Source organism: Natrix helvetica (genome assembly GCF_964273705.1).
Source record: "Natrix helvetica genome assembly, chromosome: 3".
Taxonomy (NCBI): Eukaryota; Metazoa; Chordata; class Lepidosauria; order Squamata; family Natricidae; genus Natrix; species Natrix helvetica.
This window is the reverse complement of record NC_138549.1, coordinates 5,334,372-5,622,729: the sequence shown is the minus strand read 5'-3', so window position 1 is coordinate 5,622,729 and position 288,358 is coordinate 5,334,372. Positions and strand designations below refer to the sequence as shown.

General features: G+C 42.0%; 1 protein-coding gene across 2 annotated transcripts; it reads right to left on the bottom strand.

Annotated features, from left to right (window-relative positions):
- Positions 1 to 60,947: 60,947 nt before the first annotated feature.
- Positions 60,948 to 268,633, bottom strand: PCDH17 (protocadherin 17). Of its 2 annotated transcripts, XM_081948700.1 has the most exons (5): positions 264,348 to 268,633; positions 185,094 to 185,152; positions 184,153 to 184,325; positions 82,578 to 82,652; positions 60,948 to 63,760 (listed from the first exon to the last, which is right to left on the bottom strand). In XM_081948700.1, the coding sequence occupies exons 1-5, from the start codon at positions 266,943 to 266,945 to the stop codon at positions 63,099 to 63,101; spliced, it is 3,567 nt and encodes a 1,188-aa protein (XP_081804826.1). In that variant the 5' UTR covers positions 266,946 to 268,633; the 3' UTR covers positions 60,948 to 63,098. The 2 variants fall into 2 exon arrangements, with proteins under 2 accessions (XP_081804826.1, XP_081804827.1); XM_081948701.1 differs by lacking the exon at positions 82,578 to 82,652.
- Between the last annotated feature and the right edge of the window lie 19,725 nt (positions 268,634 to 288,358).

The following is a 288,358-nucleotide window of genomic DNA, read 5'->3' as shown; positions in this document are numbered from 1 at the left end:
TTCAGCCAGTCATCATCGAACTCCCGGCAGTAGGAAGAGTTAGCCTGCAATACTGCATTCTAACTACTGAGCTGTCATGGCGATGGAATGGAATGGAATGGAATGGAAGGGAAGGGAAGAGAAGAGAAGAGAAGAGAAGAGAAGAGAAGAGAAGAGAAGAGAAGAGAGAATAGAATAGAATAAATGGAATGGAATAGAATAAAATAGAAGAGAAGAGAGCAAAATAAGGAATAGAATAGAATAAATGGAATAGAATAGAATAGAATAAAAGGGAAGAGAGCAAAATAAAGAATAAAATAGAATAAATGGAATGGAATGGAATGGAATGGAATGGAATAGAATAGAATAGAATAGAATAGAATAAGAAATGATGGGATGGGATGGGATAGAATAGAATAGAATAGAATAGAATAGAATAGAATAGAATAAGAAATGATGGGATGGGATGGGATGGGATAGAATAGAATAGAATAGAATAGAATAGAATAAGAAATGATGGGATGGGATGGAATGGGATAGAATAGAATACAATAGCACTTAGACTTCTATACATTTTCACTGTGCTTTGTAGCCCTTCTTAAGCAGTTTACAAAAGTCAGCATATTACCCCCAACAATATGAGTCCTCACTTTAGTGACCTTGGAATGATGGAAGGCTGAGTCAACCATGAGCAGTGAAAATTGAACTGCCGAACTGCTGGCAGCTGGCGGTCAGCAAAAATAGCCTGCAATACTGCATTTTTACCACTACACTGCCATGGCTCTTATAGTAGCTTTCCCCTTGAAACAGAGAGAGGGGACAGCTTAAAAGCTATTGAAGGTTCTACAAAAAAAAACAGAATAACAAAATACCAGAGTTTGGAAGGGACCCTGGAGGTCTTCTAGTCCAACCTCCCTGCTCAAGCAGGAGACTCTGTAGCATTTCAGACAAATGGTTGTCCAGTCTCTTCTTTAAAACCTCCAGCACGTACAACCTCTGGAGGCAAGACATTCCACTGCTTAATTGTCCTCACAGTCAGGAAATTTCTCCTTATTTCTACGTTGATTCTCTCCTTGATTAGTTTCCACCCATTGCTTCTTGTCCTGCTGAATAATGGCTGAAGGCTGAGAAAAAGCGGGGTCATGTCAGGTCACCTCCATGAATGGCAATCACTGGTATGCAATTTGTTAGATATTAGCATATATCGCGATAAGTCTTCACTCAGGTCCGCCGCTAGGGCGGGAACTAGGGATCATTCTGATTGGTCGAGAGGCGTACCCGATCCCTATAAAAGGGGAACCCTCAGACCACACACCAAGCTGGATCACTACTACTATTAATAAAGAGCTGTTAAGTCACTACTTGTCCGGAGTCTGTTCTCTCGTTGCCCGAATCTAACACTGGCGACGAAGGTGGGATCGAGAGACAGATAGGACGAAGAAAGCTACCTTCAGAATCCCAGGTTTCGATCCAGCCTAGGAATTCGGCAGAAATTCTGGCAGCCATCTCAGCGCGGCAAATTCAAACGCAGACAAGATGGCGATGCACACTCCCCCAGCTCCATTCGACCCAACGAACGACCATTGGGAGTCCTACATGATCAGGTTCGAGTGTTTTCTCGAAGCAAACGAATACACGGGAGTACCTGACTCTCGTAAGAAGAACATATTCTTGAGCTACTGCGGACGAGAAGTCTTCGAGACGGCCAGAGATCTCTCTGAACCAACGCCTATACAAGCGGTATCATGGGCGGCACTACAACAGACTTTACAAACACACTACACGCCAAAACCTTCCCGCCACGTTCGCTGCCAGGAATTCAACATGAGGAACCAGAAGGCGGGAGAATCAATCAACCAATATGTTGCAGCACTACGGAAAGCGGCAACGCACTGCGAGTTCAGGGATCTGGACGAGCAAATCCTGGCAAGACTCATTTGTGGGTTGAGAGACATCTCTCTACAGAAACGGTTGTTGGCCAATTCAAACTTAACCTTACAGATTGCACTCAATGAAGCAAGGGCGTCCGAATCGGCAGACAGATCTTCCGAGACCATACAACGCGGATTCAGCGCAAGCCAGTCCGGATCCAGACACGCCAGAGTTCACTATGAGGACACCGACCTAGAAGTCGAGGATCCCGAGTTTGAGGACAGTCACCGTATGCGGAGCAGTCACATGAGACCGGTGGGTAAACCCGAATTCCGTTTGCCACCCTGTGCAAGCTGCGGAGGGAACCACCCCCGGTCTACTTGTCGGTTCAGAAACGTTGTTTGCTCGCATTGCGACAAACTTGGGCACATCGCAAGAGTGTGCCGGAGCGAAGGCCCTGCCTCACAATGGCAGCCTCCTATGTACCGCCAACAGAAGCCCAACCCAGGGGCTTGGCGAAAAAACAAAGGGCGCCCAGAGAGAAACCCAAGAGAGTTTGCCGAGAGAGATTACACACAAAGAGGTGGAAGGGCATATTCCCAGAGAGATCACACACATAGAGCTGAAAGAGCATACTACCAGAGCGCGGAGAGAGAGTATCTCCAGGATACTGATGCCGAGATAGAGTTGACCCAGAGAGAACAATTGCGAACCTATCTCAGAACGATAGGTCAGGTCCGCACCAAGTGGCCTAAAAAGCTGAAAGTCACGGTCCTCCTGGAGGACTCCCCTTGCGAGCTGGAAGTTGACACAGGATCGTCCCTGACAATCATTTCATGGTCCGCCATGAAAAAGGCAATCCCGAGCCTCAAAAAGAGGCAACTGCGCACACCAGACATCCTGCTACGAGACTACCAGGGGAACAGGGGCCCCATCGTGGGTCAAGGCACGTTTCGGGTGCAGTTCAAGGACATCGTAGCCCAGCTGCCTGTGACCGTCGCCAGCGCACCATTACAGAGCCTCCTGGGACTGGATTGGTTTGAAGCCCTGGGGTTAGAAGTTACCGGAATCAACGCCGTGGAGAACAGCAGCGCTGAACAGATTTTTAAGGAGTTCGAGGATGTGTTCAGCCCCGGTCTTGGTAAGTATGTGGGTAAACCTATATCTTTCAATTTAGACCCCAACGTGGCGCCAATCCGACTCAAACCAAGAAGAGTGCCCTTTGCACTCCGTCCCAAAATTGATAAGGAAATAGATAAACTCGTAGAGCAAGGGATCCTTGAACTGGTGGATCACGCGCGCTGGGAAACCCCCATTGTGACCCCAGTTAAGCCAGATGGGTCAGTCCGTATCTGCGCGGACTATAAATGCACAATTAATGTCGCTCTACAACAAAGCGCGTACCCTGTGCCAGTAGTCCAACATCTATTGCACTCGTTGGGGCCAGGGAAAATATTTGCTAAACTAGACATGGCACAAGCGTACCAGCAACTGCCAGTGGATAGTGCCACAGCGGAGGCCCAGACTATAGTGACGCATAGGGGCGCATTCAAATGCAACCGGTTACAATTCGGCGTAAGCATCGCTCCTGGCCTGTTCCAGAGCGTCATGGAACGACTTTTGCAGGAAATCCCTGGGATCGTCCCATATTTTGACGACATCTTGGTGTCAGCTGCAAACGAGGAGCAACTATTAAAAAGAGTCAGAACTGTTTTGGCCAGAATTAGAGAAAAGGGTCTCCGCCTCAAAAAGGAAAAATGCCAAATTAACGTGCCTAGCGTAGAGTTCCTGGGATACAGAATCGATTGTTTGGGCATACACCCAACATCAAAGAAAATTAAGGCGATCCAGGACGCCCCCACACCACGAAACCAGACCGAGTTGCAGGCATTCCTCGGACTACTTAACTTCTACAGCGTTTTTCTGAGACAGAAAGCGACCGTTGCTGAGCCATTACACCAACTCCTCGCCAAGAACGCAAAATGGACATGGGGACGCGCCGAGGCAGCAGCTTTCGCCGCAGTCAAGCGCCTGCTCACCACCGATTCGCTGCTCGTGCAATACAGCCAGACGCTACCATTGGTATTGACCTGCGACGCTTCACCTTTTGGCGTCGGCGCAGTCCTCAGCCACAGAATGCCGAACGGGAACGAAGCGCCCATAGCATTCTATTCAAGGACTCTTTCATCGGCCGAAAGGAACTACAGCCAGATGGACAGGGAAGCATTAGCCGCTGTGGCTGGAGTCAAACGCTTCCACGAGTACCTCTACGGCCGCGACTTCGAACTTATCACGGACCACAAACCACAGCTGGGACTTTTGGAGGGAAACCGCCCCACACCAGTCTCACTTTCCCCGCGCATGACCAGGTGGACTGTTTTCCTGGCTGCGTATTCCTACAAGCTGATACATCGTCCGGGCTCGACTCTGGGGCATGCAGACGCACTCAGCCGTTGCCCACTTCCAGAACTATTAACAGACCCCACCACTGAGGTACCGGTTTTATTAATTGACTGTTTGGACTCAGGACCTGTTTCTTCTTTCGACGTTGCGAGATTCTCTTCTAAGGACAGTGTAATAAAACAAGTTCAAACTTGGGTTTGGAGGGGGTGGCCAAAGGGAAACGTGGGACCCGAATTCAAACTGTTTTGGTCGAAACGCGATGAACTATCAGTGTTACAAGGTTGTTTATTGTGGGGGGATCGAGTTGTTATTCCTTACGTTTTGCGGAGAAATGTCTTAGAAGCATTACATATTGGGCATCCGGGAATCGTTAGAATGAAGGCGTTAGCTAGGAGTTACGTTTGGTGGCCAAACATGGACAAAGAGATAGAGGAATGAGTGGCCACTTGTGATCTGTGCCAAGAGTCTAGACCAGCACCCCCTGAAGCGCCCGCCACAGAATGGGACAAACCAAAAGCACCCTGGTTGCGAATACACATTGATTTCGCAGGGCCAGTCCAGGGACAAACATTCCTTATAGTTGTGGATGCATACTCCAAATGATTGGAAGTAGTCCTAATGACTTCAATCACGGCAGAGGCAGTCATTAAGGTACTACGGCGACTTTTCGGCACTCATGGCCTGCCCGACCTCCTGGTTTCCGATAACGGGCCCCAATTCACGGCCATGCAATTTGAAACATATCTAGCAAGTCAGGGAATTTGGCATGCCTTCGTCGCGCCATTCCATCCAGCCTCGAACGGACAGGCAGAGAGAATGGTGTGATCTGCAAAAGAGGCCCTCGCTAGGATGGGTCCAAGTGATTGGCAAACACGCATTGATCATTACCTTCTAATCCAGCACATCACCCCCAGCGCCATGACGGGTAGGAGCCCCGCTGAACTCCTCATGGGCCGCCGTCTACGGTCTCACCTGGACCGACTTCACCCAAATTACTCTGCCACATCGCCCCCAGACTCTACAAGCAAAATTCGGAATTTTAGCATAGGGGATTCAGTATACGCCCACAACTATGCAGGGGGAACGCTGTGGATGCCGGCAAGGGTAATAGGCATCACGGGTCCACGATCATACTTGCTGGAACTAGAAGATGGTAGAAATTGGAAAAGGCACATAGACCAACTCCGGGGTCGCCTAACACACTCAAACCTGAGATCAGGTAACGAGGAGTATATTCCGTTGGAAAGTCAGCACCCCGAGAGCCCAAACACAGAGGAGCACAACACCCCAGAGCCCGGAGTGGAACCAGAGACCAACGATGGAGCGGAACAGCATCCGAGCGAGGAAAGCCTTCAACCCCTCGACTGCGGAACGGAACTGAACAAACAAGCCGATCTCACACCCATTCCAGCTCAACCTGAACTCAGACGATCCACTCGCGTAAGACAGAAACCAACGTACTTAAAGGACTTTATTACTAACCGGAACACTCCGTCTAAGAAGGGAGGGGTGTTAGATATTAGCATATATCGCGGTAAGTCTTCACTCAGGTCCGCCGCTAGGGCGGGAAGTAGGGATCATTCTGATTGGTCGAGAGGCATACCCGATCCCTATAAAAGGGGAACCCTCAGACCACACACCAAGCTGGATCACTACTACTATTAATAAAGAGCTGTTAAGTCACTACTTGTCCGGAGTCTGTTCTCTCGTTGCCCGAATCTAACACAATTCTTCTGCTATAATTCTAGTGGAAATCATCATCATCATCATCATCATCATCATCATCATCATCATCATCATCTAAAAAAAGAATCAACCGGCAAGAAAAATACATAGTATTGCACCGTATAGAAGCTATCTGTACTAACATTTAGTCAAACTTCTGTTGTGAATGCATGCTGTTAATTTCGTTATTGCTCATGTTCTCCAAGCCTCTGTCTCTTCCAAGAAAGGAATTATGATCCTTCTGAACTTCTCCATAGTCTTGTTGTGGCCTTCCAGTGGCCAGAGGAGCTGGCAGGAGATTCAGACAGTGAGGAGGTTGGGGCGGAACGTGGATCAGTCCTGGAGTCTGCAGAAAGATCTGATGAGGGCTCTGCGTCAGAGGCAGAGAGGGGGCCAGGGCCTTCTGACAGTTATCAGCTGCCTTCGGAGTCAGGCATCAGTGAGACAGACGAACAGCTGGAGCCTGTTCCCAGTGTGCGCATGCACAGAGTTGCCAGAGGAAGGGAACAGCTAAGGAACAAGGGTCAACTTGGGAGTAAGGCTACAAGTGGATGGTGAATGGCCCCTCCCATAGGGAATAAAAGAGGAGCAAAAGCGGAGTGGAGTTTGCAGGAGACAGTTAGTTCATTCCTGCATTCTTGCCAAGTATTGCAGCATCTGAAAGATATCGGTCTGGCCACTCTCCAAGCCTGATAACTGTCGGTAATTGTCAATTGTCTTGAAAGACTGTGGGAGAGGAAAGACTTTGCTGGAGAGGAATTCACTGTCAATTAAATGAGAGGGGTTTATCGGGACGAGGACTCGGCTTCGTGCTGCTGGGGAAGCCTAGGTCAGAACAATACTATCAACTAGAACAGAGGTGTCAAACATGCATTGTCATTGCAGTGTCATGCGATGTATTGGGACTTTCCCCCCCTTTGGTAAACCAGGCATGAGCATGGCCGTCTGTGATGCATCCTGCCCGCAGGCCACGAGTTTGACAGCTCTGAAATAGGACATCTTTCGTGGTCATGTTGCAAGGATTGGAGCTTGGTGGCATGGGACTGCATATATAATATTCATGCTCCAGAGAAATACTGAGGACACTCTCCATGTATGCAATCATAAATGTTAGAACATTTCCAATTCAATATATCTGCATGATGAATTTGTACAACTTGGCGCACCATAATTAAAAATAGGAAAGGAATAAGAAATCTGGCTTAACAGTATAATGCAAAGTTGCCCAGTTCATGTTTCTCACACTTAATCAGAATGCATTTATATACAAGCATTCATGTTTGTTTGTTTGTTTTAAAAAAACTATATTGCGGGAAAGTGTTCTGGAAAAATACCTAAGTTGAAGAAAAAGCACTTAAAAATGTATATATTAAGAAAGAATCATAAAACGCATACCCTGGGAGAAATGCACCTGAAAATAGGTACAAATTTCCAAGAAGTTAAAGTTGAAACTATGAATAAAAAATTAACAGGAATGAAGTTGCCTGATGTTGCTTCTTTGTTTTCTTTAATAGTTCCACATTGCTATGAATTAGTGCCTATTTTTCTTCTTACTTGGGAAAGGAAAGAGAATTTCAGCATTAATGATTTCTCTTTGCATGAATTTGCCTGAATGGCCTGAATTGTGTATATTTCCTTAGTATAATCACGTTTTCCTCTTTGCATTCGGGTCTTTTCCCGTGTAAGATTGAGATTATCTTGGCAACGTTTTGCAAGGTCCCACTCTCCATCTTCAGGCTGGTGTTTTAGGCTTCGTGCTTGTGTGAGTAAGGCGTGGTCGGAGCTGCCGACTTTCTATAGATCTTGGTGGGGTTGTGTGGAGTGCTGGCTTTGTTGCTGTAAGTGGGTTGATTGGCTGTGTAGTTGCATCTTGATTGATAGATGGAGTTGATGTTTGTAGATTGGTCGGCTGTTTCGTATCATCCTGTGTGGCTGAGGTGCTGGCTTTGTGTCCATTGTTCTTTTGTGTTGTAATGGCCTGGGTGGTGGGTGGGATTCGTTTGTTGGCTAGGGCTGGTTTCCAGATGTCTGGTAGGCGGGTGGTATCATCACGTTTATTCATGTTGTGGGGGTGTTTCTCTGTTTCGATAGCTTCCATAATTATTCTCTTGTTGAAGTGTTCAGTTTTGGAGATTAATTTGTTTCCTTCAAAATTAATTTCGTGTCCTGTAGCTTTAAGGTGCTGGAAAAGGGAGGAATTTTTTTTTCTTTTATAGAAAGACGGCATCTCTGACCATGCTTTAAGCCGAAAACACCACCCTGAAGATGGCGAGTGAGACTTCGCTGAAACGTTGCCAAGTCAATCCTAATCTTACATGGGAAAAGACACCTTACACTGGAAATAACCTGAATACGCCAAGACCTGCATATCTATACCCATGAAAATCTACGAAAACATACATACATACATATGTACGTGTGTGTGTGTCTGTGTGTATGCTTTTGTACCAATTAACAGAATTAACAGAATAACAGAGTTGGAAGGGACCTTGGATGAATATCCTGCTAAAGCAGGAAACACTATCACATTTCAGACAACTGGTTGTCCAATCTCTTTTTAAAAACTTCCAGTACTGGGGCATTCACAACTTCTGGAGGCAAGTTGTTCCACTAATTAATTGTTCTAACTGTCAGGAAATTTCTCCTTTTTTCTAGGTTGCTTCTCTCCTTGATTAGTTTCCGCCCATTTCTTCTTGTCCTACCCTCTATTGCTTTGGAGAATAGTTTGACTCCCTTTTCTTTGTGGCAACCCCTGAGATATTGGAACATTGTTATCATGTCTCCCCTAGTCCTTCTTTCTCTTAAACTAAACATACCCAGTTCCTGCAACCATTCTTCATATGTTTTAGCCTCCAGTCCCCTAATCCTCTTTGTTGCTCTTCTCTGCACTCTTTCCAGAATCTCAAGATCTTTTTTAGATTGTGGCGAACAAGACTGAATGCAGTATTCCAACTATGATCTTACCCTGTTTCCCCGAAAATAAGACCCAACGAGAAAATAAGTCCTAGCATGATTTTTTAGGATGCACATAATATAAGCCCCGCCCCCCAAAAATCCCCAGTTAAGATTGTTAGCCAAATGAATGCATTTAGTGCCATATTTCCCTGAAAATAAGACCTACTCAGAAAATAAGCTCTAGTGCATCTTTTAGACCAAAAATTAATATAAGACCCAGTCTTATTTTTGGGGAAACATGGTACCAAGACTTCGTAAAACAGTACTAATACTTCAAGGTGCTAATGCTACCTGAACTGAGAGTCTCTGCTAGGGGTTTAGATTCTAGTTTAAAGCAACCCTTCTGCATAATGAATAAAACTAAAGTATTTGTGAAATGAAATGTGTCACGGTCCTCTTTAATTTCTTAAATAAATAACTCACTCCGTGAAAAACCTGTCAACATGGTGCAAGTCTTCCACTATACCATTAGCACATTTTCTTGACAGTTTATTAAAGTTTCACGCAGAAGTTGAGCAGATTAGTCTAAATAACTTATTTTGCTTTAACATCAGAATTCTGATTTCTTTTTTCTTTTCTTCCAAAGAACAAAATTTAAGCAAACGGGATTGAAGTAGCGTTCATTCATCATCATTTGACTGTGAACTTGCAAGATGCCAAAAATAGTAAACACTTGTAGAATGTCTGGTAATTGAAAGAAACAGTCAATTACATTTTAAACACTCATCAAGGTGAGACAAAGAGGCTGCTTAGTGCTTCCTCATAAGCCCTCATTAGGAAATGTGCCAATAGTTGGTAAATGTGAAAGTTCAGATATGCTGTTGGTTCAGAATCTCGCTTCCCTCTGCATGTATCTTAAATGTGGGAGAATTACAATCTTGGTTATGAAAACGTGATCAACACAGTAAATGAGGTTTCCTCTGCATTTTGGTCTGACCTAGGCTTCCCCAAACCATGAAGAATCTCCTTGTCCTGATAAAAACCCCTTTTATTGATTGACTGTGAATTCTGCTCATTCACATCCAGCAAAGTCTTTCAAGGGAGGATTTACAGTCACAGACCTTATCTGACTTGGAGAGCTGCCAGGCCGATATCTGCAAAACTTGGCCAGGAGTCTCTGAGAATCACGAACCAATGAAGCGAACTACTTGTCTCCTGCAAATTCCATTCCCCTTTCCCTACTCTTTTATTTCCTCTGGGAGGGGCCATTTATCATCCACCTGTGGCCTTACTCCCAAGTTGACCCCGGTTCTTCAGCTGTTCCCTTCATCTGGCAACTCTGCGTATACTCACATTGGGAACAGGCTCATGATGTTTGTCTGCTTCACCAATGTCTAACTCTGAAGGCAGCTGATAACTGGCATATGGCCCTGACCCCCAAACTGCCTCCGACACCTGTATATTCCTTGCAGACAGCTGGTCATTTGCAATTTTAGCGAGATGTTGAGGCCACCTGGAGGTTTATCTGTATCTTTATGTGTGACAAACCTCCAGGTGGCCTCAATGACTCTCTAAAAGCATGCAAATGACCAGCTGTCTGCAAGGAGTATAAATCCTTCCATTCCCCACCATCCAGTCAGAGCTGAAGAAGCTTCTTGGATCAGCAGCAAAAGGTCTTCAAAGAAAAACCAAAAAGTCCAGTTGCCTCTTGAAAAAACAAACACTTTGGGACAACCGTGACCTGGATGACTGAGAATCTCCAAAGACTTTCAGTGCTGTTGTAACTTTGAAAAGTCACTAAATAAACTGTTGTCAGTTGAGGACCAGCTGTACTTTCTAAGCCTTGCCTGTTCTCCCAAGCAAACATTTAATGAATTGAAATTCACAGTCATCTCTTATTTCAATGATGCTTACCCCAGAGAGACATCATAGCTCATCTCTGTTCTGACTTGGATTAGCTTTCAAGAGTTCTCAGGATCCCAGTTTGGCCCATGAGATGTCAATCCAAGTATTATTTAGTGCTTGTTTACAGGAACCATTTCTCAATGATTTTGCATGCAATGGCTTCATTTCAAGTGTGTTTCCTGGCATAATTTCAATTTGCTACTTTTAAAAGGTAATGTTCTGACCCAGGCTCCCTTAAACAGCAAGAAGCAGAGTCTTGGTCCTGGCCAAACTCCTTTTATTTACACGACTCTGAATTCCTTTCATTCACCGCCCGCAAGGCTTACCAAACAGTCTTTTAGAGGAATGTTTGTCCAGACGCACCTTATCTCACTTGGTTAGCTGCCAAATAACTACTTTCCAAATGCAGAGCAAGGCCAAACTTGGCACAGAGTCTTTTATAGTTACAAAAAGAACTTTCCACTCTTGAAATGACTGAATGAACAAATTGTTTCCTGCAAAAGCCCACACCCCATTCACTCCTCTTTTGTTTCCTATGAGAGGGGTCAATCACCTCCAAGGTCTGGCTTTACTCCTAAGTTGACCCTGCTCTCTTAGTTGTTGTTGTCTTCTGGCAGCTCTGCACATGCACACACTGGGAACAGGCTCCAGCTATTCCTCTGCCTCACTGCTATCTATCTCCCTCTCTGCCGCTGACACAGAGCCCTTGTTTGAGCTTTCCTCAGCCCCCAGGACTGGCCCATGTTCCTCCCCAAACTCCTCAATGTCTGACTCTGCTGCCAGCTCTGCTGGCTCCTGGTGGGCCACAACAGGTACAGATTTCCTGTCTATCACGTCTAATTGTAGAGGGCAGTCCTTATCTTGATTTCTTAGCTGAGGGAGCCTGTGTTGTCTGAAGACACTTCCATGGTTATGTGGCCAGCATGACTATATACTATATTCCCCCAGTAGCCAGGGAACCAGAGTTCAATCATCGTCCAGGAAGATGTTTTGGGAACATATCTGGTGCAGATGCTTCGCTCCTCCTACGTACATGCCGTTCCCAGGAAGGTTGGCCTTGAAGATGTTAACAAACCCAAGTTGGTCTCTCTAAGTCCAAGCCTCCCCATCTCAGAAATTTCCCTTTCACACTTCCTGCATGTTTCCCCTCCCAAATAGCAATTGTTCCTCCCCCTTCCATTTTCATGGTAGCTTGAGGGAAAATGATGACAGCTAGGCTCACAATTGTTACCTTCACACTGAAGTGGTATCTCTTTATCTACTTGCATTTGCATGCTTTCAAATTGCTAGTTGGGCAGGAGATGGAGCAAGAATGGGAGCTCACCCTGTCGTGCAGCACTCAGTTTTTGAATCTGGACTGTCAGCTTTTCAGTTGACCAGTTCAGTGTCTCTAACCACTGAGCCATCTGACTCCCCATTAAGCTACTTTTAAAACAGCTTTGTCAACCCTCAGAATTCCCAAACTTTTGCGGCTATTAATACATTTTCAATGGTTTCATTCTGGTTGTTTTTGTTGTTGTTATTATTTAATGTTCTAATTACTCCAGCTGTGAACTCAGTGGGCAGAAAAATAAGAGAGTAGCAGAGAGAGAGAGAGAGAGGGAGAGAGATGAATGAGATACTTTATACATTCTTCAATGAGCAAGAAAATCCCTCCTTACAAATGACTAATGAGGATTATTCTCAATATCGTTTGGAAAAGAAAAGCAGAGAAATATGGCAGTCATAGAGTAAATTGTTTAGCAGCCCTAGAGCTTACACTTATGTAGGGTGCTACGAATGTGACTCTGTGCCTCACTTTGAGCCATGTTGGAGCGTTGGGAGAATTAAGGGGAAAAATGGATTCCTGAAACCTATACACTGTTTAATCCTTTAAAACAGGGAAGAAATGCTACCAGTTTGGGCTGGTTCCCCTGAACTGGTGGTAAACAATTCTACGGTTTGCTCAAACCGGTAGTAAAAAATGCTTAACAAAGTAAAAAAAAAGTCCCCATGATCAGCTGTGCTGCGTGACAGTAGGAACTTTTTTAAAACTTTTTTTTTTTTAGCATTAGGGCTCTGTTTTTGCTCCCAGGAGGCTTCCCTGAGGCCTGCTAGACCAAAAATGGGGGATGGAGGATTGCTGCAGAAGAAAGAAAGAAAGGAAGAAAGAAAGAAAGAAAGAAAGAAAGAAAGAAAGAAAGAGGGAGGGAGGAAGAAAAGAAGGGAGGGAGGAAGGAAGGAAGAAAGAAGGAAGGAGGAAAGAAGGAAGGAAATAAATAAGGAAGGAAGGAAGGAAGGAGGAGGAAGGAGGAAGGAAGGAAGGAAGGAAGGAAGAAGGAAGGAGGAAAGAAGGAAGGAAATAAAGAAGGAAGGAAGGAAGGAAGGAAGGAAGGAGGGAGGGAGGGAGGAGGAAGGAGGAAGGAAGGAAGGAAGGAAGGAGGAAGGAAGGAAGGAAGGAAGGAAGAAAGAATGAATGAATGAAAGAAAGAAAGAAAGAAAGAAAGAAGGAAGGAGGAAGGAAGGAGGAAGGGGAAGAAAGAAAGAAAGAAAGAAAGAAAGAAAGAGAGAAAGGGAGGAGGGGAGGGAGGGAAAGAGGGAGGGAAAAAGGAGAGGGAGGAAGGACCACAAACCTGGCACTAGGCACAGCTTCAGAGGATGCCTTGAAAGAGCACAGCAATCCAGGGCTGGAAGGACCTGGAGGTCATCTAGTCCACCACCCTGCTCCAGCAGGACACTATTAATGTGAGTTTCTGTCTTTTGATCCCCCAGTCACATGACTACATAGCCACACCCACCCAGTCACATGACCCTCACCAAGCCACGCCCACAGAACTGGTAGTCAAACTTTTTAGATTTTCACCACTGCTTTAAAACCTCCCATCAAACAGGATCCTGCCCTTATCTACCTTTGGATTGCGCCCTTGGCCTTCCCTTTTTGAAGCCCGAAGCAGTTTTGACATGTACCATCTTGGCAAGATCACCTCTTAATCAGCATGCCTGACGGGTGAAAAGTGGAAACACTGCAATATGTTGAAGACCGTTAAGACCCACGCAGGCAACCTCTTTCAACACAAAGCTCCCAAGCCTCCCCAATGGGAGTGCTCATTGATCTTCCAGAGCAATTAAAATGTTTGGCTTGCCTCCTAGGTTATATTTCTAATTCTGGCTTTTGCGTATTGGGACTCCTTACCAGTCAGACCATGTACAAGGGCAAAGAGCAGTGGTTTGTAATACGGATACAAACTAGATCGGTGTTTCAAAAAGTGGCCTACCAGCAAGAAGACCCCACAACAGGAACTGATCTGCAGCAGCACTGCTAGGGTAACCTGTTGTGGCTCACCAGCAGCCAGCAGAGCTGGCAGCAGATTCGGACAGTGAAGAGGTTGGGGAGGAACCAGTCCTGGAGTCTGGGGAAGGCTCTGATGAGGGCTCTGTATCGGAGGCAGAGAGGAGACCAGAGCTGTATGCCAGTCATCAGCTCCCTTCGGAGTCAGACATCAGTGAGGCAGACGAACAGCCTGTTCCCAGTGTGCACATGCGCAGAGCTGCCAGACAAAGGGAACAGCTAAAGAGTGGGTCGACCTGGGAATAAGGCCACAGGTGGATGATGAATGGCCCCTCCCAGAGGAAATAAAGGAGGAGCAAAAAGGGATGGAGTTTGCAGAAGACAATTAGTTCGCTTCATTGGTTCATGACTCTCCGAGACTCCTTGCCAAGTTTTGCAGATATCAGCCTGGCAGCTCTCCAAGCCAGATAAGGTCTGTGACTGTAAATCCTCCCTTGAAAGACTTTGCTGGATGTGAATGAGAAGAATTCACAATAATAAAAAGTGTTTTTTTTGGGGGGGGGGTCAGGACAAGTAGTCTCTTTGTGGTTTGGGGAAGCCTAGGTCAGAACGTACCTCTGGTGAGCTGATTTCTTACCTTGCAACCATCTCTGAATATTCTTGATTCTAATTTGTCATTGTCTTCTCGCCAACTGATCTTCTGGGATCGTGTTCAAGTGATCACATAAGAGCTGACACAATGAAGGGAATGAGTCAGCAGGAGTTTTGGCTGTTATCCCTTTAAGAGCCTGTGCAATAAGAGGAGGCATGTTCATTGGTTCATCAAGTTTTTCCCCCTGCTCTAATTGCTGTTTGTTTAGATACCGCTTGTAGCACGTGTATGTATAATACTCCTATATTCCTATTGTACATAAAAACCACTATTTGACACAAACTACTGTTGGCTGTAATTGCTTCTGGACTGATACAGAATACGCTCTGATAGATCTGCTCTTTTTCTCTTCTCTGATGCCAATGTGTCCGAGGCTGGATGGAGGACCTCTTGATCAAATCAGTGGAAACCATATCTTGGGTGGGCATGATAGAGTAGTCTGCATACATGACCAATGTCTCAAGCAAAAGTTCCCCCTGGTTCTCTCCAGCATTTGAGGAGGCATGTAATCAGTCGTGCTTCCCTTGGTCTGCTTGAAAAATCAGGTCATGTTTGCATTCTCTTTCACTATACTTCCACTGCAAGTTCAAAAGCTGTGCATTATCTATATGCAGAGCTTATAGATTTATAAGCTCTGCATATAGATGGGACTCCTTGGATCCTATTGGTGGAAAGAGAGTTCAGATATTTACAATACAATAGCAGAGTTGGAAGGGACCTTGGAGGTCTTCTAGTCCAACACCCTGCCTAGGCAGGAAACCCTATACCGTTTCAGACAAATAGCTATCCAACATCTTCTTAAAGACTTCCAGTGTTGGGGCATTCACAACTTCTGGAGGCAATTTCTGTCCCACTGATTAATTGTTCTAACTGTCAGGACATTTCTCCTCAGTTCTAAGTTGCTTCTCTCCTTGATTAGTTTCTACCCATTGCTTCTTGTTCTACACTCAGGTGCTTTGGAGAATAGTTTGACTCCTACTTCTTTGTGGCAACCCCTGAGATATTGGAAGACTGCTATCATGTCTCCCCTAGTCCTTTGTTTCTTATTGAAGGCCAAGAAAGCAGACCTTGATGGAGACTGGAGTTGTTTTCAAGGTCTTCCTTTCCCTATGTCTTTCCTCCCCATCCTTCTCTGTGCTCTGCAGCTATTTTTTGAAATAAATATCATCATTTCAGCTTGTCTCTGATGGTCATCTTCCTTTTTCCAGAACAGGCATCATGCATTGAGCTGGTTGATCCAAGGGAGATTTTCTTCACGCTGAATAAAATAATTTCCCCACTGTTCAAAAAATCTCATATTGCCTTTAGGGTACCGCTCGATGCAGAGCAAATGTTAATTGGCTACTCAACCCATTGTTATAATAAGATACCAGCTCTTACCTTTCTGCCTTCTTTGCATATCTCTAAGGACTTCTGTCCCTTAACCTGATTGTTTATTCATTTCATTCGTTGATTTAATAGGACTTGGGATCCAATCACAGCCCCTTCTGATTGGAGTGGCATCTCTGAAATGAAGAGTTCTTTATCACTCATATTCGTCATTGGTAGCTGCTTCACCACCTCTTTTTATCGTGGCCAAATCTGGAACCATGCAATTTTGAAACAGAATTTACATGGAGTAATATTGCATGCGAGCCATAGCACTTAGACTTATAATCTTTATACCTTATAATGTTTTACAGCCCCATCTCTGCCTCCAATGCAGAGCCCTCGTACCCCAGCCTCCAGGACTCACCCATGTTCCTCCCCAACCTCCTCACTCTCTTACTCTGCCATCAGCTCCACTGGCTGCTGGGGGGCCGCAACGGGTCCAGAGAGCAATATTTCAGGACCTTGGTTTTATTGCTGGCTGCCCAGACCGTCAGATGCTAACAGGAGAAGGACAAGATTCAGTCCTTAATTGATGTAGACAACTCATGTCTGCAGCAGGCAGGAGATAATTGAGTAGCAAGAAAGAAGTTGATGAGGAAAAACCAGAAGGGGTAACTCAAGGAATTTAAACCCTTCTGCCATTTATTTTACGAAAGTGGCACGAGGTGGGAGAAAGAGAGAGATTGCAGTGTTTGCTGGAAGAAAGAGGTCTGAGAGTACTAGAAGCATTGCCTAATTTAAACCAGAAGGGGAAAACATGATTAGGTGCAGCTGGCCTACGGAACAACAGGGAGGTGGTACTTTGGCAGCGATGATACAACTTTTGATCCCACTCTTTGAGGATGATGTTTTATACCGGGGAAGAGGACACCCCAGTCTCTTCTCTTCTTGAGGAAGTCTTCTTTTCTCTTTCTGATGGACCACACCAGAGGTGGTATTCAGCAGGTTCTGACCAGTTCTGGAGAACCAGTAGCAGAAATTTCAAGTAGTTCGGAGAACCAGTAAATACCACCTCTGGTTGGCCCTGCTCCCATCTATTATCTGAAAGAAGAGAGAGTGGGGGAGGGGGGAAAAAGGAGAGGGAGGAAGGACCACAAACCTGGTACTAAATGCAGCTTCAAAGGATACCTTGAAAGAGCACAGCAATCCAGGGATGGAAGGTACCTGGAGGTCATCTAGTCCAACCCCTGCTCCAGTAGGACATTGTTAAAGTGGGTTTCTGTCTTTTGACCCCCCAGTCACATGACCCCCACCAAACCACGCCCATAGAACGGGTAGGAAAAAGTTTTAGATTTCACCACTGCTCCAAACCCTACCCTCTTTTTTCCACATATCACCGATGTAACCTTCATTTCACACTCTCCCCAAGGATTATATTTTCTTTTCCTGGAAAACAGAATAATATCTTATTTTCCAAACCAATACAACCTTTTGGGTTGAATCAGGAGATTGCTTCTCTGTGCAAAAGAGTCCATCTTTAATCCTTTCCACAGCGTCTGCTGCCCTTCGAGTTCTGATTTTTACCAGCTCCTATTTAATATTCCTCTCACTCAATGTACTTTTGCAACAATATCACTTTCCATCTTTGCCCAGACCTTGAAAGTGAGCGAGGAGGGTATATGCCTATTAAGTACATTTTTTTTTAAAATCTTGACGGAGTCCCTCCATCTTCCCCAAAATAATTGCACTGTTATACTCATTCACATTCTGTTATAACCGCCTGGTTCCTCGTCTTCTTTTTTGATATGTAGCACCAGACAGGCGTCAGATATAATCAAGAGCTTTTTCCACACAACCTAATTTCAACTAATTTTGAAAAAAATAATAATCTGAGCATAGGTCATTCCTTTATCTTCAAACCAGGCTAGAAAGTCGTCCTGCTCTATATCATTTGTAAAATCCTATTAAAATAATACTCTTCCAGTGATTTGACTTTCAAGAGTGGGAGGGAAATACTCATCTATTAAAATAAAATAAAATAAAAGGCCCGGGAAAACATGCTATCACACTGGGCATTGTCAAATGATGTGTTTTCATAATGTAATCAAGATCTGCCTGATTTTTTAAACTTTGAAAACAGGGCATTTTCTCCCCCCTAAATCAAAAGCATCCTCTTCCTTGGATTTTGCCTCAAGATAGTCTTGCAACCAGAGGTGGGTTGCTGTGGGTATGGCCTGGAGCAGCTGAGAGCATACTGATACGGTGGCTCTTTTAGCCCATCTGCCCACCTATGCTTTACACCTCTTGTTATGGCAAACGGCAAAGTGCGCACCCGCGCACAGTGTGCGGTGCCTGTGTGAGCCCCAACAATCAGTTGGTTGTCGCAGGCGTGATGGATTGCGCATGTGGGCACAGCGCAAGTCAAGCGCATGTGTGAAAAGAATGTGTGAGCATGTGACCAGCGTACCGGTAGTGACACTAAGAGTAGCCCACCACTGCCTGCAACCCCGGCTGCAGCTGCTTTAAAAGGTTGCCAAGAGATGCCACAATTCTACCTACATGTGCTCCAAATCAACCATTCCAAGAAGGCTCCACACCCATTTGCGCCACCCGGGTGACCCTGAGGACACAGGTAAACCTCCAGGTGGCCTTAATGACCAGCTAAAAGGATGCAAATGACCAGCTGTAGTATAAATCCTTCTATTCGCCACCATCCATTCAGAGCTGAAGAAGCTTCTTGAATGAGAAGTGAAATGTCTTGAACGAAAAACACAAGAAAGTCCAGTTGCCTCTTGAAAAAAAAAAGCACCTTTGGGACTCCGAATGACATTTCCCCCTTCAAATCCAAATCTCCGCGTAGCTGTAACTAAGAACAATTGAGTCATTCACCTAGTCCAGAGGTCGGCAACCTGTGGCTCCAGAGTCACATGTGGCTCCCTCATCCCTCTGCTGCAGCTCCCTGTCGTTGGTTGGCTTCACAATTGCTTTCGGTTAGGACAGGTAGAGGAAGACACCACACTAGGAGGAGACTCTATGGTGGGGGAACTGGACTTCCAGTTGGCTCCAGTGTTGAATAGTGGACTTCCGCTTAGGACCTTTGTAGCTCTTTGAGTGTTTAAGGTTGTTGACCCCTGACCAGTGTGGGTTACTCTTACCGTCGCTACTGGTACACTGATAGCGGTCTGTTCGTGCATGCACCAGATGTGCCCTGTGCAAACATGCACAATCCACTGCTCCTGCGACAACCAGCTGCTTTTTGGGGCTCGCACAGATACCACATGTTGCGTTGTTTTCCATAAAAACCGCTATAGAGTGTGGGCGGGTGGGTGGGCCAAATGAGCCACCGTACCAGTACGCTCTCAGCTGCTCCCGGCCACTACCAGTACGGCCCTACCAAGCCATACCTGCAGCAACCCACCTCTGTCCCTGACCTAGTCTCACGTTTGTTTAAGTTGAGGTTGGTTCTGTTGAACACCTGAATTTTGAATTATAGTGGCATCACAAGTTTTTTCCTCTTATCTGCAAAGATAAGGATACATAGCTGTAACTGAACTAGATTTCTAGCTAATACATATACATATGCATATTGCATTTTAGCCTACTCCCTCTTGCCATATTTGTGAAACATGGGTGATTGATGTCATATTAGGGAATGTACACTAATTAATTTATGGTAGATTTAGAACTGCTCAAGTAAGACTATGTCTTCAATATTTTCCTGGGCAAAGATGGCCATTTCTCAAATTGTTCTGGTGCTTTCCATTTTTTTCAGTGTTTAGTTGGTTCGAATATATTACTTATTCACAGTTCTCGGGAGGAAATTTGTTATTGAAACAAGTTTGACAGTTTGCATGTCCTAATAGATTAGTTCTGCATTCTCAACATCATGCACCTTTCAAAGAGGGAAGAAGACAAGTCAATTTTGCCCTTCCAGGCCCAACTTGGTTTCTCTCTCTCAGAAACCTTCAGTTTTGCTGGTGTGATAATAACCATTTTTTAAATAAGAAAAATGTTGGCTTTGTTTCCAGAAAAAAAAAATGTTTGTAAAGACAAGTTTCACCTTGGCATTAACTGCAGCTGCAAGGAGCGCAGTGGCTCACGAGGTTAGGCTGCTGGGCAGGCTTGCGTTCAAGACCTGGTTACTGCCTCAGGGTGGAGTAAGGTCCCGTCACACACACAACTCCTTCTGACCCAGCAGCTCGAATGTGGGTGACTGTGAATCAGAGGTGATATTCAGCCGGTTCTCTCCGGTTTGGGCAAACCAGTAGTGGTGGCTGAGGGAGGCTCCACCCACCCACCCTGACATAATGCACAAGCACTGTGCATGCACAGAATGCGGTGCACATGCGCAGATGGAGTGCATGTGCTCATATTTGCAAACTGGTAAGGAAAGTAAGTCAATCCCACTGCTGCCGTGAATAGATAGATGGGTACCACTACGATGGGCAACTTAATGGGGACATGAAAATGGAAGACAATTGGGCATCCCCCAGGCAACAGTGATGTCACTTCCTTTCAACCTGGAAGCACTTCAGTGCTCCTGACATGACTGCAGTAGTAGTAGTAGCATCAGAAGTAGTAACAGCAGTAGCAGCAGCAGTAGCAGCAGCAGTAGTAGCAGTAGTAACAGTAGCAGTAGTAGTAGTAGTAGTAGTAGCAGCAGCAGTAGTAGTAGCAGCAGCAGTAGTAGTAGTAGCAGTAGTAGTAGCACAGCTGCAGTAGTAGCAGCAGCAGTAGCAGCAACAGTAGTAGTAGCAGCAGCAGCAGTAGCAGCAGTAGTAGTAGTAGTAGCAGTAGCAGCAGCAATAGTACTAGCAGTAGTAGTAGCAATAGCAGTATTAGCTCAGTCAACATCAATAGACGATGAGCAAAATTATATCTTTACATGCTAGTAAAGCAGTCCCCCGCCCCCAATTTAAAACTTTCATGATATGGTGAATTAAACCCCACCTCTTCTTCCAGCACAAACCAAGAGGCACTAAGTGGAAAAATGGAATTACAAAACATTCTACTTATTCAAGAAATTATCTTGGCCAGTAGCATAGTTCCTTGTGCCTTGTCAAAGGGTTGGATGTACTTAATTTCTGAAAATATTGCACGCACATTTCCAGATTCATAGATGCAGCTCTGCCCCTCCAATGCTTCTGGATGGATCAATATTTGTAAAAGCCACAGCTTTTATTAACCCTTAACTACCATTTTATTTTTACTGGAGCTGTCTCGGTTGTTTGAGCTGTTGTAGGCACATATCTTTATAATCTTCCACAGCGAGAAGCATGGCTCTGATTCCATTCATCGGTTTATCCTTGTTAGTTAACAGTTTGCTAAAGTGTTCAGACCTAGCCTTCCCCGAAAAGCACGGGGCAGAGTCCTGGTCCCAACAAAACCACTTTTATTAAACGAATGGGAATTCCTCTCATTCACATTCAGCCAAGACCTGGCAAACAGTCTTTCAAAGGAATATTTTTGACTACAGACCTTATCTATCTCGAAAAGCTGTCATGTAAATGTTTCTCAAATAGGGTGTGGTGCAAGGTGCAACGTACCCTAACGATGCCTGCTTCATAATAAGCGACCCAATATTGTAATACAAAGAGCAATGATTTATTAACAGCTTCATTAGGCATTCTTCATTAGGCATGTCTTATTCGCAGCCATCTTTTTTGCTTTCTTTATCTGCTTTTGAACTTTGCCCTGTGTTTCTGTCCTCCCTTCAACCTGTCATAAATCATGTTACCCAATAGCTTCACTCATTTCATCACAGCTACTGTAATCTGAGATCCGTCTCCGCTGCCACTCTGCATGGAATGTCAACACAGAGAGTTGACACAAAGAAAGACTGGGCACAGAGTCTCTGAGATTCAGGGACAGATCTTCATAGTCCTGAAACGAATCCAACGACTGAACGAAGGAACTGTTTCCTGCAAAAGCCCACTTTATTTACTATGGAAGGGCCCAATCACCTTCCACCTGTGACTTTACTCCCAAGTCGACCCTGATTTCTGAGTTGTTCTTTTCTTTTGGCAGCTCTGCACATGCACACACTAGGAACAGGCTCCAGCTGTTCCTCTGCCTCACTGCTGTCTAGTTCTATAGGCATCTTATCACTGCCAGACGGCCTCGACCCACTCTCTGCCTCTGACGCAGAGCCCTTATCTTAGCCTTCCCCAGCCTCCAGGACTGGCCCATGCTCTCCCCAACCTTCTCACTGTCCAACTCTGCTGCCAGGTCTTCTGGCCGCTGGCAGAAGATTGGTCATGCTAGAAGAGTTTTGGAATGCAAAACAAGAACAGCAACCTAACCAAAGGTAGAGACCCTTTGACTCATCCTTCATAGTGAACTGATGTCCCATCAGTCCACCGATAACACGGGAAGTGATGAAAAACAGTGGCCAGTAACAATAACAGTATTTGCATTTGAAACCAAGTTTCTTCCTGATTCTGCCCCTGTTCACAAAAGACACTTAAACTTGGATACAGTGTCATTTGAATATCCTAACCCAATTAATTGACTGTTCCAGAGGCACAATTAAACTTTGGCTGGTGAGGGTGGGTAGGTGTCAAGTAATTTTCCCGCTGAATTAATTGTATCGTGAAAAATACGCTGTTTTATTTCTGCATTCAAGTGAACAGTTTGGCAGGAATACTGAAGTATGAAAACCGGAGAACGTAACATTTATAGTCTCATTATTCTGCCTATCTAAATTTCACTCCAGATTTAAGGGCTGCTGCATTTGTTCTGCATTAACACTCTACTCTTTGATTACTGTAGCTTTAAATGGAATGTATTTATTTATGATGGTAGATTCATAACCAACTTTTCTTCCTGGAAATCAAGGCCCTTGTTATTTGTAGGAATCTCAGTCCACCCGCAACAATGGCAAATTAAAACAAAATGTGGATAAGGACCTGTAGGAATGTACACAAACACACACACATGTATGTATGTATGTATGTATGTATGTATGTATGTATGTATGTATGTACAGAAGTGACTACACCCGCTCACATTTTGTAAATATTTAAGTATATCCTTTCATGTGACAACACTGAAGAAATGACACTTGGCTACAATGTAACGTAGTGAGTTATACAGCTTGTATAACAGTGTAAATGTGCTATCCCCTCAAAAATAACACAACATACAGCCATTAATGTCTAAACTGCTGGCAAGTTATACTTAAATATTTACAAAATGTGAGGGGGTGTACTCATTTCTGTGATATACCATATGTCAGGGTTCCAAGTAACACATCCCACTTAATAAGAACTCCGAGGCAGGGTTTTTCATCCCAAGGACTGGCCTATGGATTTCCACTGCTCTCCTCTCCTCTGCCTCCTGTGCATTTGTGTGTCAGGCACTGGACCCAGTTGTTCCTCCCCTTCTTCATCAGCTACATCCAGACCTGGGGGCTGTTGGCTCTGAGGGCTGGTCCAGACACACACACTCTCTCTCTCTGCCAGCTCCATTCCCTCTTCCCTCTTGTAGCTCTCAGGTTCCCTTGATGCTGATCTTGATTTCCACACCTCCTCCTCCTTTGATTCACCTGCTGGATGGGCGGGTGGATGACAGGCTGTAACCGTTGTGATGGCATTGAAAAAAGTGACTTATGACTATTTTTTAACACTGAAGACCGTTGCAACCTCCCCATGATCATTTGATCAAAATTCAGATGCTGGGCAACTGACTCAATATTTATGACGGTTGCAGTGTCCCGGGGTCACATAATCCCCTTTCGTAACCTTCTGACAAGCAAAGTCAACAGGGAAGCCAGATTCACTGAATAGCCATGTTACTACTTTAGCAACGGTGGAAAGAAAGGTCATAAAATGGGGCAAAACTCACTCAACTACTTCTTTGCTTAGCAATGGAAATTTCAGTTGTGGTCATAAGTCGAGGACTAGCTGTACCTGAGAGCATTTCTGAACATTAGGTGTTGAACTTTTGACATAGCTCAATGGTGTGATTCTTTGTATATAGTCAGAGTTTGTTAAAGTTCAGAAGAAAATAAGCGCTCTGAGCCTGATTAAATTATGAGCACAATCTCACGCTCAAATAAGTACAAAATTGCTCGTACTTTCTTTTGCGCATATTCAGCTTTATCTTCCCTCTCACGTGAAGCTTTGGAATTATTATTATTATCATAAATTTATTCATCCCGCAAATATCACTAGTCTTCTTTAACTGGGCATTTAAGTCCTAACCATAAGCCTAGAAACACAGAGAGATAATCAACATGATATGTAGGAAGGGCCAAGGCGTAAAGACTTTGCAAATTTCCAAATGTTTAGCAAATGTCTTTGATATACCCTCAAAAGCTCCAATTACTATTATATTTGTGGTTTTCTTTCTGTCATTCAATTATAATTCCCATTTATTTTCTATTGATTCAACTTTGTACCAGTATTACCACATCCTCAAAACACTATTGGGCACTTCACACCAGAACTAGACACAAGGACCGAACACCATCACTCTGCTAAACAACTAATTCCCACAACACTGTCATATTACCTACTAAGACTGCATTACTATTCTTCTTCTCTTCCTCCCTAGTGCCTATCTCTTCCCACTTATGACTATAATCATGTTGCTTGTATCTTTACAATTTATATTGTTTTATTTGTTTCCTAGTATAATTTGATTGGTTGTTAGTAACCTATAACTTTCACTAAGTGTTGTATCTTATGATTTTTGATGAATGCATTCTATTTTATTTTTCTGTATGTACACTGAGAGTATATGCACCAAAGATAAATTCTTTGTGTGTCCAATCACACTTGGCCAATAAAGAATTATCTTCTATTCTTTAAACCACATTCCTCCCCCTTTCTTTTCAGTCACCTGTTTTAGAATTCTTTATTAGCCAAGTATGATTGGACACACAACGAATTTGTCTTCGATGCATAAGCTCTCAGTTTACATAAAAGCTATAAGTGATAAATCATGATCGTAGTCATCATAAAAATACATTCATCATCAATCATAAGATACAACACTTAGTGATAGTCATAGGATACTAAATGAGCAATCCACCTACATTGTATTAGGAAAATAAAAAAAAACAATTTAAATCATCAATATACAAGCAACAAAGTTATAGTCACCAGTAGAAAAAGAGATAAGTAATAGGAAAGATGAGTTAATTATGAGTTAGATAGGTAATAGGAAAGATGCCTTCCTAAATAGTTTGACAGTTTTGGAGGAATTAGTTGGAATAGCTTGCCTTCAGAAGTTGTGGGAGCTTCATCACTGGAGGCTTTCAAAAAGAGATTGTCTTTGTCAGAAATGGTGTAGGGTCTCCTGCTCGGGCGGGGAAGGTTGGAATAGATGACCTACAAGGTCCCTTCCAACTCTGTAAAGTTGAGGCCATGTGGGGGGGGAACTATCTTTGTGTCTAGTTGTTCTGGTGCACATTGCCCTGTAGTGTCATTTTGAAGATAGAAGTTGACACAATTTATGTCCAGGATGTGATGGGTCTATAGATATTTTCATCTTTTTCACGGCATCACCTATGAGCAGACTGGACAATAACTCACTAATTGCCAATAAAGAGTTTAATTTATGCTCTTACACAGTCGATATTTGCTAACATTTGAAATATGTTCAGTTTGGGTTTGGATGTGTTGACTTACATAGCCATTTCTTAGCTGTTGTGATTGCATCTTCAATTTCCTTCCTTCCTTCCTTCCTTCCTTCCTTCCTTCCTTCCTTCCTTCCTTCCTTCCTTCCTTTCTTTCTTTCTTTCTTTCTTTCTTTCTTTCTTTCTTTCTTTCTTTCTTTCTTTCTTTTCTCCTCTCTTTTCAGCCAGTTTTGATCTGACATTCCTTCAGTATCATGGATATATCAGCCACAAAGACATTTAGATTTTCAGGCATGAATTCAGGCTTCAGTCACTTCCTTTTTTTTGAAATCTCCTTTCATTTCGGTTATCTTCAGCATTTAATCTTTATTAATTTCAACCAGTATTAGTTCTTTCCTATGCCTGATATAATCACTAGTCTATTTCCTTTCCTTCTCTGTTTGCTTTATTTGGAATAATCCCTTCAACCTTTACTTCTGATTTACAGAGCTTGTCAGCATCACTTTGGTGGAAAATATGCTTCATGGTCATTACTTTCCTTGTTTTGTTATCAAACGTGTCTAACTTGGGTAATATCCAATCAATTATAGGTACAGTATATCTAATAATTGACATAGCCAAAAGAGTTTTGGCCTTAATTACATTCTCTGCACTTATTTTTGCTTTTTATTCATTGATTTTGATGTGTTTTATATGGAGAGCTAGTATTGATAGAGTCAGTTAGAAGCTTTAATTAATCTTAAGTATCTTGTATCTTTCTTCGGGTACTATGCTCTTATGGTGTTCTTATTCATTAGCCTTAATCCATCTTCATCAACAATGTTGCTGTTTTTAATTGCCAGTGATGCCCTTTGAACTGCTTCCATGTATCTTCATTGAAGAATGTGTTTCCAATTTCAGCCATATTATTCTCGTTCCGTGTTTTTTGTCTTAAACTTATTTTCTTCTTAGTACATCAACAATATCACTAATCATCCTTAGTTTCTAATCTCTTACAATAGCATCAACTCCATCGCTAAATATATTTCTCCAGTTCGCCATCCCACTCTTTAACATTTCGCCTTCGTCTCTTAACTTCTTATAAATTTTCTTCTTTTCTCCCATTCTCCATTGCATTTGCTTCTTGTTATAGTTTAAATGTTGGGCGAAGGCAAGAAAGAAGCCAGTGTTTGTCAGGATTCATTATTTCATGTTAAATTAGCTGCATTAGAAAAGATTTTGGAACTCTCTTCCATTCTTCCCTGCTTGTGATTTGCAAAAGTGTATATATGTGGGATATATATGTGAGGTGTTTGATCCCTTCCATTCCTTATCCAATTACTGACCAAGCCCTGCCTAGCTACTAGTCCCAAATTCATACAAGTGTTGCCACTTCATGAGTTCCTTTTAAAACAATCAGCTCTTCTATAGTATAATTTTAGAAGTTACTAGCCATATTTAGCAGATCATGCTCTTGCATGAAATATCACAAATTCTGAGGAAGGATTTTCTTGAATCTATTGAAAATGGATCCCTCTCTCCCTCCCTCCCTCCCTCCCTCCCTCTCTCTCTCTCCCCCTCCCTCCCTCCCTCCCTCTCTCTCTTTCTCTCTCCATCATCTCTATCATCTCTCTCTCTATCATCTCTCTCTCTCTATCGCTTGCACTAATCAGATCTGACCCCATTTAACTTTGTTTCTGTAAGGTCAATTAGCTAAATGTTTTTTTTTAATGTGTATCCATAGACCAAGTCATTTAGAAGTATATGACACATTGTGAATGCATCCTGACTAAGGGACATCCTCTGATCTTTGAAGCAGTCATGTTCCACTTGTGTCCTAAATATTCCACCATTGACAGTCCCAAAGGTAGAGATATAGACTTGAGAATGTGTACATCAATTTTACTGACGTGCATAAATGTTCTTATGTAAAGGCACTTGCATCCAACAAGCATTTCCTTTAAATTCTTTTAACAATTTCAAAGAAATCATAAAAGGGTAGTGTGAATGAAATGCTGCTTTCCCTCCTTCCCTCCCTTTTTCCCCCTCTTCCCCTTCCATCAAATAGAGACCAAAGAAGTTTCCTAGCAAAAACAAGATTGGAGTTCAGAGATGGTAGTAAAAATAGCGCAGGAAGATTTTTCTAGTTCTACTGCTTTCTCAAAATATAAATTGGACATAAAGGAGAAAAAAAGAGAGAGCACGAGCTCACAAGTATTTATTCTTTAAGCTAATTCTGCAGCATTGTAAAACAAAGTGGAAACTGCTGGCTAGAGAGAAATAAAGGGTGTTGGCATAGCAGAACTCGATTAGAAAGTGTGATTTGATTATCTCTAGCTTATTTGCATCACAGTGCTGGTTCAGTCACTTGTACCTGACTAGAATATATTTACTGCAGCTCAAGTACAGATCCACCATTTTCATCAGGAAGTTTCTCTTGTATCTTTTCCCCTGCCTGTTCACCCGTCTGAAATTAACCCACTCACTGTCTATCGTCCATACTCATTCTTTTTCTGGCACTGTGGCTGGTTGTGCAAGTGTGTTTGTGAGGTATTTGTCTCATATTCAGTCTTCTTGCTGAACAGCTTCAGGAGGTCTCCAAAATGATGAGGTGGATCATCAGGAGGAAAAGCCATCCAGTAGCATCTCTATATTGAAAAGGGGACTTGATGAAGAGTGGAGTGTTGATGTAGACATTGGTGGATCCCATGTCTCAGTTTACTTCATCCTGGATCAAGGCAATTTTATCTAGTCTAACAGGAGAAGCCATAATCATCCAGTCCTTCACAGTTTTCAATGTCACAGAAAATCAAAAGATAATTGTAATGTTTACTGTCTGTGGACTTCAGAAAAGACCTTTTACTGTAGCGATGTGGATGGATGGATGGGGTGGGTGGGTGGATGGAAGGAATGAAGGGTGGGTGGGTGGGTGGAAGGAAGGAAGGAAGGAAGGAAGGAAGGAAGGATGGATGGATGATGGATGATGGATGATGGATGATGGATGATGGATGATGGATGATGGATGGATGGATGGATGGATGGATGGATGGATGGATGGATGAATGGGTGGATGGGTGGGTGGATGGATGGAAGGAAGGAAGGGTGGGTGGGTGGGTGGAAGGAAGGAAGGATGGGTGGGTAGGTGGGTGGATAAAAGGAAGGAGGGAAGGATGGATGGAAGGAAGGAAGGAAGGAAGGATGGATGGATGGATGGATGGATGGATGGATGGAGTTAAACATAGCTTGAGAAACAAGGGATGGTTGCTAAGGAATTCTGGGAGTTGAAGTCCACAAGTCTTAAATTTGCTACGTTTGGAGATGCGGTAGGAAGGAATCTGGTATAAATAAACAAACAAGCAAAAACCACTTTCCCATATATAAAAAACTATAAATTGAAATGGTGAGCACAGAAATTTAAAAGAAAAATTCTTCCAAAAAGGTTTGGAGGCCTTATTTCTAGCATTTAAAAAGGATGGAATTACTAGTATGAGTAGTGATTTCAAAATTCCTTTTAGTCTGCTATTATAAACTAAGCAATGCTCCTTGCCCGGAGATGAGGATATTTGTGCTATTTTTACAGACATAAAATGGAGGAAGATGCCAAAATGAGTCCCCCCCCCCATAAATGCAAACAAAATGTTATATTTTAATATCCGTCTTTGATAGAGAGAAGCATCTGCAACATTGTTTTGGCACTAAGCCATGAACAAAGTGCTATAAACTTGCCATGGCGCCCAGCGCTGGTTGGATGACATCATAGTGACTGTGGCACACGGCAGTTCATTTGTAAAGCCTCAAGGGCAACATCACAGAGATTGGTGGGTCATGACCCTAGAGCACACCACAACAAATGTAGGTTCACTAAAATTAGCATGACATATTGTGGTTACGTTTACAGAGAACCTGTCAGTCACAAATGCTTCAAAGTCACAACTACAATCCTTTCTTTCTCTTTTTTAGGATTTTTGAATTATGTTTAACCATTCTATGAAAGGCTGAGCACTAAAGAATGGAGGCCTTTGAACTCTGGTGCTGGAGAAGACTCCTGCGAGTCCCTTGGACTGCAAGGCGATCCAACTGGTCAGTCCTAGAGGAAATCAACCCTGACTGCTCTTTAGAAGGCAAGATCCTGAAGAGGAAACTCAAATGCTTTGACCAACTAATGAGAAGGAAGGACTCACTGGAGAAGAGCCTCATGCTGGGAAAGATGGAGGACAAAAGAAGAAGAGGACAACAGAGAAGGAGGTGGCTGGATGGAGTAACTGAAGCAGTTGGCGTGAGCTTCAATGGACTCCAGAGGATGGTAGAGGACAGGAAGGCCTGGAGGAACATTGTCCATGGGATTGCGATGGGTTGGACAAGACTTTGCAACTAACAACAACAACAAATGTACTTATGTAACTTATGTCGAGGGGACACAGCAATAGAGAAAACAGGGCAAACAAGTTTTAACACAAACAAGAGAAATGGTGACACTGTGTTTCCCGACGATTTTTTAACATAGCTGTGACATGTTCTCGCCATCCAGAATCAATTCTTTACAGATGCCAAGCAGGTAATATGTCCTTATCTCAACTGGGCAGCCCTCCAAAACTAGCCATTTTCTCTGCACAATTTGCACCTTAAAGAGATTCAGATGTCCCCCACTCCCCCTAGGAATTGAATCAGACTTACAAACATATCACCCAATTATAAATGCACTGGCCAAAAGTTTTTAATCTAAAGCTTTGAGAAGTTTAGCAAGCGATGTCTGGAAAAAAACAACAACACATCACCCCAAATAAAAGTCTTGCTCATTTTCAACCTGTATGTAACACCAAAGCAAACTTTAAATTGGGCTCTATGTTCAATCCTGGACCTCCTCATATCTAGACTTTGAAAGGGAAGAAGCATGCTATGTGCTCTGTGGATGCCTGTTTGCAGTGACAGATGTTATCCCATTATCACCACAGTGCTTAAATCCATAAATATATTAGAGGCTCTGTCTTGGCGGGGAACATGTAGTGTATTGGGTTATCATTTCCAGAGATTTATTCAACATACTTGCAATCTTGGATTATTACGTTGGCTGCTTAGATGCTTTAATTTTTATTTTATTTTTTTGCAGATTCACTGGACTTAGCTCTTCTGGAAGCTCCAGTAAATCTAGCAGATGAAATGGCTAGATTTCACCATAGTGTCTTTTAATTATTAGTTAGTTAGTTAGTTAGTAAGTTAGTTACTATTTTGTTTTGTTTTATATTATTTTATTTTATTTATTTTGTCAACATGTACAAGGTAACAGGTATTAGTATAGACATGGACATTATCTCATGAGATTGGCACAAATAGATGGATATAAATAGGTATAATATGGCTGTGAACCCATTAAATGAGTACATATCAATGGGGACAGTAGGACAGGGATGGTAGGCACATTAGTGCGCTTATGAACGCCCCCTTAGGGACCTCTTAGGACATGTGTGAGGTCCATGGTGGACAGTTTAAGATTTTTTGTTCAGTAGAAGAGACAAAACAATTCTCCTGTCATCCCTTCTAAGTACAAGGTTCATTGGTTGACCAGTTAATGCTGTGCTTTAATTACTTTTATCTCTCTCATTTTTCCTATTACCCATTTCCTTATCTTTTTATGACTATAACTTTCATAGAATAAGAGAGTTGGAAGGTACCTTGGAGGTCTTCTATTCCAATCCCTTACTCAGGCAGGAAACCCTACACCACTTCAGACAAATGGTTATCCAACATCTTCTTAAGAACTTCCAGTGTTGCAGCATTCGCAACTTCTGGAGGCAAGTTGTTCCACTGATTTGTTCCACTTTGTTGTATTTTAGGATTTGTATTAATTGTTTTATTTAGTATCCTTGCATGATCTACGTTGATTGCTTATTTAGTATCCTATGATTATCAACCTGTTTTATCTTATGATTTATAATGGAAGTTTTCTATAATGATTATGATCATGATTTATTATTTCTTGCTTGTATGTACACTGAGAGCTTATGCACCGGAGACAAATTCCTTGTGTGTTCAATCACAATTGGCTAATAAAGAATTCTATTCTATTCTATTCTATTCTATTCTATTCTATTCTATTCTATTCTACACCACACCACACCACACCACACCACACCACACCACACCACACCACACCACACTATCTGTCTAGTCTAGTCTAGTCTGTGCTTTAATCTCTTTTTACCCTTTCACCTATCCTATTCCCTAGTTTGACAATCTATTTGCCCATTAGCTGGAGGAGTAGATGATTTTTTCCAGATATATGATTGGACTACAAAACTCCAACACATGTTTCATTACTCAAATGCCCACTTATTCTATAGGTCTTGGCATCTTAGGCTGAAAATCAGAGCAACAAAATTCCAGATCTCTTGAATAATTTCCCAACTCCCAATTAAAAGCATCAATCATCTGGGTAGTTCAGTGATTGTAAGTGGCTCAAACTCTTGGCACAATAAAGGCCAAGAGATGTAAATGTTGTTTAGAATCAGTTTCAGAAAGAGTTTTGACTTGGACTTTGTTGATCCAATATCCTTTTTAAAGGCAGGACAAATACATTTTCAGTATGTTTCATTCTAGTAGCAGTTTCAATTAATGCAGGACACAAATTGTTTGTTACATTTAATTTGATTTATTTTAAATGCAGATTGAACCCTTCCTTCCTTCCTTATGCAGTTTTAGTAATGTTGGGACATAAATAGTTTGTTCAGGGTTATATTTAATTTGGCTAACTTTGACCTTCCTTCCTTCCTTCCTTCCTTCCTTCCTTCCTTCCTTCCTTCCTTCCTTCCTTCCTTCCTTCTTTGTCTCTCTCACTCTTCCCCACCAATATGTTTTTTTTTTTTAAAGAAGAGGCCTCTGTATGTAACTCCATGACAATTTTAGAGCATCTCCCTGCTTTTCCTTTTGTAGACATTAATCAAATCTGGGATATATATATATATATATATATATATATATATATATATATGTATATGTATATGTATATGTATATGTATATGTATATGTATATGTATATGTATATGTATATGTATATGTATATGTATATGTATATGTATATGTATATGTATATGTATATGTATATGTATATGTATATGTATATGTATATGTATATGTATATGTATATGTATATGTATATGTATATATATATATATAAAATGAAATCAAATTATATATCTTCTATTTTGAGCCATGCATTTCCATTTCTCTGATGTGTTCAGAAAAATTAAAGCATATCATCCTTCCTTTGGCCCAGTTTTCAAATTGCTCTCTGAATGGGCCATATATAACATGGATTAAAATTCAGATGGGCCAGAAATCTTACTCTCTTTTTTTCTTCTTCATTGTCTCAGAATATTGCCAACCTCCTCCTGTTTTCATTATTCCAATGTAATGCCAACCATTTCCTGTTTTCATTAGACTATTGTAATGCTAGACTCCTACTGTTCTCATTAGTGCAGGACTCCATAATGGCAGCCACCTCGTGTTTTCATTATAACTTAGCTGTATGGTGCCAACTGCTGCCAGTTTGCCAGTGCTGCAAGCTCCGATGAAAACAAGATGTCTATGGAGAGTCTCAGTCATCCCGGTTATGGTTGTCCCAAAGGTGCTATTTTTCAAGAGGCAACTGGACTTTCTGGTTGTTGTTTTTTCTTTGATGACGTTTCGCTTCTCATCTAAGAAACTTCTTCAGCTCTGACTGGAGGATGGGGAAGGGTTTACACCAGGGGTGAAATGCTACCGGTTTGAACCAATCATAAACAATGCTACCATTTGCCTGAACCGATAGTAAAAAAAAAATGTTTAAAAAAGTTTTTTAAAAAAGGTTCTGACGATCAGCTGTGCGACAATCCGTGGGGCTGTCTGATCGTGGGAACTTTAAAAAAACTTTTTTAAAGCATTTTTTTTAACTACCTATTCACCCAATCAGCTGTGCCCGATTGTCTGAAAGGTTCCTGCTTGTTGCAGGGGTCGTTCTGTGTCAACTCCAGCTGCTTTTACATTGTGTGTGAGTCAGTTGTGCAGCTTTTGTGTTATTTTTGTGTAAAGGGTGATAGTTGGTTTCTCAGCTCTCTGTGACTCAGTGAGGTGCCTGGTTGTTGCAGGGGACATTTTGTGTCAACTCCAGCTGCTTTTACATTGTGTGTGAGTCAGTTGTGCAGCCACACCCACCCAGTCACATGACCACCAAGCCACGCCCACTCGGTCATATGACCACCAAGCCATGCCCACAGAACTGGTAGGGACATTTGTTTGAATTTCACCATTGATTTATACTCCTTGCAGACAGCTGGTCATTTGTGTCCTTTTAGAGAGTCCTTGAGGCCACTTGGAGGTTTGTCTGTGTCCTCAGAGTCACCCGAATGATGCAAATGGGTTTGGAACCTTCTTGGAACTGCTAAAAAAACCTGTGCGTTGTGGGGCTATGCTTTCTTCAGGATATCTATGGAGAGTCTCAGTCCTGGTTGTCCCCAAAGGTGCATTTCTTCAAGACGCAAGTGGACTTGATGGTTTTTCTTTGAAGACGTTTCACTCCTCATCCAAGAAGCTTCTTCAGCTCTGAGCTTTCCTGCCACAACTGTTAAACGAAACACTGCAGTTGTTAAGTTAGTAATGTGGTTGTTAAAGTGAATCCAGAGTCCCTATTGACTTGGCTGGTCAAAAGGTAGCAAAAGCAGATCCCAGGGATAAAGAAATGGTCCTAAGTATGAACCAGTTGGCAATGCCGATCACGTGACCATGGGGATGCTGCAAAGGTTGTAAATGTGAAAAATGGTCCTAAGTCACTTTTCCCCATCCTATTGTAACTTTGAAGGGTCACTAAATGAACTCTTGTAAGTCAAGAGTTGTCGTATTGTCAGATTGATAAGCCTTGGGATACGTCTTCCACCATGTAAAAATTCAATTGGATTTTCAAATGCTTTGTCAAATCATGCTGTTATTTTGGCTTTCAAATAAAGAAGAGGAGGCAAAGAAATTTCAAGGCATCTGCTGCATTGGGTTCTCTTCTCCCTTTCTGAATTAGCATTGAACTAACCTCCTGATGCAGTGGCTCAGTGGCTCAGATGCTGAGCTTGTTGATCAGAAAAGTCGGCAGTTTGGCAGTTCGAATCCCTAATGCCGCGTAATGTAGTGAGCTCCCATAACTTGTCCCAGCTTCTGCCAACCTAGCAGTTCGAAAGCATGTAAAACTGCAAGTAGGAAAATAGGAACCACCTTTGGTAGGAAGGTAACAGTGTTCCATGCGCCTTCAGCATTTAGTCATGTCAGCCACATGATCACGGAGACATCTTCAGACAGCGCTGGCTCTTCGTCTTTGAAACGGAGATGAGCACTGCCCCCTAGAGTCTACCGACTAGCACATATGTGCGAGGAGAACCTTTATCTTTACTTTTAACTTCCTGAAAGTAACCCTAACATGGTTTCAAATATGGTAGGTTAGTTATATTTAACTTTAGGTGACACTAGTAAAAGTTTTTAAACATATGAAATGTCATGCGGTGAAACGATAGCACTGTTCCAATATCTACCACAAGGAAGAAACTTATTCTCCAAAGCACCTGAGGGCAGCACAAAAAGCAATGGAAGGAAACTAATCAAGGAGAGAAGCAACTTAGAATTAAGGAGAAATTTCATGACAATTAGATCAATTAATCAGTGGAACAGCTTGCCTCCAGAAGTTGTGAATGCTCCAACACTGGAAGTTTTCAAGGAGATGTTGGACAACCATTTGTCTGAAATAGTCCTGCTTCAGCAGAGGATTGGACTAGAAGACCTCCAAGGTCCTTTCCAACTCTCTTACTCTGCTAATCTGAAGTATAGATTATACTGAGGGCAACTGTTGTGCTTTCTCTCAGTACATCTTTTGAAAATATAAGTTTTGACAAGTTTTCAGATCTTGTAACTTAAGGCTCTCTGTATTCCTAATGATAGATCATCTTATCCTCCTGTTTTTCCTGTCCTCTAAGCCTCTTCTTTCCTCCTCCTTCCTTGTCCTCCCCCCACTGTCTTTTATTCCCCCCTGTTTTAATTATACATGTGAAATTCAGTCATCTTTTATTCATTTTGTACTCAATGATTTATGTTTTAATGTTGCTCAACACGCCTGCACTGATACCATTAAACTAAAGGTTTCTTGTTATCCTTAAAAATAAGTTGTCGTCACTCATTACTCAGATGGATAAACCTTTTTTTTTTTCTCTCCTGCCTTTCTCACTTTCAGGAAAATATGATTTAAAAGGAAAAAAAATGTTCTTTGTCATCCTCCAATTACAGTATTATTAACATTACTGAACAGAATAATTGACAGATTGTAAAAAGTTTGGTTCAAATGATTAAAGGCTGTTGAAAATCGTAACCTGACAGTTTTTTCAGGCAAATGAAAGTCCATCCATCTGTTGGGGACTCTGAAAATGACTATAATGAGTCACCTTTCAAATGACAGCTGTCACCCAAGGAATGAAACCTAGAAGCTGAGCTAAAATATATAATAAATTATGCATACTCTGTCACACAGGAAGAAAGCAAGAAGCGCTTCCTAGCACCAACTCTCAATTTAAACACCAGTGTCTAATTTACTGCGGTTTTGATCATTTTCCTGAAGGTAGAAGCTGCATCCTGTGTAATATTGCCTCTGATCACTAGCATTTGGACTTGGCCAAAGTCAATAAGAGGAGGTTTAGCGCCAATGTGATGTTACAGTTTGATAAGAGACAATATGCCAACTTCGATCATGGCGTCTGCCTGTCATGTTACAGGGAACACATATGATTTTGTCAGGAGAGAGTAATGGAATCTCACTTGTAAATTAACTCTGGGCAATCCCTCCAAAAATAAGGAGAAAAGGGTATGTTCTACTTTGTGCTTATCTCATTCCAGGAGGATAAGTTCACCATTGAAAACACAGCCATCTTAGAAAAAGAATTCCTCCCCAGTTTTTTTTTCAAATAGATTATAGATTGATGATATAGATAGATACCAACAACAGTATAATTGCTGATTTACCACCACAGTTCTTAGATAGATATATGGATAGATAGATAGATAGATAGATAGATAGATAGATAGATAGATAGATAGATGGATGGATGGATGGATGGATGGATGGATGGATGGATGGATGGATGGATAGATAGATAGATGATGGATGGATAAATAGATAGATAGATGATAGATGGATAGATAGATGATAAATAGATGATAGATAGATGATAGATGGATAGACAGATGATCGAAGAATGGATAGATAGATAGATAGATAGATAGATAGATAGATAGATGGATGGATGGATGGATGGATGGATAGATAGATGGATGATGGATGGATAAATAGATAGATAGATGATAGATGGATAGATAGATGATAAATAGATGATAGATAGATAGATGATAGATGGATAGATGGATGGATGGATGGATGGATGGATGGATGGATGGACGGATAGATAGATACATGGATAGAGGGATGGATGGATCATTCTCCAATAGTAACTATGAGAGGGATCTTGGAGTCCTCTGGAATATGAGCCAGCCTTGTGCTGTAGCTGCCAAAGAAGACAACACAATCCTAGGCTGCATTAACAGAAGGCTAGAATCGAGATCATGTGAAGTGTTAATACCACTTTATAATGTCTTGGTAAGGACATGCTTGGTATACGGCATTCAGTTTTGCTCACCATGATATAAAAAAGATGTTGAATCTCTAGGATGAGAGAAAAGAGCAACAAAGAGGATCGCGGAACTGAAAGCTAAAACATGAAGAATGGCGCAGGAATTGGATATATACATACGGTTAATGAAAAGAAGAACTGGGGGTGACATGGGTTTCAACATCTAAGGGTCTGGTACAAAGAAAGGATCAACCTATTCTCCAATGCATCTGAAGGCAGGACAAGAAGCAATGGGTGGAAACTAATCAAGGAGAGAAGCAACCTAGAACTAAGGAGAAATTTCCTGACAGTTAGAACAATTAATTAGTGGAACGACTTGCCTCCATAAGTTGTGAATGCCCCAACACTGGAAGTCTTTAAGAAGATGTTGGATAGCCATTTGTCTGGAACGGTATAGGGTTTCCTGCCTAGGCAGGGGGTTGGACTAGAAGACCTCCAAGGTCCCTTCCAACTCTACTATTGTATTGTATTGTATTGTATTGTATTGAAAAGAGAAGAGAAGATAAGAGAAGAGAAGAGAAGAGGGGAGGAGAGAGGAGAAGTGAAAGAGGAGAAGGGAAGTGAAGAGAAGAAGGCAGTGGAATCGAGGGGAGGAGAAGAGAAGAGAGGAGGGGAGAGGAGAGGGAGAGGAGGAGAGAGGGGAAAAGAGGGGAGGACCTCCAAGGTCCCTTCCAACTCTGTTATTCTGTTATTGATACATCATGGGAAGTAGGACATGTGAAGCCATAAGGTTCTCTGTGAAATAAAATTCAAATTCCACAATGCAGCTGGGCCATTAAGAAGTAAATTAGATTGAACCGTGGTGGTAAATCAGCAATTATACTGTTGTTGGTATGCACACAGAGACACACAGAGGTAGATAGGGTGGGAGGAAGAGTGTTGGGGAAGGAAGAATGGAGTTTACAACACAAACTAAACCAACTATAGGGATGGTAATGCAAGCGGTAAGGAACAAAAAAAAAGAAAGAAAACTATCCTAGGGCTGAGAATGTGTTTTGCTGGATCGTGAACACACTTTACTGCTGCTTTTGAAACCGTCTTCAAAGGAAGAGATGCTGTGTAAACTGCTTCTAGACTGCTGGCATTAATTACGGTTTATAATCGCTTCCATTTTGACATAATTGTTGCATATTTAGGCACATTATGCCAAAGGATAACCTCAGCATGGGCTGGTGATTAGGATTAATATTTATATTGTGTTTGCAGTGTGCACAGTTTAGCCGTCCAGCTGAGGAACCTGTTATCTTTCCATTGAAAACACTGCAGGGTTCAGATGGAAGAACTAACTGAAGGGACATATTTACAGAGGGCATTACCGTATTTTTCGGAGTATAACAAGTACCGGAGTATAAGACGCATCAAGGTTTTGAAGAGGCAACTTTAAAAAAAAGTTTTTGCACTCTGCAAACCTCCCCAAAATGGCCTATTTTTCACAAAAACAGGGCCCGTTCCCCCCCCCCAAATGCATGAATAGCCTTTAGGGGGCTTGCAGAGTGCTCCTGGGGGGTGGCCCCTCCAAAACGAGCAAAAAACAGCCTGTGTTTGTCAAAAAAATCACATGCATAGCCTTTAGGATCTTATAAAGTACTCCTGGGGGCTGGGGGGGGCAAAGTTGAGAAAAAAACAGCCTGTTTTTCACTCATTTCTGCCTTCCCCACTCCCCAGGAGCTCTCTGAAAGCCTCCTAAAGGCTATGCACGGCCATTTTGGTGAAGGGGGAGGGGTTTCGGGAGGCAAAAAATGCTGTATTCAGTGTATAAGACGCACCCAGATTTTCAGCCTCTTTTTAAAGGGAAAAAGGTACGTCTTATACTCTGAAAAATACGGTACATCCACATCAATCAATTAATGGGGGAATGAATGTTGGACCAAACAAGAAATATTTCCTTGGACAGATGAAGTGGAACAGAATAACAGAGTTGGCAGGGACCTTGGAGGTCTTCTAGTCCAACCTCCTGCTCAAGCAGGAGGCCCTGTATCATTCCAGATAAGTGGCTGTCCAGAGTCTTCTTAATAGCCTCCAGTGTAGAAGCACTCAGAAGTTCTAAAGGCAAATTGTTCCACTGATTAATTGTTCTCACTGTCAGGAAATTTCTTCTTAATTCTAGATTGCTTCTCTCCTTGAATAGTTTCCATCCGTTGCTTCTTGTCTTGCCCTCAGGTGCTTTGGAGAAATATGACCCCCTCTTCTTTGTGGCAGCTCTTCAAATATTGGGACGTTGCTCTCATGTCATATCAGTCCATCTTTTCACTAGATTAGACATAGATGATAGACTAGAATAGAGTTGGGCAAACTTTTCCTTTTGGAAGGCCATGTAAGGTATCAGGTTGGAGATCAGTGCTGTAGGCTGTCCGTGAATGAACTCATGTACATACAACCTTTTCTGCCTGCACAAGTCTTGTTGTGTGTTTGGTTCAATGTAACATCCAGTTCAAGAGTTGAAAGAGAAAAGAGTGTGAGAAAAGTTTCCCTAAGTTCTTTTCAATACCTGAGTAGTCCTGTTAGTGACTGTAATTAACACTTCCCCTCACTTTATGGCCAGTGTTGCTTTTCAGGTTTTTTGCTGTTGCTGTTAGTTGCAAAGTTGTGTCCGACCCATTGCAACCTCATGGACAAGATTCCTCCAGGCCTTCCTGTCCTCTATCATCCTTTGGAGTCCATTTAAGCTCACACCTATTGCTTCAGTGACTCCATCCGGCCACCTCATTCTCTGTCGTTCTCTTCCTCTTTTGCCCTCGATCATTCCCAGCATCTTCTCCAGGGAGTCCTTCCTTCTCATCAGGTGGTCAAAGGATTTGAGTTTCCTCTTCAGGATCTGGCCTTCTAAAGAGCAGTCAGGGTTGATCTCCTCTAGGATCGACTGGTTGGATCGCCTTGCAGTCCAAGGGACTCGCAGGAGTCTTCTCCAGCACCAGAGTTCAAAGGCCTCCATTCTTTTTAGTTTTAGGGTGCTGAATACATTTTTGCCCAGGAAGGCTGATCTATCTCATTTTAGGTATCATGAAATGTCAGAGTCCATGAATTGCTTCTGGTGTCTTCTTACGGATTCGTTTGATTTCTTGGCCGAGATCTGAAAGCAATCCAAACTTGAGGGTGCCAAGAGCAGCATCTCAGATGGAAATAATTCCACATTATCTGAAAGTTGTCTCTGTGTTACATTCTTGAACCTGCCTTCGTGGTGGCAAAATGTTGCTGTCACTGTGAGATCTTACAGTGTCTTAGATGTTTTCTCCTGACCTGTGTCTAGTCTGCTGCCTTTCTCCATTTCACAATGTGTCTGCTCTTCCTGGGTTGACGGAGACCTTGCAGGTCCATGTATTTCACTCTGTCTACAAAAGGTGTCAGGTATACATCTCTTCCATTTCCAGCTGGCAGTGCCATTCCTGACCCCATTCTCTCCAGCTCGCATCAACCGAAAAACGGAGGCTGTAATGGGCTTTTAGTGCTATTAAGACTTACCAATTTGGCGACAATTGCTTTTATGAGCTTAATGGGCAAGAGTAGGGCAGTGATTCTGAAAAAAAAATGGAAGTCTGGAGTCCATTAATGAAATATTGTGGCTCTCTTTACTCAGGTATCATAATTATCGCAGACTAATGTTTCCCCTACAAAATGTTCTTAAACTGCTTTCTTTTTCTTTCCTTTTGGTCCTTTTTTCTCTTCTCTTCTCTTCTCTTCTCTTCTCTTCTCTTCTCTTCTCTTCTCTTCTCTTCTCTTCCCTTCTCCTCTCCTCTCCTCTCCTCTCCTATCTTCCCCTCCTCTCCTCTCCCCTATTCTATTCTATTCTCCTCTCCTCTCTCTCTTCTCCTCTCCACTCCACTCCTCTTCTCTCTTCTCTTCTCCTCCCCTCCTTTCCCCTCTCCCCTCCTTTCCCTCTCCCCTCCTCTCTTCTCTTCTCCTCCCCTCCCCTCGATTCCACTGCCTTCTTCTCTTCCCTTCCCTTCTCTTCTTTCACTTCTCCTCTCTCCTCCCCTCTTCTCTTTTCAATACAATACAATACAATACAATACAATACAATAGTAGAGTTGGAAGGGACCTTGGAGGTCTTCTAGTCCAACCCCCTGCGTAGGCAGGAAACCCTATACCATTTCAGACAAATGGCTATCCAACATCTTCTTAAAGACTTCCAGTGTTGGGGCATTCACAACTTCTGGAGGCAAGCTGTTCCACTGATTAATTATTTTAACTGTCAGGAAGTTTCTCCTCAGTTCTAAGTTGCTTCTCTCCTTGATTAGTTTCCACCCATTGCTTCTTGTTCTACCCTCAGGTGCCTTGGAAAATAGCTTGACTCCCTCTTCTTTGTGGCAACCCCTGAGATATTGGAACACTGCTATCATGTCTCCCCTAGTCTTTTTTTTTTTCTATTAAACTAGACATACCCAGTTCCTGAAACCGTTCTTCATATGTTTTAATCTCCAGTCCCCTAATCATCTTTGTTGCTCTTCTCTGCACTCTTTCTAGAGTCTCCACATCTTTTCTACATCGTGGTGACTAGAACTGAATGCAGTATTCCAAGTGTGGCCTTACCAAGGCATTATAAAGTGGTATTAACATTTCACGTGATCTTGATTCTATCCCTCTGTTGATGCAGCCTAGAACTGTGTTGGCTTTTTTGGCAGCTGCTGCACACTGCTGGCTCATATTTAAATGGTTGTCCACTTGGACTCCAAGATCCCTTTCACAATTACTACTGTTGAGCAAGGTACCACCTATACTGTACCTGTACATTTCGTTTTTTGTTGCCTAAATGTAGAACCTTACTCTTTTCACCATTGAATTTCATTTTATTAGATAGTGCCCAATGTTCAAGTTTGTCAAGATCCTTCTGTATCTTTAGCCTTTCTTCTGGAATGTTGGCTATTCCTGCCAGCTTGGTGTCATCTGCAAATTTGATGAGTTCCCAATTTATTTCCTCATCCAAATCATTGATGAAGATGTTGAAGAGTACTGGGCCCAAAACAGAGCCTTGGGGTACTCCACTGCATACCTCCCTCCATGTAGATGCAGTTCCATTGAGGACTACACGTTGAGTGCAGTTGGTCAGCCAGTTATGAATCCATCTGGTGGTGATGCTGTCCAACCCACATTCTTCTACTTTATCTAGTAGTAGGTTATGGTCTACCTTATCAAATGCCTTACTGAAGTCCAAGTAAACTATATCGATGGCATTCCTCTGGTCCACTAATTTTGTCACTTTGTCAAAAAATGCAATAAGATTAGTCTGGCATGATCTGTTTTTGACAAACCCATGTTGGCTTTTGGCTATTACTTTGTTTGCTTCTAGGTGTTCGCTAATTCATTGCTTGATTATCGTTTCCAGAATCTTTCCTGGTATTGAGGTCAGGCTGAAAGGTCTGTAGTTTCCTGGATCTATTTTTTTCCCTTTTTTGAAGATGGGAACCACATCAGCTCTTTTCCAGTCCTTGGTAGTTCCCCGGTGCTCCAGGATCTCTGAAAGATATAGTTCAGTGGTTCTGAGATTTCGTCTGCCAGTTCCTTCAGAACCCTGGGGTGTAATTCATCCGGTCCTGGTGATTTGAACTCATCTAGGGTAGACAGATGCTCACTTACCATTTTATCCCTATTTCAATTTGTGTTCCTAATCTGATTTTTGTGGTGCTGTTTTTGATAGGTTGGACTGTTTTATCCCTTTGTGTAAAGACAGATACAAAACATGAGTTAAATAATACAATACAATACAATAGTAGAGTTGGAAGGGACCTTGGAGGTCTTCTAGTCCAACCCCCTGCCTAGGCAGGAAACCCTATACCTTTTCAGACAAATAGCTATCCAACATATTATTATTATTATTATTATTATTATTATTATTATTATTATTATTATTATTATTATTATTATTATTATTATTATTATTTAGCGTTTATATACCGCCCCCTCTCCCGAAAGGGACTTAAAGACTTCCAGTGTTGGGGCATTCACAACTTCTGGAGGCAAAATAGTTCTGCTTTCTCCCTGTTGCTTGTCACCTTCTTGCCACTTTCTCCTAGCAATGGACCAATTGTTTCCTTAACTTTTTTCTTGTTTTTAACATGTTGGAAGAAGCTTTTTTTTGTTAATTTTTACTTTTGTGGCAAGCCTTTCTTCATTGTGAGCCTTAGCTTTTCTCACTTCAGCTTTACATGCTCGGGCTATTTGCTGATATTCTGCCTTAGTTATGTCCCCCCCCCCCCTTCTACTTTTTGTACTTATCTTTTTTGTCTTTCAATTTGTCAGAGAGTTCTTTATGCAGCCATGCTGGTTTCTTTTGGGAACTGTTATTTTTCTTCTTCATTGGTATTGTGCTAGGCTGGGCTTTTGTAATCTCATTTTTCAAAATTTCCCAAGCTTCTTGAGTTGTTTCCCCTTGAGGATTATCATCCATGGAATTTTTCCCAAACTCTCTCTAAGTTTATTGAAATTAGCTCTCTTAAAATCCAAGACTCTGGTTTCACTTTGTTCTACTACTTGTGTTTGCATAATGTTGAATTCCAATATTGCATGGTCATTTGCCCCCAGGGTTCCTATGGCTTCAACACCTTCTATCATTTCCTCTCTGTTAGTGAGAATTAAATCCAATATAGCTGATCCCCTTGTTCCCTTCTCTACTTTTTGGGAAACAAAGTTGTCTGCTAGGTTTGTTAGGAACCTGTTGGATCTTCCACTTGGTGCAGAGTTTATTTCCCAGTTGATGTCAGGGTAGTTAAAATCCCCCACTACTATTGTGGTGTGCTTCCTATATACCTTAGTTAGCTGACTAGCAAAAAGTTCATCTACTTTTCCTCTCCTCCCCCTCTATTTCCCTCCCCTCCTCTCTCTTCTTCCTTCCCCTCCTCTCCTCTCTTTTCTGTTCTTCCCCTCTCCTGCCCTCTCCTCCATTTTACTCCCCTTCCCTCTTCTCCTCTCCTCTCCTCTTCCCTTCCCTTATCTTCCATCCCCTCCCTCCTCTCTCTTTGTTTCTCTTTGAGTACTGAACTACCCTCAGGAAAAGTTGTGAGTAAGAAAACCATATCACACATTCAAAACCATTCTGTGCCAGACTAATATAATAGCTTTGTCCAGGTGCCTCCTGGTCTGTTTGAAGGTGCATTAGAGCAACCTCCTAAATGCTATGATCTGAGGCAGCTTCATAGGAGTGCAGGGTGCCTGAGCTGATTTCCGTGGTCTGGTACAGAAGCAAAGGGAACCAAGCCCAACTTAGATGAGGATAAGCTGCTTATCTTACTGCCAAAGATAAAGACTTATTAATAGTTATTAATCTACTGCTAAATACCAACTGAAAGAACCTGTGAAATGCCTCTTCTTAAATCCCCCACCCTTTTTCTGAGGGAGGGAATGAGAAGTCAAAGTTCCAAGGGAAAAGATATTTATGTGTATGACTTATGCATCTTTCACCCGGACAGGGTAGTCCTTCGGCTTGACCCTACCTTTCTGCCTAAGGTAAATTCTGTATTCCATAAAACCCAGGATCTGGTGCTTCTGGATTTCTGTCCTCGTCCATCACACAAGCTGGAACGTAAGTGGCATTACCTTGATGTGCGTAGCGCTTTACGCATTTATATTAAGCGAACTGCTTCTTTCAGGCCCTTTTCGTCAAGTTCCAACCTGGAGGTAAGAAGGGAGCCAAGGCCTCCTCTTTGGACATCGGTGGTTGGGTTAGGGCTGCTATTTCTGGGTGTATTCCGCTCTCTCTCTGCCTGTCCCGCCTCATATCACGGCGCACTCCACAAGAAGAGTGGCCACCTCTGCGGCCTGGTCAACTCAAGCATGTGTATTTACTCTTCCAGGTTTACTTCAGAACTACAGAAAGTCATAATCTAATTTATGAAGGACTAGCTGATAGCCTGGCATTGTCCAGGTATTTATTTATAGGGGGGAAAATGTCCAGGCCAAACATAATTTCTAATGTTGGATTTTCCTCCTTACCAGAGGGAGCCCCCTTGTGGAGTACTGTGAAGCCATTACCATGGCAACTCCACTGCAATGTACAGTAGAAGCCATTTTTGAACAATTTCAATCAAACTTGGTACACATATGACTTACCCTCCTGAAACAAATACTGTGGGGGAGTTAGCCACCCCTAACACCCCTCAGTGTGTATGTTCTGTTAAGATACAGCCTGTTGTGTCTTAAAATGGCTTCTACCATACTGCCTTAAAATGGCTTCTGTGGACAGCACTGTGGAGTTGCCATGGTAATGGTTTCACAGCTCTCCACAAGGGGGCTCCCTCTGGTAAGGGGGAATATCCAACATTAGAAATTGCAGCAATGTTCGTGGAAGAAGGGTCGGGATAAATAAATATCGGGGCAGTGCCTGCTTATCAGCTAGTATTGATTTAAAAATACTAGATGGTGCTTTTCATGCAAAATGTTTGCAGAATATTTTAGGAAGGTGTTTTGATAAAATGAAATTGCATTTTTCTTAATCCAGTTGTGCTGGTAAGAGGTCTTTCTGTTTATTTTTAATTTTCTAATCCTGCATTTATGCCCCAATGTTTATATAAGCAGTCAATATACTGGGCCAACAAAATTTAAATAAGATCTAGCTGATGTAAAGAAATCTTGAAGTGAAACGGGAGAATTAGAACTTTAAAGAAATACCTGCAAAAAAAAAATTCAAAAGGAACATTTTTTAAAGATAGAAAGACTAAAAGAAAAAAAAGAAGAAGAAGAAGCTTGCTTTGACAACAGAAAAGCAAAACATTTCAAAAGAATGCCATAATTCCTCACAAAAATGTGAATTATTGGGAATTCACTATAAGTATGTTTTAATTAATTATGCTTACCTGGACTTGAACGCTCTTCAAGTTTTCATAAAAACTAAGTGTGGAAAATCTATCCTGAAAGTGTATCCATTCTGCTGAAAGCAGGTTTAACCTTTATTGTACACTTCCTCATCCATATGCCAAGATGAAGAGGAAGCTTTTGGGTGTATGTGTGCTGTTGCAAATTCATATTTGCAAAAATATTCATGTACTTGAGTAAGATCCCAGGTTTTAGTGAGCTAGTGCAACAGTTTTTAATCAGATATCAGATTAACAGAGTTGGAAGGGACCCTGTAGGTCATCTAGTCCAACCCTCTGCCCAAGTAGGTGACCCTACACCATTTCTGACAGATGGCAGTCCAGTCTCTTCTTGAAAGCTTCCAGTGATGAAGCTCCCTCAACCTCTGAAGGCAACTTCTGTTCCATGGGTTGACTGGTATCACTGTCAGAAAAGTCCTCCTTATTTCTAGGTTGAATCTCTCCTTGTTTAGTTTCTGTCCATTATTCCTTGTCTGGCCTGCAGATGCTTGAGAAAATAGCTTGACCCCCCTTCCTCTCTGTGGCAGCCCCTGAAATATTGGAAGACTGCTCAATTGTCCCCCCTGGTCCTTCTCTTCACTAGATCAGCCATGGCCAGTTCCTACAACCGTTCTTCATATGTTTTAGCCTCCAGTCCCCTAATCATCCTGGTTGCTCTTCTCTGCACTCTTTCTAGAGTCTCAACATCTTTTTATAGTGTGGGGACCAAAACTTAATACTGTATTCTAGGTGTGGTCTTACTAAGGCTTTATAGAGTGGTATTAGTGATGTCCAGGATTCATTTAGTTAATGAATTGAATGGGGCTTCAAAAAATGACTTTAGGATTATCTTAAGAAGTTGTGAATGCTCCAACACTGGAAGTTTTTAAGAATATGTTGGATAACCATTTGTCTATAGTGGTGTAGGGTTTCCTGCCCAAACAAGGGGTTGGATTAGAAGACCTCCAAGGTCCCTTCCAACTCTGTTATTCTATTCTATTCTATTCTATTCTATTCTATTCTATTCTATTCTATTCTATTCTATTCTATTTTCCATTCTATTCTTCATTCCATTGTTCTGTTCTATCCTATCCTATTCTATATTCCATTCTATTCTTCATTCCATTATTGTATCCTATCCTATCCTATTCAGAGATGCTCAACTATTTTATTTCCTCCTTTGCTTTTTAAAAAATTCATTATAACCTGGAGTTATTTTGTTTCTGCTGCTCTTCATCATCCTTGATATGATTCTTCTGACACTTAACACTTCATCAGAAACAATAATGTCTCAGGTTTTTGGTTATTCAAGATGCAGGCCAGGCAAATATCTTCTTTAGAAGAGAATATTTGTTGTTCAGGGTCGAACTGTGGGGTCCTTGGTGCTCTCTGAGCTTGGTGGTTTTCTTGCTGATGTTTCATTATCCAACTAGGCAATGCTGATGATGTTACCTAGCTTAGTAATGAAACGTCTTAAAGAAAACCACTGCACAAGTTAGCAACCACCCGTCTCCTAGAAGAATGAAATATTTTGGGAAATATTAAAAAAGGTAGAATATTATATTTCCCTAAAGGAGAAACATGTTCTTAGAAAGCAGCCCCCAACCTTTCTTAATAGCCCCAGCAGGACTGAACCAGTCCATCTACAAGGCAAAAGACCTTCAGCTCCAGGATGATGGGATTAAGACATGGCCCTTCAGGACCTAATAGGACAATTTAGCAGAAGACACAGAGCCCACTGCATTGCAATCTCCTACGGACATTGCATCACCCAACAAACCTCAGCCTAACCAGTGAGCTCAGAAAAACTTGACTCTATAGGAATCTGACAACAGCCAATAGAATACATGTTCTTGCTCAGGAACAGGAAGCTAAAGTTCAAAGCCCAAAGGAAGGTATACAGAACCCCTCACTCTCAACTCCACATGGGTCAGCTGCACCAAGACCATGTGCTTGGTGGTTCTGCTTCATCATTAAACCCTCTTTCCAATCAGCCTCCATGTTTCCAGTGTCTTTCTCCCCGCTTGGAACTGAACCAGATGGATATTTCTTCCAACGCCACCAAGCTCAGAGAGCACCAACGACCCCATGTATCTTTCTTTCTTCTAGACTCTGTAATAGTAATAATAATAATAATAATAATAATAATAATAATAATAATAATAATAATAATAATAATAAATATTTATTTCTTAGCCGCACCCTCTCCCGAAGGACTCGGGGCGGCGTACAACAAAACATAGGAAATAAATATATCGACATACATATAACAAAACATATACCAAGACATATATACGACATATACAAGGAGGAGGTGAACTGATAGATAAAAACAAGTAAAAACTCAATGTTTAAAAACCCCTAAATAAATTGAATGCAATTAAAATACCCCAAATAAAAAACCCGTCAGGAGCGATATCAAAGTTGAGCCAGGCCAGCAACTTGAAAAAGGTGGGTCTTGAGCTTTACACGAAAGGAGCGGAGGTCAGAGGTATTCCTAATATCCGGGGGGAGGTCATTCCACAGGGCTGGGCCCGCCACAGAGAAGGCTCTACTCCTAGGCGCCGCCCCTCGACACTGTCTGGTGGACGGCACCTGGAGGAGGCCCTCTCTGTGCGAGCGGATTGGTCGCAGGGATGTATGGGGCAGAATACGATCCCGCAATGTAGTATTACATTGCAGCCAGTGGTGGGTTGCTCTTACTATCGCTACTGGTTCGCTGATTGTGATCTGTTCGTGCATGCACTGGACATGCGCTGTGGACGTGCCAGACATGCGCTATGCATGCATGTGCAATCCACTGCCCCTGCAACAACCAGCTGGTTGTTGGGGCTCATGCAGGCACTGCATACTGTGCTCACATGCGCAGTGTGCCCTTTGCCATAAATACAGCTATAGAGCGCTGGCAGGCATGTGGGCTAAACATGTCACCATACCGGTACCCTCTCAGCTGCTCCAGGCACACTACCAGTACAGCCGTACAATAGCAACCCCCACTGATTGCAGCTAAGGAGAGCCCACAGTATGGTTATTTTAGCTACGGTTTGATTGGTTTTGAACTGGGATTGCTCTTTATGAATTTTATTTGGGAGCTAATGGTGGTTTTCATTGCTGTTGCATGCCATGGTGAGAGGAGTAGCCATATGGATCACTTTGAAAAAGAAACATCTCGGAGCCATCTCAAATCCGCCTTACGAGTTGGTTTGGATGGCAGGACTGAACTTATTTGAACCACACCCTCCAAATAAAATGGATAACTCAGTTTGAGCTGAGTTGTTGGACTGGCAGAGTAATAGGACCAACTTTCTCAATCCAATTACAATAAAGAGCTAGCCACGCTCTAGATAGTATAATTTTCTCTGGCAGTTTAGGGTAAACTGCTCCTTTGTTACGCAACTCCCTCAGGCTAGAAGAAATTGTATTAGAATGGCCCATGAACTGCATGGCTTTATGTGTAGAGCAGAGGCAGCATTTTCCAAAGTCACAGCCCAATGATGAATGAAGCGCATTCAGAGAAACGGAATCCCAAGGCTTCAGGAGATCGGTTGATACTTCCAATCCTATTTGACTCGTGGTGAGCTTCTAAAATGATCATTCTTTGGTACTGTTTGCTTACGTTTTCTGCAGGCCGTGATGCCGTCGGTTGAGAATCAGCTCAAGTCAACGCAGAGCCCTCTTTCCTTTTGAAATAAATAAACAGAATTAATTATTTTAGATCCACAGTACAGGAGCCATAACCATTACAGGAGCAAATATCTAGTTTATTTCGTAACCCAAAGAAACCTATCCAAATTTTTTGTTGGTTTTTGTTTTCTGCAGTCTCAAATGACCACGGGGGGAAAGCGGTTTTTCCTACTCCTGAGTGAGAGCTGGGTTTTGTTAGCATATGCATAAGGCAAATATGAGAAAGTGTGCCTCCACCACTTCACTCGTGCTGCCAGCCTCATGGAAAATATGTCTCCAAAGGCTTAAAGATGGCTCATTAAGCCCCTGATCCATTTCTACACACGCTCCTGCTGCCATGCTGACCTTTTTTACAGCTTAGACTGCAGATGGGCATCACCCCATTACTGTCAGGGAAACTCAGCCTGTAGGGATACATAACCGATGGAAATGTGTGTGTGTGTGTGTGTATTGTGTCACAACCCCTGGTATGCCCAAATATGGGAGGGAGCACATTGCTTCCCTTTTCTGTCTTTCGGCTCACTCCAGGAAACCATCCAGGCAGAAAACCATCTTTTTTAGGTTGCCTTTGTTACATTTGTGTTGCATTTGTGCTGATATATAAATAAAGGGAGACTAGTATAGATCTATTTCAAGCTATTTAGTTCTCATCGGCTAGCCCAGTAAGGGTATGGCTAGCTGATGAGAGCTGATGAAATAAATGTATACTAGTCTCCCTTTACTTATTTATCAGCAGAAATACAACACACACACACACACACACACACACACACACACACACAGAGAGAGAGAGAGAGAGAGAGAGAGAGAGAGAGAAGGAGAGAGAGACTTTCAGATGTTTCATTTCTCAGACCCAGAAGATGTTGCTCCCATGAACAAGCCCACACGGGCCGTACTCCCTTTTCTGCAGTGACCTTTTCCACCGTAGATCTTCAAGGAAGTTTATGGTGCAAACAGGGACTCAATTAATTCCACATTCCAGGTCTTTACACATCCTTTCGCTTGGTGCCTCAGCAAAAGCAGTCAGCTTTGGATTCGAAAGACAGATGATGGCAGAAAGGCATTGAAAGCTCCCCGTAGTAGAGGCACATATGGGCCGATCCTTCCCTGTTTCCAGGGCTCCTTTGCTGGCAGAGGCACAGTGGACTGGTCCTTCACTATTTGCAGGGTGGCCCCACAGGCCAGATCTAAGCATCTTACAGGCTGGATCTGGCCCTTGGGCCTTGAGTTTGACACCCCTCATCTAGAGCAATTCAGCTTACTTCCAAATTAGATGCTTCCAAGATAAGGGCCAATGAAATAAGGGGTGGAATTCAAAAATCTTAACAACCGTTCTCTGCCTGGTTGTTGGGTGGGCCAAGGTGGGTGTGGCCTACTCAGCCTACTACACCATGGTGGTGGTGGTGAGTTTTCACCCTCTCCAGGCTCCGGAAGCTTTCCGTGAGCCTTCAGATGGGTGAAAACAGCCTCCCCCGGGCTTTAAAGGCCCTCCAGAGAATGGAAATGGGCCCCTTTCTAGACTTCCAGAACTTCTGGGAGGCTCATTTTTTGCTCTCCCAAAGCCTCCACACGGGCCCTGCACTTACCTGGCATCCAAAATGGGCCACATGGAGACTCCTGGGAGCATAAGGGTAGGCTGGGCGGAGCCAGCCAGTCCTTGCAACTATCGGTTCAGCGAATCAGATGTAAAATTAGCATCCGGTTCGCCTAAACCAATCTCACCCCTGAGTTAAATGTGGCCATTTTTGAGGTCCTTCCTCTTCGCTGCGATGTCACGATCCAGTATGATGGTTGCCTGAATGTCCCAGTCACGTAGCATGTTAATACCTGGGCATGTTTTAGAAAATACAACTTTATAAAGTCAGTCTGCCAACTTTAGGAACCTCATCAAATCTCTTTAGGAATGATGGCACTTGTTTAATTACCTTAATATCAAGCTCTGTTCTTTTCTCCCTTGGCCAGTTAATAAATAAATAAATAAATAAATAAATAAATAAATAGATAGATAGATAGATAGATAGATAGATAGATAGATAGATAGATAGATAGATAGATCGATGGATGGATGGATGGACGGACAAACAAACAAACAAACAAACAAACAATAATTGAAAGAATGAATGAATGAATGAATGAATGAATGAATGAATGAATGAAACCTGGTGGTGGTTTTTTTTTTGTTTGTTTGTTTTTTTGTATTTTAATGAACTCATTTCCCATCTGAATCAGTAACATTCAATATTTCCCCTCAAAGGGCTCTCCAGAAGTCCAACATGCACCAAAGGAACGACATGTTGATTATTCATTTTTTTTTCCTTTAAAAGACAAATTACGTCCCTGTTGGAACAACCCATCCAGGATAAGGAGACAAAATCCATCTGCTGCCCCAACCCACTTACTGAATATTAATTATCTCCTCCACTGGAATTTCTTTCCCTCGGCCCATCTGTCTTCCCTCTCTTCGGCAGAGCATTTGAGCACATATTGGGTAGCACAATTCATAGGCCTAGTGGGAAAATTGTATTTAAAGCAAAGGCATCATAAAGGGGGGGGGGATCTGCATTAGCTAGGGGATGTAGTTGTGTGTGAATGTGTGTGTATGTGTGTCCATGAGACATGAGCAAACTTTTAGACTGCAGATTTTTCACATTGTGTTTACCTATGTGTCAGGCCTACAGTTTTCTTTTGGATCTTAGGCCTGCCACACTTTCTATTATTCTACTATGCCTTTTTCTGTTGTGGCAAAATGGGAGGGGGGATTGTACAGAGTTAGATGATATGCAGCCATAACAAAATTCTTTCTAGAAAGCCAAGGTCATCCTTTGTCTCTGCATCTCTGTGTCTGACTGGAACTTGATGGGTGGAACTGCCAGCATGGCAGTGGAAGATGGGACCATGTGATGGACTGGTGGGTGTGGGGGCAAGGCCTTGAACTTTCAACTAGGTGGGGGAAACCGGGGAGCTTTCAGATTCAGGTTTTCCCAGATGTGCCAGCATGGCTCTCTTAATAAATTGGAATTTTGAGCAATACTTTATTTTGGACTCTGATTTACCTTTGGATGCTGTTTGGAACCCTGACATTATGCTCTCAATTTTGTTGTAGTTATGTATTTAAAATGTACTTACTTCTGTTATTTACATTGTTCCGCTGTAACGTCTGGGTAGCTGATAGACGTGTTCAGCATTAAAAAAAAACAAATAAAATAATAAAAAAGTGAAAATGTTGAGTTGGGACACAAGCTATGAATCATAATAATTTAAATGTCAAGGTAAATACAAAATATATTTACCTGGAGGGAAAAAGTCCATAAACAGAGACTCTGTTTCAAAAGCCTGTTTCGTTACTGGGGTGTATTCATTCACAAATCATTTCACTTGGTTGCAGGAACTGAGTATGTCTAATTTAGTGAAAAGAAGGACTAGGGGAGACATGATAGCAAGATTCCGATATCACAGGAGTTGCCGCAAAGAAGAGGGAGTCAAGCTATTCTCCAAGGCACCTGAAGACAGGACAAGAAGCAATAGGTGGGAACTAATCAAGGAGAGAAGCAACTTGGAATTAAGGCAAAAGTTCCTGACAGTAAGAACAATTAATGAGTGGAACAACTTGCCTCCAGAAGTTGTGAATGCCCCAACACTGGAAGTTTTTAAGAAGATGTTGGATAACCATTTGTCTGAATGGTGTGGAGTTTCCTGCCTAAGCAGGGTATTGGACTAGAAGACCTCCAAGATCCTTTCCAACTCTGTTCTTCTGTTCTCTTCTCTTCTGTTCTGTTCTGTTCTGTTCACTAATGACAAATGCTTCTTGCTCTCATTCTATATAATAAGGTTTTTACCTGAAGATTCAAGCCATTGCAAACCTTGATAACTTCACCATTGCTAGGCAACAGAAAGCTGATTGGAATGAAATATTTGATTCTGTTACCAGTGACTAAACTGTTTACAGATGGTGCTCTTTCCAAGCGGTTGTTGTTGTTATCAGCAGCAACTTTTTGTTAAGAGAAGATGGGGATTTTTGAGCCAAGGACATTCTCAGTTCCTTCAGAAAATTTAAATCCAACTTAGCCAGCTAACCTTTCTTTGACATTAAAATGACAGATTCTTGAATATGTTGAAAGGCTTAATGTTCAAATGTTACCGGTTTTCAAGGGCTGTTCCTTTGTTCTGTGTGGTTCAACAGATTTTTCCTTGTATCGATCATGTTTATGTAATAATATAAACTTTTGAATTGTTACTCTTGATGTGCTTTTTTTAAAAATGCCTGCACAGACCCAAGCGCAGGGGATAAAGCCCGTTAAAATTTCTTGGCAAGACAAGAAAATGTGCACACATGTTCTTGGTCACATATCCTCTGGAAATTAGTTTAAATTAAAATGGTAATATTAGAGACATAAGGGACGTGGTGGCTCAGTGGCTAAGATGCTGAGCTTGTTGATCCGAAAAGGTCAGCAGTTTGGCTATTCGAATCCCTAGCGTCGTGTAATGGAGTGAGCTCCCGTTACTTGTCCCAGCTTCTGCGAACCTAGCAGTATGAAAGCACATAAAAAATGCAAGTAGAAATATAGGAACCACCTTTGGTGGGAAGGGAACAGCGCTCCATGAGCCTTCAGCATTGAGTCATGCCAGCCACATGACCACAGAGAGGTCTTCGGACAGTGCTGGCTCTTCAGCTTTGAAATGAAGAAGGGCAGTGCCCCCTAGAGTCGGGAATGACTAGCTCATATGTGTGAGGGGAACCTTTTTCTTTACCTTTAATATCACACAGTGATAGAGTAACTGCTATTTCAGCACAACATACAAACATAAATCTAAGATGAGATGAGACAAGAGGCATGAATCAAGCTTCTGTCCTGAAGCTCCATTTGGATGTAGCCCAGAAGTGCAGAACTGCCATTCATTCATGCTTAGTGTCTCACTGCTTTCTTGGAACATCATAGATCACGGGTTTTATGGAATAATTGACTTTTATTGCTGTTTGAGTGAGGATCTATGGTTCATCCACTTTGTTACTGGTGAACAGGAGATGAAGTAGGACGTGATTGTTGTTAGTACGGCAAGTTAGTACATTTATAAAATGGAAAAGGTATATGCATTGCAACTCACATCCATTAAAAATTACGATCCTCCAGCAACTTACAAAAAAAGTGGGTTTGGTTGAGTGTGTGCCTCAAAATCAATGTTCTAATTGACGTTTTGTGTTGCGTCAACTGTGCACAAAGTGAAAGTAAGTCTGCAAAGGAGAATGAAGTTCACAACATCTCTATATTAATGTTGTCATCTTCTGTGGTTATTTTAATTATATTCCTACGGCTACCGATGGAATGAATGCATCTTAAAGACCATATCGTTTTCTGTGATATGCTTGTGTACGAGAGAGAGTGCATGAGTTGTGCACAGATTTTTATGCCATTGTCTCAATCATTGACCCTACTCATGAGGTATTCAACTCTTACACCACCCTGAGATATTCAACGAAGAAGACATCCTAAAAGTTCCTGTTTTTTCTCTTCGAACTCAAGAGTTAGGTTAACTGGAATCATAGGATGTTGAACTTTTATTAAATTGGCTTATTGAGGTTGCTTTCTAGCTTCAAAACGACACTATAGCCCACTGCACACCAGAACAACTAGACACAAGGACTGTTTTTCCCCCGAACGCCATCACTTTGCTAAACAACTAATTTCCACAACACTGTCAAACTATTTACTAAGATTGTATCAGTGGTGGGTTCCGGCAAGTACGCTTCCTACAGGCATACCGGTGGCAGCTGGGAGCAGTGGCCACCATACCGGAATGGTGCTTTGGAGGGCCCACCTACCCGCCCGTGTTCCTTACCTGCATTTAAGCCAACCGGGCCACTTGCGCACATGCGTGCAGCTTACGGCACCTGCGCGACCTCTGTGGAGCAGCTGGAGCATTGCAGCATGGTGGGTGTGCATGTGTGCGCAGTGCACATGCCCGAGGTGGAGGCTTGGCCCCTGTCTCAGCATATCGGTTGCGACGGGATCCGGAACCCACCACTGGATTGTATTACGATTATTCTTCTCTTTCTTCCTAGCATCTCTTCCCACTTATGACTGCAACCATGTTGCTTGCATCTTTACAATTTATATTGTTTTATTTGTTTCCTAGTATGATTTGATTGCTTATTAGTAACCTCTGACTGTCACTAAGTGTTGTATCTTATGATTCTTGATGAATGCATTTTATTTTTCTTTATGTACACTGAGAGTACATGCACCAAAGCAAATTCCTTCTGTGTCCAATTACACTTGGCCAATAAATAATTCTATTCTATTCTATTCTATTCTATTCTATTCTATTCTATAGTATTCTATTCTATAGTATTCTATTCTATTCCATTCCATTACATTTCATTCCTTATTCTATTCCATTCCATTCCATTCCTTATTCTATTCTATTCTATTCTATTCTATTCTATTGTATTCTATTCCATTCCATTCCATTCCATTCCTTATTCTATTCTATTCTATTCTATTCTATTCCATTCCATTCTATTCTATTCCATTCTATTCTACAGTATTCTATTGATTTGGAGAAAGGGTTAAGATAGCATCCATTGCTATTATAGTAAGTGTGCAAAGTTTCAGCCATTACTAAAAATTGCTTGCTGTTTGAAGGCTGACCTGCTCCCACCTCCTACCGCCCACCAAAATATGTATTTTTATTTATATTTATACATATGTATGTATGTAGGTAGGTAGGTAGGTAGGTATAAAATATAAAGTAAGATTATCCCTTACTTTGCCAAAGGATAATCTTCACTTGCCAAAAGAAATTATATGTGAATTGTGTTCTCCAAATGTACACTTCTCGGTGGATTGCCAGGGTCTTCGCAGAATATTCATCAGCAAATGTGGATATAGTATTTTTCACAGTGCCAGTTCCATTTTGTCATATATACATTATCACTTGTCATGAGTTTAATTGCACAACATGTTTTCCATTCATACACACACACCATAGTAGATTGAATGTCTAAATTACTTTTGCATGTCCTATTAGGAAATATTAAAAACCAAGAAATGGATGAGATACTGTAAGCTTTGCATCCTCCTTGCCAACCTCCAGAGACATCTTCCTAGTTCTTGTTGAAACACAAAATCAACTTGATCCAACAGGAGAATTATATTCATGTCTGTGAATGTCTGGATTGATCCCAAAGCAACTTACATGTTTCATCCCTGTCTATTATTTTCACAAATTGGAGAACAGTACAATATTATAACCTTTCCAGATACTCAACACATCCCTTTAACTCCAAAACACACTTTTAGCATGGGAAGCAAGAAGAAAAACCTAAATATTCGTTCTTCCCCTCAATGGGACTCCCTTCCCATTATAAATACAGAATGCATTTCATTTATTAATACTCACTGCTCCATCTGATACACACCATTCTATTTGGAGAAATATTAGCTCTCAGCAATTAAGACAAAACTTTTTAGAGTCTGGTCATCTGAGTGTACACAAACACAGGCACAGGCACAGACACACACACACACACACCATGAAAAATAAAGATTCTTCTGTTTTAATTTAAATCTTAACATTTAACCATGAGACCACAATATTATTTCCCATCATTAAGGACACGTTTTAAGGAATGAGGCTTAGTTCAGATTACATAATTGATGTTCTGGACTTCTCCATTATTAATCATCTCTGGATCTCATCTTTATGGATGATCCCATACGACGAACTCCATAGGGCTTATAAATATATAGGTCTTGCAGAAACAACTATTTTGAAAAAGAAGTGGCCTAGATTAGCAATGCCTTCCCAACCAACTTTTTGTTAGCTTGCGACTGTTAAGAATAATTAGATGGATCACTGGTGGAATTCACATTTTTTCCAAAATTTTTTACTACAGGTTCTGTGGGCATGTCGTGGCTTGGTGGCATCGCAGGGGAAGGATACTGTAAAATCTCCATTCCCTCCTCACTCAAGGGGAAGGATACTGCAAAATCCCATTCCATCCTCTCCCCACCAACCTGCTTTCCAGCTCCGTTCAAGAGAAGAAGACCCAGCTGATCAGCTGAGACTCGAGAGGCAGCGAATGGATGGGGGTGGAGCCAGCCAGAGATGGTATTTGCTGGTTCTCCTAACTACTAAAAATTTCTGCTACCGGTTCACTAGAACCGGTCAGAACTAGCTGAATACCAGCTCTGTGGATCCTTTTCTACTCATCAAATATTAGATTCTGAAAGGAGGGAACAACTTCAGATGCCAAAAATCGAGTGGATTGAGTCAACCCTAAAAGATAATGTCACCCCATGAACTGAACTTAACAAGTACGAATCATGGGTGTTGAAGGATCTAAATCTGATAGATAAATGATCACCACTAGTAGGAAATATTAAACAGCTATGCTATGAAACCAACCTTGGCAGGAGTATCTCAAGAGGAATTCCTTTTTCACATTAACAAAAGCTTTTCCTGGAACACTGCATGTTAAATAAATGTATTTGTGCCTTTGTAGAGGAAATGCTGGTTACTTAGTGCAAACCACTTAAAAATGTGCTTTCTGACAACACTTAATGCATTCTAATGCTAAGTTTCAGAGGAATAATTAGACTGCCAGCGGAAAATTATAACTAGATACTTAAACCATGATCTCCCCCCCCCCCCCTTCCATTCAATCACATCTAATTCTCTGAGAATCCCTGGACAAATCCTTGTGGCTTTCTGGTTTTCAGAAGTGCTTTGTTACTTCCTACTTCCTAGGGCTCAGAGAAAGTGACTGGCCTAAGGTCAGCAAGCTGGCTTTGTATGGAAGATGGAACTAGAACTCACAATCTCCTAGTTTCTAGACAGATGCCTTAATCACTGCACCAAATTGCTGTATGAACTTACATGAACAAATTGCCTTTGCAATTCATCTATTATCTTGGTATTTTGGGGCAAAATAGTTAGGGCATATAAACAGCAATATCACTTAGACTTATATACTACTTAACAGTGCTTTACGGTCCTATCTAAGCACTTTACAAAGCCAGCATATTGTTCTGACCTAGGTTTGCCCAGCAGCACAAAGCTGAGTCCTCGTCCTGATAAACCCCTTCTATTTAATTTGCAGTGAATTCCTCTCCAGGAAAGTCTTTCCTCTCCCACAGTCTTTCAAGATAGTTCACAATTACTGACCTTTATCAGGCTTGGAGAGTGGCCAGGCCGAGATCTTTCAGACGCCGCAATACTTGGCAAGAATGCAGGAATGAACTCATTGTCTCCTGCAAACACCCCTCCCTTTTCACTCCTCTTGGGGGAGCATTCACCATCCACCTGTGGTCTTACTCCCAAGTCGACCCTGGCTCCTTAGCTGTTCCCTTTGTTTGACAACTCTGTGCATGTGCACACTGGGAACAGGCTCCAGCTGTTCGTCTGCCTCACTGATGTCTGACTCTGAAGGCAGCTGATAACTGGCATACGGCCCTGGCCCCCTCTCTGTCTCCGATACAGAGCCCTCATCAGAGCCTTCCCTAGACTCCAGGACTGGCCCATGTTTCTCCCCAACCTCCTCATGGTCCCAATCTTCTGCCAGCTCCTCTGGCCACTGGAGGGCCACAACACATATTGCCCCCAACAATCTGGGTCTTAATTTTACTGACCTGTCCACCAAAGTATGATAAAGGCCCTGGAAAAAATAGTGAAACTTAATGGTTTTGGAGATAATTTACCCACTTTCATCATTGCTAGGATAAAGAATATCAGAAAGTGTGATACAATTTTAAAAAAAGATTGATATATGCATGAAATTCCAAAGCTGTTCTCCCAACAATCCCCCCTGCCATGGATTCAGTATGAAACTCACTGATGGAATAGTAGGGGATAGTAAGGAAAGTCCATTGTTACTTTTACTCTCTGGATTTTATCAGCTGGATTTTACCAGTTTAACACCAAGCTTGAGTTTTCACCCACATGCAAATTGAAAAGCTCTTGAGACTTAAGAAGGATAACTGCTTTTTTTCTCAAAGAATATTTGGTCTATTTCCAAAATATATATGGCATAGACAGGGGAAAGTTTAGATGTTTAGACATATATTGTGCATAAATGTGTAAAATGGGACATCATTATACACTTTTCCACACTTTTGTTTATACCTTTCCATCAAGTATGTCACTATTACTTGGTTTAGATTAGTTCATGTGAGATGAAGTAACCCAGAGAGTCACAATATATCTTATGGACTGGGAACCAAAAATGCACTGATGCAGAATAGCAAAACAAATCCTTGTCTTTTTCTTTCTAAAAAAAAAAAAGTCAGTAGTTTAATAGTGGCAAAAACTAAAAGAGAGAGAGAGAGAGAGAGAGAGAATCAATGGCTTGATATAGTTTGAAATCTGCCAACTGTAGGAGATGACCAGTTGACACAGAAGGAGGGGTCAATCTCATCATCAATATGGGCTCCCTTTTCACCAACAAGAGATATACTTCTCAAATTCCATTGAATCTTACTTATCTCCCATTTGCCTTAATAGTTAGTAATTTAGATTCTTACTTAGAGGTAAAGGTTCCCCTCGCACATATGTGCTAGTTGTTTCTGACTCTAGGGGGTGGTGCTCATCTCTGTTTCAAAGCCGAAGAGGCAGCACTGTCCAAAAACGTCTCCATGATCATGTGGCCGGCATGACTAAATGCCGAAGGTGCACGGAGCACTGTTGCCTTCCTACCAAAGGTGGTTCCCATTTTTCTACATGCATTCTTTACGTGCTTTCGAACTGCTACGTTTGCAAAAGCTGGGGCAAGTAATGGGAGCTCACACCATTACGAGGCACTAGGGATTCGAACTGCTGAACTGCCGACCTTTTCTGATCGACAAGCTCAGAGTCTTAGCCACTGAATTACCACGTTCCTTTTTTGTTTAGAAGTAGCATGGAATAAACTCATACTCATTTGAACAATCCTCATTTCTGATTATCAGCCGGCATTCAAATTCTCATTCCACGTAAATTAATGGAAGACATTATACTATGTATTTCATATAGAACACTTTCCCCTCCTGTTTTCTGGGTATTACACAATTTAATCCCAACGTAAAAGTGAAGAACATTATCTGTCTGCCTGCTTCTCACCCGTCCATCCATCCATCCATCCATCCATCCATCCATCCAACCAACCAACCAACCAACCATCTATGACCTAAGCGTTGCATTGTGCTTATACAAATGTCATTCAAAGAAAATGTTACTTATATGCTTTTATAAGAATCCAATGAAGAACAACATATAGGAAAGTGTGTGCAAGAGAAAGTGAGCAAAAGTACAATGACTAAAAAAACTGTCATAATGAGGAAGGTAAAAGGAGGAACAGCACAGGATTGTCCACGGAAGCAGATCAAAGCTCGTACTATGAGACACCAACACGTTGTATAGCCCACAATGCTAAAAGAAACAGGAATTGCATTTAAGACCATTGTGGGCCCTAAGAACATTCATTTTTTGATTAATAGTCTTCTTAGGGTTATAAAAATATTCCCTAGATCTATAGGCCTCAGAAAGTCACAGAAAATAACATAATAAAAGTAGTTATGGTATCTTAAATATATTTAATCTCAGGATGTAGGTTTTTTTGGTTTTTGTTTTTCCTGTTACTTTTCAGATTTTTGTTTGAGCCTTGTATATTTCCACCAGCCCCAGACCCTCTGCCTATTATGCCTAAGTGTCAAAATATTCTGATAACCTAAGAGTCCGTCCACAAGGGGGTTATCCAAGTAGGCTGACGTGCGCCGATGGGAACGAATGAATACGCTTGATAAAAGAACAAGGACTTTCCAGATGTCAGTTCAAGTGTAATTTTTTTTTTGTTTGTTATTAAACATGGTTTGCGACAGAAGCTTCTACAAGGACTTGCACACAACCATGACGGATGGATGGATTCGTCTGCCGTTCGGTTAGCTCCATCAACTCACTCAAGACACATTTTTGAACAGATTATGTACTGTTAAAACTCGGGAGACCATACATTTAACAAGAGAATTTGCTCTGAGGCGCTGCTTCCCACACTCTGTATGGAGAAGGGGGAGGGAAAAAAAAAAGGAAGAGAGAACAAAACTCATAGAGTTTGACAGCTACGGAGGCAACACTTGCCATTTACATTATAAGCCCAAATATATATTTTTTTGCAACACAACTATATATTAATTTAATAAAATACACAATATAGCTCTTATACACTCAACAATTTGGCTCAAATGCACTGAATCGGCAATAAATCAAGAAAAAAAATGTCATTTGATGTAAACACATTGAATCTTCTTACATTTGCACATTTAAATGGTTCGGGTGAAGGTTTGCAGTGTCTGCACTGGAGCTATGGAAGTGTCCATAAATGAATTACAAAAGGGTGCTAATAATGTTAATTTGTCTCCGTGATTATTTCCCGTGTAACGGCAATCAAAGCGGCCATCTTGTATTGTGCCTCAGATATCTCTCAACTCTTGCTAGACACTAACACCTTCCCTTTCTCTTCTGATCACATTAATTCACTTATGCATGTGCAGGACAAACATGGATTCGACCCGTTTACATTTAACTTTCATATGACATGAGCCGTGTTACTAATGACCGGGATATTTTTTTTTTTTTTTTTTGCTGAATGAAATTATGGAATGGATTTGGAGGGGTTTCCATATATATATTTTTTCCTTTTCGTTTCTTTCTTTCTTTCTTTTTTCTTAAAGGATGGGGCAGATGCCTTTATACAGAAATGCCTATCACAAATGAGCGTTAATGCTTTGTGTACTTGGTTGTCTGACTACAAGAACATTTGTTTGTATGTTTATTGGATTTCTGATTGGGGATTTTTTCCATAGAAACCTCTAATGACTGTTGTAAACTTATCACACAACTATTCCACCCTGGTTTTTATGGGGTCTACAGGTAAACAGTGAAGTCAACATTAACTAACCGTCCTAAAAGATCTGTTTCTGTTTATCTTACTCCTTTCTCTTCGATTGTCAAAGTGACCCCAATCTTTCTTCCTTCCTTCCTTCCTTTCCTTCCTTCCTTCCTTCCTTCCTATTTTTCTTTTTTGTTTTCTTTTTTTTAATAAAAACAACATACATCGTATTGTTCTAATGGAAGTTGGGTAAAAACGAAACCAGTGTTATGTGAAAAAAGAGAGAGAGAGAAAAGAAAGAGCAGTGAAACAAACATATTGGAGGGCACTTCAGATGTTCACTAAAAGCCTTAAAGCAGCATTGGTCTTTGTTCATCCCTGTATAAATTTTAGAACCAGGGGAGAATTTTTTTTTTCTTTTTTAATATATAATTCAGCAGAAGAAGCAAATTAATGCCAGACTGTCTTTTTTGTTTGTTTGTGTGTGTGTTTGTGTGTTTGTTTTGTTTCTGTTTTCCTTCACTTTCTCACAGCCATGGGGTCATTTGCCCGACAGTCCTGTAAAAGCTTGTCGATCTCCCGCACGACTTCCTCTGCGTCTACGGACTCTCTCCCTAGTTCCCTGTTTGAACGGTCTATCTGCTCCAAGACAGAGTCCATATCGGCAGAGTCTCGGCTGACTCGGGAATGCACCTCGGCGAAGACCCTGGCCATCTGATCGGACGCCATGAAAGCAGCGTCTCTGGATTGTTTACTGGGCGACAGGTACTGACCGTTGGGCTCGGCCAAGGCCCCTGCCTTGACTTCGCAGCCATCCAGAGGTCCTTTCGTTGATGCACAAGGATCAATGCAGGTCTTGGTTGGGCTGCTGGATGCTGAGGGGACCTCCTGGAGGAGGGGGCTCAGGGCACGTTTGGCTTTGAGATAAGGTTTCACATTGGCAATGAGAATGGTGTGCTCTCGCTTGTCCTTTCCAAATGTACAAAAGGTCTTTTTCCCCGTGGGGTTTACAGTTTCGTAAGTCTCAGTCTCGACATTGGCTTCCACCGTGGGCACAAAGAGATTTGTTCGGTAGTCGGCGTTGTCTGCTTGGTTGGAGGCAGGGAACTGGGGCATCCAACACCTGTCAGAATGACCAAGCACTCGGCATTCATCGGTGCAGTTAATGCACTCCTCTTGTTCTGCAAAAGAAAGAAGAGATGACAAGGCTTTTAAAGTCATCCATCAGCTGCCTTGACCTGCTGAGATCCCAGCCTGTTCATTCAAGGTACAAGGCTTCCTGGGTGAAAACAGAAATCATAATTAAAACTTTTGAGGGAGGTGCCCACAAATCAACAGGTTGAAGGGGCTTCGTTTATCGAAGCTACTATCAAAGCACAAGAGTGGTTGTATCGCCTCAATAAATGCTTGGTTTATTGGAGCTACTATCAATGCACCACAATGGTTGTCTCACTCAGCAATGGCATCGCTTCAATAAAAGCTTGGTTTATTGGAGCGGCCATCAAATCACAACAGAGGTTGTATCACTCAGTGGTTGTTTCACTTCAATAAACACTTGTATTATCAAAGCACAACAGTGGATGTATCACTTGCAGGAACTATGAGCGGGTTTTGACTTCAAAGGCAGGACTTTGATTACATCATAAGAATTAGTTAAAACCTGGTGGAAATAAGTCGCGGAAGGTGGCTAGACCAAGATGGCCCTGGATGATCTCCCCAAAAACTGTCTCGTGCTTAGGAGATCATCAGAAAGCTGTTGGTTAGGAAAATGAATCAGCTTTGTAATCCAACTTTGCAACCTGTAGACTTCAACTCTAGAGTATAGGGTCTCCTGGTACAGGGTCTCTGCTTGAGCAGAGGGTTTGACTAGAAGGCCTCCACAGTCCCTTCCAACTCTTTCCTTCTATATTAATAGAAGGGGGCTAGTAGAGAACTAGAATCAGAAAGAAAAAAAACCTGAGCTTCATCCGCTTCAGAGATCTTTCAGAGACCAGAAAATATAATCTGAGAAAACAATGAAGGTTAGCTAAGAGACTCCAAAGATTTATCTTTCTCCAGCAGATCCAATAACCAAACAGTGGCTTGTTCTACAGAAATACGAACGTTTCACACAAATTAAGCAAGCTGAATTTCACCCAGAAGATCCCCATTAAATTGTGATTGTTTTGCTGGATGACTGTCAGGTAATAATAAGAGTTTACCAAATCCGCACGCACGCCAGCTACTTTGTGCCGATAATAACACAGGAAAGGATTTTTCTGCCACTGTGCATTAAATGTGAGCTTTTCAAAAGAGGCATTATTGCTGTTTTCAAATATATATATAGATAGTGTAACTAGCTTCTCTACTCTTTGGGGAACAGAGGGTTGGTATAAAAAAAAAAGTGAAGATTGATTTGCACAATTCATACCATTAGGAAGAATGCCCTGTGTTTTCCTTTTCTACAAAACCTATTGTATTTCCGTGCACTCTGCTTATTTCTTCTCAAAATAATGGCAAGAATAGCTAATGAAGTACCTCTTTTCAAAGGTCCTCATACTCATATGATGAATGGAAGACCTATTACTGTAAGCGGTTGCCTGTTTAGAGAAGGCAGGGAAAACATCTTCTACATGATCAGTATAACAATCCCATCTTAGAAACTGGGTCAGCCCATTGCAGGAACTGGGAGCGGATTTTGACTTCAAAGGCAGGACTTTGATTACATCATAAGAATGAGTTAAAACCTGACGGAAGTGAAGTCACAGAAGGTGGCTAGATTAAGATGGCCTTGGATGATCTCCCCAAAAGCTATATCATGCTTAGGAGACCACCAGAAAAACCCCAGAGCTGTCGGGTGAGAAAATTAATGAACATTGTAATCAACCTCAGTGTGCAATTTTGACAACTTTATGACCTGTAGACTTCAAATCCCAGAATTCCTCAACCAACATGGCCCAACTGAGGAATTCTGGGAGTTGAAGTGTACAAGTTATAAAGCTGCCATGGTTGAAAGACTACTAATCTATACTGTTTTCTTGGAAACTACATTGATGTACAATCAAGTTACTATACTCTGAGATTGATCCAAGGAATGCACGATCCCACTGTTTTCTACCCATAATTTAAGAAAGGAGTCTTTCTAGACTTCTTCTTTTAGTGATTCTGTCATCTACAGAATCCACAAAATAGGACCTTCACAATCTGGAAGAATATTCCTCCGGGGATTGGTTTAGCCCTATTTTCTTGAATGTCAAAAAATCTACCATATTTCAGTGTCCTTTCAGGACTTGATATGTTCTTTTGTTTCTCCTTGTAGGATATGTCAATTATTTGCTAATACTGCCTGGGGTATTTCAGATATCATTTTAATCCAACAGCCCGATATACATACATACATACATACATACATACATACATACATACATACATACATAGTGTTATGTCAAAACACCTGGTATGCCCAAATACGGGAGGGAGCATACTGCTTCCCTTTTGCCTTTCAGCTCCCTCCTTCCCTCTGTGTGTGTGTGTGTGTGTGTGTGTGTGTGTGTGTGTGTGTTGTATTTGTGCTGATAAATAAATAAAGGGAGACTAGTATAGATCTATTTCAAGCTATTTAGCTCTCATCAATTAGCCTTACTGGGATTTGAACCTGGGCTGTATTACATATTAGGCAGGAGTCTTAGCCACTAAACCACAGGCTCTCCTCCTTATGAAAAACAAGATGGCAGCCCTGATGGCGTTGCCCGAGGAACAGGTTTGGGGGTGTGGCAGGCATAGGTCGCTGCCGGTTCCAGAGACCCAGGCTGCCAAACCACTACCAGTTCGGCCGAACTGGTCCAAACTGATGGGAACCCACCACTGACCCAGAGTCTACTCTGGGTAAAACAGCCTATGAAACCGGTAGGTAGGTAAATAAAGAAATAGGTAAATTGATAGTTTTAGCAGAGACGTAAACATTGTTACTCCTTCTAATAATTAGAGATTTTAGTACTAGTTCCATCTTACTGAATAATCAATAAACCTGATTGCAAGCTATTGGCTTCTCATTTCCTTTTGCACAAGTCTTTTCTGCTTTGCTTTATACTGTCCAACCTGGGAACTGGATTTCCTAAAAAAAAAATCAATAATGTACAACATGAAAAGACACTTCATTAAGCATTAGAATATGTGAAAGCATTTGGGTGGGGGGAGGAGAGGAGAAAATGCCTGATTCAAAAGAGTCCAAATTCAATTAACGGAAGACCAATTTATTTTCAATAGGAACCTTAAGCCAGATGTACTCAAGCCTCTATTCCCTTCTAACAAATGGTTTTTCAAAGTGCTTGTAATATTGACTGTACCTTGTTCTCTCTCTAAATGTGCAGGATATTTATATTTTGAATTCTATTCATTCTGATATTTGTCTGTTGGGTTTTTTTATTCAATCTTTCTGCTCGTAGAATGTTCATTTACTTTGTGCTGAAACAGCCTTTTAACAATTTATAAAGGTATGAAATGCAGGGATAAACAGGGCTTTTTATTATCAAATACCTATTGTAATTTTTTCCATGCGCAAGGGAGATGTTTTCTTGGAACTAAACTGGGATCCTTTCCTTTCCTCTCCTTCCTTTCCTTTCCTTCTTCTATCTTCCTTTCCTTTCCTCATTTCTTTTCTTTTCCTTTCCTTTCCTCCTTCTATCTTCCCTTTCCTCCTCTCCACTCCTTTCTTTTCCTTTCCTTCTCTTCTTCTATCTTCCTTTCCTCTCCTCCTTCCCTTCCCTTCCTCTCATAAATATTATAAAAATAAAATAAATCCAAAGAAGAGAGAAACACAGCACATACAAGTAGTCCACAACTTAAACAGTTGATTTAATGGCTGTTCAAAGTTACAATGGCATGAAAAAGTTGACTAATGATCGTTTCTCATACTTAAGACCAGTCATGTGACCAAAATTCAGACACTTGGCAGCTGACTTATATTTATGATAGTTTCAGGGTCACGTGATCCGTTTTGGCAACCACCTGACAAGCAAAATCAATGGGGGAAAGCCAGATTCACTTAAGAACTGTATTAACTTAACGACTGCAGTGGTTCACTTAACAATTGTGTCAAAATATGGGGAAAAATCACTTAACAACTGTTGGCCAAGCCAAACAGTAGATAAATGAGTTTGTCCCATTTTATGTCTTGTCATAAATGAATCATTGCGGTTCAGTTAGTAGCACAGTTGCTAAGTGGATCTGTCTTCTCCATTGACTTGTCAGAAGGTTGCAAAATAGGATCACGTGACCTTGGGACACACTGCGACAGTCATAAATAGGAGCAAGTTGCTTAGCATGAGAATGCTACGAGGGTCACAAGGATGAAAAATGGCCAAAAGTCACTTTTTTCGAGTGCTGTTGTGACTTCACTTGGTCACTAAACAAATAATTGTAAGTCAAGAGTTGTTCAGCCTTTCCCCTCCGATTCACCATTATTTCTTCAAAAGCCAGCTGGTTTTCTCTGAATAGATACACAATGATCATAGCTTACATTAAGCTAAAGACAAACTTCGTCCAAACTTGGTTAAAGTGGCTACACCCATGCTGCTTTGAGAGCAAGTCCCTTCATCCAGCATTGCTTTTAACTTCCTAGACATGGGACTTTCTGTTGGTTTCCCACCCAGAATTTGGTTTCTAAGATTTGTTCAGATTATCTAAGTGCTGAACTCCTGTTGAAGGGTATATTTATGTTTAAAATACCAGCTCACCTTCCATTTTAAAGTTTTACAAAGAAGTACAGGATAGTTTTAATGAAGGCCTGGATAGGTCCTTAAAGAAGATTTCTCGGTCCTGGGAAAGTAGGAAAGTGGGAGAAAGAAACTCAAAACAGACCCACCGTCATAAGGAAAAGAGAGAAGCTGAAGCACCCCTTAAGAATCCTGCATTTCTTGCCGTGTCTGTTTCTTGACCTGGATTACCCCAAAGGACGAAAAGATTTCTAAGCACCAGATGACTTAAAGATGAAGTATTAAAATTGTAGAAGGGAAAAGTCTGCTCTACTACACTTTATTGAAATAGGCTATAATAACAGAAACTTGCAGGTCTTATCTTGCTTGAACGTGTCCCTTTTCATATTCCAGGGAATCAGGGAGGAGTTTGCTTGAGTCCCTTTTAAATTTATTTATTTATTACAAAATTTATTTGCTGCCTACCGTGTGTCCTACAACACTCCCTCCCTCTCTCTCTCCCCCCTCTCTGTCTCTCTCCCTCCCTCTCTTCCTCTCCCTCCCTCCCTCTCTTTCTGTCTTTCTCTGTCTCTCTCCCTCCCTCCCTCCCCCTCTGTCTTTCATTTTGTCTTTCTCTGTCTCCCTCCCTCCCTCTCTCTCCCTCTCTCTCTCTGTCTTTCACTGTCTCCCTCCCTCTCCCTCTCTCTTTCTCTGTCTCCCTCCCTCCCTCTGTTTTTCTCTGTCTCTCTCCCTCCCTCCCTCTCCCTCTCTGTCTTTCTCTGTCTGTCTCTCTCCCTCTCTCTGTCTCCCTCCCTCCCTCTCCCTCTCTGTCTTTCTCTGTCTGTCTCCCTCCCTCTCTCTGTCTCCTTCCCACCCTCCCTCCCTCTCCCTCTCTGTCTTTCTCTGTCTCCCTCCCTCCCTCCCTCTCTTTCTGTCTTTCTCTGTCTCTCTCCCTCCCTCCCCTCTGTCTTTCGTTTTGTCTTTCTCTGTCTCTCTCCCTCCCTCCCTCTCTCTCCCTCTCCCTCTCTGTCTTTCTCTGTCTCCCTCCCCCTCTCTCTGTCTTTCACTGTCTCCCTCCCTCCCCCTCTCTGTTTCTCTGTCTCCCTCCCTCCTTCTCTGTTTTTCTCTGTCTCTCTCCCTCCCTCCCTCTCCCTCTCTGTCTTTCTCCGTCTGTCTCCCTCCCTCTCTCTGTCTCCCTCCCTCTCCCTCTCTGTCTTTCTCTGTCTGTCTCCCTCCCTCTCTCTGTCTCCTTCCCTCCCTCCCTCCCTCCCTCTCCCTCTCTGTCTTTCTCTGTCTGTCTGTCTCCCTCCATCTCCCTCTCTGTCTTTCTCTGTCTCTCTCCCTCCCTCCCTCTCTCTGTCTTTCTCTGTCTCCCTCCCTCCCTCTCCCTGTTTTTTTTTCTGTCTCCCTCCCTCCCTCTCCCTCTCTGTCTTTCTCTGTCTCCCTCCCTCCCTCTCTGTCTTTCTCTGTCTCCCTCCCTCTCTGTCTTTCTCTGTCTCCCTCCCTTCCTCTCTCTGTCTTTCTCTGTCTGTCTGTCCCCCCCTCTCTCTTGATAGAATTCTTTATTGGCCAAGTATGAATGAAATTTGTCTTCGGTGCATACACTCTCAGTATACATAAAAGCTACAAGTGATAAATCATGACAGCAACAGCCCTTAGACTTAAATACCGCTTCACAGTGCTTTTACAGCCCTCTCTAAATACTTTACAGAGTCAGCCTCTTGCCCCTCAACAATCTGGGTTCTCATTTGACGCACCTTGGAAGGATGGAAGGCTGAGTCAAGCAGTGAGGATTGAACTCCTGGCCGTCAGCAGAATTAGCCTGCATTCTAACCACTGAACAACCACGGCTCTTAATAAATCATGACCATAGTCATCGTAAAAATACATTCATCATAAATAATAAGGTACAAAACTCTTACCAACATTAAAACCCACCCTATATTCTTCCCAGGATTTCCAGAATGCTTGGGCCTTCTTTGCTTATATCATGCTTCTTGCATATTTCTAATATTTTGCATTTTTCCATGTATCCTTTTCAAAGAGAAAGGGATGTGGTGGCTCAGTGGCTAAGAAGCTGAGGTTGTCAATCAGGAATGTTGGCAATTCATCAGTTCGAATCCCTAGCACCACATAACAGAACGAGCTCCCGTGACTTGTCCCAGCTTCTTCCAACCTAGCAGTTCGAAAGCACGTAAAAAATGCAAGTAGAAAAATAGGAACCACTTTTGGTGGGAAGGGAACAGCGTTCCATGCACCTTCGGCATTTAGTCATGTCGGCCCCATGACCACGGAGATGTCTTTGGACAGCGCTGGCTCTTCGGCTTGGAAACGAAGATGAGCACCGCCCCCTAGAGTCAGGCACGACTACCACCTATGTGTGAGGGGAACCTTTTAACCTTTACTTTTAAAGCAGAATTGTTTTGTCCTTCAGCATCCTACCTCTGCACTTCTTCACCATTTCTTCCACAGTGTTGAAAACTCACTAGCGGTTTTCCTCCCCTCCCCGCTTTCTCCCTTTTATGCCATATTGCAGAAAGCAGTCCTGAAGTATTGATTATCATACATTACAAGCCACTTATCACAATATTAGCCTCTCACGTTGACTTGCTGCAAGCTGGGAGACCAGGGAAGTGTTTTTTTTTTTTAAAAAGGTAGTTTTAGAGGAATGGTGGGATTTCATTACAAAAAGAAAGGAGAAACTCTCAGAAACTCCAGCACCAATTAGCACTGCCCATGGCTAAATTAGCATTGATGAGAGATCGGGATCCATTCAAAAGGCAGAAATAAATGCATAAGCGTCCCCACAGCTCTCGTTGCCTTGCAAAACTGGGTCGGAAGAGTGATATGCTCGGTTGCTCTTGATCAGAATCCAAGCTCACCTGCCTCCAGATGAAAATAAAGCCGGAACAGTTCAAGTGTGTACAATGAATGGCAACAGCCCAGGGGTTTGTCTCTGTCTCTGGAGACAGGGAGGTAAACAACCAGAAGTGCTGTGCGCACGTTAGGGAGAACCGTTCCGAATATAGATCAGAGAAATTAGCCACCAGGAAGAGGGGGGGGGAGGAGAAAGAAAGAAAGAAAGTCACCAAGGATGCAGCTCAGCTGGTATATCAGAGCAATAAAATGCAGAGCGAGGAAATCAGAGAAGCTTTATATATAACAGTGAGGGTGAAGCTTTTTGGAACTGAGCTGCCCAAACTGGATTGCATACGTGCATGCGCTTGGGTCCATGTGCCCCCCTCCCCCCCGGAGCCCCGGAAACTCAAAGATTAGCTGGTCTTCTGGTTTCTGGTGGGCATGCTGGAGCACCAGAGACCCAAAAACCAGGTGGTGTCTGGGTTTCTGGAGCTCCAGAAGAGCAGCTGGCAATGGCGTGCATGCCAACAGGGGAGCAGGTGCACCAGCCAGCTGGTCTTCAGGTTTAGGAGGCGCCAGAAGAACTGCTGGCGATGGGGCATGTGCCTGCAGAGAGGGCTCTGCCTGTCACCTCTGGCACAGACGCCATAGGTTCGCCATCATGGATGTATAAGATACTGTGCTGCTGTAGGAAGTCAGTACCAACCCCTCTCCTGGAAAAATAAGATATTTTAGGAAATATTAAAAGGGCAGAATATTTCCCCTAAAAGGGAGGGAGAAATCCAGCCTCTCTCCAGCTCTGTCAATTAAGGCCTGGGCCAGTCTATTCTACAAAACAAAGATCTACCCCCTTCAGGCAGAGCCATAGTAGGAATTGCCCAAAGCCCTCTACCCATCTCACCACATGGAAACTGGGAAGATGACATCATCCAGCAAGGCTCAACCAAGCCTGTGACTCAGGACAGCCTACAGAGTTGCCCCTACATGGCCCCATGGGAGACTGACAATCAATCAGAATACTAGCTCAAATTCAAAAGCCCAGAGAGGGCATAAAACCAGGGCACTCTCTTCCCTTTCTCCCCCAGGACCTCAACCCATGTGGTCCTCTCCACCATTAAAACCATCTTTCCAAGCAGTCTCCATGTTTCCAGTGTCTTTCTCCCCACTTGGAGCTGAACCCAGGTGGGCATTTCTTCCAACCAACTACAGGGAAATAAGCATAATTGCCCTGTGGAATATTGAAAAATGTACCAGATTAGACAGAGTTGGAAGGGACCTTGGAGGTCTTCTAGTTCAACCTCCTGCTTAGACAAGAAACCCTATACCATTTCAGACAAATGGCTATCCAACATCTTAAAAACTTCCAGTGTTGGAGCACCTGCAACTTCTAGAGGCAAATTGTTCCACTGGTTAATTGTTCTATCTATCAGGAAATTTCTCCTCAGTTCTGAGTTGCTTCTTTCCTTGATTAGTTTCCACCCTTTCCTGCTTGTCCTACCCTCAGGTGCCTTGGAGAGTAGCTTGACTCCCTCTTCTTTGTGGCAGCCCCTGAGATATCAGATCACTGCTATCATGTCTCCCCTATTACTTCTTTTCATTAAAATAGACATACCCTGTTCCTGCAAAAAAACAAACATACATGGAATTAGGAAACTTGGAATCCAGTTTCAGAAAATGGGTAAGCCCAAGGAACCAACTGCTTAGATCAGGGGTGTTCAAACTTGGGAACTTTAAGACTTGTGGACTTCAACTCCCAGAATTCCCCAGCCAGCATAGCATAGCATAGCTGGCTGGGGGATTCTGGGAGTTGAAGTCCACAAGTCTTAAAGTTCCCAAGTTTGGACACCCCTGGCTTAGGTACTTTGAACTTGGAGCAACAAAAATGATTAATGGCCTGGTGACCAAAACATATGAAGAAATTTTTCAGGAACTGGGTTTAGCTAGAGAAAAGAAAGACTTGTGGGGGCATGATAGCAGTGTTCCAATATTTAAGGGGCTGCCATAAAGAAGAGGCTGTCATTTTCCAATTATTTTCCAAAGCACCAGAAGGTCGACAAGAATCAATGGATAGAAACCAAGCAAGGAGAGATGCAACCTAAAACTAATTTCCTAACAGGGAGAACAATTAACCAGTGGAGCGTCTTGCCTTCAGAAGTTGTGGGTCCCTTTGGAGGTTTTGAAGAAGAAACTGGTCAGCCGCTTGTCTGAAATGTTATGGGGTCTCCTGCTTGAGCTTGGGGTTGGACTAGAAGACCTCCAGGGTCCCTTCCAGCTGTATTCTGTATGTATGTAGTTATTATGGTTCACAGCCTTTGGAGTTGTGTGCTCAAATAGTTGCTTTTGAATGCAAACTCTGTGATGTGAAGGATCCATAAATGTCTATTGCTTAAATAATTGTGTAAAAGAAAGGAAAAGAAAGTTGGCGTTCATATGAAATAAATATATTTTAAAAGCCAAGACTCCTTTCCCCTTTTCACTCATTCATTAAAATGAATTACATCTTTTGAATTTGCTATAGTTTACAGTTTTATTTTATAATTCATATTAGACTTACTGCATTTCCTGACGTTTATATTTTGTTAAGAGCTTAATGTGATTTCTGGAGTTTTTGAAATGATATACTCCATTACTTACCATTAATTAGTGTTGTGCTGGGAAAAAATGAAATTGATGTGACACTTGTAAATTCCATGTTCATATGTATAACTTGTGTGTTATTTTTTTATTTTCTCTTTTTCTTTTTCCTTCATTTTTCATATATTTTCCCTTAAAATGTTTAATAAAATGTGTATTTTTTTAAAAAAATAAAAGCTGACGTCACACCAAAGACGTTATACCATGATTTAGTGTGGAGTGTTTATGTGTTTATGTATGTGTTTCTGAACTGTTTTCCTGTTATGAGATGATACCATATGTCTTGTGCTTATGAGTTATCAATTTGTTGTTTCTATGTACACTGAGAGCTTAAGCAACAGAGACAAATTCTTTGTGTGTCCAACCACACTTGCTTCCCCCCCCCAAAATCAGATCAATTCAATTTGCTCTACTCTACTCTACTCCTATTTTTCTATTCTATTCTACCCTACCCTTCCCTACCCTATCCTACCCTATCCTACTCTAACGTATATTCACCTCTCCTCTCCTCTCCTCTCCTCTCCTCTCCTCTCCTCTCCTCTCCTCTAGTGTACATTCTATTCTATTCTACTCTACTCTAATGTATATTCTACTCTACTCTAGTGTATATTCTATTCTATTCTATTCTATTCTATGCTACTCTACTCCTATTCTATTCCATTCTATTCTACTCTACCCTACTCTACTCTAATGTATATTCTACTCTACTCTACTCTAGTGTATATTCTATTCTATTCTATTCCATTCTACTCTACTCTACTCTACTCTATTCTATTCTACTCTACTCTACTCTACTCTACTCTACTCTACTCTACTCTATTCCACTCCACTCCACTCCACTCTAGTGTCTATTCTATTCTATTCTATTCTATTCTCATCTTGTCTTCAAACATCAGTTAAATGATGTTTAAATGCTGACAGAAACTTCCCATTATATTACTATGGATCCTGACATAATGTATGTTCACAATTTAAATGTATACCCTTTAATCACAGGCCTTTATTCCTCATTGGTAATTGTCCCAACATTGATTCAAGTATATGAAGGAAAAAGGGATTCTCACCGACCACTTTTCTCTCTTAAATGCTTTTCTTGGTCTGTATTAGAGTTCCTCGTTTCACTTACAAGGTTAGATTCAAAGTTTTAAAATTTAGTCTCCATTATTATAATAAATATGCCACTTTTGAATATCTCTCACGAGTCATGAACTTTGCATGTGCCAAATTTTGTGAATTATTCATTGGAATCTAAACTTAACTGGGACAGAAATACATAAGAGAGAAAGGTAGAAATTCAAAGATGGAATGGATGTCTTGGCTGCAGTTTGGCAAGAGATAAGGGTATATTTTGAACTGGCATCTCTTCATTTCAAACATATCCAATTGGACATTTTGGACAGTTCTTCTGTGAAACTTGAGCAATGTGTCCATAAAGACATGGCTCTCATTTTAATGCTGCAGGGTCCCCAGCTTAAATAATGTATTTGTGAACCAGAAGCAATCTTTAGAATAGAATAACAGAATTGAAAGGAATCTTGGAGGTCTTCTAGCCCAACCCACTGCTTAGGCAGGAAACCATACACCACTTCAGACAAATAGTTATCCAACATCTCCTTTAAAACTTCCAGTGTTGGAACATTCATAACTTCTGGAGGCAAGTAGTTCCACTGGTTAATTGTTCTAACTGTCAGGAAATTTCTCCTCAGTTCTAAGTTGCTTCTCTCCTTGATTAGTTTCCACCCATTGCTTCTTGTTCTACCCTCAGTTGCCTTGGAAAATAGCTTGACTCCCTCTTCTTTGTGGCAACCCCTGAGATATTGGAACACTGCTATCATGTCTCCCCTAGTCTTTTTTTTTTCTATTAAACTAGACATACCCAGTTCCTGCAACCGTTCTTCATATGTTTTAGTCTCCAGTCCCCTAATCATCTTCGTTGCTCTTCTCTGCACTCTTTCTAGAGTCTCCACATCTTTTCTACATCGTGGTGACCAGAACTGAATGCAGTATTCCAAGTGTGGCCTTACCAAAGGATTTTAAAGTGGTATTAACACTTTACGTGATCTTGATTCTATCCCTCTGTTGGTTAGTTTCCACCCATTGCTTCTTATTCTACCCTCAGGTGCTTTGGAGAATAACTTGACTCCCTCTTCTTTGTGGCAACTCCTGAGATATTGGAAGACTGCTATCATGTCTCCCCTAGTCCTTCTTTTCATTAAACTAGACATACCTAGATATATCTAACTAGACAATCTTTGATATGATTCAGTTCTATGAATAATCAACAAAAGTTTTTTTGTCCAAGGTGATGGCTGATATCTCCTATTTTAACAACTTTAGCTGTTGCAACAGCTATAGAAAATCTCTTAAAATCAATATTAAAAATGCATTAAAAAGTGCCTTGTTTTCCAGAAGTAGAGTATGGACTGAAAGCACTCATTACTATAAGATATTTATAACCTTGGTAGAAGATAAATTGATGGGTGTTCTGACATGCCCTAAGGGCAATTGATGTACCAAGGGTTCAAAATTGTGAACCCACAGAATAACAGAGTTGCAAGGGATCTAAGAGGTCTTCTAGTCCAACCCCCCCTTCTCAAGCAGGAACCCTATACCATGTCAGATTAATGCCTTTCTCATCTCTTCTTCAAAACCTCCAGTGATGGATGTCTATGGAGATTCTCAGTCATCCAAATCATGGTTGTCCCAAAGGTGCTTTCTCAAGAGGCAACTGGATTGTCTGTTTTTTTTTTTCTTTTCTTTGAAGTTTCACTCGTCATCTAAGAAATTTTTCAGCTCTGAAGAACTGAAGAAGCTTCCTCGGTGAGAAGCTAAATGGCCACAAAGAAAAACCGGAAAGTCCAGTTGCCTCTTCAAAAAGCACTTTGGGGACTCCAGTGATGGAGTACCAAAAACTTCTGAAGGCAATCTGGTTCCACTGATTAATAGTTCTTATCATCAGGAAATTTATCCTTAGATCTATACAATACAATAGTAGAGTTGGAAGGGACCTTGGAGGTCTTTTAGTCCAACCCCCTGCCTAGGCAGGAAACCCTATACCATTTCAGACAGATGGCTATCCAACATCTTCTTAAAGACTTCCAGTGTTGGGGCTTTCACAACTTCTGGTGGCAAGTTGTTCGACTGATTAATTTTTTTAACTCTCAGGAAATTTCCCCTCAGTTCTAAGTTGCTTCTCTCCTTGATTATTTTCCACCCACTGCTTCTTGTTCTGCCCTCAGCTGCCTTGGAGAACAGTTTGACTCCCTCTTCTTTGTGGCAACCCCTGAGATTTTGGAAGACTGCTATCATGTCTCCCCTAGTCCTTCTTTCTCTTAAGCTAAACATACCCAGTTCCTACAACCGTTCTTCATATGTTTTAGTCTTCAGTCCCCTAATCATCTTTGTTGCTCTTCTCTGCACTCTTTCTAGAGTCTCCACATCTTTTTTACATTGTGGTGATCTAGATTGATTCTCTCCTTTATTAGTTTTCATCCATTGCTTTTTGTCCTACCTTCAGGTGCTTTGGAGAATATATTGACCCCCTTGGATTACTCTGTAACTACAGAAGTCCTGAGAGTGAATAAGGTTAATTTTTGTGTGTTGTGAATGGGTTGGTTTAATGGTGTACTGTTCTCCCACACCTTTCCTCCGCCTACTCTTACCCTCAAAATGACACTATAGAGCACTGCACACCAAGACAACTAGACACAAGGACCGTTTTTCTGGAATGCCATCACTCTGCTAAACAAATAATTCCCTCACCACTGTCAAACCATTCACTAAGTCTGCATTACTATTACTATTAATCGTCTCATCATTCCTATCACCCATCTCCTCTCACTTATGACTGCAGGACTGTAACTTTGTTGCTTGTATCCTTATGATTTACATTGATAGTTTCCTGATTTCTTATTTGTACTTTATGACTATCATTAAGTGTTGTACCTTAGGATTCTTGACGAAATGTATCTTGTCTTTTTATGTACACTGAGAGCATCTGCACCAAAGACAAATTTCTTGTGTGTCCAATCACACTTGGCCAATAAAAAATTCTATTCTATTCTACCTCCCCCAAGCCCACTCACTTTTGCTGTGCACACTTCAATCAGTTGCTATAGTTGTCAAGTTCGCATAAGCACTCCTCTGCTATGAGATATGTTTTTTTTTAATAAGAACAATCAACGGAAGTGTTTCATCTGCGGTGGAATTTATCTTCATCCTTAATTACGATTGATCTTGACATAAATAAACAAATTGAGTTCTCTCTCTGCGGAAACTCTGTTATGAAACACAAAGGTCTGGAATCTGCATATTTACGTTGGCCTAGGTGCTTTTTGTTATTCAGTTACAGAAAGCAATTAGGAGGCTTAGATTAGAGAACTGATTAGCAATAAATCTAGAATATGACGGCTTTTTTAAAAAAAATTGCTGAAGCGGGGAGAAATTAAATTGTGCAAAGCTTTCAATTCTACTTAGTATTGGCATGAGACATGTTGGTAAATGAGGTGCGAAATGTCCACAACATCACATTCATTAATAGAGAAAAGACCAGTGTGTTGATTTCCAACACAATCAGGCATGATATTGGAAAGTGTTTCTCCTGTCTGTTACATATGCTACTAGCTGGATACCCGTGCTTTGTGATGAAACTATGTGATCGGGCAATGCAGGAGAAATCTGGTTCACTCCAATTCAATCTATTGTCTCATTGGTAGTTGGTGATTGACTCCCGCCATTTTGAGTCTGGAAACATAGGTGGATGGCATAGACATGTTGGTGGGGTACCAACATTTAGTACTAAGGAGCCCCAGACTGCTCCTGAGTGAAGGAGTGGAACGTCTGCCAGTTTGAACTGAGGTAACGGAATGTGAGGCAGTCATAACAGAATTCTTTTCAGGTGGGGAGGGGGAGTAGAATGTCTAACTCCTTAGCATCAAAGTGTCTTAATATAAGGCAAATGGCAGTCAGAGCAAAGTTCTTTTCAGGTGGGAAAGGGGAGTAGAAGTTCAGAGCAAAGTTCTTTTCAGGTGGGAAAGGGGAGTAGAATTCCTTAGCATCAGAGTGAGTTAAATACTGTATAAGAAATACCAATGATCTGATGTTCATTTCGATAAATCTTGTCTTAGCGAGCACCTAGAAGCCAAGAGTAACATACATGCCAAATTTCAAGTTTGTAGGCTTGGCAGGGTCCTTATCTTTCCTTTTGAACAGGTTACCCTTAAGGACTCCAAATTATTAACTGCTTCTACAGCAACTATCATCAATTAGGATTTCACACACAATAAAAGACTAAAATATTATCAGGGAACCAGTGAGGATGAACAGAGCTCATCTCTCAGGGACAGTTACGAGCAGCTTTTGAAGCCATGGCACAAATCTGGAAAATGACTGAGCTTTTTTTTTAAATAGAAAAAAGTCCATCGACTGTCAGTGCTTGTAAAGGATAGCAATAGCATTTAGACTTATATACCACTTCACAGTGCTTTCCAACCCTCTCTAAGTGGTTTATAGAGTCAGCCTATTGCCCCCAAACAATCTGGATCCTCATTTTACCCACCTCAGAAGGATGGAAGGCTGAGTCAACCTTGAGCCAGTCAGGATCAAAGTAATCGAACTGCTGGCAGTGGGCAGAGTTTACCTGCAATACTGCATTCTAAGCACTGTTACGTTACGATCCTTCGTTCCTTCGTTCCTTCGTTCCTTCCTTCCTTCCTTCCTTCCTTCCTTCCTTCCTTCCTTCCTTCCTTCCTTCCCTCCCACTTAGCAATAGCTCTTAGACTTACATACCACTTCACAATGCTTTTCGACCCTCTCTAAGGAGTTTACAGAGTCAGCATCTTGCCCCCAACAATCTGGAGTCTTGTTTTACCCAACTCGGAAGGCTGGAAAGCTGACGCAACCTTGAGCCTGGTGAGATTCAAACCACCAAATTGCAGGCAGCTGGCAGGCAGCAGAATTCGCCTGCAGTACTGCACTCTAGCCCCTGTGCCACCACGGCTGTTCAATCCCCATAGCCATGTCAGTCACATGGACCCTACCATGACTTCAGAGGGAAGTGAAGTCAGTCTTGTGATAGTGCTTGTAAGTATTTTGTGCAGGGCATAAACTTTATGCACAAAAAGCCCAGGAACAAAAGAGCTGCTTTGGTAGAAATGATAGGGGAGTATTTCCTTCTTATACACATATTATTCCTGGGAAAGGATCAGACATGAATTTTAAAGGAAAAAAACAGATAATGTTTGAGGGTAGATAATGAGTGAGTAGGCATACATAAAATGGTTAGATAATGTCTCCATGTTCACTGCTTCAAATCAGATATTTATTAAGGGTCACAGACCATGATAATGCTGATGTTGTTATCCATTCAGTCATGTCGGACTCTTGAAGTGTCAGAGCTGCCATCATTCAGTTGAGCTTTGCATTCTCTAGCTGTCAATCTGCCATGAACTATGGAGGGATGGAGCTGGTCAGGAGGGGGAAAGGCTAAATAACTAAAAGCCATGGTGGCAAAGTGGTTAGAATGCAGTTCTGCAGCCTACTTCTGATGACCGCCGGCTGCCTGCGGTTTGGCAGTTCGATTCTCCCTGGCTCAAGATTGACTTCCATCCTTCCAAAATCCGTAAAATGAGGACCCAGATTGTTGGGGGCCGTAGGCTGGCTCTGAAAACTGCTTAGAGAGGGCTGTAAAGCACTGTGAAGTGGTAGATAAGTGCTATTGCTACTTATCATACCTTCCAGAGACACAATTTCAAGGTCAAAACACTGGGAATAGAATATAATAGCTCACTAACCAGCACGCCATTGAAGGGACAGCTCCCAAAACAACTTATTCAAATGTAATTGGAGAATGAGGGCCTAGCAAGGAGGAGGAACTAGATGGGGACAACTTAACTGGGAAAGTTCAGCGTGCAAACTTCAGTTCTGGTTTTTCTGTATTGTAATCCACTTGGCCTTCAGTAAAGTATTTATTTATTTATTTATTTATTTATTTATTTCGATTTATCAGTCGCCCCCTCTCCGCAAAGGGGAGAAGTAAACCTTTCACACTGAATTGAGTCGAAGGCCATTCTTACTTAACAGCCCAAGTTGGGGCAGGACTGACATGACGATTCTATGGGCCAGGTCTCCCCAAATCTTCTGCTCTTGCCTTGTTCTATGCTTTGGCTGGTGTTAACTTTGATGGCAGCAACATACCTTCATTCTTTTTTTTAAACACAAATTATCCTCTTTTCACATATGTTTCCCCCACTTCTCCCTACATTTGTGGATGAGAATTATAATTCATTAGCTCTGACATTCTGTACGAACACTTTTCCGGAAAGAGCTTGAGGGAAATATGGCATACATTATTTGGTAGACTTAATTCTGCTCCATCAGAGCTGAAATGGCAATGTAAAAGTGTAGCTCATATGGAAAAAGATCAGAGACATTCATCCATTAAGGAACCTCTGCATATAAACATACTTTTAATCTGTACGCCAACTCAAAATTATCCCTTTGTGATCAAAATGTTCCAAATGATTCAGACATGCATGTGGGTTTTTTTTTCAACCCCTTCTAGCTGTCTAGAAAGAGTGCAGGGAAGAGCAACAAAGATGATTAGGAGGCTGGAGGCTAAAATGTATGAAGAACGGTTGCAGGAACTGGGTATGTCCAGTTTAATGAAAAGAAGGACTAAGGAATAAAGATAGCAGTGTTCCAATATCTCAGGGGTTGCCACAAAGAAGAAAGAGTCAAGCTATTATCCAAAGCACCAGAAGGCAAAAGAAGAACCAATGGATGGAAACTAATCAAGGAGAGAACCAACCTAAAACTAAGGAAAAATTTCCTGAGAGTTTGAGGACAATTAATCATTGGAACAACTTGCCTCCAGAAATTGTGGCTGTTATAAACTGGAGATTTTTAGGAAGAGACTGGACAGCCACTTGTCTGAAATGGTAGAGCAGGGATTGGACTAGGAGGCTGCCCAGGTCCTTTCCAAATCTATTCATTCTCTCACCCCGGCTTTAAGGAAGCAACAGAAAGAAACAAGGAATGCCTCTTTCAAATAAATAATTAGCAATAGCCCTTAGACTTATATACCACTTTACAGTGTTTTATGGTTTATACAGTCAGCATATTGCCCCCAACAATCTGGGTCCTCATTTTACCCATCTTGGAAGGATGAAAGGCTAAGTCAACCTTGAGCCTGGTGGGATTTGAACTGCCAAATTGCAGTCAGTCGGCAGTCAGCAGAAGTACCCTGCAGTACTGCACTCTAACCACTGCACCACCGCGGCTCATATAAATAAATGTGGCTCAAATAATTAAATGTGGCAAATAAACACTTGAAAAAATAAATATGGGTGGAGAATACTTAGAAAATAGATGCTATCGTGTTTTCCCGAAAATAAGACCTCCCTGGATAATAAGCTCAATTGGGCTTTTGAGTGCATGCGCTAAAATAACCCACTAAAAATAAGCCCCCACCCTGAAAATTCCACTCCAAATAAGCCTTCCCAGGAAATATTTAGATGTATGCGCAGTCGATCCCCTACATTTTCTCTGGTTAGGGTTAGGGAGACAGAGCTGGAAACCAAATAAAGTGCCAAAAGGAGCCCCGTCTTGCTCCACGTACCCCAAAATGATAAGACCTCCCTGAAAATAAGGCCAAGCACTTATTTCAGGGTTCAAAAAAATATAAGACAGGGTCTTATTTTCGGGAAAACACGGTAGTCACTCAGGTTTGTTCACATTTAGGACTCCTACACAGTTCACTGTTTAAGTGTCCAAGTTACATTTATCATGCCAATGCAGAAATCCATACAAAAGTAGAAAAAGTGCATTTTTTTACCTGAAAAATTTCCTTCCTTACAGCGGGCCGGTCCACAGATCCCAACAATGGGTCTTTGGCCTCTCCCTTGCTGTTCTGGAGGAAAATTGGATCTGTGAGTTAAAAGAAGGAACATGCTGTTCGACCCAACCCAACCACCCTTTTCATTGAATCATTATTATTAAATTACAACAGTCATTCTTCAACGAAACCTGATAAATGTAAGCCATGCTCCATATACCACACGGATCTTGAACCTATTTGAAATCTGGAAACAGTTTGTGTATTTAATGCATTTGAAAGGTGGCTATTTAATTTATCACACGGATGTCAAACTCACAGTGTCACGTTGCCGTCATGCAACATATCACAAATTTTTTCCCCCCGTTGCAGAGCTGGGATGGATGTGACCTGTGTATGACGCATTTGGCCCATGGGCTGCCAGTTTGACACCCCTGGTTTATAAGGTAGTTTTTTGAATTATAGCAGTTCATATAGTGAGCATTTGACATTACAACGGCACAGAAAAAAGGGACTTATGACTATTTTTCACACTTACAGCTACTGTAGCATCTCCATGGTGATGTGATCCAAATTCAAATACTTGGCGATGGACTCATGTTTATGATGGGATCAGGGGATCCCCTTTTGTAAATTTTTGACAAGCAAAGTCAACAGGGAAGTCAGGTTCATTTGAGAACCGTGTTACTAACTTAACAACTCAGTGATTCACTGAACAACTGTGTCAAAAAGATTGTAAAATAGGGTAAAATTCACTTAACGACTATCTCACTTAGGAACCTTTTTTTTTTACTCAGTTGTGGTTCTAAGTCAATACGTACCTGTATTTATTTGTTTATTAAATCCGTTCGATGCCCATTTTGTCATAAGGCTACTCAGGGCGGCTTACAACATTAAAAGAAAACCTTAAATATATGTATAAACCTATAAAATCACACTAAACATAAACTCAACGTTTGTGAATATCTATGAAGATTCTCAGTCAACCAGGTCATGATTGTCCAAATAGTGTTTTTTTCAAGAGGCAAGTGGAACTTTCTGGTTTTTCTTGGAAGATGTTTATCTTCTCATCCAAGAAGCTTATTTAGCTCTGGATGAAGAAGCTGAAGAAGCTTCTTGGATGAGAAGTGAAATGTCTTCCAAGAAAAACCAGAAATAATAAATAAATAAATAAATATTTATTTCTTAGCCGCACCCTCTCCCGAAGGACTCGGGGCGGCGTACAATGAAACATATGAAATAAATATGTGGACAAAACAAACATATAGCAGAGACATACACCGAGACATACACAAGGAGGAGGTCGGCTGATGAATAAAAAACAATTAGAATACAGTATTTAAACCCCCTAGATAATTAAATATAATTAAAATACCCAGTTAAAAACCCGTCAGGAGCGATATGGTTAGATCAAAGTTGAGCCAGGCCAGCTGCTTGGAATAGGTGGGTCTTAAGCTTAATACGAAAGGAGCGGAGGTCAGAGGTATTCCTAATATCCGGAGGGAGGTCATTCCACAGGGCTGGGCCCGCCACAGAGAAGGCTCTACTCCTAGGCACCGTCCCCCGACACTGTCTAGTGGACGGCACCTGGAGGAGGCCCTCTCTGTGCGAGCGGATTGGTCGCAGGGATGTATGGGGCAGAATACGATCCCGCAAGTAACTAGGTCCTGAGCCATGGAGCGCTTTAAAGATTATTATCAAAACATTGAAACGCACCCGATAGACCACAGGAAGCCAGTGCAGCTCGCGCAGGAACGGTGTCACATGGGAGTACCTAGTACTCCCCATAATTACCTGCGCGGCTGCGTTCTGGACCAACTGTAGCCTCCGGGTGCATTTCAAGGGAAGCCCCATGTAGAGAGTGTTACAGTAGTCCAAGCGGGACGCCACCAGCGCATGAGTGACTGTGCGTAAGGCGTCCCGATCCAGTAAGGGGCGCAATTGGCGCACCAGGCGAACCTGGTGGAACGCCCCCCTTGCCACGGCTGTCACATGGTCATCCATGGACAGCCGGGCATCCAGGAGAAAGTCCACTTGCCTCTCGAAGAAAAAGCACCTTTGGATCAACATTTGCGACAATTTCACAGTTTTGTTCAAATGTTCTTAGCTTCTTAGTTTACTTCACCGAGTTGTAACTTTGGCAACGCAAAATTAAAATTCCACTATGCTTAGAAACTTTTCAATACACGAACCAGCTTTTTTGTTTCCAGATTTCAAACTGAGACATGCCTTCGTTTCATGTTAGAACAAAAATCTTCCAAACCATTACAATTTTGTAATTCAAAGATTTCTCAATACGTGTTTCAGTATAAAATTCGGTGGCTGTTTCAGTTGGCTCATTACCAGCAAAAGACAGATCAAAAGAAACACCTGGAATTCCATTTACTCCATCATCTACTCTACTCATCCCAGCCCCACTGGCTAAAAATGATAACCTCCTCCACTTCAAACTTGCACACCCTGCTTGGAGCACAAACACCCAACCATTCTGACAACCATTCTTCATTGTATTGATTAATCCAACTTTGACAGACTCAACAGATTTATGGCCATGCCGAAGCATGTAAACAAGCATGAACGGAGGATACCTTAATCCCCATTGATTGATGTGCAGCTAAGTTCTTAACATGGATAGGAGTGAAACTCTTAACCCAAACCCATTTTGTTTCACATCTATTAACTGAAAGATCCAATGAAATATTTGAACGTGTACCTACATGGATGCCATTTAGAATATGCTGGCTGTATTACGCCATGTTTTCTTCAGATGTGATTTACTGATGATGGCACATTTTATCCTATAATGCACAGAGTCATAAATTGTAGCTCAAAAAGCATAAGCCCAAATCAAAAGACCTATGGCTTAGAGAAGATCTACATAGTCATTGTATACTAAAATTAGAACTTGATATGAAGGTGGATTTTTTTTTACAGAGTCCGATTAATCCCCTGTTTTCTCATTCAAAATGCCCTACTTATTCTCTTTTTATTATGTCAGAAAAGTTACCTTGTTCAAATTACTTTTTCTTGGAATAGGTAAAGGTAAAGGTTTCCCTCGCACATACAATATGTACTAGTCATTCCTGACTCACTCATCTCCGTTTGAAAGCCAAAGAGCCAGCACTATCTGAAGACATCTCGATGGTCACGTGGTTGGCATGACTAAACACCGAAGGCACATGGAACGCTGTTACCTTTTCACCAAAAGTGGTCCACCAGTGCCTGCCCTCCTTGTTTTGAGAGGTTCATGAAGCCTTTTCTACTCACCATTCTATATAACTATCAAAAAAAGTTGGTTCAACAAGTTGAATTGAACATTTCTGGCAGCCATTGGGGGAGGCTGCGTGTCTCTGTGCTCTTATGAAATGGAGTTTTTCTTTGTTCTGCTATTCAGAGTCTGTAGACAGGGGCAGATTGCAAAGACTGTGAAATAAATAGTTCCCATGGTCTTCCTGAAATATCCACTTTCTATTTACTTTTAATCAGCCTTTACATACAGCTGTTAACCAACAGCTTCCCAACAATGAATACACCTCCCTAGCTGAATACTGTAGTCTCTATTTGGAAAGGGAAATATATTACCCTACTTTTGTGTTAATCAGTGTTTGATCTCAAGGCCAAATTACGTGTTACATGAGAGATTCATAATCACAGGCAAAAGGGGGAAAAAAATCCCAGGAAGAGTTAGTCCATTTCCTGAAACAAAACAAAACGGAAATAAAGGGAATAAAAAATAAATCGGTACTCCCAGCTGTCACTACACATATGGAAATTGAGCTGGATATATCCAATTTTTTGCATTTTAAGGCCAATATGATTGAAACCAGGATGCATTTATGGACGTTTACAGATTTTACATAATAGAGACACGTCTCTTTTAAATGAAGCTTTCATTTCTTATGGATGCCAAAAAAAAAATGTGGTTCTTTTTCCCTCTACAGATTTACTGCCTAAAATGTATTAATAGCCTTTCTGTGATTAAACCTTAAAAAGTAACCACGGCCAACATTTCAAAAGCCCACTTCATTGTATTTGAGTGATTCAATTTGTGAAAGAGAAAACGAAAACATTGCTTTGCATTCTTTCTCGAAAACAATAGAACCAACGCATTATTTGTGAAACCTCCTCATGCCAAAGATAGGATGCGTTATTGCTTAGTAACCAGCAACCTTCATACGATGCTTCACGGTCCCGTCTGCTAATCAAAACACATTGTGGATGCTCACCCAGTTATCATTAGGCACATTAATTGGCAAGTAGTGGCTTCTAAAACGGAGGGACAGTGACATGATGAATGGCACAAGCACGATGGCATATGGATGGTATTAATTATATGACATTAAAGTATTGACTAATGCTACTCTGTCCACGACAGGAAAAAGCATTAAGCACATGACTTCTGTTTTTTGAAAGAACAGAATGCTAAAATCAATGGAGAGAGAAGTATTCTTGGCTGTGAAGTCTACTAAGCATTGCTAACTGTCAATATTCAGAAATCAAGGTTCTGACATAGATAAATAGCTTTCGTTTGCCATCATCTTTCTGCACCCTTGCTGTCTTTGCTTTTAAACAAGGAGCTTTTGCACATGTGATGATGTTTCAGTCTTTCTCATTGCAAGTAAGCTGCAAATATCACCGAGAGGCTAAGAGGCATCTGTCAATCATGGCATTGCCACCTTCTCAAATATTGTAGGGAGTTGGTTTCCAGACTCATGGAGCTTGAGGGACCATTATATAAAAAGGTAAAAAGGTAAAGGTTCCCCTCACACATATGTGCCAGTCATTCCCGACTCTAGGGGGCAGTGCTCATCTCTGTTTCAAAGCCAAAGAGCCAGCATGACTAAAGGCCGAAGGCGCATGGAACACTGTTACCTTCCCACCAAAGATAGTTTCTATTTTTCTACTTGCATTTTTACAAGCTTTCGAACTGCTAGGTTGGCAGAAGCTAGGACAAGTAATGGGAGCTCACTCTGTTACACGGCACTAAGGATTTGAACCGCCAAACTGCCGACCTTCCTGATTGACAAGCTCAGCTACTGAGCCACTGTGTCCTAAATGTTTAGTTTAAAGGTTTAGTTACTTGAATTTTTGTAACCCCATGGGAGCCACCTCCATAAATAAAGAGAATCCTGGTTGGAAAATATTTTTTTTTCTTTTTGGTATAGACTAAAATGCTATCTTTGCTATCTTAACTAGATGTCTACCACTGTTAGTTTGGAGCAGATCAGATCAGATTCAGACAGTTCTGATCAGTCCTGGAGAACCGGTAGCAGAAATTTTGAGTAGGTCAGAGAACCAACAAATACCACCTCTGGCTGGCCCCACCCCCATCTATTCCCTGCCTCCTGAGTCCTAGTTGATGTTCTTTTGTTGCCCTTGCACAGGAGAATGGAACTGGAAAGCAGGTTAGTGGAGTGGGGAGGGAATGGGGATTTTGCAGTATCTTTCCCCTGCCATGCCCACCAAACCATGCCCACCAAGCCACACCACACCCACCAAGCCACACCCATGGAACCATTGGAGCTGTAGTATCAATACTTTCATAAGTTCATAAGATACATGTTTCTGAGGCTCACAGTTTTGGGCAAATGGGATGCTCAGGATGGCTGATGGTTATTGGCAAAGAAAAGGCAGCAAGGAGGCCCTGAAGATGAGCAAGACTGATAGAAATGACTTCAGTAATTAAATAGGAGTCATGCTTGTTCTTTGTAACATGAGAAGTGAAGAATTCCTGCCTTCCACATCCATCTGATTTTCCACCTCTTCACCTAATGCACAACTCAGAACTAAGTACTCATCAGCGTTTACACATCCCACAGAGTTCTGCATGTGAAATACTAGCAAAAAAAAAAACCATGTTTTGGGAGGGAAATCACATCTATAACACAGGAAAAGCACAATTCAGAGAAAAAAGTGGATAGATTTGACATACCGGGGATCATTTGTAAATGAACATTACCAGACTCCAAGTAGTTCATTTCTCTTGACTCGAAATGAGAAGTCTTGCTAGGGCTATACACTGTACGTAACACAGGATATGGATTGTCAAACACATGAGGGGGGGGGGAGTGAAATCTTGCAAAACCGAAAAAATTAATAGTTGGAAGGATGACAGACGGATATGTATTGCATATATATGGAAAGAAAAGGAACAGAACTGTGAGACAATATGTGGTTGTAAGCTTAAACATTTAATTATCCAGTGACATGCAAACACTTTTATAAAAAAAAGAAAGAAAGGAAAGGCACTAAAATTTTATAACGTACACCTAAGCTAAGTTATTGGTTTCAGTTTCTCTACACATAATTCGCAAGGTAGAATTTCGGCACTATTATAAGGCAACCCACTTATGCTTAATTATGCATTATCTTTTAAAATATCTATTGATCCCTATTTTGAGCATCATTCACTGTGCTAGATTTTTATTTGACATTTTCCACTTGACTTTGGCAGTAAGGTAGTATTAATTATCTTGTAATCAGTGGAAATTTCACTTAATTCATACACCACTCTTATTCTTCAACTAAGAATTAAAACTAAATATAATTGATATATGAGTGCTAATGGACCCATAAATTACAGAGTAACAAAAAGAAAGGCATGTGTCTATCCATTTGTTTGTGTGGGTGTGGGTGTGTGCGTGCACGCACATGTGTTTGTGTGTGTGTGTGTGAGAGAGAAAGAGAGTCAGAGACAGAATGAGTATGTATTATTCTTCAGCCAACAAATTAGCTTTCTCTCTTAAAATGTGTCAAGACTAGTGTAAGGTTTCCTAAAAATGCCCTAATTGATTCATGAGTATCATGTCAACTCCCAAAGTTATCAACTAGAAGGGCGATAACATTTGGAAAAGCCCTTTAAATGACAATGTATTCAATATATCCGATACATAATACAGTCATTATAACTGCATGCAAAAGGTCAACCATCCCAGTCAAATTGGACAATTTCAGGGAACAGAGAAACACACAATTTTTGCATGTGTGTCCAAGTTAAGCACAAAGCTAAACACGTCACCTTTCTAAAAATTGAAATCTATGCCATTTTGTTATCAAAACAATAAATAGAATGGTTATACAACAGCATTTCTACCAAATCCTATGAAAAGATAATTTCTGTGAAAGTTTGCGTAGTGCGTTTTGCTTCAATTAATAAAAGAATCCTGAACACCAAGGAACACACAAAAGAACACCGACTAACTTACCTGCACAATCAGCCATCTTATGTGATGTATAATAGCTCTGGACTGATGAACATTGTAATAAATTGCTCATCATAAATAAATATTCAAATTTGCAAACAGTATAAATAACAAACCTGCAGCATAATAAATTTTAGTTTTAACTCTGACCTAAAAAAGGCTGTGATAATGTAGTTTTAAAAGGTGGTGGAAGAGGGCGATTATATACGATAATGGCTTTGTAATGCTGAGATATACTCAGCAAGGAAAAGAATATGCATGTTTTGTATTTAATCTGAGTGACAGCTTTTCATATTGTCATGCGTTTGTTCTGAAGTGAATGGGCAAGTTCCAAATTTCCATGAACAATTGGCAACAGTGCCCTGTTTCTCAATGAGCACTAACATCTTTAAGACCTTCTACAACATGGCCGAGACACTTTTGGCATCAACTAGTTCACCAATTTTGTGGTTCCCTCTCTCTCTCTCTCTCTCTCTCTCTCTCTGTCTGTCTGTCTGTCTGTCTGTCTGTCTGTCTGTCTGTCTCTGTCTGTCTCTGGCTATCTGTCTGTCTGTCTGTCTGTCTGTCTGTCTGTCTGTCTGTCTATCTATCTATCTATCTATCTATCTATCTATCTATCTATCTATCTATCTATCCTCCTCTCTCTCTCTCTCTCTCTCTCTCTGTCTGATGTTGATTCAAGGAAAAATCCATTTTCTCGCTCATGGTATAACATCTTTATGACTGTCTCATCTACCTTGTCATATGGACTGACATAATATGTTGGCATGATGGGAAGAACACAATGAACTCCAATTAAGTGTAAACTAACAATCTGTATTTTACTGGAGGTAAAATACAGGTCTTATTCTATAATAAGATACAGGCCAAGAACATTCTAAAATTAGATGCAATCGAGGAAGTCCAGATAAATGAAAACCTAGGTTTCACGTCCAATTGTGGAGAAATATGTTTTTATTTATCCCAGTCCAACGTTTCCACCACCAGAACTATGCTTGTTCTAGATCTATAAACTAAGAGGAAAACTAATAAGGGAGCATCTTAATTCTTCATGTTCCTGGAAGGCAGGTTGTGCGTCAGCTTTGCTATTCTTGTAATGCATGAGGATTTACTGCTAGAACCATTTCACTAAATTTACAATAAACCTCTTTTTAAAAAAGAAAAAAAAAACATTGAATAGATGTGGCCAATAAGACAAAATTCGAACCTGTTCACAAAACTGCTTTAAGTGTTTAGTTTCTTTTCTGTATTGGTGAGATGATGGGTGGATGCAGTGGTGAAATTCAGTTTTTTTTTTTTACTAGTGGTTCTGTGGGCGTGGCAGGGGAAGTATACTGCAAAATCCCCATTCCCACCCCATTCCATTTCACCCCCCGGCTCAGCAGTTAAAGAGAATGAGTTTGTCAGCTGGAAAGCTGATAGCCCAGGTTAGAGACCCAAGCTCCACGCATCGGGATGAGCTCTGTTCCTTGCTGCAGCTCCAGCCCACCGAGCTATCCCATTCTAATTCTAAAAAGCAAGGCCTGCACGTTATCGTTCCGTTCTTCTTTTTTTTAATCTTGAGCTTAGCAGCACTTAGCTGACTTTGGTTGATATGAAAAGTTAGACAGGATTAGACTGAGTTAATGCATTAAAGGAAAACCACCAGAACTTAATATTTTTTTTCAAAAAGACGTTGGGAAAAAGAATGCCCTCGAAGGCATCTAAATAATGGCTAAATATTTGTGCAAAGTATTGCTTTTAGAAAACACAAGAGGTGCATGTTCTGGAAGCCACCAAGAATTTTGATTCAGTAGAGAATTAACCTTTTGGTTGTGCAAGGATGAATCAATTAAAAATAAATTAGGCCAACACTAGCTGGGATCCACCCCAAAACAATTATATCTAACAAGGTAAAAGCCCCGTTGGTCTGCATTTTTTTATGTAGCAAGATTTTTGAGGCTTCCTTTTTTTTTCCTTTATACAAAAGTCTTTATACAGCACGGGTGTCAAACATGCCATGTCATGTTGCCATCACATGATGTTTTCCCCCTTTGTGGCGCTGCGGTGGGCATGGCCTGCATATGACACTCCTCTTATAGTGGTACATACATTTTTTTATCTACAGTGGTTTTAAGGGGACACAATGGCTCAGAGGTTAAAGATGCTTAGCTTATCAGCTGGAGAGATAACAGCCTGATGTTGTGGCTCGCTGGCAGCCAGCAGAGCTGGCAGCAGAGTCGGACAGTGAGGAGGTTGGGGAGGAACATGGGCCAGTCCTGGGGGCTGAGGAAAACTCAGACATGGGCTCTGTATCAGAGGCAGAGAGGGAGCTAGACAGCAGCGAGGCAGAGGAACAGCTGGAGCCTGTTCCCAGCGTGCGCAGGGCTGCCAGAAGACAGGAACAACTAAGAAAGCAGGGTCAAGTAAGGAGTAAAGCCACATCTTGGAGGTGATTGGCCCCCTCCCATAGGAAACAAAAAAGGAGCAAATGGGGAGTGGGCTTTTGCACAAAACCATTTGTTCCTTCTGTTGTTTCAAGAGTGGAAAGTTCTGTTTGTGACTATAAGAGACATTTTGCCAATTTTTGGCTTGCCCTGCCTTTGGAAACTAGTTATCTGGCAGCTCTCCAAATGAGATAAGGTTCGTGTTGAATAAATATTCCTTAGAAAGACTGTTTGCCAAGCCTTTCTGACTGTGAATGAAAGGAATTCACAGTTGTTGTAAATAAAAGGGGTTTTGCCAGGACCAAGACTCTGCTTCATGTTTTTTTAAGGAATTCTGTGTCAGAACACCTGGGTTTGAGACATGAGGGCTGCACAACAGAGTGACCTCCTGTTCCTTGCCCCAGCTCCTGTCCACATAGCAGTTTGAAAGCATGCAAATGTGAGTAGATTAATAGGTACCACTTTGGTGGGAAAGTAGCAGAGTTTATATAGCCATGCTGGCCACATCATCATCTTTTAACGACCCCATAATCCCTTGCAGGGTCGAGGCTGGGTAACTGAATGGAGAGGAGTGTTTACTGGCCAGATGCCCTCCCTGTCGTCAACGCGGAGTCATATTCAGCAGAAATATTCTCATCGGGCCCAGAGAGAGAAATATCTGCCTCTACCTAGGATCGAAGTAACAGCCTCCAGACTGTAAGGTGAGAGCTCGACCTCTAGGCTACCGCACCACTCAGCCATGCTGGCCACGTGACCTGTGGAAATGTCTTCGGACAATACTGGTTCCCTCGGCCAAGAAAGGGAGGTGAGCAAGGTCCCCTTGTGTCAGACACCCCTAGATAGGAAAACCTTTACCTTTTACACTGTTTTTATTTAGAGATTTTAAAAGACCTCCTGGAACCATTGCAGTCGAAATAAGTGCTTACTGAATAATCTAGGATACTCAAAAGAGATTTTTCAAGCTTTATGCTCATTTCTGTTGGGGGAGTTAAAGAGATACCAATTTACTGTATTTCAGGATAATTGGTTCAGACTGGTCATCTTTTATTCTTGAGTCCAAAAAAGAAAAGAAAAAAGTTGGGGAATTAATTGCCCTCAATAGCAGTCAAGATGTATTACACCAGCATTCCCAGAAGCTTCATTAGTCCTTGACCAGATGGCACCATAAATTACACGGTTTTCCAGATTTTCTTAATTATGCTTCATTGAAGCTCTGATTGTACTCAGGTGACAGATTTCCTGGATGAGGTTAAATGGCTCCAGTCTAGACTTATGGGAAAATCCAAGTTTTGGCCAACAATATCACCCTCTAGACAAGGATCCTCTTGGAAGGCAGTCAAAGATTAGTAGATCATTGACAAAAAGCACCGGTGCTCTCATTTAGGAGCAAGACAAAATAATTGCATGGATAATGGAACTGCCAACTTTCAACACCACTAAATTAGATCCTCTTCCACTCACCTCCACTTCTGAGTGCCTGTCAATAAGGCGGGGAGAGAGAAAGCTCTAGTAAGATGTTAAATGAAGTATGAAAATGCTTTGCGGTGTCTCGCTACTAGACAACTACACACAAGGGAAGCTGAAGAAACTAGGCACAGATCTGGAGGCATCGCTGCCTTTTTTGTTTTCCAATTAAAAGGCACTGGCTTTCCAGAAGCCAGGAAATATTGGATCAAAATTAGGAAATGGCTAGAGGAAGTTACAAAAGAAAAAAATCTAAACTGAAATTACTCTTACTAGGCACAACAAAAGGAAACCTATGTCAGAAAATTCAGTATGTTATACTCCACATAACAACCGTGTCTAGAATTGTCTATGCACAAAACTGGAAGCAGGACAGCACTCCCTCCGATGGAATGGTGATAGAAAAGATGTTTGAAAGTGCAGAGATGGACAAGCTAACTATGGAACTAAAAGATGGAGGAGAAATGGAATATTACATGATTTGGGACACATGGTACAAAGGCTAGAAGGTGGATGATAAAGATCATCAGTGAGACCTTGCTGAAACGTTGCCAAGACAATCTCAATCTTACATGGGAAAATCCGGTACAATTTAAAAGTAAAGATAGATAGATAGATAGATAGATAGATAGATAGATAGATAGATAGATAGATAGATAGATGATAGATAGATAGATAGATAGATAGATAGATGATAGGTAGGTAGGTAGGTAGGTAGGTAGGTAGGTAGGTAGATAGATAGATAGATAGATAGATAGATAGATAGATGATAGATAGATAGATAGATAGATAGATAGATAGATAGATAGATGATAGATAGATAGATAGATAGATAGATAGATAGATAGATAGATAGATAGATAGATGATAGATAGATAGATAGATAGATAGAATATATAATGTATAGAACAGTGATGGATATAATTCGAAAGGAAGAGTACTGCAATAACCATTATGTAATTATGAGTGATACTGATACTGGAGCACTGTAAAGTCTGGTGTAAATGATGAAATATGATCAATAAAAATATAGCAAAAAATAAAAAAATAATATTAATAAAAATAATAAAAGCCACTGTGTCAGGCCTGCAGCCATCTTTTCTTTTGGATCTTTGGCCTGCCACACTTTCTATTATTCTACTATGCATTTGCTATTGTGGGAAGATGGGAGGGGGGATTGTACAGAGTTAGATGATATGTAGCCATAACAAAATTCTTTCTAGAAAGCCAAGGTCATCCGTTGTCTCTGCACCTGACCGGAACTGGATGGGTGGAAGCTGCCAACATGGCAGTGGGAGATTGGACCATGTGATGGGCTTGTGGGTTTGGGGGCAAGATCTTGAACTTTCAACTGGGTGGGGAAAACTGGGAAGCCTTCAGATTCTGGTTTTCCCAGATGTGCCAACATGGCTCTCTTAATAAATTGGAACTTTGAGGAATCTTTTGCCTCGGACTCTGATTTACTTTTGGATGCTATTTGGAATCCTGACACACTGACATGTTCAGACAACTGACTGGTTGATCAGCAAACTCTCAGAATGCTATTTGCTCATCTATATCTAAGAACGTCTAGGATAAGCCTTGGCTTCTGGAAAGCAAAGCAAAACCACAAATGCCCCGGGATGAATTTTTCATTAAGCTTTACTCTCTTCCTTTTAATTCCTTCCCTTTGAGGTCGTTGAAGAATACATCTAGGCCAATCCGTGATGATCTGTCTATGTGTCACACGTTGATTCGCGGCACTGTTCATGTAAGAAAGTCTTGTCAATTTTCCCCCTCTTTAATTTATTGCCCCTGCCCTTGGGCACTAAGACTATCATAGAACTGAGGAGAGATTGAGATATTGGAATTAATAGTGGAACATTGAGTGACTTTTAAAATATTAAAATACTAATGATTCAGCGAGGGACAACAAGTATATTGTATGAAGAAATGTTATTGAGATTTAAATGTATTTATGGAAAAAGTGATAAAGAATCATAAAGAGAGAATGGTATTGTTTAAAGACAAAGATGTGAATATGGAAGAACCCCCAACAAGTAAAAAAAAAGATGAGTACAAATTGGGAAAATAGTATTATACACACTGATATATAAAAGAATCTATTATAATTATAATGTGCATGTTAAGGTTCGTAGTTGGAAGATACACACACGATACACACACACACACACACACACACACACACACAAACACACACACCACATTTTTCAGACTATAAGACACGACTATAATACATACTTAAATTTATAGGAGGAAAACAAGAAAAAAAATGTTTTGGGCCTCCGGTTGTTGTGTCTTCGCCATTCCGGGCTCCCAGAAGCACTCTGCAGTGCTCCACACATCCCATTTTTTTGCCAAAAACTCAACCACTTTTGGACTGCAGAGTGCTTCTGGAGGCCTGGGAGGGTGAAAACACGACACATGAACGGTTTGGGAAGCCAAAAATAGTGCCGCTTGTAACAAAAATGGGATGTGTGGAGCACTGCAGAGTACTTCTGGGGGGCCAGGAGGCCAAAAATGCCCCTATTTGATATATAAGATACACCTAAATTTTCACCCACTTTTAAGGGGGGGGGGGAGGAAGATAAATGTTATACTCCAAAAATATGGTGTGGATGTGTGTGTGTGTGTGTGTGTGTGTGTGTGTTTATATGTATACATATATGTATACATATTGTGTTGCATTTGTGCTGATAAATAAATGAAGGAAGACTAGTATAGATCTACTTCAAGCTATTTAGCTCTCATCAGCTAGCCATACCCTTACTGGTATTCAAACTTGGGCTGTTTTTGCATATTAGGCAGTTATATTAACTTCTAAGCCACCAGCTCTCCTCCCTTATCAGCTGATCCAAGGAAATGATTAAGTGTTTTTTTTTTCTTTTGTCAAAGCACCTGGTATGCCCAAATATGGGAGGGAGCATACTGTTTCCCTTTGTATACTTATCCATATCCATATCCATATCCAATAAATAAATAAATAAAAGAACCGAGGAGAGGTTGAGATGTAGTTTGAAGGGGAAAAAAGAATGGAATAATTTGGGGAAAGTGCGAGGAGACACATCTGGTGCCTTCAGGAGCAAGGAAAGCAGCAGTTCAGAGTGTAAAAAGTGCAGAAGCGGAGCAGAAGGGATTGTTACTTAAACCATTAGACATGTAGCGAGAAGTCTTCATCTGCATTACATTGCTGGGAGAAAAGTCTTTCTTTAAAGAGACCCGAGCTTGACATTTCTGGCACATTTCCACACTAGTCTGATATTGTTGCGCTTCCATCCTCTCTAACCCATATGTGATCTCCAGGCTCTATAGAGTCAGGATAATATAGTTGCTTACTTTTTTAAAAAAAACAACCCAAAGAATTATAGACTCGGAGCTGGGAATAATCAAGTTGCTGTATTCATTCGCTCTTTGAGCTCCAGGTTATCAAAGAGACTGATTCTGTACTGGTGTCATTAATCCTGTCCTGGGACAAAAAAAAAAACAACAACCTGGGTTGAATTTTAGGAAGAAAACAATAGTCTTGACAAAAGGAGAACTCTTCCATCTCAAATTTCCTTTTTTTCTTAGCCTGTTGGCTAATCTTGGCACCCAGATTTTATGTCTCCTGATTTTCTGGCCTGCAATTTTGCAGATGATTTGCAATATATATGCAGCTCTCTCTCTCTCCCTCTCTCTCTCTCTCTGTCTGTCTCTCTGTGTGTGCATTCCCTCTCTCTTTCTTTTTTCTCTTGGTGAAAAGATAAATGCATGGCAACCAGTTTGCTGTTACCCAGGGAAAGTGCTTGAACGCAAAAAAAAAAAATCTTCCCTTAGCTTCAGAAAGAGCCTTGGGCTTTTATAGATGCAACTCTGAGTAAATCTGATGTCATGAGTGTACACTCATTGCACCTGCCATGGCATTCAGCATCCTGCGTTAAATGTTAGAAGAGGCTTATTTGTAATTATACCTGCTTTCCTCTTCTTGCAACACATGACTCATAAGTATAAAATGTAAATGCTATTCTGAGTCTGACTAAAAAAATGATCAACTCTTGCCCTGGGCCTCAACGAGACTCTTGATTCCTTTTTGCATCGGTGTCCAAATACTTTTTTTTTTTTAGAATGTAGGGGAGGGTATATTGCAGATCTGATCAAACATCTGTCCCTCATCCTTCCCCACCCAAATGATGAATTTAAAAACTGGCAGAATGTTGCATCAGTCAAAGAAATAGAACCTGTAGGATATGACCAGGCTGAGCTAAAATGAGTACATCACTGCTATCAAAAATACTTACAATAACCTGCTCAAAGAACAGTGTCTCAGGGGAAATGAAAGCAATGGTGATGAATTCTTTGACTCAGATTCCACATTTCTGCTGGTACCAAAATTTTCTTACATGAGAAAGAATGTAAGACCCCTCATACATGAGGGGTCTCTCTCTCTCTCTCTCTCTCTCTCTCTCTCTCTCTCTCTCTCTCTCTCTCTCTCTCTCTCTCTCATTCTCTCTCTCATTCTCTCTCTCTCATTCTCTCTCTCTAAACACACATAAGCTTCCTCCCTCCCTCTCTCTCTCATTCTCTCCCTCTCATTCTCTATATCTCTCACACACATACTCTTCCTCCCTCCCTCTCTCTCTCTCTTGTTCTCTCTCTCTAGCACACACACATTCTCTTTCTCCCTACCTCCCTTTCTTCCCCCCCTCTCTCACACACACAATCTTCCTCCCTCTCTCTCTCGTTTTCTCTCTCATACACAAACACACACACACACACACACACTCTTCCTCCCTCCCTCTCTCCCTCTGCCCCCCTCTCTCTGGTTTTTCTGATGTTGATTCAAGGAAAAATGAATTTTTCTCGCTCCTGGTAGAAAAATCTTTATGACTGTCTAATCTACATTGTAATACGGACTGTCATAATATGTTGGTATGATGTGATGCAAATTTTATCGTGTAATAAGATATAGACAAAGAAAATTATATAGTTATATACAATCAAGGAAGTCCAGATAAATGAAAACCTAGGTTTCATGTCCAAATGTGGAGAAATATGATTTTTTATTTATCCTCATCAGATTTAGATACTTATTCATTGTGGTTAGTTTAAAGGCTGGCAAAATGTCCCATTGGTCAAAGATATAGAACCTGTAGAAGATGACCAGGCTAAGCCAAGGCTAAGCTTGTCATAAGTCATGAGTCCTTGTGTGCCCATGAGACATCTAAGTCCAGTCCACCTAGAATGCCTGTCTTATCTCCCACTCATTTCCCTTGACTGTTAGTAGCTCAGATTCTTGTAGTGATCTTAAGTTTGCAATAAATCTTAATACTCCCCTAAATTCTGCTGAAGATATGAACTAGTCTGGTAATGAAATGTTCGGAAACCAACATACAAGCTTGGAGAACAAACCTTCACCCTCATCTTTATAATCATTCAGACTGATTTTCCCAACACTTGACAAAATCCTGCTCAGTGATGTCCCAATCTAATCACAGTTTTAGCTTTTCTCCTAAGAATTCGAGAATTTTACAAAACGAAGACTCCTAAATTCAATTCAAATTCCTTACTCCAAATCTAGGTACCTAACCCCTTCTCTCCCTCTCTTCTGTTTCTTAAAGAATATTTTTTCCATTAGTTTGACTGTAAATCTTGTTCACAGTTTATTAATCATGCATAGATTTTCTCCCCCCAGTAGGAAGTATTTCAGCTGTTCCTCATTTGTTCTCTTTCTTTCCCCTGATTGCTAGATCTCTTTCTCTCATATACATATTATCTCTCATCAGAACTAATTATATGACAGAATAAAGAGCAGTCCTCTTCAAGCTGAATTACAAGCATGTTAGATGACCAGCAAAAGCTCTTTGAAGATGACTTAAAGATACATCCCAGGACTTGTAAGTGATTTTTAACAGGGATTTGTGAAATCTGTAATTCTTGTAAACGTGAAAGATAAACTATAGTAGCAACAATTGAATTTTTTTTAAAAAAAACCTCTATTATGTAAGTGTACTATGCTCTCGTGTAGATCAGATAAAGGAACAAGCTTTTAATTATTGATAACACTAATCATCAGAGTCCTATGAGGATGAAATGAGTTGAAAAGCTGACAGATCTCATGAATCGTAACAAGATCTTTCAGGTCAAAGAATTAGCTAGCATTTACTTTCTTAATCAAGTCCATAACCTGTAGAAATCTCCTTTGCCATAGAAATAAGTCCCTGGTAAAATATTGCCATGTATACCCCCACCCCCAGTCACAAACATACAAATCACACTGAAACATGCATAAATACACATTCTACTTGCAACTTTCAATTTTCACCCAAATATAGCTTTTTATATGCTTCTTATAAGGTAGCTCAGTGGCTAGGCTTGTTGATCAAAAAGGTTGGCACTTCAGCGGTTCGAATCCCTAGCACCTCATAATGGAGTGAGCTCCCATTATTTGTCCCACCTTCTGCTGACCTAGCAGTTCAAAAGCACGCAAAAATGCAAGTAGAAAAATAGGGATCACATTTGGTGGGAAGGTAACAGCGTTCTGTGTGCCTTTGGCGTTGCGTCATGCCGGCCACATGACCACGAGATGTCTTCGGAGAGCACTGGATCTTTGGCTTTGAAACGGAGATGAGTACTGCCCCCTAGAGTCAGGAATGGCTAACACATATGTGCAAGGGGAACCTTTACCTTATGCTTCTGATATATTCTTCTTATATATCCATTGTTAAAAAGGTTTTCTACCATGTTTGGTTTTTCCATTTTCTAAGCTTACAAACCTGTTCTGAATTTGTGCATTTTGACTTATTTTGCAAAATCTGAACACATCTGCGGCAAATTCAGTCCTCCCTATTGGCTTAATGCAACTGTATTTAATGCAACTGGGCCTAATTCAGAAATCTGAATTGAATTGGATTGATCTTTCAAATCATTGAAAAAGATCAGATTGGATGAGTCTTGACTCATGCACCGACCTGTCATACATGAAAATTGTAACATAGAAATCAGCAACAAAACCATCTTAACAGATGACTCAATATTTAAATAATCAAAAGAAATTTAAAGAGGCATGCCTAACTCATGCATCTTTCCTCCTTTTTCTAAAAAAAAGGGGGAGAATAGAGGTTAATAAGGCTTATTCTTCAAAGTAAATCAGGGAAATATTATTTTCCCTAAAAACAGGTCACTTTGAAGAACTCACGTTTCACGCAAAACAAGCAGAAGTAAGCAAAAAATATCTTCCATGTGACTAGGGAAATGTGGGATAAGAGAACTCTGTGCCCCCTGAAACATATTAAAACCAGAAGCCATACGGTAACCATGAGAATGGTAAACATTTATCTCTTCAATAAAGCAAATATTGCTTTAGGTCAATGTCTATTTTTACAGGCCATACCTTTCCAAGATTTTAAATAAGAGCTTCACAATGTCTTATCCTGAGATTTTACTTCAAGCAACTTCAGTCATTCTCAAAAAACAGAGAAAGAAATTCTGGAAGCTACATCTTCACAATATGATGATAGTGGACTCTAGATCCACAACAAGCTACTCTAGTCACATACATATTGACAATAGTGTGTCATTATTTTTCCATTTACCTACCACTATAATTTCTGTATAATGTTGCAAAACATGCATGGGATCATAAAAGAAAAACAGAAAGTTTTGTGTGTTATTATCTCCATCTTGGTATATTAAAAAAGACCTATCTTCTTTTAAGAGAGAGACAGAGACAGAGAGAGAGAGACAGACAGACAGACAGACAGACAGAAAGACACAGAGAGAGAGAGAGAGAGAGAGAGAGAGAGAGACACACACACACACACACACATACAGAGAGAGAGAGAGTCAGACAGAGAGAAAGAAAGAAAGACACACACAGAGAGAAAGATAAAGTGTGTGTGTGTGTGTGTATGTGTGTGTGTGAAATATAAAATTGCAAAACAGTGATGACCTATGATGGCAGTTACCATCCTGAATAACTAGTTTAAGAAAACTTAGATCAATGCAGCCAGGATTTCTTGGAATAACATTCCACTATGGTAACTGATACCAAAACATCGCGGGAGGACAATTTAATAACTTTTCATACAATCACACTGATAGTCAAAAGAGCTGCTTAAACATATTGAAGAAATCTGCAAATTTGGGGAAGGGAAGGGAAAGGAAGGGAAGGAAAGGAAAGCTACCTTTAAGTATTCTAGATATTCTATAAATATTCAAACACTGAAACATTAATTTAAAATGTGCATGTTACTGTAAGCTCACAGGAGTGCTTATATAAGCAGAAAGACAATGCATACGTTTAATTAATACATTAAATTATGGATGGAGAATCCATATTGTGAGATGGTAATAGAAATTAATAATTAATTGAAATTAATAAATAAAGGCAGGGATGAAAAGATAGATCATCAGCCTAAAAGCATAATAGTAGGTTCCTCATCAGTTTTATAGTGGGGGAGAAGGCAACCCATGCTGACCTTTTATAGGCCTGGAACTTAAACAAGGTTAGTTTCAGGAAAATGCTCAGGAGAAGTTCTAAGGTTCTAGGCTAGACTGGGAAGTCAAAAACACATTCCCAGAAGAAGACCAAGGCAAATCACGTCCATAAGGTGAAAAAAGAAAAAAGCACGGACACTTCCAGAAAGTCATCAGGGGTTTTATTCATGTATTTAAACCAATTTTCATCCCTACACAAAGCCAGGTCCAAAAATGTTAGGTAATTTCTAGAAGCCTGGCACCCTGGCAAAGTAGCCATCAATGGACCCATAGACATAAACATTATCTACACATTATGCAAAAGAGACAATCATCTAGCCCCGTGATCGCAAACCTATGCCACGCGTGCACCTATGCACAGGTGGCATGTGGACCGTATATGCCGGCATGGCAGCCCTCAGCTCTGGGACACAAGTGCGTGCCAGCCAGCTCTTTTTGGCCTTCCGGAGGACTGGGGATGCCATTTTCACCCTCTCCAGGCTTCAGGAAAGCCTCTGGAGCCTGGGGAGGGCAAAAACAGGCCCAAAGGGCAAACTGGAAATTCGTTCCCGAATGTCCAGTTTGCCTTTGGGCTGTTTCTCACCCTGTCCATGCTTTAGGAAGCCTGGGGAGGGTGAAAACTCCCCCCCCCCCACGTGGGAGAAGGGCACTTGCAGGGGAGGGTCACACGCGCAGACACAGGTGGGTGAGCAAAAGAAAAAGGTTAGCCATCACTGGGCTAGCCAAAAGGGGAACAAAACATCTCTCCACCAGCAATCAGCATCCAGGTGAGCACATATTAGCTCCAAGGTTGATATCAGACCAACAATCAAGAAGTAAACAATACCCTAATCAAGGAAATGCCAAACAAGCCAACAGTAAACCAACAATCAAAGAACCTCTAAGACTACCCAAAGGATGTATTTCACTTTTGCTGTCTAAATAATTCCCTAGTTATTTAGAGCCTCCCTCACTTTTCAAACCTCCATCATGTCCGATGGAAGCCATCATCAGAAAGGTATTTCAGGATGCTTCTTTTTGTCAAGACTCCAAGGAACCAAGAAGAAACATTTTGATTCTTCTGAGCTGGTTTCTTTATTCTTCCTCACCTATATACAGAATCTTGCCAAACTAAAGCATGCTTCCACCCTAATAAAGCATATTCTCAGGAAACTAGTCGGGAAAAGCTGTTTCCATCCTCAATCTCTCAAACAAATTACCTTAACTGAGTTGTCTCTTGCTGTTCCAGAATGCAAGCCTTCCTTCCTGGGAACCTAGGCCACATCCTATTACCGTTTTCCACTGCACAACTGTGAAATCTTCAGCGTGATGGAGAGATGTGTCACAGAGAGCAACACCACCCAGGACAATAAAATTAGCTCAGAAACAGAACAATCAGAACACCAAATACAATCTGGGTGGATATGACCTCCTAGATGACCCTCACTCAGTCAAAGACATTGGAGGACTCATCTCAAATTATCTAAGCGCCAGAGCTCACTCTAACAGCATTGCCAAAAAGGCATTAAGAGTTGTTAACCTAATCTTGCGAAGCTTTTTCTCTGGTAACATTGTACTGCAAACTATGTTATACAAAACCTTTGCCAGACCAGTTCTCGAATACAGCTCATCTGCCTGGAATCCACACTGTACATCGGACATTAATCCAATTGAGTGAGTCCAGAAGCATTTCACAAGAAGAGTACTATACTCCTCTGCTCACAGCAGAATACCTTATGCCACCAGGCTTGAAATTTTGGGCTTGGACAACCTAGAAAGCTGATTAAGGTCTAACCTAAGCATAGTACACAAAATTGTCTGCTACAGCGTCCTACCTGTTAATGATTACTTCAGCGTCAATTGCAATAATATACGGGAAAACAGTACATACAAACTCAAGGCAAACCGCTCCAAACTCAATTGCAGAAAATACAACTTCAGCAACAGAGGGGTCAATGCCTGGAATGCTCTACCTGACTCCGTTGTTACATCCTCAAACCCCCACAGCTTCAACCTCAAACTTTCTACTGCGGACCTTACCCCATTCCTAAGAGGTCCGTAAAGGGGGCGTGCATAAGCGCACCAGTGTGCCTACTGTCTCTGTCCTACTGTCCCCATTTATTTGTACTCATTTCCTGTATTCATGTCCATGTTTATACTCATACCTGTTATCTCATACATGTTTGACAAACTAAATGAATATATATGGCTAGGAAAGGGCTAGTGGTTATCCACGCCCCCTTACAGACCTCTTAGGAATGGGGTGAGGTCCACAGTACACAGTTTGAGGTTGAAGCTGTGGGGGTTTGAAGATGTAACAATGGAGTCACCCCTTTCCTAAGACGTCTGTAAGGGGGCGTGCATAAGCACACCAATGTGCTACTGTCCCTGTCCTACTGTCCCCATTTATTCATACCAATTTCCTATGTTCATGTGCGTGCTTATACTTATACCTGTTAACTCGTACATGTTTAACTAACTAACTAATTAGGAAAAATTCTAAAATAACTGCAACCTTCAAACCCTTCTGATAGTTTAGCCCATTGTTTAGATTCTGGCATTGTGTATGAAGAGGATCGAGGAAGGTCTGTAAATTATTATTAGCAACTGAATGAAAAGCAGGAATTTTTCCTCCCACTCCCCCCTGCCCAACATTTTCCACATTCTCAACAGTGAATCTTTTAAAAAGCCACAATCTAGGGGGGAAACACCATGAGAGTGAGCTATGGAGCACTTCACACCAAAAGTGCTTTGGAACAATTACCCTGATTGCATGCAGAGACTGCAACCTCATGTTCAGGTCAATTCCACAGCCGCCGAAAGCTGCGAGCTGCAGCCAACGGCCTCAACTTGGTGAACCTGCACACTTCCCGAAAAAATGTTCTGCAGACTCTTTGACCTTCCAGACAGACTCCGGCGAATAACATCCAGGGGATGTTCTCAGAGAGATGTGGGTCAGGAGGAAGATTGTCGCTGGGTGGCAAAAGCTACAGAGAGATTTCAAAATGGGCTGGATAATAAAACTGAAGAGGGATAAAGCCTCGGATTATTTGAATGACTAAAGGGGAAATGAAACGAATACAGTCTGCAGCGGCAAAGAAACAAAAGCAGGGAAACAAAATATACCCTTATCAGCATCTTAGCAGAAAGGGAGTAATGGATTTTTGCATGGCATGGGTTGATACACAATATTTCCAAACAGATTTGGCTTGCTATGGTTCATGGAAGTAGGGTTCAGGCAATTTAACTTGGGCAACTTCTCAGGTGTCAGGGTTCCAAATAGCATCCAAAAGTAAATCAGAGTCCGAGGCAAAGTATTCCTCAATGTTCCAATTTATGAAGAGAGCCATTTTGGCACATCTGGGAAAACCCGAATCTGAAAGCTTCCTGGTTTTCCCCACCCAGATGAAAGTTCAAGATCTTTCCCCCACACCCACAAGTCCATCACATGGTCCAATCTTGGCAGTTCCAACCATCCAGTTCCAGTCAGGTGCAGAGGTACAAAGACACAGGATGACCTTGGCTTTCTAGAAAGAATTTTGTTATGGCTACATAGCATCTAACTCCGTACAATCCCCCCTCCCATTTTCCCACAATAAAAAAAAATGCTTAGAATAATAGAAAGTGTGTCAGGCCAAAGACCCAAAAGAAAAGTGGCTGCGGACCTGACACACTTGCTTTTATTATCATTTTTAACTATATTTGTATTGAACATATTTCATCATTTACACCACATGTTCAATCTTTACAGCACTCCAGTATCAGTCTAACTCATAATTACATAATGGTTATTTCATTATTCTTCCTTTCCAATTATATCCATCACTGTTCTATACATTATACAATATATATAATGCCTTTTAGTTTTAAATTGTATCACTATTCATAAATATATATATTGCCTTTTCCCACCTTAATATAACTTTTAAATAACCTATATGTATGATTTTTACATCTATTCTCTAGCCATTTGTTCCATGTGTACCAAATCATGTAATATTCCATTTCTCCTCAGTTTTTAGTTCCATAGTTAACCTGTCCATGATCCCCTGGCCAATGTTTGCTCCCAGAGGATGCAGGAGGCGGAATGCTAGCTGTCATATCCCCTGGCCATGCCCACTATGGCCACACCCAGCCATCTGGTCATTAGGGCAGAGAACTAGTTATTGAATCCCACCACTGGTTTGGGATACCAAAATCGACACAAACCCTAGAATTACTAAAACCAATATTTTTTTCAAGTCTTGAATAGTTATGACTGCACTCTGGTTTGAAAGATTATAGATATTAATTAAGACTATGAACGAATATTTAAGGTTACACCGAAACAGAAGGTTCCAATGGCAAAGAGAAACTTGGAAGAAGCTGTGTTAAATTTACATTTATCGACAAAGAAATAAAGGGAGACTAGTATAGCTCTATTTCAAGCTGCTTAGCTCTGGTAAGCTAGCCATACCCTTCTGGTATTCAAACCCAGGCTGCTTACATATTAGGTAATATTACATATTGGAAGAAGCTGGGGAAACTTTTTAGTAAAACTTTTTTAAAAAAACATTTCTAAAACATTTTTAAAAGTTTTTAAAAGTTTTTTTTAAAAGTTCCTAAAAACTTTTTTTTAAAAGTTCCTAAAAACTTTTTTTTTACAACAGAGTGGTCAATGCCTGGAATGCACTACCTGACTCTGTTGTTACATCCTCAAACCCCCATAACTTTAACAAACTGCCTAAAGTGGACCTCACCCCTTTCCTAAGAGGTTTGTAAGGGTTGTGCATAGATGCACCTTCCATCCCTGTTCTGTTATCCCCATTTATTTGTACCCATTTCCTGTGTTCAAGTCCATGTTTGTACTTATACCTGTCATCTCGTACGTATTTGATAAACTAACTAACTAACTAACTGAATGAATGAATGAATGAATTAAAACATTTGCTGCCAATCATTGCTGTCCAAAGTCAATAGTCTTGAGTCTTATAAACAACAAGATCTGATGCTACAGTTTATTAGGCTAGCCACACAGCATTTAACAATAAGGAACATAGTGGTATTTGTTTTTCTTTTCTTTTCTTTTTTAAAAAAAGCTTCATGCCATACTAAATCTATTTTCATACTGGGACAAAAATCCCCAATTGCAAAAGAAAGTCTATGCTCTGAGTTTAGCCTGCTGCGTTTCTGTTCAAGAGTTGCTCCTAAAAATCTGATAATAAGGAGGAGAAAGAGGAAACGTAACAACTATTACAGGCACTCATCTTGAAAAAAGAAAAGAAAAAGAAAACTATTAATGCAGTATATACATGCATAGAACTAGTAATCCATAAAAGTGAGTCGAACTGGCTGTCAACTACCACTATTGGGGTGTTTGTTTGTACTGCTGAGAAGTAAACAGAAATCCAACTATAATACAAGACTGATATGAATACTAACATCTAATAATTCCCTTCTGGGAAAAAAAAACATCACCTTAAGATGCTTTGCTTGTGAATTTCAAGGAAACTTCTGTCTGTAACACATCCTCTGTTTATTTTTCTGCTCTGCAATTTCTGGAGGGAGCAGGTTCTATTTACTACATTACATCTTGTTGCTATTCTGCTCTCTAAACATATTCCCTTTGTACTTTGCCTGGAGAGAGAGGCAGGAGGGATTGGCATTCTTGTTAGGAACCTCTGAAGAATTAGCAAATGCAGTTATGGTTAAATCCCCTCTCACTTGTTATTCGGGCCTCGCTGGTTGCCAATAGGATTTGGGAGTCCCCGAAGAGATGAGTGGGGAGCGAAGGGTTAAAGTCAGCTTCCTGACACTCTCTTTTTCTTGAGCTCATTCATCAGCTTCCTGGAACCGGAGGCACACCGAGGGTGCCAATTAAGTTAAATCAAACAAGACGGACAGGAGTCTAAGCGAACAAGATCACTGTCATGATTGCAAGAAACTTTATTAATGGCAGAAAGCTATCTTGGCTAAAGCAGGTCCTTAAATAACTCTGAAGTGAAAACTTGATGTCTGATTAAAAGATTCCATTTGTGAGAGCTGTATTCTCAGAAAAGGAATCCTGCGATGAGTGAAAACCCCTGTCACCAACACACAGTCTTTGAGATTGTTCTTACCACTGTCCTTTAGAAGAACAAAGTGGGTTAGACAGTACTGTTAGTCCTTCAGCGAGACCTTGCTGTTGCTTGACTGATCATCTATGTCCTCAAATTGATTAAGGGAGCTCATTAGTGGCTGATTGAAGATACATGGATATTGAGGACATTTTTTTTAAAGGCAACCCTCACCTCTTAACTATCTAATAACAGGCTTTGGGACTAAAACATCACTCAGATATAAGATTTGATTAATTTGGCTTTGACCATCGGGTGTTACTCCATGAATAGAAGCCTTCTCAGATAAAGTGCACTCACTTAAGCTGTGGGAGCAGAGAATGTAGAAGCAAGAAAACACCTCATGGATTCATATCTCAGGGGCTGCCCCAAAGAAGAGGGAGTCAAGCTATTCTCCAAAGCACCTGAGGGCAGGACAAGAAGCAACGGGTGGAAACTAACCAAGGAGAAAAGCAACTTAGAACCAAGGAGAAATTTCCTGACAATTAGAATAATTAATCAGTGAAACAACTTGCCTCCAGAAGTTGTGAATGCTCCAACACTGGACGTTTTAAAGAAGATGTTGGACATCAATTTGTCTGAAGTGGTGTAGGGTTTCCTGCCTAAGCAGGGGGTTGGAGTAGAAGACCTTCAAGGTCCCTTCCAACTCTGTTATTCTATATTCTACTTCTTGCCTCTCTGATATGGAATGGATTTTTCTGCCTGCAATCTGTAGTCATGGGTTTTGCAACTAGATAGACCTTGTCAAGGGAGGAGCTAATGAGAAAGAGAAAGAGAAAAGGTGATGATCGTAAGGGAGAAAGAGAGGTGGGATGGCCAATGAACATTTATTATCTTCAAAGGGAATTTTGTATGATAGCAATAGCACTTAGACTTGTATACTGCTTTACAGTGCTTTACAGCCCTCTCTAAGTAGAGAGTCAGCATATTGCCCCCTCCCAAACAATCTGGGTCCTCATTTTAACCCACCTCAGAAGGATGGAAGGCTGAGTCAACCTTGAGCCTGGTGGCATTTGAACTGCCAAATTGCATGCAGCCAGCAGTCAGCTGAAGTAGCCTGCAGTACTGCACTCTCACCACTGCACCACCTCGGCTCAATCCTTCTGCAGGCATAAAAACTACAAACAATTATACAGTAGCTTATGGATAATGATTATGTGTCTCTCTTTCTGTGTATGTGTATTTATTTATTGAAAACAGTATAAAGAACTGTGGTCATCTTAGGAGAGGCTGATTGTTAACTGAAGGAGCCTCCACAATTATTATTTTTTATTCCTGCTGGAATAAACAGTGGACCATCATTTTAAAAGGTTGGACTCACTATCTTGACTTGATCTTGGAGCCCAAGAAAATAAAACCAGTCACTGTTTCCATTTCCTCCCCTTCTTTTTGCCAGGAATTGATGGAACCAAAGACCATGTTATTTTATTTTTTTTAATGATGGATTTCAAGCCAGCTTTTGCACTCTCCTCATCAAGAGGCTCTTTAGTTCCTCTTCAATTTCTGCTATTAAAAGGAATGTCCAAACTGGCTTAAATGGATGTGTGCTTGTGTGTGTTTGTGTGTGTGCTTTTTTCTTCCTAGGTCTGAGAGAAATGGAGTTAGGTCTCCTCCCAACTGGTGTTGTGCCTACTAGAACTCACAATTTCCTGGTTTCTAGTTTGGTGCCTTAAGCACTAAATCAACTGACTGTCAAACAGATCATTACTTGCCCTTTAGTTCAATTTTTCCACACAGAAGAAAACAAAACAACACAGAAACAAACATTTTATGGCCCACTGGTTTTGCCCAGCTTGATTGGAAGTGTCCATGACTTTTTCCTTTTTCATTCTCTACACCCATATTTCAATATCCTTTCTTATTGGCAATTTAATGTGTGAACTTCTTCTGCGGAAAGTCACTGAAGTAATAGGCACTATCTAAAGGGTGGCTCAGTGGCTAAGACATTGAGCTTGTCGATCAGAAGGTCAGCAGTTCAGCAGTTCAAATCTCACATAACGGAGTGAGCTCCCATTACGTGTCCCAGCTTCTGCCAACCTAGCAATTCAAAAGCACATAAAAATGCAAGTAGAAAAATAGGGACCACCTTTGGTGGGAAGGAAACAGCGTTCTGTGCACCTTTGGCATTGAGTCATGATAGCCACATGACCATGGAGACGTCTTCAGACAGCGCTGGCTCTTTGGCTTTGAAATGGAGATGAGCCGTTTGCAAAAACGGAGGCATTTTTGCCTTCTCCCAGCCCCTAACAGCACTCTGCAGGTTTCAGCAGGGCTAGGAGAAGGCAAAAACACCTCCGTTTTTGTGAAAAACGGACCATTTTCTGCCTGTTTTTCATAAAAATGGGGGCATTTTTGCCTTCCTGCAGCTCTGCTGCAGAGTGTTCCAGGGGGCCGGGGAGGACAAAAACTTTTTTTTCTTTCTTACCTCCTCGAAATCTTGGTGCGTCTTATATACCGGTGCGTCTTATACACCGGTGCATCTTATAGTCCAAAAAATATGGTAGGTATTTTGGTAACAATTCCACATTTTGGCACCTCTTTGGCAGGATGTTTTGTATTCCATTCCCAGTCCTTGGATCTTTCAATCGTTGTCTCTGAATGGCCCTTCCGGTTCTCATCAACCCTCCTCCCTATCTTCCCATTCCCCGCGTTTTATGGCGGGCTGCCATCAAACAAAGCGAAGCAGGGCTGAAGCAGTTTGATGGTAGATCTGACACATTCTTTCTGTTGGACGGCAAGCTAGAGCAGATATATAGCCAGCAATTTGCTGCAAACACAATTCTTGGTTGTTGTATGAAAATGGTAGGCTAATGGCAGCATTTTCTGCTTTCTATTTCACCAGTTCCTATCTCCCGAGATCCAACTATGAGCTAATGCTCCTTAAATAGGGACATTATTAAAAATTGTGGGGAAATGAAAGCATACCATCGAGATTATAAAAATAATTTTAAAGGAGAAAAGACGTTTTAGATGATTAAATGGAAAAGGATGTGGGTTCCAGTAAGTGAAATAAATAGGACTATTTTATTAAGTAATTGGGCACCATTTTTAATCCTAATCAAGGGAGTTCATCATTTTAATAGCATATCATAAATCCATCAGCCAATTCACCACTGTTGCAATTAAGTATTATTATACAACGTTCCCAATTTGCAGCCACTGTTAATAGCAAGAGGATTCCATCTTTTGTCTAAATTGAAAAGAATCTTGGTGGAAACTCCAATATGGCTCTTCTGTTGTCATTGGTGGAAACTTTGCAACAGGGAAGCTTTGTTATTTTATTTTCAGTTACAGGTTTTTAGAAGGGTTGTCCAGATTTTTGTCTCCTTTTTGTGATTGAGAATAGATGAATGATCTATTTCCAATCTAACAAAAGTTCGCGAAGGTTTTTGTGCACTTTTGTATTATTATTTTTCCTCCAAAAAGCTGGTAGGAAATATTACCACCGATGTGTTGTCATTTGCTCCTGAATTTTGACAGTGAAATACTGGGGCATCTGAAAGTCACACACTGGTGACCCTTGAAAATACATTATGTAGTGCAGGGGTGTCCAAACTTGGCAACTTTAAGACTTGTGGACTTCAACTCCCAGAATTCCCCAGCCAGCTGGCTGGGGAATTCCGGGAGTTGAAGTCCACAAGTCTTAAAGTTGCCAAGTTTGGACACCCCTGATGCAAAGTCTTGATTTCCCATGTCATAAAGTGCCTTACAAGTAATCCTCAACATGTGACCACAACTGAGCCCAAAAGTTATGTTGCTAAGCGAGACAGGTGAGTTTTGTCCCATTTTATGGATTTTTATGTGGTTAAGTGAATCACTGCAGTTGTTGTCAACCCTGAGGCCATTTTGAGACTTCATTGATGACACACCGGAGAAGAGGGGTAGGGATGGGAGGGAATAGAGATAGTTGCGGTATTGTAGTCAAAACAAATTACTTTCTCTTGGGAACCAAGGACATTCCTGCAGGTACTTGGAAGGAGGGCACTGGAGCCACCTAGCAACTGGACAGTATCCCGATTGGAGGATGTGGTTGATTGTTTGGAGAAACTGAGCAACTTTTACTTTTAATTAGGTGGAAACCGTGGGAATATTCAGAGTCGGTTTTCACCAGCCCGTGCCAATATGACATGTCCAATACAACTATTCTTTGAGGAAATTGCCTGCCTCGGAGTTTTGTTTGCTATGGGTATGTTACTTGGAACCCTGAGAGTTGTCAAGTTAGTAACAGAGTTGTAAAGGGAATCTGGCCAATCATACTCTTTGTTTGTATTGAAAGATGCAAAAGGGGATGACTTAGATATGGGTCATTGCAACCGTCACAAATACATGCCAGTTGCCAAGCCTCTAAATTTTGACCACGTGACCATGAGAACCATGCAATGGTCATGTGAAAAACCAGCCACAAGACACTTCTATCTGTGCGGTTGTAACTTCAAATGGACACTAAGGGAATTATTATAAATTGAGGACTACCTGTATATGGATTGCAATTTCAGTACCTGGAAGACACCTGTCCCTATATCACATGGTCCGTGTGATGGTAGCCAATTCTAGAAGTACAAGAGAGGGATCTTGGACTCCTCATTTAAATAGGAGCCAGCTGTGTGCAGCAGCTGCCAAAAATGTCAACACAGTTCTAGGCTGCATCAACAGAACGATAGAATCAAGATCATGTGAAGGGTTAATACCACTTTATAATACATTGGTAAGGCCACACTTGGAATACTGCATCCAGTTTTGGTTGCCACAATATAAAAAAGATGTTGAGACTCTAGAAAGAGTGCAGAGAAGAGCAACCAAGAGGATCAGGGGACTACAGGCTAAAACATACGAAGAACGGTTGCTGGAACTTGGTATGTCTAGTCTGTTGAAAAGAAGGACTAGGGGAGACGTGATAGCAGTCTTCCAATATCTCAGGGGCTACCACAAAGAAGAGGGAGTCAAGCTATTCTCCAAAGCACCTAAGGGTAGAACAACAAGCAACTGGTGGAAACTAATCAAGGAGAGAAGCAATTTAGAATTAAGGCAAAAATTCCTGACAGTTTGAACAATTAACCAGCGGAACAGCTTGCCTCCAGAAGTTTTGAATGCTCCAACACTGGAAGTTTTTAAAGAAAATATTGGATAACCATTTGTCTGAAGTAGTTTAGGGTTTCCTGCCAAAGTAGGGGGTTGGACTAGAAGTCTTCTAAGGTCCCTTCCAACTCGTTATTTATATTCTTCTCTTCCCTGTCCCATCCCATTCTATTTTATTCTATTCTATTTTCCATTCTATTCTTCATTCCATTATTCTATTCAATTCCATTTTCCATTCTATTTTCCATTCTATTCCTCATTCCATTATTCTATTCTATTCTATTCTATTCTATTCTATTCTATTCTATTATTCTATTCTATTCTATTCACCAACTATAATCAGATGGTCAGGAGAAAAACTACCTTCTCACCTCACCTCTATGATTATTTTCCTGTATAGAATGGCTACCTTCAATATAGATGGAGGTTTATGAAAGAAAAAAAGATCACGAATGATTATGGTCTGTGTCATGTTGAATGAAGTTCTTATTGATGCATGAACATAAAGATGAATACTTTATAAACTTCTTTATAAACTTAGAAAATCTGTAAGCAGATGCTTCTTAGATTTCTTCCTTTGGTTTCCCACCTGCATCTGGATAGGTTTGTCACCCAGTCTACTGTGTGGGAGAAGGACGCCTGTAAAAGTATTTAAATTGCCTCACCAGGAGCCTGCCTGGAATACAAAACTGGAAATTACCACCAACAGATGTGTGTGGTTAGGGGAGACTAATTTTGGAGATATCCAATGACACATTTTTGACATAAATCATCTACAATCTTTAAGCCTAGTCTCCCTTAAAGAACTGCAAAATAGCTAAAGCCTGCTCTTTATCTTTACACCATAGTCCTAAAAGTTGCAGAAAAGGAATTGGATTATTGAAATTATGCTCCGATTTGGGAACTCAAGTCCAGTGCCCATAGCCACATCAAAGTTTTCAAGAAGTTACTGGCTGTAATATCAGAATCAGAATTAGAATCAATCAGAGACACGTGTAATATATTCTAACTGTTTCATTTCAAGCCACTTATTTAACATGAAATATTAGGGCAAAGAAGGAATAAACAATTAAGAAATCAACCAATCAACCAATGGAACAGAAGCTGCCTTCAGAAGTTGTGGGAGCTTAATCACTGGAGGCTTTCAAGAAGAGATTGGACAGCTATCTGCCAGAAATGCTTTAGGTCTCCTGCTTGGGTGGTGGGATGGACTAGATCAGTGTTTTTCAACCTTGGCAACTTGAAGATGTCTGGACTTCAACTCCCAGAATTCCCCAGCCAGCATTCGCTGGCTGGGGAATTCTGGGAGTTGAAGTCCAGACATCTTCAAGTTGCCAAGGTTGAAAAACACTGGACTAGATGACCTACGAAATCTCTTCCAGCTGTCGTACTCTAAAAAAAAAATCGGCCTTAACCAGTCATTCTTTTTCGACCCAACCCACTTCACAGGGTGGCTGTTGTACAGAAAATAGGAAGATGTTTTGCATATGTTCACTGCTTTACATTATCAGTAAAATAATAAAGGCAGGTTACAAATAAATAAATGAAAATAAACCACTCAGAAGGCAAAAGGGCAGAGAAGGCACTGAAGACAATTATGTTTTATCTGACAAAATAAATTGGCAGCTCTTTGGGCTCCAAACACGAAAACTTTGAAGCTGGTTGAGTACCAAGGCTGAGGACCAAATACTCACTGAGTATCCACTTAGTACCAAGCACCCTGTGTGACAACAATGAAATCACTTCTCAATCCTCTGAGTAGCCCATTTACATAAAAATGATAACTATATGAAATGGAACCTATAATGAACGTAATGCTTATTAAGGATTGCTAAAGACTATTATCTTATGATTATGGGAATGGAGGCTAAAACATATGAAGAATGGTTGCAGGAACTGGGGATGTCTAGTTTAATGGAAAGAAGGACTAGGGGAGACAGGATAGCAGTCTTCCAATATCTCAGGGGTTGCCACAAAGAAGAGGGAGTCAAACTATTCTCCAAGACACCTGAGGGTACAACAAGAAGCAATGGGTGGAAACTAATCAAGGAGAGAAGCAACTTAGAAAGAAGGAGGAATTTCCTGACAGATACAACAAGTAGTGGGATTCAGCCAGTTTGCACCTATTTGGGAGAACCAGTTGTTAACTTTCTAAGCAGTTCGGAGAACTGGTTGTTGGAAGAAATCTCCTTTCCTGTAAAGAAGGAGAGGAAGGAAACATTCTGGTGTTCATTCTAGCCTCATCTTGATTGCCCTGCTTACAGAAACTGCCTCTCTGGTTAAGCCTTATTACATTGTAACTGCCCGTCAATGTGAGTGACTTTGAGTTGGACACGCCCACCCAGCCACATGGCCACCAAGCCACGACTACGCATCAGGTCATTTGGGCAGAGAACCGGTTGTTCAATTATGTGAATCCCACCACTGGTTAGAACAATTAATCAGTGGAAGAACTTGCAAAGTTGTGAATACTCCAACACTGGAAGTTTTTAAGATGATGTTGGATTTGTCTGAAGTGATGTAGGGTTTCCTGCCTAAGCAGGGGGTTGGATTAGAAGACCTCCAAGGCTCCCTTCCAACTCTATTATTCTAAAGAATAAGAACATGTGTAACTAGATGTTTCTATTGGTTTGAAAACTTATTCTTTGTTCCACTGTTTATTTATAAGATTTACTTATATTCACTCCACTTCTTTTTGTCTCAAGAGGATTTATAACAGTCCAATTAACCATCCTTTTGCACTCTTGTGAGGATCTTTTAAAGAGGCATTCAGTGAAATGCAAAATTCTTCCCCAAAACTCATACAAACCAAGCTTCCCCGCCTCCCACAGCTGTCATTCACGGTTTAGCAAAGCAAGTAATAACTAATGTTGTTATTTGGAGAGGGGGAAAAAATCAGTAAAAGTACACTAGGCATAATGAGCTACATTGTGTGATTTTTAATCTATTCTTTTTAGCAGTTGTGGGGGGATTTTGGGGGTGGTGGAAACCTTTAGCATTATTTTTAGTTATTTTAAGTCCACATATCATTTATGTTGACAGCTTGGCTCCCGGCTATAAAACCGACAAACCTGTTCTACATCTTTCTGCTTTGAAAAAAAAATAAAGAGGAGCAGAAAACTTAAACCTCTATCAATCTACTGTCACGCTTTTACAACTTATCTATAGCTAAGCAGAAAAGAGAAAGTGGGGAGGGGGGGGAGAAGAATTACTGGAAATGATGTGAATGGATTCCAACATCAGATCTATCAACTTGGCTTCCAAAATGGAGATCCCCAGTGTTGTGGTCTGCCATCTGTCAGCAGAGCTGGCAGCAGACTCTGAGAAGGTTGGGGAGGAATTTGGGCCAGTTCTGGAGTCTGGGGAAGGCTCTGAGGGATGCTCAGTATCAGACACAGAGATAGAGACATGGCCGTCCAACATTTCCCAGCCACCTGAGAGGCAGCTGCCTTTGGAAGCTGAGATGAATGAGGAGGAAGAACAGCTGGAGCCTGTTCCAGAGGCACGTATGCACAGAGCAGTTAGGAGAGGTGAACAACAGAGGACAAGGAGTCGATTTGGGAAGCAAGGCACACGTTGAGGCTGAACGGCCCCTACCTGGCTAGGGAATAAATAGAAGGAATCAAGATCACGTGAAGTGTTAATACCACTTTACAAAGCCATGGTAAGGCCACACTTGGAATACTGCATCCAATTTTGGTTGCCACAATGTAAAAAATATGTGGAGACTCTAGAAAGAGTGCAGAGAAGAGCAACAAAAATGATTAGGGGACTGGAGGCTAAAACATATGAAGAATTGGGTACTGGAAGTGGGTATGTCGAATTTAATGAAAAGAAGGACTAGGGGAGACATGAGAGCAGTCTTCCATTAACTCAGGGGCTGCCACAAAGAAGAGGGAGTCAAACTATTCTCCAAAGCACCTGAAGGTAGAACAAGAAGCAATGGGTGGAAACTCATCAAGGAGAAGCAACCTAGAACTAAGGAGAAATTTCCTGACAGTGAGAACAATTAACCTGTGGAACAACTTGCCTCCAGAAGTTGTGAATGGTCCAACGCTGGACATTTTAAAGAAGAAGTTGGATAACCATTTGTCTGAAGTGGTGTAGGGTTTTCTGCCTAAGCAGGGGGTTGGACTAGAAGACCTTCAAGGTCCTTTCCAACTCTGTTATTCTATTCTATTCTATTCTATTCTATTCTATTCTATTCTATTCTGAAGAAAATACCTGCAGGTGGGGGGGGGGGAATCTGCTTCTTCCTAAACTTGTTTGTTTGTTTTGTGGCAACTTCACTTAGCTGGAGAACCCCAACTGCAACAGCCAGAGGAAACCAAATCACCATCGTTACCCTTTTCCTCTAGGGAATAGTAAGACAAGTTTACTTTACAGGCTCATTAGAAAGATTACAGAGATAATGTTTGTGCAACACTTTAAACCTTTGACACATACTCTATACAAGCTAAGTGAGATCGCTGTTTAGTTTTATCTCTACCATTAAATATGGAACAAGGATTTGTTTTTCTTTTTCTTTTTTGTTTAAAAAAATAATAATGATATTCCAGCAAGCATTTTATTGGTGCAACAAATGAAAGCGGCAGGAGTTTAGCCTTCTTCCATATGTTCAGGTGCTGGAATGTAATAAGTTGATCTAAACATCTGTTTTGGCTTACCGGTAACGTACCCTCATGGGTCTTAAGAGACAACACACACTCTGGGAGAAATCGTATCAATGCAGCCTCGTAGGACTCCTGCGTATCAAAATGTGGATGAGGGATCAGGGCTTAAGTTTTCTTCATGTAAATACCTACCCACACACACACATACACACAACACGCCTCTTCATCTACAAATGCAAAATTAGACTACTGCTCGGGGATCTTCATTGCTGCAAAGGCTGATTACAAATTAGAACACTTTTTTAAAAAAAAATAAAAATAGCTCTAAGGATAGAGAGAAAAAGCAGATCTGACTAATAAAAAGACATACAGCTCAGTGGTGAGTTTCTATTTTTTTAATTTATTTTTTGCTACTGGTTTGTTTGTGTGTCCATGTGTGCTTGCTTGTGCGTGCAACACTTCTGCGCATGCGTAGGCCCCTCCGGGCGGGTGGGAGGAGCCTCCCACTGCTGCTACTACCGGTTCGCCTGATCTGGGCCAAAGCGGGAGCAACCCACCTCTGATACAGCTACCAATAGAAGAGAAGACACGTAGCTGGGTTGAACGGTAGAGTCTTTGGTGCTTTCTGAGCTGGGTTGTTAGCTTGCAAACCTTTCATTACCCAAATAGGAGGCATCATCAGCATGAGGAAGTGTGGGGTTTGCTTCCTTTTTTATAAGACAGTAGCTGGCCCGCCAGTGTCTGAATGAATCCTGGGTGAAACAGAAAGACCAAAGCACATCTCTTCCAGCAGCCAAGACCCTGATAAACTGGGATTATCACCACATAAACAGTCAAGCAGAAAACAAGATCCTAATCAAGGAGCTACCAAAAAGAATACTGCATCCCCACCAACACTAGTGGGACAGGATTTTGTATATAAATAGGGAGTGAATTTCACACTCATTGGTACTGCTGAAATCATCCAGTTAGCTACTGAAATGTCTAAGCCCAGATAATAGCAAGAACTCCACTGATATAGATCAAGTTATACAAAAGCTTCTGTCTTCTATCTATCTATCTATCTATCTATCTATCTATCTATCTATCTATCTATCTATCTATCTATCTATCTATCATCTATATCTTCTATAGCTATCTCTCTAACCCCCCTCTCTCTTTCTATAATCCATATCTACTACAGCTATATATCGTATCTATCTGTCTCTCTCTGTCTCTCTGTCTGTCTGTCTGTCTCTCTCTCTCTCTCTCTCATCTATGTCTTCTATAGCTATCTCTCTAACCCTCTCTCTCTCTATCATCCATATCTTCTACAGCTATATATCATACCTATCTGTATGTCACACACTGTATTTCACAGTAAAAATCACATGCTTAGTCCCCAAAACCCTCTATTTCTGTCTGTGTCTGTCTATGTGTGTCTGTCTGTCTGTCTGTCTGTCTGTCTGTCTGTCTGTCTGTCTGTCTATCTATCTATCTATCTATCTATCTATCTATCTATCTATCTATCTATCATCTATATCTATCTATCTATCTATCTATCTATCTATCTATCTATCTATCTATCTATCTATCTATCATCTATCTATCTATCTATCATCTATCTATCTATCTATCTATCTATCATCTATCTATCTATCTATCTATCTATCTATCTATCTATCTATCTATCTATCTATCTATCTATCTATCTATCTATCTCTGTCTATCTGTCTGTCATCTTAAGCTTGTTACCAGAATTCACAAATAGTTGTGAATTCACAAACTACCAAATAGTTTACTGATGTAGGATGATACTTTAACAACTAAGCAGGAACTCACCTGCATAATATTTGGAAGAAGTACAGCAAAATGTGAATGGGTAAATTTTAGAGCATGACATCTATATTTTCTTAAAATGTACCACTGGAATTCTGTGAAAAGTAAGCAGGTGCTTGGAATTCTCAACCATATTAAAAGTAAGGGTAAGGATTCCCCTCACACATATGTTCTAGTCGTTCCCAACTCTAGGGGGCAGTGTTCATCTCTATTTCAAAGCCGAAGAGCCAGTGCTGTCTGAAGACATCTCCGTGGTCATGTGGCCATCATGACTAAATGCCAAAGGCACACAGAACGCTGTTCCCTTCCCACCAAATGTGGTCCCTATTTTTCTACTTGCATTTTTACGTGCTTTCGAACTGCTAGGTTGGCAGAAGCTGGGACAAGGAATGGGAGCTCACCTCATTATGCGGCGCTAGGGATTCGAACTGTGAAACTGCTTACCTTTCTGATCGACAAGCTCAGCGGTTTAGCCACTGAGCCACCACGACCCTCTTATGCTAAAAGCAACAAGGTGCTAACATAGGAGAGTGTAAAGCTAGCCATGAAAGATTACGACGAGATGTTGAGAACTATGAACGCTAAGACAAAGGGTTGTTTTTAGATAATGGTTAAACTAAAAAAAACAATTGAGCTACAACTATGCATGCCCTTCGTTTAAGCTAATGCTCTACGGTTTTCTCTCGAGAGGAGTGTCCTCTCCTCCTGCCCACCATACTGATGAATTAACTCAATCAGTAAGATTAACCTTATCAATCAGATTGACAGAATATCCTAGGGCATTACTGCTAATTAACTGTAATGGAACCAATTACATAAAAGTAATAATTCACATAAGTCTATGAAGAGGTCTTGTATCCTCACCCCTCTTTAGGCCTCCGTTTCCTTGCCCAGGGTACCAAAGCTGTCAATAAATCAATTGGGCTTCAATGTAATTATGTCTTGATCTCCAGTTAAACATACCCTTTGTGGCGGTGTTGATGGTGGGGGATTCCTACAAATAAGAACCAGGTAAACAGAGGTTTTTTTTTTTCAAAGAAAACTTCACGGACATTGCAATAAAAGCATCTGGATTCTTTATGTACCTTTCGTTTACACACAGCTCCCTCCCATCTACCAGCACCGACTCCCACTTCACTAGCTTCTGGTTTTGGGAGAAAAGAAGGAAGAATTGTATGCTAATTCCACATTCAGACAAAGCACTTTGGAGCCCTGGTCAAGATTTCAGTGGATTTCCTTGCAGTTGTGAAATATGGAAAGGCTGATCTAGGCTTTCTGAGACAGTAAAAATTGCATGCTTAGTCCCCCAAACCCTCTGTTTATTTCAACGGCTGTGAATTATGTTCATTCACCCCCCCCCGTAATGTGTTACAAACAGTTTGTGAAGAGTCCGACAGAAGTCTGCCACAGTCTTTCGGGATAAGGCTGATAAGCATCCACCTTTATCTCCCTTGAAAGGCTGCCAAAGAGCTAATTGCCAATTAACTTTGCAAGGCCAAATGGAGCACAGAGTCAAAATGGAGCTTCAGGGTTTAAACCAACCAGAACGAACACAGTTGCTTTCTGTGAAGGCTCACATGCCTTTGCTCCTCCTTTATGTCTTATGGGAGGAGCCAATCATCTCCAAGCCTTACTCTTGAGTCGCTCCTTTTGTCTTAATGTTCTTGCCTTTTGGCAATTCTGCGCATGCACGTACTGGGAACAGGCTCCCCCTGTTCTTCTGCCTTGCTGATGTCAGACTCTGGTGGCTCTGGAGGCAGCACATAATTCCCAGATGGCCTTGGCCCCCTCTCTGCCTCCGACACAGAGCCCTCGTCTGAGTCTTCCCCAGAGTCCAGGACTGGCCCATGATCCTCTCTAACCTCCTCACTGTCTGACTCTGCTGCCAGCTCTGCAGGCTGCCAGCAGACCACAATAAAAGGAAAGGAAAAGAATCCCTGCAGAGTTTACCCTGCTAGTCATTGCTGATTATAGAGGATGGCACTCATCTCCGTTTCAAAACCATTGAGCCAATGCTGTCTGCAATCATATGGCCAGCAATGAGCTGTTACCTTCCCACTGAAATGGTACCTATTTATCTACCCACATGTGTACGTTTTTGAACTTCTTGGTGGGCAGGAGCTAGGCAAAGATAGGCACTCGCCCTGTTGCGAAACTCAAGTTGCAAATCCGAGTTGTTGGGTTTCTATCACATCCCCTCCCATAAGTCCAATTTCCTAACCAGTTACAACAGAATAACAGTTATAACATAACAGTTATAACAGAGTAACAGAGTTGGAAGGGACGTTGGCGGTCATCTAGTCCAACCCCCTGCTTAAGCAGGAGATCCTATACAATTCAGGACAAACAGCTATCCAATCTCCTCTTTAACTGCCATCTTAAGCCATTGCTAAAATTAAGAAATGGGAAATAGGTACTGAAATGAAAAAAAGCAGCATGGATCCACAGCTGGTCATCCTACATGACCCAGCCAGTCTTCACCGGCCCATCTCGCAGGGCTGTTGCAAAATGGTCGGACTAAAGGGGCATGGTGAAATACTCATCAGAGTCGTACCACTGAGCCAGCATGGAATATGAATGTTAAAAAGGAACCCTGTCACATGCTATGAGTTCAACAGCTTTAGTTTACTTATCACTACATATAAGCGCTATGAGCTCTTATAAGTAGTATCCTGAATAACGGGAAGCGAGCTTCCTATAATCTTCTCCACTGTCCTCACCACTCTCGGTATGGACTTTCTATTTGAGGCACTGCTGCCACCAAAGAAAACAGTGATACAGTTTGATATCCAATGTTTATTAGTAGCCTTCTTGGGAGTGAAGCTTTAAAAGGTTAGGGTTAGGGTTAGGGTTAGGGTTGGTTAGGGTTAGGGTTTTGAAGACCACGTGCTAATGTGTGACTTCTCTGCTACCAAATTTAACATGCAGCCACAGAGAAATCATCAGGAAAAAAAATTGTTCTAACTTGTGTGTGTGTGTGTGGGTCTCTAACAATGCTTTGAGCTCTAAGCGTCTAGTGCTTATAAGCAGTAGCAATAGCAATAGCACTTAGACTTATATACCGCTTCACAGTGCTTTTACAGCCCTCTCTAAGTGGTTTACAGAGTCAGTCTTTTGCCCCCAACAATCTGGGTCCTCATTTTACGCACCATACAAGGATGGAAGGCTGAGCCAACCTTGAGCCCAGTGAGATTCGATCTGCCAAACTGCTGGCACCTGGTGATTAGCAGAAGTAGCCTGCAATACTACACTCTCACCACTGCGTCTCTTCAGTATCTTGCATTTCAGGAAGTGAACTTCGATGGTGAAATAAAAGTATAATTGTCCCATTATCTCACCAAAAAAATCCATGTTTTTTTCCACCCACTGATATTCTAGACTCTCTCATTTCTTAAAAAAATCAAGAAGGCCTGCTTAGTTCCATCCTAAGCAAAAGGACTACCTTAGAGTAATCCTATTATTTGATCAGGTCATTTCTGTATAAGTTCTTCCCCTCCCATAAAAAAAAAAATCTTCTTCTGAAGGGGAAGGAAACGATCAGGAGCAATTCCCAAACTAAAAGCTGTTAAAGCATTTAAAGTAAACTGCGTTTCCCCTCTCTTGCTCGAGGTGCTTTTGCAAGATAAAGTATGTAAGTCTACTGTAATGATGTTTACTCAACAAAGAGCTTGACAACTCTACTCCTTTATTGATTGTTTTTGCCTTTCTGCGCTGAGTAAAACAATTAATTTATAGGATGCTTCATAAAAAATAAGAAAGAAAGAATAAAGTCTTCATGCATAGCACTTGCAGCATTTTTGACCTAATATCGTATTCATTTAATCTGCTTTACGAAAATTGCTGGAGGAAAATATTCAGCTGTTTTCTGAAAGACTGACTTGGGGATTATCGGAGCTGGATAATTGTTGGAGGGATCAGATGTGGGAAGAAATACTTTATTTGACATTAATCTTCCTGAAATGGGCAATGAATTTGAGAAATAGATTGCTGTCTGACTGATTTGGCAAAATACCTCTTGCTGAGAGCAACTGTAGCTCTCACTCTCTCTCTCTTTTTAAAAAACAGGCTCTTTTAACAGTTTTCAATCTTTATTCAACATCTGTTATTTCTTCCTTCTCTGGAATGTAATTATGCAGAATTCCAGCATAAAACAGGTTGTGTACTTAATAGGAGACATTGCAAAACATCCCTGCAGATGTTTCTTTCATGTTTTCTGATTCTCTCCTGCTCTTAAAATGCATACGCGCAACATATGGAAGCGTCTGAAAATAGATCTGCAAATCACAGACTTCTAGAAACTTCCTAAAGGACAGTTTTGGAAGTCTTCAGAGGAATATGGAAAGGACATCCTAGGCTGAGTCAGTTTCCAACAATTCCCAGATTAATAGTCTTAAAGGCAAACTATATTAATCCCTAGTGAATTTCACTGTCATTCAGACATCTGGATAAACCAAAGACACTAACCCAAAGGTGCTTTGTTTTTTTCCAGAGGCAACTGGACTTTCTGATTTTTCTCTGAAGACATTTCGCTTCTCATCCAAGAAGATTCTTCGGCACTGACTGGATGGTGGGGAATGGAAGGATTTAGACTCCTCACAGACAGCTGGTCGTTTGCATTTCTTTCAGAGAGTCCCTGAGGCCACCTGGAGGTTTTATCTGTGTCCTGAGTGTCTTCTGAATAATGCAAATGCTTGTGAGGCATCTTGGAATTGTTGACTTGTTGCCTCTTTGACCCCTCATTCTATGTCAAAATTGAACAGACCTCTCTGGACAGAGGAGAAGGGATGCAACATCCTCTATCTCCAATGTACAACACAGGTCCTTTTAACAATTCCAAGGAAGTTCCACATCCATTTGCACTGCTCGAGTGACTCTGATGATAGAGACAATAAACCTCAGGTGGCCTCAACAAATCTAAAAGGATGCAAATGACCAGCTCTCTGCAAGGAGCATAAATCCTTCCATTCCCCACCATCCAGTCAGAGCTGAAGAAGCTTCTTGGATGAGAAGCGGAATGTCTTCAAAGAAAAACCAGGAAGTCCAGGGGCCTCCTGAAAAAAAAAAAAAAAGCACCTTTGGGATAACCATGAACTGGATGGCTCAGAATCTCCATAGTCAAAGTCACTAACTTTTTGACTTTGATCTCTTTCAGCCCTTTTGAGATGCAACCAAAACATTTGCTTTAAAATATCCATATGTCTGGTTTTGTTAGTGATTCCAATAAACACAACGATCAAAATGATGAACTCCCTTCTGGAACCTACTTCATTGACACACGGTTTCTCCCTAATTGATAGATCCACCTGGATCTTTTAGATTTCTCTGATACACTATTGAATCTCTGGTAGGGTGAAGAAAGCAATAACTGTCACCAGTGACAAAGGATTTCAGCAGAGGTAAGTGTGTAAGCAGAAAGAGAACATCAGACTCAATAAAACCGAACAGCAAACCCAGAAAGATGTATCCTGATTCATTTAGTGCTGTAAAAAGGTCTGCAGGTTCATGAAATTTGATCGTGTTTTATGTAATTAGAGACTGCAAATCTATATGTAGCTCTCAGCATGGTGAGCTAAAGAAAAAACAGGATGATTTTAACCCTGTGTGGTTAGCCAAGCAAGCTAAACACCAGCAGAAACAGAATGCACTAAAGTTGGTTACTGTTCATCTTGGTTTATATTTTTTCTCTACGTAACACCAAGCTGTTCATTTAGTGCACAGTTCAACATATGCCAACTAAGAAAACAGGAATAGTTTCTTTTATTATTTTGATTTAGCAAAGTTATACAACTGTACATCTTAAAAATTGCTCTCCATGGTGGCTAATAAATAAACTCTCTCTCTTTCTCTGTCTCTCTCTGTCTTTCTCTCTCTATCTCTGGGTCTCTCCCTCTCTCTGTCTCTCTCTCGCTCTGTCTTTCTGTCTGTCTGTCTCTCTCTCTCTCTGTTTCTCCCTCTCTCCCTCTCTCTGTGTGTCTCTCTCTGTCTTTCTCTGTCTCTGTCTCTCTCGGTCTCTAGGTCTCTCTCTGTCTCTCTATCTCTCTTTCCCTCTGTGTGTGTCCGTGTGTGTGTGTGTGTGTCTTTCTCTCTATCTCTCTCTGTCTCTCTTTCTCTCTCTCTCTCTCTCTCTCTCTTTCTCTCTCTCTCTCTGGATCTCTCTCTCTCTCTCTCTGTTTTTCTCTCTCTCTCCCTCTGTCTCTCTCTCTCTCTCCCTCTGTCTCTCTCTCTCTCTCTGTCTTTCTCTGTCTCTCGCTGTGTGTCTTTAGGTCTCTCTCTGTCTTTCTCTCTGTCTCTCTGTCTGTCTCTCTCTGTTTCTAGGTCTGTGTGTGTGTGTGTGTGTGTGTGTGTCTGTCTGTCTGTCTGTCTGTCTCTCTCTGTCTCTCTCTGTCTCTCTCTCACACACACACACATACACTAAACACACCAATTTAAAAGTAATCGAGACACTTGACAATACACAAGAATATATCCATACTGGAATTTATTAATATCCTATCCAGTACCTGAGGGAAAAGACAGGTCTTCACCTATTTGTAATCTGGTTAAGTGTTTTGTGTGAAGGCATCTTGAGCAAATTAACTCTCCATCTGTGGGTAGCACATTTATAAGGTCAGAATTGCAAATATGCAGCAGCCTTGAGTATAAAGAGTCTTGCAATGTCTTGAAGCCTAGCAATTCATTATGGATGAAACCCTCAAAATAAAGAAAAGGAAGATTTTCATGGGTGTAGATATGCTGGTCTTGTTGTATTCAGGTCTTTTCCCATGTAAGAAATCTTACACGGGAAAAGACCCAAATACAACAAGACCAGCATACCTACACCCATGAAAATCTACAAACACACACACACACACACACACACACACACACAAATGTGTGTGTGTGTGTGTGTGTGTGTGTGTGAGAGAGAGAGAGAGAGAGAGAGAGAGAGAGAGAGTGAGAGAGAGAGAGAGAGACTGTGTTTCATGTTTAACCTTAAAGCTGAAGTAACTATGCAGACTGTAACCAAGGATTTGGAATTACAGAACTTTGTTGTATAAATTTTAAATGTTTAAAAGTTCCTGCAAATACTTTTCTTGTGAAAGTGGTAAGTGTTACATATAAAGTGTTATTTTTTTTAAAGTTTGCATTTTTATTTCATCTTTACACAAAATATAGAAACTTATGCAATTTTTATGCAGTGTTTGGCACTGTTTTCAAGTTCCTGAATCAGAAAGAAAGACAACATTAATTTTGCCTGCATTTAGATCACAACGGGTCGAAGGGTCAGGACCGATAAAGAAAAATAACAAATATTCAAATATCAGCCTTTAGGAATGTGCTTCTCTGGGATTTGGGGGAGGTAAACAGAAAAGTATTACATTATTTTTTTAAAAAGATTTTTGCGAAAGAGAATACAGCATTTATAACAATATCTATATGAATATGCATGAAAGTAGAAATCTGAACACAGAATATATTTTTATGAAGATGTTTAAAAATTCAGGGAGGTGGAAGGGGAAATGGAACAAAATTAAACACTGCATAAAACAAGATCTGATTGTGTATCTGTCTATGTAGGGGCAAGGCTGAATTTGCAGCATGAAAGGATAGAGACTGGGTCTTCATAAACTGCCAATCCATTACGAAGGGAGAGAAGTAAAATCAATGAAAAACATTGAGAGGGAGAGGAGGAGGGAAGAATGGGGGAGGGAGGAAGAAAGAGAGATAGAGAGATATATTTTCTCCTTGTTGGAAAAGGATTACAATTAATAGTGGTTAATATTGCAGGCTAACTTTGCCCACAGGCTGGAGTTCAATCCCAGCAGGGTTCAAGGTTAATTCAGCCTTCCATCCTTCCAAGGCCAGATTGTTGGGGGCAACATGTAAATAATGCTTCTATATTGTATGCCACCCAATGTATAGGGCAGTATATAAAACTATGTACTGGATAGCCATTTGTCTGAAACGGTATAGGGTTTCCTGCCTAGGCAGGGGGTTGGACTAGAAGACCTCCAAGGTCCCTTCCAACTCTACTATTGTATTGTATTGTATTGTATTGTATTGTATTGTATTGTATTGTATTGTATTGTACTATTGCTATTACCAGCCCTCTCTTGGAGTTAAATTAATCTAACATGGCATAGACAAAAGTTAAACTGTATTAAAGTTAAGTTAAGAGCACTGTAGATGCTCTTAATATTAAATCAACCATTAAAGATGTAAAATAAAGGAACAAAATGCAAATGTTCAATGCCAAGAAAAAGGCCTCCTAATCGTCCATGGAAACAGCAGGTTGCAGATGAGTTAAAAGGGGGGGGGATGCATTGCTTCCACCACCACCCCCTTTTAACTCATCTGCAACCTACGGTTTGCAGATGACCTGCTCACAAAATGAATTTCTTCCACTGCAAAGAGGAACAGGATTCAGTTTCCAAAGTGATACGAACAATGAGCCCTTTCTTCTCAAAATAAACATCTTACACCGTAAAAACTATTTTCTGGAGAACGGTCTGATTTAAGCATTTAAGGCTGTGATGCCTAATCTCCATTCCTTTTTGAGACAGAAATGCTCAACACAAGAACACAGCAAAAGATAAATTTAGCTGCATTTTGATCTATTTTTCTCCTATTCCTCTGGAGACAATACTACCTTGGAATCAGATTCTATTTTTTTTATTTTATTCAGCAGTTATCTGGAAATCCAACTTAATCAGGGCTGGGAGAGATATTTGGGGTTGCTGGTCTCTTCAACTAATCACTCATTCTCTCATTCTTTCTTTTGTACCCAGAACTCTTTCTCAAGTTCCTCAAATATTAAGTTTACCTGCTCCTGCAGATGGATGATGTTGGGATAAATCTACCTTTTCCTTATTTGTAGCAGCTCTTATTGTAGAAAGTTAGCACCTACCCCTCAGACTCACTCTTAATAGCCCCAACCTGTGTCAATGAACCATTTAAAAAGCCTGGGTCAGTCTATTCTACATAACAAAGATCCCCCTTCAGCTCCAGGGTGATGGGATTAAGGCATGATAGTATTAGCCCTTTACCCAACTCACCACATGGCATCTGGGAACTCAACCAAACTTGGACTCAAAACACAGCCTAGAGAGTTGCCCCTGCATGGCCCCATGGCAGTCTGACAACCAATCAGAATACATTTACAATATAATACAATGCAATGCAATGCAATGCAATGCAATGCAATGCAATGCAATGCAATGCAATGCAATGCAATGCAATGCAATACAATACAATACAATACAATACAATACAATACAATACAATACAATACAATACAATACAATAGTAGAGTTGGAAGGGACCTTGGAGGTTTTCTAGTCCAACCCCCTGCCTAGGCAGGAAACCTTATACCGTTTCAGATAAATGGCTATCCAACATCTTCTTAAAGGCTTCCAGTTTTGGAGCATTCACAACTTCTGGAGGCAAGCTGTTCCACTGATTAATTGTTCTAACTGCCAGGAAATTTCTCCTCAGTTCTTAGTTGCTTCTCTCCTTGATTAGTTTCCACCCATTGCTTCTTGTTCCGCCCTCAGGTGCCTTGGAGAATACTTTGACTTCTTTGTGGCAACCCCTGAGACATTGGAAGACTGCTATCATGTCTCCCCTAGTCCTTCTTTTCATTAAACTAGACATCCCCAGTTCCTGCAACCGTTCGTCATATGTTTTAGTCTCCAGTCCCCTAATCATCTTTGTTGCTCTTCTCTGCACTCTTTCTAGAGTCTCCACATCTTTTCTACATCGTGGTGACCAAAACTGAATGCAGTTTTCCAAGTGTGGCCTTACCAAGGCATTATAAAATGGTATTTTCTTACACAAGAAAAGGAAACAGAGGCGGGGCCAAACAGATTATAAAAACCCAGCAAGTCCCTTTCTTTTCTCTCTTTTCTGCTTCACCCAACATCTGGAAGCATGTGATTCCCCCTTTTCTGTTCAGGAGCTCAAGCCATGTGGTCCTGTCCACTATTAAAACCATCTTTCCAAGCAGCCTCCATGTTTCCAGTATCTTTTTCCCCACTTGGAGCTGAACCCAGAAGGACATTTCTTCCAACAACATCTAAGAAATAATATGTACTAAACATGTCTGAACTGGCAAGAATTGTGTAGTGTTGTGAAAGATGGAAAGCTCACTAATCATAGCAAACTCTTTCTTTAATTTCATGTACAAAGTCATACACACAAAGACACAACCTGATGTGACCTGCAATAATTGACCAATTATCCATAGAAACCTGTTGGCGACCCGGAAACTGAACTGATCCCAAATTAAAATTGTCCAATCTATTTAGGGCCTTGGTCTTGTGCTAAACAGAAATGGAGATCTTTTAAATTGCTTCTTAAATGTCACATATTTGAAAAAACAGAAGATTATAAGATTATTCCTCTGGAATGATCTCTATTTTCCCTCCAAGCAGAAGGTTAAAAATAATTCAATGTGAAACTAACATACAAAATCTCATTTAAGAATCTGATAAAATGATGGCATTTGCTGCTTCTGCTCGCGCCCCCCTCCCCCAAGCAACTTAGGATGCTAACTCATTTTATATTTCAGGATTACTTAACAGAAGTCATCTGTATATGCTTATTTGATGCAGACATTTCTCCTGCAATGTAAACAAACAGTAGGGAGGAGGGATAATGCATTTCTGAACCTTTGAAGTTGCAAACCAATTCTTTATTCTAATTGTCCTTATCTGCTTTCAACCCCGAAAACAAGGAAGCTCCAGAATGGGAGAAGAGAGTTATAATGAAAGGCAAATGAATGACAAAATGCTGGATGCGTCATTAAAAAAAGTGATTCCATGGAAAAGCCACAGCAGCACTGCTTATTGGAAACACAGCAATTAAAACAGACAAGTTCATTTTAATTTTAAGCCCTTTTAATTAGCAGTTGTTGATGCGGTGACATTTTGATGACAGAGGTTTAATGGTTTCGCCGCTGATCCTGATCGGAGCAGAAACGATCAATCGGCGACATTATTTCAATGACTTTCAGTATAAAAGTGAAAGTTGTCTCCATTTGGAGTGCGTGCACCCACACAACCTAATAGTAATATTTGCACAAACCACAGCCCACATGGCCTCTCTGTTATTTCATTAAAGTCATGGGGAACATCAAGGCGCAGAATGATGTTGTGGCCCGCCAATGGCCAAAAGAGCTGGCAGCAGATTCAGACAGTGAGGAGGTTGGGGAAGAAGATGAGCCAGTCCTGGAGTCTGGGGAAGGCTCTGATGAGGGCTCTGTGTCAGAGGCAGAGAGGGGGCCAGAGCCATATGCCAGTTATCAGCTGCCTTCGAAGTCAGGCATCAGTGAGGCAGGCGAACAGCTGGAGCCTGTTCCCAATATGCGCATGTGCAGAGTTGCCAGATGAAGAGAGCAGCTAAAGAACAGGGGTCGACTTGGGAGTAAGGCCAGACAATGAATGGCCCCTCCCAGAGGAAATAAAAGAAGAGCGAAAGGGGAGTGGAGTTTGCAGCAGACAATTTGTCTGCTTAATTGGTTCGTGACTCTCCGAGACTCCTTGCCAAGTTCTGTAGATATCAGCCTGGCAGCTCTCCAAGCCAGATAAGGTCTGTGACCATAAATCCTCCTTTGAAAGACTGCTGGCTGTGAATGAGCAGAATTCACAGTAAGTTAATAAAAGGGTTTTTTTGCCAGGACAAGGAGTATGTTTCATGCTCTTGGGAAGCCTCGGTCAGAACAAGTGACGCCAGTTCTAAACTGAATGGTTACCAAAATATGGGAGGAGCCCTACCCTTACAACATCGAAGAGAATCATGCAACATTAAACATCACCAAAGTTTAAAGCATGCTGGAAACAATCCCACAATTTTCTTCATTTCCATGCCTACTGTTTCAAGAAGCTGGTCTTGGAAAGCCAAGACTGATCCTAGGAATGACTCCTTTTACGATGGTTGCACATAAAAGTTGCCAAACATTGCTCACAGCAAGCCAACACTCTCATATCTGAATAGTCTTTAAAGCTACCCAAAAAACAACAACAACCCTCTGCAAATTAATATGAAATGTGACTCCAGCCGTAACACTCAAAGATGCCCTTCCCTGTCACTGTAACTACAGCTAATTTCTTCTGTCGTTATATCGTATTCAACGTTCGGTGGCGAGAGTGAAAAACAAAGATGTTTCTACAGATTTATTTATTTCCTAGATTTATTTTTCTTTTTAATTCCTGGCTCTACACCAGGGGTGTCAAACTCAATTTCATTGAGGGCCGCATCAGGGTTGTGTTTGCCATTGGAGGATGGGGGCGGCCAACTTGATGTCACTCGTGTGGGGGGCACTTGTGGCTGGGCCAAGTGCTCTGCCACAGAAAACGGGCTCCCAAGCTCCATTTTTTGCTCCGACGGCCTCCTGCAACCCTCTGCCGGTGAAAATGGAGTCTGATAGGGCTGCTTACAGCCCTCCCCAGCTCCATTTCCACTGGCAGAAGCACTGGAGTCTGGTCCTTCACTGTTTCCAGGGTGGCCCAGTGGGCCAGATCAAAGAACCCTGCAGGCCAGTTCCGGCCCCTGAGCCTTGAGTTTAAGGCCCCTGCTCTACACAGTTTATTCTTTAAAATCTCTATGCTCAGCTGCCAGGGCAGTGATGGCTAATCTTTTTGCCATAGGGTGCCAAATGTGGGAGGCGCACGTGCCTTCCCTCCCCCAATGCATGTGCTTGCGACCCCCCTCTTTTTGCTGCGGTGGACCTGTTTTTTGTCCTCCCCAGGCTCCAGAGGCTTTCTAGGAGCCTGGGGCGGGTGAAAAACGGCCCAAAGCGCAAACCGGAAGTTCAGGAGCGGACTTCCAGTTTGCCCATAGGGCCGTTTTTCTCCCTCCGGATGGCGAAAAACAGCCAAAAAAAATGAAGGCTGAAATCAGCTGGCCTGACCTGGAGCTGACAGGGCAATGCCTCATGTCCCCTAAGAAATGGTCCCATAGGTTCTCCGTCATAGTGCTAGCGCATGACTGGCTTCTTATACTATGAAGAAAGTGAATAAATCTGATAAAATGTCCCAGATGCTGGCTGAAGAGTAGGTCTACTATGGCACTGAATATATATATATCCCATCACCACCCTGCACAGATCAACTCTGTAGCCAAGACCCTCATCTCCAGAACCAAATGCCTAGCCGACAAAGACCACCTGAAAACTGAATTACACAAACTCACAAATGTATTAATCTCTAATGGATTCCAAAGAAAAACAATCACCAACCTAATCCAAAAGGAGACTCCCCCAAAAAACCAAGACACAGAACAGGACAATGGCATCGCCCTCCTCCCTTACATCAAAGGCACCACAGATAAAATCAGCAAAATTCTCCACAAGCACAATATCAGGACAGCCTTCACCACTGACCAAAAAATAGCCAACATCTTAAGAAACCCCAAAGACAAAATCCAGCTAGAAAACCAAGGAGTCTACGAAATACCATGCAAAATCTGCCCAGCAATATACATAGGACAACCAAACAGGAGGATAAATGCACGCATCACAGAACACAAGAACGCAGTAAGAAAAAAAGAAAAAAACTTCCTCCCTTTTCCAGCACCTTAAAGCTACAGGACATGAAATCAACTTTGAAGGAGCCAGGTTAATCTCCAAAACAGAACACCTCCACAAGAGAATAATCATGGAAGCCATCGAAATAGAGAAACACCCCCACAACATGAACAAACGTGATGATACCTCCCGCCTACCAAACATCTGGAAACCAGCCCTAGCCAACAAATGAACACCACCCACCACCCAAGCCGTTACAATACAAAACAACAATGCACACACAGCCTGCACCAATCAGCAGCAATCTACCAATCATGATACAACCACACAACCAATCATTCCACTTACTGAAACAAAGCCATCCCCTCCCACCAAGACTTACAGAAAGACGGCAGCTCCGTTCCCATTTTAAGCCCATGCTTGAAGATGGCAGGTGAGATCCTGCCGACACGTTGCAAAGACAATCTCAACCTTACACGGGAAAAGACCTGAATACAACAAAACCAGCATACCTACACCCGTGAAAATCTACGAAAACAAATTATATATATATATATATATATATATATATATATATATATATATATATATATATATATATATATATATATATATATATATATATATATATATATATATATATATATATATATATATATATATATATATATATATATATATATATATATATCTGTGTGTGTGTGTGTGTGTGTGTGTATGTACATATATATATATATATATATATATATATATATATATATATACATACATACATACATACATACATACATACATACATACATACATACATACATATATATATATATATATATATATATATATTTGTTTTCGTAGATTTTCACGGGTGTAGGTATGCTGGTTTTGTTGTATTCAGGTCTTTTCTCGTGTAAGATTGAGATTGTCTTTGCAACGTTTTGGCAAGATCTGTAAAATGGCAGGTGAGATTTTGCCGAAACGTTGCAAAGACAATCTCAATCTTACACGGGAAAAGACCCAAATACAACAAAACCAGCATATATATATATATTCTACGCGGGAAAAAACCCAAACAACCAAAGACGTGTGTGTGTGTGTGTGTGTGTGTGTGTGTGTGTGTATACACAACATTATGTCAGGTAGAAACCATCCGGGCCATTCATAAGGTTGCAGTGTAGAAGATTTATTCAAGCCTATTCACCGGAATCTGATGAACTCAAGTTCAACATTAAATTGGTGCCAAATAACAATCAACGGAATTCAGGAGAGGATGGGCCTGAAGCACTTGTGGGAACGCCATGACTCTAAGCTGATGACATGCTTAACTCCTCTGCCATCTCCTCCAGCTCTGCCTGCACTTTTCCTACATCATAGTGTAGGTACTGTCAGAGAGAAGGCATCTTTGCATGCCTTGAATATATGGGGACTTCTAACTCATGGTGGAAATGGAAAATCTTGTATTATCAGACAGAAAACATACCATACGAATGACCCTAGGGAAGCATCAACTATTTTTATTTCATTAAATTTATTCAGTTTAATGCACTCTTCCAATCCAGGAGACTAACAACATGCATTTTTTTTAAAAAAAATAGTTTTGTCAATTTTAATGTGTTTTGTCATTCCCTTTCCTTTTTATGTTAGTTTGTATTTAAATACACAATGTCAAAAGTTAATTAAGACATTATAAAAAGAAATGCATTAAAAATACAAGTGAAACTGTTGAAACATTTAAGCTGTTTAGTGTTTAGGTTTAGGTTTAGAATAGAATAGAATGGAATAAGTATTGGAATAAGTATTGGAATGAGGAATAGAATAGAATGGCGTAGAGTGGAGTGGATAGAGTAGAATAGAATAGAATATCAAATGGAATAAAGAATAGAGTAGAGTAGAGTAGAGCAGAGTAGAGTATAATAGAATGCAGATTAGAGTAGGGTAGGGTAGAGTAGGGTAGGTTAGGATAGAGTAGAGTAGAATAGAGTGGAGTAGAATAGGACCTTGGAGGTCTTCTAGTCTAGCCCCCTACTCAAGCAGGAGAAACTATACCTATTTGTTTAGAGTACAAATGCATGCATATATCCCCAATGTTTCAACATTGGGACAGTCCTTTAAGTGGTATGTTGTATATTGTTTTCACAAATGTATACTAACCAGAAACAGACACCAAAAGATAGCTATTTGTGTATCAATTATTCCTTGTGATACAATAGGGATTCTAATGAAACTGGACATGGCTTTATTTCACAAAATTAATCTGCATGTCAGGCAGGGATTTATTGCATCTCTTTATTATCATTACTAGGTAAATAGAAAAAGATTTCAATCAAAGGCCACCATAGAAGTAGCCTGCGAAGCCATTATACAGTAAGGACAGCAAATCAGGTTTCCAAGAATAACAGCCCAGCATCATAAGCATAACAATTCTGAAGTAACAACAAACAACAATGCGAAAGATGTACAACAAAAGATTATATATCCACATGGGAGATTCACTAAATATGTAGAGACAATCTTCACCAAACAGGATAATATATCGGACAGTTGAAAAATATGGTGGGGCTGTGGGTTTTTTTGTCCTGTTTCTTTAGAGTTGTGGTTTTCGCCTGTTAAAACTGGTGTTAACACTCCATGCATTCACAGCTCATAAATTATTGTACAAACTCAGAACAGTAAAAAAACAACAACAAAAGAACGGTAACTTATTCAGCTTTTTCTGCAAATAATCTTGACACTGAAATATCTTTCTATTGAACTTAAATCAAATAATGCTGTAATGCTTTTTAAAAAATGTATTATTAACCAAATGGAAGTCAGAGGGATTCTGCCTACTTCAATTGATGATGGAAACAGACTAAGATTGTCTACTGAGTTTTAATGACGAGAAATAAATTGTTCGGTCTGGAAATGTTAGCTGCTTTCTAGTTAGAAGAATTAACCATTTCCCTTTTGATTTCCCAGAGAAAAAAATGACAGCTGAAATGACAAAGAAATATGAAGCACTCGCTGTCACGTCAACTTCTTACTGAACGCGAAGAGATGCTTCTAGCCAAAAGATCCACCACAAAATATAACTGATTGAAAGACTGAATATATATACGCTGGTTTTGTTGTATTCGGGTCTTTTCCCGTGTAAGATTGAGATTGTCTTTGCAACATTTCGGCAGGATCTCACCTGCCATCTTCAAGCTTGGGCTCAAAACCTTGAAGATGGCAGGTGAGATCCTGCCGAAACGTTGCAAAGACAATCTCAATCTTACACGGGAAAAGACCCGAATACAACAAAACCAGCATACCTACACCCGTGAAAATCTACGAATATATATATATATATATATATATATATATATATATATATATATATATATATATATATATATATATATATATATATATATATATATATATATATATATATATATATATATATATACACATACATACATACATACATACATACATACATACATACATACATACATACATACATACATACATACATACATATATATATATATATATATATATATATATATATATATATATATTTGTGTGTGTGTGTGTATTTGTGTTACAACCCCTGGTATGCCTAAATATGGGAGGGAGGTCACTACTCCCTCTTTCTGTCCTTCGGCTTATCACAGAAGACCATGCAGGCAGAAAACCATATTTTTTTATTTTTAATGTTGCCTTTTTATATTTGTGTTGTATTTGTAAAGTCTCCCTTTATTTATTTATCAGTACAAATACAACACACACACACACACACACACACATATATATTAACGTGTCACTTTTTCTGTGCTTCAAGCTCACTCATGTAACAGGGTCCTTGTTGCTTCTGACAATTTGTCTGTTTATTTATTGTTATAAATTTTGTCCCTTTTTAAAAACTTCTGAAACAATGCACCTGGATCTACTGTAAATATACCACTTCAGAGTCCAAATAAAGTTAACATGTCTGAAATTTCTGTAGAATATGCCTGGAGCTGATATTCTTAATTGGAACTCTTTCAATCGTTAACATCACTCTCTATAAAGAAAAAGACTAAACCATTTAGTGGTCTAGCTGGGCATTTTTTCTTTGCATTTCCCCCTGTTTTATATTTATGTTGCAAGGTCTAAAATCATCATTTTGTCCATTTGTAATATAATTTCTCCAAAACAGAAGGTTTGCATTTTAACATTTAAACTTTTATTTTATAAAATTTGATTTTGTTTTGGTAAAAGTTTTCCCACACATGCGTGCTAGTTGTTCCCGACTCTAGGGGACGGTGCTCATCTCCGTTTCAAAGCCGAAGAGCCAACGCTGTCTGAAGACGTCTCCGTGGTCATGTGGCCGGCATGATTAAACACTGAAGGTGCATAGAACACTGTTACCTTCCCACTAAAAGTGGTTCCTATTTTTCTACTTGCATTTTTACGTACTTTCGAACTGCTAGGTGGGCAGAAGCTGGGACAAGTAACGGGAGCTCACTCCATTATGCAGTGCTAGGGATTCGAACAGCTGAACTGACGACCTTCTGATTAGCGTCTTATTCACTGAGCCATCGCTTCCCTCATTTTTATCCCCTATTTTGCTTATCCCCTATTAAATTATTCTTTCCCAAGATAAGATACCAGGGCCAAATCATTTATATACTTCTAATTCACGCAGCTATGAAAACCTATTATTGATTTTTTTTATTATTATTGAATTTTATACTTTGACAGTTGAAAATGTAGAAAAACAGTAAAAGGTACGAAAGCCATATTTCTTTCACACACTGGATTTAAGCAAAGATACCAAGTGGAAAATCTTCTGGAGGAAAGACATGTCAGCAAGGACTACCAAACTTCAATCCCAAACCAAATTGCAACACCAGATTGTAACAATTGAGAACATTTGAAATTTCCAAACTTTGTCTTCCATACAGTAGGCTCAGTCTTCCACTCCGCTATTTTTTCTTAAATGAAATTTTGTCTGGTAGAGTTTTGATGCATTACTACCACTTTGTGGAAGTACTGTGAATTCTCGGAACAAATCTATCTATATAGATAATATATATATAAACGGCTGGGTGTATGTATGTTCCAGCAAAACTCTAGAATGCCTCGAGCAATTTCAACCAAACTTGATAAACAGATGACTTATCCTCTGGAGAAAAAATATTGTGGGGGTAAGACATCCCTAACACTCCTTGGGGTGTATTCTGTTAAGATGCACCTTGTTGTGCTTTCAAATGGCTTCTACTGTACTGCCATAAAATGGCTTCTACTGTATAGTGCATTCCCATAGTAATGGTTTCACAGTACTCCACAAGGGGGATCTCTCTAGTAAGGGGAAAAATCCAACATTATAAATTATGTTTGCTCCGGACATTTTCCCCCTATAAATAAATACCTGGGTAATGCCAGGTTGTAATATTATGAAAAAAGGAGTTACTTAAGTCATTTTTACTAGCAGACGGAACCAAGCATGTACCAAGAACATGTCTCCTTAATGTTCCATGCAACTCAGCCTATCCCTCTAGAGAACCACAGCAAATCTTAAGATAAAACCAGAAGAAATTCATCACCAAGAGGATCGTTATGTTATGACCTCTCTACTTTTCAGATATTAAACAAAGAGAAATTGTGTGATAATTCTAAATGACTAGAAGTATGAATAAAACACCAAAAAGCTCAAGGACCAAGAGGGAAAATAACATGGGACACCATTCTTAGTAAATGCAGACTTGCTTCAAATTCATCGAAAATGAAATAATTCTTGAATAATTTCCATTATTGTAATGTCATTATTGTCTTCAAGAATGGTCTGCAAAGGGAAAAGCAGGCGATTGGACCTACTTAATTCCTAATTCTTAAACATCTACATCACAAATCCCCCTCCATTAAGATTTATTTAAAGCCAAGCAAGTAGGCAATTAGCAAATTGTTGGAGCTGTCAATCAGAGGGGCAATGTGGGAAGAATTTAAATAGATTGGCAATATAGTTTGCCAGTCTTGAAACTTGAACATTTATATCTTCTTTATGCTCTCTTTCTCCCCATTCTTTCTTCTTTTTTTCACTAGAAAAAAATTCAATTATTCATATAAATTACAAGAAGATGGTTTGATATTTTGTTATTAAATGTATTAATGTTTATATCAAACCAGCTGAAATATCCCATGTCACTATTATTATTTTTTTTACAAATGAACATTAGAACAGATAGCATCGGGGCTGCTGTAGGAAGTTTCCCAATGTTGCTTTGTCTACTGAGGATAGATAGATAGATGATAGATAGATAGATAGATAGATAGATAGATAGATAGATAGATAGATAGATAGATAGATAGATAGATAGACAGACAGACGTGTGTGTGTGTGTGTGTGTGTGTGTGTGTGTGTGTGTGAGAGAGAGAGAGAGAGAGAGAGGGAAAGATATGATGGATGGATGGATGGATGGATGGATGGATGGATGGATGGGAGAGAGAGGCAGAGGGAGGGGGAGGGAGGGAGGGATAGATGGATGGATGGATGGATGGATAGATAGATAGATAGATAGATAGATAGATAGATAGATAGATGATAGATAGATAGATAGATAGATAGATAGATACATAGATAGATAGATAGATGACAAATTTTAATAAGCTTTAGATTGGGTGTCACTCTACTGGCTTTTGTTTAAGATTGCTGCTAAGACTGTTGGCCATGTAGGTATAAAAACAGCCAGGGAAATTATTGAAGTCTGGGGAATGGGCCCCTTGTCAGACAACAGGAGTGCTGATTTACTACCAGCTTATCAAGTACTTCGTAGCTGAGGACTTGACAGCACAAGGAAAAAACAGCCAATCACCAGTAATCAATCAACCAATAGGAAGGCACCACATAAATATGAAGCATAGAATAGCCCAAGGGACACATTCTAGTAGAGAAAAGTTCCCCGAGGACGATCTCAAGCACAAGTCTGAAAGCTCAGAAGAGTAAATCTCTGGTGACCGACCCAGATGGGATCTATTTAAGATATTCACATTACTTTTAATGTAATGGCAATAATGATGCATAAAGGTAGAGGTTTCCCTCGCACATATGTGCTAGTCATTCCCGACTCTAGGGGGCGGTGCTCATCTCAGTTTCAAAGCCAAAGAACCAGCGTTGTCCGATGACGTCTCCATGGTCATGTGGCTGGCGCACGGAATGCTGTTACCTTCCCACCAAAGATGGTCCCTATTTTTCTACTTGCATTTTTGCATAGGTTGGCAGAAGCTGGGACAAGTAACGGTAGCTCACTCCATTACGCGGTGCTAGGGATTCAAACTGTTGAACTGCCAACCTTTCTGATTAACAGTGTCTTAACCACTGAGCCAAAACTTCTCCATACACACAAACAAAAACTCATGCATATACCCTTATGCATCCAGTTTGGCTTTCTGTAGGAATTCTTGCAAAATTTCATGCAATAAAAGGATTACCGAGTTAATCAGAGACATAAGGATAAGCCAACAAATCCAGCACTCACATCTCTTAGGCATTTTAATAGACTGTGTCAGGGTTCCATGTAACAGACACAATAGGAGTCAAACCTCTGAGGCCAAGGCTCCCCTCAAAATCCAAATTTATTAGGCATATCATATTGAGCAAAGGTGGCACAGTGGTTAGAGTGCAGTACTGCAGGCTACTTCAGCTGACTGCTAGCTGCAGTTTGGCAGTTCAAATCTCACCAAGCTCAAGGTTGACTCAGCCTTCCATCCTTCCGAGGCTGGTAAAATGAGGACCCAAGTTGTTGGGGGCAATATGCTCACTCTGTGAACCGCTTATAGAGGGCTGTAAAAGCACTGTGAAGTGATATATAAATCTAAGTGCTAAGTGCTATTGGCACATCTGATGAAAACCCGATTCTGAAGACCCGAGGTTTTTCCCACCCAAATTAGAAATCAAAGTTATTTTCCCCAGTCGACAGGTCCACCACATGAACCAACCAAGTCACAGTCCCAACTCCAGCTGGCTTCAGTCCTCGCCTCTCCGGCACCTGCTGGGAATGTCCTTGTTTTCCAGGATGAATACTTTTATTTTGTCTACAAGTCCCCAGTTATCTTTTTCCCAATCCTGTGCCCACAGCTCCAACCAGCCTCAAGTGCCACAGCCACAGCACAGCATTGGATTCTTAGTGAGACAGTGCAGAGATATGCAGCTAATGCTGCCAGGACCTTGGTAAAGGTCCTGGGGGCCGAAGCCAAACCGAAAGGCAGGGCCCTGTATCGGTAATGGATTCCCTTGTAAGAGAACGGCAGGAATCTCTGGTGTTCTGGAAGAATCATAATGTGATAGGTAGGCCTCTGTCAAGTCTATAGAGGCCAAAACGTTTCCTTCCATGATTCCTGCAAGGATAGATTGCAGGGAGGACATCTTGAACCTCTTGTAGGCCAGGTAAGAATTTAGATCTTTTTGGTCCAGAATTGTCCTCCCATCTCCCCCCCCCCCCCTCGAACTCTTTAGAACCATGAAGATGTTAGAGTAAAACCTCTTAGCCTCCAAGCCTCTGGTACTACCTTGACGGCCTGGATGTCCAACAGATGTTGGATTGTGGCTCCCATGAGTTTGCATTTTGATTTATTGTTGGGAATCAGAAAGGTTCTGAAGTGATTCGGAAGAGTGGAGAGAAAGTCCAATCTGAGGCCAAATTGGATGGGTTTTTTGGGTGGTGATGGGGGGTTTACACTCCAAAATGGCTCTGTCTGTACTGCTGCATCAATTCCATTCTATGCTGTGCTTTGGGACAGATCTCGATCTCATTGTATAGTCATTGTATTCGTTGTATATTTGTCTTGTAACCTACCCATCCCAAACTCTGTGCTGTATAAAATCATCAGCAAATATCCCCTCCCAGAAAATAGTGGGAGGATGGGTTTCTGCTGAGTGAAACAACAACAACAACAACAACAATAAAATAGATATATGAGTAATCTCATTTTAGACGTTTTTCTGTAGCTCTTATCTAGATTTGATTGCCATTGAACCAAATGCACGGACGTTTTTAAGAAGATGTTGGATAACCATTTGTCTGGAGTGGTCTAGGGTTTCCTGCCTCAGCAGGGGGTTGGACTAGAAGACCTCCAAGGTCCTTCCACTCTGTTATTCTGTTTTCTATTCTGTTTTCAACCATGGAAATCTTTATCACAATATTTAATACTAATCTGGTTGGCTTTGAAAGACTCTACAAAAGGTGCAGAGAAGAGCAACCAAGATGATTAGGGGACTAGAGACTAAAACATATGATGAACAGTTGCAGGAACGGGGCATGGCTAGTCTAGGGAAGAGAAGGACCAGGGGAGACACGATAGCAGTCTTCCAATATTTGAGGGGCTGCCACAGAGAGGAGGGGGTCAAACTATTTTCCAAGGCACCTGAAGGCCAGACAAGGAATAATGGATGGAAACTGACCAAGGAGAGATTCAACCTAGAAATAAGGAGAAATTTTCTGACAGTGAGAACAACCAACCCATGGAACAGAAGTTGCCTTCAGAAGTTGTGGGAGCTTCATCACTGGAGGCTTTCAGGAAGAGACTGGACTGCCATTTGTTGGAAATGCTGTAGAGTCTCCTGCTTGGACCAGTGGTGGGATTCAGACAGTTTGCACCACTTCGGGAGAACCAGTTGTTAAGTTTCTGAGCACTTTGGTGAACTAGTTGTTAGGAGAAATCATTAGGGCAGAGAACAGGCTGTTAATTTATTTGAATCCCACCACTGGGTTGGACTAGATGACCTACAAGGTCCCTTCCAACTCTGTTAATCTAATCTAGTTCTAGATTAATCTAATCTAGAAAGGGAATTGTCTAACTCATGGTGGAAAAACCCCATCAAGGTTTATGAGCGTTGAAGATTGGATGTAATCTCCATATTGGAACCAATATGCCTCCAGATACTCCAAACATATGCTAACCAGATACTCACAATGAAGGAGAGACAGCTGTGTCTTCACCTTCTGGTTGCAAATATATGGTTGGCTTCTGTGAGGGGTAGGTGAAAGCCATTGGGTTTGCCTACTGGGGCTAAAATTAAATTAAATTATAACTTTTCTGAAGCTCTGAATTTAGGAAGACTGGTTATTTCGCTCTCTCAGTTATCCTACTGTACTTCCACCTGTGTGCCTGCTGGATAAGTATCACATCACCTGCTACTTAACACTGAATTTTGGACTATTTGCAGGCAAAGCACAAATCCTCTATTGATTCTGTTTGGGGGGAAAAAATAGCGACGGTAGAAGAGAAAAGAGGAATTGTACTAGATAGAATGACAAGATGCTTTATGAAGGATGATAGAATAACACGATTGTGGTAGCCTATTTTAGTATGCAGTCAGGGAGAATATTTAGGTTGGAAACTTCATTGTCTGTTCACATCTGTGCCTCAAAGGGCCATAGAAAGATGAAAAAAAAAAATTAGTAATAGAGCTTTGCCAAGAAAGGTTTGCTTTCCATAAAGTTCACATTTTTCTTTTCAGCATAAGTTTGCTGTAACTTGTTCCTCATCTCGTGGCGTTTTTAACGTAAGAGTTCACATGGAAAATTGGACTGCGATTTTATTTCCGTTCATACATCTTTGTGAGAATTTTCAAATGAAACACAATCTCCACTAATGTAAATATATTTGTTTTATTTTATTGGAGAGTTAAATTGCAATGTCCTGGCAAATGCAAACATGAAAGATTGCAAATTGGTTCAGGGATAATTAATTCTGTTGGTCTATATTACAACGCACACTATGTTTCATACCCCTTTTTAAAAATTGCATAAAGTAGCAAAAATGAACCTTTTGTGACACACAGAACAATCATTTAAAAAATGATACTGTTATAATACTGGGGGAATAGATCTCTGCAGATTTGTATAAGCAACATGTAATTATTCTCATTGCATCTACTGAAGGTTATTTCCAAAGAAATTCAATATTTATTTTTATTTGCGTACCTACAGAGTTTTAAGTACCAACACAAAGTTTGAAAAAGCAACAACAACCAAACCATTAAGCATAAAAATGGCAACAAGCATTGGGTTCCTCTAACTTTTTGACTTCCATGCCAAGGAGAAGAAGGTTGGGTTTTGGGTCCATGTAACTTCAAGTGAGGCATTGTTCCAAAGGATAGATGGTGCAACATGATGTGGCCTGCCAGATTCGGACAATGAGGAGGTTGGGGAGGAACATGGGCCAGTCCTGGAGTCTGGGGAAGGCTCTGATGAGGGCTCTGTGTCGGAGGCAGAGAGGGGGCCAGGGCCATCAGCTGCCTTCAGAGTCAGACATCAGTGAGGCAGACGAACAGCTGGAGCCTGTTCCCAGTGTGTGCATGCATAGAGTTGCCTGATGAAGGGAACAGCTAAGGAACAAGGGTCGACTTGAGAGTAAAGCCACAGGTGAATGGTGAATGGCCCCTACCAGAGGGAATAAAAGAGGAGCGAAAGGGGAGTGGAGTTTGCAGGAGACAATTCGTTCATTCCTGCATTCTTGCCAAGTATTGCAGGTCTGAAAGATATTGGCCTGGCCACTCTCCAAGCCTGATAAAGGTCAGTAATTGTGAACTATCTTGAAAGACTGTGGGAGAGGAAAGACTTTGCTGGAGAGGAATTCATTGTCAATTAAAAAAATAGGGTTTATCGGGAGGAGGACTCAGCTTTGTGCTGCTGGGGAAGCTTAGGTCAGAAAACAACATAAATGCTCCCTTCCTGGATTCCACGAGATGACACTCACTAACTATTGAAAAGAGACCATTGCCCCATTGGAAAACAGGATTACGTTTATGTTTCTGGAAGGTATTAGCGACCAATTTCATTGGGAGATTCAATGTTGATTAATTCATCCCGCAGCAGACATGGAGATACGCCTGTATCTTCTCTGACCACCAGTTCCTCTTCATTGCTAATATTCATTAACACTCCATAGCTCTGTCCATGCATGCAGATAAATATTTAGGAAGAGGATGGAGTTTATCTCTGAAGCACGATCGCAGTCGCGCTCTTCTTCGTAGAAAAGATAAACTACAAGTGATATAATCATCACTTTGACAGGCTGGCTCCGGTGACACCTTCTCTGCGAGCATGCTGACGTCTCTATCACTATCCAAGCAATATCAGTTTGAAGGGAAGCAAGGCTGTCGTTATTTATCTTGAGGTAGATAAATTTGTGCACAAATTTAAGCAAAGGAAGACGGGAAGGAAAGGTCCATATTACATGGGAATTTCAGAACATTGTTTTCTCAAGACTCCTTGCTGGGAATAGACAAATTGCTAGATTTGTTCTCTTTCTCCATTTAAGATTTTTAAGGTCCCTTTGTCCCATTTCTGTTTTTTTTAAAGCCTTCATGAATTTCATACGAATTCTGAAGAATGTCTCTCCTAATCCATCTTTGTTGTTATATTTTTCTCTGATTTACATTTTTCGGAGTGTAAGGCACACCTTTTTCCCTCAAAAAAGAGGGTGAAAATCTGGGTGCATCTTATACGGCATTTTTAGCCTACCAAAACCCTGCCCCCTTTGCAAAAATGGACGTGCATAGCCTTATGGAAGCTTCCAGAGTGCTCCTGGGGGCTGGGGAGGGCAAAAATGAGTGAAAAATGGGCTGCTTTTTGCACAGCCCACAGGAGCACTCTATAAGCTTCCTAAAGGCTATGCGTGCCTTTATTTGACAAAAAACAGGCTCATTTTCATGAAAATAGGCTGTTTCTGCTCATTTCCCCCCCCCCAACTCCCAGGAGCACTCTACAAGCCTCCTAAAGGCTATGCATGCCCTTTTTTTTTTGACAAAAACAGGCCCATTTTCATGAAAAAATGGGCCATTTGGGGGAGGTGCAAAAACATTTTTTTAAAAAAAATCTGCCTCTTCAAAATCTTGGTGCATCTTATACTCCGGTGTGTTTTATAATCCAAAAAATACGGTAGTTTTGGAGATAATTCTCATCTCAAGTAAAGCATTACTGTACACGTTATTTTTTGGATAAATGCCTTATTGCCTGTATTTTTCCACCATAGCTATGTATGTGTGTGTGTGTGTGTGTGTGTGTGTGTGTGTGTGTGTGTGTGTGTGTGATGAACATGAGCACAAGGCATGTTTTTCTCTTACTTGCAGCAGAGCATTTAAGCGCCATCAGTACCCATATCAGCTTAGGAAGCATAAATTAGTTGATTTTTGCTTTGAAGTGTGAACCAAGCAACTTTCTCATGGTTGACTTTCCCTGCGGTGTTACACTGGAGAAGAAGCCATTGAGAAGAAACTTCTTTATATTCTATCCATTTTTTTGCTGATGACGTGATGGACAATTTGCCTAAACCAGGGGTGAAATCCTCCCGGTTCGGCATGATTTAGCCCAACCGGTAGGGACAATTGTCATTAGTTTTGTGAACCAGTAATTTAAAAAAGCTTCCAAGGATTGCACGACTCAGCTGTGAGTTGTGCGATTGTTGGATGCTCCCCCCCCTCCCTTTTTAAAGCATTTTAAGCCTGCTGGTTCAGGTGAATAGGCATGAAAAAAATGCTTTAAAAAGTGAAACACATTGGCCACGCCCACCCTGTCACATGACACCCCCCACCAAGCCACGCCCACAGAACCAGTGGGGGGGGATTACATTTCGCCACTGGCCTATATCAATGTTTCACTTCCAGATGGGCATATTTTAACTCCCAGAATTGTTATCAATATCCCAAAAGTGCTTCCTCAAAAGGACTTTTGTTTTCCCTTGAAGAGGTTTCATTTCTCATCCAAGAAGCTTCTTCAGTTCTGACAGAAGTCGGAACTTGGACGAGAAGCAAAATGTCTTCAAGGAAAAACAAGAAAGACGAGCAGTGTTTTGGGAATAAAAAAAAAGCACCTTTGGGACCACCATGACCTGGAAGACTGAGAAACTCCATAGACATTGTTATCAATGTGTCAGGCCTGGGAGCCATATTTAATAATAATTAATAATTTATTAAATTTCTAGACCGCCCCCTCTCCCCGGGGGGACTCGGGGCGGTGTACAGGAATAAATTTAAAAACATACAAACAATCATATACATAACTAAAAATCAAATTAAACAACCCCTGTACGAATTATAAAAATTAAAAACATTAAAAACAGACCCTAAAAAATTTAGAAATAAAACTGAGGTGGGAAGATGGAATTAGGCCAAGCCGGCTAGCTGGAATAGGTGGGTTTTAAGTTTCTGACGGAAGGAGCGGAGCCATTTGGCTTTGGGCCTTCCGGCCTGCCACATTTAATGCTGTTAAACACATTTAATTGGTTTAACAGATTAAACACATTTAATGGGGGGGAGGGGATTATCAAAATAACATTCCTTTCTAATTATAAACAAGAAATACGACAAGGGGGTAATCTTTTTAACAATACATATTATCATGGCAGCAAGAATGGTCTTTGCCCCAAATTGGAAAAAAAACAGGGAAACTCCACAAGTAGGGGATATAATCAGGAAAATCTTGATCTGCACTGAAATGGATAAATTGATGTGGGAATTGAAGAATAAAGATGAATCAGAACATTATAAGATCTGGAATAAATCTTATCGATGGTTGGAATATAAATGGGAAAGCCCAAAATAGACAAGGGCTAAGATTCATAGACTGGAGACTAGAGTTATGTATGAAATGATAAATGCGAGAATGCACAAGATAAATACAAACTAACGTGGCTGGAAATAAGATACTTTTTTATTTGTAAATACGGTATGAATATTAAAAAAACAGGGTGGCTACAATGTATAACTTGATATCTTAGCGTGAATGGCATAGATTTTGCCAGGACAGTTTACACTGAGTCCAACATTTTAATTTGTGTTTAATAAAAAAAATACTTTAAAAAAAACATTCCTTTCTCAGAGAGTAAAGGCCATCTTGCCCTGCACCTGGAGTTAATTAATTAATTTAATTTATTAAACTTCTAGACCTCCCCCTCTCCCCGAAGGGACTCGGGGCGGTGTACAGGTACAAATTTAAAAACCATAAACTCGACAATATACATAACTAAAATTGAATTAAAAATCCCCTGTACAAATTTATAAAAATTAAAAACTTAAACCTTAAAACCAAGCCTTAAAATTTAAAAATGCAAACTGAGGTGGGAAAGCTGGAATTACGCCAGGCCGGCTAGGTGAAACAGGTGAGTTTTGAGTTTCCGGCGGAAGGAGCGGAGGTCCGTAGTCGTTCTAATGTCAGGGGGAAGATCATTCCAGAGGGACTTTCAATTGGGTGGGGAAAACCTGGAAGCTTTCAGATTCGGGTTTTCCCAGATGTGCCAATAAGACATCTCTAATAACATGGAGACTTTGAGGAACCTCAAGCCTTGGACTCTTCTTTCATTGGGGGTGTTACTCGGAACCTTGACGCAATGGTTTAAGCTGAGTGGGAAATTTCAAAAAGCGAAATTCATAAACCTAGAAATTGCCTTGGTTGTGAAACACTGAAAGATGGCATGGCTTCAACGGCCAAACTGAAAATATTGCGTAGCTGGATTTTGCCTCTTGCTTTTCTTGTATATTACGAGAATTACGAGTTGGGATCAAGCCACTCTATGGGTAGCAATCAAGGTTGATTAATGGTAGTACACAGGAGAGCCAACCCAAGAGGCTCACCAATGCAGAATCGTTTTCAATCATTCTGGCAAGATCCTATCTTGACTTGGGGTTTTGCCACTTTTCAGCTCAGAAATTAGATTCTGGGTTTCTGATTGTGGAGCTGGGGATCAATCAGCGATCAGACAAAAGGAGGGGCAGCAGAACTGCTACCCCAAAAGGCCCTGAGTAAGTTGCCAAAGTATCTCACTCAGGACTCTTTAAGAAATTAAATCATTGGCGCTGGAGTTTATCGAAAGAGCAAGAACCAAGATGCCAGACCAGAGAAAAAATCCTTATTTGTTACTACTTGTTGGAGCCTTATCCACTTCCTTAATGAGCACGTTTGCTCCTCCACTCTCCAAAGATGTTTATATTGCTTATATTGCCTTTTCAGTAAATTAAAAGTTGTATTGCAATCATGATAGAACTAGAGTTTCTATCTGCTGAAATTACAACAACCGGCATAGATTGAATACAATCTTAAGCCGACCAAGAAAACTTGGGAAACTTATTGCAGTCATAACAGAATGGAGACTGGCTATGATAACAGTGTTCCAATATTTGAGGGGCTCCTACAAAGATGGGGGGGTCACTATTTTTCCAAGCACCAAAAGGCAAGACAAGAGAAGAACGGATGGAAATTAACCAAGGAGAGAAGCAATCTAGAATGAAGGACAAATTTCCTAACAGTGAGCACAATCAACCAATGGAACAGAAGTTGCCTTCAGAAGTTGTGGGTGCTCCCTCAGTGGAGGCTTTCAAAAAGATACTGGACAACCATTTATCTGAAATGGTACAGGGTCTCCTACTCAAGCAGGCAGTTGGACTAGAATAGCGGTCACCTACTGGTGGTCCGTGGAGTACTGTTGGTCTGCGAGAAAATGTTGGTGGTCCACAGAAAAATTATTTGCATTTTTTATATTGCACTAAATCAGGGCTCCTCAAACTATGGCCCCGGGGCTGGATATGTGCAATGAACACTTGTGTTGCTGCAGAGAGTCTCCCACTCTGGGGTCTTTCTGTGTGAGTCAGAGGGGGGCAGAAATTCTGACTTGGGGTCTGCTTCAGCCTCCTGGTTTGGGACTTTGGACGAAGGCTGGAGGGAAGCAAAGAGCCGCAGGGCCTCGTTCCAGTGGGACTGCATCATGGCCTGGAACTGGCTGACCATCTCAGCCTGCTGAGCCTCCAGGTGCCAGTACCTGGCCTTACACTCCTGCAGGTCTTCCCTCTGCTTGGAAAGCCTATGCTCGTAGTCCTCAGTGAGGTGCTTCTGCTGAGCCTCCTTCTCGGTCAGATCCAATTTGAACTGAGCTGTTTTGCCAACTCTTTCTCACAGTGGCTGCTTAGCTCCAACAACTGCTTCCTGTTGGGGCCCTAAGGAGCCAGGGCGGGCAGGCGAGGAGTGGCTGGGAGGAGAGGGGTGAGGCATCCCTCGACTTGAGTGACATCAAGTTGACCATGCCCACCCAGTCACATGACCACCTAGCCATGCCCTACCAGCTAGTCATAAGGCAGATCATATTAGTTATCCGCAGAATTTAAAATTATGCATTTAGTGGTCCTTGAGGTCCAAAAGGTTGGGGACCCCTGGACTAGAAGACCTCCAAGGTCCCTTCCAACTCAATTCTGTGTTCCAAGAGAAACAATCTCCATCCCCATACTGATACCTTCAAGCTATATGAACCTACCTAGACTAGAACTTCTGGGCTAACCTACATCTCAGAACAAGGCTACAGCGAATCACAGCTGAATTGTTCCTGAGAAAACTGCATACTGCGTGTTATTTTTTTCGAACCTAAACTGTAGGCATTTGCATACGGGGCTGAAGAGGCTCGGAAACAAACCATACATTTTAATTTCTCCTAGATGCGGATCTTTCCGTCTAAATAAAAAACATTTAAAACGAAGAAGGAGGCTGCAGCTGAATCAGGGATGGCAATGCACCTTGCTGACAATTTTTTTATTACGCTCACTTTCATCTCCATTATTCTGAATGTCAGAGAGCTATTTTAAGTACCAGCTTAGTTCAGCTTAAAACAGGTATTAAAATATCTAGATCAGAGAGGGATGTGTATATGTTTTTATATACAATGTATATAAAAAGCAGCTTAGCTTATTTAGCCTAAAGCAGATGTTTCCCCACCCCGCTCGATTATGAACAGTGCGATAGTATGGAGCGGATGCCAACAGAAGGCATCCAAGTCTTTTTAGCATGAGCAAATCATAGATGCACCCTACCGCTGCTCACTAAGCCGACTGAAATACAATAATATGTTTCTAATGAAGCCCCAGTTTGTTACTGTGAGGGTGGAACAACATTTCCCTGATAGGGAGTGTCTTCCGTGGCAGCTCTACATTTCTCTTTCTTTGCCAACCTGAAATAGGTTGTCAAACCTTCTATTTTAGACAGCTCAACATCTGTCAAACGAAAAGCAACGTAACTGGCTGACCAACCACACTCAACGTGTAGTCCTCATTGGAACTGCATCTACATGGAGGGAAGTATGCAATGGAGGACCCCAAGGCTCTGTTTTAGGCCCAGTACTCTTCAACATCTTCATCAATGATTTGGATGAGGGGATAAATGGGGAACTCATCAAATTTGCAGATGACACCAAGCTGGCAGGAATAGCCAACATTCCAGAAGAAAGGCTAAAGATACAGAAGGATCTTGACAAACATGAACATTGGGCACTGTCTAACAAAATGAAATTCAATGGTGAAAAAAGTAAGGTTCTACATTTAGGCAAGAAAAACAAAATGCACAGGTACAGTATAGGTGATACCTTGCTCAGTAGTAGCAACTGTTAAAGGGATCTTGGTGTCCTAATAGACAACCATTTAAATATGAGCCAGCAGTGTGCAGCAGCTGCCCAACACCCCAACACAGTTCTAGGCTGCATAAACAGAGGGATAGAATCAAGATCACGTGAAGTGTTAATACCACTTTTATAAGGCCTTGGTAAGGCCACACCTGGAATACTGTATTCAGTTTTGGTCACCACGATGTAGAAAAGATGTGGAGACTCTAGAAAAAGTGCAGAGAAGAGCAAAGATGATTAAGGGACTGGAGACTAAAACATATGAAGAATGTTTGCAGGAAATGGGTATGTCTAGTTTAATGAAGAGAAGGACTATGGGAGACATGATAGCAGTCTTCCAATATATCAGGGGTTGCCACAAAGAAGAGGGAGTCAAACTATTCTCCAAAGCACCTGAGGGCAGGACAAGAAGCAATGGGTGGAAACTAACCAAGGAGAGAAGCAACTAAGAACTTCCAGACAGTTAGAACAATGAATCAGTGGAGCATCTTGCCTCCAGAAGTTGTGAATGCCCCAACACTGGAAGTCTTTAAGAAGATGTTGGATAGCCATCTGTCTGAAACAGTATAGGGTTTCCTGCCTAGGCAGGGGGTTGGACTAGATGACCTCCAAGGTCCCTTCCAACTCTGCTATTGTATTTTTGAATTAAACCTTAGCCGTATCTCTCTACCAGCGTAGAACCAGTGGTGGGTTCCTACCAGTTCGGACTGGTTCAGTCAAACCGGGAGTGGTATGGCAGCCTGGGTCGGTGGAACTGTAAGTAACCAGAACTGGAAGTGCCATGCCCCCGAACTGGTTCCCCAGTCACCACCCCTCCCATCTTATTTTAGAGTTCTGCAAAGGACAATTTTAATTGAACTGTGCGTGCATGCGTGGTGCGCATCCAGAGTGCGCATAGGCAAACCGGCAGTAAAGCTGGCCAGAAGTCACCCCTGGACATGACCCCTCAGGGAGTCCTCCTTCACCAACTTTTATTGATCTGGAAAACCAGAGATAAAGAAGTAGAATCCCGGGGGGGGGGGGAAATCTCTTGAGTGTGGTATGCTTGGTTGCAGATGCTTTGTTGCCCAAGTAGGTATCAGTATAATTGGTGTATGGATCTATCTGACTAGGTAACATCACAGAGCAATGATGAAATTACCTAGTTAGGTAAGAAAACATCTGCAAGCAAGAAACCAAGCTCATGGATCCCCGGGTTTTCAAGGATCAAGCCTGAGCTACAGATATTTCTTTTTTATTCAAAAATGGACGTATAGGTGCATGGGTAATCCTTCCCTTCTCCTTTTCTTCCCTTCCCTTCTTCCTGTCCCTTCCCTTCTCCTTCTCTTCTCCTTCCCTTCCTTCTTCCCTTCCCTTCTCCTTTTTTCCCTTCTCTTCTCCTTCCCTCCCTTCTTCCCTCTTCTTTTCTTCCCTTTTCTTCTCTTTTCCCTTCTTTTCTGCTTCTCTCCCTTCTTCTTTTCCCTCCTCCTTTTCTTCCCTTTCCTTCTCTTTTCCCTTCCCTCCCTTCTCCTTCTCTTTCCCTTCTTCCATTCCCTTCTCCTTCTCTTTCCCTTCTCTTCTCTTCTCTTTCCCTTCTTCTCTTCTCTTCTCCTTCCCTTCCTTCTTCCCTTCCCTTCTCCTTTTCTTCCCTTCCCTTTTCTTTCTCTCCCTTCTCCCCTTCCTTTCTCCTTCCCTCTCTTCTTCTTTTTGCTTCTCCTTCTCTTTCCCTTCTCCATCTCTTCGTCCTTCCCTTCCCTTCTCCTTCTTCCCTTTTCTCTATGTCAATCTCAATAGTGAGAGACTTAATTAACCTCTCACTAAGTAGCTTCACAAGGTAGACTGAATTAATTTAGCAACAAATAAAGATTAGATTTGTTTGGAGCTAAATCAAACTCCCTTCTGATTTCAGAGCAGGTGAAAGGTTTGCAAAACACAGTTAGGCCACCTCTTCCCTTCTTCCTATAATGCAGTTAATTCCAGTATGCAAACAGGGCCAGTGCAGAAATAGATTCAGCTGCCAAATCATTCCCCAAACTTGTGGAAACAATATATCTTCCCCTCATTCCACTCTTTCTGTTAAAGATCTGATAATTTTCCTACATTGGACAACAATCATTTCAAACCAACCCTGCTACCTGTGGGCACAACTGATCCTTAACTTTAGCATGCATCTCCAAATGTCCTTGCGAGGTGAGTGTTTATCCTTCAAGCTGTCTCTTGGGACATCCCCATTGTCTTGGCCAAAGGTCTTCTCGCTTCTAGAAATGGACTGTGCACTGATCTTCTAATAGAATAACAGAGTTGGAAGGTCTTCTAGTCCAACCTTCTTCTTAGGCAGGAAACCAGTGGTGAAATTCTTCTTTTTTTACTACCGGTTCTGTGGGTGTGGTCCCCTCACACATATGTGCTAGTCGATCCTGACTCTAGGGGGCGTTGCTCATCTCCGTTTCAAAGCCGAAGAGCCAGCACTGTCCAAAGACGTCTCGTGGTCATGTGGCTGGCACGACTAAATGCCAAAGGCGCACAGAATGCTGTTACCTTCCCACCATAGGTGATCCCTATTTTTCTACTTGCATTTTTTTACGTGCTGTGGAACTGCGAGGTTGGCAGAAGCTGGGGCAAGTAACGGGAGCTCACTCCGTTACATGACACTCGGGATTTGAGCCACCAAACTGCCAGCCTTTCTGATCAACAAGCTCAGTGTCTTAGCCACCATGTCCCCTACAGTAGCCTACCAATATAATGACCAAAATAGCCAGAAATCTCATGGAATCTCTCTCTCTCTTCTTTTATACATAATGTTTATTATACTTTTCACAAAACAAAACCTAAATATCATATTCAACATCCATTCTTCCCATTCCTAAGACATCGGTATATCTCCTTTTTTTTTTTAGCATCTTACATACTTTCCATTCATTTTTCATTTGCAATTTCCTCTTTGCATTTATAATTCCTATAACCTAATATTTACATATATCAATAGTCTATCTCTCTTTTTAAATCACCTCCAGTTTTCAACATTTTCCCTCCTATTTTCCCAGAATCATTTAGAAAAAAATTCTAGGTTTTAATCCATATGGGTTATTTTCCCCCTAAAACCTCGTTTTTCTTTTTCTTTTTCCTGTCTTTCTTTCACACGTACACACCGATGCTGTCTCCAGCCGATCCTACATTTTCATCAGCGTTCTGTCAGCTTTGATTAGAGCAAGCAAACTAGAACTTTGAAGCACCAAAACACTCTGAAATTCCTCATTTTTTCCCCTTAATTCTAAATAATGCTGACAAAGCAAAAGACTCAAAGACTGATGTATTGGTAAGATGACAAGGAATGCAGCCCTATTAGACACATTAATTATCTGGCCTTCATCTTGACATACACGAGACTCCATAATTTTCTCTCCAATAACCTCTGAGGTCACAGACTGAAAAATTGTGGCTGGTTCAAATCCTCATAAGTCAGTTTCAGATCTGAGCAAGAATAAGGAATAAGGCTCTAAACTCTACTCTTAATTCTGTACTTGAATTCTAGTATCTTTTTTTATTTTAACCTCCTCCTCCTCCCTCCTTCTCTTCCTCTTCTCCTCCACTCTGTCTCCGTCTCCCCCTCTCCTCCTCCTCCTCCTCCTCTCCTCCTCGTTCTCCTTCTCCTCCTCCTATCCTCCTCCTCATTTTCCTTCTCCTCTCTGTCTTCTTCTCCTCCTACTTTCCTTCTTCTTCTCCACCTGTCCTCCTCCTCCTCCTCCTCCTCCTCCTCCTCCTCCTCCTCCTCCTCCTCCTCCTCCTCTCTCCTTCTTCTCCTTCTCGTTCTGCTCCTCTCCTCCTCCTCCTCCTCTCCTCCTCCTCCTTGTCCTCCCCTTCTCCTCTCCTTCTCTTTCTCCTCCTCTTCTTGTCCTCGTCCTTCTTCTTCTCCTCCTCCTCTACTCTCCTCCTCCTCCCTTCTCCTCTTCTTCTCCTCCTCCTCTCTGTATCCTCCTCCTCTCCTCCTCCTCCTCTCCTCCTCGTTCTCCTTCTCCTCCTCCTCTCCTCCTCCTCCTTTCCCTTCTCCTCTCTGTCTTCTTCTCCTCCTACTTTCCTTCTCCTCCTCCTCCTCTCTCCTTCTTCTCCGTCTCCTTATGCTCCTCTCCTCCTCCTCCTCTCCTCATCCTCCTCCTTGTCCTCCCCTTCTCCTCTCCTTCTCTTTCTCCTCCTCTCCTTGTCCTTGTCCTTCTTCTTCTCCTCCTCTCCTCCCCTCCTCCTCTCCTCCGCATTCTCCTTCTCCTCCTCCTCCTCTCCTCCTCCTCCTTTTCCTTCTCTCTATCTTCTTTTCCTCCTACTTTCCTTCTTCTTCTCCACCTGTCCTCCTCCTCCTCCTCTCTCCTTCTTCTCCTCCTCCTTCTCCTCCCCTTCTCCTCTCCTTCTCTTTCTCCTCCTCTCCTTGTCCTTGTCCTTGTCTTTCTTCTTCTCCTCCTCCTCCTCTCCTCTCCTCCTCCTCCTCTCCTCCTCCTCCATTTCCTATCGTTATCATTTTAGGATGGCATAAATCTCAATATCTCACAACAATATCCCAATAAGAATCCTGAAAGTTACTAAGTCTCAGTTAGGAAGCTGGAGAATTTAGTAATCAAATTCCACATGCTTTTTATGCGGCATGCATGCAATGACAATGAAAGCCAAATACAAAAGGGTGGAGCTTGTGATATTGCAGTGCCTTCCTTCCTCTCTCCCTCCCTCCCTCCATCTCTCCCTCCCTCCCTTCCTTCTTCCCTTTCATTCATCTCCTCCTCTTCTCTTGTCCTTATTTCCTCCCTCCCTCCCTTCTTCCCTTTCAGTCATCTCCTCCTCTCCTCTCCTCTTGTCCTTCCTTCCTCTATTTCATTCATCTCTTCCTCTCCTCTTGTCCTTACTTTCTCCCTCCCTCCCTTCTTCCCTTTCAGTCATCTCCTCCTCCCCTCTCCTCTCCTCTTGTCCTTCCTCCATTCCTCCCTTCCTCCTTTCCTTTATTATTTGTTTTAAAAAACAACTATCTAACAAACATAAGATATGGCAAACATATCTAATACTCTTTCCTGCTCCTATTTTCCCCACAACAAAAACCTTGTCAGGTGAGTTGAGCTGAGAGAGTGTGACTGGCCAAAGGTCACACAGCTAAGTGTTGTAGCTAAAGTGGGATTAAAACTCATGGACTTCCCGTTTCTAGCCTGGCGCCTCAAGTGCAAGAACCAAAGTAGCATCATTGTGGTTAGAATGTACAAGAAGAGCTACTCCCCAGTACAATGGCATTTTTCTTATTTCATTTTGCTTTCCATAAAATATCTTATTAATTGGGTACGCACAACCAAACAAATTACGGTTACCTTTTCCTGGCAACGACTTGCATTAGATTTCAGGATGGTGTTCAGCAGATGGGTCAAAACAAATTGAGTTTTTGTGCAATGTGGCACCCAAATAAATCTGGAGGTGATGCTGAGACTTCTATTAATTCCAACACATTAATCAGAGCAATGATTTTCTTAGCTGCTGCTCACAGCTACTCTGTGGGTAGTGATTTACCGAACGATGGTAAACAATGCTAACCTAATGCATGCGAATTAGTTCTGAGTGATCGAAGATGACGATATAGAAATGTCAGTTTTTATGAGGATTCTGTTGGCACGATGACTTTAACAATGCAATTTTTGCTAGATTTCTCAGGAAATGTAGGTAGGTGAACGCAAAACTCGACTCGCTGCCACTCCTGATTTCTCTTTCAAGGGCCTGGAGCAAATATACAACCCTCTTTGTCTCTCTTGTAGCACATCTGTGGTCAGTGCTGCCACAACCAGCTGGATAAGTTTCTCTGCTTCTGGGCAGCTCAACAGAATTCACGTGGTTTCCACTGCCTTGGGATGTTATTTGACAATGGAATCCTCTCTACTAATTTGATCCAAAGTGACTGTTCAGGTGTATGTGTCTAGGTGTGTATATGTAAAGACAATCCTGGGTTAGGCAAAAAGGTCAGGAGCCAAGGTGGGCTGGACCTGTCAGGTTCTACGCAAGCATTGTTTTGAAGAAAATGTAAGGTGGCATTGCAGAGCTCATTCAAACTAAAGGGATTGCACGCAATTCCGCTTCGTGCTCATTGTCCTGACCGAGGCTTCCCAAGACCCTGAAGCAAACTCCTTGTCCTGGCAAAAAAATCCTTTTATTAATTTGTGTGAATTCTGCTCATTCACATCCAGCAAAGTCTTTCAAGGGAGGATTTACAGTCACAGAACCTATCTGGCTTGGAGAGCTGACAGGCTGATATCTGCAAAACTTGGCAAGGAGTCTCAGAGAGTCACGAACCAATTAAGCGAACTAATTGTCTCCTGCAAACTCCCCTCCCCTCTCGCTCCTCTTTTATTTCCTCTGGGAGGGGCCATTCATCGTCTGGCCTTACTCCCAAATTGATTCCTGTTCTTTAGCTGTTCCCTTCATCCGGCAACTTTGAGCATGCACACATAGGCTCCAGCTGTTCCTCTGCCTCACTGATGTCTGACTCTGAAGGCAGCTGATAACTGGCATACGGCTCTGGCCCCCTCTCTGCCTCCGACCCAGAGCCCTCATCAGAGCCTTCTCCATTCTCCAGGACTGGCCCAGTTTCCTCCCCAACCTCCTCACTCTCTGAGTCTGCCACCAGCTCTGGTGGCTGCTGGCATACCACAGCACTCATTTACCTGCTCGGTATAAATATGCATTCCTCATATTCTAGCTGCATTCCAAGCCTAAAGATTTTAGCATGCAGTATATTAAACCTATGGCAAAAAGAAACATAACCTATTTCCTGAACAAAATGGTGGAAAAGGTCCATGAAACAACCTTGTTAAAATGAAGAACTGGTGAGTCCCTGACACAGATGTTCTCCTGTGTTCTCAGGTGCCTTGGATAATAGCTTGACTCCCTCTTCTTTGGGGCAGCCCCTGAGATATTGGAAGACTGCTATCATGGCTTTCCCTAGTCCTTCTTTCTCTTAAGCTAAACATACCCAGTTCCTGCAACCGTTCTTCATATGTTTTAGTCTCCAGTCCCCTAATCCTCTTGGTTGCTCTTCTCTGCACTCTTTCTAGAGTCTCCACTTCTTTTTTACATTGTGGCGATCCAAAACTGAATGCCATTCAATTCCTTTTTCTTTCCTAGCAAGTCAAATATTGCAGGACAGGAACACAGAAACTCCAATTTCCCTTTGGCTTTTCCTGCTTTCTTCTCTTGTTGTTCTTGCACTGCTGCAAAATCTTATGCAACAAGACGTCGACACCAAAGCTCTGGTGCCAAAATCCAGTGATTATGAACTGTGGCTGTAGCCTTTTCAAACCAGTGTTTTACCAGGAGGCAGATTTCTTTTTTTTTTTTAAAAAAAAAGATGAAATGTCAATAGCTCTTTTAATATCGAGTTTGTCTACAAACTAGAAATCAATGGAACCTGAACACAAAACCTATTTAATCCCATCAACTTCCACATAACTAACAACACAACTGCAGCTTAAATGAATTACTTGATAAGGTCATCCTGAGTGCAGTTAACTTAAGCTCCATTGTTCAGTTTGGGTAATCAAAAAATAAAATAAAACATCCTTTCAAATTGTCCTTTATCCCATTTTTCCATGCTGTTATCCTGCCAAGAGATGATGATGATGATATTAAGTAAATATATATATATATCGCAAACAAAAAGTCATTTATAATTGGTTATTCAGTGGAAAGAAATACATGGAAGTATCTCTCACACTGAACTGAATGGTGAATTCACTGTTTTGGTGCCAATATCTGAAAGCATGTAGGCATTCAAAGAACTGCTGGATTTAGGCGACAATGTATGTAGAGTTATAACAATATTACACTTTCAAGATATTTTTTGTTTTATATAAAATATTCTTTAAAAGGAATATAAATTATGGGAGGTTCTGTATAAGAAAGTTTCACAGTGTAACTTTCTCCAGATATGTAACTACTGAAAGTAAATTGTCTCTCTGAGTGTTTATACACATACATCCATTATTATTTATCTGATAGTGAGCCACTTTGACTGATCGATAGGTGGATATGAGACAGAATATTGGGTCTTATTAACAGCATTTTACTTAGGAAGAGGGTGAGACAGATTCCTCGATTTTAGGAGACACACATTTACTAAAGAAGTTCATCAAGACTGAAGCTGAGCTGAGCTTAACTTTTAGGCCTCACCTCGCAAATTATCAGAATTAATAAAAAAGTCACAAAATGGTGTCCTTCAGTTTGATGGGGAGCACAATTCCTACACTTCCGTTGAAGGCAGAGATGGCTAGACCAATTCTCAAATACAGCTCATCTGTCTGGAACCCTCACTGCCTATCGGACATTAATACAATTGAGCGAGTCCAGAGATATTTCACGAGAAGAGTCCTCCGCTCCTCTGCTCGCAACATAATACCTTACAGCACCAGGCTTAAAATTTTGAGCTTGGGCAACCTAGAACTATGCCGCCTACGGTTGGACTTCTTATCCGCTACAACGTCTTACCAGTCAATGATTACTTCAGCTTCAACCACAATAATACAAGAGCACCTAACGGATACAAAGTCAATGTAAACCACTCCAAACTTGATTGAAGAAAATACGACTTCAGCAACAGAGTGGTCAATGCCTGGAATGCCTGACTCAGTTGTTACATGTTCAAACCCCCATAACTTTAACGTTAAACTGTCTATTGTTGACCTCACCCCATTCCTAAGAGGTCTGTAAGGGGCGCGCATAAGCACACCATCGTGCGACCATCCCTGACCTACTGTCCCCATTTAGTCATCCCCATTTCACCAATATTCATGTTTAGTTTTATACATATTATTTTGTAAATGATTGACAAATCAAATAAATAAAAATAAATAAATAAATATGTGAAGCCTTTTACAGCTTCATGTCAGTGGTGGGATTCAATTTTTTTTTACTACCGGTTCTGTGGGCATGGCTTGGGGGGCATGGTGTGGCTTGGGGGCGTGGTTTGGTGGGCAAGGCAGGGGAAGGATCCTGTAAAATCTCCATTCTCTCCCCACTCCAGGGGAAGGAGACTGTAAAATCCTCATTCCCTCCGCATTTCAGGGGAAGGATACCGCAAAATCTCCATTCCCACCACACTCCAGGGGAAGAATACTGTAAAATCTCCATTCCCTCCCCACTCCAGGGGAAGGATACTGCAAACTCCCCATTCCATCCCCACTCCAGGGGAAGTATACTGCAAAATCTGCATTCCCTCCTCACTCCAGGGAAAGGATACTGTAAAATATCAATTCCCTCCGCACTCCAGGGGAAGGATACTGCAAAATCTCCATTCCCTCTCCGCTCCAGGAGAAGGATACTGCAAAATCTCCATTCCCTCTCCGCTCCAGGAGAAGGATACTGCAAAATCTGCATTCCCTCCTCACTCCAGGGAAAGGATACTGTAAAATATCAATTCCCTCCGCGCTCCAGGGGAAGGATACTGCAAAATCTCCATTCCCTCTCCGCTCCAGGGGAAAGATGCTGTAAAATCTCCATTCCCTCCCCACTCCAGGAGAAGGTTACTGCAAAATCTGCATTCCCTCCCAATCAGCTGGGACTCAGGAGGCAGAAAATAGATGGGGCAGGGCCAGCCAGAGGTGGTATTTACTGGTTCTCCGAATGACTCAAAATTTCCACTACTGGTTCTCCAGAACTGGTCAGAACCTGAAGAATACCATCTCTGCTTTATGTGGTTAAAGTTTGGTAGCACACATTCTTCCATTTGAATGTGGCATTTACCCACTTTAAAGAAAGCTCTTTTCACATCATGGCCTAGTTTTCTTACAATGGAGAAGACTCTGCCTTCCAGTTTTGAACTGAACAGAAAAGCAGATGGGAGAAAATAAAATTTGGCACGCTACTCTGGGGAAATTGTGAAGCGTTTGCCCTTAACATGATATAGTCAGAAGTCCTCTGGCCAAAGAAATTCACCACACATCCTCCACATTAAGAAGGGCACAGACCTTGGGGATAGGGAAAGAACTTAACTTAATATCCGTTGCTCGTGGCACATTTCCAACGCAAGCATTGACTTGAATGCCATCATTTCTAAAATCTTTGCTTCCCCTCATAGAACAGCCGACTATAAGTGCATTTAGGTTAAGGAAGTTCACAGAAGACCATCAACTGAGTCAAGAGACAAAGTATCTGCTTGTAAAAACCAATTAGGAGAACTTCTTTTTAAAGAAAATAATAAAAAAAGGGCGGTTGGATGAGATCAAAAGTTCAGGAAAGCAGAACTGTCTTTCTCTATGGTGAACCACCAAATGATTCTGTCCACTTGCAATGATGGAATTAATACAAAGGATGACTTTTCTATGGTCGTTCATCCTGAGACATGACCCATTCTGAACAGACCCTGTTTTAGATTATGGCTTATAACGATCTACCTGGGCAATTGGGATTCAACTGCTAAAAGTTGTTTGTAAGGACATAGGAATGTAAATGTGTCCCTTATTGGCCCTTTCTAGCTCCTGCCAGGTGACCCCAAAAGGACATGATTTATTCTAGCCACTATCCCTTCAGCATCTATCTCAATGAACACTAAATCGTTGTTGTTGTTGTGAGTCAAAACACTTAGCAATCCATGTGTACACCTTTTTGGTTTAGAAGGTAGGTAGGTAGGTAGGTAGGTAGGTAGGTAGGTAGGTAGGTAGGAAGGAAGATAAGAAGGAAGGAAGGAAGAAAGAAAGGAAGGAAAGGAAGGAAGAAAGGAAGGAAAGGAAGGAAGGAAAGGAAGGAAGAATGAAGGAAGGAGAGACAGATGAGGAAGGCAGGGAAGGAAGGAGAGACAGATGAGGAAGGGAAGGGAAGGGAGGGAGGAAGGAAGGAAGGAAAAGAGGAAGGAGAGACAGATGAGGAAGGGAGAGAAAGGAAGGAAAGAGAGACAGATGGGGAAAGAAGGAAGGGGAGACAGATGAGGAAGGAAGGAAAGGGAAAGGAGGAAAGGAAGGAAGGAAGGAAAGAAGGAAGGGAGACAGAGAAGGAAGGTTGGAAGGAAGGAAGGATGGTGAAGGGAGGGAGGGAGGAATTGTGTGATATATATTTTCCTCTCCTAAGCACTTTAGGAAAGTAAAGGCCCATTGTCACATTTAATTACACGCACACTCTAATTTTGCAACTTACATAATTGGATATATAGACATGCACACAGAGACTCACCCACATAAGAAATAAGCCTTCAATTTAATTCTAATAGCGTTCCATGACCAAGCAAGTAAAGAAAGTAGATTTTCATTGCTTTTATGGAAATTATGGGTTAAGGATTTTTTTTTCAAGAATGGTAATGAGCTACCATTCTTGATGTAGAAATGGACAGGTAACAAGCAGGAAAATGGGACTTTTATATTTCTATCCAGGGCCAAAATGTAAGTCTGGTGCTTTCTTTCTTTTTTCTTCCCTTTCTTTTTTTTTCTTTTTTTAACTGTGAGCAACTTCAGTATCTTTTACGCCTTCCAAAAATACATCCCATCAAGTATTTATAATTCTGTAACCGAGACCCATCTAAATGGCCTTTTCTAACTCTGGTATTTTATTATTCTAATTAGAGGTATAGGAAGCTTCCATAATATTTACAGCAGGATCCCTGTTTCGCTGAATGAATATGTACTTTTATAGGTTTCCGGCAATGTAATGGTTATTTCTCTTTAGAAGGAAAGACTGTGAGGTCTAGGAGCATGCATGGTTAGGAAAGGTTAATAATCTGAATTATTTTCAGCATATTCCCATGCACTAATTCTCAGGGGGGGAAACAAGACAGTTGAAGGAATGCTCCATATCCAGGAATGGAAGGGATAAGATGGGATGGGATCAGTGGTGGGATTCAGCGAGTTCGCACCTATTCGGGAGAACTGGTTGTTAACTTTCTAAGCAGTTCGGAGAACCGGTTGTTGGAAGAAATCTCCTTTTGTTTTGTTTTTTCCCCACTTTCCCCTAATCCTGTAAGGAAGGCAGGAAGGAAACATTCTGGTGTTGTTTCCAGCCTCATCTTGATTGCCCTGCTTACAGAAACTGCCTCTCCGGTTAACCCTTGTTACATTGTAACAGCTAAGGCAAAGCACCCATCGATGTGAGTGATGTTGAGTTGGCCACACCCAGACGGTCACATGACCACCGAGTCCTGCCTACCCAGCTGGTCATTAGGGCAGAGAACCAGTTGTTAAATTATTTGAATCCCACCACTGGATGGGATGGGATAAGAAGAGAACAGGGAAAGGAAGGGTTGGAAAAGAAAGGAAAGGGAATGAAACAAAAACAAAATGAAGAATGCACTAAAAAAGGTAAAAAGAAATAGAAAGAAACTTCCAAACTTTAAGCCCTAAGCATTTTTTTTTCTGTTTTGTGCAAAAAGGGTTTTCCAATCAGCCATAAATGCAGATCCTGTCCCAAGGCCCCCATTTCTGATAATCTCCTTTTTGCAGATTTAATATCAGCACCGGTAGATGCGTAAACAAAACCAGCAGAAAGCTAAACAAATCTAAAAATAAAAACTAATTATTAACAACGTGAGGTTTTTAACAGAAAATCAATGCACCTGTCCAACATCTGTGGCAAGTTTTTTTTGGACTTGGCAGAATTCCTGTATAACAAATTCACACCTAGTAACAATCCTTCCTCATATCACTTCAGCAACAGAGTGGTCAACACCTGGAATGCTCTTCCTGACTCTGTTGTTACAGCTTCAACCTTAAACTGTCTACAGCAGACCTCAACCCATTCCTAAGAGGTCCGTAAATGGGGCATACATAAGCACACCAGTGTGCCTACCATCCCTGTCCTACTGTCCCCATCTATTTGTATTCATTTCTTTCATTTATATCCATGTTTATATTTATACCTGCTATCTTTTACATGATTGATAAACTAATAAATACAAATACAAATATTGGATGGAGACTCGTAGTCACACCGAAATGTAATAAAAGAATAATGGGGAAATGATTGTTATTATCCATTCTACTTGCCTCCCTTGTACCCAAATAATTAAATTGCCGGTGGAGATTCTAAGTCCTCCGGATCAGGGTCGTCCCAAAGATGCTTTTTTTCAAGAGGCAACTGGACTTCCTGGTTTTTCTTTGAAGATGTTTTGCTTCTCATCCAAGAAGCTTCTTCAGCTCCAGGATGAAAAGTGAAACGTCAAAGAAAAACCAGAAAGTCCAGTTGCCTCTTTCAACCAAATTCATTGCACTGGTTCCATGTGTTTGTATGTTGTGTTGTGTTGTGTGTGTGTTTGTGTGTTTACCTTATCGCTTGCCCAGTTGGTGTTATCTGCAATCAAAATAAAGTAGGGCCATACCAGTGGTACAGTTCAATTTTTTTTACTACAGGTTCTGTGGGCGTGGCTTGGTGGGCATAGCAGGGGAAGGATAAAATCTCCATTCCCTCCCCACTCCAGGAGAAGGATACTGCAAAATCTCCATTCCCTCCCCACTCCAGGGGGAAAGATACTGTAAAATCTCCATTCCCTCCCCACTCCAAGAGAAGGTTACTGCAAAATCCGCATTTCCTCCCAATCAGCTGGGACTCGGGAGGCAGAGAATAGATGGGTGCGGGGCCAGCCAGAGGTGGTATTTACCAGTTCTCCCAACTACTCAAAATTTCCACTACCGGTTCTCCAGAACTGGTCAGAACCCGCTGAATCCCACCTGTACGCTGTACATGTATGCCTGCAGTCTCTTTATCCAACAATCCAATCCCATTCTGTAGCCTCTCTAAATTAGATGGAAAATACAGAGTGCTAATTGCGTGCAAGCCCTAACATACAACAGCAAGGCAGCGTCTTACCTGACTTTGTTAGGGATAACCAACTTGGAGTGGATAAAGTTTCTTAGGTGGAGTCAGAACAAGGAGTTGGCAGCTACTCTCATTTGGGGCCCCGTGAGAATGAGAGAGAAGATGGTCTGTCCAAGGGGAAAAACCTAAAGGAGGAAGTAATGGTGAACAACATTTCACAGGTTGTGCTATTTTAGGAGGGGCTCCCAAATTAGGCCATACTCAAAATGCCCACCACCAAATGGTAAAGGACATTGAGACCATTTCTCTGTCAGACCTGGAAGCCATCTTTTATGTTGGGCCTTCAGGCCTGCCACATTTTCTACTGTGGGAAAATGGGAGGGGGGATTACATAGACTATGGGTGATATATCGTCAAAATAACATTCTTTTCTCAGAGAGTCAAGGAAACCTTGTCCTGCAGCTGCTATGGTACGCCTGGGAGGTATCTCCAGTTCGGTTGGTTCCTGATTGGGCCATGTGATGGACATGCAGGTGCTGGGCAAGGACTTGAACTTTCACTTGGGTGGGGAAAACCTGGAAGCTTCCAGATTCAGGTTTTTCCAGATGTGCCAATATGACATCTCTAATAAAATGGAACTTTGAGGAAACTCAAGTCTCAGAGTCTTCTTTCATTGGGGGTGTTACTTGGAATCCTGACATTAACCTGAATTCCCTTTAACAACTCTACCAGCTTCCTCACACTCCAGGGTGCTGTCCGGGGTGCTGAGCTCCAAATGTGACACTCTCTACTGAAATGCTTTAACTGGAAGATTCAAGATTTTTTTTAACAGAGAGGAGATAGGGCATAATGACATTTCAAGGATCTATTGTTATCGGAGTGACATGGTGGCTCAGTGACTAAGACACTGAGCTTGCCAGTCAGAAGGTCAGCAGTTTGAATCCCTAGTGCCACGTAATGGAGTGAGCTCCCATTATTTGTCCCAGCTTCTGCCAACCTAGCCGTTCAAAAGCTCATAAAAATGCAAGTAGAAAACTAGGGACCCCCTTTGTTGTGAAGGTAATGGAGTTCTGTGTCCCTTTGGTATTTAGAGAAGCCGGCCACATGTCCACTGAGACATCTTCAGACAGTGCTGGCTCTTCAGCTTTGAAATGGAGATGAGCACCACCCCCTAGAGTCAGGAATGACTAGCACATATGTGTGAAGGGAACCTTTACCTTTTCACTTGCCCTATTGTTATTGGAGTTCCTCAGGTTGTAATATGAATATGTATATGAATCAGGTATTGCCAAAGAGGAGTGGGTACTCATTGATTAACTGAACCTAGACAGTCATGACCTTCTCACTTTTTAAAATTGGAAATGTTGGAAATTGTGAAGAACATCTCCTTGCTATCAACTAGGATTTTGAAGGTTCTTGGTCAAAGCTGCTGATGAAAGCCATCCTCCTGTTTGAGAATCATGTCAAAAGCCTAGATTTCGGGATCAGTTGTCCTGCAACCAAGCTCTGAGAACACCAAAATATCTACCCTTCAACTCTGACTACCTACTACAGGCTCTACTGTAGGATTTCAGGATTTGTGGCTTTTTCTTTCTCAAAGAAACTGTTGTACAGGTAATATTGAAGAGGCAAGCCTTTCCTATAAAGGTAAAGGTTCCCCTCACACATATGTGATTCCCTGTTCTAGTGGGCAATGCTCATTTCTGTTTCAAAGCTGAAGGGCCAGCACTGTCCGAAGTTGTCTCCGAGGTCATGTGGCTGGCATGACTAAATGCCAAAGACACAAAGAATGCTGTTAGCTTCCCACCAAAGTGGTCCCTATTTTTCCACTTGCATTTTTACATGCTTTCAAACTGCTAGATTGGCAGAAGCTGGGAGAAGCAACAGGAGTTCACTCCATTACACGGCGCTAAGGATTCAAACAGACGAACTGCCAACCTTTCTGATTGACAAGCTCAACGTCTTAGCCACTGAGCCACCATGTCCCTCTAGGCCAGTGATGGTGAAGCTTTTTTGGGTCGCGTGCCACAAGTGGGGGGAGCACAGGGGGGTCGAGTGCAGGCGTGCCGCACCCATAATGCAATGCGCGACCCCCCAGTGTGCATGCACGCACAACAAGCACAACCCCCCATTTTTACATTTTTTTTGCCCTCCCCAGGCTCCAGGGGCTTTATAGGAGCCTGGGGAGGGCGAAAAGAGCCTCCCCCGACCCCCCGGAGGCCCTCCGGAGGCTTCAGGGACTGTCCAGAGGCTTCCCTGAAGCCTTCAGAGCGCTTAAAACCACCCTCCGAGCAAACCGGAAGTGACTTCTGGATTGCTCGGAGGGTGGTTTTAAGCATTCCAAAGTCTTCAGGGACGGTCCCTGAAGCCTCCGGGGGGGCGGGGGAGGCTCTTTTCGCCCTCCCCAGGCTCCTATAAAGCCTCTGGAGCCTGGGGAAGGCAAAAAATAGCTTTTAAAAAGGTGAACTCAGCTGGCCAGCGCAGCGCCTCGCGTGCCCTGACAAATGGCTCCGCGTGCCACTTGTGGCACGCGTGCCATAGGTTCGCCATCACGGCTCTAGGCCTTTCCTGTAGGTGTAAATTAATAGAAAGCAGGGCCAGCTGGGCGACCTGCAGATTCAAATTCAAGATCACATTAGCATCATTAGTTTAAATGGTTCGCCACATTTTGCTTGTAAAAATCCAGGGAATCATACTTAAAGGACAAGATAGACAATTCCCGGCAAATGATCATAGACCTTTCACACCTTTGCAGTGCAATACAGTTTAGTAGGGTCATCTAAATTTGTTAACTGGAAGTGGCAGCCCATGGAGAATTAATGAACTGAAGCATATCCATGAATTCTGGAAACTGAGGGTTAAAGTTTGCACATTTGCTCTTTTTCCCTCCTTCTTCTATCATGCTAAACCACTTTGCTTGACTGAGGGTTTTTTTTTTCCAAATGGGGAATAGATTTCTTTTTTTTTAAAAAAAATGCAGAGTTGGCAAGATGCATTTGTAGCTTTCATTGATTTCAGTAGTAGAAACTAAAATAGCAACGATTCCTTTACTTTAAAAAAAAATCAGAAAGGTTAACCATAGCTGAACTGTGCCTCTTTCTTTTCAGATTCTGGATAGCAGAGCAATATCTGCCCTCGTAGAGCTTTTCCCTTGACCCCAAAAGCTGCAAAGCTCCACTAATTTAACACCAAAGGAAGGGAAGAATCGCATGTCAAAGAAATAAGGAAAAACATACATTTCTGCCACAGAAGTCTTCCAGTTAAGTTTCTGCACGAGGAACTGTTCTATCCCTGATCGATAACATTAGATCTTGACTGTATCTGAGCATAAAACTCCAAATTCTCAACTCAACAAGCAGGGAATAAAAGGAAACTGAGTCCAAAAACAGCTATTTCAGTTGGAAACTGTAAATGGATATGGAAATTAGAAATGCAAGACCTTCTGAGGTCAGGTAAGAATTATTTACAAATGGCAGTGTGTGTGTGTGTGTGTGTGTGTGTGTTAACAGAAAAGTCACCGTGCCTGTACAGATTATACAGTAGATGCAGGAATCTGTCAATAAATAGTGTAGTTTAATGGCTTCACACTAAAAGCTAGGTTTTAGGGATCTGGGAGAAGCTAAGTTTTCAAAGCTGAATTGCAAATTTATTATTTATTTATTTATTTTATTTAATATATGCATTTATTTTCAATTTATGTCAGCTGGAAATCCCTTATAGTCTTTTAGTGGAAAAGAAAAGAAAAGGAAAAAAATGTATGATTTGTTGTTTTGAGGGTATACTTGATGTGACTGGTAGTTTGCTTTAGTTTGGTGAGATTCTGTCTACAGTTAAGGAATAATAATAATAAAAATACATGGAAGAATCACAAAGGGTCTTTCTTGGTTTTGGAGAGTGATATAATTGAAAACTTCCTTCCTTCCTTCGTCCCTCCCTCCCTCCCTCCATGCTTGTCTTCCTGCTTGCCTTCCTTCCTTCCTTCCTTCCTTCCTTCCTTCCTTCCTTCCTTCCTTCCTTCCTTCCTTCCTTCCTTCCTTCTTTCCTTCCTTCCTTCCTTCCTTCCTTCCTTCCTTCCTTCTTTTTTTTCTTTCTCACTTTATTAAATGTTATGTTTTGTAAAAGTTTAATAAAAACTAAAAAAAAAAGTCACAAAATACAAAAATCTGCAAACAGAAAGAGAACAACTATGGCAAAAGGAAGCAAAAATAGTGCTAATAGTAATATGCATATTTATTTATTAGTATTCTTGTTTTCCAATGAAACTCAGTTAATTCAGTTTCATGCAGGTATACATAGAGAGTTAAATGGATCTCTTTGTTTCTCTTCATTAATCACAAACACCTTGACTGATGACTTCACATGTGCATAGAGGTTTTTTTTTAATCACAAGTAAGTCTCCAAATTTGTCATTCAATTCCTTTGAGGAAGGATGAAAGAACAGATGAATACTTGGTATATTCTTAGAAGCTCCATAAAGATGTCCTTAATGTCCTTAATGTTTGGTTTCATCACTGAGATGAAACTAGTTAAACTGTCATTTAAGTATATACAAATTTAGTTTGGCTAGCAACAAAGTTACATGCTGAGTTATTAAAATGAAACGAAAATATTTTCAAGATCATTAGCAGAAAAACAAACATTTCTTAGTGACACTGATTGTGCTTTGCTACATAAATTGGAAGTTCCTTTTATATTTGGGGTTATTACTATTTTTTTCAAGATAATACATTAAAAAAAAACCTAGCAGGCAAAACATATAAGGAAAGAACTGGCATTAGCTAAGAGCAGGAAAGTTGAAGAAAGAGATAGTGGGATTGATTCTGGTTGACCAAGACTAAAACTCAAGAGCAAATTCATTCAATTGCATAATTGAGAAGACAGTGACAGGCAGCGAATGCCACCTCTGCAAAAAGGCTGACGAAACCAAGGATCACTTGTCCCAAATGTGCTATTTCAAGAGACAACTGGACCTTCTGGTTTTCCCTTGAAGACTTTTTTGCTTCTCATCCAAGAAGCTTCTTCAGCTCCAGAATGAGAAGCAAAGTATCTTCAAAGAAAAAAAAAAGAAATTCCTGTTGTCTCTTGAAAAAAAACACCTTTGGGACAACCATGACCTGGATGACTGAGAATCTCTATAGATAGTTAGCTGTTGTGGCCAGGAGGAGCCGTTGGAGCTGCCACCAGACTCCGACAGCGAGGGTCCCTATGAGTCAGCTCTGGAGGATGTGGAGGACCCTGGGCAGGGTTCTGACTCCAAGCAGGGATCAGAGAGGCTGGTCGGCCACCAGGAGGCGCCTGAGGCATGGAGCAGTGGAGAGGAGTCACAGGACAGTGAGTCAGACATCAGCAGTGAGTTATTAGATGCTCGTTACCGGCGCGCTAACAGGCGTAAGGAACAATTGCGCAGTTACAGGAGGTAATTGCTCTCAGCTGCTGATAATTAGACTCCTCTCCAGACTATAAAAGGACTGCCTGTGAACACGCCCTTTGCAGAAGTCATCACATGAACTAATGTGGGAGAACAGTCTTGTGAGCGTGGCAGGCTGGATTGCTGCCAGTGCTATCAGTGGCGAGTTGTTATGAAGGCTTATTTGTTTTGGATTGCTGCTAAGGACCTGTTTTGTCTGTAAATAAATCTGGTACCTTATCTGTGGCTTGGTGTGTGTGTGTGTGTGTGTGTGTTGGTGGGGGGGAGGGGGTCAGAACAGTTAGCTATGACAAGGACCACTTGATTAGCTGCTGGAAGAAGATCCCACAAAGTGACTACAAACAATGACAAACAATGACACGAAAAAGCAGCAACAATGGTGCATCGGAGGATTTGCAGAAGTAATATTTTCCTGCAGGCAAGAAGCGCTAGAGCCACAAAATAGCCAGAGTCATAGAAAATGAAGAAGCTAAAGTTCTCTAGGACTTTAGAATTTAAAAAGGCAAGCCACTTGCCATATAACACCCCATGCTTAACAATTATCAATAAGAGACAAAAAGATCTGGCTAATGGATGCGGCAGAACACAGAGAAAGAAGAGTAGAAGAGAAAGAACTGGAGAAAATCACAAAATACCCCCCCCCCCCAAAAAAAAACACCAATGACCTTGTTTTGAAAGATAATGTTAGAACTATTGGATATTTTGGAATAATGCAACCAAAAAAGCAAGCTGCATTGATCTTCAAAAATGCAAAGAAAGCTTTTGACAGTTCAAACTGGAGTTTATTATTTAAGGTTTTGGAATATCAGATCTTGGGCAGAATTTTATAAAATGAGCGAAAATGATTTACATCTCACAGACAGCACAAATAATCGTTAATGAAGATTTAACAAAACCATGTAAGATACAAAAAGGAACAAGACAAATTGCTCCCTGTCTCCTCTCTTATTTATTTTAGTTCTTGAAATGTTAAGAGATTCAAACCAAAATGAGAAGATCAAAGGTGTAAAGATTAAGAAAGAGTCATACAAATTTTTGCAGATGACCTGGTTTTGATTTTGGCAGAGCCTTTAAGAAAAATGAACTTTTAATGAGCAAATTAAAATAATGTGGATCATTAGCAGGCTTTTAGATTAATAAACAAAAGGTAAAAATGTTATTAAAAAAATATCAAGTTACAAGACCAAAGAGAACAGATAAATAAAAAACAGATTTCAAGACTGAGAAGGTAAGATATTTGAGCAGAACTATGACAAATATGAAGTGTATGTTATTTCAAAATAATTGCTCTAAGATATGGAATGAAGTAAAAAAAAATCATGTTTGATGTACAAGTAATGCATGCATTAATTTAAAAGATTTTAAAGGTTAATTTATAACCAAAACCAGAGACTTTTCTGCTGGAACTAATGGAAAAGCAAATAGAAAAAAGAGTTCCATTTTTACACGTGAATATTGCAGAGATTAAATGTTCAAAAGAGGAAAGGCTCAACACTACTCACAATGTAGGATGACTGACGAAGAAAACGGAGCATCTGAAGGTGACTAAATTAACCTCAGAGGAAAAAACAACAACATCCATATTGTTGCTCAACTGGAAATCCCTTATAGTCTTTTAATAGAAAACAAAGAAAACAAAAATCACCTATGATTTGTGGTGTTGAGGATATGCTTTATTGTACTGGTAATTTGCTTTACTTTGGCAAGATTCTGTCTATAGGTGAGGAATACTTTAAAAAAAATCTACATGGAAAACTCACAGCATGTCTTTCTTGGTTTTGGAGATTGATAAAATTAGAAGCTCCTGGCTTCCTTCCTTCAACCCCCCCTTTCTTTCTTTCTTTCTTTCTTTCTTTCTTTCTTTCTTTCTTTCTTTCTTTCTTTCTTTCTTTCTCACTCATTCACTCACTCACTCACTCACTCACTCACTCACTTTATTAGTTGTTACATTTTGTAAAAGTTTAATTAATCTAAAATTAAAAAAAAAAACCACAAAATGCAAAAATCTGCAAAGAGAAATAGAATAGCTATGGCAAAAGGAAGCAAAAAACAGTACTAATAGTAATATGCACCTGGGTTGCAATCCCAAAGCATCTGGAGCAGTGGTGGGTTCCAGATCGCGTTGCAACCGGTACGGTTGCAACGGGCCCCGGTGTCCTTCACATGAACTCAGGTGGCACGCCCGCACATATATGCAGAGTGCACATGCGCCTTACCTTCCAGAGACGCCTCTGCAAGACTCCGCAATGCTCCAGCTGCTCGGCGGAGCGTTGCACAGGTGCTGTATGCACCATACGTGGGTGTGGAAGTGCCAAAGTCTTTAAAAACAGGTAAGGCGCATGGGCGGGTGGTACCAGAATGGTACCAGTACTCCGGGCAGGCTCTGGTATGTCCGTACCGGGGCGTACTGCCTGCAATCCACCACTGATCTGGAGCACCTCTTGAATACCACTGACATGGACAAAATCACCCTCAGTCCATTGCAAAGGGCAGCTTTACTTGGAACAGCGTACATTCTTGCAAGGATGACTTTAACATCAGCATTGAGAAACAGCATCTGTTTATCCCGGGCCCTTGGAAAGGGCTAGATAGATAGATAAAAATGTCAAACCAATTCTGCCTGACATACGTGATCTACTATAAGAATTATAAAATTACAGAGGAAAACATAGGTTTTATTATAAGTATTAAAGGAAAGCTATTTGTATTAGCTGCCTAGCTGAACTACACTGAAGAATAAGAATTTAATGTATCTATTTATACTGTTCAAGGGTAAAGACATCAAGTTGGTATTTTAATCTCTGAAAGAATGTAAAGAAGGGCCTCAGTGAAATGGACAACCACGTAAATCAAATGTACCTATGTAATTATTTACCGTATTTTTCAGAGCATAAGATGCACTTATGGGTTTGTTTTTTTGGATATGTATTTAATTTCTTTTTAACTTTTGGGATGTGTGTTTTTTAATGTTGTACGCTGCCCTGAGTCCTTTGGGAGAAGGGCGGCATATAAATCCAATAAAACAAACAAACAAACAAACAAACAAACAAACTTCCCCCCTAAAAGAGGGTGAAAATTTGGGTGCGTCTTATACACTGAATGTAGCCCTGCCCACCCACCAGCCCCCATCCTTTGGCCTCCGCGCATCATGTTTTAGACTGTTCCAGGCTGCAGGGATTGCCACAGATCATCGCCTCCTTCGTGGCTCGCGTTTTTGGCCTCTGCGCCCCACGTTTTCAGTCTCCAAATGCTCTGTTTGAGACCCATTCAAGGTTGTGGGGATCGCCAAAGCACATTGCTGCCAATTGCCACTCCGCGCATTGCATTTTTGACCTCCGCATGCCCCATTTTTGCGCATTGCTTTTTCAGCCGGCAATTGCCGGCGGTGTGCTTTGGCGATCCCTGCAGCCTTGAACGGATCTCAAACAGAGCGGTTGGAGGCTGAAAACGTGAGGCACCGAGGCCAAAATGGAACCTGGAACAAAATGGCAACCTTGTCTGACCGCTTCTGCGCTTTGCTGCTTTACTTACTGGAGCTCCCTGCGACGATCAGCTGTGTTTTTGAAACTGTGTATTAGCCCCAACGTACATGCTCACAACCAACGAACTAATGTGCTGAAGCTGACCAGGCTGTTTGCTAAGGATGCTAGCCAGATGAATACTGATGGATGCTGGTAGGCAGAGGCAGAATTTTTGTTTTCTTATTTTCCTCCCCAAAAACTAAGGTGCATTTTATACTCCGGAGCGACTTATACTCTGAAAAATATGGTAATTTGTTGATCAAATTTAGGCATCGCCCATCTCACTATCTAAGTGACTCTGGATGGTTTACAGGTAAAAATCGTAAATACATAAATAATAAGAATAAGAAAAAAGGGGATAGGGAAAAAAGGGAGGAGAAGGAGAGAGGAAGAGAAAGTAGAGAAGGGAAGGATGACAGAGGGAAGAAAGGAGGTAGGGAGGGGGAGGAGAGAGGGAGAAGAAAGTGATGGATAAGGTATGAACATGGTGTATGGAGAGCAGAAGAGCCAATAATTGGTTTTGGGAGTTGATGGCAAGACGAATTGATGTAAACATTTAATAATACAATATGATGTTGGTTATGTAATAGTATACATGTGATTAATGTTATGAAAATGAAAAAAAAAAACCTTTGTAAATTAAAAAAAATAAAAAATGGGATAGGAAATAAACACTATCTGTTCCAGGGAAGCCTCTCTTGGTTAATATTTACAAATAAGGCCACCAGAAAAAGCTGAATCATTTCCTGTAAAGATTAATAAACATAAGAAGCTGCTTAGCAAAGCCAGTGTATCAGAGAGAATTGAGACAATGAGGGGTCTTTTTTTTTTTTGGAATTTAATAAATGAGTAGGCAGAAGCTTCCTACAGAAAGTGAACCTAACTTAAAGTGAGCATGCTCGCTTTTACACAAGACTTTTGTCTCTGTAATTATGTTTTCTTTTCCAACCGTTCTCTTTCTCTGCATTGGGCTGCCTGCCAAGATTTATCAAAAGCACCTTTATTTTTTTATTTTTGAACAGTTTTTCCTGGAGAGGAGATATTCTTCAGCTTTCTCTTCATCAGTGCTTCCCTTTTCTTTTTTAAGCCAACCTTGTCGTGTGAAATGAAAGTACGTTTGGATTTCATTGTAAAATATAAACAGTCTTCCCAAGCTTATTCTGAGTTAAGTTAAAGAGGAGTCCCTGTGGGTCTTACCCACTAGTTGTGGCCAATGGTAGGAGGCTATGCTCATCTCTGTTTCAAGACCATTTCCATGGTCGGTGGCTGGCATGACATCACCGAGCGCTGTTACTTTCCCGCCAAAGTGGCATCTATTGTGGTGACCCGCGACAAGGCACAGAGGCAACACAGACTGCTGATAGTTCAAACTCCCCTTTATTGCTCCAACTTTCCCCCAAATGCTCCCATGTTTATGGCAAGTCCCGGAGTAAAAGTACTCACACAGACCTCCACCAGCCTCTGACTGTGAGTAGTCCAGCAAAAGGCTGTTAGCACAATGACGTCAAGGCAAGAAGTCCAGTGAGGCAAGGGAACAAAACAGCAAGAAGGCAAGAAGTCCAACAAAGTCCAGATGTTGGCAACAGCACACAAAACTCCATGAATTCAGCACTTGTTCCTGACAAACTCCTCTCTCTACAGAGTCTCCTTAAGTCTCAGTCCCCAGGTGTGCCTTGTGAAGAGGGCAGGATGCTCTCCTCCGAAGTTGTCAGGTCAGCCTGCGCTGTTCCTGGCTCCTCTTCACTCTCCATGCTAGGGGATTAGGAGGGGGTGGTCCTTGCTCATTGCCTGAGCTCTGTCGCTACTCATCTCCACTACATAACCTCTCTTCCCCCTCTCTTAGTCGTCCTGCTCCTGGTCTTCTGTGCTGTCAAGCCATCCCAGGCCCAAGGGACCCGAGGCTGCTTCGTCCTGTTCCTCCCCGCATTTCTTTGGAGCCAACAAAGCTGCCCCCTCAACCTCTTTTGGTCCCAGCTCTAGTTTGTCTTCCTCCATGGATTCAGGCTCCAACAGGGCCATGACACTATTTATCTACTTGCATTTGCATGCTTTCCACCTGCTAGGTTGGCAGGAGCTGAGGCAAGGACAGGAGCTCACAGATACAGATAATCCTCCAGGTGGCCTCAACAGCTCTCTAAAGGAATGCAAATGGCAAGGTGTCTGCAAGGAGTATGTCCATTCCCCACCATCCAGTCAGAGCTGAAGAAACTTCTCAGATGAGAAGCGAAACGTCTTCAAAGAAAAACCAGAAAGACCAGTTGCCTCTTGAAAAAAGCACTTTTGGAATTCTATTTGGTTTACACTGAGCAAAACGAAGGCATAACCATACCGCTGTGTCTGATGGAATAGGAGGTCCAACACACTCCTTAATCGTTTTCAAAATGGAAATGGTCCTATTTTAAGAGGAGGTGAACTTTGGAGAAAGGAAAAAGATGCAGAATGCTTTGTGGCCACCCAAATGTTTTCATAATTCTCTCTTTTGGAAACCTTGCTATGTATATTCTATGGTATCAAACAGATAGTCCTTGACTTTACGACCACAATTGAGATCAACATGTCTGTGGTGAAGTGAGTTTTGCCCCATTTTGCAACATGTCTTGCCACCGTTGTTCAGTGAATCACTGCAGTTGATAAGTGAGTACCACAGCTGTAAACTGAATCTGGTTTCCCCATTGATTTTGCTTGTCAAAAGGTAACCACCTGACCTGGGGACACTTCAACGGTCATAAGTATGAAACGGTGGCCAAGCATCTGAATTTTAATCACACGATCATGGGGCTGCTACCCTGTTTCCCCGAAAATAGGACCTCCCTGGATAATAAGCCCAATCAGGCTTTTGAGCACATGCACTAAAATAAGCCCTCCCCTGAAAATAAGCCCTCCCCTGAAAATATTGCAACACAGCAGCAGCCATGAGGTGACCATGCTCTCCGCCTCCTGCACCTCAAAAATAATAAGACCTCCCCCCAAAAATAAGGCGAAGCGCTTATTTCAGAAGTCAAAAGAAAATAACACTCTGTCTTATTTTCGGGAAAACATGGTAGAAAGGTCGTAAGTGTACAAAAAGTGGTCATAAATCATTTGTTTCAGCACCGTTGTAACTTTGAATGGTGACTAAATGAACTGTCGCAAGTCGAGTATTTTAGAAGAGATCTTTTAGAGGAAAACCAAGAATAATCTTGCATGTTGCTAGATCACTGTGCAGCTATAAACAGAGATTCATTGTGTGAAAGGGACTAGGGATGAGATGGTGGTGGAGGAGGGAATCTCTTTTCTGACATGTATCACTTGGAAACGAAATAAAGAATGTGATTGTCCCTGCAACCTATCTGAAACAAATGCCAAAGGAACATCTTAAATACTCTACATATTGCATTCCTGACATGATCACGCAAAGGAAGCCAACCATGCATTTGCTGATGAATGTGTTACAGTTCTCACTGTAGCTGGAAGCAAAAAAAAAAAAAAACCAAAACTAGTTCTAATTAATCACCAATTAATAGAAAGCTTAAAAATATTTCTACTTTAATTATACATATAGCTTCTCATTAACCAAGGCTTAATTAATCAATTTTTTAAAAGAAGAAACATTCTAAGGACGGTGACTCATTCCGCACACCACAAGCTGAAATGACTAACAGGGATGCAAAAGTGAACGCAAAAAAAACCCCAAACACATTCAGCTGTTTCCCCCCATCCTTGCTCAGAGGACAACAGACGAAATACACAACCCCACACAACCCCACACACAGCGATGTAGGCAGACACAGCTGGTACACTTAATTTAGCTGGCATTGGAAAGGAAGTGGTCGGTATCTTTGGGAATTAATCAGCACTGCAGCTAGTAAAAAGGCAGCGTCAAACAATATCAGAGATAAGTTTTGGAGAAAGGTTGAATGAAAGGTTTGATGGAACAGGCTAGGTTCCTCTGCAAGCTACTTCAGACGTATCTCCGGAACGTATTATTATTATTTCCCTTGGATTTAGATTGAGGATCTAAAAATAAGTCCGAGTATAGGCATCGTTGATCAAAGATGGCTTCATCTATGCTTTTAGATCGGGGTGTCAAACTCAATGGCCGAATCCAGCTTATGGGGTGGTTATATCTGGCCCATGGGGCCACCTTGGAAACAGTGAAGGACCAGCCCGTGGTATCTCTGCCAGCGAAAATGGAGCTTGGGATGGCCACGTACCACCCTCCCAAGATCTGTTTTCACTGGTAGAGGGTTGCAAGAAGCTGTCGCAGCCATAAACGGAGCTCAGGAGCCCATTTTTGCTGACAGAGCACTCGGGCCCACACGGGCGCCCACCCCTTACACAAGGGACGTCAAGCTGGCCCTGCCCCTTCCCAAGGTCAAACACAACCCTTATGCGGCCCTCAATGAAATCTAGTTTGACACCCCTGTTTTAGATTGTTCTGGGCAAAAACAATAGCAGTAGCACTTAGAGTTGTATACCGCTTCATAGTGGCTTACAAACCACTCTAAGTGGTTTCACAGAGTCAGCATATTGTCCCTAACAATCCTCATTTTGCCAACCTCGGAAGGATGGAAGGCTGAATCCACCTTGAGCCGGTCAGGATCGAACTCCAGACTGTAGGGAGAGTTTTGCCTGCAATGCTGCATTCTAACCACTACATCACCAGAAGAATGTTGGTTTTCAACCAAAGTTTTGCAGAAATCTTGGCATAGTTTGGAAGATGACTTGGAAGGGAATGTGTCTAGGAGGTCAATTATGTTTCTATGTCCAGGAGCAAAATTTGCTGTATGAGATTAAAGTTAACTATGCAAGGCTATAATAATAATAATAAATAATAAATTTAAATTTATTAGCCGCTCCCTTTCCAGACAGGACTCGGGGCGGCGTACAATAGAGCATATAAAACATAAAACATATGTACAAACACATAAACATACATATATACAAAGACATACATGCACGGAGGAGGTAACAAATTACATCACATTTAGACAGTTAAAAATCACCATTAAAATACCCCAATTGTAAAAAACACAATTTAAAATTAAAAAATTTAAAAGGACAGTCAGGAGGAGTAAGAAAAATTACGGTTGAGCCAGGCCAGATAATTGAAAGAGGTGGGTCTTCAGCTGTACACGGAAGGAGCGGAGATCGGAAGTAATCCTGATATCACGGGGGAGGTCATTCCACAGGGCTGGGCCCATCACAGAGAAGGCTCTGCTCCTGGGTGTCGCCCCCCGACACTGTTTAGCGGACGGCACCCGGAGAAGTCCCTCTCTGTGTGAGCGGATTGGTCGTAGGGATGTATGGGGCAGGATGCGATCCTGCATGTAACTAGGTCCTGTGCCATGAAGCGCTTTAAAGATCATAATCAAAATCTTGAAACGCACTCGGTAGACCACAGGAAGCCAGTGCAGCTCGCGCAGGAGAGGTGTTACAGGGGAGTATCTAGTCCTCCCCATAATCACCCGCGCGGCCGCGTTCTGGACCAACTGTAGTCTCCGAGTGCATCTCAAGGGAAGCCCCATGTAGAGAGCATTGCAGTAGTCCAGGCGAGACGTCACTAGCGCATGGGTGACTGTGCGTAGGGCATCCCGGTCCAATAAGGGGCGCAATTGGCGCATCAGGCGAACCTGATGGAATGCCCCCCTTGCCACGGCTGTTACATGGTCCTCCATGGACAGCCGGGCATCTAGGAGGACGCCCAAATTGCGTACCTGTTCCATGGGGGCCAGTTGCACGCCCCCAATGGCCAGAGATGGAAGCAACTGGTTGAACCGGGAGGCCGGAAGCCACAGCCACTCCGTCTTGGAAGGGTTGAGTTTTAGTCGGTTGCCATCCATCCAGACCCGTACGGCCTCCAAACACCGGGACATCATTTCCACGGCCTCATTGGGGTGGTTCAGGGTGGAAATGTATAGCTGAGTATCATCAGCATACAGATGATATCCCACCCCAAAGCCACGGATGATCTCGCCCAGCGGTTTCATGTATGTGTTGAACAGGAGAGGTGAGAGCACCGATCCCTGTGGCACTCCACATGTGAGTGGCCTCCGGGTCGATCTCTGCTCCCCTGCCAACACACGTTGCGTCCGGTCAGAGAGGTAGGAGCCAAACCACCGTAGAATGGTGCCCCTGACTCCCAGCCCCTCTAGCCGGTGCAACAGGATACCATGGTCGATGGTATCGAACGCCGCCGAGAGATCTAATAGGACCAGGATAGAGGAACAACCCCTATCTCTGGCCCTCCAGAGATCATCAACCAATGCGACCAAGGCCGTCTCCGTGCTGTGCCCGGGTCGGAAGCCGGACTGGCGCGGGTCTAGATAATCATTTTCCTCCAGGTGACGTGGGAACTGCTGTGCCACCACACTCTCTACAACCTTCGCTAAAAAAGGAAGGTTGGAGACTGGACGATAATTGACTAGATCCGTTGGGTCCAGGGAAGGCTTCTTGAGCAGGGGCCTCACCACCGCCTCTTTCAAGGCGGCCGGTAGAAACCCCTCACCCAACGAAGCGTTCACTAGGCCCAGGAGCCAGTCGCGCGTAACCTATCAGGATGCCAGCACAAGCCAGGAGGGACACGGGTCCAATAAACATGTGGTAGGTCGCAGACGTCCACGCAACCTGTCCAAATCCTCGATGGCAACCGAGTCAAACTCCTCCCAAAGCGGTCCCTCAAGACTCGCCACGGGCGTCTCTACTGGACCACTGAAAGGGGCCCATCCCATCCGGATTTGAGCGACTTTGTCCTGTAGATATTTCCCAAACTCCTCTGCTCTGCCCTGTAAAGGGGCTTCCCGCGGTCTCTCAAACAAGAGGGAGCGAGTCACCCGAAACAGGGCGGCAGGGCGGTTATCTGCGGACGCAATAAGAGCGGCGCAATATTGACGTTTGGCCGCTCTTAATGCCACAAGGTACGTCCTCAAGTAGGCTCGTGCCTGTGCTCGGTCAAATTCGGAACGGGAGGATCTCCAACGACTCTCTAGGCGTCTCTTGTGGCGTTTCATCACCCTTAGCTCCTCGGTGAACCAAGGGGCCAGGGTGGTTCGTCGCCGCAGGAGAGGCCGCAAAGACGCCACCTGGTCTAGGGCCCCGGTAGTCGCACTATTCCATGCGTCTACCAGGTCCTCCACTCGGGGGCGGGTCAGGTCCACAGGAGGTGGCCTAAGCTCCGTCTGGAACCTATCTGGTTCCATCAGGCGCTTGGGGCGGAACCATCTAATACCTTCCGGTTCCGCCTCCCCGCAGCGGGGGGTAGCACCAGGGAAGTCAAGCCGGAGAAGTGAGTGATCTGACCATGACAGGGGAATAATAGCTGGATCCCCTATTCCCAGATCACTCGTCCACTGGCCAGAGACAAAGACAAGGTCCAGCGTGTGGCCTCCCTCGTGAGTAGGGCCCTGAATTAACTGGGTCAGGTCCATGGCTGTCATGGAAGCCATGAACTCCCGAACCCCCTCAGACGCTTCTCCCATCGACGGCAGATTAAAATCCCCCATCACTAAAAGTTTGGGGGTCTCAACCGCCACCGATGAGATCAGCTCAAGGAGTTCAGGCAGGGCCGCTGATGTATAGCGAGGAGCCAGGTATACTATCAGCAGGCCCAACTGCCTCCCTGGGCCCCATCTCACGACAAGAGACTCACACCCGGATGTCTGTGGCACGGTGAACTCTCTCGGCTCCAAGTCTTCCCGGATAATCACTGCTACCCCACCACCCCTTCCCTGGGCCCGAGGCTGGTGAAATGCTCGATAACCTGGCGGGCACATTTCCACGAGGGGTAAACCTCCCTCATGGCCCAACCAGGTCTCGGTTATTCCTGCGAGGTCCAGCTCCCCCTCCAAAATTAGATCGTGGATGAGGGGGGCCTTATTAACAACGGACCTCGCGTTGCATAACAGCAGTCTCAGGCCTTGGGTCTGTAGATCCTGACCACCTAGTATGCAGGGGTTGGTACAAACGACCGGGAATGACCAAAAACCCCGGTCTCAAGATGGAAATGAGGGTCGGCAGCATCCCACCCGTCGAAGAGCCCTCCGCATTTAGCAGGGCTCAGAGGCAGTCCTCCATTCCCTCCGGAAGCTCCTCCTCCCAGTTCATGCTTTGCTGTGCTTTGCTTTGCTGTGCTGGACTATGCTATGCTATGCTATGCTATGCTACGCTATGTTATTCTATGCTATGCTACACTATCCTATCAAGCTTGGCAACCTTGAAGCATGTAGACTGAAATTGACACAGATAACAGTACAGTTCAGAGGACCTGGATAATATCCTGCCTGATCTGTGTCTGTCTTTAAAAAATTGCCCAGAATCCTGTCCAAAACACACACACTCAACAGTGAGAATAGAAGATATAAAAAAGATCACAGTGGAACATAGGAAGGGTGCCAGTTAAATCTGCCATAAAAACACAAGGAACTTCATAGAAGCAAGACTGAATCTTCCATTACTTGTGAGATCTAAATCGCCTGATCTTAACCTCTGTTCCTGACTCAAGGGTGTACTTTTACAACTTACACAAGTTTCAGAGGTCTACAACTTTGATTTCATAGTGAACTATTTTATAATTTATGGGAACATCAATTATTTTGCTAGACCAATTTTCGAATACAGCTCATCTGTCTGGAACCCGTGCTGCATATCGGACATTAATACAATTGAGCGAGTCCAGAGTTATTTCACGAGAAGAGTCCTCCGCTCCTCTGCTCGCAACTCCCTTATGCCACCAGAGTTGAAATTTTGGGCGGAGACAGCTTAAAACTTCACCGTCTTCGATCCGACCTAAGCATAGTACATAAAATTATCTGCTACAATGTCCTACCTGTCAATGAACTCTTCAGCTTCAACCACAGCAACACACGAGCTCACAATAGATACAAACTTATGGTGAACCGCTCCAAATTCGATTGCAGAAAATACGACTTCAGTTAACAGGGTGGTCCATGCCTGGAATGCACTACCTGACTCTGTGGTTTCTTCCCCAAACCCCCAAAACTTTAGACTTCATCCCATTCCTTAGAAGTCTTTAAGGGGCACCAGCATGCCTACCGTCCCTGTCCTAATATTCCCTTGTATTCGTATTCATTTCATGTATTCACAATCATGTCTATATTTATACCTGTTATCTAATTCATGCTTGATTAAATAAATAAATAAATAAATAAATAAATAAATAAATAAATAAATAAATAAATAAATAAATAAATAAATAAATAAATAAATATCCAGGAACCCTTTCTCTTATTACATTGATCTCAACTCTACCACTCCGCTGGATAGTATAACAAGTAAAAAGAACAAAAGAGATTCGCTTATTCCAAGATAAGTAAACTCGCCAGTACTACAAGCCTTTGAGTAATTAATGTTTGACTCAAAGGAGCCTTGGCATGATCACTGCGAAAGACAGCCCAATACGGATCAAGCCATCATCTTAGCCTGACTCTTCCTAAGACACTAAGCAAAATTGGAACGAACTCTGCAAAATAAGAGACGATCAAAGGACACAAATACCAGGATCCACAAAAGCCTGAGTTTTGCCTGCATGTTCTCTTTATTTTTGTCCTCTTCCCAATTAAAACATTACAATTAATGTATAATTAATTAAAATATTAAAAGCATGCCCTTCTAAACGTACAACAGAAGCCACTCACGGGTAGACAAATCCCAGGAATAAGCGATTCACCCTTTGTGCCACTGTATGTCTGTAATAGCTATACACTAACGAAGGCACACATGCACAGATTTCCATGTGTGTCTCTGTGTGTATATCACAACCTCCAAGCACAACCACACATACCACACCAACAACTTGGATATGATTTTTCGGGACGATTGAGCTCCTTCAGGACTCCTTGGCGAGTTCTGGTTGAGCAGTGGTTTCTTCACTCACCTTGTTCAAGCGGCTGGCTTTTGGTTGAAGTTGTTTTCATCTTGAGTGCCTCCCTCACCGACATGTCACAACATGAGCCTTTGTTGGTATCTTGGTCGCTGTCTGCTTGGTCACTATCCCCGTGCCCACTGTCTCTCAAACTGGCTCGTTCGGGATCCTTGAACGTGGAGCTACTGACATTTGGACATGAAGAAGAAGAAAGAGAGAGAGGGGGAGAGAGGGGAAGGGATGGAGAGACAAAGGGGGAGAGGGAGGGGAGAAAGAGAGAGAGAAAGAGGGAGACCAGGAGAGGAAGGGAGAGGGGAGAGAGAGAGGAGATGAGAGACAGGGAGGGAGAGGGGGGGAGGGAAGAAAGAGGGAGAGGGAGGAAGGGAGAGAGGAGAGGGAAAGAGAGAGAGGGAGAAAGAGAGAGGCAGAGGCGGATGGAGAAGAAGGAGATAGAAAGAGAGGGAGAGGGAGTGGAGGGGAGAAGAAAGGGAGAGAACGGGCGAGGGAGAGAGAGGAAAAAAGAGAGAAGGAGGGAGAGGGGGAGAGAGGGAGGAAGAGAGAGAGGGGATGGAGATGGGGAGAAGGAGATAGAAAGAGGGAGGGAGGGGGAGGGCAAGAGGGAGGAAGAAAGAGAGAGGGAGAGAAGGAGAGAAGGAGAGAGTGGAGAGGAGAGAGAAAGGAAGAAAGAGAGAGAAAGAGGAAGGGAGCGATAGGAGGAGCACAGGGAGAGAGGAAGAGAGGGGAGAGGGAGGGAGGGAGAGAGGGAGAGAGAGAGAGAGAGAGAGAGTGAGAGAGAGAGAGAGAGAGAGAGAGAGAGAGAGAGAGAGAGAGAGAGAGAGAAACATGTCAAACTTATATTTACTTGGCCCCTAATTTGAATTGTGGTCTCTGGCAAACAATTTTGACAGGAATGCAAATGGGGAAGCCAAGAAAGTTATTTAACAGGGCCTTACCTTTGAACAAACTGTTGCCTGCTACCCATGTAATTGGACTCTGCAGGAAAATTGTCTGTCTGTGAAAGAGAAGGAAAAAAAATACATCTAGTTGCACACTGGACAAATCTCCTGCAGAGCAACAAGACTTCCTAGAGGTGGCATGATTAATAATTCCAATATGGAAAAGAAAAGAAAAATCCCCCTTAATCTTCAGATTCCTACTTTTTAATTTCCCTGGAAAATGTCAGCATATGATTATATACCGTTAAAGGGATCCTGGTCCACAAATTACCTGCTAAAACAAGCAAGGAAGGTTTGTACAAAGAAAAGCTTTGCAATCAGGCATACAGTGCACTTCCTCTTCAATGCTCTAATAAGGCAAGAATGAATGACTTGTAATTTGCCCATGACAGGTTCCATCCCTTTACATGTTAACCATGGATACATTCTCACATGATCTCTAAAGCAGAGAGATTCCAAAATTCCTGGGTCCTGGAACCTGTTATTTTTTAAAAGAAAAACATATTTAAAAAAAAAATCCCAGAAGCAAAGATGATTAATAAAGAAATCTCTTGTGATAGAAAGACTATGTTTCCCCTTCAATCTCTCGCTCAACCTCACCAATTTCTTCTGTAGACAATTTTTGCAATGGGAAGAGAGAGAGGGAGAGGGAGAGGGAGAAGGAGAGAGATGATAAATAGGTGACAGAGATGATAGATAGATAGATAGATAGATGATAGATAGATAGATAGATAGATAGATGATAGATAGATAGATAGATAGATAGATAGATATGATATATAGCTATAGAATAGATGATAGATAGATAGATAGATAGATAGATAGATAGATAGATAGAGAGAGAGAGAGAGAGAGAGAGAGACAGACAGACAGACAGACAGAAAGACAGATGGATAGACGGATGGACGATGGATGATAGGAAGGATAGGATAGGATAGGATGGGATGGGATGGGATGGGATGGGATGGGACGGGACGGGACGGGACGGGACGGGACGGGACGGGACGGGACGGGACGGGACGGGACGGGACGAGACAGAACCGAACCGAACAGAACAGAACAGAACAGAACAGAATAGAATAGAATAAGCTGGGAGGGACCTTGAAGGTCTTCTGATCCAACCCTCTGCTCTGGCAGGAGACCCTATACCCAGGATGGTAAACCTATGGCACACGTGCCACAGGTGGCACATGGAGCCATTTGTCAGGGCACGCGAGGTGCTGCCCTGTCAGCTGGCCAGCGCACATGTGCAAGCTGGCCAGCTGAGTTCACCCTTTTTTAGAGCCATTTTTCGCCCTCCCCAGGCTCCAGAGGCTTTATAGGAGCCTGGGGAGGGTGAAAAGAACCTCCCCCGCCCCCCATGGACGACCTCCGGAGGTTTAATGAGCTTCCCTGAAGCCTCCGGAGCGCAAGAAAATGGGGAGGGAGGGTCAGCCTGTAGTGCATGCATGAGCACTGGGGGTCGCATATTACATTATGAGTGCGGCACACCCACACACGATCCCCCTGCGCTCCCCCCACTTATGACACGCGAGCCAAAAAAGGGTTGCCATCGCTGCCCTATACCATCTCAGACAAGTAACTATCCAGCCTCTTCTTAAAAGCCTCCATTGATGGAGCACCCACAATTTCTGAAGGCAAAGCTGTTACACTGGTCCAATGTCCTCACTGTTAGGAAGTTTCATCTTAATTACAAGTTGCTTCTCCCTTTGATTAGTTTCCAACCACTGTTTCTTGTCTTGACCTCTGATGCATTGGGAGGAGGAGGAAGGGAGGAAGGAAGGAAGGAAGGAAGGAAGGAAGGAAGGAAGGAAGGAAGGAAGGAAGGAAGGAGTGAAGGAGGGAAGGTGGGAGGGAAGGAAGGCCTGCTCCAGAAAGCCAGTTTACCCTGCAATAATTACATGTTATATTTATCAACTCACCAGTAGATTAATCAACTTTGCAGTCAAGAAAAAAAACTAGAGTTAGGGAGAAGAGTTCTAAACTAATTAGTTTAATTAGCAATCTATGCACAATTTTTTTTTTTAATCAGGCAGTCCTCGACCTCACTCCATCATACCCTGAAAGTGCACAGTCCAATAACAGTTTTATCACTCTGTTCATTTCTGAGGTCCTTGTTGGGTATCGGTTCATAAACACACACACACACACACGATGGTCTCAGTTGACAGATGTTCATGCACACAGCAGCAAATTGGCTGTCTGCTGGTGGCTGGAAGGATCAGCCCCATTTATTAGCGATAATATGGAGGGAATCAGATCCTTGTCATCGGAAAAGTTTATTTTTTCCAGGACTGAGAGAAACTAGATCACTCAGATACCATGTATATTTACAGACACAGATATGATGTGACTCAACCACCCCTCACTACTGTATTTCCCGTGAGGAATGATCAGTGATGAAAGCTGGATTAAGATAAACTATGGCAGAAATAGGCCTAACGTTTTAAAGCATTAAACCCAAAGCTTTTTGTTTTCAGAGGTTGGCATTTTTCTTTCCCACCACATCCGTGTTTCTTACTCTTTATTTAACAGAGGAAAATAAGATCTATTTTGTCTCTCGTACGCATACGTGCATAACTACAGCATCTCTTCTCTGAAGTCCCTTTTCCTGTTGTCTACGCACTCCGTAAAGACCCATGAAAAGTAATGAGGGTTGCTAATTTTGTGACAGAAGAAAAGGTAAAGATTTTCCCTTTTTCAACTCTAGGGGGTGATGCTCACCTCCAGCATTGTCTAAAGATGTGTGTGTGTGTGTGTGTGTGTGTGACCAGCATGGCTATATGCCGAAGGTGCATGGAATACTGTTACTTTCCACCTAAGGGGTACCTAGTTATCTACTCGCATTTGCATGCTTTCGAACTACTAGGTTGGCAGGAGGTGAGGCAAGTAATGGGAACTCACTCCATCACACGGGGCTTGGGTCTCAAACAGGGGTTGTCAGCCAGTGGTGGGATTCAAAAAAAATTACTACCAGTTCTGTGGGCATGGCTTGGTGGGCGTGACTTGGTGGGCGTGGCAGGGGAAGGTTACTGCAAAATCCCCATTTCCTCCCAATCAGCTGAGACTCGGGAGGCAGAGAATAGATGGGGGTGGGGCCAGTCAGAGGTGGTATTTACCGGTTCTCTGAACTACTTAAAATGTCTGCTACCGGTTCTCCAGAACTGGCTAGAACTTGCTGAATACCCCCTCTGTTGTCAGCTTTCCATCGACAAGTTCAGTGTGTTTTAACCACTGAGCAATTACACCCTCTTGTACTTAAGTGTGAGCTATTTATTGAGTTTTTGAGTCAGATTTTTGACTCCTGAAAAGTTTTTGGACTGGTTTTCTTGGTGAGGTTTTTCAGATATAAGTTGCCATTGCCTCCTTCCTAGGGCTGAGAGAGAATGATTGGCCCAAGTCGGTAGAGATTCTCAAGTTATCCAGGTCATGGTTGTCCCAAAGGTGCTTTTTCAGGAGGCAACTTGACTTTCTTGGTTTTTTTAAAGACATTTTGCTTCTCATCCAAGAAGCTTCTTCAGCTCTGACAGGAGAGTTGAGAATGGATCCTGTCCACTATCCTATCAGAGCTGAAGAAGCTTAGTGGAGCGGATGCAGACAGAGATAAAGATTTAAGAGAAGAATTTGGGAGGCAAATCAAAAAAAGCATAGCAATTAAAATATTGAAGCGGGCAAAAGACGATGGATAGATGATTTTTGTTTTTATTGTTGTTTGGATTTACCTTTTGTCTCTCCGCTTCTTAAAGCATAGCAATTAAAGTATTGAAGGGGGAAAGAGACGATAGATGGATGATCTCTCTTTTTTTGTTTTTCTGATTTCCTTCTCTCTCTCTCTCTATCTCTCTCTCCTCTCTCTTTCGTAGGTGACTTGATTAGAAGTTAGATAGGATAGAGAGAAAGAAAAAGTCTTTTAATAAAAGGTGACATGATTAAAAGCTAAAATAAATGATAGAAACAAGAGAAGGGGGAATACTAGTGTATACATTTTCATATAATACAATAAAAGTAATAACAAGAGAAAGCATGAAATAATTGAACAATGATAGATTGCAATCTAATTTAAATGTGTATTATACACATTTATAATACATAAGTTGAATGAATGTAATAATTATGATTAACTTTACTAGTTTTATTTGTATTAGAATGTATGACTCCCAGTGCCACACTGTTCACACATTGATTTGATATATTTATAAAAAATTAAAAAATTAAAAACATGAAAAAAAAGTTTCTTGAGTGAGAAGTGAAATGTCTTTAAAGAAAAATCAAGAAAGTCCAATTGCCTCTTGAAAAAGCACCTTTGGGACAATTGGGACAAGTCCACTCAGCTGACTTTGTACCCCAAAAAGAACTAGCATCCAGTTTCCCTATTTCTAGCCTAACACCATTTTTTTTATAGCCTGACATCAAAATATGTTCCCTAAATATGAAATAAGGTTCAACTCTTTCAATCTATCTTCTCTGGTGATCTGCTTTATAGGCAGTACAGAGCTTTAAACTTCAACTTCAAACATTGCTTAAGCATAAGTAAGCTTCAGAATCCTGCGGATATGAGCAGATGACTAAAATACTTCCATAAACAGAGAAAACAGTATTACCAGGGCCAATGCGACAGTATTTTATCATCAAGACTCATTCGTCTTCGTGGTGAAAGGTGTACAGAATTGCCAGATCAAGCATGCATGTTGTGGTACGCCAGCAGCCTGCGGAACTGACAGCAGAGTCGGACAGTGAGGAGGTTGGGGAGAAACATGGGACAGTCCTGGAATCTGAGGAAGGCTTGGACGAGGGCTCTGCATTGGAGGCAGAGAGGGGTCCAGGGCCATCTGGGAGTTATGTCTGCCTCCAGAGCCTCTAGAGTCAGACATCAGCGAGGCAGAGGAACAGGGGGAGCCTGTTCCCAGTGCACGCATGTGCAGAGCTGCCAGAAGACAAGAACAGTTAAGACAAAAGGGACAACTTGGGAGTAAGGCTTGGCAGTGATTGGCCCCCTCCCATAGGACATAAAGGAGGAGCACGTGAGCCTTCGCAGGAAGCAATTTTGTTTGTTCTGGTCAGTTTACATTCTGAAGCTCTGTTTTGACTCTTTACTCCATGTGGCCTTGCAAACTAATTGCCAATTAAGTCCTTGGCAGCATTTCAAGGGAGAGAATGGTGGGTACTTATCAGCCTTATCCTGAAATACTTTGGCAGACTTCTGTTGGACTCTTTACAAACTATATGTTACTCATTAAGGGCTGTGAATGAACATAATTCACAATAAAAAGAGGGTTTTGGGGACTAAGCATGTGATTTTTACTATCTCAGGAAGCCTAGGTCAGAACAATGCAGTTAATGTTTTCTCCCAGAATTCTCATATTTTAAGTTTGGTGGCATTTCTTTTATATCTCAGTAATTAACTGCAGAGTAAGAGGTTATTGGCAGCATGAATAGAAAATAGCCAAAACCTCAAACTGAACCCTTCTTGTTGTTTTGCTTCTCGTTTTTCTTGGGTGACAGAGGAGGCAATCGGAGAGAATTCCAGCACTGTAATATCTGCATAGTGCAGCTGGACAAACGACAGAACTCCTACTGTGTTTTCCATAAGATCAGGCTGTACCACTCTTCCAAGCAGCAACTTAAGTTTATCTAGGGCTTGTTTATCTAGCTAATAATCAGCATCTGTGCCAGATGCAAAACTCTATACGATGTGCAGAGCTGACCAAGATTGAATGGGAATTGTCCCTCCGTTGCTGGCATCCAGGACTGTCTTAAATATGTGTTGAATATTTAATCTGGCGGAATGCGAAACCGTTTGCCATGAGAAAACAAGCAAACAGGAGCTGTGGAAACTCCTTTGAACCCTTCATTGCCGTAAGGCATTGTGATGTCATCCTGGTCAGCTAAAGGACATCGTCCTCGATTGCAAGTTACAAATGGCCAATCAAATCAAATATTTTTGTATAGATCCTTCGCTGGCCTCCACAATAAAGAGCACAGTAAAATGACAAATAGCTCAACACAGCAATGCGTTATGGGAGAAGGGGAAAAAAGATAACAGGACAATAAACTTTTTGAAATGTGAAAATTAAGTTTGGCATTGGTGTCATTTGTGTCAGGGGAAGATTTATTTCACCCTGAACTAGACGAGGTCTTAGATTGGGGCTGTTTCCAACAGCATATTCTTTAAGGTGCGAAGAAAAAGAAATAAACATTCTGGAGAAACATATTCTAATTAATAAACAAACTTTAACACAAAAATAATAAATGGAAATAAAACAAATACTAACTAATTGTTACATTTTGATAAAAGAGTTCCGTCTCCCAGTTTCCTGGCAGCCGGACAAAGATCAGAAGAGAAAGTTCTGGAATGTGTGAAGCAGGCGCAGTACATCACTGTCAGATAAGAACTTATGACCTGCGCAATAACTCTTTCAGTTTAACTATTTAGTGTCAATTCAGTCAGTTCAGGCTAGCAAACAATTTAACGCAGTGACAATTTGGTGGAGACATTTGAGCAGCTGATAAGTAAGCGTGGGCTTAGCATTAGTTTGTTAACGAAATAGCAAACACGATATTTATCTGTGTGGCCCTCTTTGTAGAGATGGTGGGGTGATCAGGGAATATCTTAGGGCTGTGATGGTGAACTAATGCATGCGTGCTCAAAGCGGCACACGAAGCCATGTCGCCTGGCACGTGTGGCCTTGCCTGTTTGTTTTCCAGGTTTCTGGCACACATGCGTGCACAATGATAAGCTGTCCTTCGCACACACAGCAGTGCCAAAAACTGGTGTGCATATGTGCACCGGCCAGCTGATTGTCATGTGCACCCAGAACCCAGAAGTTTAGCTTTTTCAGAGCGTGATCTCTACGCGCACACGGCAGTGCCAAAAACCAGCCTGTGCATGGGCACCATACAGCTGATCGTCAGCTGCACATGCATGGTAGAACCCAGAAGTTTGGCTTTTCTGGAGCGTGGCCCCAATGAGAGCGCACGTGCAACGTTTCCACAATACCTTTTCGGCACTCAATGCCAAAAAGATTCACCATCACTGTCTTAGGATATTATAAAAGGGTCACCATGTAAAGACCGAAGCAAATAGTATTATTTGTACATTCTGCTCCTAACTCAGGAAGAGATTTATCCAAGCGCTGAGACTTCCATAGCCTTGCTTCATTTTTGCAAAAGAGAGGGAGAGAGAAAAAGAATCAGCAAGTATTAGGAGATGGAAAGAGGAGGAGAATAAAAGCTAGGGGAATAAAAGCAAGACAATGCTAATTAACTGATCCATAACTACAGCCATAGGATCTTTTTTTTTTTAGAAAAAAGTGGCATTGGGGTCTAATGGTGAAGAGACTTGCCTCCTACTCAGAAGATTGAGAGAGCACTCCTAGCTAGCAGCAGATGCTTCTCTCCTAGAGAGCAAAGGAAAAAAAAATCTGCTGTGAACTCCATGTAGGTGTCAGGAAGGGAATCCGACCAATAAATGCTCAGCTCCATCCAGTTGCTCCAACTCTACCCCAAATTAAGGGGTTACAGGGTCATAAAAAGGGAGTTCTAAAGAAAGTTGGATGTAGGCGAGGATCAGGCTGAGCCTGAGGGAGGAGTCAAGCACATTGTTAGTTTAGAGTCCTTTCATGCCCACAAGAGATCTAAGTCCAATCTCCTTGAATTCCATTCATTTTTACCATCCACCAATTTGCTTTAACAATTAGTAGTTCAGATTCCTGGAATAAACTTGTGCTTATCTGAACAACCTTGGTTCCTGATTTCTTGACCCCGGAGGGAATGCGGCAACTTGGAAAAGGATATTCTGACTGCTGGCCTGAACCTCTGGATGTCTTCATATTACAAAAGAGGTGGGTTGCTCCCAGTTCAGCTGAGGCGGTAGTGGAATTCAGGCCTGGCAGTGACCCAGGCCTGCCACGCCCCTGAACCGGTTCCCTCTCCACTGCTGGGATGCCACCATTTTGTTTTTTAGTGATTGCGTGTGCGCAGTTCCATGTCAATTGTTCTGCCCAAGCGCGAAGAACAATTTGTATTGAACAGTGCACATGCATGCAGCAGGGGGTTGCGAACCAGTAGTAAAACCAGCAGCAACCCACCAATGTATTACAACTGTAGTTATGCATTGCAATTATGCAAATATTTTTGAGTCCGGCAAAACCAAGAGAGGGACTGTCACAAGCCCTTGGCTTAATATAGAAATGTTATTTATTTATTTAGAAAATTTATAGAGCCACCTACTCACTCACAGCTAGTCTAGGCAGCTTACAAAGAATATAAAGCAGAGTAAGATTGCATTCACTGTGGCACGGATGTGACATGACGTCTTCTTCTCATGAGATCTCCAAGTATTAAAGGATAATTCTAACAGACTGCTGAAAGTTGCCGGTCTGTGCTTTTCTGAGCATTTAAAGAACTCAAAAGTATTAAGAAGTATTGTTTCTCTCAAACACCAATGGGTCAATGACCAAATATTGCTTGCCAACTTGGAAAATTGCAGTTGCCAGGATACTATACCTCTGTTCAAAATCAGAAGCAACAAACACTTGCAAAATACTTAACAGGAGGGGGGATAGAAACACCTTTAGTCTTCCTCCCAATACATATCTGGTGGGAGGGAGGGAGGGAATTTATGTCCTTTCTGGCATCTCTAGGATTGGAATGGAAACTTGTGAAACCAAAGCAAATTTCTCTCCTAGGATGCAAAAAAACAAAACAAAAAAACACCACCCTGCTGTGAACTCTGTGTAGGTGTTAGGAAGGGTATCCGGCCAGTCAACACTCAGCTCCACCCAGTTGCCCCAACATTCAACATTCAAACCCTATTTGGAGAGCTCATTCACTGTAAGAGCTGCAGTGGCGCAATGGTTAAAATGTGGTACTGCATGCTATTTCTGCTGATTGCCAGCAGTTTGGCAGTTCAATTCTCACCGACTCAAGGTTGACTCAGCCTTCCATCCTTCCGAGGTGGATAAAATGTGGAGCCAGATTGTTGGGCTCAAGAGCTGACTCTGTAAACCACTTAGAGAGAGCTGTAAAAGCACTGTGAAGCAGTATATAAGTCTAATGGCTACTGCTATTTACTATCCAGAATTCTTCTGGTATTCTTAAACACTGACATTTGTATTTAATTTCTGCATCACGATCCACTTTATCAGGAGTCTGGAGTCCAATCATTCAAGTGGATCATTGGTTGGATGGGTAGGGAAAAGTCAAAAGCAAAAATTGTCTAAGAGCCCTCTTCCCCTTCCTCACTACCACCAACAAATGAGTAGCTCTAGAACAGGGATCTGCAATCTCCGGTTTGTGGATTAGCTCTGGTTCATCTCATGCCAGCAACGAGGCTGTGCAAACAAGCAAAGTCCCACTCATGATATGCAGGCAGCATGCAAAATCATGCCAGTTCCAATCTGTGGAAAGATCTTTCTCCATGGAATTTGTTCCTGGTGCAGAGATGGTATTCAGCCAGTTTGGACCAGTTCACCCAAACCGGTAGTGGAAATCATGTGGGGGGGTGGCCCCTCCTCCTGGCTGCATGCTATTCTATTTAGGCACATTTTCTGTGCACGTGCGTGCATGTTGAGTGCATGATCAAAGCATATGCATGGAAGGCCGAGGGCATGCGTGGACATGTGTATGCACTCACATTTGCAAACCGGTAGGAAAGAAAGTGACTGCCACATTCTTTCCCCCAAAAGGTTGGGGGCCACTCATCTTGCGTGAGCAAGATGTTGCTAGTTCAAGCACAGAACAGTTCAATAGATTATTGTCTTTTGTTAGTGGCAACTCCTGATGAGATCTAGCCAATGTTTCAATATGAAGCCAATCTTTGCATACTCCCTACTCCATCCTCAATGACATTCATATTCAGGACAGTGAAGACTGTCCTGGGAAACTAAATTGTTCTCCTTTGGTTTCTCCTCTCTTACCACTTTGGAGGCCAGTTGGCATATGAAAAGTATTGGAGCACATTCTTGTTACAATCTCCCCAGGTACAATATGGATTTATTGAGAATTGCCTGTCCTGATCATCCCTCCCATTTCTCATTTCCTTTCCCTCCCCTCTAAGTAATTCTATTAAAGATTATACATGCAATAGTCAAAAATAATCCAACTAAAAGATATGTAGAAAAAGAGAAAGAAAAAAGTAAAAGGTGCAAAAGGGAAAAAGAAAATAGGAAAGAGATAAATAGTAGAAAGGAAGAAAAGTACGAATATTGTAAAGAAAAAGAAATGTATGAAGTAACTCCCAACTTCCATCTCAGCAAGTTTAAACAACTTTATTAACTTTCAATATATCAATCAGAATACAGCTGGAATGGACCTTGGAGGTCTTCTAGTCCAACCCCCTGCTCAAGCAGGAGACCCTACACCATTCCAGACAGGTGGCTGTCCAATCTCTTTTTAAAAGCCTCCAGTGATGAAGCACCTACAACTTCTGAAGGCCAGCTGTTTCACTGGTTAATTGTTAACTTATCACCTTCTGTTAAAACACAATGAATGGTCTCTACTTCCTATATATCATCTCTTACTTATAAATAAATTGACAAGGCTTTATCATTACAGTCTTGGTGTCAACAAAAGTTCACTAAAGGTTACCAGAGGTAACAATGTTCGATTTTAACCTCGATCAAGTAAACCAACATTGTATTCCTTCCTTTTCCTTCTAACAATATTAATCTTTAGTGCATTCAAATAATGTTGTAGAATATTTAGTGCAGGGGTGTCTGAACTTGGGAACTTTAAGACTTGTGGACTTCAACTCCTGGCTGGGGAATTCTGGGATTTGAAGTCCACAAGTCTTAAAGTTCCCAAGTTCGGACACCCCTGATTTAGTGAATTTAAATAATGTTGTAGAACTTGATTTCTTTTCATTTCTTCTTTCTTCTCCCTTCTTTAGCAAGTCCTTTTCTGTAAGTCCAATATAGAAAATAAGTCCAATATAGAAACATTATACAGGTCACTCTTTTTGTTCATTGTTTGCCTCACCCTTTTAATTATTAAAACGTCAGCCACTTTCTTTTATATGTCCAGGATAACAACTTTTCCCATAACATTCTTGTAGCCCATCATTTGTAAGTCCATTTTCAATACAGTCTCTGTCTTGTGGGTAAAACAGGTTTCTCTTCCCTAACATTTTTAGATAAAGTCTATCCTTAGAGGTAGATAGTGTGGTTGATATTGTTAATACATCATTTCCATTTCCATTACATTTTTCAGTGCACATGTTCTGAACGCTGTTGGAAGAGAAGGAAGCGAGTGAATGCCATAAGGAGAAAGCTTCTCTGCCATTCTTCTGTTGCACTTAATAACTCCCATGAGCTTTGAAAGTGAAATGAAATCATGGTGGAAACATTGAACCAACTGCTTCTCCCCTTCTTTTTAAGGTATTGGATCATGGGAAAGGACATAAAAGTTCTGAACAATCCACGTAGAGCTACTCCATGAAAAAGAACACATTTATTTATTTATTTAGTTAGTTTGTCAAACCTGTTTGAGATAACAGGCATAAGTATAGATATGGACATGAACACAGGAAATGGGTACGAATAAATGGGGACAGTAGAACAGGGATGGTAGGCACCCTGATGCGCTTATACATGCCCCCTTACAGAGTTCTTAGGAATGGGGTGAGGTCCATGGTAGACAGTTTAAGGTTAAAGTTATGGGGGTTTGAGGATGTAACAACAGAGTTAGGTAGTGCATTCCAGGCATTGACCATTGACTTGCTGAAGTCATATTTTCTGTAATTGAGGTTGAACCAGTTTACCTTGAGTTTGTATCTATTGTTCGGCCATGTATTATTGCTGTTGAAGCTGAAGTAGTCATTGACAGGTAGGACATTGTAGCAGACAATTTTGTGTACTATGCTTAGGTCAGACCATAGGCAGCATAGTTCTGGATTGTCCAAGCCCACAATTTCAAGCCTGGTGGTGTAAGGGATTCTATTATGAGCAGAAGAGTCCGATAGATTCTTCTTGTGAAATACCTCTGGACTCACTCAATTGTATTAATGTCCGATATGCAGTGTGGATTCCAGGCAGGTAAGCTGTATTTGAGGATTGGTCTGGCAAAGGTTTTGTATGCCCTAGTTTGCAGTACAATGTTACGGGAGAAGAAGCATCGCAAAATTAAGTTAACAACGCCTTTTTGGCAATGCTGTTGGAGTGAGCTCTGGGACTTAGTTCATTTGAGATGAGTCCTCCAAGGTCCTTGACAGGGAACACTGAACCAATCATTATTCCTTCCTCATAGAGGTTTGGTAGGAGCTGAGCAACCATCAAAAATGGGCCACTCCAAATGATTAAAAGGAAAAGGCTAGCTTTGTTGTAATTTTAAGACCAGTGGAGCCAAGTTAAAAGACACGGACTCAGATCTCCAACAATGGTGACATTATGAAACGAGAAAACCCTGAAACTAATCTTGAAGTCATCCAAAATTCGAACATTTTTGCAGAACGAATTCATGGATGATCATGCATTTAAACCACATACTGAGAGGTTTAAAACAGTTTGCCTCATTTAATACGGCCAAGTTTCAAGTAACAAAAACCAGCTAAGTGTCTTTTTCTTTTAAAAAATATATGTATATCAGGGAGAAGAGTACATTTTCTTGAGTCAACACCATCTCTGAAACCATCTGCAGATGAAGTAAGCCAGACACAGGCAAGCTGCTTCAGAGATATGACCCTGCAAACCTCAGGGCCATTGTGATACCAGCTGAAATTTGCAGGCAGACATTTCAGCAAGTTGTTAAGCTAAGAAAAGAAAAGGAATCCTAATTGGAATTGAAAGGGGCAGAAAGAAAGTTCATGGCAAAAACCTCTCCTCTACATAGGAAAAAAAAACCCACCCCCTCATTTGTCATACTTAAACAGCTGAAGAGGCAAGATGTGGATACAGTAGCTCCCTCCATATTGCAGATAAGGTATCTTTTTAAAAAAACTTTATTTTTTATGTGACGCATTGTATAAAGCCTTTGTCCTACTCGTCTGCTATAACTGAGTTCTTGGTTTCCATAATGTCTTCCTGCTCTCTGTTCTTACCCAGTTCCCAAAACACGACAAACCCTCTGAAGTGAATGATTCCTTTATTAGAAGTGCCAGCAAAAAGTCTTTCTCTCACACACAGCAGGCTAAGAAGTCTGTCCGGCAGGGAGATGAATAGTTGTCTGACACATCTATTCATCTCTGCCCCCTGCCTTTTATCCCCAGAGCTAGGATGGGGCTTTGCTAGCAATGGTGCTTTTTCCAGCCCAAGGACCAGCCCATAGAGTTCCACTGCTCTCCTCTCCTCTGCCTTCTGCGCATCCACACATCAGACACTGGATCCAGTTGTTCCTCCTCTTCCTCATCAGCCACCTCCAGACTTGGGGCTGTTGACTCTCCATCTGAGGCTGGCAGAAAGCCCAGGGTACCTCTCTCTCTCCCTCTCTCTCTCTGCCAGCTCCATTCCCTCTTCCCCCTCGGAGCTCTCAGGTTGCCTTGATCTTGACCCTCCTCTTCCTCCTCTGATTTGGCTGATGGAGGGGCTGATGGCCAATAGGCCCCAACACTGACCAACCAATCTGAAATGTCTTGGTAGCATCCTATCCAAACATCAAATAGTACCAACCCTGCTTAATTTATGAGCCCAGACAAAGTTGCCTTGATGCCTATGCAGTCATAGTGTGTATCTATAGCTACAGAGAAAAATGAAATTACAGAGGAAAGTTAGAAGACACTCCATAGACCAGATCCAAACAGAGGCTGTGCTACGTAAGCCACAATATCAATATTACAACATTTATTTAAGCACAGGGTATGTAAAATTAATGTCAGCTTTGAGCCAAGCTTGCCTTCATGGCTTTTTACAGTCTGATACTTAAAGCTAAGATCATATTTATAGGTTTACTCTAAGGAGTCTATAATGGTTGTGTGATATCCATCAAATCTAGCTTCACGTATTGAAGCAATGGCATGGAGAAATAGTCCCTGAATTCTTTGTCATCACTTCTTTAAAAACATCTTTCTTTTTGAAACTTTGGGGAATGATTAAGAGATGATTAAAAAGCCATTGGCTCAAAAAATGAGCAAAAATGTGTGAGTGCTGGCCAGCTGGTTTTTGGGTTTCTGACACTGGTGCGTGCAACATACATGTGCATTCCAGCCTGGGCATTCAGTGCCGAAAAGGTTCACCACCACCACCCCTTATAACCATAATTTTAAGTACAGTGAATAAGTCAGGAACTACTTGTACTTCTTTCTCATAAATAAACTGATCCACCAATTTGTTTGGAATAAACTGAGGTATGTGCTGAATTTACTGAAACTGTTCCCTTTTTCATTCCCTTAGATGTTTCAGCCTGACCATAATTTTGCTCTAGGCACATTCAGTTGCAACTAGAGAAGCTACAACCGAAAGTTAGATAAACTAACAGTTTGACTCAGCAAAAGACAAACTCAACTAAAAGAAGAGCAAGCACCTCTGAAATGCAGCTCACTCCTTTGTGTCAACAACAACAACAACAAACAAACCTACTGCAAATAATGTCCAGAAATTTTCAAAAACAGGCACAGATCTCAAGTATCCAGTTGCGTCTGAAATCTCTGCAGTCATGCCTGCAAGTCGTTATTGGGATCAATATGGTCAAAGGGAATCTTTTCTTCTAATATGTCAGCAGTTTGAGAAGAAAATGAGAGATTCAGGATTATTCGCTAAAAAGCACACCCATTCAGTTCAATTAATTTATATGTTCTTGGAATAAAATAGCAATAGCACTTACATTTATATACCGCTTCATAGTGCTTTTACAGCCCTCTCTAAGCAGTTTACAGAGTCAGCCTCTTGCCCCCAACAATCTGGCCCCTCATTTGACCCACCTCAGAAGGCTGAGTCAACCTTGAGCCAGTGAGATTTGAACTGCCGAACTGCAGCTAGCAGTCAGCTGAAGTAGCCTGCAATACTGCACTCTAACCACTGCGCCATCTCGGCTCTTATAGGATTACACATATTTATTTCAAATCTTGCATAGTGTTCAACTGCAGAATCCGTTTTTATTTGAGACTAGGTTGTTTGCTATTTCCAACACAAGTTTGTGCTTTGTACATGTGTGATAAATAAATCACACTTAAGACACAGATGCACAGATTCAGTACATGCGCACAAGAGTATAATCAAGCACTTAGCGTCAACATTTCTGAAGTAATGTATATCATTATATAGGGTGAATTTAAACAGACTAGCTTGTGTAACTACATATGCGTTTGAGACACACTGTAAAAGAAGGAACTCATCTATCTAATGCTTCAGGAGGCACTGAAAATGGAAAAAAGAAGAGTGTCATAGTTTGGGAGCAGCGATATACTTCCAAATATAATACCGTGTTTCCCCGAAAGTAAGACAGGATCTTTTTTTTTTCTTTTGATCCTCATAATAAGAGCTTGGCCTTATTATTGCCGGGTGTGTGTGTGCTTATTATTTTCTGGCAGGTGGTGCAGGCTAGAAGCGAGACACATGTCTTCCCTTTCCAGCTCCATTATGTTCCTCGCCATTGTGTCCAGGGAAACATGTTGTAAAAAAAAAACTTCTCGTGGGTTCGAACTTCTCGAAGTCGTGAGAAGGATTTTTTACAATGTGTTTCCCTGGACACAATGGTGAGGAATGCGACAGAGCTACCAGTGTCCGTAAGATGTGTGTCTTGCACTGGGGCACAATTGGAGGGGGAGCAAGGGCAGGGGGGGCACGTGACATGCATCTTACCAGACACTGACAACTATCTTGAGTCTCTTGCCTAGTTTGTGCAGGGAAACATCTTGCACGATAAAGAAAAACTTCTCGTGAGTGTGAGCAATTAACAACTTCTCAAACCCACGAGTTGTTTCTTTACCTCGCAAGGTTTTTCTCTGCACAGACTGGCCGAGAGATGTGACGGAGCTGTCATTGTCTGGTAAGATGCATGTCTTGCAGTGGGGTGCAATTTGGGGGCTGGCTGGTGGGGTGCGAGGCATGGCAGATGCTCTTTTTGTGGCTGGCACTCTTTTTGCCATGTTTTTTGGGGGGGACTAATTTGGGGCAGGGGGCTATTTTATTCCATGCCCTGAAAAGCTCAATTGGGCTTAGTATCAGGACATGACCTATTTTGGGGGAAACACGGTACAATTTTGTAAATATGTATTTCCAAACTTTTCTTTTTTCACATGCTAATTAATCAGGAAAGAAAAGGAAAAGGAAAAGGAAAAATTTCTATGCTACTAAGAGGATGATAAGGTACAACTTCTTAATTCCCAGTTTGCAACTGTTCTCTCTCAGAAGGTGAATGAACTCTTAGTTGACCCTCATCTCTACTAGGGGGTGGAGAGAAGTGAACTGAAGCTCAAGGTAAGGAAGGGAGGGAATTACTGGCTAATCTAAATGAGTTGGTCTCTAGGGCCAAATGAATTGCACCTTAGGGGACTGAACAAACTCACAGAGGTAATTGCAAAACCATTGTCTGTAATTGTTGAGAACTTCTGGAGAACAGGCAAGTCCCAGAAGACTGGAGAAGGTCTCATGTTCCTATTTTCACAAAGAGGATGAAGAGAAACTCAGCAATCTAGAAGTTTGACAGTGACACCTGGCAAGGTCATTGAGCAGATTATGAAGTACAATATCTATGCACTCTTAGATAGGAATTCACTAACTAATGGAGCTGACATGGGTTTTATGTTGAGCCCGTCAGGCCAGAGTGACTTATAATTTCTTACGATAAGACTTCCTAGTCTAGTTGACTGGGGGAATGCCATGAACATAGTATATCTTGACTTGAGCAAGTCCTTTGATGAAGTCTCTCAACCAAATGGTCAAAGCTGGGTTTGATAACTCAGTGTTTAGCTTGCAAAAGAGAAGGTTGAGAAGGGAATATGATCTTGACAGAGTTTTGGCAGCGTGACTATTATTATGAGATAAACTCAGGAGCAAAACACACAGCACACAAAGCCTTTAGACAATTAATAGTGGTTTACATACAAATATATACAGACATACACATTGGTAGATAAATCCCTTACCACTCAGCTATGGACACAAGGAGAGAAAGAAGATACACAACAAGAGAGAGAAATGCCCTCTAATGGCCATCTGTATATAGACACTTCTTAAAATGGTAAAAGACTTGTGTGGACTCCATCAGAGTCTTAAAAGTCATCATCATTGCATCAGTTTAGAGTTTACAACCTTACATCAGCTGGCATTTATTAAATCCTCATTACCTGACAGATCTCTTCAAATATTTTGAAGAAAAGTCACATTGTAGAGGGTTTGGACTTATTCTCACTTGCTCCAAAGGCTAAGGGTAATCAAATACGACAAAAGTTCAAGGATTTAGATCAGGGGTCCCCAAAACTTTCTCCATGGACCAGCACTGGGCCCTGGCGTCCCGGAAACCAGGCGACACAAACAAGCAAAATCGCATCTGCAAGATATAGGCAGCATGGGAAACTACGCCCCCTGCAGTCCACAAAAAAAAAAAAACCACTCTCCACAGAATAGGTTCCTGGTATCCAAAATGTTTGGGCCACTTGAACATTTATAAAATGCTACTTTTTCTTTAAAATATTTACTTGGAAATGGAGGGGCATCTTATACACAGGAGGCTGAGGAGAAGGCCACACCTACTGGATGAGGCTCTATCTGATGTGCAGCTCTATCATTCATCCATATTGTAATTGTTTCCTGTATCACTCCTGTATCACTCTAGATTTCATCTCTATTGTTCATGTGATGCATTTAGAATAACAGAGTTGGAAGGGACCATGCAGGTCTTCTAGTCCAACCCCCTGCTTAGACAGGATACCCTACACCACTTCAGACAAATGGTTGTCCAATCTCTTCTTAAAAACGTCCAGTGTTGGAGAATCCACAACTTCTGGAGGCAAGTTGTTCCACTGATTAATTCCCTGTTCTTGTTTTATTACTCATTACTGGATTCTGAACAGTGATGGCTTATAGTGTGCTTACTAAGGTAAAGGTTCCCCTTGCACGTATGTGCTAGTTGTTCCTGATTGTAGAGGGCAGTGCTCATCTCTGTTTCAAAGCCAAAGAGCCAGTGCTGTCTGAATACATCTCTGTGGTAATGTGGCTGGCATGACTAAATGCCGAAGGTGCCCAGAATGCTGTTACCTTCCTACCAAAGCTAGTTCCTATTTTTCTACTTGCAGTTTTACATGCTTTCGAACTGCTAGGTTGGCAGAAGCTGGGACAAGTAACGGGAGCTCACTCTGTTATACGGCGCTAGGATTCGAACTGCCAAACTGCCAACCTTTCTGATCGACAAGCTCAGCATCTTAGCCACTGAGCTTCTGCATCCCTAGTGTGCTTACTACAAGAAAGTAAATGAAACATGGGGGCATCTTATACACGTGGGTGTCTTATACCCAGAAAAATACAGTACTTTATTTATTATTATACTTCTATGTCACCCATCTCATTGAGGCAACTCTAAGCTAATTTATCAATTCTAAAATTAATTCAACCACTGAAAAATTTATCCTGATTGATAACCAGCTGGATTTCTTCTAGACTGGGTTTAAATCAATAAGCCATGTCATTTAGGATACTTCTCAATTGTATTCAATAGGGATTGTTTCACCTGTCAAAATCCTCAAGTGACAGCCTGTCTTAGAAGAGAAGCAACTTAGAACTGAGGAGAAATTTCCTGACAGTTAGAACAGTTAATCAGTGGAACAACTTATCTCCAGTAGTTGTGAATGCTCCAGCATTGGAGGTTTTTAAGGAGATGTTGGATAAGCATTTGTCTGAAGTGGTGTAGGGTTTCCTGCCTACACAGGGGGTTGGACTAGAAGACATCCAAGGTCCCTTCCAACTCTGTTATTGTATTCTATTGTTTGATTTCAGTGATAAGCTGGATGCTGAAATAATGCCACCCCTCTTTTATCTCCTACCAAGAATTTCATGAGAAGAACAAGTCTCTTTTTTGTTGAATGATTGCCTCATTGGGTGGCATCATCCTGTTGAGCTGATTGATGAGTCCAAGGCAATTGTTGAGAAGAATAGATGTGCTCTTGACAGAATGTGAAAGGTTGAGGTCAAGTCTAAAGGGCATTGTGGTGGATAAATCAAACCTTGATAACTTTCTGAAGGATCGTACCAGTTTTATTAGTAATATTTTTTTGCTGGGACTACATAATGCTTTTGGATCTTGATCCTCTCCCTTACATTTGGTGTCAAGAGCAAAACTATTCCATGACTGCCTCATTGGTGACAAACCAGTGTCCCCCATTCATTGCTTTAATAAAATATCCTAAATAACAATAGCACTTAGACTTATATACCACTGAACCTGTCGATCAGAAAGGTTGGCAGTTTGGCGGTTCAAATCCCTAGTGCCATATAATGTAGTGAGCTCCCGTGACTTGTCCCAGCTTCCGCCAACCTAGCAGTTCAAAAGCATGTAAAAATGCAAGTAAAAAAATAGGAACCAGCTTTGGTGGGAAGGTAACAGTGCTCCGTGCACCTTTGGTGTTTAGTCATGCCGGACACATGACCACAGAGACATCTTTGGACAGCGCTGGCTCTTCAGCTTTGAAACGGAGATGAGCATTGCCCCATAGAGTCGGGAATGACTAGCACATATGTGCAAGGGGAGCCTTTACTTTTGCCTTATGCTACATTATTAGATGATTATGATATGTTGTTTCTACAATAAGCCAATTTACTAAAATTATTTTCTTTCATTTTCACAAGAAAGGTTTCAAGGTTTTTTCCTTCCATTTTTACTGCTCATAGAAAACATTTATGGAAAGGAATGCTTGCTCTTCTTTTCATATAGAAAAGCTTGTAGAAACCTAAACAATTTTAACTTAGAGAAGAAATAGAGAATTCTCACCCATCAGGTGACAATATTCTTTTTATAATTGACATCAAGAATGATTTCTTTGTATAGCACTGCAAAATTTTAAATCTGGCCTCTTCCTCAATGGATAAACCTCAAATTGCATTTTCCTTAGGGTTTTTTGAACCAGCAATGTTGCCCTGTATATTAGCTTTCCTACATGTTTATTAAAGATTATTAAAGGCTTTTTGTGGTTGTTGCCCTTGATAGATTGAAGCCATATGAAAGACCTGCTGTTTTAATTAATTGGCTTTATATGTATTTATTTTACTCTTTATTAAAAAAAAAAAACATCTCAACTATTCAGCAATCTCATTTTTTGTAAGTTTTTTAATTTCTGTCTTTTAAAATACAAATAATACAAACATCTAAATACAAAAAATAAAGAAAAAAATAAAAAGGGAAAATATTACAATGCACCCCACCCCCTGGAGACCCTGGTTTTTTCCCTTTGTATTTACAATACAATAGCAGAGTTGGAAGGGACCTTGGAGGTCTTCTAGTCCAACCCCCTGCCTAGGCAGGAAACCCTATACCATTTCAGACAGATGGTTATCCAACATTTGCTTAAAGACTTCCAGTGTTGAATCATTCACAACTTCTGGAGGCAACTTCTGTTCCACTGACTAATTGTTCTAACTGTCTAGGAAATTTCTCCTCAGTTCTAAATTGCTTCTCTCCTTGATTAGTTTCCACCCATTGCTTCTTATTCTGCCTTTCTTTGTATATAACAACTAAAAGATATACAATATATTCCAATTGTGCCCTTATCCGCTCCAAAACAACATATATTCTTCAGTAAATTTATTCCCTTTGCCTTCCACCAACAATGATTTTATAAAGTCCCCCCATATTTCATTATAATTGCTTGCTTTAATCATCCCCTTTTTAAAATTTAATTTCCGTTGTTAATTTATCATTTGTTGCCATACTCCAAATTTCATTATACCACTCATTTCTTTAAACATCCCAATTTCGTCCATTATCAAATTTACAATCAATTCCTTTTTTGTTTCATTTATATCTTAGTTTTCCACCAGCAACAGAAATGCAATTCTCGGTGACATGTCTAAATTGACATTTAAGGCTGTTCTAATTTCTCTAAACACCATGTCCCATATTTTTTGTGTACTGTCACAATCCCACCACATATATTTGTATGTTCCAACCTCTTACTTGTACCTGCAACAAATATTTGTATATTTCCCATTTCCCATCTATTTGATTTACTTTACGTGGTGTTAGATACCACCTCCATATCACTTTATTTCCATTTTCCTTAACTTTAACTGACATATTCTTATACTCTTTAATTTCTGTTTTCATGTTAGTCATAATGTGTCCTTTTCCATTTCAATAACTATCATTAATAGTAAATGCCATTTTCACCTGATGGAGTGAAAATGAGAAAACTCTTAAATAACAATACTATCTTTTCCTAACTATTCAATATTTGGTGCAAGTTTCTTCTTGATACTAAAAACTAGGGGGGAAATTGCTACCTTATCTTATTTATCTTTGCCCTCTGAAGTAAAGTCACAATTCATTGACCCTTCTGCTCTTAAATTACAATATTTGGGGCAATGTTCTAACAGAATTGGATTCATCGACATTTTTTGTCAATAATCAAATATTGTAAATAAAAAAGTATTATGCAATAATGGGAAAGTTCAGTTCCTGCTATTTCTATGCCAAATTCTTGAGGATAGGCCTAAAACATGGGATGTGGGGGGGGGGGGGGGACCAAAATTCAAACTGTATCCAGACAGAATTATTGAATGGGAAAGAAAATCAATTTTCCCATCTAAGAAAGATTTGACATTCATCAAATTTATGAGTATGAACATGCTGCAACAGTTTCTTCTACCCCATTCTGAATTACAAGGAGGGAAAAAAAATCATATTTGCAAAGATATTTTCAGAGTTTGGCTTGCTGCATGTTGGTGGACATCCCTAAAACTGTAATAAAGCAAAATGTCTTTGCTAATTGTAAATGATTTTTAATGAAACATTAGTAAAAGGAAAGAAAAAAATATGGGAAACGTCTCTACCATTAATCAGACTGCATTAGGTACCTCATGCAAACATGCCTCAGTTCTTACTCCATCAAACTTAATTCCAAGTACTTTCTTCTAATGTCATAGTAATGTCACATCAGAACTATAGAAATGCAACATATTTAGACTCTGCTATTTTTTCTTTCAAAGAACAGTCAATGACTTTGGTTCCTTTGCTGCAAATCTTTGGCTCAGAATAAGGTTTTTTTTTCCTCCCATGAAAAATCCTATAATTAAGATTTTGAGCAAACACGTCCTAGCTTTTCTTCATAGAGGCGATTGCTTTCCCTTTTGCAGAATGCACTTATGCGGTTTTCACATCTGATAGGAAATCAGGCTTTTTAAAAAAGAGAGTGTTTATAGACTTTTTGATTCTAAAAAGAATGCTATGCTTCGAAAAGATTTTTTTTTCTTTCTTTCTCTGAACGCACATATAAATGCGAAATATTTTGAAAATGGATTTTGACTTAACATTTTGTAATTTAAGCAACTAGAGGGAAGACTTAACAAGCCAATAAAATTTTAGGTTGATTTCCCCTGCTCGGTCATGACTGAATATAGGGGGGTTTCAATTTCTTAGCCAAGAAAGGCAACGTTGTCTGAAGACATTGTGGTGGTCATATGGCCAACAGCCACATGGAACACAGTTACTTTCCTACCCAAGTGGTACCTATTTATATACTTACATTTGCATTCTTTTGAATTGATAGGTTGGCAGGAGCTGAGGCAAGTCACGGGGGCTCACCCCGTCACACAGTACTTGGGTCTCGAACTGCCGACCTTCCAGTCGACAAACACAGCATCTTAACTACTAGGTTTTCACTGTTTGCTTTAGACAAGGTCAAGGAATGCGGGTTGCTCCATTGTTTCACCAGTTGATCCTGTACACAATACTGCTCTGACCGAGGCTTCCCAAGAGCCTGAAGCAAACTCCTTGTCCTGACAAAACCCCCTTCTATTCATTTCCTGTGAATTCTGCTCATTCACATCCAGCAAAGTCTTTCAAGGGAGGGTTTACAGTCACAGACCTTCTCTGGCTTGGAGAGCTGCAGGACCGATATCTGCAAAACTTGGCAAGGAGTCTCGGAGAGTCACAAACCAATTATGCGAACTAATTGTCCCTTACAAACTCCACTCTCCTTTCGCTCCTCTTTTATTTCCTCTGGGAGGGGCCATTCATTGTCCACTTGTGGCCTTACTCCCAAGTCAATCCCTGTTCTTTAGCTGTTCCCTTTGTCTGGCAACTCTGCACACGTGCACACTAGGAACAGGCTCCAGCTGTTTGTCTGCCTCCCTGATGTCTGACTCTTAAGGCAGCTGATAACTGGCATATGGCTCTGGTCCCCTCTCTGCCTCTGACATAGAGCCCTCATCAGAGCCATCCCCAGACTCCAGGACTGGCCCATCTTCCTCCCCCAACCTCCTCACTGTCTGAAACTGTTGCCAGCTCTGCTGGCCACTGGCAGGCCACAATAAGTACAGTGGGGGCAATTAAATGAGAGAGAACACTTGTGATTCTCTTTGTTGATATTTATTTACACCCTTTCTATAGCTGCCTATCTCACTTTGTGACTCTTATGTACTGAAACAATGCAGAGTTGACATCTCTTTTCAACTGTGTCATGGAAAAAAGCATTCAAGCATTTCATGTTTGTTTATATGCATCAGTGAAAACTAAGTTTGCCAGTTAAAAAGCCCCTGGTCTTACACTAATATATATTAAAACTCAATATCCTGAGAAAAGCAAACTTCTAACAGATCTATACAGAAGGCTACAAATGTCACGGCTTTCAAAATTAAACCTTTGTTTATGAAGCAACCTTTTGAGAACTATTAGGGGACTGGAGGCTAAAACATATGAAGAACGGTTGCAGGAATTGGGTATGTCTAGTTTAATGAAAAGAAGGACTAGGGGAGACAGGATAGAAGTGTTCCGATATCTTGGGGGTTGCCACAAAGAAGAGGGAGTCAAACTATTCTCCAAGGCACCTGAGGGCAGGACAAGAATTAGGGTGGAAACTAATCAAGAAGAGAAGCAACTTAGAACTGAGGAGAAATTTTCCAACAGAACAATTAATCAGTGGAACCACTTGCTTCCAGAAATTGTGGGTGTGCACTGGAGGTTTTTAAGAAGATATTGGACAACCATTTGCCTAAAATGCTCCTGCTTGAGCAGGGGGTTGAAGTGGTAGACCTCAAGCAGTAGACCTACTTGCCAAGCAAGTAGCACATTTCCCTCATCTCCCTCAAAGAAAGGAGACCTTACAATAACACAATACAATACAATACAATAGGAGAGTTGGAAGGGAACTTGGAGGTTTTTTAGTCCAACCCCCTGCCTAGGCGGGAAACCCTATACCGTTTCAGACAAATAGCTATCCAACATCTTCTTAAAGACTTCCAGTGTTGGGGCATTCACAACTTCTGGAGGCAACTTCTGTTCCACTGATTAATTGTTCTAACTGTCAGGAAATTTCCCCTCAGTTCTAAGTTGCTTCTCTCCTTGATTAGTTTCCACCCATTGCTTCTTGTTCTGCCCTCAGGTGCCATGGAAAATAGTTTGACTCCCTTTTCTTTGTGGCAACCCCTGAGATATTGGAACACTGCTATCATGTCTCCCCTAGTCCTTCTTTCTCTTAAGCTAAACATACCCAGTTCCTGCAACCGTTCTTCATATGTTTTAGCCTCCAGTCCCCTAATCCTCTTTGTTGCTCTTCTCTGTACTCTTTCTAGAGTCTCCACATCTTTTCTACATAGTGGTGACCAAAACTGAATGCAGTATTCCAAGTGTGGCCTCACCAAGGCCTTATAAAGTGATATTAACACTTCACGTGATCTTGATTCTATCCCTCTGTTGATGCAGCCTAGGACTGTGTTGGCTTTTTTGGCAGCTGCTGCACACGGCTGGCTCACCTTTCTTTGAAAGTCATGGCACCTATCAGGATTTAAAGTTTCGGAATCTTCAGACCTGGCCTCAAAGACCAACTCATTAATGCATTACCATATTCACTTTCCTCTGATGATTAGAAACAAGATGCTTTAAATAGCTGTTCTTCAAGATGAATGTTTTTGGAGGGAGGATCCTAAATTTTTGACTCTGTCTCTCTGCATCCCTTTCAGATAAACATTAGATTACTGAGAATATCTTTTTTAAAAAAAATATGTAGCATCTAATTTCTTTAAAACTCTCCTGGCATTTACCTTGTTATCATTTCTAAACTAGGATACCGCCCCCTCCGAATCGGTCAATTTAGCCCCGTGATGGGGAACCTATCTGCACGCCAGCTGTCGGCCTAGCTCAGCTCCATCGTACATGTGCGCTTGCCTCCCACCAGCCAGCTGGTCTTCGGGTATCTGCCGTGCATGCATGGAGGGTCCATGCACGGGGGAGCATGTGCATGTGCAGGGGGTGGGGGTGGGGCACATGCGCAGGGGGCACTTGCATTGTATTTGGGGGGCTCACACAGTGCCCCCACACCCATTTTTGGCTTCCAGGTTGGTGCAGGAGGACTTCCAGACCCAAAATGGGGCGGCCTCCTGCACCAACCTGGAAGCCAAAAATGGGGGAGGGGGAATCGCAGGGGAAGGTGGATTGCACGGGTAGCTTTCGGCCCCCGACAACAAAAAGGTTAGCCATCACTCTAGCCCTAGCCTCGCCTGCCACTATCTATTTCTCTATCTTTAGTATGTGATTTTACTGTTGCCAGTTTATTCTGCTGCCTGTTTCTTTCTATTTTAACTGTTTCTTTCTGCTAGAATTGTAAATCATCCCAAAAATGGGATTACAGCGAATAACATAAATAAATATGAAAGAGAAAGAAAAGGGCTTTGGGAGGCGTCTAAAGACATACTGTTTGGGTCTCTAATCACTGTCACTAAGAGATGAAAAGAAGTGAATCACTTTCCGTAGTTTCGTTCCTTTCTTTAGATGTTCCTCATTAATTTCTGAACAGAATGCAAAATATATCACAAAGAGTTTTGATTCAAATGATCCCTTGAAATGTACAATGCAATCCATCAAGAAAGACATCGGAATTGCCCTCCCTGAAAGTAAATTATTATTACATGTACTTGAAACTTCGTATTTATCTTTGCTTAAATTTATTCACGATTCATGGTTGACTTACCTAGATAAACAGGGAATAAAAATATCTATAAAAATGTTCCAAAACCCCCGTTAAAACAAATGTTCTTTAAGCTTTGCTAAGCATCATTAAAACAATGAGCTGAGTGTTTGAGTGACGAAAAGAAGGAGTCAATGGTAACTCAACAGGCTTTCTTGAGATATTCTTCTAAGAAAGTAGATGAAGTTCTTGTAAGTGTCAACTGTCACATCATATAAATATTTCTACTTGGGAATGAATGCAATAGGTTTTTTTTTCCACCCCTTTAGCTGTGACAGAACAGAACAGAATAAGAATGGAATATAGAATAGAATAGAATAGAATGTATTGGAATGAAGAACAGAACACAATGGAATAGGAATGGAATGGAATATAGAATAGAATAGAATTAGAACTTTATTTTCAGTTTAAATATATATTAAAATGAAATTTCATTACATGCAGCTCTCAAAGGATAACCGTTATGCATATACCTACATACACACACATATATGACCCAGAGAAACAACACAGTCTCGTTCAGATGTATACATATGCATAGTGAGAAAAACAAATCTTGGAAGTTTGCCAGATGGATGGCCTACGGAACAAAGCTGTTACAGCTAGAAATACTTCTAAACCTCCAACAGAGCAACAGAAGCAGACCATAAAGTGGGTGTGTGGGGTCTCTAACAATGATTTGAGCGCTAAGCACATAGCGCTTATAAGCAGCATCCTAAATAATGGGAAGGGAGCTTCCTATACTCTTCTCAGCTGTCTTCATCACTCTCTGTAGGGACTTTCTATCAGAGGCCCTGCCACCACCAAACCAAACAGTGACACAATTTGATATCAAATGGTTATAAGTAGCCAATGGTGAAATTAATTTTTTTTACTACCAGTTCTGTGAGTGTGGCTTGTTGGGCGTGGCAGGGGAAGGATACTGCAAAATCCCTATTCCCTGCCCACGCCTGGGGAAGGATATTACAAAATCCCCATTCTTTGCCCACTCTGGGACCAGTCAGAGGTGGCCTTTGCCAGTTCTTTGAACTACTCAAAATTTCCACTACCGGTTCTCTAGAATCTGTCAGAATCTGCTGAATTTCACCCCTGATGGAGATGTTTTCGGACAGTGCTGGCTCTTCGACTTTGAAATGGAGATGAGCACCGCCCCCTAGAGTTGGGAACAACTACCACATATGTGTAAGGGGAACCTTTACCTTTAGGATTTTGAAGGTGAAATACTAAGTGTGGCTTATCTGATTACCATGAAGCTATGGAGAAGCCACCAAAGGAAAAAGAAATATTTTGTTCTAACACACTCATTTTTGTTCACAGCACAGTTATATCTTATTTACTGAAGTCATTCCACCAGTAATAAAAACACATTAAAGAAGGAGGAGGGAGAAAACCAAACTTTGGAGCCTGCTTCCCTGCCAATTAAACTGCAGACAGATTTTGTCATTCTGTTCTCTTTCCATGTCAGTTTAATATATTGGATCATATTAAAAGCACCAGGCTTGTCAATAACTCAGATTAGTATCCCATTAATGAAGTCACTCTACCAATATAATTGCTTTTTCTCTTTATTAAACTATCCAGTATCTGGCAGGGGGGGAGTAACACCCAGAAAATGGGATTAAAGGATGGCATTGGATGCCACCTATTTTGAGATTATATAAATATTGCAGGAATTTGATTCCTTGGATTGCAATAACAATTGTTTAATCACTTTCCCCAATATATAAACTTCATAAAAGAGAATTGCAGAATCCACAGGACGTGAAATCAAATTCAAAAATCCCAGAGCTTGGCCTGATCTCACACCATTATCATTTAATTATTGAGTCTGTCATCTGCACCCCCATAACTGTCTGGTTTGGTTCTGCAACCCAACAGGACAAACACAGACTTCAGAGGAGAATCAGAACTGCAGGGAAAAAAAAACAATTACAGCCAACCTGCCTTCCATCGAGGACCTGCACACTGCGGGAGTCAAAAGGTGGCTGTGAAAATATTTACAGACCCCTCGCATCCTGGACATAAATTGTTTCAACTCCTACCCTCAAAACAACGCTATAGAGCACTGCACACCAGAACAACTAGACACAAGAACAGTTTTTTTCCCCGAACGGCATCACTCTACTAAAGAAATATTTCCCTCAACGCAGTCAAACTATTTACTAAGGCTGCATTACTATTACTTTTAATCTTCTCGTCATTCCTATCACCCATCTCCTCCCACTTATGACTGCATGACTTACTTGTATCCTTACAATTTATATTGATATTGATCATTTCCTGATTACTTATTTGTACCCTATGATTATCATTAAGTGTTGTACCTTATGATTCTTGATGAATGTCTCTTGTCAGCATCTGCACCAAAGACGAATTCCTTGTGTGTCCAATCACACTTGGCCAATAAAGAATTCTATTCTATTCTATTCGATTCTATTCTATTTTAATTTTAATTTTATGAGACTTTCTCCTTAAACTCTCTCAATATCATACAGGCAGGAAAATCATACAGCCACATAATGTATCTACATCTGTAAGGAATAGGATATCTCCTAAGAAAATGCAAAGAATTGGCATTAAATTGCACCCTAATTTCAATGTTTATTTTATTTCTCCAACATGCTATAACTGGTGTATTTTGTTGTAACTTAAAGCTAGATAATAATTAAGAAAAACTGTAACATATACATTAAAGACAGCACACTAAAAAGCAGAGACATCATCCTGCCAACCAAAGTGCGTCTAGTAAAGGCTATGGTTTTCTCAGTTGCAATGTTATGGCTGTGAAGGTTGCACCATAAGAAAGGCTGAGCGCCAAAGAATGGAGGCCTTTGAACTCTGGTGCTGGAGAAGACTCCTGCAAGTCCCTTGGACTGCAAGGAGATCAAATCGGTCAGTCCTAGAGGAGATCAACCCTGAGTGCTCTTTAGAAGGCCAGATCCTGAAGATGAAACTCAAATACTTTGGCCACCTAATGAGAAGGAAGGACTCCCTGGAGAAGAGCCTCATGCTGGGGAAGATTGAGGGCAAAAGAAGAAGGGGACGACAGAGAATGAGGTGGCTGGATGGAGTCAATGAAGCAGTCGGTGTGAGCTTAAAGTGACTCCAGGACAGGAAGGTCTAGAGGAACGTTGTCCATGGGGACACAATGGGTCGGACACAACTTCACAACTAACAAGAGCATCCATTAAAGATTACTAAGAATTTCAGGATCGTAATGGAAACCCTGATGGAGGTGAACATTACCTAATGAACATTTGAGTTGAGTTGATAGATTATGTGAATTCTTGGGGCTGAATAAATCTCCTAGCTTTGAAGTACATGTGTTTGGCTGGAACTGTAAGGGAGGTGGAATGGAATTATGAAATAAATCATCAACTCTCAATTCATGGGCTGTTTTGCAATGATTGCATTTTTGGGACTTAGTTCTATGTCAGGCCAGGCAAAAATCCCCCAAAGTTGCTTTTCTTCCCATGCTGGAAAAAAAAAGCATTTTGTTTACCCACAGTTAATCAACTGATTGATTTTTTTTTCTATATCTTTGTGGAGGAAACATGAACATCAATCCAAGGTACACTATTATATGTATAGAATAGGGGTTGGCAACTCATGGCTCTGGAGCCACATGTGGCTCTTCCATCCCTTTGCTGTGACTCCCTGTTGCCGGTCAGCTCCACAATTGTTGGGGCTTTCAGTTAGGACAGGCAGAGGAAAAAGGACACCACACTAGGAGAAGAGACTATGGTGGGGGAACCGGACTTCTGCTCAGTTCCAGAACTGAATGGAGTGGGGAGCGCTTCCGATTAGGTTCTTTGTGGCTCTTTGTCTGTTTAAGTTTTCCCAACCCTGGTTGTTCTGACTTAGGCTTCTGGATAAACCATAAATCACAGTCTTAGTCCCAGAAACCCTCTTTTATTTATACGGCTGCAAATTATAGTCATTAACAGTCCGCAAAGCTTCACAAACAGTCTGTGAAGCTTCCGACAGATGTCTGCTCAAGTTGCCACAGTCCTTCAGAGGAATGTTGATAAACACCCACCTTATCTCCCTGGGAATGCTGCCAGAGACCTAATTGCCAAATGCAGAGCAAGGCCAAACTTAGCACAGAGTCAAACAGAACTTTTCAAAATGTTCTATTCGCTCCTCTTTTATGTCTTATGGGAAGGGTGAATCATCTCCAAGCCTTACTCCCAAGTCGACCCTGTTTTCTTAATTGTTCTTGCCTTCCAGCAGCTATGTGCATGCGCACACTGGGAACAGGCTCCCGCTGTTCTTCCTCCTCGCTGATGTCAGACTCTGGAAGCTCCAGAGGCAGCAAATAACATAACCAGATGGCCTTGGCCCCCTCTCTGCCCTCTTATGAGCCTTCTCCAGACTCCAGGACTGGCCCATGTTCCTCCCCAACCTCCTCACTGTCCAAATCTGCTGCCAGCTCTGCTGGCCGCTAGCGAGCCATAAAACTGGTTTAGAACAATTTATTCCCAAATTCCATTGTTCTACATGACATGTTTTGGGTTTTATTCCATTGGAAACGTGGAACTCATAACATATTTTTATGGAACAAAGGATTCTAATGAAATAATTTTACTCCAAGCTTGGAACAAAAGATTTTTTCCCTCCTATTTCATTCACACCATCACATTCTCACCAGAAAAAAAAAACCCTAATATTTTAATCTAAAGAACTATTAGGTTCTATAGCATTAAAACTCTTCAAACATGTTTACATTCCCCCTGAAAAATGTACATGTTCAGCTGCTATTAATACTCAAGCCAAGCAGGAATTTTAAAAACTCTGGAATGGTTACGCAGCCATATTGAATTCCCATTTTAGCTTTGCAAGTGTGTTTGCTGCACCTAATGAGGACTGTAGCGGAATTTTAATGTAATCTTAACAATGTAATAATTAGTAAAAAGGCTTGAAAACTTTTAAAGAGAGCATACCAAATTAGCAAAATTCTTCACAGGGGACTCTTTTTAGCCTCAGATCAACAATGTTTAGCATCGAGAAAGAGTGTATTTGACACAATGGTTACACCACCACTGTGGATAAGAGGAAAAATTTAATAGGGAATCCATCAATTCCCACCCAGCTTAGGCAGGTTCAAGGAAGCAAAGAATTTATTTTCAACAGTGATTATATGGCTGAGACTTAAACAAGGTGTTTTTTTTCATGCTGATGTGGAGTAAGTAGGGGATCCTGAGATCTGTAAAGACTTTCCTACCCTCATTGAGGGGCTCATCTTCCAAGTGTCAAATCTTTTTTGCCTTTTGGTACTGTCCATGGGGTTTTCATGGCAAAGATACTGGAGCAGGTTGCCATTTCCTTCTGCAGTGGACCCTTTGATTGTTTGGATCCAGTGAAGCAGGGGTGAAATCCAGCAGGTTCTAACAGGTTCTGGAGAACTGGTAGTGGAAATTTTGTGTAGTTCAGAGAACTGGCAAATGCCACCTCTGGCTGGCCCCCGAGTGGTGAGGGAATGGAGATTTTGCAGTATCCTTCCCCTAGAGTGGGGAGGGAATGGAGATTTTACAGTATCCTTCCCCTGAAATGGGGAAGGAATGGAGATTTTGCAGTATTCTTCCCTGGAATGGGGAAGAAATTGAGATTTTATAGTATCCTTCCCCTGGAGTGGGAAAGGAATAGAACAGCTTGCCTCCAGAAGTTGTGAATGCCCCAACACTGGAAGTCTTTAAGAAGATGTTGGATAGCCATCTGTCTGAAACGGTATAGGATTTCCTGCCTAGGCAGGGGGTTGGACTAGAAGAACTGCAGTGAATGGAGTGAAAGGAGTGCAGTGAATGGAGATTTTGCAGTATCCTTCCCCTGGAGTGGGGAAGGAATGGAGATTTTATAGTATCCTTCCCCTGGAGTGGGGAAGGAATGGAGATTTTATAGTATCCTTCCCTTGGAGTGGGGAAGGAATGGAGATTTTGCAGTATCCTTCCCCTGCCACGCCCACCAAGCCACACCCACCAAGCGACGCCATGTCCAGCAAGCCATGCCCACAGAACAGGTAGTTAAAAAAATTGAATTTCACCACTGCAGTGAAGCCTTTGATTGTGTGGATGACACCAAATTGTGGCAAGTTCTTAAAGAGACAGGAGTACCAGACCACCTTATTTGTCTCTTGAGAAACTTATATGCGGGTCAAGAAGCAACCGTGAGAACTGGACACAGAACCACTGATTGGTTCAAAATTGGCAAAGGAGTCCAGCAAGGCTGCATATTGTTGCCCTGCCTATGTAACTTATATGCAGAGCACATCATGAGAAAGGCGGCGCTAGATGAATCACAAATTGGAATTAAGATGGCTGGGAGAAATGTCAAGAACCTTAGATATGCAGAAGATACCACTCTAATAGCAGAAAATGAAGAGGAACTAAAGAGCTTCTTGATGTGGGTGAAGGAGGAGAGTGCAAAAGTTGGCTTGAAACTCAACATTAAGAAAACTAAGACCATGTCTTCCAGCCCTCTCAATTCCTGGCAAATAGATGGGGAAGAAATGGAGGTAGTGACAGATTTTACTTTCCTGGGCTCTAAGATCACCACAGATGAGGACTGCAGCCAAGAAATTGAAAGACACCTGCTCCTGGGAAGGAAAGCCATGTCCAATCTAGACAGCAGAATAAAAAGCAGAGACATCACCCTGCCAACAAAAGTGTGTATAGTCAAGGCTACGGTTTCCCCAGTTGCAATGGATGGCTGTGAAGGTTGGACCATAAGAAAGGTTGAGCACCTTTAACTTACAACTGCACTCCTTGACGTACGACTATAGTTGAACCCAACATTTCTGTGGCTAAGCAAGACACGTGTTAAGTCAGTTCTGCCCCATGTTATGACCTTTTTTGCCACGGTTGTTAAGTGAATCAGCACAGTTGTTAAGCTAGTAACACGGTGGTTTGGTGACTCTGTCTTCCCCATTGACTTCACTTGTTGGAAGGTCATTACAACCGTCATAAACTGTGAGTCAGTTGCCAAATGTCTGAATTTTTATCAGGTGACCATGGGGATGCGGCAATAGTTGTAAGTGTGAAAAATGGTCATAAGTCACTTTTTTTCAGTGCCGTTGTCACTTCAAATGGTCACTAAATGATTGGTTGTTAGTCAAAGTCAATCTGTGGTGAGTTCATTAAGGCTGAATATTTTTAAGTACGTTGACATGCTTCATCTCAGATTCCTTTCCATTTACCTTACATTAATGGAATACAATAGCAGAGTTGGAAGGGACCTTGGAGGTCTTCTAGTCCAACCCCCTGCCTAGGCAGGAAACCCTATACCGTTTCATACAAATGGCTATCCAACATCTTCTTAAAGACTTCCAGTGTTGGGGCATTCACAACTTCTGGAGACAAGCTGTTCCACTGATTAATTGTTCTCACTGTCATGAAATTTCTCCTCAGTTCTAAGTTGCTTCTCTCCTTGATTAGTTTCCACCCATTGCTTCTTGTTCTACCCTCAGGTGCCTTGGAGAATAGTTTGACTCCCTCCTCTTTGTGGCAACCCCTGAGATATTGGAACAATGCTATCATGTCTCCCCTAGTCCTTCTTTTCATTAAACTAGACCTACCCAGTTCCTGCAACCGTTCTTCGTATGTTTTAGCCTCCAGTCCCCTAATCCTCTTTGTTGCTCTTCTCTGCACTTTTTCTAGAGTCTCAACATCTTTTTTACATCGTGGCAACCAAAACTGGATGAAGTATTCCAAGTGTGACCTTACCAGTTCCTGTTTATTAAATAAACTGACAATGGACTCTACCTCTGTCTCATGATGGCTTATGTCTACTCTCCCTTCAATTTTTTTCTTAGGCTTCCCACAATCTTTTGCTTGATCCCATCTTCACACCAAGCTTTTGTGACCAAATCCCCTTGTTGTGCATTGGTACTCAAGGCCCTTTTGGCAAATTGCCTCCCTAAAGAAACTACTCATAGAGTACTCTCAAAATAGGACATCCCTGGATAATAAGCCCAATCAGGCTTTTGAGCGCATGAGGGCATAAAATAAGCCCTCCCTGAAAATATCGCAACACAGCAGCGGCCATGAAGTGACCACACTTGCCGCCTCCTGCACCTCAAAACTAATAAGATCTCTCCAAAAATAAGGCCAAGTGCTTATTTCAGGGGTAAAAAGAAAATAAGACCATGTCTTATTTTCAGGGAAACATGTTATGAGGAAACTCATAACAACCTATCAGGTGGCAACTTAAATATTAGTGAATCTGGAAGTGGGGGAGGAAGGAATTAATTGAAAGAATTGTTAGCTCCAGGAAATGTTTCAGAAAATACTGAGAAATCTGTTTTTTAAGTGTCCCCTGAAAGAGCAAAGCACAGATGTTATCTATACAGCGTATTCTGTCCTTTTCAAATTGGATCCTGTTCACGCTATTGCTTTTTTTTCTTCATCATCATTTCTATCTCATTTCCATCATCTTTTTCTTTGTGGTTTAACACTCATGTTGTTTCCCGGGGACATGTGTTAGAGCTGGGCATGCTTTGAAAATGATTAGAAAGAAGAGCTTCCTATCCTCTTTTGCTGAATAACAAGGAAGAGCTGCACTTGTGTTGAACACGCAACGCTTTGAAGCCTCCAAAAATCCAATATGCATTCGCTCAAACTTCTATGGAAAATGCAGGGGTACATCAGTGTTGGAAGAAATGTCCTTCTGGGTTCAGTTCCAAGTGGGGGGAAAAGATACTGGAGACATGGAGGCTGCTTAGAAAGGTGGTTTAATGGTGGACATCACATGGCTTGAGCTCCTGAACAGAAAAGGGGGAAATCACATGCTTCCAGATGTTGGGTAAAGACGAAAAAGAGGCCAAGATGCTGAAAGTCCCTGGTTTTATGCCCTCTCCAGCCTTTGATCTTGATCTTGCATTCTGATTGGTTGTCGGACTCCAGGGGGCCATGCAGGGGCAACTCTCTAGGCTGTGTTTTGAGTCCAAATTTAGTTGAGCATTGCTTCTTCCCAGGTGCCTTATGGTGAGATGGGTAGAGGGTTAATACCATCATTCCTTAATCCCATCACCCTGAAGCTGAAGGGGGAAAATATTTGTAAGCCTTTTAATTGCCCATTGACAAAGGTTGGGAGATATGAAGAGTGAGTCTCCTTTCTGCCTAAAAACACATTTCTCCATTTCTGATCCAGGGAAATATAATATTCTGCCTTCTTAATATTTCCCAGGATATTTCATTTTTCTAGGAGAGGGGTGGGTTTTAACTTCCCACATTGATACTCGGCTGCTTTGAAACTCATCAAATGTGCTACTCAACACATTTTGATGAGAAAAGTTTGTCCCGGGACTCGTCATTTGTTTGACACTCAACACGCAAGGTAAAACATGTTGGTGTCGGTTGCCTCATGACCCAGTGCCCTCTCCAGCCAAAACAAAAGGTGACACATTAGTCATGCAGTAACTCTTGCCCTCTGTACATCCTCTTGAAGTCTTAGCTTCTGTGGTCTTTTTGTGTGTTTTAGCAGTCTTTTTTTTTCTCATCAGTACAACAGAGGTGGTATTCAGCAGGTTCTAACCAGTTCTGGAGAACCGGTAGCAGAAATTTTGGGTAGTTTGGAGGACTGGTAAATACCACCTCTGACTGGGCCTGCCCCCATCTATCCTCTGCCTCCCGAGCCCCGGATCATCTGGAGGGAATGGGGATTTTTCAGTAAACTTCCCCTGCCATGCCCACCAAGCTACGCCCGTCAAGCCATGCCACAGCCACCAAGCCACACCGTGCCAACAAAAACTGGATGCCGTATTCCAAGTGTGGCCTTACCAAGGCATTATAAAGTGGGTTAACCCTTCACGTGATCTTGATTCTATCCCTCTATTGATGCAGCCTAGAACTGTGTTGGCTTTTTTGGCAGCTGCTGCCCACGGCTGGCTCATATTTAAATGGTTGTCCACTAGAACTCCAAGATCCTTTTCATAGCTACTACTATTGAACAAGGTACCATCTATACTGTACCTGTGCATTTCGTTTTTCTTGCCTAAATGTAGAACCTTACTGTAGATCCATCCACTCATCCAACCTTTTTGTCAACTGCTCCAGAACCACAAACCCTGTGTCAGGCCTGCAGCCATCTTTTTTGGGGGGGTCTTTGGCCTGCCACACTTTCTATTATTCTACTATGCATTTTCTATTGTGGGAAAATGGGAAGGGGGATTGTAAGGAGTTAGATGCTATGTAGCCATAACAAAATTCTTTCTAGAAAGCCAAGGTCATCCTTTGTCTCTGTACTGGCAAGTTCTTGAACTTTCAACTGGGTGGGGAAAACCGGAAAGCTTTCAGATTCAGATTTTCCCAGATGTGCCAACATGGCTCTCTTAATACATTGGAACTTTGAGGAATCCTTTGTCTCGGACTCTGATTTAATTTTGGATGCTATTTGGAACCCTGATACCCTGCTAGTTCTGTTCAACAATAAACCAACTTTCCTCCCAATCAGTCTCCGTGTTGTTCCCAGCATCTTTCCCCCAGCTTGGAACTGAAGCTGATGGATTTTTCCTTCCAATATTAAGAAGTAATTTTCTGCAAGTCATGTTAGCTGTGTGAGAAATAAAACCTTCCAGTTTTTAATAGAGAACATGTTTGCAATCTTTCTGTCCACAGGGAAGACAAACATTTTAAAAAGTCCCCTGTAGGAAGAAAAGGAGACGGAATTTGTACTCCTTCCCCAATGCAATTATAACTTGATTCTCAAAATTTATTTCACACCTGGATGGCGCTAATGGCATATTTGCATGCAAGTAAAGCCATTACTAGTGAGCGCCAAATGTTTATTTCTACATTTGCTTATGCAAACCTTGGTAGTCAATTAAAACTATTTAGATGCAAACATCATGAGAAACAAAACAAAGCAAAAAATGTGAGGTCATAAAATATCAGCGGTGTCATTTTAATGAGCTGTTTCCACCAATAATTGCTCTGGGATGAGTTTTTTCTTTTCTTTTCAAAAATTGTATGCATTTTCAGCTTAATTTGATTATTCATTAACCATATTAATAACAATCCAGGCAGGCCAGCAAAAAAAAGAGAGAAGGAACTATGGCTATTTATTGTTTGATTGAGTCCATTCTCAAGGACTATATCCAGGGAGTTTTATTGGCAGATTTTTAAATTTAATTTTCCCCCTTAATTTCCTATTATAATTCACAACGTGCCAGCTTTTCCCCCATTCAGGTACTAATCAGAATTTCTATGGAGATTCAGGTCATGGTTGTCCCAAAGGTCCTTTTTCAAGAGGCAAAGGGACTCTCTGAGCTGAAGACACTTCTTGGATGAGAAGAGAAACCAGTGGTGAAATTCCATTTCTTTACTACCGGTTCTGTGGGCGTGGCTTGTTGGGCATGGCAGGGGAAGGATACTGCAAAATCCCCATTCCCTCCCCACTCCTGGGGGAAGGATATTGCAAAATCTCTATTCCCAGTCAGCTCTGGGGCCAGCCAGAGGTGGTATATGCCGGTTCCCTGAACTACTCAAAATTTCCGCTACCGGTTCTCCAGAACCTGTCAGAACCTGCTGAATTTCACCCCTGAGCAAAATGTCTTCAAAGAAAAACCAGAAAGTCCAGTTGCCTCCTGAAAATGCACCCTTGGGATGGACTAAACAGGATTGACCCTGCTTAGCTTTTCTATATGAGGAACACAAGAGCTTCTTGCAATATTTGGCCTATGGTGTAGATGCAGTGGATAGAATGTAGTATTTCCAGCTGACTCTGCCTACAGTCTGGAGTTTGATTCTGACAGGCTCAAGGTTGACTCATCCTTCCATCCTTCCAAGGTTGGTAAAGTGAGGACCTAGATTGTGGGGGGCAATATGTAGCTGCTCTTCCTGGTGTGCACTTGTGCACTCCCATTTCAGCACTTGGGGCCGAAAAGGTTCACCAACACTGCCTTATATATTTCCATCTAGCGGCATGTTTTTACTGTAATGCCCCCTCTCCTCCAGAAATTCTCCCTTCGACATTCACCAATACCATCTTCTCAAAATCCATGTCTTAACCTCTCTTACTTCCCTTAATTTATCTCAAGAAAACTTAAACAATTGCTTTATGGAATGGGTCAGGAGTTGGACAGAATAACTAACAAATATCCAGGATTCTCTAATAACATTCTCGGAAGCAAAAGGTAAATCTCTCCCTCCTTCCAATTTAGCAAAAGTAAAATGAATTATATTCCTGGGGGCAGGAAAGTACACTAGAAACTTCTTTGCTCAACACCTTGCTAATTTCGCAGAATCGGTCGACTCATCTATTTGAACAGGATGTAGTTAGTTAGATGCCAAGCTTAACAGGTGTTTCCTACAAGTCTCATTTTTCTAACAGTAATTAAACCGGCCCAAGTAACACTTGCTCAGGTTATATTCCCACATCCTTGGGGATTCACTTATTTTTTCCCCTTCTTTTTATGACCCTTGCTTGGAAGGGACACGATGGTTCAGTGGCTAAGACGCTGAGCTTGTCAATCAGAAAGGTCGGCAGTTCGGCAGTTCGAATCCCTAGTGCCGTATAACAGAATGAGCTCCCATTGCTTGTCCCAGCTTCTGCCAACCTAGCAGTTCGAAAGCGTGTAAAAATGCAAGTAGAAAATAGGGACCACTTTGGTGGGAAGGTAACAGCATTCCACGCGCCTTCGGCATATACTGTATTTTTCGGAGTATAAGACACATCTTTTTCCCTCAAAAAAGAGGCTGAAAATCTGGGTGCATCTTATACGCTGAATACAGCATTTGTTTCCTCCTGAAACTCCACCCCTTTCACCAAAATAGCCGTGCATAGCTTTTAGAAGGTTTTCAGAGAGCTCCTGGGGGCTGGGGAGGGCAGAAATGAGTAAAAAATTGCCTGCCCCCCCCCCCAGCCCCCAGCAGCACTCTTTAAGCTTCCTAAAAGCTATCCATGCCTTTTTTTTTTTTTTTTTTTGACAAAAAAACGGATCTGTTTTTGTGAAAAACGAGCCCGCTTTTATGAAAAACGTGACGTTTTTGGGAGGTTTGCAGAGTGGAAAAAACTTTTTTTTAAAATGTTCCTCTTCAAAACCTTCCTGCATCTTATACTCCGGTGTGTCTTAGACTCTGAAAAATATGGTAGTCTTGCTGGCCACTTGACCACAGAGATGTCTTCAGACAGCGCTGGCTCTTTGGCTTTGAAACGGATGAGCACCGCCCCCTAGAGTCGGGAATGGCTAGCACATATGTGTGAGGGGAACCTTTACCTTTAATCCCTTGCTTGGAGGTGGCATCGAGGCAACTGAATGGAGCTCTGCATTTACTAACTAGATGTCCTTCCTGATCCATATGCTGAATTCACAGCAGATCTTTTCTCTTTGCACCCTAAGACAGAACCATCTGTTGCTGCCTAGGATTGAACTCTCAACCTTCCAAGTGGGAGGTAATAATTCTCCTTTAAGCTACCGCACCCATGCATGAACAAAATGCTTTTCTCTCCAACAATCCCAATTTTATTAGAGGGAAAACAAGATACGAGTGAAGTAAACTAATCCTTTAAGGGCAAGAAAATGTTCTCATAAGAAATCCTTCACCCCTGGCCTGGAGTGGATTTTTCTCAGCATTCCTCAATGCCAAGAGTATCCCAAGCAGACTAAATCGATGATATTTAGTCCTTGTTGTTTACGAAGCTGGAAAATGAAAACACAATTTCTAAGACTGTAATACTTCTTTACAAGTCATACAGTATTGACCAGAGAAGGCAATTATAGTAACATTATTAAGTAAGATTCCTCTTCCCACTCATATTGACATGGATCTCTGCCTCTGAGTACACACACAGACACAGACACACACACACACACACACTGTTTTTTTTAAAAACAAAATCTTTGAAGAATGTCCAAGATAATTTCTAAAGGGTTTTAATGCCTTGGGGGGGGGGGAGATATAAAACCCATTATTTTCCACACACTCTAAATTCTGACTGCCATCTAAGAAAACAACAAAGTGATCAAGAAATAACCCACTGGATGATTTTTCTGTCACTGCAGCAGGATAATTTTGTTTTGTTTTTTCAATCTGACCATCAAAGCAGGAGGATGCGTGTGAGAGAGTCATCAAATTGGCCGCTTTAGGATTATAGAGAAAGACCAAATTGAAGACAACTTGAGAAAGTGAAGCAATCTTGCAAAGAATCATAAATCTGTAAAGATGAGGGTTCTTTCGCATGAACGGCACCAGTCAACTCAGGCTCTCAAAGGAGATTAAGGTAAAAGTGAAGTTTCCTTCAACGTGAATTCATATAATTTTCTTGGCAGCCAAATGGGAGCAAATTACCTTGATTTCACTGCTCTGAGATCTTATGGTGTCCTTCCAACTCTAGCAAGGCTCCTTGTTTCCCTCCTCCCCTAATCCTTCTCCTGAGGCCAAAGGAGATAATAAATGTGACATCTCTGTTGCATGTTTACCTGCACCAGAGATGATTTGTCCTACCTGCGAGTCCCTTGGACTTCAAGGCCATCCAACTGGTCAATCCTAGAGGAGATCAACCCTGACTGCTCTTTAGAAGGGCAGATCCTGAAGAGGAAACTCAAATACTTTGGCCACTTAATGAGAAGGAAGGACTCACTGGAGAAGAGCCATTCCATGCTGGGAATGATGAAGGGCAGAAGAAGAAGGGGACGACAGAGAATGAGGTGGCTGGATGGAATCACCAAAGCAGTTGGTGTGAGCTTAAATGGACTCCAGAGGATGGTAGAGGACAGGAAGGCATGGAGGAACATTGTCCATGGGGTCACAATGGGTCAGACACGACTTCACAACTAATAACAACAATAACCATGACCTTATCACTGTTCAACCAGTGTATTTTCCACTCATATGCTTTCTCATAGAATTCACAACTCCAAGTCTGTTTTTGATTGGAAAGGCAGTAGAGCCCAGAACTGACATTTGGATGAAAAGACTACTGGATAGATCCATAACATTTATTTTTTAAAAAGAGGCAACTGGATTTTGTGGTTTTTCTTGGAAGATGTTTAGCTTCTCATCCAAGAAGCTCAGAAAGTCCAGTTGCCTCTTGAAAAAGCACTTTTGGGACAACCAAGACCTTGAGGACTGAGAATCTCCATAGATATTTCTTTTTAAAGGTTCTCTCTCTAAGGAGAAATCTCCTGCCAATGAGAACAACTAATCAGTGGATTGCCTTCAGAAGATGTGGATGCTCCATCACTGGAGGTTTTTAAGAAGAGAATGGACAACCATTTGTCTGAAAAGGTCTTCTGCTTGAACAGGGAGCTGGACAAGAAGAACCCCTAGATCGCTTCCAACTCTGTTATTATGTTATTGCACATTTTGTCACATTCCTGTTCCAGTCCTTTCATCTCTCTTACATTCTTTTAAGAACACAAGTGATGGCTTGATTTACACTTGTCTAATCTGGACAAAGAGAACTAGTTTGGTGTAGATGTTAAGGCACCAGATTAGAAACTAGGAGCTCGTGAGATTTAATCCCATATTAGGCACAAAGCCAATGGGTGAACTGGTCAGTCATCATCTCTTAGCCCTAGGAAGGAAGCAGTGGCAAACCAGGGAATTAATCCTTTCAACCCCTCCTTGGATGCTTTTTTTTTAAAATTAAAAATCAGTCAAATATTATGCATCTCTTTGATTTTGAAGTTTTTTTTCCCATGAGGTTATTTGTGTAGGAAACAGTGGCCAAGTTTATTGAGAAGTCCAAAATGGCTCTGCTTGACTTGGGGTTCTTAATCTTTCTGGAACAAAGAAACATGTTTTGGAGTGGGCACATCCATAGGAGATGAATATGTCTGTCTGCCTGCCTGCCTGCCTGCCTGCATGTATGTATGCATGTATGCATGTATGTTTGTATATGGTAGGATTCAGCTGGTTCTCTCCGGTTCAGGTAAACTGGGAGTGGCGGCTGAAGGAGGCTCTGCCCACCCGCCCTGACATAATGTGTGAGCACTGCGCATTCGCAGAAGGCCATGCACAGATGAGACATGATAGATAGATAGATGATAGATGGATGGATGGATGGATGGATGGATGGATGGATGGATGGATGGATGGATGGATAGACAGACAGACAGACAGACAGACATAGAAAGAGATAGATAGATGATAGATAGAGAGAGAGAGAGAGAAAGATAAATAGATAGATAGATGATAGATAGATAGATAGATAGATAGATAGATAGATAGATAGATAGATAGATAGATAGATAGATAGATAGATAGATAGAGATATAGAGAGATATACAGACATAGATATATGGAAATAGATATAGATTAGATATAGGTGGAGAGATCAGAAACGCATGGCACAACATAGGAGAAGAAGCCCACCAGGACTTGATTCAGCAATCTATCTGCCTTGACCAGACAAAGCTCACTCTTTTGAAGACAGAAAAGTCCACATTTTGAACTGAGGGGACCGCTGGTTTGAAAAAGGAGTCCAAGAGGCCATCTTTGTCAACACTGAACAGTCCTCTCTCAATAGAGGGGGAAGGATACGGACATCATCTATCTCCTGTTTACAACACAGTCCTTCGATCAGTTCCAAGAAGGCTCCATACCCATTTGCACCACTCATGTGACCCTGAGGACACAGATAAACCTCCAGGTGGCCTTAATGACTCGCTAAAATAATGCAAATGACCAGCTGCCTGCAAGGAGTATAAATCCTTCCATTTCCCCACCATAAGTCAGAGCTGAAGAAGCTTCTTGGAGGAGAAGTGAAACACCTTGAAAAAAAAAAGGAAAGTCCAGCTGCCACTTGGAAAAAGCACCTTTGGGACAACCATGACCTGGATGACTGAGAATCCCATGGTCAGTCCTGAGGACAGAATGCAAAGGTCTGACTTCTTAAAGAGGGGGAACAATCAATCCTTGTATAGTAGTATAATAACTGCTGACCAGTAATGACGTTGATTGCCAATCATCTTATTTTTTGATAACACGGGTTGGATTTTCTGCTTATGGTGAGAATCGGCCTGAGTCAGCTTTTGCGGTTAGCTGTTTCCTAGTTCCCAACTTAAAATAGATTAGGTGAAGAAAATTCCTGAGCCAGCATCAACAAATGCTTAAAGAAAGCCATTAGGGAGGCTTACTTGAGTTCTGGGCCATTGGTTGCATGAGACCTTGCTTTGATAGTTGTGCAAGTATTTGTTTTATTCCTTGAACCTACTTTATGTGGGTAACAATGCAAGGGGGCAAGTTGTCAATTCCCTGGGTGCCAACTCGTTTCTCTTGACCCTCTGTCTACCTATTCCTACAGACATTCCTACTTTGAAGGCAACAAAGGTGGGTTTTTATTAAGGTAAAGGTTCCCCTCGCACATATGCATTAGTCATTCCCAACTCTAGGGGACGGTGCTCTTCTCCATTTCAAAGCCGAAGAGCCAGAGCTGTCTGAAGACGTTCTCTGTGGTCATGTAGTCAGCATGACTAAACATCAAAGGCGCACCGAACGCTGTTCCCTTCCCACCAAAGGTGGTCTCTATTTTTCTACTTGCATTTTTTACGTGCTTTCGTACTGCTAGGTTGGCAGAAGCTGGAACAGGAGCTCATTCCACTATGCGGCTCTAGGGATTCAAACCACTGAACTGCCAACCTTTCTGATTGACAAGCTCAGCATCTTAGCCACTAAGCCACCACATCCCTAGGTTTTTATTACTGGTGTGCAAAATGTTACATTTTGGACCTTTCTGAATTAAAAAAAGTTCCCATGTTAACCTCCTTCTACAGCTAGACAAACCACCCAAAACTTTATAGGACATGTTTTCTAACTCTGGTGTAATGCAAAAAATGGTAGAACAAACGGATGGGTTTATGACCAAAACTGAAAATAATTTATCTTTGTTGGGATCTGAAATGGTGGAAATAACTAGTTAAAAAAAAACGACAAAGCCCTCTAAGGTGCTTTTTCAAAAGGCAACTGGACTTTGTTTTTCCTTGAAGGCTTTTTGCTTCTCATTCAAGGAGCGTCTTCAGTTCTGAGAAACATCTTCAAGGAAAAACCTTGACCTGAATGACTGAGAATCTCCATAGACATTTAGCTGTGCAATTTGGGATAAACATCCTTTGAATGAACTGAATGAATTGATTGGATGAGAAGCAAAACACCTTCAAATAAAAACAAGGTCCAGTTCCCTTTTCAAAGATCAACTTTGGGACAACCATGACCCAGAATGACTCAGAATCTCGATAGATGACATCGCTCCCTAAACTTTCAAGCCTCATCTGTAGTAATTATGAATCCTCCTTGGGAACAAAGCTGATTTTTTACTAAATCATGACTGGTTCTAGAGCAGCATTCAGGCAGAAAATTTCTGCAGCAATATTGTGTTCACGACTAGCCTAGGACTCTGCAAGGCTGGCTCTGTTTGGACATTGCACCATAGTGGGCGGACAAAATTGTTATTATTCTCACCCACGTATTTACCTTCTATGTAGGTTTCTGTTCTGACAGTCAAGACTTAGTCATTATCCCCAGATTTTCCATTGCTGCATCCTGACAGTAAAATCAATTGATCTGATCATCCCAACAAATCATGTGTTGAAATATTGAAACCTATTAGCTATCCTATAGTATTTGATATGTCCCAAAGGTGCTTTTTTTTAAAAAAAATGCAATTGGACTTTTTTTGTTTTCCTTGAAGATGTTTCACTTCTCATCTAAGAAACTTCAGATTAACAGATTAACAGAGTTGGACGGGATCTTTTGGCCAGCGGTGTCCAAACTTGGGAACTTTAAGACTTGTTGACTTCAACTCCCAGAATTCCCCAGTTGGCTGGTTGGGGAATTCTGAGAGTTAAAGTCCACAAGTCTTAAAGTTCCCAAGTTTGGACACTCCTGTTATAGATCATCTAGTCCAATGTCCCACCCAAGCAGGATACCCTACACCATTTCTGACAAATGGCAGTCCAATCTCTTCTTGAAAGTCACTCTTGCTGATTCAAAGAGGTGGAGTTTTATTTCAAAAGTATGATTAATTGTGTATTTATACAGCAGGCAATATGGCCCTTCTTGGTTTCTTGTGGTGCTGTAACTATTGGTTTCAGAATGACTTTAGAGAAGCGGGGGAAGGAAGTAAAAAAAGGAAGTCTTTAGCTGTCATTAAGAAAGCAGAATTTCTTAGAAGTTGAAAAATAACCTAATGGTGGAGAAGAAATAACAGCATTGGGGTGAGGAAAATAAGTAATGAAGGCCCCATGGATATGGGTCAGGTATCTCATTATTCAAAGGCTTTCAAGGATCTTGACAAACTTGAACATTGGGCACTATCTAATAAAATGAAATTCAATGGTGAAAAGAGTAAGGTTCTACATTTAGGCAACAAAAACGGAATGCACAGGTACAGTATAGGTGATACCTTACTCAGTAGTAGTAACTGTGAAAGGGATCTTGGAGTCCTAGTGGACAACCATTTAAATATGAGCCAGCAGTGTGCAGCAGCTGCCAAAAAAGCCAACACAGTTCTAGGCTGCATCAACAGAGGGATAGAATCAAGATCACGTGAAGTGTTAATACCACTTTATAATGCCTTGGTAAGGCCACACTTGGAATACTGCATTCAGTTCTGGTCGCCACGATGTAAAAAAGATGTGGAGACTCTAGAAAGAGTGCAGAGAAGAGCAACAAAGATGATTAGGGGACTGGAGACTAAAACATATGAAGAACGGTTGCAGGAACTGGGTATGTTTAGCTTAAGAGAAAGAAGGACTAGGGGAGACATGATAGCATTATTCCAATATCTCAGAGGTTGCCACAAAGAAGAGGGAGTCAAACTATTCTCCAAAGCACCTGAGGGTAGAACAAGAAGCAATGGGTGGAAACTAATCAAGGAGAGAAGCAACTTAGAACTGAGGAGAAATTTCCTGACAGTGAGAACAATTAATCAGTGGAACAGCTTGCCTCCAGAAGTTGTGAATGCCCCAACACTGGAAGTCTTTAAGAAGATGTTGGATAGCTATTTGTCTGAAACGGTATAGGGTTTCCTGCCTAGGCAGGGGGTTGGACTAGAAGACCTCCAAGGTCCCTTCCAACTCTACTATTGTATTGTATTGTATTGTATTGTAAATATTATGTGAGTTCCTATACCTCTACAATTGTATAAAAGTTGATATTTTGACAAATGTGCCTTACTGAATAACAGAGTTGGAAGGGACCTTGGAGGTCTTCAAGTATAACCCTTGCTCAAGCAGAAGACCTTATACTATTATGGAAGAATGGCCATCCATTCTCTTCTTGAAAACCTCCAGCGATGGAGAACCTACAACTTCTGGGTGCAAGCTATTCAGAGTAACAGATTAAAACAGAGTTGGAAGGGACCTTGGAGGTCTTCTAGTCCAACCCCTGATCAAGCAGGAGATCTTATACCATTTAAGACATGTGTCTGTCCAGTTTCTTCTTGAAAGCTTTCAGTAATGAAGCTTCCACAACTTCTGAAGGCAACTTCTGTTCCATGGGTTGATTGTTCTCACTGTCAGAAAATCCCTCCTTATTTCCAGGTTGAATTTCTCCTTGGTCAGTTTCCAACCATTCTTCCTTGTCTGGCCTTCAGGTGCCTTGGAAAATAGCTTAACCCCTCCTCTCTGTGGCTTCTTCAGTTATGTGAAGAAATTGAGGAAGGTTCTTGGATGAGAAGCAAAACATCTTCAAGGATAACAAAAAAGTCCCGTTGTTGTTGTTGTTGTTGTTGTTGATGATGATGATGATGATGATTTAAAAAAAAACATTTTTGAGACAACCAAAATCTGGATGACTGGAAATCTCCACAGACATATATCAGCTATAGATTATTGATTATAGAAACCAAAGCATTAAGTGGCCAATAGGTTAAAAAAAACCTTAAAATTAGTACCTGTTCACTTATTCCATTTCATATTGATGGTAGGAACTGCTAATTGTTTTGAGTTTTTTGCTGCATTCTATTTATGAAAGCAATTAAGCAGTTACTTTGAATCAAAATGCAAGAAATAATAAGAGTGAAGTATATCCTCTCTGTCACTCTCATTCACTCGCTCATTCATTCTCCATTCCTCTAATCAGACCAAAGCTTATTTATGTAGATTAGCTGCATCTAACAATCTTATTTACCCAACCTGCATTTATCCCTTGATCACAAAGCTTGTTAACTTGAATGGCCTTTTATTGTTATGATTCATTTCCCATAATTATGCAGTTTAACTCTCGGATCATTTTTTTTTCTCTCTCTCTCCCTGAATAAAGATGCTTAAATGCGCCAATCACATTAAACTATATTATGCTAAATGTGCAATGAATTGGAAGAGCCATTTTTGGGGGAGGGGTGGATAAAGCTTGCTGGATCTGATCCAGGGCATGGCCTGGAAATAGCGCTAAGTATAACCTTAGTAAGATTAGAATGGGCAAACGGAATGCTGACATATGAATCTCAACAGATTGTCTGGAACACTGTTGGAAGCTAATTTCATATCAATCATTCAATTGAGCAAACCTAAAAATAGCTGTTAGAAGAAAGATGTGGAGTCTTCATTTCTACCACGTGGATAAGACAAATAGAGTTCTCTTCCAACACAACACACTGGTTGCTGCAGGTCATCTCATTGAATTGGAAGAAATATTGGAGGTCTTCATGGACAACCAATTAAATAGGAACCAAAAGTGTGCGGTGGCAATCAAAAAAGTCAATGCCATCCTAAGTTGCATTAACAGAGGGATACAATCAAGATCAAGGAAGGTAGTAATATCACTTTATAAAGCCTTAGTAAGACCACACCTAGAGTACTGCATCCAGTTTTTGTCACCACATTATAAAAAAAGATGTGGAGTCTCTAGAAAGAATGGAGAGAAGAGCAACCAAGATGATTAGGTGGCTAAAACATATGATGAACGGTTGCAGGAACTCGGCATGACTAGTCTATTGAAGAGAAAGACCAGGGGAGACATGATACCACTGTTCCAATATTTGACAGGATGCCACAGAGAGGAGGGGTCAAGCTATTTTCCAAGGCACCTGAAGGCCAGACAAGAAATAATGGATGAAAACTGATCAAGGAGAGATTTAACCTAGAAATAAGGAGAATCGTTCTGATAGTTAGAACAATCAACCCATGGAACAGAAGTTGCCTTCAGAAATTGTGGGAGCTTCATCACTGGAAGCTTTCAAGAAGAGACTGGACTGCCATCTGTGAGAAATGGTATGTGGTCTACTTGGGCAGGGGGTTGGACTAGATGACCTACAAGGTCACTTGCAACTGTGTAATTCTGTATCTGTATTTGTCTTCTAGTCCAACCTCCTGCTCAAGCAGGAGGTCCTATTCCATTTCAGACAAAGAGTCACCCAGTCTCTTTTTGAAAGCTTCGAGGGATGGAGCACCCACAACTTCTGAAGTCAAGCCATTGCATGGTTGTTTGCTCTCATTGTGAGGAATTTTCTCCTCAATTCTAGGTTGCTGTTTTCCTTGGTTAGTTTCCACCCATCGTTTCTTGCCTTGCCTTTTGATGTTTTGGAAAATAGTACCAGAAAACACCCCATTGTTATTGAAGATTAATTGTAGCCAGGGGTGGTATACACTTACCTTCCCTAAAAAGTAAAGGTAAAAATTCCCCTTGCACATACGTGCTAGTCATTCCCAACTGTAGGGGGTGGTGCTCATCTCCATTTCAAAGCCAAAGAGCTAGCACTGTCCGAAGACATCTCTGTGGTCATGTGGTCGGCATGACTAAATGCCAAACACACACAGACCAAAGGTGGTTCCTGTTCTTCTACTTGCATCTTTACATGCTTTCGGACTGATAGGTTGGCAGACGCTGAGACAAGCAATGGGAGCTCACTCCGTTATGCAGTACCAGGGATTTGAACCGCCAAACTGCCAACCTTTCTGATCAACAAGCTGAGTGTCTTAGCCACTGAGCCATCTCAACTCACCTACCGTGTCCCATCTCCTATTATCTTCCCTACCAGTTCGCATATGTGAGCATGCGTGCAGCCTTCCATGCATGTGCTTTTGGTGAAAAAAGGGTCTAAATGGGATGCCATAGAGCTGGTGCAGGTGGGCAGAGCCACCCACAATTTCTGCTGCGGATTCGGGCAAACCGATCCAAACCGGTAGAATACCACCTCTGATTCTAGCGGTTTTTTGTTATCTAGCTTCATTTCTACATCCCATTTCAAGGTAGAGGATTAAACCGTGCTCTTTCTCCTTTCTCTTCCTTCCTTCCAGGGTTGAAATCCAGCAGGTTCTGACAGGTTCCGAAGAACCGATACCGGAAATTTTGAGTAGTTCAGAGAACCAGGAAATACCACCTATGGCTGGCTCCAGAATGGGGAGGGAATGGGGATTTTGCAGTATGCTTCCCACAGGAGAGGGGTGGGAAGGGAGATTTTGCAGTATCTTCCCCTTGCCACACCCATCAAGCCATGCCCACCAAGCCACACCTCAGCCACCAAGCTAAGCCTACAGAACCAGTAGTAAAAAAAATGAATTTCACCACTGCTTCCTTCCGTTTCCATAGCTAGATTTTGAAAGAACCTTGGAAAAGAACGAATCTTCGGGGTTCCACTTCTCATCCCATTGTCTGTCTTCTCTAGCTGCTATGATCTGAGAGGCATAGATTAGAGCATGACATATAGAAGTTGTATTCAACAAAGTATTTCTACGTGAACCATCCCACAGAGCCACAGCCAGTGCGGTGGCTCCCAATTGAATCATAAGAGACTCAATGAGATAAAGGAAACTGAAATGAAATCAGGACCGACTGTATATGGATTCACTTGGAGGCCTTCAAGTCCCTCCTGACTCTGTTATTCTGTTAAACCAGCTAGGCAAAATAAGGTAACAGAAACATTTTCAGAACTGATCAGTGAATTATATGTGGCGATACACTTGGAAAGGTTCCCTGGCTGTTTTATCTTCAGAGTCTAAGCGGGTCCAAATATGTGAAACTAAAGCAAAATGTGAGACATTATTCCTTTGAAAACCATTCGAATAAAATTAATTTAAACCAGGGGTGCCAAACCCTGGAAATGCTGAAGGATCGGCCCGCAGTGCCTCTACCAGTAAAAACGGAGCTTGCGAGAGCCGTGCGTGACCCCATAAGCTCCATTTTCACTGGAAGAGGGTTGCAGACTGTCCCAGCCAAAAATGGAGCTTGTAAGGACAATGCAGACCCCATCCCCAGTTCCATTTTTGCTGGCAGAGGGTTGCAGGAGGCCATCCTAGTCATATCAAATTTTAGGCCTGGATAACCTTGAACTACGCCATCTACATTCCGACCTGAGTTTAGTGCGCAAGATAATCTGCCATAATGTCCTATCTGTTAAAGACTTTTTACGTTTACTTCCACTGCAATAAACACAAGGGCTATCAATAGATACAAACTAAATGGAATCCGTTCTAATCTTGATTACCAGAAAACGATTTCAGCAACAGAGTAGTAAATGTCTGGAACACCCTACCGGATCCTGTTGTTAGGTCCTCTAACCCCCTTTTCCCTTTAATCTTAAACTGCCTACCGTGGACCTTAAGGATTTGTTGAGAGGTCCCTAAGCGAGTGTGCATAAGCGCACCATCCCTGTCCCACTGTCCCATTTATATGTACTGTTTTTAGGTGTTTATGTTTTACTTATTTATATCCATTTATTTGTGCCATTTTTTCATGTGTTTTCACACTTGTTTCCTTGTACTTGTTGACAAATGAATGGATGAATGAATTAATGAATGAATGAACTCATTTTTTTAAAAAAATGTGGGGAGAAAACAAGAGTCCATTCTGAAAGTCCCAGATTTGCGAAAGCTTTTTTTTTATTGTTGTTAATAAATGGAGTTAAAATATTTTTATAATAAAGTGTATATGTTAATGGGTTTTGTTCCTAATTGCCTCTATTAAAGATACTGCAGCTCTTTCTGGTTTAATATTAATCTAAAGATGGACTTACAATTAATAGCGGAGCATATTTTGGACTGGTAATGTGCTTATTCGTGTTAAGAAATGCAGAGGGAACTTCACAGAGGGCTTACTGGAGTAGAATTGGTACATATCGAATGGAATATGGACTCCACCTGACTTGGGGCATGTTCTGAGCCAGCTCTCTAAACAAGACAAACCCTCTGAAGTGAACTCAAAAATGACTTTATTAGGAGCTCCAGCAGCTCCGGCAAAAAGTTTCTCTCTCTCACCTTAGGCTAAAAAGTCAAGTTGATTGGAAGATGAATAGTTGTCTACCACATCCATTCATCTCCACCCCCTGCATTTTTCCCCAGAGCTAGGGTAGGGCTTCACTAGCAGCAATGGTTCTTCTGTCCTAAAGACCGGCCCATAGATTTCCATTGCTCTCCTCTCTTCTGCCTTCTGCACATCCGCACATCAGGCACTGGAACCAGCTTTTCCTCCTCTTCCTCATCAGCCATCTCCAGACCTGGGGGCTCTTGTCTCTCCATCTGAGAGATGACTCAGCCTTCCATCCTTCCAAGGTGGATAAAAGAGGACCCAGGTTGTTGGGGCAATATGTGGACTCTGTAAACCACTTAAAGAGGGCTGTAAAGCACTGTGAAGCGGTATTTAAGTCTAAGTTGCTATTGTTATTGATAGCATCATCATCTAAGCTTGTATTTTGTCCAATATTCAATGTTTCTGGAAGTGTACAGTCTCTCTTTCTCTCTCTTTCCCTCACTCTCTCCCTCTCCCTATCTGTGTGTGTGTGTGTGTGTGTGTGTGTGATCATATTGTATTGTCTGGCATTATATTACTCTTTCAACTATCCTAATGCCTTCATAGCCAATAACCACAGAGGGTGACACCTGTAAGCCAAACATCTGGAGGGATGTGGGGACAAGTCACCTGTTTCCACCCTGATTCTTTATAACGTAGGTGATAATCTCTGTATCTCTTACCAGGTGCAGAAAAGTCTTCAATGTGCTATACATTGCTAAATGTGCTGATAGCCTGAGGACCTGAAAAAAATGTATTGAGAGAGTGTGACTGTTTTTGTTGCTTTAACAGCACATGTTTTCAGCCTGTAAATTATCTCTTGATCTCTAGCAGACCAAATTACTTTTGCTGATTCAAAGAGGTGGGGTTTTATTTCAAAAGTATGATTAATTGTGTATTTATACAACAGGCAATATGGCCCTTCTTGGTTTCTTGTGGTGCTGTAACTATTGGTTTCAGAATGACTTTAGTCAAGCGGGGGAAGGAAGGAAAAAAAGGAAGTCTTTAGCTGTCATTAAGAAAGCAGGATTTTCTTAGAAGTTGAAAAATAACCTAATGGTGGAGAAGAAATAACAGCATTGGGGTGAGGAAAATAAGTAATGAAGGCCCCATGGATATGGGTCAGCTATCTCATTATTCAAAGGCTTTCAAGGACAGATTATGAAAGAGTTCTTATACCTCTACAATTGTACAAAAGTTGATATTCTGACAAATGTGCCTTACTGAATAGCAGAGTTGGAAGGGACTTTGGAGGGCTTCTAGTATAACCCTTGCTCAAGCAGAAGACCTTATACTATTATGGAAGAATGGCCATCCAATCTCTTCTTCAAAACCTCCAGTTATGGAGCACCCAGAAGTTCTGGGTGCAAGCTATTCAGAATAACAGATTAAAACAGAGTTGGAAGGATCTTGGAGGTCTTCTAGTCCAACCCCTGCTCAAGCAGGAGACCCTGTACCATTTAAGACAAGTGTCTGTCCAGTTTCTTCTTGAAAGCTTTCAGTAATGAAGCTACCACAACTTCTGAAGGCAACTTCTGTTTCATGGGTTGATTGTTCTCACTGTCAGAAAATTCCTCCTTATTTCCAGGTTGAATCTCTCCTTGGTCATTTTCCATCCATTATTCTTATCTGGCCTTCAGGTGCTTTGGAGAATAGCTTGACCCCCTTCCTCCTCTTTGTGGCAGCCCCTCAAGTATTGGAAGACTGCTATCATGTCTCCCCTGGTCCTTCTCTTCCCTAGACTAGCCATGCCCAGTTCCTGCAGCCGTTGATCGTATGTTTTATCCTCCAGTCCCCTAATCCTCTTGGTTGCTCTTCTCTGCACTCTTTCTAGAGCCTCAATGTCTTTTTTATAGTGTGGTGACCAACACATACACATTACTTTTGGATTCACCATCCAAATATTATTTTTTTAATTTCACATCAAGTCATGAACAAAGGGAAGGGGCAGGTAAATCTCAAAGAGACTGCAAAGATCCTAGGAATTTATCTGACCTTTGTCAGAACTGCTGGGGTCATGACAATGACACAAAAATTCACCTACAGATACACAAAGAGGGGAAAAGAACCCAGGAGAGGAGAATTTTCTCACAGATAAAGAGAGAGCAGAAGTCAAGGCCTTAATGCTTCCAAGTAGACTAAATGCTTGTAATAAATGTGCTATCCCACTAATTTCCCATTATCACTCATCAACACATGGTGAGAGAACGTTAAGGTCACCGTTGACACTGGAAAAGAATGACTGGGAGATTTATTTGAAAGGTTGTTTCAAACAGGTTGTGAAAATGCCTGCCCTCCACTCGTATTTGGCTTTAACTTCACAGTTCACTCAGTCATCATCATTGCCATAACAATCATGAGTAGGCTTCTAATTCAAAAAGCTCCATGCACAGAGCAGCAAATCCACCCTTTTGAAGAAGATCCAAAACAGAAGATCAGGAGATGCTTCCAGGGATGGAACATTTCTGATCCTTCCATTCCCCACACTCCAAGGGTGAAATTCAGCAGGTTCTAACAGGTTCTGTTAGATAGCGGACATTTCAAGTAGTTTGGAGAACCAGCAAACACCACCTCTGGCTGGCCCCAGAGTGGGGTTGGAATGGAGATTTTGCAGTATCCTTCCCCTGTCCTGCCCTGCCCATCAAGCCACGCACACAGAACTGGTAGTAAAAAAAAATTAATTTCACTACTGCCACTATCCTGTCATAGCTGAAAAAGCTTCTTGGATGAGAAGCGAAATGCTTTCAAAGAAGCGGGAGTCAAGCTCTTCTCCAAAGCATCAGAGGGTAGGACAAGAAGCAATAGGTGGAAATTAATCAAGGAGAGAAGCAACTTAGAACTAAGGAGGAATTTCCTGACAGTTGGAACAATTAATCAGTGGAACAACTTGCCTCCAGAAGTGGTGAATGCTCCAACACTGAAAGTTTTAGGAAGATGTTGGATAATCATTTGTCTGAAGTGGTGTAGGGCTTCCTGCCTAAGCAGGGAGTTGGACTAGAAGACCTTCATGGCCCCTTCCAACTCTTTTATTCTATTCTAACAAAATATAAGAAAGTCCTGTTGCCTCCCGAAAAAAGCTCCTTTGGGACAACCATGACCTGGATGACTGAGAATCTGTACAGATTTTTTAGCTATGCAATTTGGGATGAACACTCTTGGAATCATGTGGGAGTAGGAATGGATTTCCAGAGAAAAACAATTGCAGACTACAGAAACCATTTTCACCACTCAGGTGACCCTGAGGACACAGATAAACCTCCAAGTGCTTCAAAGGACACAAATGACCAGCTGTCTGCAAGGAATACAAATCCTTCCATGCCCTACGATCCTGTCAGAGCTGAAGAAGCTTCTTGGATGAGAAGCGAAATGTCTTCAAAGGAAAAAAAACAAGGCAGTCCAGTTGCCTCCTGAAAAAGCACCTTTGGGAGAACACTTCTGGTGTATTTCAACTGACTTTGGACACTTCCTACTTCAGGTCCTCAAAGAGTTGCTTAGCATTCAAAACGTTTCACACAACTTTACTTCTTTGCCCTCAATTCTGCAAATAGACTTTACACTGAAAATGAATATATCACCAAAGGAAGCATTGTGGGAAGATTTACGGTCTTCCTATTCCAATCTTCTAACAAATGCATAGTCCTGAACCCACATCTCTTGTTAAACTGCTCCCATTTCATGTTCCAAAATATTTTTAAAATGTTTTCATTTCAATTGTTGATTTCTAATGGAGGCCCATCTTAGCACTTAATTGTTTTACACTGTCTTATGGCATTTATTTCTGCATTACGTTTGTTTTGTCTACTTATACAAAATATAAAAGGGCTAACAAAAAATAAAATAAAGCAATAATATTACTTTGCCCTGGTGGCACGGTGGTTAAAATGCAGTATTGCAAGCTAACTCTGCCCACAACCTTGAGTTAACCTTGAGTTTGTCTCTGCAACAAGCAAGACAAACACAGACTCGAACAGATAATTAGAACTGCAGAAAAAAAACAATTGCTACCAACCTGCCTTCCATGGAGGACCTGTCTACTACAAGAGTCAAAAAGAGGGCTGTGAAACTATCTACAGACCCCTCACATCCTGGACATAAATTGTTTCAACTCCTACCCTCAACTGCACACCAGAACAACTAGGCACAAGGACAGTTTTCCCCCCGAATGCCATCACTCTGCTAAACAACTAATTCCCACAACACTGTCAAACTGTTTACTAAGACTGTATTACTATTATTCTTCTCATCCTTCCTAGTACCTATATCTTCCCACTTATGACTATAGCCATGTTGCTTGTATCTTTACAATTTATATTGTTTTATTTGTTTCCTAGTATGATTTGATTTCTTATTGTTAACCTGTGACTATCACTAAGTGTTCTATCTTATGATTCCTGATGAATGTATTTTGTGTTATTTTTCTTTATGTACACTGAGAGCATATGGACCAAAGACAAATTGCTTGTGTGTCCAATCACATTTGGCCAATAAAGAATTCTATTCTATTCTAACTTTACCCACAGCCTGGAGTTCCATCTTGACTGGTTAACTCAACCTTCCACCCTTTCAAGGTCGGTAAAATGAGGGCCCAAATTGTTGGGGGCAATATTCGAATGATGCTTCTACATTGTAAGTCACCCAGAAAGTCCTGTAAAGTGCCGTAGGGTGAAACACAATTCCAAATGTCTTTGCTGTTGCTATGCTAATATTAATTGGAATAATATCTGATAGGCCAGTGATGGCGAACCTATGGCACGCGTGCCACAGGTGGCACACAGAGCCATTTGTCAGGGCACTCGAGGCGTTGCCCTGTCAGCTGGCCAGCGTGCATGCACTTCAGGAATGCACTTCTGGTTTGCTCAGAGGGTCGTTTTAACTGCTCCGGAGGCTTCAGGGAAGCCTCCTGAAGGTCCCTCAAGCCGTCGGAGGGCATCTGGGGGGGGGCGGGTGAGGCTGTTTTCACCCTCCCCACGCTCCTATAAAGCCTCTGGAGCCTGGGGAGGGTGAAAAAAGCATGTAAAAATGGGGGAGCGCCTGTAGTGCGTGCATGCGCACTGGGGGGGTCACACATTGCATTATGGGTGCGGCACGCCTGCACACAGCCCCCCTACGCTCCCCCCACTTATGGCACGTGAGTCAAAAAAGGTTCACCATCACTGTGATAGGCCATAAAGATGTTGACATGAAGCTAGCATACTACGAAGGCTCAATGAGCACTGGAGAGACCAAACCAGGATACAAGAAAGATTAAATGAAGAACAGAAATCAGACACGGCAAGACACAATATTACAGGACCAGCAAATGAAGAAACATTGCAGATAACAACAGGTTCACAACTGCTTAAAAGTTGAAAAGTTGAAAAAAGAGACAGAGGGATTAATTCTCACTGCACAAGACCAAGCCTTGAGGTCTTAAGAGCTATTAACCTAATCTTGTGTAGCTTCTTTCTGGTAATATTGTACTGCTAACCAGAGCATACAAAACATTTGCTAGACCAATTCTCGAACACAGCTCTTCTGTCTGGAACCATCATTGCATATCAGACATTAATACAATTGAACAAGTCCAGAGATATTTCACGAGAAGAGTCCTCCGCTCCTCTGCTCGCAACAGAATCCCTTATGCCACCAGAGTTGAAATTTTGGGCTTAGACAATTTAGAACTACGCCGCCTTCAGTCTGACCTAAGCGTAGTACATCAAATTATCTGGTACAACCTATCAATGACTACTTCAGCTTCAACCACAACAACACACAAGCTCACAATAGATACAAACTCAAGGTAAACCGCTCCAAACTCGATTGCAGAAAATACGACTTCAGCAACAGAGTGGTCAAGGCCTGGAATGCTCTACCTGACTCAATGGTTTCTTCCCCAAACACCCAAAACTTTAACCTTAGACCATCTACTGCCGACCTCACCCCATTCCTAAGAGGTCTGTAAGGGGGTGTGCATAAGTGCACCAATGTGCCTACCCGTCCCTGTCCTACTTATTCCTATCCATTTCCTGTATTCATAATCATGTTTGTAGTTATATCTGCTATCTAATATATGCTTGATGAAATAAATAAATAAATAAAAATGAAACAAATGTTTCCAGAAAGCCAGAACTGGGAAGGCAGCAACAGACAACAAGTAATGGCTCTGCAAAATAAGAGCTGAAGAAACAGTGGGCCACCTAGTCAGCTGTTGGAAAAAGTTCCTGCGGACAGATTACAAACAACAGCATGATAAATGGTGCATTGGAATATCTGCATGAAATATCTTTGCTTGCAAGCGAGAACTTGTAGGACCAGAAAATAGACACAGGAACAGAAAAGGAAGAAGCTAATCTGAATTTGGAATTTAGACCCACAAGGACTTCAGAATTCAGACAGACAAGCGTCTGGCACATAACACCCTTGGTTCATATGATATTTTTTTTTAAAAAATCTGGATGATGGAGATAGTATCCGGAGATAGCAGAATACAACAACAACAACAACAACCTGGACAAAAATACCAAGACCTGCATGCAGAGGTAGAGTCAGAGGCGGTTTGCTAGTGGTTTGCATTGGTTAAGGTGAACCAGTAGTGGAAATTGGGCATCGGTCGCCGAACCAGTAGGGACAGCCAGCTGGCCACGCCCCCGAACTGGTTTCCTGGTTGCCCAAATTTTGCTCATTTTATAAGGTTCCGCACATGCGCAGAACAATGAACAGGCAACTGCACATGCACATGCAATGCACGGCGCACACATGAAGTGAACCGTGCAGTAAAATTAGCAGCGACCCACCCCTGGGTAGAATGGAATTCACAAAAGAAAGAAAATATAGTATCAATAGTAATAGGTGTTTGGGTTACAATCCTGAAACATCTGGAGCATCATTTGAACACCATCAGCATTTACAAAATGACCATCAGTCAATGGCAAATGGCAGTTTTACTTGAAACAAGCTTATATCCTGCCACGATACCTCTAACATCACCAAACAACAACATCTGCTTATTCCAGGGAAGAAATCAATGGGTACATTTTTTTTATTAAAAAAAAGGCAGTCTAAACATCTGCCTGGCTGACTGTGCAACCTACCCTAATAATAATAAAGCTGCAAAAGGACATCTTTATCTGGAACAGCTTACATCCTGCAACGATCTTTCTATCAAGGGGGAAACATGTGCAAGTAGTGGCAAGGGGCTGCAGAAGAAGTGGGCCAGGAAGGCGAGTCAGGTGTGCAAGGCCTGGCTGCAAATATCCAAAGGTAAACAGCTCCACCACCATCACCGATCCACCCGTCACTTGATTTTTACCTGTGCACCTCACCCCATCCTGTGCAACCAGGTGCAATGGAATGGGACGAGACTTAACTAGGGTGTCAGGCCTGTAGTTATGTTCCTTTTAGGATCTTTGGCCTGCCACACTTTTTTATAATTCCTTATGTGTTTAATTAGTGTAGTAGTTGGGAGGGGGGAATAGAAAGGAGTAGGATTGTGGAATGTATTGTTATGGATTTTCTTAGAAGCTCAAGGTCATCTTTTGTCTCCGCACCTCGACACCTGGCTGGAAGCAGAGGGGTGTACATGCCAGCGTGGAAGATGAAGATTGGACCATGTGATGAATTATGGGGTGTGGGGATAGATGATGAACTTTCAACTGGGTGAACCCACAGGATGTACATTAGAGTTGAAATTTCACAGCATAATGCCAACATCTCTGTCTTATTAAATTGGAGTTTTAACTTTGTTTTGGACAATGATTTAATTCTGCATGATATTTGGAACGCTGACATAGGGTTTATTTTGGAAGTAGGGCTTATATTGGCCGCACAGGTTAAAAGAAATATCAAGCTAGGGTTTATTTTCAGGGAAACACAGTGATAATTAGAAATTCAGAAAAGAATTAGGTAAAGGTAAAGGTTCCCCTCACACATCTGTGCTAGTCGTTCCTGACTCTAGGGGGCGATATTCATCTCCGTTTCAAAGCTGAAGAGCCAGCACTGTCCGAAGACGTCTCCGTGGTCATGTGGCAAGCATGACTCAACACCAAAGGCGCATGGAAAACTGTTACCTTCCCACCAAAGGTGGTTCCTATTTTTCTACTTGCATTCTTACATGCTTTCGAACTGTTAGGTTGGCAGAAACTGGGACAAGTAATGGGAGCTCACTCAGTTATGCGCCGCTAGGGATTTGAACCGCTGAACTGCCGACCTTTCTGATCGACAAGCTCAGTGTCTTAGCCACTGAGCCACCGCATCAGTTAGATACAATGCCTCTAATCTCTAACACCACCAGACAAGAACAACTGCCAATCCAGGTGCTCTGGCAGGATTCAACATGGATAAAAATCCAGTCTAAACATCTCACTGACTGCACAACCAACCATAATAGTAATAATTATTATTTGCTTAGGCAAAGAAAGAAGGACTCAGCCCTTTCCAATAGACTGTGCTTTCCCCCCCCCCCCGTATTTTCAATTCCAACCGTTATTCTAACGCGTTGCAAATATTGTGAAATGATATACAGTGCAAATGTTAATGTTTATTATTTGGGATTTTTTTCCTTGCCAGCCTAATTGGACAGAGGAGGAGGAGGAGTGCTCCGAGTTGCTGTAAGCAGATTTGCAATAAATAAATTAACACAACATGAGGCACGGAGCAAAACATTGAGCAGGTCTGTGCTCACTTCAAAAAACTAGCTTGGAACAGAAGAAATGCTTTATCTCTCACAGAAGCTTCAGTCCAGCAGGTCGACTGTTTTTGAGATTGGGGTGAGGCTTTTCCAATAGCTAAGGGGCTGCCCCAAAGAAGAGAGGATCAACCTATTCTCCAGAGCCCCTGAAGGCAGGATTAGAAACAATGGATGCAAAGTAATCAAGGAGAGAAAGAAACAAAGCAGAAATTTCCTGACAGTGAAAACAATATCAGTGGAATGATTTGACTCCAGAAGTTGTGGGTACTTCATCACAGGAAGTTTTTAAGTAGATATTGGAAGTTATTTCCCTGAAATGGTGTAGGGCTACACCATTTCTGACAGAATGCAGTCCAGTCTCTTCTTGAAAGCTTCAAGTGATGAAGCTCCCACAACCTTTGAAGGCAACTTCTCTTCCATGGCTTGATTGTTCTCACTCTCAGGAAATTCCTCCTTGTTTCCAGGTTGAATCTCTCCTTGGTCAGTTTGCATCCATTCTTCCTTGTCTGGCCTTCAGGTGCCTTGGAAAATAGGTTGACCCTTCCTCTCTGTGGCAGCCCCTCAAATATTGGAACACTATTATCATATCTCCCCTGGTCCTTCTCTTCACTAGACTAGCCATGCCCAGTTCCTGTAACCGTTCTTCATATGTTTCAGTCTCCAGTCCCCTAATCCTCTTGGTTGCTCTTCTCTGCACTCTTTCTTGAGTCTCCAAATCTTTTTTATAGTGTGGTGACCAAAACTGGATGCAGTACTCTAGGTGTGGTCTTACTAAGGCTTTATAGAGTGGTATTAGTACCTCACTTGATCTTGACTGTATCTCTCTGTTAATGAAATTTAGGATTGTGTTGACTTTTTTGGTTGCTGTCACACAACTCTGGTTCATATTTAACTAGCTGTCCACTAGGACCCCAATATCCCTCTCACAGGTACTGCTTTTAAATATACTTCATTCAATGTTTAGAGAAGAAAAGATCCCATCTGCCTCTGTAGAATTGTGACGCTGATCCTGACTGGTTCCAGCTGATCTTCTTTCTGTTGAAATAACAATCAGAACTGACAACTCACGTTTAAGAATATCCTGCCAACATGGAGAAATCTTGGCAATGTTTAACACTTCACTTGGAAAAATATTGAGGCTTCCCTGTTAAAAGTTCTGGCAGGCAGAAGCTGGACTCCAGGAAGTGCTCTAATCCAATGTTCTCTGCAAATCTTCAGCTGCTAAATTTGCTTAGCTGCAGCTACAGATTCTATGCTGTTGCCATAAAGGGAAGCTCATCAAATGTAAGTTCAGCCGGGGGAATGGCACCTGGATAACTGGCTCAGAAAGGAAGTAGAAATAGACCTACTTTGAACTTGGAAGGGAGAAAATAGAACGTAGAACATAGAAAATACGCTTGGGAGGAACCTTGGAGGTATTTTAGTTCAACTCCTGCTCAGGTAGAAGACCCTTTACCTGTGATGGTGAACCTTTTTGTCATTGTGTGCTGAAAACGTGTGAGCGATAGCACCTGCCTGCACCCATAATGCAACGCGCCTGCAACACACACACTGCCCTGCCCCCCTGTGCATGTGTGCATGACCCCCCCACCCGATCCCATGACCCCCATGCATGCACACATGACATCCCTGTGCCCCATTTTGCCCCTAGTAGGCCTCCCTGCAGCCTCCTGGGACAAAAAATGGACCACGGGAAGGGGTGCACCCCTCTGCTCCCCCTGCCCCCCCTGCACAAGGACATGTGACCCTCCATCCCACATGCACATGCACACACAACCTCCACCCCCGTGCATGCATTTGCGTCTTCCACATGTGCCCCATGCATAGGTGGCAGAGACCCAAACATCAGCTGGCCAGAGGGAGGCGCACATGCATGCATGGTGGAGCTGAGCTGGGGCAATGGCTTGCATACCCGCAGAGAGTGTGCCACCTGTGGCAAATAGGCCATAGGTTTGCCATCATGGCCCTGTATCATACGAGAAAAATGGTTGTCTAATTTCCTCTTGAAAAACTCCAGGACTTGCGCACCACAATTTCTGGAAGCAAGCCATCCCACTGATTAATTATTCTCATTGACAGTTAATTTCTCCTTAATTCTAGGTTGGGTCCCTCTTTAATGATCTCCCAGTGGTGGCTTCTTGTCCTGCCCTCCAATGCTTTGGGGTATAGTTCTCCCACTAATTATGAATTGGCAAGATGCCAGAGCTACCCACTCTCACCGTTCTTACATTTAATAAGGGGAGTCTCCCTCCTTAGGTAAAGGTAAGGCTTTGAAACGGAGATGAGCACCACCCCCAAGAGTCGGGAACGACTAGTACATTTGTGTGAGAGGTGCTAGTCGTTCCCGACTCTAGGGGGCAGTGCTCATCTCCATTTCAAAGCCAAAGAGCCAGCGCTGTCCGAAGACGTCTCCGTGGTCATGTGGCCGGCTTGACTCAATGCCAAAGGTGCACGGAACGCTGTTACCTTCCGACCAAAGATGGTTCCTATTTCTCTACCTGCATTTTTACATGCTTTTGAATTGCTAAGTTGGCAGAAGCTGGGACAAGTAACAGGAGCTCCGTTATGCGGCGCTAGGGATTCTAACCACCAAGCTGCTAACCTTTCGATCAACAAGCTCAGCATCTTAGCCACCGTGTCCCATTTTTCTCCATACTTAAGGAATTCAATTTTTTTAAAAAAATATTAAATTTGTGGAGGTCTAGAATAGATGACCCAGAGTTCAGGGTTACAGTGAAAAAGTAGGGTGGTCTTGATAAAATTTCTCCACTGTAATATTCACCTTGGTCCAATGTCAGTGCAATGTCAAATGTCCCCATTAATCACAGTTATGTCTGACTATCTTTCATGGGATTTCTCCAATGGGCACACTCACCAAGGTAAAAATCCCTCTGTTTTTTCTCCACTGCCCTTCTCAGGAAATTTGCAGCCTCTGTTTTGGCTTTTTTTTTTTTTTTTACTTTTTTCTTTCCAAAACTAGAGACTTGTGAGCCCAATGACTCAGTCTCAAAGCAACTAAAATGAACAACAGATAACACAACGGGGCCCCATGGGTAAAAGATGAAAAACAGAAGTAAGAAGGCCCTTATTTTATTTTATTTTTACTCCTGGAGTAAAAGGAGATGGTTTATCTCATTCTACTCCTCCCTGCAAATCCCCCTCCCTTCTAGTACTGATGATGTTACTAGTTGGGTAAAAAAACGTCTGCAAGAAAACTACCAAGCTCAGAGAGCACCAAGGACCCCACACTCCTCCTCCTCTCCACAAACCCTTTTTGCACTGATGATGTTACCTAGTTAGGTCATGAAATGTCTGTAAGAAAACTACCAAGCTCAGAGAGCACCAAGGACCCCACACTCCTCCTCCTCTCCACAAACCCTTTTAGCACTGATGATGTTACCTAGTTAGGTCATGAAATGTCTGTAAGAAAACCACCAAGCTGAGAGAGCACCAAGGACCCCACAGTCTGCTTCCTCCTCTTCCTCTCCCTTCTAGCACTGATGATGTTACCTAGTTGAATAATGAAAAGTCTGCAAGAAAACCATCAAGCGCAGAGAGCACCAAGGAGTTATCCTCCTCCTCCCTCCCTCCCTCCCTCTTCCTCTTCCTCCTCCTCCATCTTCTCTCTTTCCCCTTTGCGCCCACCACCTGCGCGCACAGTTGGGATTTCTCCAAGTAGACAGAGCAAAGTTTTAAAAAGCAAGCAATGGAACATCATTACATCGTACAAACAGCGTGCATATAGCTTAAGGCGATTTTTTTCCTCCTTTTCTTCCCCCTTGAAATCTTTTCTTTTCTCAGATGCTACTAGAGACACCTGGTGATTAGGTCGCAGTGGGATTTGACAGTAATCTGTTAGCACATCGTAAACATCAGGTGCCTGGAAGTATTAGAACGATCTGTAAGTTTATCGTAAAATGTTACAGGTTTGCCTACTGCAGTAAACCATGGTGACTCTCAGCTTGAGCACTCCTTGCAAAATAGGCTGTTTTTCGCCCCCCCCTTTCTTCAGTAAAAGAAGCTACATCCAGCTCCTCTGATTCCGTCATCCCTCCTGCTCTCTTGACAAATCTTTCCCCATCCGACCACAAGAACCATCTTATAAATATTCTCTCTGATCCTCAACGCAACTTGCATATGTAGGGAGCTTTCAATGCCACTTTGTTGCTCGGCTTTTAAAAAAAAAAATTTTTTTCCCCTTTTATCCATCCTTTTCTTTCATCTTTTTTGGAAACGTGGAAAAAAAAGAGAGAGAAAAGAAAGCGGGACTTGTTTGCCAGATTTTTTTTTAAAGGAAGAACGAAAGAGAACTGCTTCCTGTTAGCACGGAATTGCTGCTAAGTTCCTTTTTTTTGTTCCTCCTCGCCCTGCTTTGCATTCAAGGGTGCTTCTTGCATCTGAAACCAACAGAACAAATGTCTTTTGTCTTGTTTAAATGATCGGGGCTGTAGGAGAACTGCTTTGCTGAATCAGGCTAAACTCCTTGTAAACCAGGACTATCTTCCCAAAGCTGACTTCTGAGCATGCAACTGCTTCTACTCCAAGATGGTGCATTCATTCAAGACCAAACAATCGATACAAACGCAAGGTAAACCGCTCCAAATTCGATTGCAGAAAATACGACTTCAGCAACAGAGTGGTCAACGCCTGGAATGCTCTACCTGATTCTGTGGTTACATCCTCAAACCCCCATAGCTTCCATCTCACACTGTCTACCGTGGACCTCATCCCATTCCTAAGAGGTCCATAAAGGTGCATGCATAAGCGCACCAGCTGCCTATCATCTCTATCCTACTGTCCCCATCTATTTGTATTCATCTCTTTAATTTATATCCATGTTTATATTTATACCTGCTTTCTTGTACATGTTTGACAAACTAATAAATACAAATAGAAATTCATGCTTCACCAATGCTTTTGCTCAACTCTTCCAAATAAAGAATTGTTTCTAAGCCATGCCGTCCTCCGGTCTTTGTAAGAAGCTGCTTCTCTGACTTTGCAGTTGATCCATTGAGCTAGTCAACCCTAAATTCTAATAATAGATGTTCTACTAAAAGTTGTTGAGACTCTGGAAAGAGAGCAGCAAAGATAACTAAGGGATTGGAGGGTAAAACATTCCTGGAGAACAGGAATTGGGCATGGCTAGTCTAGTGAAAAGAAGGACTAGGGGTGATATATGATAGCTGCATTTCAATGTTTGAGGGGTCACAAACAAGAGAGGGTCAACTTATTCTCCAAAGCACCAGAGGGCAGAACAAGAAGCAATGGGTGGAAACTAACCAAGGAGAGAAGCAACTTGGAACTAAGGAGAAATTTCCTGATAGTGAGAACAATGAACCAGTGGAACAACTTGACTCCAGAAGTTGTGAATGCTCCAACATTGGAAGTTTTTAAGAAGAGATTGGACAACCATTTGTCTGAACTGGTGTAGGGTCTCCTGCCTGGAGGACTAGAAGATTTCCCAGGTCCCTTCCAACTCTGTTATATTGCAAATAAGAGGCAAAAATGCAAGCCTTCATACGTTCTTTGTCTAGGTGTAACATTCAGGTTCTAATATACCCCTGGAAAAAGATAAACCTCCAAGATTTAAATTTTATTCCGAATAAACAAAGAATGAAGGTACCCCTAAGTTGGCCCCACTTTGTAACTTTAAACACAGCCAATGCTTCTTTCCGCCAGACCCCCAATTTTCACTCAAACCATCACAGCCAAATCCCAGGAACATGGTTTCGCACCATTCTGAGACAGGAAGCAGGTTACAGGTCATCTCTGTATTCAGAATCAGAGGTGGTATTTTGCCAGTTCGCCCCCAATTTGGGAGAACTGGTAGCGGGGGTGGCGGGAGGTTCCGCCCACCCACCCAGATGTCATCATGGACACTATGTGCATGCATAGAAGGTTCTGGGCATGTGTGCACAAGAACCGTACACGAGCTCCCAGTTCCAAACCAGTAGCGAAGGTAACAGGATTTCATGCCTGTCCAGAATCATCCCTTTGGCGATGGCTCACATTTACAATGGCACCAAAGGAAGTAACATATGACCAGCCCTCACACTTACAACTGCTGCAGCATCTGGTTATGTGATCAAAATTGAGTGCTCAGCAACCGCTATGTATTTATGACTGCTGTAGCATCCCAGGTTTACATGAACATCATGTTTTCCACATGCAAACTCAACCTGCAGTGGGGTGGGGAGAGGCAGATTAATGTGAGTCACTTAAACAACCAGAACTCATTCATTTAACCACTGTGACAGAGGTGGGATTCAAGAGAAATTTTGAGTAGTTCGGAGAACCGGCAAATAGGCTGGCCACGCCCCCACTGCCTCCCAGCCTCCAGCTGATCTTCTTTTGTTGCCCTGCACAGGAAAACGGAGCTGGAAAGCAGGTTAGTGGGGTGGGGAGGGAATGGGGATTTTGCAGTGTCCTTCCCTTGCCATGCCCACAAAGCCACGCCATACCCACAAGGCCACGTCCACAAAGCCACATTGGCATAAAATCACGCCCACAGAACCGGTAGTAAAAAAAAAACAGTTTAATCCCACCACTATCCTCTAGTCATAGTGCTGACTTTTTTGAGTCCCTACAATCCAACTGCCTGGGATCTCCAATCATTTTTTGGCTGAGTGTGATCGGTGATTCTAACCAGAATAACATCGCTGGCACGTCTTCCGATGGTCATCTCCAATCGGATCGGCCTCTGATACTTCACTTAAGCAAACTCTGTCTGCCCATCTCATCAATAACACCCCACCAAATCATTTGTCAACAAATATCAAGGGAAGGTTAAGGGAAGCTTGCCTGAAAACCCCATCAAGCATGCCAGGATTGTAACATGCAACAGGCCTTATTTACTCCATTAGTCAGCCACTAGGTATGACCTCCAGAGCTGTCATTTTAGTGACAGCAAAAGCAGGAGATTTTCTCAAGCTTATGACCGTGGTGTCCATGGGCGCTGTAGATGAAAGCTAGATTCTAGCTGGCACAGGCCCTGCGTTCGCGGAATATACTCAATTACAAAGAAGCCAACTCCCTGTTTGAGTGAAACCTATTATACTAAGTTGGTGCAGGTGTTTAATATGTAGTTGGGAGCACACTGTGGCCCCAAGACACATATAAACACATAAACACATTTAAAATCTGGGTCTAAACGAGAAACTAAGCAACAATTCAATATTGAATGAATGAGCCTCCTTAAGAAATGGGTTCAACAGAAGTTGACTACTGGTTCGCCCCGCACATGTGCATGTTCTCTTCGTGAGCATGTGCATCTTCCACGCATGCGCTTTGTATGTTTGTGTGGCTTTCGTGCATGAGCGTGGCTTCAAAAACGTGGCTAAATCGGACTGCACAGAGCCAGGGTGGATGGGTGGGCAGCCCCAGGCCCACCCACAAGTCATCACTACCAGTTCGCCCTAACTTGTCCGAACCGGCTGAAGACTACCTCTGATCTCCTTTCATTCCATCATTCAAACGTTCTTATGGAAAGGAAACAAAATATCTAACCACAACAGTTTCATCTGCCTATAGGAGGAGTGACCACCTCAAGGCCTGCGGGACTCAGCTGCCCTGTTGGGTACTTAGATCCGGACCTGGAAACAGCAAAGGAGTGGCCTGCGGTGCCTCTGCCAGAAAAAAACAGAGCTTTTTGAGGGCTGTGCATAGCTGTAAACAGGGCCTAGGAGCCCATGTGCATCTGTTTTCACTGACAAAGGGCTATCAAAACAAACTGACAACAAAACAAAAGGAGAAATGTTTCCCCTTTTGAATTTGAGCATGCAAGAAGGGACAGGAAATGAGAAAGGGAAAGAGGAAAGACAAAGGGAAAGAAGGGAAGATGAGAAGAGAGGAAGAAAGGAAAAATAAGGAAAGAGGGGAAGGAGGAAGAATGGAAAATGAAGAGGGAAGGAAAAAGAAGAGAAGGACAGAAGGAAGGAAGGAAGGAAGGAAGGAAGGAAGGAAGGAAGGAAGGAAGGAAGGAAGGAAGGAAGGAAGGAAGGAAGGAAGGAAATATGATGGGGGAGGGAGGGAGGGAGGAAGGAAGATTATAATGAGAGTGAGGGAGGGTCTGAGAGTGGTTCTCAACCTTCCCAATGCCGCAACCCTTTAATAAAGTTCCTCATGTTGTGGTGACCCCCAACCATAAAATTGGTGTCTCGGTTCCTAAGACCATTGAAAATATGTGTTTTCTGATTATCTTAGGCGACCCCTGTGAAAGGGTTGTTCGATCCCCAAAGGGGTCCTGACCCACAGGTTGAGAACCACTGATCTGAGGGAAGTCCTGCCCCCAACATGAGTGAGACCGAGCTGGCCACATCCACCCTGCCTTTGCCCACTCTGACCACCCACCCCCACCCTCCAAGGTCAAACACAACTCTCATTCGGCCCTCAATGAAAATGAGTTTGACACCCTTCAACTTTAGATAGCCAGCATATCTTCATGCAAAGACCCGAATGGCCACTAGTGGCAGCAGAGAGTTGAGATTTGCTGGTGGAATTTGCTACCGTCTAGATTTCTGCAACATGCAACCTGATCTACAGATGGTCGATTAATTAGAAACCGCTTTCAGTATAACACCAAGTCAGTATAGCAACCAAAAAAAAAAAAATCTTCCCACAGTTATGCCAAAAGTGAACTGAGAAAAGGGCACTCATTCAAAAGCAGCTGACATAATTCTAACAAGCTGCTTTTACAGACCACATATTGTGGTTGAGAAGGTGCTGAAAACTATGTTTCCAGAGGAAAAGTAGTATGCTGATTATCTCATTCCCTCTGATGGGAGTAAATCCCATTGAAATGAAGAGGGTTTACTGTTTGAGCAAGCACAAAGATTATTACGCAAAGCTTCTTTTGTTGACATCACCCACCTGCTCCTGGTTATAAAATTAGTTTCTACGTTCATCAGTTGATGTGTTTAACAAGAAGTAAAGAGGATATAGGATCATAGGGCTGGAAGAGACCTTGAAGGGCTTCTAGTCCAATCCCTTCTCCAAGTCAACAGCCCTTATTCCATCTTTGGACAAATGGTTATTTAATCTTTTCTTGAACACCTCCAGTAACGGAGCACCATAACTCAAAAGTTTGTTTTTAGTTATTTTCCTAGGCTCCAAGATCACCACAGAGGGGGACAGCAGGCAAGAAATTAAAAGATGCTTCCTCCTGGGGAGGAAAGCTATGGCAAATCTAGACAGCATCCTAAAAAGCAGAGACATCACCCTGCCAACAAAAGTGCATATAGTCAAGGCTATGATTTTCCCAGTTGCAATGGATGGCTGTGAAAGTTGGACCATAAGGAAGGCTGAGCACCAAAGAATGGAGGCCTTTGAACTATTGTGCTAGAGAAAACTCCTGCGAGTCCCTTGGACTGCAAGGCGATCCAACCAGTCAGTCCTAGAGGAGGTCAACCCTGACTGCTCTTTGGAAGGCAAGATCATTAAGAGGAAACTCAAAGACTTTGGACATCTAGTGAGAAGGAAGGACTCACTGGAGAAGATCCTAATACTGGAAAGGATTGAGGGCAAAAGAAGAAGGGGACGACAGAGAATGAGGTGGCTGAATGGAGTCACCGAAGCAGCTGGCATGAGCTTAAATAGACTCCAGGGGATGGTACAGGACAGGAAGGCCTGAAGGAACGTTGTCCATGAGGTCACAACTTCACAACTAATAACAACAAAAGTAAGTCTCTTTACTGAGCTTCCACCCATTACCTCTTGTTGCCTCTCAGGTGCTCTGGAGAATAGCAACTCTCTCTTCTCTGTTCTGGTCTTCACGTGCCAGAAGACTGCTACCATATCACCCCTAAACCTTTATCTTCTTTAGGCTACACATACCAACCATTCATTATACAATTTAGCCTCCAGCCCCCTAATCATCTTGGTTGCTCTTCTCTGCACTGTTTCTAGAATCTCAACTTCTTTTTTGTATAGTAGATACCAACTACTTTTCATTAGCCCAGTGTACCCTGGTCCTTTTGCTCCAAGGTGAATATTAAGATGTTACACAGCTAAGGAAAGGGCAATTTGAAAGATTTTCCGCATACTATCCTTCCTTAAATATACAAGATGGACTCTGGTAGTTCACTTTTTTCTTAGCACACCAGACAATTATCCTGTTTCCCTGAAAATAGGACCTCCCAGCATAGTAAGCCCAATCGTGCTTTTGAGTGCATGAGCTAAAATAAGCCCTCCCCCCAAAATAAGCCCTCCCTGAAAATATTGCAACATAGCAGCAGCCACGAGGTGACCACACTCGCCGCCTCCTGCACCTCAAAAATAATAAGACCTCCCCAAAAATAAGGCCAAGTGCTTATTTCGGGGGTCAAAAGAAAATAAGACCCTGTCTTATTTTCGGGAAAACACGGTATGTGAATTCCAACCGGTATAGTACAGTCACATCATCCCTTATGGCATGTTTGCTAGACTTAAATTCCTGTGAATCTGAACACCCTTCAGGGGTTATTTTTTTATTCATTATAATCTGGTTCATTTTTCTGGGAACCTGGAGTGCAAAGTTTCAGTCTTTTTCCTTCAAGAAAAGCTCAAGGAAAGAAACCATTAAATATCCTTTACCAGGCAGAACTTTCCTGCTAAACCATCCAGAAGCATTCTGTTTTTGAAGGCTAGTTATATATAAATGTGGGTGTTTGTGTCTAGGAACACTCCTGCTCACTATTTTAAGTGCTTTAACAGTTGAGTTGTTTGCAGTGTCACGGTGTGTATTGTAAGTTGCCTTCACAATATTATCGCCAAATGCACTCATAACATTTCAGATAAGTCTAGTAAAATGCTCCGGATATTTTTCAAATGGAAAAAAAACAACAACCTAGAAATGTTTTCTCTGTGCAGAAAAATTCAAGGCAGCCTCTTTTCTAAGTCACCCATATCTACCCAGCAGAAAGATTTTTTTTTTCCCTTTCTGGTCTGGGAGGTTTTGTGTGTGAATATCCTGACTGTGATTCCACTTGTAAAGTGGAATTTATAGTCTTGCAGAAGATATACTACCCATCCAGTCATGGCTTAACCTACAAGTCACAGCTGGGTACAGATTGGTGGCATTGGTATGAGGTCTTGGTTTCATTTCGATTTTATTTCTTAAATTTATTTGCCGCCCATCTCACTGTCAAACAACCCTCTGTAAGGTCTCTTGATTGAAATTCTGCCTTGATGCCTACCGGTTATGACCACAATGGTGCTCAAAAATTCTGTTTTTAAGCAAGACATTGGTTAAGTGAATTTGGCTGGATTTTACGATGTTCTTGCCACTGTGAAGGGAATTTGTGTAGTTGTTAAGTGAGTAACATGGTGGTTTAGTCAAATTGGCTTCCTCGTTGACTTTGCTTGTGGTAAAAGAGGATCACATGAAGACTGCCAAATCACTGAATATGAACCAGTTGCCAAGCATCCTAATTTTAATCGCATGGCCATGGAGGACACCGCAATGGTCGTTAAGTGTGTGTGTGTGTGTGGAAAGGTTATCAAGTCACTTTTTTTCAGAACTGTTGTAACTTCAAATGATCACTTGAGCCTCGGTGGCCCAGTGGTTAGAGTGCAGTACTGCAGGCTGCTTCTGCTGACTGCCAGCTGCCTGCAACTTAGCATTTTCAATTCTCACCAGGCTCAACGTTGACTCAGCCTGCCATCCTTCCAAGATCGGTAAAACGAGAACCGAGACATGCTGACTCTGTAATTCCCTTAGAGAGGGCTCTAAAGCACTGTAACACGGTATACAAGTCTAAGTTCTATTGCTAACAATGATCATAAATCAAGGATTACCTGTATGTCGGAAGCTACCAGTAGCACCCGCATCAGGGTTAAAGGTGCATGCGTGTGTTTGAGATAAAAACAAAAAAATTACATTGCACAAACAAGCTCTGTTTTCTTTCCCTGTGTATGATGTGGTTTTGCACGCCTGCAGAGCTTGTGCCCTGGGGCTGCAAAGTCACATTAACCATCTGATGATGATCAGATGCTCATCTCCCAATCCTGCAGGTGCCTCCGTAAACTCCTTTAACCTGTAAGCTAATTATTGCAGCGACCAAACATGCCATGGAGTGCGATGTTGTGTGCCCTGATGTAGCATGTCACCTGAATGCATCCAACAGCTGAGCCTAGTGTTTACCCGATTTGTGAGCCATTCTCACCTCTCTTCTGAAGGGATTTAGTCCACAACAATCTCTACCAACTGCAGATTAGCCGAGTGGGCACACCCAGGGCTCCGAGAATGCAACGTCTTCCAATAAAAAACAAAATCTTAGAGCCAAAATGGGAGAAAAATGAACGGAGAAATTATCAATAGGCTAATACGGCTGTATCAAAGGACACGTGGAAACATCCTATCCTGTTAAGAACCTACGATGAAGAATCCCAAAGGTGGTTTTTCAGGAGGAAACTGGACTTCCTTGTTTTGTTTTGTTTTCTTTTGAAGATGTTTTGCTTCTCATCCAAGAAGCTTCTTCAGCTCTGATGAATGATCAGCTGCTTGTAAGGAATATAAATCCTTCCATTCCCCACCATCCTGTCAGAGCTGAAGAAGCTTCTTGGATGAGAAGAGAAATGTCTTCAAAAGAAAAAAAACAAGAAACTCCAGTTGCCTCTTGGGAAAAAACACCTTTGGGACAACCATGACCTAGATGACTGAGGATCTCTACAGATTTGCGGTGAAGACCCTTCTGAAGACCCAGATTTGCGGTGAAGACAACCTACTCTCTGGTGCTGAGAGTAGGAATGGATTTCCAGAGAAAAACAATTGCAGATGACAGGAACCATTTGCACCACTCAGGTGACCCTGAGGACACAGATAAACCTCCAAGTGCTTCTATGACCCTCTAAAAGGATGAAAATGACCAGCTGTCTGCAAGAAATATAAATCCTTCCATTCCCCACCTTCCAGTCAGAGCTGAAGAAACTTCTTGGATGAGAAGAGAAATGTCTTCAAAAGAAAAAGAAAAAAACAAGGAATCCCAGTTGCCTCTTGAGAAAAAAGCACCTTTGGGACAACCATGACCTGGATGACTGAGGATCTCTACATTCTCATAAGAGGAAGAAACACACCCGTTTCTCAGGAAAGAAAGATAACATCCAAATCACAGGAAATCATGGTTGCGTTCTCTTCGTCTTTGGTGAAAGCCTGTTTGAGTTGTGTTTGTGTGCGTACATCACACTTTCCAAAGGATTCAGAAAACCACAGACAGGTTCTGAGACAAGCTACAAGGATGATCAGGAAGACTTAAACTGTCCTACCACGAGAAATGGAAGGAAGTGCACAAGGTTTCACTTGGAGGAAAGATGCCACTTGATGTGCAATGGTTCATTTAGTGACTGAAGTTACAAGAGCATTGGGAAAAAAAAGACTTACGGATGGTTTTTCACAGTTACAACCTTTGCCGCATCCCCATGGTCACGTGATCAAAATTCAGAGGCTTGGCAACTTACTCATACTTATGATGCTACCTTAATACTCTTTAATGAATCAATATTTCGCCACAGTGGCACAGTGGTTAGAGTGCGGTACTGCAAGCTACCTCTGCTGACTGCCGGCTGACTGCAATGGGACAATTCAAATCTCACCAAGCTCCAGGTTGACTCAGCCTTCTTCCATCCTTCTGAGGTGGGTAAAATGAGGACCTAGATTGTTGGGGGCAATAGGCTGATGCTATAAACCGCTTAGAGAGGGCTGTAAAGCACTGTGAAGTGGTATATAAGTCTAAGTGCTATTGCTATAGCCCTTTTTTCTCTCCTTTCCTTCCTTCCCTCCTTCCTTCCTTCCCTCCCTCCCAGTAGTTAGAATGCAATATTGCAGGCTAACTCTGTCTACTGCCAAGAGTTTGATTCTGAATGGCTCAGGGTTGACTCAGCTTTCCATCCTTCCGAGGTGAGTAAAATGAGGACGTCGATTGTTGGGGGGCAATAGGCTGATGCTTTAAACTGCTTAGAGAGGGCTGTAAAGCGCTGTGAAGCAGTATATAAGTCTAAGTACTATTGCTGTAGCTCTTCTTTTTCTTCCTTCCTTCCTTCCTTCCTTCCTTCCTTCCTTCCTTCCTTCCTTCCTTCCTCCTCCCTCCCTCCCTCCCTCCCTTCCTTCCCGGTAGTTAGAATGCAATATTGCAGGCTAACTTTGCCCACTGCTAAGGTTGACTCAGCCTTCCATCTTTCCGAGGTGGGGGAAATGAGGACCCAGACTGGGGGAGGTGGGAGGGAGGGAATAGGCTGATGCTGTAAACTCTTAGAGAGGGCTGTAAAGCACTGCAAAGCGGTATATAAGTCTAAGTGCCATTGCTATTCCCCGTACATTTAATAAACATTAAATCTGGTTTACATGACCACAAGTACATTACATTTATTTTTCTGTTACTATCTTGAAATGAATTACTATTGGGTCGCAACTGTTGGAAACCTGCAAGGAAGATACAAACAGGTTTAGGGAATGGGGAGGATATACTGACTTTAAGCTGAATTGTCCACATTTAGGAGGGGTCTTCTGTTATTTTTCCACAGATTTGCAATTATTCTCTGGAATTTCGTGCAGGAGTCTCAAGATACGACCCTAGTCCTCGAGACATAGTACCTTGAGATAGTCCTTGAGATACGACCATAATTAAGCCAAAAATTTCTGTTGCCAAGTGAGAGATTTGTTAAGTGAGTTTTGCTTCACTTTACGACTTTTATTGCCATCATTGTTAAGTGAATCACTGCAATTGTTAAGTTCATCACACGGTTGCTAAGTGAATCTGATTCGATAAAGTGACAATAAAGCCATCTATCAAAGTAGTTGGAACTACAAGTTTAGGAAGATGTCTTCCAAGATTCATTCCACAAAATAATAATAATAATAATAATAATAATAATAATAATAATAATAATAATAACAACAACAACAACAACAACAACAACAACAACAATAACAATAACAACAACTACTACTACTACCCAGAAGCAAAATAAAACTAGAATTCATTCTACTCTGGTGAATTTTCTTCCTCTTTAATCAGCTTTGTGACTAAATGGTTACATTTTTGTTTAAATATCTCATAGATGTAATCAGATAATACATTCATTTCTCATCCATGGCTATCATCTTAAGAACTTAACAGAAATGACATTGTGCCTTTTTCAAGAAAAAAAAAGTCTCTTTCGATTTATATAAATTTCAGAACCAAAAAAATAGAAGTTAAAATACAGTATACGCTTTTTAAAAAAAAAAGCTTACCAACTGGGACTTTATACTACATTAAAACTCTTTAATGACTCGATATTGCCCATACATTGTTTGTTGGATTACAATCCTTTAGCAAAATAAAATTCAGTATCTATCAGTAATTATTACATCTGATCAAAGGGTTGGGTTTTTCCCTCCCCCCCCCCCCCGGGGAAGTTTGCAAAGAATGTAGCTTTGACATTCCGACTTCTTCATTTTATCTCTTTAACAAAGACATGATTTAAACAAGTGACACAGGGGAGAGGGGGGGGGGGAAAGTATCTATTTTAAATGCATGAGCTATAAATCAAATTACCTTCAGCTCTGTCCTAGCTTAAATGCTCTTCCTCCAACTGTCACTTTTTCTTAATATCAATTTCAGATGTGGAGTATTACACCATTGTTCTAATTGATAGCAACACCCAGTCAAGATAAGCATAACATGAAGTAGTTTCCGTAATGAAACTCAATTGAGGGTTGAAATTATATATATAGACATACATACACACACACACACAAACACACTGACTATGTTAGCAGTGGCTAATTTTAGGCTTAGTGAGCAATATATTTCAAAGTTCCGGATATCACAATATCTGTTTCTTTTATACACACACAGAGAGAGACTATATCACAGAAGTGAGTACCGCCCTTCACGTTTTGTAAATATTTAAGTATATCTTTTCATGGGACAACACTGAAGAAATGACACTTGGCTACAAGTGAACTCTATGCCCAAGAGGGTTTAAGGCAATGCTGGAAAATAATGGTGCCAACACAAAATATTGAAACTTTGGGCCAGGGGTAAAATTCAGCAGGTTCTGGAGAACCGGTAGTGGGAAATTTTGAGTAGTTGGGAGAACTGGCAAATACAACCTCTGGCGGGCCCCAGAGTGGGGTGGGAATGGAGATTTTGCAACATCCTTCCCCCAGGAGTGGGGAAGGAATGGGGATTTTGCAGTATCCTTCCCCTGCCACGCCCACCAAGCCACACCCACGGAACTGGTAGTAAAAACAATTTGAATTTCACCACTGCTTTGGACCCCATTTGGACATTGTCACTTAGGGGTGTGCTCACTTTTGTTGCCAACCGTTTAGACGTTAATAGTTGTGTGTTGCGTTATTCTGAGGGGACAGCACATTTACATGGTTATACAAGCTGTATACTCACTACTTTACTTTGTAGCCTAGTGTCATTTCTTCAGTGTTGTTACACGAAAAGATATACTTAAATATTTACCAAATATGAGGGGCTGTAGTCACTTCTGTGATATACTGTTATTACAGGGATCTTGCATAGGGGTGGACAGTGATTTAAAAAGCATCATTCTTTTGGCTTCTATGATGGAAATTTCGGCTCCTGAAATTCTGCACATAACAAAAAATGATGGCCAAGATATATATATTTTTTCCCTCTGAGCCAAAGGAAAAAAGGTCTCGCCTGAATTTCTGTACAGAAGCCAGTAATGTCTATTTAAAAAGGACAACAATGGGATGGAGTTCAATCACCAGGGCTGAAGCCATCAGAGATGCCTTCTAAGAAAGAAAATAGTGAAGGTATTAAGGTGCATATTTGTCCTTTGCTAGACAACGATCGGTTAGCAAAGTGTGAAAAATCAAACTGAGTGAGTCAGCAGTCCAAAATAAGCTGCAAAACTGGAGGAAATTAAAAAGGGAAGAGATCACTTCCACTGAAGGGAAGAGGGAAATTTCTAGGGAAAGTTTGCTTTCATAAGGACATCCTCTCCTGGTGCTACAGCTTACTCTGTCCCCAGGAATGGAACTCTTCAGCTCTTTGAGTATATGGTTCTCCAAGCTCAAAATACATGAGATCAACGCAAAGGCTTCCAAATCTGGAGTGATCCCACTGGAGAAGTCCTTCTGTTTGTTAGTTACACAAGGATAAGGCAGAAGGAACTGCATGCTTCCAAAGAGATGCTTCCAAACTCAACCTCAGGCGTGGTTACTCAAAAATAACTCCCTTTGCTGTCACCAAAACAAGTTTGCTCCCTAGCCAGCATGGGAAAAAACAAAAAAGAAGGAAAATAATAATCACAAGGGATATTTTTTGTTTAAGAGAGAGAGAGATAGACTCTTTTGGTTTATTATTTATTTATTATTTATTTCCTTGGATTTATAAACCGCCCCCTCTCCCAAAAAGGGACTTTGCCCAGGAATTCTGCTGAAAGAGTGACCCAGCCTTCCTAAACTTTGTTAAGGAACAAGATAACCACTTTCCTCCCAGTATGTTTGAAACAGGGGGCGGGGAGGGGATCAGTTCATGTCACTTTTGATACACTCCAGTCCTTCCCCTGTGGGTTCAGTGGAGAATATTAGAAGAGCAACGGACAAAACAAGTGACATGGCCAATGCATTCAGCAGCCATTAGCTTACAGCTCGCCCTTGCACAGTATTTTAATAAGAATATCATCCTCATTGCTTCTCTGCTACATACAAAGAAAAGGCAATTCCCTGTACGTACATACACAGCTCAAGAGTGTTACACGGTGTGCATCTATGTTGCAAGACTGGGATCCAGTCTATAAACAGTTAGGATTCTCCACGGGATCCCTTCAGATTTGAGAGCATATTTTTAACACAGTTCCCTGAACACAGTTAAAAGTAGCAGTTCAAAACCATTTGAAACCTGGTCTATTCCAATTTTTTTCCCCTCCTTCTTCCTGCATGTTGGAAAGCTGCCTTCTCAAAGCCATTTCTCTCCTGTACAATCGGAAGCATTAGCTCTGAAACACATAAGGCCCTGTGTCTGTCTCTGTGTGTGTGTGTTTGTGTGTGTGTGTGTGTGTGTGTATGTGTGTGTAATTCACTTGATTTACTTCAAGTGAATTACACTTTGCCACCCCACCCTGCCCCTCTCTCCCTGTTAGAAAAAAAATAGATAAATAATGCACTTCTCCCCCTGCTACATTTCTCCTTGCTCTAAGGAGTACATCTGTGAAGCTCAGTCTATTTCCTTTCTCTTCCATTTTAGTCCAAAGGTTAGAGTTAGTCTCTCTCTCTCTAAGGTTTTTTTTTTTTTTCCAGATTGCTTGTCTGGGCTCAACTGTCTTCCAGAATTGGTTGCAAATCAAGCAGGGAATTTTTCAGCATGGTTGCAGAATAAGCAAACAAACCTTTTAAGCGGTAGTTTAGACTTTTTTTTTTGCCTCACTGGATTCTGTTTTCCACTCTGGAACACTGGAGAGAATTTTATCACTGGCAGCTGCCGGTGAGGGGGAGAGGGGGAGGCTCCCATGAAAGGCATTGCATCTAAGATAACAGCAGCTGACATTAAAATGGTTTTTTGAAGGGTTCCGGCTTGTACTTCAGCTATTTACTCAAGCAAGGCACACTGCTCAGGTTGCACTTTGCAAGCAAGTGGCAACTGTCTGTGTAAATCTACTGCCCAGGCTCAATAGAATTTTGCTAATATGCGCTGAGGATGTTAAGCCATTTTTTTCTGCAGAAACCCAGTGTTTTAATTTGGGAAGGAGCCTGCTTTTAAAACTATACCAAGTAAACCAAACACAGCTTTTTTGTGTGTAGGGGTGAGGCACATGGGCTTGGATTGCTAAGTGATAAAACAGAGCTCTGTTTGTCCCAGGGGATATCTATTTTATGTTTAGCCGGGGGGGTGGGGATCAACAACTTATGATCTGATGGGTGTGATTGAACCGGATGGAAATAACAAAAATATACAGGTTTTGCAAGCCAGACATCAGCATGCGCACTCAATAGGAGCTACTTCTGCAGCACTTCCAAATGTTACACACCACGTTTGTGCCCCAACTACTCCACTTTGGAACAAATCAGGGTCTTCGTACTTTCCTCAAGACACAGGATAGAGAAACCGTTAAGAATGACCAGCCCAGGCTGATCCAGGTTCAAACCCTAAAGGCGAGACTGGATCTATGAGATCCTACACACTAGATCTTACCAACCTGCCCCAGTTTCGGAGTGCTGCATTGCTAAGCTAGCCTGTCGCTCTGTTTTCTAGCCAATGTGGTTTTTTTTTTTTTGACCTTGCTACAGAAGGGCTACAAAGATGATGGTGGCCTAATGCTAGCTAGGACCTGAGAACCAAGTCATCTCTGTCCCTCCGACACCTGGAAGGTAGCTTCTCTCGGCAGGTGTCACTGCAGATAGAAAATGCATAGTGAGAAGAAGTTCCAGGTTATCTCTCAAAGTCTCCTACCTGAATTATGGACATCCGACTTGGAGGAACCTCGGTGACATTAGTCCCTTGCCCTGTGAAGCTGGTGTGGCATCCCACGTGGCCTTGGGGCACGCTCAGGTTGTTGGAAGCTGGTTTCAGGAACATCACCTCCGACCTGGGCGAACTAAGGGGCAGGCGAGTCTGGTAGTCAAAATAAATGGGCGAGGTGGCCAAGGATGGGCTACTGACCACATTCATGACGTTGAGGGGCCCACGGCTGTCCTCCCCTTCACTGGGCACCAGCATGATGTCGTTCTTGCTAATCTTCTTCTTCTTGCCCTTGCCCCCTCCACTGCCCCCACCCCCGCCCCCGCCCCCACCCCCTCCACCCAACTGAGGGTGGCTGTACTCAGCAATACGGCAGTTGTAGGTACGGATGTCCTTGTTCTCGCGCTTACACTTCACGGCGATGGTGATCATGGCAGCCAGGAGGATGATGGAAACAGTGCTCAGGGTCACAATCAAGGGCAGCGAGAGGTCCCAGTGAGGCCGACGGTGCTGCTCCCCATTGACCTGGGGCTCTCCTGCTTCAGGCAAAGGCCCAGCCAAGGCCCGTACAATCAGCTTGGCCACTGCAGAAAGGCTCGGCTTCCCGTGGTCACTGACCTTCACCACAAGTTCTGCCACAGGACTCAGCTCTTCCCAGTAAGGGTGAAGGGTGCGGATCTCCCCACTGGTAGGGTCCATCTCAAAGAGATGCTCCTCGTTGCCTTCCACAATCTCATAGGTCAAGCGTCCACTTTCCCCGAAATCGTTATCCATGGCCCGGACGGTGCCCACGGGATAGCCCACGCCGGCATTGCGGGGGACCTGGAGTTCAGCCGTGTCATTGATCAGGGCGGGCAAGACAATCAGGGGGGCATTGTCATTGACATCCAAAACGGTGACCCGGACGGTGGCATTGCTCTCCCGGTGGGGAGAGCCCGAGTCTTTGGCCAACACATGGAACTCAAAATGTTTGGTCTGCTCATAATTGAAGCTGCGCAAAGCATAGATGGCTCCGTTGGTTGGGTTGACCGAGACGTAGGTGTAAATAGAGACATCCCCCACATGTCCCGGCAGAATGGAGTAGGAGACGGTGCCATTTTGGCCCAGGTCAGGATCCTTGGCCAACACGGATCCCAGATACTCTCCCGGGATGTTGTTTTCAGGCACTTGCAGCACATAAAGGCTCTTGCTGAAACGTGGTGGGTTGTCATTCTCATCTAGGATCCTGACTGAGAAAGACTTGGTGGAGTTCAGAGGTGGGTTGCCCCCGTCCCGAGCCAAGATGGTGACATTGTACTCGTCCTGCACCTCCCTGTCCAAGGGCCTGTCGGTCACCACTGTGTACAGGTTGTCATAGTTCTCCTCTAAGGTAAAGGGCACGGCCCCATCTCCTCCACTGCCATCACTGCCTTGCACCCGGCACTGCAGCTGCCCATTCTTCCCGGAGTCCCGGTCCGTCACCCTGACCAGGGCAATGACAGTGCCCGGCGGGGCCGCCTCGCTCAGGGCCCCCTGGCGCACGGAGACAAAGCCAATGGTGGGCGCATTGTCATTACGATCCAACAAATGCACAGTCACTTTGCAATGGGCAGGGATAGGATTAGGACCCAAATCCCGGGCCTGGACGTCGATCTCCACCAAGTTCCCCTCCTCATAGTCCAGGTTGCCTTTGACCCGGATCAACCCCGTCTGGGGATCTATGCTGAACAGCTCCCGCACCCGGTCGGGCGTGTAACCGCTGAAGGAGTAGAGCACCTGGCCGTTGGTGCCCTCGTCGGCGTCGGTGGCGTTGAGGTCGAGCAGGACGGTGCCCAGCGGGACGTTCTCGGGCAGCTCCACCACGTATGAGGCAGCCTCGAAGACCGGGCTGTTGTCGTTGGAGTCGATCAAGCGGACGTTGAGCTGGACGGTGCCGGAGCGAGGCGGCTCCCCGCCGTCCAGGGCAGTCAGCACCAAGGTGTGGTGGCTCTGCTCCTCGCGATCCAGCGGCTTCTGGACCACCAGCTCGGGGAATTTGGTGCCGTCGCCCCGCGCTTTGACATCCAGAGCGAAGAGGCCGTAGTCGTCGCGGGTGAGCAGGTAAGTGCGCAGGCCGTTCTCGCCCGCGTCGGGGTCGTGGGCGCTGGCCAGCGGGAAGCGGGTGCCCGGCGCTGCGTTCTCGGAGATGTCCAAGTCCACTTGGTCGGAGGGGAAAGAGGGCGCGTTGTCGTTGAGGTCCTGGATCTCCACTTTGATCATGCAGATCTCCTGGTCGTTGGCGAAGACCTCGAGGGAAAGCTGGCACTTGGCGCTCCGGCGGCAGAGAGCCTCGCGGTCCAGGCGCTGCTTGGTGTACAACAAGCCGCTCTCGCCGTCCACATCCAGCAGGCTGGGAGCCGAGTTCTCCAGCACGCGGAAAGTCGCCTTGGCACCGCGGGGCCGCTCCAGCGAGGGCGACCCGCCGCTCGACCCGGACTGCAGCCGGGCATCGCGGCCGATGTTGCCGATCACCGTGCCGGCGCCTTGCTCCTCCGGCACCGAGTAGTTCAGGTTCCTTAAGGCCAGGGCTGGAGCCCAGCAAAGGATGAAGCACCAAGCGGAGAGGGACATCCCAGCGGACGGCGCGGACGAGGCCGCCTCTCGGCCAACCCCGCCGCCGCCGCCGCCGCCGCTGCTGCCGCGTTGGCGCCTCTGCTTTCTAGCCGATCGTCGCGCCCCTCCGCCTCCTCCTCCTCCTCCTCCTCTCCTCGCTCTGCCCCTTCAAGTTCCCGAACCTGTTGCTCGGCACGATCGACTCGGCGACGGCAGCACCATGGACGAAGCCGGCAAAGGGCGGTAGAGGCTGCCACCAACGGCCAGGGAAAAGGGGTCTTTTCTTTTTTCCGGTCCTCGTCTCCTCCTCCTCGTCTCCTCCTCCTCCTCCTCTTCCTCTTCCTCCTCCGTGCTGCAGTTTCCCCTTGCTCCGTCCCAACTTCAGCGAGGCAGAGGGACGAGCCAAAGGCTTAAAGCCCCTTCCCTTCTGGGAGCGACCGAAAGGAGCGAAAGATCAGCCCCGGTTTTTTCCCAAGGCAGGAGATGTTCCTTCCAAAAATTAAAAAAAAAAATCAAACAAAAAATCAAACCCTTTGCAACGATGCCAAAGATCCTCACGGGAAGCTTCAAAGATTGGGGGGGGGGGGACCCAAAAAAGAGAGAGGGAAGCAAAAGACGGAGTTTTTTTTTTCCCCTGCCAGGGAATTCGAGGTATTTAACAAAAAAAAGAAACAAAAAACAACAACCGGCGGCTCCTGGATATCAAACGACTTGGAAAAACGGGATGGTAAGAAAAGCAGGCTCCGGAGGAGGTTGGAAGGCGCAGAAGCGTTGGGCCAAATCTTGCCGCTTTAAGATCTCAGGGATGGCAAAGGGGGTGGGGGTGGGGGGACAAGAGACGTTTTCCCGGCTCCGCAGCGTCTCGGGTGTTGAGTGTGTATGTGTGTTTTTCACCGCGCCGCTTGCTGCCTTTGGAGATCTAATCGCGCCCGTTTGGCTGCTGCGGTCAGCCGCAGCATCGCCGCTTTCCTCCCCGTTCCTCTCGCCCTGCTTCTTTCGCTCGCTCACCGGCGCGCTTCGCCTCCTCCGCCGGTGCTGAAGCTCCTCCGCAGAGGGAAAAGCGGTTTCCCCACAAGGCAAAAAAAGAATAATAATAATAACAGCAACAATAACAATATAGATATATATGTATATAAGGTCCAAGTCCCTCCGGATTTGTACTTCCAAAAAGCCCGTGTAGAGAGAGAGGAAGGAAGGGGGGAAAATACGCGAGGATCACATTTCTAGAGGTAAGGCTGGATGGATGGAGCGGGGAAGCGTCCTCAGGTTCCGAGGCTCCTCCGGCTTCGCCACGGGTCGCTTGGGCGGAAGGGCGGCGGGGAAAAGCGGCGGGGGAGAGAAACGATGGCGGTTTAGCAAGGTAGCCCCGTCCAAAGCGGCTGGGGATATTCCGCCCAGGAGACCGGCATCCGCCGCTTCCTCCGCCGGTCCTGAGGCTGGTCCTGATGCTCCTGATGCTGGCGCCCCCACATCGCTCGCTCGCTCGCCCGCCCGCCCGGCTCTCTCCTCTCCTCTTCCTCTCTCTTGTCTCTCGTTCCTGCCGCCGCTGCTGTGGCTGTTGGCTGTTTGCTGCCTCGGCGCGTGTCTGCGAGTGCTTTGCGCTTTGCGCTGGCTGCGGTTGAATTTCAGTCCCGCTCGCCTCTCCCCGCGCCCTGCCTTGCCCGTCAAGAGGAAATCAACAGGCAACTCATGGCTGAGCGCAGAGGTTTAAAAAAAAAAAGGAGAGCGAGCGAGAGAGAGAGAGAGCCAGCCGAGGGTGGGGCGACGGCGAGGCTGCACACACACACACACACATACACACGCACACACGCGTGCGCCCCGAGCCTCTCCAAAAAAATAAAGCAAAAGGGAAACGCGCCTTGGCGTTCCTGGAGCTTCCTCTCCTTCCTTTTCAGCTAAGGCCACTTTGTTTGTCCTCTTCGGGGCGCGAAGGGGCTCGGTCTTCCACCCGGCTTCCCATCTTCCCGGTGTATTTTTTTTAAAAAAATGGAGGAAAGCCAGATGAAAGCCCCACGAACGCCGAAAAGCCAAGGAGGGAAGGAGACGCTGTATAAAATGTAGAAGCTGCAAGGTGCTTTCTCGCTTTCTCTCTGTCTCTCTCTCTCTGTATGTATTTGTGTGTGTCTCTCTCTCTTTTTTGGCGGTACGTGCCGAGCGGGGAGACGAGTCTCGCTTTGCGAGGCAACCTGACGATGGGCTTGGGAAGGCTGGGTTGGGGGGAAAAAGGCAAGCCCCCCCTCCCCGGATGTAGCGGAGCAGGGGCTCCCCCAAGTCAGGATCCAGGCAACCGCAGCTCTAGACCTTCAGGTGTTGAGAGCTCGCTGGGGCGAATCGAAGGGAGCTGTCCAAAAAAATCAGGAGCTTAAAAAGATCAATAAAATAAAATAGGGAGTGGGGGGGGGGGACACCAGGATGATCCAAAGTGCCTCGTGTCACGCGTGGCACGGGCTGCGGTTTTCCTACCTTCACCTTTGTACGCCCGCGCACGGACCAAGATTGCAAGCCTCAAGTGAGTAGGGAAGGTTTGTGTGTGTGTGTGTGTGTGTCTGTGTGTGTCCTTTTTTTAAAAAAAAATCAACATTAAAGAAATAAATTTTTTTAAAAAGAGCCAGCGATGTTGCAGCTCCGCTTTTCCCATCCTTCCCCAAACCAAGAAGGGGAGACATTAATAATAATTTTAAAAATAAAAACCACCCTCAAAATACCCCCCTTCTCCCCCCCCCAAGTCCCCAAAGCAGAGGTTGGATTGGAAAGTCTTGGATGCTCTCTCTCTCTTCTCTCTCTCCCTGAGTATTGCGTGTAAAACTCCCGACTCGGAAGGTGGGGCGCAACTCCCCCCCCCGCCCCAGTCAACCCCAACCAACTCTCCTTCCCTAGGCGAGCCCAATTTTTTTTCTTTTTTAAAAAAATCCAATTTCGACCCGATGGATGGAGCTGGGAGAAGAGTTACTCTCCTTGCGGTTTACTTCGTGGGAGGAAAGCAAAAAGAGGCGCCGGGTGAGAATGCTGCGTTTTTTCCAGCTAGCCAGCCAGCCAGCCAGCCGAGGCGTGCGTGGCGCCGGTAGCTTTGGCCTTTTTTGTTTGTTTGTTTTGTTTTTTTGAGTGGGTGGGTGGGTGGTGGTTGTGTTTTAAGGCAACGGGGGTCAGTCGCTCCACCCGAGTCCAGCGCCTTCCAAATCCAGAGAGGGCAAAGCCTGTGGATCCCAGAAATCCGAAGCAACAGGTGGGCATGGAGGGAGAGGAGGAGGAAGAAGGAGGAGGCGGTGATGGGAGAGAGGAGGAAGAAAAAATAGGAAGAAGGCGGCAACGGCGGTAGCAAAAAGCGCCTGCCTTTTTCTGCCGCAGTCGACGGGCGGCCCGCCGCCATCCCACCCGCCACGGAGCCTCTGGCCGACTGACTTCCAGTCACCCCACGCGCGTCGCTTAAACATTGATCCCCAGCCGTCGCCGGCCAATCCCCACCCGAGGAAAGGAGCCGGCCTTCGCTAGGAACAGCCAATCCACGGGCGGCATCTGGAGGAGAAAAAGGAGGGGCTGGGAGCCCCCCCTCCCAAGGCTGGAGGAGGAGCGGGTGGGTGGGTGGGCGCGGAAAGGAGAGAGCGGGAGGGGGGAAAGCCGGAGACCCAGCCTGGCAGAAGGAGGCTCCTCGTTCGCCCAGGGTGGTTTTTTTTTTCTTTCTTTCTCTCGCCTGCTTTTTGCCATGAGCATCTTTCAAGCATCGCTTTTGCTCCGCCCTGCAGCCTGGAAGCAGGTGGGAAGTTTGCACGTACGCCCAAGATGCCCGTTCAGACGTTGCCCGCTGCCTCCCTGGCGGCTGGTTAGATAGCGGGCTGTCCCCGCGGGTGGGTCCTCCTCGCGCGCCCTTGGAACATCCAGGGAGGGCATCTTGAGCTACCCCGCCAGAGAGGCCAGGCTCGCCAGCTGGAACCCACCTGCGCGTCTTTGTTTTGTTTTATATTTTATTTTTTATTTTATTTTAAGTTTATTTTATTATTTTATTATTATTATTTTTATTTATTTATTTATTTTATTATTTTATTCTATTTTATTTTATTATTTTATTTTATTCTTTACTTTATTATTTTATTTTATTATTTTATTTTATTTTATTATTTTATTATTTTATTATTTTATTTTATTTTATTTTATTATTTTATTTTATTTTTATTTTATTTTATTATTTTTATTTTATTTTATTATTTTATTATTTTATTGTTTTATTGTATTATTGTATTATTGTATTATTGTATTATTGTATTATTTTATTATTTTATTTTATTTTATTTTTAATTTAATTTTATTATTTTATTTTATTTTATTTTATTATTTTATTTTATTATTATTTTATTTATTTATTTATTTATTTTATTTTATTTTATTTTATTTTATTTTATTATTTTATTTATTTTATTTATTTTATTTATTTTATTTTATTTTATTTTATTTATCGCAGAATTCAGGCCATCCGTTTCCCCTGGAAAGATGACAATCTTGGACAATTGCCAACCTGAGTGGGAAACAAGAGATCTGCTCACCGTCCATGTTGGGGGGTGGGGAGTCTATCTGCCTTGGGGATGGGCCTGAGGGTGGAGAGATGGATCCCTTCCTTCTGCAGCAGATCCCCACCCTAAGGGACAATCCAGAAGATCCCTGGGTTGGAGACATTTAACAGATTGACAGTAACAGAGTGGGAAAGGACCTTGGAGGTCATCTAGTCCAACCCCCTGCTCACGCAGGAGTACCAGGGATCTGAACTGCCAGCGCTGTCCAAAGATGTCTCCATGGTCATGTGGCTGGCATGACTAAACGCTGAAGGTGTATAGAACCCTGTTACTTTCCCACCAAAGGTGGTTCCTATTTTTCTACTTGCATTTTTACGTGCTTTCAAACTGCTAGGTTGGCAGAAGCTGGGACAAGATGGATGATAGATAGATAGATAGATAGATAGATAGATAGATAGATAGATAGATAGATAGATAGATAGATAGATGATAGATGATAGATAGATAGATAGATAGATAGATGATAGATAGATAGATAGATAGATAGATAGATAGATAGATAGATAGATGATAGATGATATATAGATAGATGATGGATGGATGGATGGATGGATGGATGGATGTAGTTAGGTAGGTAGAGTAGTTAGTTAGTTAGTTAGTTGGTAGGTAGGTAGGTAGGTAGGTAGATATTGTAGATATAGAGATAGAGGTAGGTAGGTAGGTAGGTAGGTAGGTAAATAGATGGATGGATAGAGATAGATAAAAGAATGGTTAGAAACAGAGATGGATGGATAGAAAAAGATATGGATGGATAAAAAGAAAGAGAGATGGATGGATAGAGTTCCTTCCCAAGTTCCCAAGTATGGCATGACTACAAGACTTTCTATCACTTTTTTTCACTCTCCTTTGATCGTTGTTATGTGTCATAATCCTTGTAGTAATGAGGTGCCCACTATCAAACACTATACTCAAGGTGTGGTTTCTTCCCTGCAGAGGAGAGAAGAAGAATGGCGTACTCTTTCCTTGAGTTACTTACAAACTCAGAAAGATGGAATCCCCCCCAAAAAATAATAATAATGAAATGAAATAAATAATATTAAATTTCACACCATTTCTGCAGGGAAGCCAAATTATTAAATTGTGCAGTGAAAGCACAGTAGACCATTAATTCCACACGCTATGTGTGTGCATCTCTGTGTGAGTATTCTTGGTCTGAATGTCCATTCAACGTCCTTGATGATACCTTTTCAGTTCTTTTTTTCCCCATCAGCTTCCAGAAGGAATCCAGAAACAGGAGCAGGGATTTGGGGTGAGGTCTTAGGAAGAGGAGACAGGCAGCCTTGGCCTGTCTGGAGCTGTCACAAAAAAAGCTGCCACAATGGAACGACCTTCCTCCAGAAGTTGGGGGTGCTCCATCACAGCAAGTTTTCAGGAAGAGACTGGAAAGGCAATTGTCCAAATAGTGTAGGACAGGAGTGTCAAACCTCAATTTCATTGAGGGCCATATCAGAATTGTTTTTGACCTTGGGAGGTCAGGGTGGGTGTGGCCAGCTTCACATCAGTCATGTCCGGGGGACAGCGCCTGCGGTAGCCTGAGCACTCTGCCAGCGAAAACCAGCTCTCAAACACAGTTTTTGGCTGTGACAGCCTCCGGCAGCCATCTGCCAGCAAGAACAGAGGCCCCCACGTTCCGTTTTTGCTGCAGAGCACTTCAGGAGGCTGTCACAGCTGAAAACGGAGCTTGGTAGGGCCGCTCAAGCTCCGTTCTAACTGGTAGAGGCACCACAGGTCTGGATCTTTGCAGGGTGGCCCCACCTGCCAGATCTAAGTTCCACAGCCTTCGGACCCTGAGTTTGACATCCCTGGTGTAGGGTCTCCTGTTGAGTAGGAGGTTGGATTAGAAAAGTGGTCAGAAATCTTAAACACTCGAAGAACCACAAAGGTCCTAAATGGAAGCCCCCCCCCATTCAATTCTGGAACCGACCAGAAGTCTGGTCCCCCCACCATAGAGTCTCCTCCTAGTGTGATGTCCTTTTTCCTCTGCTAACTGGAACTCCAGTTCCCCTACCATAGAGTCTCCTCCTAGCACAGCATCCTTTTTCCTCTTCCTGTCCTAACTGAAAGCCCTATCATTTATTTTATTTTATTGATTTATTTAGTTTGTCAAATATGTACAGGATATTAGGTATAAGTATAAATATGGACATTAACAACAGAAATGAGTATAAATAAACGGGGACAGTAGGACAGGGATGGTAGGCAGGCTGGTGCGCTTATTCACACCCCCTTTATGGACCTTTTAGGAATGGGGTGAGGTCCACAGGAGACAGTTTGAGGTTGAAGCTGTGAGGGTTTGATGATATAACAACAGAGTCAGGTAGAGCATTTCTAGGTGTTTACCAATCTGTTGCTGAAGTCATATTTTCTGCAATCGAGTTTGGAGTGGTTTACTTTGCGTTTGTATCAATTATTTATTTGCGTACTATTGAGGTTGAAGCTGAAGTAGTCATTGACAGGTAGGATGTTGTAGCAGACAATTTTGTGTACTACGCTTAGGTCCGACTGATGGCGGTGTAGTTCCAAGTTGCCCAAGCCCAAAATTTCAACTCTGGTGGCATAAGGGATTCCGTTGTGAGCAGAGGAGTGGAGGACTCTTTTCATGAAATATCTCTGGACTCGCTCAATTGTATTAAGGTCCGATATGCAGTGTGGATTCCAGGCAGACGAGCTGTATTTGAGAATTGGTCTGGCAAAGGTTTTCTATGGCCTGGTTTGCAGTACAATGTTACTGGCGAAGAAGCTTCGCTAAAATAGGTAATTAGGACAGGTAGGATGTTGTAGCAGACAATTTTCTGTACTACACTTAGGTCAGACCATAGGCGGTGTAGTTTTTAGGTTGTCCAATCCCAACATTTCGAGCCTAGTGTCCTAAGGGATTATGTTGTGAGCAGAAGAGTGGAGGACTCATCTCGTGAAATACCTCTGGACCTGCTCTTGTCCAGGAACCCCAAAGGGCTCCTTTGATGGAGGCACTTGCCCACTTCTCAAGTATGCAAAGAAAAATCTCTAAATGAGAAAGACCCCTACTTCCCCCCTCCCTCCAAAAAAGCCTCCTCCTCCTACTCTCCTCCCTCCGTGAAGAAGCGGCATTTGAACTCCAGAAGGGCAAACCTTTTTGATTGCTCAAACGCATTGATCTCGGTTCCTAAATAAGAAGCTTCAGCTGCCATTTATAAATTGTGAATGACTCCTGGGTGACTGGCATGAATCATTCAAGAGTGGAAGGTTAGGGGCGAAAGAAGAAGAAGGGGAAGAAGAGGAAGAAGAAGAAGAAGAAGAAGAAGAAGAAGAAGAAGAAGAAGAAGAGGAGGAGGAGGAGGAGGAGGAGGAGGAGGAGGAGGAGGAGGAGGAGGAGGAGGAGGAGGAGGAGGAGGAGGAGGAGGAGGAGGAGGAGGAGGAGGAGGAGGAGGAGGAGGAGGAGGGGAGGGCGAACCTTTAGCACCCACCCTTGGAAAATATTTTATGGCTTCTGTTGCCTGGAAGATGTATAAATGTTTTTTGTTTTGTTTCCCCCCCTCTTTTTTTTTTAACCACCTCAGTATCATAAATAAAGATCATGGCACGGGGAAAGAGTAAATCCTCTGGACTCTTTTGCATTCTCCTTTCAGGGCTCTTCGTTCCTCGGCCGAGGCCTCCTTTTTGCAGCTTGGACACGGGGTGGTAGCCATGCAGAACGCCTCGCTTGCTCGCTATTATCCGGCCAATGCTGTGTTAAAAAGCGAAAAGGAGGAGAGTGGGGAGAAGCTACACACACACACAAACAAACACACAGCACAGGGAAAGGAAAAAGTCCACTTTGCTGTCTTTGCTACCCGGCTGGGACTTGGAAATAGGTGTAGGAGACCCAACATAAAACTGGTCAGGGAGGAGAGAAAGAGGCTTAGACGTCCCAACCTGATTTCCCATCAGTTAATTCAGGTCTGCTGGTTTTGCAGCAAAGGGATGAAGGAGCTGATTGGCTTGCTTGTAGGGGTCATGCTCCCTCTTTCCTCCCCCCCCCCCATTTTGGGGGGGCAGTGGGCTTTGTTCTCTTATTCTATCAGTTTGTTTTGAGTCCTTCATGCTTTCCTCTGTTCCCTTCCCTTTCTTTTTTTAAAAAAAATATTTCTTCTCTCCTCTCCTCCTCTCCTTCCCTTCTCTTCCTTTCATTTTCAGTTTCTTTTTTATTACTTTTACTTCTTCTTTCTTCCTCTCCACTTTTCCCTTTCCTTCCTTCCCTCCCTCCCTGCTTATTCTGTTTAGCCCCTTCCTTCCGTCCTCCCTTCGTCACTCACTCACTCACTTCTTTCCTTCTTTCCTCTCTCCCTCACTTACTTTGTTACTTCTTTTCTCCCTCCTTCCCCCTCCCTCTCTCCCTTTCTTCCTCACTCACTCCTTTCCTTCTTTCTTCCCTCCCTCCCTTCTCCCCTCCCTCTCTTCCTTCTGCCCTCCCTTCCTTCTTTTCTTCCTCCCTCCCTCCCTCCCATCGTGTTTATGCAAGATAGTCAAATCAACAAACCTCTGTAACTTCCAGAAATAAATATATATATATATATATATATAAAACAAATGCAACTGAAGAACGAGATGTCACAATCTTTATGGAATAAGTGGAAAATGAAATATTCTCATACCCAACTGAAATCCCCTCGTCCTCTTTTTCCCAACACTTTTTTTATATTCTTCCTCTTTCTCTTCTTTCCTGCTTTCTTCCCCCCCTCCCCCCCTAGTTTGCAAACTTTGCAGCTGGCTCCCCCAGCTGACAGTCGGATCCAAGCCATCTAATTCACACCTGCTGTTGTTGTGCTCTGTGTACTTATTGCAAATTCCCATTCACAGTATCTTTATATGGGAAGAGAGAGGCCATAATGCAATTGGTTGTGGCTCCCTCTAGTGTATAGAATTAGCACTGCTGCTTTTGGGGCATATCACATCTACCAGCAACCAAAGTGTGAAGTTCAAATAACTTCAAGGGGGCAAGAAAGTAGGTATGGATTTAGTAAGCACACACAAAGAACAGCAAAAGCAAACACAAACTCACACAAAACTTCCATAAGGTCGACCATTTCTGTTTAATGTGAAACAGCTCTAAAACAGGGGAGTTGTACAATATAAAGTAGAGACAATGTCAACTTCCCTACTATCATATTGTACTTGTAAGCTTGGTTACTTGTTGAGAATAGTAGTCCATATTTAGTAGATGCTCTCTCAACTGCACCTGTGATCAGCACTGAATATATGGACAATTTATGCCAGGTTTGAATTTCATTTGTTAAGAATTTATAAATGGAAAGAGTAGAAGCCACTACAAACGACACAAACTACAAATAAAAAAGGCAAAAGAAAAAAAAGTGATGAAGAAAAAAAAAGAAGAAAAAGTAACTTCTCCCTTTACCCTGACAAATAAAATAATTTTAATGGCTTATCACGGTCTCTAAATACAATTTAATCTCTTCCTGTAGTTTATCTCTTAATTACTAAAACAATTAACAAAATCCAAATGCTTGATCAACCATTCCTTCCTAGCAAAAGTCCAACAAGGGCAACTAGTTATAACTAGTTTTTTTTTTCACCCTGGTCAAATAGGCCAACCTTATATTGTTTCCGAAAGTTTTTATCAATATTCTTTCGTCTTTTTAAAGAAGGTCCCAGTGCTAGCTTGCTGTTCATCTATGTTTTAAGAGTTGGGGTGTAAGTTTATCCTTTGGCTTATCGTTTCTCAAAACATTTTTCAAAACATTAACTGTTCTGTATATTTAATATAAAGTTATTCAAATCACTTTCCTGATTCAACATCTGTATATCTCCTTTAGGGAATGAGTCATCCACCATTTCCATTTGTATTATATTTAAGCCCCCTTCCAAAGTGTCCACAAACATCCCGTGAAATTTATCATTTTTCTTCTATACTTTCTATCCATTTGGTCAATAAGATTATCCTTTTTGTCAAGCGCCTTAATGGGAAAGATTTTCGCTCCATTTTCATTATTGTTCCCCTTTGGCTTCCTCTGATGTCCAACCTTCAAATATCCTTACGATGAAAAGGTAACCATTTTCCTATGAGCAGATTTCTTAATCAATTCAAGGTTATAACTCCAAGTTCCTCGGGTCCCTTAATCCCTTGCTAACTTTCTAAAAACTAGCAACCTTTTGCTACATAATCTAAGAAGGCATATAACTGAATAACAGAATTGGTAGGGACCTTGGAGATCTTCTAATCCAACCAGTAGTGAAATTAATTCTTTTTTTACTACCGGTTCTGTGGGCATGGCAGGGGAAGGATACCACAAAATCTCCATTCCCGTCCCAAGCTGGGGCCAGCTAGAGGTGGTATTTGCCGGTTCTCCGAACTACTCAAAATTTCCTCTACCGGTTCTCCAGAACCTTTCAGAACCTGCTGAATTTCACCCCTGAATCCAACCCTCTGCTCAAGCAACAAACCCTGTACCATTTCAAACAAATAGTTGTCCAATATCTTCTTAGAAACCTGCAGTGTTGGAGCATTCACAACTTCTGGAGGGAAGTCTTTCCACTGATTAATTGTTCTCACTGCCACGAGATTTCTCCTTAGTTCTAAGTTGCTTCTCTCCTTGATTAGTTTCCATCCATTGCTTCTTGTCCTGCCTTCTGGTGCTTTGGAGTATCCCCCCCTCTTCTTTGTGACTATCCCTCAAATATTGGAACACTGCTATCATGTCACCCCTAGTCATTATGGCAGTGTATTTCCTAAAGTTTTCTGGATCAAGTCACCATTCAACAACAAAGATTACCGGATAACTTTGGGGCCAGTTATCTCTCTCAATTCAGCTTGTCCATCTAAGCTGCTTTGAGTTCTGGGTAAGTAAAAGAAAGACAGGAATAAAAGAAGGAGAAATAGGTCAGAGGTGTTTCGATGGTTCTGATATAAACAAGGCATGTCTTCAGAAAGTGTGCCAGCATCTTGCTAACATTGTCTGGCCTTGGAAAGATTTGGCGGTTAGTTGGGGTGCTGGAATGCCATTGGCTAGATTGAAAAGTCCGGATCTTTGAAAAGCCCAAGACCAACCATTAAAGTTAATTTAGTTTAATTTAATTTAATTTATTTTGTCAAGCATGTAAAAGATAACAGATATAAATATAAACATCATTATGAAAACAGGAAATGGATATGAATAAGTGGGGACAGTAGGACAGGTAGATAGGCATTCTGGTGCACTTATGCACCCCTTTATGGACCTCTTAGGAATGGGGTGAGGTCAACAGTAGACAGTCTAAGGTTAAAATTTTGGGGGTTTTGGGAAGAACCCAGCATCAGGTAGTGCATTCCAGGCGTTACCACTGGAAGGCTGAGTCAACCTTGAACTGATCAGGATCGAACTGCTGGCAGTTGGCAGAATTAGCCTGCAATACTGCATTCCATACTGCCTCTTGATGCAGTAGAAGGAGAGTGCAAAAGTTGGCTTGAAACTCTACATCAAGAAAACTAATGCCATGGCATCCAGCCCTCTCAATTCCTGCAAATAGATGGGGAAGAAATGCAGGCAGTAACAGATTTTATTTTCCTGGGCTCCAAAATCACTGCAGATGGGGGCTGCAGCCAAGAAATTAAAAGACAGTTGCTCCTGGGGAGGAAAGCTATGGCAAATCTAGACAACATACTAAAAAGTAGAGACATCACCCTGCCAACAAAAGTGTGTCTAGTCAAGGCTACGGTTTTCCCAGTTGCAATGAATGGCTGTGAAATTTGGACCGTAAGGAAGGCTGAGGGCCAAAGAATGGAGGCCTTTGAGCTCTGGTGCTGGAGAAGACTCCTGCGAGTCCCTTGGACTGCAAGGTGATCAAACAGGTCAATCCTAGAGGAGATCAACCCTGACTGCTCTTTAGAAGGCCAGATCCTGAAAAGGAAACTCAAATACTTTGGCCACCTAATGAGAAGGAAGGACTCCCTGGAGATGAGCCTAATGCTGGGAAAGATGGAGGGCAAAAGAAGAAGAGGATGATAGAGAATAAGGTGGCTGGATGGAGTCACTGAAGCAGTAGATGTGAGCTTAAATGGACTCCAGAGCATGGTAGAGGACAGGAAGGCATGGAGGAATGTTGTCCATGGGGTCACAATAGGTCTGACATGACTTTGCAGCTAACAACAACAACAACTGCATTCTAAGGACTGTGCCACCACGGCTTTTCCAAATTTAACCCTATTTCCCCACTACTTTCTAAAGGAAGTCTTGTCTTGCTTATCTAGATTAGATAAACTGCTTGCTCTAAGAGCCAACCCTTTTCCTGACTCTTCCTCTGAGTTTAATCTGGTGTGCAATAGGTAGAGGATCATTCCAACATTCAAATATGCTCTTGTTATTATCAATTCTCCAGAAAGGTGAAGCACATACTGTATGTTTTATAACACAGTTGAAAAAAGGACTGTCAGAGGCTGTTGAAGCATTTGTTGAAACAACCTTTTTAACTTTGACTTTTGTTTGATTCTTTCCCCCTCTGCCTCTTCCTCCCTTCCTTCTCAATATTTGTATATTCTTGTCTGATTTTCCAATGTAAACAAAACCAAACTGGCAACAACAACAACAACAACACAGATAAGCTCTCAAATTGCTAGGTGGCATTTTACCCACGTATCTGTCAAGTAAAAGGTTAGAATTTCCACTCTTCTAAAAGAAAAGAAAAAAGTACCAATTAGCAGCCAGGCAAACATGTTGCAAGCTTAAAACTTTGACATATTTGCAGAGTTAGTTTCCACCCGTCGGTAATCATCTGACAGACACAGACCTTCGATGACAGGAAGGCATCTGGTACAACTAATGGACACCATATGTCCAGCCCAATGTATAGGCTATAGGGGAGTGTTCCTAAGGCATGTTTACTCTACATGGGCTTCGGGGGATGAACTTCCAAGTAAGAGTAAATAGAGCTAAATATAGTAAGTCACATTGATTGCAGTGGGAAAGTTCTGTGCATGTTTAAGTAACTCCCACTTGAAATTAGTAGGTTCCTGAGTTCTTTTCCTAGCTTATTCATGTTTGTTAATTCAGTTTGTTGGGCCGTTCACTCAACTAGCAACTCGCTCCCACATCCTTTTGTTTCTTTAATGCTGTCTACCCAGGAGTAGAAGCTGTTGTCATTTCACATGGAAAGGGATGGAGAATAGAATAGACTGGAATGGAGGCTAGGCTAGGCTAGAACAGAACAGAATAGGAAGGTTTGTTCTCTGAGATTGTGGGTTGGTTTCTGAATCTTTCATTACCAAGCTAGGTAAGATCTTCAGCATTTAAGGGATGTCAGTGTTCTTCTATTTATAAGGGCCTCAGGGTGTGTGTGTGTGTGTGTGTGTGTGTCAAGTGAGAGTCTTGTGATGTGTTAGGTGTGAGTCATCAGTGAGTCTTATGATGGGTCTTATGATAGGGAGGTGTAATGGAATGGAATAGAATGGATTGCAAAGAAGGGTAGGGTAGGGTAGGGTGGAATGGAATAGAGTAGAGTGGAGTGGAGTGGAGTGGAATGGAATAGAATAGAATAGAATAGAATAGAATAGAATAGAATAGAATAGAATAGAATAGAATAGAATAGGAAGGTTTGTTCTCTGAGATTGTGGGTTGGTTTCTGAATCTTTCATTACCAAGTTAGGTAACATCTTCAGCATTTAAGGGATGTCAATGTCAGTGTTCTTCTATTTATAAGGGCCTCAGTTGTGGGTGTGTCAAGTGAGGGTCTTGTGATGAATCATCAGTGAGTCTTGTGTTGGGTCTTGTGATAGGAAGGTGGAATGGAATGGAATGGAATGCATTGGAAAGAAGAATAGAGTAGCGTAGCGTAGCGTAGCGTAGCATAGCATAGCATAGCATAGCATAGCATAGAATAGAATGGAATGGAATAGAATAGAATAGAATACTTTTTTGGTCAAGTGTGATTAGACAGATTAGACAGTGTTTTCTGCAGAGCGGCTGAGATCTGTACGGCTCGAAGTGACCATACATCTCAGGAAAAATGGAGAATGAAAGCCACCAGAAGTTCCTCCATCCGCTAATTTGCTTGAATTGATCATGTCAGAAAATGATCCACTTTATTGAGCTTCATGATTGCCCTAAACTAACTTAAAATGCATCAGTAATGCCCTGGAACCATTCTAACTATTTCCAGATCTATTGTGACATCAGCAAGCTAAGAGTCTATGAGGTTTGGTTGCAGGATTGTGAATCTAGATAATTTCCTGAGCGTCTCAGTCAAGTAATTGTTCTTCTCTTTGGCTATTGTCTGAGCAGAGAAAACTCTGGGCCAATCAGTACTCATTTTAAGCCAATGACTGAATGCCATGCCCCACCCCTTAAGTTCTGCAAGCAAACAGGTTACTTCCTACTCTTTACAAAAATAAATGAATAAAAGGGATTAAATTCCTTGCATTGGATCATTTGGAATTTCTGTGCTTTCCATCGCTACAAAACTCAACTGACGGTAACATTCCTAATGATGGCTTGCTGACAATCCCAACATTTGGGCTCCTTTACTTAAAGCATGTCAGCAGGTGCTACTACAGGCTGCAGGGTGAAGTAAGAATGCTCTTCAAGTGAGAGCAGAGGATACCTGCACAAATAAAATGTGTTAATCCTGTACCGCTCTTGAAATTGCATTTTCTGCCTTGAAAATGCATTTGCACAAATACAACACAGCAATATGTTGGAATTTCTCACAGTTGTTAAGTGCTGGCTTTAACGTCTTTTGATCCGTTAAGTGCTCTCTTCACCCCGTTGCTAAGCCTGGGTCTTTCTCTGGATGAAATCTGGAAATACACATAAAATCTGGACTTTTATTTATTTATCTATTTAATCTTCAGATAGAGATAGAGATAGATAGATAGATAGATAGATAGATAGATAGATAGATAGATAGATAGATAGATAGATAGATAGATAGATAATGGATGGATGGATGGATGGATGGATGGATGGATAGATATAGATATAGATATAGATATAGATATAGATATAGATATAGATATAGATATAGATATAGATATAGATATAGATATAGATATAGATATAGATATAGATATAGATATAGATATAGATATAGATAGATAGATAGATAGATAGATAGATAGATAGATGATAGATAGATAGATAGATAGATGATAGATGATAGATAGATAGATAGATAGATAGATAGATAGATGATAGATAGATAGATAGATAGATAGATAGATAGATAGATAGATAGATAGATAGATAATGGATGGATGGATGGATGGATATAGATATAGATATAGATATAGATATAGATATAGATATAGATATAGATATAGATATAGATATAGATATAGATATAGATATTGATATAGATATAGATATAGATATAGATATAGATATAGATATAGATATAGATATAGATATAGATATAGATATAGATATAGATATAGATAGATAGATAGATAGATAGATAGATAGCCACTCACCGTGTATATGTGATTGTGGGAAGCTTACAATCAATTAAAACAAATAGAACAACACCCCACCCCCAAGAAAAGGAAAGAAAAGAACAATGGAACTACCCCCCCCGCTATCACCCCCGTTGTCTGGGCCACTGTACTGTGCCATTTGGCCATTTGGCCCCTCCCCTTGTGACACTATGGACTGGGTTAATGGAGTGCAGCCCCAGAGACGGATATGAGTGCGGCTGGCATGGACAGAGATCAGTTGTTGGAGCAGCCGCTGCTGCCACCGCTGCCCTCACCGGCGCCATCATTGGCCATTTCCCCAACCCGCAATTTATCATCTGCTGCAATTTTGATATCTGACCATTTACTCTTACATATTGTCTTCAACATCGACCATTGCTATGATGGACATAAGCTTCCTGTTACCCCCTTGAACACTGTCGGCTGCCCCCCCCCCATGGACATGTCATCTCCTCATTCCATCTCCCCGTGATGCCATCCATTTTGCTTGATGCCACACTCTCCCCTATGTTATACTGCAACAGAACTTTAATCCCTTCGGGAACTCCCCCTTTCCCAGGGATGGCCGCCTTGCTTATCAAGGCGCTTCCTTAATGACGGATCTTGGGATGCCGAGAGGTGGCATGCGAAGAAGAGGCTTCTTAGGGGTTTTTTACAGGGTTTTTTTTAAATCAAATTTTAAGGGGTGGGTGGGTGGGGTTGATTTGGATGGCTCAGACAGACTTGGGGGGGGGGGAGAGAGTCTGCCAGGACACAGGCCAGAGCTAACTAATGGGCGCGGGTCGGGAGTGCTGGAAAGGGTTGGGATTCCGGGGGAGACATTAAACCATTCCATTGGGGAGTTCACCATCTCAAGAGCTCCACTTCTAGGCCATCACAGCACTCATATGTCTGCCTGCCTGCCTTCCTACCTACCTACCTACCTATCTCCCTACCTCTCTCTCATCTATCTATTTATCCATATCTCTTTTCTTTCTTTCTTTCTTTCTTTCTTTCTTTCTTTCTTTCTTTCTTTCTTTCTTTCTCTTTCTTTCTTTCTTTCTTTCTTTCTTTCTTTCTTTCTATCATCTATCTATCTATCTATCATCTATCTATCTATCTATCTATCTATCTATCATCTATCTATCTATCTATCGATCATCTATCTATCTATCTATCTATCTATCTATCATCTATCTATCTATCTATATCTATCTATCTATCTATCTATCTATCTATCTATCTATCATCTATCTATCTATCTATCTATCTATCTATCATCTATCTATCTATCATCTATCTATCATCTATCTATCTATCATCTATCTATCTATCATCTATCTATCTATCTATCTATCTATCTATCTATCTATCTATCTATCTATCTATCTATCATCTATCTATCCTTTCCTCCCTCCCTCCCTCCCTCCAACCCTCTCCTCCCATCTATCTAGCTAGGTAGCTACCTATCAATCATCTGGCTCTCTAGCTATCATCTAGATGGTGCTCCCTCTTTAGGATACAAAAATATCCAATAAAGAGGGAGAACCACCGCTTAATTGCTGCCGGAATTACCTTCCCACTGGTGTTTCCTACACCGAAGACGTAAAGAGCGAATGATAGGATTCTTTGAACGCCCACACAGAATTTCTAAGAATAAGGTTTTAAAAGGTTTTTTTTAAAAAAAAAAACACCAAGCTATCTTACTCATATAATGTTTGAGGGGAGCTAAACCTTGCCGGATTGCGGAAGTGTTTGGCTTTATCCCTCGTAGGATTGAGAGAGATTCCACACCTTGATTCCACAACTCCTCCAGAAGTTGTGAATGCCCCAACACTGGAAGTCTTTAAGAAGATGTTGGATAGCCATTTGTCTGAAACGGTATAGGGTTTCCTGCCTAGGCCTCCAAGGTCCCTTCCAACTCTACTATTGTATTGTATTGTATTGTATTGTATTGATTTAAAAAGGAATCAGAATGTAAAAATTGTATTCTGTTTAAGATACTGATTTGCAAAGGAAATAATTGCAGGAACTCACATGGAATGGGGCAGTTTTCTTAATTTTAATTTTAATACGTAGAGCAGCTTCAGGTTTTTCAAACGTAGAGCAGCTTCAGGTTTTTCAATAGCTATTTTGGAATTATTGCCACATCACCGATTTCCATTTTTTTACACTGTGTTGTAAAATGACAGACACTATATTGACTGGAAGTCGAGTCTTAAATTATCCTTTCCCATAGAGTTGTCATACAGATTTGATCAGACAGTTACTGTCCATGAATGAAATATGGAAAACTCCTAAAGCACATTTATTCAGGCTTAAACAGTGCCATTCAAGGGTTAGGCTTTTCCATTTCGCTCTTCATCAAAAACCAGTCAATAGGCAACATTTAGAAATGGATGTATTCAGGCTTAATTAAACGCGTATTTGGGGAAGTTAATGTAAATGCTAGCCTGGAAGGTTGGTTAATTTTGCTGTAAAGTGGAAACTCTATTGATTGAAACAAGCCAGAAAACTGACAAGGCAGCTTCTGAAATATAACTTTCCTTGTCATGACTATCTCAAGTGCCTCAAGTCATCCAACCGATGCAGAAGAATATCAAACTCTTAATGAAAAACTTAATTGGTTATAAATAGGTCAAATACAAGGGACGCGGTGGCTCAGTGGCTAAGACGCTAAGCTTGTCGATCAGAAAGGTCGGCAGTTCAGCAGTTCGAATCCCTAGCGCCGTGTAATGGAGTGAGCTCCCGTGACTTGTCCCAACTTCTGCCAACCTAGCAGTTGGAAAGCATGTAAAAATGCAAGTAGAAAAATAGGAACCCTCTTCGGTGGGAAGGTAACAGCGTTCCATGCACCTTCGGCATCGAGTCATGACCTCGGAGGTGTCTTTGGACAACGCTGGCTCTTGGGATTTGAAATGAAGATGACCACTGCCCCCTAGAGTCGGGAACGACTAGCACATAAGTGTGAAGGGAACCTTTACCTTTGCCTATGTCGAATATGTACATCTTAGAAGCTTACCTGCTATTATGTCTATGGAGATTTTCCATCATCCAGGTCATGGTTGTCCCAAGCTCCAGATAGATAGATAGATAGATAGATAGATAGATAGATAGATAGAGAGAGAGAGAGAGAGAGAGAGAGAGAGAGAGAGAGAGAGAGAGAGAGAGATATGATATATAATATATATATAAAATATAAAAGGTCATAAAAGGGGGAAAACTGACATAACAACTGTCTCATTTAGCAACATAAATTTTGTGCTCATAAGTCAAGGACTATTATATGCATTTTTTTAAAAAACAGCTAATCTGACCTTAAAGTGATCTTGAAAAATATAACCAGATTTCAAGATTTTGGCCTAAACTAATAAAGTACTAGTCTCTTGGAAGATTGGCATTACTTGTAATCTTCGTGTGTGTGTGTGTGTGTGTGTGTGTGTGTGTGTGTGTGTAAATGGCTGTGTGTGTGTTTGTATGTTCCAGCATAACTTGGAAACAAACACTGTGAGGGTAAGACACTCCTAACACCCTATACCAAAACCCTACAGTGAAGCTTCTGAATATTTTCAAGCTGGAGAGTTGATGTAAAGAAGAAGAAAAAGAGGTGCCTGACCTTTAGATTTAATATTAAACTCAAATTTAATCTCAGCACTTCAACAAGAGTTGTAATAGAGATAGGTGTGTGAGTCCAACTCTTTGGAAGTCCATGCTGAGGTTGCATGACTGAAAAAAGTTTCTTTTTTTTTAATTCCAGTGCTCATTAGATTAATGAGCTAGGGTTCAAACTTTGCTTGTTTTAATTAATGGTTTTAAACTGTCGTTTGTTGCAAGGATTGTGCTTCTGATATTTTATGCCTTGGAAAAGGCCATTTGGAAAAAGGAAGGCACCATATAAAAGAGCAAAGCACCTAGAAGGTCAGGGAAGAAATTCATTAAACAAAAGAAATGTATTTTAATTAAGAGGCGAGTTACCAATCCTTTTCAGGGATAGGCTAAACGGCTTAAATTATTTTAACCATCTAATCATACGCCTTTAATTAACATGTGACTGTGTTAATTGGGAATATATATTTCCCCATTAGAAAACTTTCTAATACAGGTGCTTATTTGTATGCTTGCCCCACTCTGGAAAGAAATCTGAGAAGGAAGGAACGATTGGGAATAAAGATTACCTTCGATGTTAGAAGGAAAGAGTGACAGAATTCTGTTTGGCTCTGAAAAATCATACCAAAATTAAGCTGCATTTGAAAAATGATTGGTTGTGTTTTGGTAAATGGAGGCTGGGTAATGAAGTAGCCTTTTACTCAACCACCTCATCAGTTATAATGGACATCCATCATTTTAATCAATGAAATTAACTCAGCTGCTGATGAAATCTATCAAAGTTGTAACACAATTATTCTTGGCAACTTTGCCATTGGGGTCAGTGTGAAAGAAGTCTGAAAGGATTTATTTGTGTTTTTGTTGGTGTTGTTATTTTTATTTAATTTTCCCCATCGAAGACTATGTCTTGAGAAGGTCATCTGGATTCTTCTACAATACACAGTTTGGATAATGCAACAGCCTATCCACAAATCCCTGGATACTGTAAGTAACCATAGTCATGAAAAAGCTGCAAGTATGATGGGAAAAGGCACCTTGGATGGAAATAAGGTGGAGGTTGGTGGTGCAGGTGAGAACTCTTCAAATATTGTGACTTCTCTCCTTCTAACCATATTATCCAGGACTTCTAACACTTCACTAAGTGTTGTATCTTAGGATTCTTGATGAATGTATTCTATTTTATTTTTCTTTATGTACACTGAGAGCCTATGCACCAAAGACAAATCCCTTGTGTTACACACTTTATTGGTCACACTTGGCCAATAAAGAATTCTATTCTGTTCTGTTCTGTTCTGTTCTGTTCTGTTCTGTTCTGTTCTATTCTATTCTATTCTATTCTATTCTATTCTATTCTATTCTCTATTATTCATTCCAATATCTATTCTATTCTATTCTATTCTATTCTATTCTATTCTATTCTATTCCACTCCACTCCACTCCACTCTTATTCTTTTCTTTTCTTTTCTTTTCTTTTCTTTTCTTTTCTTTTCTTTTCTTTTCTATTCTATTCTATTCCACTCCACTCCACTCCACTCCACTCTTATTCTATTCTATTCTATTCTATTCTATTCTATTCTATTCTATTCTATTCTATTCCACTCCACTCCACTCCACTCCACTCTTATTCTATTCTATTCTATTCTATTCTATTCTATTCTATTCTATTCTATTCCATTCCACTCCACTCCACTCCACTCCACTCTTATTCTATTCTATTCTATTCTATTCTATTCTATTCTAACCAGAAACAGGTGGGTGTGATCATCTCAACTGTCTGGGGCACCTGTGGTGGCCCAAGTGTTCTGCCAGCGAAAATGGAGCTCTAACCCTTACCCTTGATTTGTTTTTGCTGACAGAGACACTGC

Coding starts and splice junctions, on each gene's coding strand:
- PCDH17 (XM_081948700.1), bottom strand. CDS start 266,945: ATGTCCCTCTCCGCTTGGTGCTTCATCCTTTGCTGGGCTCCAGCCCTG. Junction 82,653..184,152: donor AAGCCAGCCGCTTGAACAAG/GTGAGTGAAGAA, acceptor ATTTTCCTCCAG/AACAGCAAGGGAGAGGCCAA. Junction 63,761..82,577: donor TAAGGAAGGAAATTTTTCAG/GTAAAAAAATGC, acceptor TTTCTTTTGCAG/AACAAGAGGAGTGCATTAAC.